The following is a 252,567-nucleotide window of genomic DNA, read 5'->3' as shown; positions in this document are numbered from 1 at the left end:
AGGTTCTGGCTATTACAAATAATGCTGCTATGAACATAGTTGAACAAATGCTTTTGTCATATGATAGAGCATCTATTGGGTATATTCTCAAGAGTGGTATTACTGGTTCTTGGGGTAGGTTGATACCGAATTTCCTGAGAAATCGCCACACTGAATTCCAAAGTGGTTGCACAAGTTTGCATTCCCACCAGCAATGGATGAGTGTGCCCCTTACACCATATCCTCTCCAGCAAAGGCTATCATTGGTGTTTTTGATTTTAGCCATTCTGACAGGTGTAAGGTGGTATCTTAAAGTTGTCTTGATTTGCATTTCCCTGATCGCTAAGGAAGTTGAGCATGACATTAAGTGTCTTTTGGCCATTTGAACATCTTCTGTTGAGAATTATCTGCTCAGTTCAGTGCCCCATTTTTTAATTGGATTAATTAGCATTTTAAAGTCTAGTTTCTTGAGTTCTTTATATATTTTGGAGATCAGACCTTTGTCTGTTGCTGGGTTGGTGAAGATCTTCTTCCAGTCAGTAGGTTGCCTTTTTGTCTTAGTGACAGTGTCCTGTGCATTACAGAAGCTTCTCAGTTTAAGGAGGTCTCATTTATTCAAAGTTGTCCTTAATGTCTGTGCTGATGAGATTATACATAGGAATTGGTCTCCTGTGCCCCCGTGTTGTAGAGTACTTCCCACTTTCTCTTCTATCAGGTTCAGTGTGTTCGGACTGATATTGAGGTCTTTAATCCACTTGGACTTGAGTTTTGTGCATGGTGATAGATATGGATTTATTTTCATTCTTCCACAGATTGACATCCAGTTTTGCCAGCACAATTTGTTGAAGATACTCTCTTTTTCCATTGTATACTTTTAGCTCCTTTATCAAAAATCAGGTGTTCATAGGTTTGTGGGTTAAAATCTGCGTCTATTCCATTGATCGACTTCTCTGTTTTTATGCCAATACCAGGCTGTTGTTAATACTGAAGCTCTGTAGTAGAGTTTGAAGTCAGGAATGGTAATGCCTCCAGAAGTTCCTTTATTGTATAGGATTGTTTTGGCCATCCTGGGTTTTTCGCTTTTCCATGTAAAGTTGATTATTGTCCTCTCAAGATCTGTGAAGAATTTTGATGGGACCTTGATGGGGATTGCATTGAATCTATAAATTTCCTTTGGTAGAATTGCCATTTTTACTATGTTGATCCTCCCAATCCAAGAGCAAGGGAGATCCTTCCGTTTTCTGGTATCCTCTTCAATTTTTTTCTTCAATGCCTTAAAGTTCTTGTCAAATAGATCTTTCACTTCCATGGTTAGAGTTACCCCAAGATATTTTATGCTGTTTGTGGTTATTGTGAAAGGTGATGCTTCTCTGATTTCCCTCTCTGCTTCCATATCCTTTGTGTATAGGAGGGCAACTGATTTTTTTTGGAGTAGATCTTGTATCATGCCACATTACTAAAGGTGTTTATCAGCTGTGGGAGTTCTTTGATGGAGTTTTTGGGGTCCCTTATGTACACTATCATATCATCTGCAAATAATGAAAGTTTAACTTCTTCCTTTCCAATTCAAATCCCCTTGATCCCCTTATGTTGTCTTATTGCTATTGCTAAAACTTCAAGTACTATATTGAAGAGGTATGGAGAGAGTGGACAGCATGTCGTGTTCCTGATTTTAGTGGGATGGCTTCGAGTTTCTCTCTATTTAATTTGATGTTAGCTGTCGGCTTGCTGTAAATAGCTTTTATTATATTTAGGTATGACCCTTGTATCCCTAATCTCTCCAAGACTTTTATCACAAAGGGATGTTGAATTTTGTCAAATGCTTTTTCAGCATCTAATGAAATGATCATATGGTTTTTTTTTCTTTCAGTTTATTTATATGCTGGATTACATTGATAGATTTTCATATATTGAACTAGCCTTGCATCTCTGGGATGAAGCCTACTTGATCATAATGGATAATTTTTCTAATGTGTTCTTGGATTCGGTTTGACAGTATTTTGTTGAGGATATTTGTGTCGATGTTCATGAGTGAGATTGGCTTGTAATTCTCTTTTTTGGTTGAGTCTTTGTGTGGTTTTGCTATCAGAGTAACTGTAGCTTCATAAAAGGAATTTGGCAATGACTCTTCTGTTTCTATATTGTGAAAAACAATAAGGAGTATAGGTATTAGTTCTTCTTGGAAGTTCTGGTAGAATTCTGCATTGAAACCATCTGGTCCTGGGCTTATTTTCGTAGGGAGGTTTTTGATAACAGCTTCTAATTCTTCGCGACTCACAGGTCTATTTAGATTGTTCAACTGGTCCTGCTTTACCTTTGGTATATGGTATTTATCTAAAAAAGTGTCCATTTCTTTTACATTTTCCAGTTTTGTGGCATACAGGCTTTTGTAGTAAGATCTAATGATTCTCTGAATTTCCTCTGTGTCTGTGGTTATGTCCCCCTTTTCATTTCTGATCTTATTAATTTGCATATTTTCTCTCTGCCGTTTGATTAGTTTGGATATGGGTTTATCAATCATGTTGATTTTCTCCAGGAACAAGCTTTTTGTTTCATTGATTCTTTGGATTGTTTTCTGTGTTTCTATTTTGTTGATTTCAGCCCTCAGTTTGATTATTTCCAGTCTTCTACTCCTCCTAGGTGAGTCTGCTTCCTTTTTTTCTAGAGCCTTCAGGTGTGCAGTTAAGTCTCGAATGTGTGCTTTCTCCTTTTACTTTAAGTGGGCACTTTGTGCTATGAACTTTCTTCTTAGCACTGCTTTCATAGTGTCCCATAAGTTTGCGTATGTTGAGTCTTTATTTTCATTGAATTCAAGAAAGACTTTAATTTATTTCTTTATTTCTTCCTTGATCCAGGAGTGGTTCAGTAGTTGACTGTCCAGTTTCCATTAGTTCGTAGGATTTCTAGGGTTAGCATTGTTCCTGAATTCTAACTTTAATCCATGGTGATCCGATAAGACACACGAGGTTACGAATATTTTTTTGTAACTGTGGAAGTTTGCTTTGTTACCGAGTATGTGGTCAATTTTCGAGAAGGTTCCATGAGCTGCAGAGAAGATGGTATATTCTTTCCTATTTGAGTGGAATGATCTATTGATGTCTGTTAAGTGAATTTGATTCATTACCTTTCTTAATCTTCTTATTTCCCTGTTAGGTTTCTGTCTGAGTGACCTGTCCATTGGTGATAGAGGAGTGTTGAAGTCTCCTACTATTAGTGTGTGCGGTTTGATGGCTGCCTTGAATTTTAGTAATCTTTCTTTTACATAAGTGGGTGCTTTTATATTAGGGGCACAGATATTCAGGACTGAGACTTCATCCTTAATAATTGCTCCTGTCATGAGTATAAAATGCCCCTCTCCATCTCTTCTGATTGATTTAAGTTTGAAGTCCAGTTTGTTAGAAATTAGTATGGCCACACCTTCTTGTTTCTTAGGTCCATTTGCTTGATAAGTCTTTTCCCACCCCTTTACTCTGAGTAGATGCCTGTCTTGGTGGTTGAGGTGTGTTTCTTGTAAACAGCAGAATGTTGGATCCTGTTTTCGTATCCAATCTCTTAGCCTGTGCCTCCTTATAGGTGAGTTGAATCCATTGATATTAAGCGATATTAATGACCAGGGATTGTTAACTCCGGTCATTTTTTTCTTTTTCTTTTTCTTTTTTTTGGTAGTAGGGTTTGTGTGTTTCCCTTCTTCGAGTTGTGCTGGTGAAGGGTCATTAGATATCTGAGTTATTGTCGGCATTGTTAGACTCCTTGGGTTGCGATTTTCCTTCTATTATTTTCTGTAAGGTTGGATTTATGGCTACGTATTGTTTAAATTTGTTTTTATCCTGGAAAATTTTGTTTTCTCCATTTATCGTGAACGAAAGCTTGGCTGGGTATCACAGTCTGGACTTGCATCCATGGTGTCTCAGTTTCTGCAGTACATCTATCCAGGACCTTCTGGCTTTCATGGTTTCCATAGAGACGCCATGTGTAAGTCTGATATGTTTACCTTTATAAGTAACTTGGGTTTTTTCCTTTGCAGCTCTTAATATTCTTTCTTTATTCTGTATGTTTTGTGTTTTGGTTACTATATGACTAGGAGATGTTTTTATGGTCCAGTCTATTCGGTGTTCTGTATGCTTCTTGAACCTTCAAAGGAATATCTTTCTTCGGGTTGGGAAAGTTTTCTTCTTAATATTATTAAATATATTTTCTGGACCATTGAGCTCTACTTCTTCTCCTTCTTGTAACCCTATAATCCTTAGGTTTGGTCTTTTTATTGTGTCCCAGATTTCCTGAATGTTTTGTGACCAGAATTTGTTGGATTTGCTGTTTTCTTTGATCAGTGTGTTTATTTTCTCTATGGTATCATCAGTGTCTAACATTCTTTCTTCTATCTCTTGTAATCTCTTGGTAGTACTTGTCTCTGTAGTTCCTGTTCGTTTACCCAGATTTTTCCTCTCCATCCTTCCCTCGGTTTGTGTTTTCTTCAATACTTCCATTTCATTCTTCAAGTTTGAACCACTTCCCTTACTTTTTTGATTGTGTTTTCTTGTTTCTCTTGGTTTTCTTGGGTATCTTTGAGCGATTTATTCATTTCCTCTACCTTTTTGTTTGAAATGTCTAATTGTTTATGGCAGTTTTCCACCTCTTGTTTACGGTTCTCTATTATTTTCATATAATTCACTGTTGAGTAGATTTCTTCTAATTCTTCTGTAGTAGGGTGTACAATTTTTCTTATTTCGGGATCCCTGGATTCTGGTGATGTCATGTTGCCTTTCAGGTTGTTGGAGGAATTCTTGCATTGGCGCCTTCACATCTCTTCCTTCAAATGGGGCCAGGAGAGGCCTGGTGTCTTGGTTCAGTCTTTGCTGTGACTGACTCTCTGGGTGTATCTCCTCAGTGTAGAAGCAGGAACCGTTCCAGTCCAGATGAAACTCCTCAGCACCCGGACGCCTGATTATCCAATGACCCGCGGACAAAAGGGAGAACTTGCCGGGTTGGGCGGGGTCTAGTAGAACACAGGAGACCCTGCCGTGCAAGCTGAAGGTGCTGGCGCTCCCTTTGGGTGTCCTTGAGGAACACACAGATGTGTCTCATTGTCATGTAAAGTCCTAAGTTTTTAAAACATTTTAAATACCACATTCTGTAAGTCTTTGATATGTTTGAAGTATATCTATCCATGTGAAATATATCTCTATACATCTAGAAAACCTAGCTAACATGACTATAGTTAAACTATTATGGATGACTATCTTTTAATTTATATTTCTTAATTATACATTACATTTTTAAATGAGTTGCACAAACACAATACCTTAAACAAGAGCAGAAATATATATATATATATATATATATATATATATATATATATATAATAAAATTGACCTTCCAGTTGTATCAATACACGAAGAATGGAAAGTTTTTCATTTCTATAGCATATCCCCCTTTAAATGTAAACAAACATTTATAAACCATATTTAAAAATTTTGTCTGTGAATTAATCACTATGTACTACAAAAAGAAGTTTCTCTGATGACGGTTGAGAAATGTGTCAATTTAGAATTTCAGGGGCAGTTTAATACTACGACATTTAGAAGAATAATGATATTGGGTTCTCCCCTAAGGCCTATGCCACATACTTCTTTTATAGGACATGAAGAAATGAAGCTTATACTGATTTAATAGCTTTATTTCTAGTGAGTAAATTTCACAGTGTAAAAGGGTTCTATTTATGCTACCAGAGGAAAACATTGTGTAAAACAAATAAACAATAACAAAAAAAAAACAGAAAAAGCCTGCTGTGAACCTCTTAACTTCAATAATGTCTGTTCTGGCAAGATATGGCTACTGGTGCAATGGTGTCATGAATGTTATGGGAGTAACCAACCTCTTTCTGATTGTATTTACGTGCTGGTTCACAAGATGGATCTCATGCCTGGTATAGTCAACTATGCCTCTAACTCTTGCAGTATTTTTTAAATAGAAATCTGGCATGAGTGTTTAATATGGTTTAGGAGTAGAAGAAAAATATGTGCTCAGGATGATTCTTGATGTTTTGATTTAAGTGAGTAGGAATTATAGGATGACGAGACAGTTTGCAAATGCCGTTGGAATATTTTGGAGCTCAGTACTGGATATACTCAGAAGAGATACTAAGTAAGGAGTTAAATGTGGTAATAGAGTTGAGAAGAAAGATCCTAGGGAAAAGGGTATTCAATTACTGATATGAAGATAGTCTATTCATAGTAGAATATACTTTTAAACACACAAAAGAGTAAGGAATTATTGTTTTTCAACTCAGAAAAACTTTATATATAAAATTTGAATCATGGTGATTTAATAGGCACTCATTTCTTAGATAGTAATTCATTGTGCTGTGATTTATCAAAATATTTGAGCTCTCAAAAATACATGTCCTTGAAACAATAGCCAGTTATTTATTTGTTTTGTTCTATGCCATTTCCTGACATTTCCTGTCAACTTCAGTAATATTTATTTAAATAAAATGTAAACAATGTTTTAAGAATAAAGCATTTATTTCTTAATAAGGTTTATATTTTTAATACAGTGATTTTTTTCATGTATGCTATCTTTATTGTGTATATATATACATGAAAACATGATATGATTAGGAAAATGCAACTAAATTGGTTGGTAATATTATCTTCATGAAGACCATACTTTCTATCTTCAGGGTAAAAAACAACTAAATATGGGGCAAGACAGAATGGAAAGTCAGCAGACCTTCTGAAGACAAGAGTTTTTTGCTTATTGTTTGTTCTTATCTCAGCATTTATAATACATACACTATAATGTATACACTATAATACATTAACTCAGAAGATTCAGTTTTAAGTAATAAATATGTAAATGACATCTATAACTACACTGTGATTGTTAGAAAATTTTCTGAAATAATGGAAAATTACTCATATTTAGAGGAATTCTATATAATGTACAAATACTATGCGCATACATGAGCGTATACACATATATCTCCCAAGGAAAATTCAATGGTGTTATTTGTATTCTATCTTTTAGTGGTTTTAGGAAGTTTCCTGTATTTACTTTGACTGTTTTAATTTTTATTTCCATTGACATATCAGGCACCTCACATAAAACATTTATTTTAGTTCTGATAGTAAATAAAAATTTCTTGTCATAGCAAGGCAAATGTTGTAGTGATTCACTGAATAATACATTATTTTTAAGGAATCTATTTTTCAAGAGACACATATTCCTCAGTGGATTATACCATAAGAGAACACTATACTACAATGATATAATCCATGCATAAAACTTAGAAAACTATAATATTGATAATGGTTGTACCAAATGTAACAAAATGCAGAAAATATCTAGCAATATCCACTTTAAACCAGTTCTCATGGAACTTTTAAAATTAAGAGATGAATGATATGTCTTAAAAAGTAAAGGTACTTACCTGTTGCAGGGAGATAAATGTGAAAATGACTCAGTCTTTGTCTTAGAGTGCTCAGTATCTGCTAAACAAGTCAGGATTAAATTCAGGAAATAGTTGTTGAATTCCTACTGTTGAAACAAGTTTTGGTTCAGTGTCCTGAGGAACATGACTTAATCCCTGTCATACAAGGCTATATATATATATATATATATGTACTGTATATCTGGGTGTGCATTTTGTTTGTATGTGTGGGGATATGAGTAGCTTATAGGAGGCCACATCCATGAAATTTTAGTGCAATGTAACAGGATATGATAAATTGGTAATACCTTGTAAGGAAGTAGCACAAAATTGAGAAGAAATAAAAGCAAGATAAAATAGAAGCTGACCTAAAAGTTTTTTTAAAGGTATTTGTAAAAATAGCTTGCTGGTTGTAAACTTGCATTATCAGTACTTGAATAGCTGAGCATACTAGTCTGAACTATCCTGCATTAATGGGACCTTGTCTCAAATATATCACTTAAGGTTCTAATTGCTTTGCTTCCAAAGTTGTTTTTGCTTTTATTTTGATTATCTTTAAAAAGTTTGTTCATGTATTGTGTACATTACCTATCTGCATGTCTGTGCATTGTGTGTACCTGGTAGGCCGGAAGAGGGCATCATAATTCCTTGGACCTGGAGTTACAGGTGTTATGTGAGTTGCCATGTTGATAACAGGACTAGAACTGGGTCCTTCAGCAGAATACTAAGCCAGTACTCTTAACTATCAAGCCTATATCTCTAGCTTCCCTTTTATTTTATTATTTTTTAACAGTACACAAACTTATGCATATTCATGTGGAATCAGGTGGTGTTTTGAAACATTAGTTAATGTTTGAATAAGGTTAAGTATATTAAGCCTCCTAGATAATAAATGTAAGTGTAAACTGGACATTGAAAAGATCTTTTCTTGTGGAGGGAAAAGCTAATGTGAGTAGGTCATAGAGACTAAGAAAACAAACTCTAGAGGACCGTACACACCTGAGACAGTACACAGTATAAAGGATTGTCACACGACTGCATCTTGCATTCCTGAGATAAAAACGTACTTTCCTTAATCCAATGCATCCCTCCCTTCTCTTTTAGTATTTTCAGACAGGCAAGCATTTTAAATTATGTAGAGTGGGAGGAGACAGACCTTGAAAATACTCAGGAGAGCTCTGATAACTACTTAGTATAGACAACCTTAATCTTGTTTCTCAAATATGACCACTTCTATATAAAGTTTATTTTACTTTAATCATTTCTCAATCAGCTTCATAGAAGAAAGTTATATGGGTTCTTTTTATTTTGGTTGGGAATCAGATTCTGAAACAAAAGATTTATTCAGTATTGACTATTCTTTATTATTCTTTCTCACCTTTTCCTGCCTCATTTTGAAATTACTGTTGGTTGCTAGGTGGCTGTTTGGACTGACTAGAGAGTACAGGAGGAATTCCATTCTGCGGAAACTAGGCAACGGGAATTTTGTTTGTTTGGTTCTTTATTCACTGGAAAGACACAGAGACGAAAAGGGCACAGAATATAGTTGGACACTGTTGTTATGAAGTGAAAGTTGATGCCTCAGGTTTCAAAAATACAAATATAGACACGCCAGAGGAACGAGCTTTCCTGGGGTGAATGAAAATCTCCTATGTTTAGAATGAGCCCCTTTGAATTTCACTCTTCCCTGAGAGTCTCTGAACAATTTTTGCTTGCTAAGGGGTATACAAGACTTTCCTCATTCATTCTTGTTTGAAGACTCAAATATTTACATTTCTTTTCCATATTAAACCTCCATGATAAATAAGGTATTTCGCTGAAGCCTGTAAAATGAATAGTGCTTTTATCATTCTCATTAACATTTCAAATACTAAGCCTTTGTCGCCTACTTGGACTCTTCACCAAAGAACTACACTACCCAGAAGGCACTGTTTTTCCTTCCGCCTCTACGGAGAGACTGCTTAAGGATGTTGAGCCACAAACTACAGTCACATGACGTTTCCTGTCAAGATGGCGGATAATCTCCCTTCGGATTTTGATGTGATCGTAATAGGGACGGGTATGTGTGGCCCTGGTTTTTCCTAGACAAAATTTAGGAAATAATTCTTGCCTTTTAGTTTCTCTGTCAGCGGCGAGTGTTGGTTGGCGAGAAACAGCGGGGGTCGAGCCTGGGAGAGAGGTCGGAAAGGAAGTGAGGTAGTCTGGAGTCAGCGCGGGACTTGGCAGCTCCAGGGAGGGGCTTGGACCCGCGGTGTTTTGTGCCGTTTGAGTAGGGGTCGATCTGGTCGATGGCGATTGTTGAGGTTGGTTGCTGCGGTGATTCCTGTTAATTTCCTTAGAGGAGGGTGGGTTTGCAGTGTCATGAGAATGGAGGGTTGAGGTTTTATCAATGGAGATGCCATTGGCATAGCATATTTGCTTCCTACCCTCCGTGTTCATTTGAAGGTTATATTCCCCATCGTTTTCTGTCGCCATTTCATATGACTTTACCCATATACTTACATGAGTCTAAGACACGTTGTAGCTCAGATGCAGCTTAATTTGCAGTTTTGTGAGAAGGATGCTCAGTTGTTACCCCTGTGCATTTTTACCTAGGGAAAGGAAATGGACTCTTTTTGTTGTGTTGAGTAGCCTAAGGGCTCCCCACCGCAGGTAGCCATTATTTTTGTATTATGGGGTTTAAAGCATCCTTGTTTATGCTGCAGAAAGGAAGCATATTGTTTTCCTTCACCCATCTACACGTCACAACTAGGTGTGCTCAGAATGAGTGCCAGTGCTCCATCCCGTGTCTGACCTTTGCTTCTCCTTGTTTTTCCATCATTAGTTTTCCAGGTTTTGGGTGGAGCCAGAAATCCTCTTCAGCTTCTAGTTAACTAGTTAATCCTACAACACCTGGCAGCAATTAACATTTCTTAACTGTAAGGGATATACTTTGCATGGGATAAAAGATAGTTGAGTGGATTTTCCTACCGTCTGTAGATTGTGGTAGGCAGCAGAAGCTTTGGAGAATGGGATTCTGTCCATTGTGTTAATGAATTCAGTTTGCTCTGTTCCCCAAAAGTAAAAATAGCCATATTTCCAGGTTTACAGTAAAAACAAAAGCAACTCTTTTTCAAATGCTTATCATTTTCTAATCAATGGGCAAAGCACTTCAAAAAATTCCAAAAGTAACTTTGCGAGAATGTTATTCTCTTCAGTACACAGAAGAGGAGAAGCAGCCTTTAAGTCTAACTTGGCAAAGTCACAAAGCCAGTGCTATTCAAGAAATGGAATCACTTGATTTTTACTCTCAAAATTGTACTATGTTAGCAGAAATAACGGAGAAAACAATCTAGAGCATGCAATGGGAGAGGCAGACACTCAGCCTTTCAGTTTCCACACTGTTGAATATAAGGAGAGTAAATCAAATAGCCTTTAAAGGCCTTATCTGAGCACAGATTCTCAGAACAGTGGGGCCGTGTTTATTCCCAAACTGAAGAGAACTACTGCTGTAGCTAACCTGGTGGTAGCTGCAATGAACAGATGTTGGATGCGAGCTTGAAAGACACAGTAGACCATTCATTCACTTTTGCAGTCTGCTCTAAAACATCCATTTTGGAGGAAGGTGTGTTTTAAAATTATACTTGAATGAATTCTATTTGATTTGGGTGATGTGTGTTAACTTTTATTAAATGTTTTAATTCTTTTACATACATTAAAAGTGGAAACATTTGGTGAAGGTCATTTTTCAAATAAAAAGATTTTGACGTTTTCAATCATTACTTTTAATTGAACTGATTTTTAAAGCGTTTTGATTTCTCTCTCTAATATTTTGCTGAAGTAGGCTTTAAATGTGTTGGCTTTATTAAATTAATATGTAGATAAATTATAGGAAAGGCAGTGTTTAATAATTCAGTTCTCTTAACAAAAGCAGAATGAAGCATGTCATTATCAGAAACAAGTAAAGAACTAGACTGAGTTGTAGCTCCCTTTTAGAAGTTTCTAGGTAAAATGGCACCAAGAAGACAATTGCTTCATCAAAAAGAATCATCCAAAATCCATCCACCTTAAATAATTTGTATTTTTACTTTTTGCGTGATGTGGTTTAAAGCTTTCCTTTAAGGTCATATTTTCAAGATATGCGAAAATAATACCAGAATACCCAAAGACAGAAAATTAAGATGAGGAGAAAGATAAAATAGACCCAAGAAGGAAAACCAATTGGAATCTCAATGGGGAGGGAAAAAAGGACAGAACTAGATGATTAGAATGTGATCCTTGGCTTGGGGTACACTATTGTCATTTCAGAATAGTTTGGCATTTAATAGTAATTTTAGCAGTAAGTTTGTGGGGTGTGGAAAAGTTATCATTGGGTGCAGGTTAAACATTATCCCAGTAACAAATTGTCACTGGAAGTGACTTTTCTGGTAACTTGTATGATCTCCAGCAAAGCCAAAAAGTCACAAGTATGGAAGGAATCTAAGATATAAAGGTTACATGATAATGTTGATATATGCCATCCATAGGAGCATACTTTAGCTCCTCACTTGGAAAATATCCTTATTTTAGAAGGAATTCTAGCATGCTTAGAATGTAGTATAACCACATCATTTGGAAGCAGAGACTGTTATCGCCCTTACGAAATATGTTTGGCTGGTGCTATTAGGTATACAGCTGACTGAAAATTCGTAGCTCTATAAGAAAGGGGTGGCATAATGGCTTGACTTTTTTTATTGTAAATGCACAATCAACCACTCAATTTTCACGAGACTCAACTCCTATCAAGAACCTACTCCCTTGGTGCTTGTATTATTTACTGCGTTGCCATTTCTTAGAAACTTTTTGGACATCCTCAGAGTTATAGTTCTACAGTTTTTCCTATAATCATGGAAAATTTTCATACCGGGGATTCTTTATGCTTTCAGAACACCATGTAGGAATTCAGTCTTCATGCTATTCCTTCTTAAGTACACTGCCTTATCTTTGCCAAAAGTACCTCTTCTAAGAGACTCCGTAGCTTATTTAATTTCTTAGTTTTTTTGAAGCACTTTTCTCTTTTCCTCCCTCCTTCCCTCTCTCCTTCCCTGCAGTCTTGTGCTGCCCTTTTAGCCAGGGCTTTTGCACTGGAAGTACTCTACTGAGCCCCAGCCCCACTCAGCTCATTTTTAAGGCCGTTTTTAAAAGCTGTGTAGCTAAAGTTTCTCTAAGGTGAAGATTTACCATTGTGTGTATGTACATGGCCCTGTGTTCTCTGTAGCCTCTTAAAGAGGTTGAATTTGTGTTCTATATATTGTACTGATGAAAACATTTTTTTAAAGGTAAGTTGCTTTTTTTTTCAGGAATTTTAGCTGATTTTTTAGGAATGTTCATGTAGATAGCACAGTCCTATTCTTGATGTTTCAGAATGCATCATTGAGGTAGTTAACTTTGACTGGCAGCTCATTCAAGGATTTTAATGTTTCTGATAGCAGTAGTGTACTATTTCTAAACCTTAGTGAATAATAATGCTGCAGGAAGTGGTGTAAAAAATGATATTTGTCAAACAGTACTTACACTCAGCACAAGTGATTTCTCACATTTACATACCATTTAATATTCTTCTTAGGATGTCTGTGTGTGCTTCTGTTATCATAGTGTGCATATATTCCTTCCCTAATTTCTCCAAATATCCTTATCCCTGTCGTTGAGAATGTTTTTGTATGTGTCTGTGTGATTTATTTTACATCCCAACTATAGTTTTTCCTCCCTCATCTCCTCCCAGTCTCTCCCCCTGCCTCCCCCCTACACCCCCTAATCCACCCCTCTTCTGTTTCTGTTCAGGAAAAGGCCATGGTTATCAGCCAAATATAGCATATCAAATTGCAGTAAGACTAAGGACCTTCCCATGTATTAAGGTTGGGCAAGGCAACCCAGTGTGAGGAATGCAGTCCCAAATGTCAGCAAAAGAGTGAAAGCCTCTGCTTCTGCTGTTAGGAGCTCCACAAGAAGACCAAGCTATAGCTGTAACATATATGCAGAGGTCTAGATGAGTCCTATGCAGGCTCACTGGTTGTCGTTTTTTTCTCTGTGAGCCCAGGTTAATTGATTCTGTGGTTTTTCTTTTGGTATCCTTGACCCCTGTAACTCCTACAATCCCCACCCCTGTTTTCCTTAGGATTCCCTGAACTCTGGCTGATGTTTGGCTGTTAGTCTCTCTGCATCTGTTTCTATCAGTTGCCTCTTTGATGACAATTGAGGTAGGCACCAAAAGTGACTTTGCTTTTTTAATTGCAAGTTGTTGCTACTTTCCTGTAGTTCATGAAATGATGCTAGCCCTTAAATGAGAAGAGTATATAATAAAAGATAAATGTATTCTCTTTATACACACAATTTTTTTATTGATTTTATTGAGCTCTGCATTTTTCTCTGCTCCCCTCCCTGCTTCTCTCCTCCCCTTCAACCCTCTCCCATGGTCCACATGCTCCCAATTTACTAAGGAGATCTTGTCTTTTTCTACTTCCCATGTAGGCTAAATCCGTGTATGTCTCTCTTAGTGTCCTCATTGTTGTCTAGGTTTTCTGGGATTGTGATTTGTGGCCTGGTTTTCTTTGCTTTATGTTTAAAAACCATGTATGAGTGAGTACATATGATAACCTCACTCAATATGATGTTTTCTAGCTCCATCCATTTGCCTGCAAATTTCAAGATGCCGTCATTCTTTTCTGCTGTGTAGTACTCCATTGTGTAAATGTACCACATTTTTCTTATCCATTCTTTGGTCGAGGGGCATCTAGGTTGTTTCCAGGTTCTGGCTACAATAAACAATGCTGCTATGAACATAGTTGAGCACATGCCCTTGTGACACAATTGAGCATCCTTTGGGTATATACCCAAAAGTGGTATTGCTGTGTCTTGATTTTCTGAGAAATTGCCATACTGATATCCAAAGGGGCTGTAGCAACTTGCACTCCCAGCAATGCAGGAGTGTTCCCTTTACCCCACAACCTCTCCAGCGTAAGTTGTCATCAATGTTTTTGATCTTGGCCATTCTTATAGGTTTAAGATGGAATCTCAGAGTTATTTTAATTTGCATTTCTCCGGTGACTAAGGATGTTGAACATTTTCTTAAGTGTCTTTCAGCCATTTTAGATTCCTCTGTTGAGAGTTCTCTATTTAGGTCTGTATGCCATTTTTTTTAATTGGATTATTTGTTCTTTTGATGAACAATTTCTTGAGTTCTTTGTGTATTCGGAGATCAGACCTCTATTTGACATGAGGTTGGTGAAGATCTTTTCCCATTTTGCAGGCTATCGTTTTGTCTTGTTGACTATGTCCTTTGCTTTACAGAAGAAGCTTTTCAGTTTCAGGAGGTCCCATTTACTAATTGTTTCTCTCAGTGTCTGTGTTGCTGGGGTTATATATAGGAAGTGGTCTCCTGTGCCAATGTGTTCAAGATACACACAAAACAAAACATTAAGCATCTTAATAGTAAATAAAATTGAAAGTAGTCTTAGAAAGACCCTTTAGACCGTCTATATATTTTGTTCACTTTTACATTCATATGTCTCATTTGTGCAGTATAATGAGGGGATTGGTAATGGCTCTAATGGCTGTGGAATCAGCTAAATTTAATTGGAATCCCAAATGTCCTTCTTGTGTCACCTTAGGCACATTCCTTAATCCTTCTTAAGTTTAACCATATTTCTAAATGGCGTGAGTTCCACCAAGCCGTGTTAAGTATTGAAGAAATAGTTCTGATAAAATGTTTACAAAATGTAACTAATTTATGGTTCAAAAAGCCATACTGTGGTGCTTTTATTATCATTACTGTTTGGCCTTGAATGAGTTCAAGGAAGAGCTCATGAATTTCACAGTGTCCTGGATAGATGCTATTGTAAAGTTTATTAGCTTCCTCTTCCCATTGGCTATTTACTTGGTTGGAAAGATAATTATTTATATATTGCTGCTTTTTAAAAAAATCAGATTTCTTATCTGGTAGTTTACAGATATTCCTTCTTTTCTTGAATTTGGTTCACCAGTTTGCATTGTTTTGACGAGATCTATCAATTCATTTTAGTTGGGAGCATAATGTGAAGTGCTTTTCCACTGCTTAGAAATGCTGTAGAAGGTAAAGAAAGCCTATAGATCTAGCAGTTTTGTGAACTATTTTGTACTTCTCTGTGCTTTATCTTTTCTAAGGAAAATCATGTCTTAATACCTAACAAAGTACGGGGGAGTTATTTAATTCTGAGGCCTCTCTGAGCTGCCTTCCTTCTCTGTGCATCATAACGTTGAACCAGTCCCTCAGAGAGAGCCGCATCTGTTACCAGAGTTCCCTGGGCAGCTCCATTGTCATCTCCCAGGCCGCTTGTCATTCTCTCATTTTCTCCAGTGTTCTCATGATGTTTGCAATAACTCAGGCTACAGCAATTAAAATCAAATGTGGTTGCTCAACCTCGCATGCTCATGTTTAACATAAAATCCCAATGCACAGAAACAATTATAATTCCATATAATTGACCTGTTACTCATACTAAATCATCTGCCATTCAGTTTCAGTGTGAACTGAAAAGTTAGGCCGTGCCTGTTATGTGTGTAAATCCTAAAAGTTGCTGTCTGTTCCCACTGTATAATCCATAGTATAGAATGATTTGGAGTTTGGGATTTAGTTGTGACTAGTAAAATTGGGATACTTTTCTAAAGATTTGCTTTTTGTTTTTCTAATAATTTAAAGGGTAGTATATAAAGAAAATAATTTGCCATAGATAGTGATTTACTGGAGCATGATTATATGAGTTAGCATGTTTTTATATTGAGGCAGATAGTGAAAACAAACAAACAAAAGACAACAAAAATCCCCAAACAAACAAAAAACCAAACCCCTCAAACAGGTTACAGATAGTTGAGGAGACAGGCAACTTGTCTAGCACAGTGCCTAATTGATTCATCTCATACTGGATGGTACCAAGAGCTTAGGCTGGTTTGATTTTCTAGTATCTACTTTTGCATCTCACAAGTGTTTTTTATTACTATCTTATCTACACCAGTTTAATATAATGTTTGCTTTCTTACTGTTACTCTCTCTGGGGTAAATATTATCTCACTTCAAGTAAGTGTAAAACCATAGATTTAGCCAACTTTGACCCAGATTGGATAAGTTACACAAGTCTTTGTCAACTGAAGTTAAGATCTTGAATTGAGCTTGTTGAATTTTTCCAAGTGAAAAAGAGCATCATATACTCTGAAGATTAGATCGCTGTGCTCTAGGTGTGTGGGTGGCAGGTTTTTTTTTTTTTTTCTGATGCCAACAGTAGCTTCATTTCTGGTCCTTAATTATTGACAACACTATGACATTGGGTCAGTTTGCAAACCTTTACATGAAGGCAAACAGGATGACCTAGTTAGGTTTGTCCCTGAAATCAAAACAAAGCAAGACAAATGAAATAATTAGATACTAAATCAGTGGGATCAGACACTTTAGTCATGTTTTAAGTATCAATTTGTTTCAGTTAAATTTCATTCATTCCAAGATATGTAATTGCATAATTATGATGTGAGTATGAGAATGATTCAGTATTCATCTTCTTTCAGCGTTGGCATTCATGTCTTATTTTTCATTACTGTCAAATGGTTTTGCGACCATTGCAGCAAAAGGTAAAACTTGGTGTTCTTGGAAGAGAAGAGCAATGAATGATGCATGCAGGGAGACACTGGCTCTCTGGGTTTCTTTTACTAAGAAAAAAAGAACAAATTTATTTTACAGTTTGGTATATTTAAAGGGCAGAACTCGGTTACTGGGAGTGTCAGGGCTTATCTAGAACTTTAGAGGTCATAAGGGCTGAGAGTTAGTGAATAGATTTCTCCAAAAAGGCCCACCTGAAGGCATTTTTCTTCTGGATATCAGATTGTCCTATAGTTGTTTGCAGAGACTTGTGCATACCCATAAGGAGGATTGTGTGATTGCCCTTGAATTTAGGTTTGCCCTTGATGAAAGCTGTGCAGGCCATCTGTATAGTAACAAACTTGATGCACAAATAATATTACTTGTTAGAATTTGCATTTTATGATAAATAAGGTTGATTATTTATGTAATTTGGCCACCTACATTTCCTTTTTTTGAATTACCATAACATATTAATGAGGTAATTACTTTTCTTATAAATATGTACTAATTCATTCATTAACATTTTAACTTTTATCATATGTATTAAATTACTATTGTTATTTTGATCAGCATATCCTTGTATAACTCATGTTTTTTAGCATGCCTATCACTTTAAACTTTTACTATCTCTTTATTATTCATATATTTGAAATCGTTTTGAATTATTACTAAATACTTAATGTGGTATATTCATTATGAAGTACCATAGAGCTTACTCTTTTTAATGACCAAACTCTTTCTATTCTTTTTAACTTCTTTCCCCAGTTTCTGTTATATCATAGTTCTCTTAACTTCTGTAATATTAAGTTTTGTGGATTCCGTAAAGATCAGATGGTATTTGTGTTTCAGTGTTGTTTCAATTCACATACCATGTTATTGCAAACGACAATATTTTATTCTTGTAAATTTATTTTATGTGTGAGTATTTTGCTTATCTGTATGTATGTGCACCATATGCTCAAGGAGATCAGGGAGGGCACTGAATCCTCTAGAACTGGAGTAATGGACTGCTGTGAATTGCCATGTAATTGCTGGGAATTAATATGGGTTCTGTGGAAGAACAAGTGATCTTAACCATTGAGCCATCTCTCCAGCCCCCGATTTCATTCTTCACAAGCGAGACATTCTAGTTTCCATCTCTTGGGTGTTGTGAATAGTATTGCAGTTGAATGTTCTTGTCAGGTGGATGGTAGCAATAGTACTGCAATTGGATGTACTTGAGGTGGATGGTGGTGCAAACCTTTAATCCCAGCACTTGGGAGGCAGAGGCAGGTGGATGAGGTCTCTATAGTGAATTCCAGGACAGCCAGGGCTACACAGAGAAACCCTGTTCTGATAAACCAAAACAAACAAACAAACAAACACATAAATAAGTATACTTGTGTCTTTGACATGATGATTGATTTCCTTTTGGTATATACCCAGTAATGGGAAGGCTAGAAATAGTCGTTCTAATTTTAGTGTCTTGAAAAACCTTTATACTTTTTTTTTGCAATGACTATACAGATTTAAATTCTTACTAACAGTGTATAGTATTTTTATCTATATTCTCCTTGTCAGTTTTTTTGTCTTATTGGTGATTGGAATAAAGTTATAACTCATTCTTTTTAATTTGCATTTCCTCTTGAGAAGATTCTCATGTATGAGCTGCCTGTTTGTCTTAAGATATATCTAATCTGTTTTTAGCCACTTTTAAAATTGGTTTATTTATTTTTGCTGTGAAGTTCAATTCCTTGTGTATGCTGTACATTAACATAACTGTTAAGTGTATACTTTGCAAATATTTTCTCCTGTCCTATTAGTTGTGTTTGTATGCCTTTAGTAATTTTTTCCCCAGTGATGACCATTGATCCCATGCCTTCATAAATGCTATGCAAACACTCTCAAAGTTTGATTGTGTCTTTTGTTGTGTATAAGTTGATAGGATCCCGTTTTTCAGTTTCTGGTTTTGTTGTTAGCACAGTTGGGGTCATTTCCGAAACATTCTTTACCCAACCAGTCAACTCTTGTGAGTGTTTTCCATGCTTGCTTTTGCAAGACTCACAGATTTGAGTCTTTCAGGTGTCTTTAACTCGCCTTGGGTTGATAGCAGTAAGTAGTGAGAGATGAAGGGTTTGATTTTACTCTTTTGCACACTGATCCTGTTTGCCCAGCAGAACGTACTGAGAAGACTGCCCTTTCCCTGCTGTGTGCTCTTGGTGCACTTGTCACACAAATCAGTTAGCTCTAAATGTAGAAGGCAGTTTCACTTTTGTTCCATTTGGTTCTCTAGTTTTGTTTTTGCTAACATCATGCTGTTTTTAGCAAATTATTGTTAGTTATCGAATGGTTTGTAATTTTAAAGTCAGGTAGAACTTTGTTTTATTTATTTATTTATTTATTTATTGCTTTATTAGGTTTTGGATATTTGAGGTCTTTCATGATTGTGTTTCAAATCCTGTGAAAAATACTGATATTTTGATAGTGATTGCAGTGAATCTGTAGAGAGCTTTGTGTAGTATTTAATAAGGTTATATTTCTTCTAATCTATAAATATAAACATGTGATATCTATCTTTTCTGCTGGCTTTCTCTCTCCCCCCCTCTGTAACTCTGACTGGACTAAAACTCACTTTGTAGATCAGGCTGGGCCTTCAACACAGGGAGGTCTGCCTGTCTCTGTTCCTGCCTCCCAAGTGTGAGAATTAAAATTGTTTGCTAACACCCATCATCTTTCCGTGCCCTCTTTTTGATAACATCAGCAGTTTCTTTTGCTGTTTATTTTGTGATTTTCATAGCGCTCTTTCACCTCTTTTTCATTTGCTCTTTAGGGAGATTGACATTTTGTTTGTGTGTGTTCTTATTGTCTATTCATTTCTAAGTGGGCCTTCTAGTTTTATGGTGATGTTTTATGTGGAAATGTATAAATTTTACATTTCTTTATTCCTTGGTGTGTTATTTTTATAGGTATTGTAACTAGAATTGTTCCAAGTTCTTTTTCAGATAATTCACTATTAGTGTCTAGAAATACCAAGTGATACTTGTTTGCTATTTCTGTGTCTCAAGTTTTGTTGAGTTGTTCCTTGGTGAGTGACGACGACTTTATAGTTTTCTATGTAAAGGAAATTGTCATCAAGGACAGTTTGATTTTCTTTCATTTTGAACTTAGATGCCTTTTGTCTTTTTCTTGCTCCTTTGCCTGGTTACCACTTACAGTACAGCCCTTTGTTGAACAAAACTGGTGAAAGTAAGAATCCTGGTCTAGTTCTAAGTCTTGGGAGAGCTTATAATGTGCTAAGTTATGTTCCTTCTGTATGTACTAATTTGCTTGGTAGTTTTCTTCATGAAGGGTTTTTGAATTCTCTCCAGTGTGCTTTCTGTATTTGTTTAAATAATTGCCCTTTTGTTGTTTGTCATATTAATGTGGTTAATCATGTTTAGTGATTTACATATGTTTAGCTGTCTTTGCTTGTAGAGTTCAGTCTTACTATGTCCCTGAATTTGGCTTCATAGTAATTTTGTATCTGTGTTCTTTAGGGATATTGGCATTTTATTGTCATATTCGATTTCTAAGTTTGCCTTTCATTTTTATGATGATGTCCTATGTGGAGATATATAAATCTTACATTTCTAGTTTACCAAATCTTCTTATGTGGTTTCTGGCCTTTTCCAATATGCAAAGAAAACCTTTCCTACTTTCAAACAGTAGGTAAATAATATTTCGATTTATTATTCTTAAAAATGTAGTATAAAAATTGTTAATGCAGAAAAGCTAATTTTAATTATACAAAATTTTATCATTTCATGTTTTTTATGTTTTAAATAATTAGTTATTTGCAATGATAGCAATAAAAACTGGAATTTGCATTTTCTAGACAAGCATAGGCGGTAGTTAGGTTGGTGTGGTGGTTTAAACTTCTAATCCTAGTGCTTGGTTAGCTGAGGCAAGAGGATTACCATGAGTTCAGTGCCATGATAGGCTCTAAGGTGAGACCTTTTCTTAGAAAAAAAAATGAAATTGCCTTTAGGTTACATATATGTGGTATATGTAAAACATGGGTTTTTTGTTTAGATTTGACCTTTGAATTCAGTTATTTTATATATATATATATATATATATATATATATATATATATGTTCCCAAATCTGGAAAAAAAAAGTCATCCCAGAACTTAAACACTGCTTTTCTCTAAGCACTTTGGATAAGGGGTGCTCAAACAGTTAGCCTTGAAAATATACATACGGGGGGTTGGAGGGAGGAAAGGGAAGGAAGAAGTTTTGTAATTATAATTTCAAAAAAAGAAAATGGGTTTCATGGTAAAATTTCAGATAAAAGGGAATGTGATTTTATAACAATCTTTGAATGGGCACTCAAATGCATTTATCATCTATCATAGACTCAGTTTTATTATGGAAAATTATGAAAATGATGCAGTATAAAATACATCCCCAGGTATCAAATTTCTACTCTTACCATTACTAATTACTCATAGCCACTTCTGTATTCTCTACTTTCTCTTATTTCACCATCCAACTCCAGATTAGATTTTCTCTATAAGTACAGTTTCAAAGTGTATCTGAACCATGAAAGCTCTCCTTACAAGCACAGTACTGTCATCCTATACACTTTCATCATCAGGTTTTTTCATTCATTTTCTTTGCTTGTGTACCATTTCTAGCTTGGTTTTCATTTCTGAAATAAGTTGTGGAAAACTTCCTTCTTAAGTGCTTTCAGTCTGTTTTAGGATTTCTGTTGTGTTAAAACACCAGTACCAAAGCAACTTGGTGGGGAAAGGACTGCTTTCTACTTATAACAACTCACAGATCACAGTCCGTCACTGAGGCAAGTCAGGACCAGAACTCAAGGCAGGAACTGATGTAGAGACCCTCGAAGAGTGCTGCTTACTGGCTTACTCATCCTGCCTTGTTCAGCCTAAATTCTTAAACAACACTGGGCCAGCTGCCTAAGAATCACCCATACTGTGCTGGGTAGGCCTTTCCACATCAGTCATTTGTCAAGAAAATGCCCCACAGACTTGCCTATAGGGCACTCTATGGAAGCATTTTCTCATTTGAGTTCCTTCTACCCAGGTGAGTCTAGTTTGTGTAAAGTTGATAAAAACAAAAAACACCCAGGAAACAAGCCTTCAAATATTCCTACTCTCAATTCACTTGCATTTGAACTTCTCTTATTTTGATTTTTATGACAGATTTGTGATGATTTTCTTAAATTCTCTTAGCTTATTTTAGCACATCTAGGTTAAAATTTCCATTTAACTTGTGAGGTTGCTTTTGACATGTTTTTTGACTGTTTGGACTGCTGTTTTGCTGTAATTTATTTTTCTTAATGTGCCTTAAGTGGAATTCATCCAAAGTTTTTTATTTTTTTTTAATTTTATTTAGGTGAAATGACCTTTTTGTGTTTTTAATAAGGAGAATAGGCCAGTGTAGCTTTTCGAACATTACTGTTCCAGATCTTTCTCTTCTGTTTTTATTAAGTGAACAAGCATTTACTGGGATCTGAGATCTAGTGACTGTTCCTCAGCCAGGTTTTCTCTCCTGTTCGTTGTCCCATATGTTTATCAGTTTTGATGAATTTGGAAGATGTTCATACTAGCCACTTCTTTCTTTTAATCTAGTGTTTTTTATTCACTGGTAAATTCCTACATGCATATGGTGTATTTTATCATACTCCCTATGTCCCTCTACAATTCCTCTCTGGTTACCTTCACCCCATACACACACACACACACACACACACACACACACACACACACGGTGTATTTTTTATCATACTCCCCATGTCTCTCTACAATTCCTCTCTGGTTACCTCCACCCCGTACACACACACACACACACACACACACACACACACACACGATGTATTTTTTTATCATACTCCCCACGTCTCTCTACAATTCCTCTCTGGTTACCTCCTCCCCATACAAACATACACGGTGTATTTTTTTTATCATATTCCCCACATCTTTCTACAATTCCTCTCTAGTTACCCTCACTCCATACACACACACACACCCTCACCCCATTCTAGGCCAAATTTACAATGCCCAGGCATAAGTTTTCTTCTATGGGGTGGGCCTTAAAGTAAATCAGGTAGTGGTTGGCTATCTCCAGTAACATTCATACCACTGTTGGCACCTGTTGCAAACCTTCTCATACCTGTCATTATTGTAGCTCATAGAGTTCATAGCTTTGTAAGAGTGTTGACATCTTTTCTCTCCCAACAGACTGCATAGCACCTTCTGGTACTATGAAAAATAGCCATCAAGGAACAGTGTCAGTGTGATTTCTCTGAGTCCTATATGAAAATGTCTTGTATCTTCAGTAATAAGGTCTTAACACCAAATTCTATTAGCAAATCAAGAGCAGTTGACAATAGCCTGCATGGCTTTGAGGGGTGGTCTCTAGGACCAACAACTTGAAGGAGGTATTCTATGCCTAATATTGGACTCTTGATTTGACAATGTATGGCTTCTGGGAGTAACATTTTCCACATGGCTTTTCAAACTTCTTAGTGTTTGTTTTACTTTCCCTTACCCCCTCTCATCTCACTCTCCACTTATACCATGGCCCCTAGCATACAATGCAGAAGAATTTGATTTGCCAGTTTCTCAGGATTCTAACCCCCTCCTGTACACCATTTCTTTTGACTCATCCACATTAAGACCTAGTATCTTCTGCTTTTTTCCCACATTCTCAGAATATTCTGCCAACCTTCTAGCCAGTAATAAGACAATTAGGGGTGTTCTAGCTCTCAAGGTAATGATACATTTGCTTTACCCTCATTTTCGTCTGTCTGTTGGCTGTTTGAATTGACCTACTCTTATTTTGAGATTTTTTTTTAATATTTATTTATTTATTATGTATACAATGTTCTGTCTGTGTGTATGCCTGCAGGCCAGAAGAGGGCACCAGACCTCATTACAGATGGTTGTGAGCCATCACGTGGTTGCTGGGAATTGAACTCAGGACCTTTGGAAGAGCATGCAATGCTCTTAACCACTGAGCCATCCCTCCAGCCCTTATTTTGAGATTTATGATAGTGTACAGCCAGGTTTTGTTGTAGATGTTGTCCCCTAGGAATTGATAGTTTGAGGGTCTTCAGGGAGTTTCACCAACTCTTCTGCTCCTGTGCATCTCCAAGAATCTAATTTTATTTTTCATTTCAAATCATTTGTTTAAGAATGTTGAGCAATTTACCATTACCAATCATGTTTTTTTTAAGACTGAAATTAATCTTTGCATCATTTATATGCTAAGCCTTTCATTTTATCTAATAAGAATACTTAATGGGTAAGGAAGCTGGATTGCAGAGAGGAAATAGCACTATCTTAACCAATGTCAAAGCTATTAAATAGAAACCTGAAAAGAACAAGATAGTTCTGATGCTTGGTTCAGCACTCCGAGTCCTGGCGATGTTCTCCTAGGACCTTACATTATATGAAACTTGCATTGCTACTTTAATAGGTGGCAGATTTTTCCAAAAATTTATACATATAAATACAAAATTTTACAAAGAAGATACCCACTAGATTTTAAACATCATTTCAAAAAATGTTGTTCGATATTATGTAAGTAATTAATGTGAGTCGTATTTTCTCTGTTTTTGTGATTCTCTAGGTTGTTTCCCTGGCACTCTACTGTTTTAATTTAAAGTATCCACTAAAAATAGTCTGAATTTGAAACTTAAATTAGGACTAAACAAAATGACATGAGCCTTGGTTGAAACTGAGTTTCTGCTTAATTTCATGTCATCTCTTTTGAGTGTCTATAACCTCTGTAGTATGTAGTCTTACCTTTGCATTGCCTTCTAATCATTGCTGTACCTAATGTTGCTTCTGTTTTGTTTATGACCATGCAGGTGTCTACATAGTGTTGTTTAAGTGGGAAAGTAAAAGCCATGGCTCACTAAAAGCTTGTTGTAGTCACAAGTTTCTTCTTGCCAGTCATTCTGTTTCTTTTCTTAAAAAAAAAAAGAACTTGTTCTTCATAAAAGCAGTCACAGTAAATTTTCTAGTTCAATGTAATTTTCTTTCCATTCTGGTCTTCACTAGTTATAAATAACACATGAAATGACTTTCAAGGTAGAAAGCAGGAATCCATTTTGAAATGTTCCATAAAATAAAGAATGATTTATAGTTTCATATGATTTGGGCTGAAAGCACTCGGGCTTTGCCGAGTCATCAAAGTCCTGTCAGGGGAATCTATTATTTATTGTTTGAGTCACTAGGAGTGGTGTAAGTCCTTTATTTATGCTTATCTTATATAAGTGTAGTGTTAGGAAAAATCAGTCACTCACAAAATATACCTTAAAGAATATATCATGAAGAACTAACTTAAATATTATAGTTATAAATGATGAAGTTCAGCATCGATGATATGGATTACAGATGATTTTTAACAGCAAACGATTAATTTTCTCTTTCTTTTAAGATATTTAAGATAATATTCTTTAAAATATTCATTTCATCTTTTTGTGGCCCTAGCGTTAATATTATGTCTTCATCTGATTATTAAACATCTTTATCTTAACAGGTCTTAAAAATTGCAGAAAGATAGGACTGTTCATGATAGTGTGTGATCATATTGCAATCCATAAGCTCCTCCTATATATTTTTAGCTGACAATTTTGTAGTGGAATGTCAACTGAGAATGTCTGATGGCCAATACTCCAAATTCTCCATTATAACTTAAGAAAAGTCATTTTCTTACCTTATACTTATCTGTGTTTAGTAATTGTTCAGTCAAATTGTTCTTATATGAGAATTATACATATTTCCTATAACTGAATGGCATGGCAGATTCTTTGCTAAATATTTAAATTATATCAGATGCTTTAGAAGCTTCTGTAGAATACATAAAAAGATTTACTTTTCTGAATAAAACTAACTTACACAATAACTAAAAACCAATCTACAAGTGCCATATATTATACATATTTAATTTTTTAAATTTTATATATGTACCATATTTATATAATTCTGTTTTCCTTCATTCTTTCTAAACTCAGAATTTTTTTACTTTAATTATTCTTGCTACATATGATATGTGTTTATGTGTGTGTGTATAAGCAAATTAAGATAAAAATGCAACTTGCTGAAACAATTTAGTGTTGTTCTAATGTATATATTTTTTAGGACTGACCTTTTGGTATCATATAATCTGTCAGGGACTCATCCCTAGGGAAGACTGATTTTCTCCTTTTCAGTGGTCATTCACTAACTGTAGCTCTTATCTAGGAGTGGCCCTTGAGAGATTCCCCAAATCTACTTCAGGATGTCAACTTGTCAATTAGTGTTTCATTGTACAAGTATTCTGTAAAAGACCATATTGTTGAAATTTTGGGGGTACAATTTTCATATCCTATATAGTTTTCTTACAGCACACATCTTACCCCAGCCCCAGTCCTCTGGCTCTAAGAATTGTCCTGACACTTCTTCAGTATTTCCTGAGTTTTAGATATAAGTGATTGCTGCAGAAGCATCAGTTGAGGGTGAAAATCCCAGTAATTTGTTTTCTGCATTTTGGGCAGTTGTGATTTTCTGTAATTGTCTCTATCTGCTGCTAAAAGAATCTTCTTTGTGTGGGATGGGTGGGTGAGAGTTACACTTATACGTGGCTATAAAGATAAGTATTTAGAATGTGGTTGTAAAGTATACTGGCTTAGGAAGTGACAGTAGTAGGTTCTCCTCTAAGTTTCATGCCTTCCCTAGTCATAGGTAGTTGGCTAGGTTTACAGTACTGGGTATCAAGTCCCTCCTGTTCAGTATGACTTAATTCTAATTAGACAGCCATTGGTTATGCACAAAATAAAAGTACCAATATTGTATCTTTAGGGATAACTTGCTATGCTGATCTTTGTTCTGGTTCATAAGTATCACAGCTGACAGGGAATACTGATTGGTTTTCATTTTTGGCAGGTTGCATAGTACTTTACAGTACTATGAGAGATGATCCTTAGGGAGAAGGCTTTCAAAGTAAAATCTAGCTTGATCCTTCCAAGCCCTGTGACCAAAGTGTGTGCTGTCTACAGTAGTAGGGACTTTTAGGAGGCAACCAGTGGTAATGACAATTACGTATATTGTTTTTTGGGGGGTCTCTTATATGCCTCTGACTTACAGCTTGAAAGGAGGTTTATTGTGTTTGGTACTGTTATACTTTCCCCTTCCCCCCTCCCAGCTAAAGTCTACCCTACTTTCTCCATTTCCCACCCTGTAGTACTTGTGTGCTACTCTTTCCCTCTCTTTTTTAAGAGCTCCTTTTCTTCCTTATCCCTACGTCCCCTTTTATTTTCATGGTTTCAGTATTACTCCAAGCTAAGATTCTGAACTAGGAACCACAAATGAGAGAACATGTCATCATATGTCTTTCTGAGTGCAGGTTATTTCACTCAGTATAGCTTTTCTTAATTCATTCATTTATCTGCAAATTTCATGATTTTATTTTTCTTTGCACCATTGTGTGTTTGTACCACATTTTCATTATTCACTCATCAGTTTGAAGACATTTAAGTTGCTCACAGTTCTACATAGAGGATTCATGATATAAATTCCTTTTTAGATAAAAAGCTTTCTTTAGTGTATATGAATATACTGAAGGCCCAGAAAAGTATGAGTATCATTACCATTTTGGAAAATATTTGCCTGAAGTAGTTTCAGATGTATATCATTAACTCAGGTATTATGAATTTTCTTTATCATTGCAGGGACAAGGTTGTACTAGTGTAAGTAGAAATAAGACACAGAAGACACTTGAGCATTAGTCCCTAAAGTTCTAGGAAGTAGCCTGATAAAAATATATTTTTAACTACTCATACTGTGTACTAGTTAGTGTTCTCTAGAGAAATAGAATTATTGGAATGAGATTTGTTAGAATGATTTGCAGGTAGGTAGTCTAACCACGGCTGTCTCACAACTGATGATGGGAAGGCCAAAAATTCAGTAGCTGTTCAGTTCGTGAGACTGGATGTCTCAGTAGTCCCAGTATGGTGGTAGAGTCCTGCGGGGCTTCAGGAGAGAAGCCGATCTTCAATCCATCTGCTGAGAATCCTGTAACAGTAGGTCTAATACCACTGAAGGAATGCCTCAGTATAGTATGGATGAACTTGCCAGCCAGAATGAGGGCAAGCAGACAAAAAGCAAAAGCTTCCTTGTTCTGTGCCATTTTATATAGGCTGCCACCAGACGGTGTGCTCTAGATTAAGGGTGGTCTTCCCATCTCAAGTGAACCAGCTGGGGGAAAAATACATCACAGGCATGACCCGCTGCTCAGTTTTACTTGATTCTATATGTATGTTGTCAAGTTGGTAATTGAGATTGCCAATCACTTATGGCAAAGATCATGTTATACAACTTTCCACATCTTTCCTCCTCTCTTCCTTTCTGTTCCCTTAAGTTCAGATATGTCAAGCAGAAGTGTTAACTTTCAAGCCACTTAAAGCAAGTTCTAAATCTATATAGACAAAACTAAGAATCCCATGTCTTGAGTAATTTTTGTTTTACTGATTATTCATTGTTTATTTGTTTAGTTTGTTTGGGTTTTCTTTTTTCAGATTCAAGAGAGAAAAACATGAAGTTGGGTGGATTGGAAGATGGGAAAAAATCTTGGAAGAGGTGTGGAAAGTCTATGAATATCATCATAATATTTTTATGAAAGTTTTTAAATAAAAATAAATTAATGAATACCACACCCATTTACCATTGATTTATCTTTAAAGAGGTAACAACTCAAAAAAATCTTTAAAATTCATTTTCCAAGCAGTCTGTGTAGTAAGAGACTACTTGTTTGTTCCCAGCTGCTCAGCCTGGAAATAATCACATAGAAACTGTATTAATTAAATCACTTCTTGGCCTATTAGCTCTAGCTTCTTATTGACTAGCTATTACATCTTAAATTAACCCATTTCTATTATTTTATACTTTACCACGAGGGTCATGGTTTACCAGCAAGGTTCTGGCATGTCTGTCTCCGGTGGGGCTACATGATGTCTTGCTACTCTGCCTTCTTTCTTCTAGCATTCAGTTTAGTTTCCTCGCCTAGCTCTACTCTGCCCTATCACAGAGCAATACAGCTTCTTTATTCATTAACCAATAAAAGCAACACATATACAGAAGAACTTCCCACACCATTTCCCTTTTTCTGTTTAAATAAAAAGGAAAGTTTTAACATTAACATAATAAAATTACATATAACAAAATTATCTATTCTTCAATTCTATCAAAGACCCCAGAAGAATATAGTATTACCTAAGTTAACAGGAAGTACATCATAGGCAACTTCCAGAACTCTAGAAATGGCAGAGATATCTCGCTGCCTGGACAGTCACCCAAAGTTCTTCTGTATCATTGGAGCGTCCATCTTCAGCCTACAGGCCCATAGTGTTCAGCAGACTTTTCCATGAAGCAGGAAGTTTCAAAGATAGTTCCACCTATATTTGCAGTTTATTAGTTACTTTGTTCTGTGTCCTGCAGAATGTCTGGCAGACTCTTTCATGAATGAGGAACCCCAAAAGACTTTAGGCAAGTTCAGCAGTCATTTCTCTGTGGGTCCTGCATAACATCACGCAGTCCACACAAGAACAGTTTCTTGCCTGAATGCCTAGCAAACTCCATAAGAAGCTTCTTTGATACCCATCTTCCTCTTGAAGTAATTGGTGCTGCCAGGAGAAGATGTGTCTCATTGTCATGAGTCCTAAGTTATTAAAACATTTTAAATGCCATATTCTGAAGGTCTCTGAAAGATTTGAAGAATACCTATCTAAATGAAATAAATCTTTCTATATCTAGAAAACCTAACTAACGTGACTACAAATTTGACTATTATAGATGATTATCTATTAGCATGTATTTAATTATACATTACATTTTTAAATGAGCTGCACCAACACAATACTTTAATCAAGAGCAAAAATATAAATATGACAAAATTGACTTTCAGTTTGTATCAATACACCAAGATCCATACCAATGCAAAGTATTTATATCTATAGCGTATCCCCCTTGAAATGTAAACAAACATTTATAAACAATCATTTAGGGAATTTGGGTGCAGTTCTCTTCAAACTGCTTCTTGCTTTTTGTTGGGTAAAGTAATTTTTGGGGGGATTTCACTGAGACCTTTCAGGGTATCTTGGTGTCCATCAAACCACATTAGTCTGGAAAAATTCTACAGGTTCTCACCCTCCATGGAAGAACCTCTTTTCTAAAGCAACAAATCCTTAGACACAAATTCTGAAGACATGATACCTTTAAAATACCTATACTGGTTTAGTTTAGCAGCCCATACAGTGAAATGTATCTTTGTACTTAGCTTCTTTACAGTCAAAAAATTTAACAAAAACAGAATAATATACAGAATCCATTCTGTATATTCCATCTTTACGTGGTTTATTTGTCTTACTCTATTACTTTTTCTAGAATTTTAATATTTATAATCTATGAGTGTCTGTACTCTTTTATATTATATTTACTGTCTCTTTACTCTTTTTCTCCTCTCTATGAAGCCTATGTTCTTCTTTTAAACACACTATGTCTCGTTTAGAGGTCTTTTATGTCTGAATCTGTTTTATTGTGTATCTGAAACCCTTTTCTGTCCAGGAGCAATTCTAGATTGTGTTACTAGGACTAAGGCTGCTTTGCCCTTTGACTCCATCCAATCCACATGGCAGAGCTCTGTTCACTGCCTCTACAAGCCTTGAACACTGCCCCAGTTAAGGTATACAGTGTGTCTATGTTGTACCATTAAGCAGTTTGTAATACACTGCTCACAAGCCCTATTTAAATGCTTGACCTCCTGAAAAAAGTTTGTGCTGTCAGCATGAACCAGGAAGCTGCCATTTTGAAACCGTGCTTTTTTTTTTCTAACACTGAATCAGGAAAATGTCTCTTAAAGGAGCCACTACATTAAGCCGTGTTTAACTCTGTTTTTCATGTCTAGAATTCCTTTCCAAGCTTTCTCAGGTTGTATGTGGATTTAGCTAGCACACATTTGGAGTGCCAGTTTGTTGTAGGAGGTCACTTGTTCGTTCCCAGCTGCCAGGAACTATATTATTTGCAATACCGTTTGGCCAGTAGCTCAAACGTATTGCTAGCTAGCCCTTACATCTAGAATTAACCCATTTCCATTATTTTATATTTTACCATGAGGCTTGTGGCCTACTGGCAAGGTTCCAGCGGCTTGTGTCTTTCTCGCCTGGTGTCTTCCTACTCTGTCGCCTTTCTCCCAGCACTTAGTTTAGTTTCCTCGCCCAGCTCTACTCTGCCCTATCACAGGCCAAAACAGCTTCTTTATTCATTAACCAATAAAAGCAACACATAAAGAAGGACTTCTCACACCAAGTCTGCATCCTGACACTATAGTGCCAATATATATTGTCTTCACATTTGGAAGAATGGAGTGAAGAAGGATCAACAGAATGTTTTTGTCCTTTCTGTTTGAACTCCTGTGAGTTTGAAATAACCCTGAAAAGAATGTTGAACACATCTTTGTTCTTTTTTTAAAAAAAAATTAAATAGAATATTCTCTTTAGATGAATGTATGGCTCAATGATAGAACACTTGCCTGGCATGGAAAAGGGCCTTCTTTATATCCAGTCAGTAAAAGAAAAAAAGGATTCTCCTAATCTTTGAATATTTTTAAGTATTACAGTGACAAAAAGTTTACATTTTGAGATAATTTAATGTGTCTGAGGACAGAATTAATTACATTTATTTATAGTCTCTGTTCAAAAGTTTATTTTTATCTTACTGACATATAAACACTCTCTTGGAAAACAAACCATTCTGGGTCATAAAACCACCCAGCAGCTCCAGGCATAGCTGGCATTCTTTGAATGGGCGAAACTCCTTCACATAGAGGAAGGTTCACTTCTCATTCTTGAGTCTTGGGTATAGGGCTCTGTAAGCAGTATTATGGCCCTGAATGCTGAAAAGTCCATATCTGTAATCTCAACCAGCACCTTAACCACATCAGTGTGCCAGACTGCCTGCTGTCCAGATAGTTAAACTACTTTTCCAAGAATGTAGGTGTGTATAGCTTTAACTCAAAGGTCTTATAGTAAACTAACAAAGTGATACTGGTAGGTGCTGAATACTGCACCTACAATACAATACCATAGACTTTTTCAAAAAACTGTGTGAATTTTGTTTTCCTATGGCACAAAACTATAGTACCTGGCTTCTTATAAGAGCTACAGTCACTGTCTAAATCTTCATTTTGGAATAAGCCTAATGAACAAAAAAGTAGACCCAACTATTCCATATACTTCCAATGCTGATGAAGTGTTCATCCCCTTTGCCATGGTATTAGGTCCTGTTCAACTGCAAAGGCAATGTGTTCTGGAACTATATTCTCAGGCTGCAGACTGCTTCAAAATGAACCCTAAAAATGCTTTTGAAGATTAATAGTGGTAAGCTAGTGATAGCTATTTTAAACCCTCAGAGATCTTATCTTAACTCAAGAAATAGAGGAGAATATTTCCCCATAGCAGGATTGATGTATAAGGTGTGTCATCTCATTTTGTTGCCGTTCTTCCACAGACCCAGTAACGTACATTATTGGGCCATTTTAACAGTGAGCACACTGCACTTGTGGATTTGTGCTCACACGTTTCTTGTAGCTTCCAGTAGAACATTGTGTGATTTGTCCTTGGTCCAACATTAGACGTTAGCCAGGTCTTTGAGGATACAGCAAACCTAAACTTACTCCTTAAAAAGTAAAGGAGAGGAGAGCAACAAAGGTGGGTCCTGAGTAGTTGGGGTGACCTCTTTCACTTAGCATAATGTTTCTGAGAGTCATCTGGTTTGTAGCATAGGTCTCCTAAGACATCTGACTTTTTTCCCTAGGGAGATCTTACAAATGATTAAAACCTATATGTGTTCTAGATAAAAACTCATAAGGATGTGTGAATTTCTGTAATGATTCAGTACCATTTTTCTAAGTGTTAGAAGAGATTTTATTACAAAATTAAAGTTTTTAAGTGGTATTAGGGTTGAACACAGACATATACACATTGTTCAATATTCTAAAAAAACAAAAGAGAGAGAGAATACCAAAAGGGCTGGTGAGGTAGCTGCATGGGTAAGGATGCTTGCTGTTAAGCCTGGCAAACTGAGTTTGATTTTCAGGATCCACAAAGTTGGAAGGAGAGAACTGCCTCCTGCAAGTTGTTCTCTGACCTTCACATATGCATCATGACACATTTCCCCCCACTCCCTATTTTAAAACAAGTAGGCATTTTATTAAATGATTGAGAACAAAGGTTTAATTTGTTACTTTTCCTGTATAAGTTTTTTTTTTTAATGTAAAACCCCCGTTTAATGAAAATTTATTCTCTGCTGTGACTAGGGGCATCTTATTTATTTTTTTTGCTTATTTATTTATTTACTTTAATTCATATGAACATTTTGCCTGTGCATGCTGTCAACCACCTGTATGCCCTGTGCCTGAGAAGGTCAGAAGAGAGCATCAGATCACTTGGAACTGGAGTTCGGCAGTGGTGAGCTGCCATGTGCCTGCCGTGAACTGAACCTGAGTCCTCTGCAAGAGCCAGTGCCCTTAACCACTGAGCTATCTCTTCAGCCCTGGAATCTTTTTAAAAACTAATTCTCACTGAAACATTGAAATCCTTTTCAAATTCCCTGCTCCCTCAAAGAATGACATTCAGACTTCTTAACTGGCTCCAACTACTCGTTTTTCAAAAACTTCTTGTATTGTAGTAAAAATATTTAAAATTATAACTACCCTCTTAACTTTTTTCTTTGCTGTGTCCTTTCCTCAGAAACTATTTATTGACTGGGTAGGACAAAAAATTTAACCTGAGCCACAAATACATTACTAACTATATTCATAGCTTGTTATTTTAATAATTCTAAGCATGAAGATAATGGACCTTTGGCATTTACCATTGGAACAACTTGCCTATTGATTTCACAAACTTGTGGTGATATCTGGATGGAAGTATTATAGAAAATTGCAAATAATAGTTATTTGGGTTTTATGTAGTTTGGATTCAGATCATATTCCACATTGAAAACCATTTTTAGCTTTGTGTTGTCAGCAGAGACTTGACTTCTGACTGTTGATTTCAGGCATAGAAATTACCACATACATATCTTTCTACCCGAAGGAATAGCTAATTTGGGTAAAATAGAGGAGAGTGATACTGTCTGCAATTGCTGTTGGCATTTGGTACAAAGACATATATGGTTGTGGTATTTAATGAAAGTTTGGCACTTCTAAACTCTGTTTCTCAGGAATGCTAAGATATTTCTCTTCTATGTTGTATCTTTGTGTTTAGGAACATTTATGTAGATGCATATACATATAAAATATCAACTACTTTAAAAAAAGGCTACTAATTCTAAAGAGTGCAATGAAGGGATATATAGAAGGCTTTGGAGGACGGAAAGGGAAGGGGGAATGATTCAATTTTTAATATCTGAAAAATAAATAATTAGGAAAGTATTCACACCATAGTCTTCTAATAACTAAATTCTATGAAGTAGGTGATGAATATTGCCATCGATAGAGGGAAAAGGAGGCACAGAATGTCTGACTTGTCTAAACTCCAGTTCTCAATGATTAAGACGTACTCATTTTATTGAGTTACCTATATTGTCCTTAAATCCTATCCTGCAAATTATGTCAAGCTAATGAATTACTGGTGTTACAACATTCCTTTATATTTGGCTTGTTTCCTCACTTAGATGGCTTTGCCCATGATGATAACATAATTATATGTGTTAACATGGTACAAAGCATAAAACTCTCTGTATGTGCCATTTTACTGCCATTATTTTATAGAAAACTTTTAAACAAAATCCTATTTTTAATGTTTCTTTGCTTATCAGCTTTTTAGAGTACATTGATTAGATTTCTTTAGCAAGGAAAGTTACTTAGGTATAGCAAAAAGTTCAGATCTTCATGAGGCACATTAGAATAATAGTTTGAACTGAAGAACATAGTAGTGAAGCTATTTGAGACTCCCATTTCTCTCTTATCTTTCTTCTACAGTTATAGCCAAAACTTTATGATGGCCTGGGTCCAATAATTGATATTTGATGGTTACATTTTGTATATTTGGATACAACTTCTTTTTTTTTTTAAAGACATTATATACCCACAAAGTGCTCAATACCGGAAAATAATTCTTCATGAAGACTGGCTTTTGTGTTTAATGTGGTTTTTAGCTGAAGACTGACTATGTCAATTGCTTCTGTGTGGATTACTTTAGAACAACTTTTTAATTTTATTTTATTTTATTTGTGTGTGTGTGTGTGTGTGTGTGTGTGTGTGTGGTCAGAGGATAGCCTTGTGGAATTGGTTTTCTTTTTCCACAGTGTGTACTCTGGAGGTCAAACTCAGGTTGCCAGGCATGGCAGCAGGCACATTTACCCACTGAGCCATCTCCCTAGCATCATATTACATTCTTTATCCAGGAAAGTTAACCTTTCCCTTTTTTTGGTAACCCTTGATTCTTAGTGAGTACTTTAAATAAATTTTCATCAAACAATGCAAAACAACCAGGATTTTTCATGGTCATGGTGGTGCTTGTTCTATAGGTTTGTACTAAACTTTCAAAATATGGTTTGTCTGTATGGCTGATAATATAGGACACAATGGCCTCTATTGAAATGGTAGCTCTTACGATAAAAATTTTGGAAGAGTCTTGAACTTATAACATAAGACATTTTAGTAATGTAGTAGAAAATCTGGTCTTTATTGTAACATAATTGAGCTTGGTAGTTAAAATTTTTATTCATATTGTTAGTAGTAATTTATATTTCCTTTTATGATAATAAGCTTTGCTGTGACATTTGATTTCAAAGCACTAATATTTTCTTTCCAATCTGTTACAGTGACCAGTAAGCAGGATATTTAGCTTACATAATTTTTAAACATAAAATAATGTATTCCATTCTCACTTAGAGGTTTTGTGGCTTTGGAATTAGATCTGAGCTGAAATTTCAACTCTGGAGCTTTTTATTAGCAGTAAATTTCCATCCTTGAGCAGCAGTTTCTTTGTTGTCTGCAGGTGCAGATTCTTATCTCTCAGTGCCTTTGCAAGGATCAGATAAGCTTGTGTGCTAACCTGCTTCCTAAGGAACAAAGACCCATTTTTTAAAAACAGTTGACTATTTATGATAATTTACATATGAAAAGCTGAGGACTTATTAAAATGTATATCTTCTACCTAAAACAACACAGTATTAGTTTTGTATGTTCAAGAAACATCTATCATATAAGCTTTACAATTTTGAAAATTATAAATTTTCTTTAGTGAAAATATTTTTCGTTAAAATATTTTATGCAGCAATAGTATGAATTGAAATTTCTATGAAATACATATATACCTACATTCTAAATGATATAGGTGTGTGTTTTTATAGGTTTGCCTGAATCCATCATTGCGGCTGCATGTTCAAGAAGTGGCCAGAGGGTTCTGCATGTTGATTCGTAAGTTTTAACCCTGGTAGCATTTAACACACATATATGTCTATATATTTATGTACATGCTTGTATATATGTATCATGTGAAATTTCATAACATAGAAAAGCACTGAAATTTTAATTTTTAACCAGTAATTTGTCAAACACTAAATACTATATTTTTATTTCCTTTATATATTTTATTATATAAGATTTCTTATTATAGTCTTTGAAATAAGTATTGTTGTTCTTAAAGAGTAAACAAAATGCATCTTTTTAAAAATTATTTTTCTTATGCATGAGCTTGATCTTAAGTAATTGTTTTACAGGCTTGAAAACCCCTTGTGTGCTTTTTCTTGGATAAATATTTGTGTGTGTCTCTTGTCTGTAAGAATATGCCACATTTATTTGGGATTGTATTTTAGTCTTCATGTTTTATTCTAAAATTTAGCCAGTAGGTTTGAATTTATGTTTTTATTAAAGGATATCGAAAATCAAACTTAAAATTCTTAAGAAAAATGTCTAGAATAATTTTCTCTTAAATGCATTAATAAAAAAGAAGTACAAGGAAAATTACTTGGTGACTACCTTAAATCTCAGTTCCCATGTTTCTTGAAAGCAGATCTTAAGTGTGCCTGCCACCTATATGATTATTCATTTTCACTCAGAAGAGAAAGAATAAGTAGACTTTCTGTCTTCTTGTAGATAATAATTGTTCCAGAGTGCTATTAAACAAAGTATCACTAGGTCTGTAGTGTACGGCCTTTGTCCCTTTGTTCATAGTGTAAAATGTAGCGCTCATTAATGTATACTTAACACTTCATAAGCTGAGTTATTTTTAGGTAATCTCACATGAAGTACTATGGTTCATCTTTGCATTTTCATATACGCATGTATGTCATTATATCATAATTCATTTACCGCTTCCTTGCCTAGCCCCCCCCCCCGTGCTCGTCTTACTTCCCATCAGTGACCCCTTTCTGTGTTCATGTCACATATCACAGCTATTTTCTTTTTTTTTTTTTGTATTTTGAAGAAATATATAATTTTATCCTCAAACCTATTGTTTCCTCTACATATAACTATCAATAATCATTTCCTTTTAACTAGATTCTGTGACTTTTTTTTTAATTGAGAAAAGGAGAAAAAAAAAACAAGTTTCCACCTCCTCCCAGCCTCCCATTTCCCTCCCCCTCATCCCCCCCTACGCCCCCTCCTTCCACCCTTCTCCCCCTCCCCCCACTCCTTTCCCCCTCCCTCTCCAGTCCAAAGAGCAGTCAGGGTTTTCTGCCCTGTGGTAAGACCTAGGACCTCCCACCTCCGTCCATATCTAGGAAGGTGAACATCCAAACTGGCTGGGCTCCCACAAAGCCATCACATTACGTAGGATCAAACCCCCGTGAACCACAGCTATTTTCTTTATCTTCTCTGAGGCTCCTTGCTAGAGCATTTCCTTTCCTCTTAGGATTTCCTTTTTAGTTTTGTGATGTTCTGTCTTCTCTGTATCTCTTTCTCCACAACTATCTTTTTTCTAAAATTGTGTGCTGGTTAGTTTGTGTCAACTTGACCCCCACAGAGGACAATTATTGAGAAAGAAGGAGCATCAATTGAGAAAATGCCCTTATCAGATTGTCTTGTGTAGGCAAGTTTGCTAGGCATTCTCTTGATTAATAGTTGAAGGGATAGCTCATGGTGGGTGGGGACACACCTGAGCAGGTGGTCCTGAGTTGTACAATAAGGAGGCTGAACAAGCCAGTAAACAGCTCTCCTCCATCGTCTCTGCTTCAGCTCCTGCTGCTGGGTTCCTGCCCTGACTGACTTCCTTCATCATGGCCAGTACACTGTAAGATTATAGAAAGTAAACTAAATCAAATTGCTTTGTCTGTTTTGGGTTGTTTCTGCTTTCATGTGAAATTTTATATTTTTTAAATACATTCTTCAGAATGTAATTGAGACTTCCATGTGAAATATATTGAATTTTTGCTTCATTTTTAGTGATATAGCTAATTTTACAATATGAAATTTTGCCATTCTATGTGCGTGGGAGGTCTTTTCATCTTCCTCAATTTTCTTTTTCTTTTAAAAATGTATATTTGTCAAGGCAACAATAGGACATCAAAGATGAATCCTAGAAAGGGCTCAGTGTCAATACTGTAGCAGAAGCCAGAGACTGCAGGCCAGATCAATGACATTGTAGTGAAGACTTAACAAGGAAAGGTGTATGGACTAAAGGGTATTTATACTGTGGGACTCAATGGGCCACACTACAGCTTCCATGCTGAGATTTTTTTCTAATTAGTTTTTTGTTGTTGTTGTTGTTGTCTTTGGTAGTTTTGGTTTTATTTTTAAATCTTTTTTTTTTTTTTTTTTTTTTTTTTTTTGTGGGAAGGTTGCATGGGCAGAGGGCGGAAGTGAGGGACCAGGGAGATGAGTAGGATCAGGATGCATAATGCAAAATCTGCAAAGACTCAATAAGAAGTGAAAAATGTGTATTTATTTTAATTCTTTGAGACAAGGTCTCATAGCAAAAGTTGACCCAGGATGATCTTGAACTTCTGGTTCTCCTCATTCTACTTCCTGAGAGCTGGGATTAGCAGACATAAGCCATCTGGCACCCAGTTTTAAATTTTAGTTTCAGTGTTTACCATTTTTGTAATCCTTTTCCTCTGTTTAAAAGTCATATTCTTAAGGATTTTATTCTTTTGTGAAGCTATTGTGAGTGAAGTGTTTTTTGCTACAAGTCTGTTACTGTGATATGGGTGATGGCTTTCTTATGTTGATTTTATATCCTATTTTACTATAAGCATTCATTGGCTCTGAGAGTTTTTGCTGAAGGTTTTGGATCTTTTAAATATTGGGTCATATTGTATGAAGTAGGGAGTAATTTGGCATTTTCCTATTTTGCATCCATTTTATTTCATTCTCTTGTTGAAATCTATACTGATAAGAGTAGAGAGGAGGTGCACCATTTTCTCCTTCCAGGTTTTAGAGTAAATGCCATGTTTCCCCTTAACATACTCTTGATTTTAGGTTTCTTTTATGTTGAGATATGTTCCCTGTAGTTATAGTTTTCTAAAGGCTTTCATCATGAAGGGATGTTTACATTTGGCAAAGCTCTATTCGCAGTTCACTGATAGCTCTCCTGTGGTTTCTGGCCTTAAGTCTGCTTTATATATGCATTTATTGATTTGTCTATGTTGATTCAATTTTGCATCCCTCGGATGGAAACAGCTTGATCATAGCATAATAAATTCTAATTTGTTGGTTTTAATTTTGCTTTACATATATTTTATTGAGATTTCTAAACATCTTAGTTTATTAGTGGAATTGGGCTATAGTTTCTTTCTTTATAATACAATTTTGATACTATTCCCTCTTCTATTTCATTCAACTTTGTTGAGCATTAATATAACTTCTTTGTATTAGTCCATGTTCCCTAAACCAGCAGAATGGATAAGATGAATATATGTATATTGAAAGGGGATTTACTAGATTGGCTTATGGGATATAGTCCATGTAATTTAGCAGTGGTTGCCTCGCTCTCAAGTTCCAGAATCTGCTAGTTGTTTAGTCCATGAGTCTGGATGTCTCAGCAGTTTCCTTCTGGAACTGGAGCGCTAGAGGATTTTTGGAGAGTTCACATATTCCACATTGGAATCCCAAAGAATATTATTGGGTGTAAAAGTAGTCAAGAAATGTCACATCAACAGGGTGAATCAAGCTGCCAGCTAGAGTGATGACAAATGGGCAAAAAGCAGTTTCCTTTTTCTATGTCTTGTTATTTGGGCCGACGTCAGATGGTTTCACCCAGATTTAGGATGGGTTCCCCGCTTCAAATAATCTCCCACAGGAATACCCAGCACCTAGTGGTTTAGGTAATTCCAGATGCAGTCAAACTGACAATCAAGATTATTGTTCACATTCTTCCTTAAAGAACCTATTTAGTCTTGGCTTTTTTTATGGGGAGGCTGTTTTCATGCTTCTTTCCATTTTTTATTGCTTACTACAGGTTTCTTCAAGTCATTGTGCTTTTGGCAGGTCCTACGCATTGGACTTCATTTCTTCTTAATTTTCCACTGTTTTTTGGGGAGAGAATATACGTTTTCAAAGTATTTGCCAGTGATGTGGATTTCTTTGGAATCTATCTCCTCATTTGTCATATTTTTTGTTTTAGTTTGGCTAGAGGTTTATCAATGTTGTTTATCTTCTCAAAGAAATGCTTCATTAAATTATTTTTTTGTTCATTAATTTCTGCCATATTTTAATTCAATTTTAAGATATATAAGTTCCTCCCTGATTTTTACTTTTAATAACCTATTGTTAATTCAGAGTATTTTGGCTTAGTCTATATGAAATTGTGTAGCTTTTATGGTTTCTTTTTGTGGAGACATCTATTCTTACTCTGTTAACTAATGAGATAGAAGAAATTCTTTCAGTGCTGTTGTAATTCTTTAAGCTGTCTTTGTATCCTAAAACTTGTTCACTTTTAGAGAAGGAACCATCGGACTCTGAAAAAGATGAGACTTGTATATTTATTGGATGGAATATTCCGTAGGCATCTGTAAAGTATGTTTGAACCATTTTGTTTATTTATCTTTAAATTTTTTGTTGATGTCTATTTTGGATATTTTTGTAAAGATGAGAGTGGGCTTATAAAGTTACCCATTACTAACATTTCAGGACCTGTCTGACCATTTATTCTCCTTAATGTTTGTTGTATGAAATCAAGAATTCCGATGTTCTGTGCATATACATTTAAAAATATTATGTCTTCTTAATGAATTGTGTTTTTTAAAATACAATTTTAAATTTAAAAAATTTTAAATATTTAACATTATCAATTATTTTAAAAATACAAATTTTTTAAAAATTACATTTTTTTTTGTAAAAAATTTAACTTCTTTAGTGACTCTCGAAGTATTACATCCTGTACCCAAATTTGCTCACCTCGTGGGGTTTCCCCATACGCCCCTTTCATATGTCCTGCAGTGCCCCCTATAATAGAAACAAAACAAAGTAAGCAAACAAAAGCAAAAACACCCCCCCCCCCCATGAAACCAAACCAAAACGACAGAAAAATATCTTTGCTTCTTCCTTTCTGCCTCTCCAATACCTCTTCATTTATTCTGATGATATTGGGGGCTTCAGTTTGTCATATATTATACCCCTTTGTCCCATCAGCTTTACTGGCAAACGTTCATTGCAATGAGTCACTGGTCTGGATCAAGGTTTCTGTTTTTTGCTACACCATCAGTACTGGATCCTCACAGGAACTCCTCTGGGATATCTTATGGCCTAATCTTGGAGACCTTGGAGATCTTATAGTTCCACAGGAGCAGTCCCTTTACTAGCTCCAGCAGGTCCTAGATGTGGTAGACAGAAGGCCTGGCTGTGGGTCTGGGTGGTAGCTAAGCTGGCCTTTGACAAGGGGGGTGGAGCAGTCCCCCATGCCCTCAAGGTTGGTTCAGCCTTCCTGTGGTGAGGAATGGAGGACATCTCTTTAGAGTACAGGGGCCAGCTCTGTCCAGTGAGAGGCAAGTCCAGCTTCCCCAGGCCAGCTCAGCATGGCCCTCTGATTTCTTCTTGCATGATAAAAGGTACAATTTTAAAAGAAAGGCTACATTTAAAAATACACTGTAGTAGCCTTCCTTTCATCTGACTAATGTGGGTTTAAAGACTACTTTGTCTGATAGCAGTATAGTTACACCAGCTTGTTTTTAGCTTCCATTTGCTTTATTCATGGAATTTTTTAGCCTTTAAGTTTATGTATCTTTATAAATACATTACATATTGGAGAAAACAAATAATTGGATCTTGTATTTTAATTTGTTCTGTTGGTGAATTGAGAATATTTCTATTTGAGGTTATTTTTAATTTTTAATTAAGTAAATGTTTGAAATGATTTTAGATATTGGGAAAATGGGTGTCCTTACAGTTTTTACATTTGTTTATTTGTGTGTATGTGCCATAATTTACGCATAAAGGTTAGATGGTTACTGTGGAAGTTGGTTTTTCTCCTTCCTCCATAGGGGTCTAGGGGATTGAATTCAAGTCATAAAGCTTGGCAGCAAGTACTTTTATCAACCAATCTGGTCTTGAACTCATGGTTATCCTCCTGCAGTACTACTCCCGCTTTCAATTATTATTGATCAGTATTTGCTTGTTCCTGTTTTTGTTGTTGGCTGTGTTATTTGTTCTCCTTTGAGGACTAGGGCTTTTATGGTTTATTATGTTAAACATAATAGATTCCTTATTAATTCTCATTTGTGAATGTATTCCTCAAACTGTTTCTTTGTCCTTGTGCATACTATTCCTTTGAGTATTTTTTTATGAGTCTGACTTAGTTGTCATACTTTAGCTTGTCTTGATGTCCTTATTTTCTCTCAATTTTGAAAGTTAGCTTTGGGAACTATAAAGATGGCTTAGTATTTAAGAGCATGTCCTGACTATGCTTGCAGAGGATCAGAGTTCAGTTCATAGCACCTTCATCATGTAATTCACAGGCACCTGTAACTCCATTTTCAGGGGGTCAGAAGGCCCTCTTCTGTCTTCTGCAAGTACCTGTTTTCATGTGCACATACCCCATCTCCAAGCACATATAATTAAAAAAGTAAAATAAGTATTTAAAAGATAACTTGAGTGTTTATAATCTTTGTTGTATATTAATATTTGTATATTAAGTGGATTTATAGCATATCTAAATATTATAAATAATTTGGCTTTACGTAACGACTTTATTTTCAATCCTATGCTTTTAAATATTTCTAGGCTTTAATTTTACTAAGGAAGTGTATTTACCTAAATAATGTTATTTTAAGGATAAGAACTGATAATACCACTATTGCATATCTGTCGGTTTCTAGATTTCTTTGTCTCACTAATAGGATTTAGTTTTATTGACTTCAAAGGAATTGTTTATAATTGTGGTAATGCTAAAGAATTAATGTGTTTATTATATTTTCTGTGCATGATTATATGTGTGCCCAGTATACATTTCACCATATCCATATGCTAGTTTTTGTAATATGATACATTGTTTAGTGTGTTCTATCCAGTGACTTTACAGCATTATGTTTTATGATAGGAGAACAAATGCAGGACTGAACAACACAAGTAAAGTGAGTTGATGTGGGGTCAACGTCATAACACTGTTGTACCATCCCTACGATGTATTGACTGTGAGTTGTTTTTTACATTTCTATGTAATGACTGCTGGATGTTGGTGGTGCATGTCTTTAATCCCAGCACTTGGGACACAGAGACAGGTAGATCTCTGTGAGTTTGAGGCCAACTTGGTCTACACAGAGAATTCCAGGGCTACACAGAGAAATCCTGTCTCAAAAACAAAATATATATAGTGATATTATGTTACTATGGAACACTGATAGTGACAGAACAATGAAAAAGGCAGGTTTTTAAATAGGTAAATAAATATTTGACACAAACTACACAACTGAATGAGATCATTTGGGAACATATAAGGAAAGTTGATTCTGGTTGATGTCTTGGAAGTAATTCAAGTCTATTTGCCATTTCAGAGTTGAGCTTCAATCTCCATTGTATGATAGAGATTATCAGGATTTTTGACAACTTTTTTTTTTTTTGTAGTGGAAAGGTACAGCTTTAATCCAAATCTTTTGAGAAGATACAACTTTAATCCAGGCCACATGTAAAGGACATGGAATAAGTAAACTTGTTCTTCCTTTGCCTGTTTGCCTTTTCTCTCTCTCTTTTTTTTTTTTGCTTTTCTTTTTTTTTAATTGAGGAAAGAAGAAAAAAAAACATAAACAAAAAACAAGTTTCCACCTCCTCCCAGCCTCCCATTTCCCTCCCCCTCCTCCCACCTTTCTCCCCTCCCCCCACTCCTCTCCCCCTCCCTCTCCAGTCCACAGAGCAGTCCGGGTTCCCTGCCCTGTGGTAAGTCCTAGGTCCTCCCCCCTCCGTCCATATCTAGGAAGGTGAACATCCAAACTGGCTAGGCTCCCACAAAGCCAGCACATTAAGTAGGATCAAAACCCCGTGCCATTGGCCTTGGTTTCTCATCAGCCCTCATTGTTCCCCATGTTCAGAGAGTCCGGTTTTATCCCATGCTTTTTCAGTCACAGTCCAGCTGGCCTTGGTGAGCTCCCCATAGATCAGCTCCACTGTCTCAGTGGGTGGGTGCACGCCTCGTGGTCCCGACTTCTTTGCTCATGTTCTCCCTCCTTCTGCTCCTCATTGGGACCTTGGGAGCTCAGTCCAGTGCTCCTGTGTGGGTCTCTGTCTCTATCTCTATCCATCACCAGATGAAGATTCTATGATGATATGCAAGATATTCGTCAGTATTGCTCTAGGATAGGGTCATTTCAGGTTCACAATCCTCAGCTGCCCAAGGAACTAACTGGCAACCTCATCTTGGGCACTTGGGAGCCCCTCTAGGGTCAAGTCTCTTGCCCACCCTAAAGTGGCTCCCTTAACTAAGAATTGTGGTTCCGTGCTCCCCTATCCACCTTTCCTTTATCCCAATTCTCCTGTTTCCCCAGGTCCTCCCTCCTTCCCTTCTACCTTTTCTCTCCCCATCTCCCCTTACCCCCATCCCACCCCACCCCCAAGATCCCATTTTCTCCCCGGCAATTTGGTCTACTTCCCTTAGCCAAGAGGATAACTATATGTTTTTCCTTGGGATCACCTTCTTACTTAGCTTCTTTAGGTTTACCTATTGTAGACTCCGTGGTCCTTATTTATGGCTAGAAACCAATTATGAGTGAGTACATCCCATATTCATCTTTTTGGGTCTGGGACACCTCACTCAGGATAGTGTTTTCTATTTCCATCCATTTGCATGCAAAATTCGAGAAGTCATTGTTTTTTACCGCAGCGTAGTACACTAGCGTGTATATATTCCATACTTTCTTCATCCATTCTTCCATTGAAGGGCATCTAGGTTGTTTCCAGGTTCTGGCTATTACAAATAATTCTGCTATGAACATAGTTGAACAAATGCTTTTGTCATATGATAGAGCATCTCTTGGGTATATTCCCAAGAGTGGTATTGCTGGGTCCAGGGGTAAGTTGATCCCGAATTTCCTGAGAAACCGAAACACTGACTTCCACAGTGGTTGCACAAGATTGCATTCCCACCAGCAATGGATGAGAGTACCTGTTCCTCCACAGCCTCTCCAGCAAAGGTTATCCTTGGTGTTTTTGACTTTAGCCATTCTGACAGGTGTAAGATGATATCTCAAAGTTGTTTTGATTTGCATGTCCCTGATTGCTAAGGAAGTTGAGCATGACCTTAAGTGTCTTTTGGCCATTTGAACTTCTTCTGTTGAGAATTCTCTGCTCAGTTCAGTGCCCCATTTTTTAATTGGGTTAATTAGCATTTTAAGTCTAGTTTCTTGAGTTCTCTATATATTTTGGAGATCAGACCTTTGTCTGTTGCGGGGTTGGTGAAGATCTTCTCCCAGTCAGTAGGTTGGTTGCCTTTGCTTTACAGAAGCTTCTCAGTTTAAGTAGGTCCCATTTATTCAATGTTGCCCTTAATGTCTGTGCTTCTGGGGTTATACCTAGGAAGCGATCTCCTGTGCCCATATGTTGTAGGGTATTTCCCACTTTCTCTTCTATCAGGTTCAGTGTGTTCGGGCTGATATTGAGGTCTTTAATCCATTTGGACTTGAGTTTTATGCACGGTGATAGATAAGGGTCTATTTTCATTCTTCTACAAGATGACATCCAGTTGTGCCAGCACCATTTGTTGAAGATGCTTTCTTTCTTCCATTTTATTCTTTTAGCTCCTTTATCGAAAATCAGGTGTTCATAGGTTTGTGGGATAAAATCCGGGTCTTCTATACGATTCCATTGGTCGACTTCTCTGTTTTTATGCCAGTACCACACTGTTTTCATTACTGTAGCTCTGTAATAGAGTTTGAAGTCAGGGATGGTAATGCCTCCAGAAGATCCTTTATTGTATAGGATTGTTTTGTGTATCCTGGGTTTTTTGTTTTTCCATATAAAGTTGATTATTGTCCTCTCCAGATCTGTGAAGAATTTTGATGGGATCTTGATGGGGATTGCATTGAATCTATAAATTTCCTTAGGTAGAATTGCCATTTTTACTATGTTGACCCTCCCAATCCAAGAGCAAGGGAGGTCCATTCATCTTTTGGTATCCTCTTCAATTTATTTCTTCAATGCCTTAAAGTTCTTGTCAAATAGATCTTTCACTTCCTTGCTTAGATTTACCCCAAGATATTTTATGCTGTTTGTGGCTATCGTGAATGGTGAAGCTTCTTTGATTTCCCACTCTGCTTCCATATCCTTTGTGTATAAGAGGGCAACTGATTTTTTGGAGTTGATCTTGTATCCTGCCACAATACTAAAGCTGTTTATCATCTGTATAAGTTCTTTGGTGGAGTTTTGGGGTTCGCTTATGTACACTATCATATCATCTGCAAATAACGAAAGTTTAACTTCTTCCTTTCCAATTCGAATCCCCTTGATCCCATTATGTTGTCTTATTGCTATTGCTAGAACTTCAAGCACTATATTGAAGAGGTATGGCGAGAGTGGACAGCCTTGTCGTGTTCCTGAGTTAAGTGGGATGGCTTTGAGTTTCTCTCTGTTTAATTTGATGTTAGCTGTTGGCTTGCTGTATATAGCTTTTATTATATTTAGGTATGACCCTTGTATCCCTAATCTTTCCAAGACTTTTAACATAAATGGATATTGAATTTTGTCAAATGCTTTTTCAGCATCTAATGAAATGATCATATGTTTTTTTTCTTTCAGTTTATTTATATGCTGGATTACATTGATTGATTTTCGTATGTTGAACCAACCCTGCATCTCAGGAATGAAGCCTACTTGATCATAATGGATAATTTTTCGGATGTGTTCTTGGATTCGATTTGCCAGTATTTTGTTGAGGATTTTTGCGTCGATATTCATGAGTGAGATTGGCCTGTAGTTCTCTTTCCTGGTTGAGTCTTTGAGTGGTTTTGGTATCAGAGTTATTGTGGCTTCATAAAAGGAATTTGGTAATGACCCTTCTGTTTCTATATTGTGGAATACATTAAGGAGTATAGGTATTAGGTCTTCTTGGAAGTTCTGGTAGAATTCTGCATTGAAACCATCTGGTCCTGGGCTTTTTTTGGTAGGGAGGTTTTTGACAACAGCTTCTAATTCTTCGCGACTGACAGGTCTGTTTAGATTGTTCACCTGGTCCTGGTTTAGTTTTGGTAAATGGTACTTATCTAAAAAAGTGTCCATTTCTTTTACATTTTCCAGTTTTGTGGCATACAGGCTTTTGTAGTAAGATCTAATGACTCTCTGAATTTCCTCTGTGTCTGTGGTTATGTTTCCCTTTTCATTTCTGATCTTATTAATTTGCGTGTTCTCTCTCTGTCGTTTGATTAGTTTGGATAGGGGTTTATCAATCTTGTTGATTTTCTCCAGGAACCAGCTTTTTGTTTCATTGATTCTTTGGATTGTTTTCTGTGTTTCTATTTTGTTGATTTCAGCCCTCAGTTTGGTTATTTCCAGTCTTCTACTCCTCCTAGGTGAGTCTGCTTCTTTTTTTTTCTACTGCTTTCAAGTGGGCTGTTAAGTCTCCAATATGTGCTTTCTCTGTTTTCTTTAGTTGGGCACTTAGTGCTATGAACTTTCCTCTCAGGACTGCTTTCATAGTGTCCCATAAGTTCGAGTTTGTTGTTTCTTTATTTTCATTTAATTCAAGGAAGACTTTAATTTCTTTCTTTATTTCTTCCTTAATCCAGGTATGGTTCAGTAGTTGACTGTTCAGTTTCCATGAGTTTGTCGGATTTCTGGGGGTAGCATTGTTGTTGAATTCTAACTTTAATCCATGGTGATCTGATAAGACGCAGGTGGTTACTAATATTTTTTTGTAACTGTGTAAGTTAGCTTTGTTACCGAGTATGTGGTCAATTTTCGAGAAGGTTCCATGAGCTGCAGAGAAGAAGGTATATTCTTTCCTCTTTGGGTGGAATAATCTATAGATGTCTGTTAAGTCCATTTGCTTCATTACCTCCATTAATTCTCTAATTTCTATGTTAGGTTTCTGTCTGATTGACCTGTCCATTGGTGAGAGAGGAGTGTTGAAGTCTCCTACTATTAGTGTTTGCGGTTTGATGGCTGCCTTGAGTTTTAGTAATGTTTCTTTTACGTACGTGGGGTGCTTTTATATTAGGGGCATAGATATTCATGATTGAGACTTCTTCCTGATGAATTGTTCCTGTTATGATTATAAAATGTCCCTCTCCATCTCTTCTGATTGATTTAAGTTTGAAGTCAACTTTGTTAGAAATTACTGTGGCCATACCTGCTTGTTTCTTAGGTCCATTTGCTTGATAAGCCTTTTCCCAGCCCTTTACTCTGAGTAGGTGCCTGTCTTTGAGGTTGAGGTGTGTTTCTTGTAGACAGCAGAATGTTGGATCCTGTTTTCTTTTCCAATCTCTTAGCCTGTGCCTTTTTATAGGTGAGTTGAGCCCATTGATATTAAGTGATATTAATGACCAGTGGTTGTTAACTCCGGTCACTTTTTTAGTAGTAGGGTTTGTGTGTTTTCCTTCTTTGATTTGCGCTGGTGAAGGGTCTCTAGATGTCTGAGTTATTGTGGTCAGTGTTGGACTCCTTGGTTAGTGATTTTCCTTCTGTTATTTTCTGTAAGGCTGGATTTGTGGCTACGTAGTGTTTAAATTTGTTTTTATCCTGGAAAATTTTGTTTTCTCCATTTATAGTGAACGAAAGTTTGGCTGGATATAGTAGTGTGGGCTTGCATCCGTGGTCTCTTAGTTTTTGGAGTACATCTATCCAGGACCTTCTGGCTTTCATGGTTTCCATAGAGAAGTCAGGTGTGAGTCTCATAGGTTTACCTTTATAAGTAACTTGTCCTTTTTCCTTTGCGTCTCTTAATATTCTTTCTTTATTCTGTATATTTTGTGTTATGATTATTAAATGGCCAGGGGATGTTTTCTTTTGATCCAGCCTATTTGGTGTTCTTTATGCTTCTTGAACCTTCATAGGTACATCTGTCTTCAGGTTGGGAAAGTTTTCTTCTATAATTTTATTAAGTACATTTTCTGTCCCATTGATCTGCAGTTCTTCTCCTTCTTCTACTCCAATTATTCTTAGGTTTGGTCTTTTTATTGTGTCCCATATTTCCTGAATGTTTTTTGATGAGAGTTTGTTGGACTTGCTGTTTTCTTTGATCAGAGTGTTTATTTTCTCTATGTTATCCTCAGAATCTGAGATTCTTTCTTCTATCTCTTGTATTCTGCTGGTCATGCTTGATTCTGTAGTCTCTATTCGTTTACCTAGATTTTCCATGTCCAGCCGGCCCTCTGTTTGTGTTTTCTTCTTTGCCTCCATTTTAGTTTACAAGTCATGAACTGTTTCCATTATCTGCTTGATTGTTTTTCCTTGGTTTCCAAGGTTATCATTCACTGATTTACTCAATTCCTCGAACTTTCTGTTATACTTCTCATCCATTTCTATAAGGGTGTTTTTCATATGCTGTTTAAGGGTGTCAATCACTTTCATGAAGTCAGTTTTTTCTACTTCTTCTTGATTAAGGTGTTCCTGTCCTCCTGTTGTGAGGTCACTGGCTTCTGGTGGTTTCGTGTTTTTTTCAGATTGTGGGGAGAATTCCTGCATTGGCGTCTGCCCATCTCTTCCTCCCAATACTCCCCTTTGGATCTTCTTTTACAGGATCAGATCTTCTTGCCCACTGATGTACCTTCCCAGTGATGTCACTCCCCAGAGATGTTTCTCCACAATGATGTTTCACTTGGGGCCCAGATCGAAACTCCGCGCTGCTTGGTTAGCTCGCGAACAAAGGGCCCACCCTGCTCGCTGAGGGCAGGCTATGGGAACAAAGGAGCTACTGGCCACCCCTTTGTCCTCCCGGTTCGGGTTCGGTCCCAGCGCCCTAGCAGGCTGAGCAGGGAGGCGCTATGCCGCTGAGGAAGGGAGGGTGGGAGGGAGACGGGGTGGGGGGATCTGGATGTATCTGAATGGGATAGGAAGAGACTAGGTATGGGCAGTATAGCCCCTGTAGGATGGCCAGGAAGTTTGGGCGGGATGAGGTATGTTCCCAGCTGCCGCAGCACTCACTCACCACAATGATGTTTCACTTGTTGCCCACATCGAAACTCCGGCTGCTTGGTTAGCTTGCGAACAAAGGGCCCACCCTGCTCGCTGCGGGCAGGCTATGGGAACAAAGGAGCTACTGGCCACCCCTTTGTCCTCCAGGTTCGGGTTCGGTCCCATTGCCCTAGCAGGCTGAGCAGGGAGGCGCTATGCTGCCAGAGAAGGGAGGGAAGGAGGGAAACGGGGTGGATGGGGATCTGGATGTAAGCTGAATGGGATAGGAAGAGAGAGGAGGTATGGGCAGTATAGCCCCTGTAGGATGGCCAGGAAGTGTGGGCGGGCTGAGGTATGTTCCCAGCTGCTGCAGCACTCACTCACCACAATGATGTTTCACTTGTTGCCCAGATCGAAACTCCGCGCTGCTTGGTTAGCTCGCGAACAAAGGGCTTCTGACAACTTTTCCACCTTTAAGAAAGAGTTAATGTTTTCTTCCAGAGCTTTCTAAGGCCAGTAGAGATTGTTAATAGTCATAGTGCGAAGCTACTTACATTCATTCTTCCTCTGCTGGTGAATGAGCATCCTTTCTTCTCAATGTAGTTATTAATATGTGTTGTACCACTGTGAGAAAGCATCTCTGCTTTGTCAAGGATTGTAACTTTTCAAGAAATGAATGCATGTAACTAGCTTTAAGACCAACTGAATCCATGTAATTTTTCTAGCCCTTGAAAACCATGAGGTGAACCCTTCATTATTGTCATTGAACATTGAATAAGGGATATGGATTTGCAACATCTTAAAATTTATAATTACACCATGAACGAGAAATCAGTGTTTTACTACAAAATAAAATGGAGTATCAGTTAGATTTGGCTATTGGAGTTGAATGGAGGTTGTTGTGGTAATTCCTATTGACTTTCATCTTGGATATAAGACACCATAGATAACTTTGAGAGCTAGCTTCATTTTCTGCCTTAATCCTTTTATGGAAAGCTATGGATTTATTAGTAGAGGCAGGTTTTTTTAAAAAATATTTATTTATTTATTATGTATACAATATTCTGTCAGCGTGTATTCCTATAGGCCAGAAGAGGGCACCAGACCTCATTACAGATGGTTGTGAGCCACCATGTGGTTGCTGGGAATTGAACTCAGGACCTTTGGAAGAGCAGGCAATGTTCTTAACCGCTGAGCCATCTCTCCAGCCCCCTAGAGGCAGGTTTTGTTGCTTAAATAGTTTCACTTCATTGAATCACCTCAGAAATTGCATTTATAATTGTCTGTCAAATCACTTTTGTATATATTTTTTTTCCCTGGAAATGAATTGTCCATAAGCAGAGTTAAGTGAAATGATGCCTTCTCTAATGAAAGCTCAAAAATACTCTAGGTGTTCAATGATTATTCACTCATAAAAGGAAACCAATATTGATTCAGCCACTACTCCTACTGTGAAGTTCCTTTTTAGTATCTTTTTAGTGGAAATTAAGCTTAGGATGTCTGTTTTTGTGCTCCTACCTCTAACGTGGAAACTATCTTCTGTTGATAACTGCAGACAAAGGAAAAATTAGTTTCTTCAACAGAGTCTCACTGGGTATACAAACACACTAAGGACAGATCTCATGCCCAGCTGTCGATGGTCAACACAATTGAACTCAATGGTACTTTTAGAATCGTTTTCCCCCCTCCTTACAAGTCATATACATATACATTATGCTTTCTGATTTTTGTGTCTGTGGGATTTCTGTGTATATGAATGTGTGTGTGTGTGTGTGTGTGTGTGTGTATGTTTTTCCTGTGCTCATTCCTTGACTTTTTTCTCTGTTCATTTGTTTGTTTTCTCCTATGTGCGTTTGTTTGTTTTCATTTTATTTTTGTTTTTGTTGATTTGCTTTTACTTTGAAGTGACTACTGTTCGCTTCTCAACCGAAAGGTGACTGACCTACAGTGTAAACAGCAAATCTTTTAACTCATTCCTGTTGCAGCATGCTGTGATTAAAGAGAAGTCACCCCCAATAGGCTCAGGTCTCCAGTTGGTGGCGCTGTTTGGGGAAGGTTATAGACCCTTAATGAGGTGGAACCTTGTTGGAGGTGGTTTGTCTCAGGAGTAGGCTTTGAGGACTTATAGATTCACTCTACTGCCTCCTCTTCTGCTCTGCTCTCTGCTTCCTCTATGCAAATGAAGCATTGTCTTTTTTTCCTTCTGTTCTTGTTGCCATGCCTCCCCTGCCATTACAGATTTTATCCCTCTGCAACTTCTGGAACTGTAATCCAAAATGAATCCTTTCTTTTTTGAGTTGCTTTTGCTCATAGTTTTTTATTACTGTAACAGAAAGGTACTTAATACAGTCCAGTTTCTTCCAATAATGAAAAAGATTTGATTTGCCTTACTATGATAAGGAGGGGCAAGAAGGGGCCCAAGGTAAGAAGTGTAAGGCATCATCAAGTAGAGGATAGGAAAACTAGGAGAGGAAGAAAACACATAATTTTTGTTGTTGTTGTTGTTGTTTGTTTTGGTTTTTGAAGACAGGGCTTTTCTGTGTAACCGTGGCTTGGCCTTGAACTCAGAAATTTGCCTGCTTCTGCCCCCTGAGTACTGTGATCAAAGGCAGGCACCGCTGCCACTTGTCAGCACACAATCTTTTGAAGTGCAATTTCTGTTCTCAGCTGCGGCCATTTTAAGTTTTCTGGTTTTTATTCTTCATGTCATCTGTAAATCCACCAATGTTTGACTGACACTGAATTGTGTTAGTTGATAGCAAAAGAGCTCTTGAGATTGTTATGTATCATTCTGTGTTCATTTTTTTTGTAAATGGGAAAATGTAGTGATCATGATAACTATGTGGCAGATAGTATATATTCTTAAGTTTGTCTTGGTCTTATTGGAGTAAGCATTCATGCAATCTATTTATAGGACATTGTGACACTGTGACACACAGTTCTTTGGATGATTTTATGGTAGAGAACTGGAGGCTGCACAGAAAAGGTGGTGATGGATTTGAGAATTCTGAATGATTTGGCCAGTACCATTATTAGTTTTGTGATGGACTACAATTTTGGCATTGTATAGGCAATCAATATCACAAGTAAAAGAAACAGGGAGGCATTTGGTTCAGTCAGGCATATGAGGTCGTGGCTGGTGTATATGGAGAAGGGATAAGATTATAGGGTTAACACAGATTGGTACCTACCCCACTTGTCCTTAGAGGCTACATCCAGGCAAACACTAGGCCAAGCTCAGAGCATCCTGCTGAAGAGAGGGAGGAAGGATTGTAGAAGCCAGAGGAATCTAGGACATCACAAGGAAACCTACAAAATCAACTAACCTGGCTCATAGGGGCTGACAGACTCTGAATCAACAGTCAGGGAGCCTGCATGAAGTCGACCTTGGCACTTTACATAAATGTAATAATTGTGTAACTTGGTCTACTTGCAGGACTCCTAACAGTGGGGCCAGCGGCTGTCCCTAACAGTTTGCCTGGCTTTTTGGACCCTTTTGCTCATACTGGGTTTTCTGCCCAGTCTGAATACAATGTGAGGTGCTTAATCTTACTGCAATTTGATGTGCCATGTTTTGTTAATACTCATGGGAAGCCTGCCCCTTTCTGAATAGAAAAGGAGGAAGAGTGGATTGAAGGGGAATACAGAGGGGTGGTTGGGAAGAGAATGGGAGGAGAGAAGGTGATCAGGATGTAAAATAAAACAAATTTAATTGACAAAAAGTTTATAAAGTTGATGTGGTATTATGATTTTGTACTTAGTTCTGGAAGTATTAATAAGTCATCAGACAGCTTTAAGCCTGAGAAAGATAATACTGTGGTTTCTCAACCAGATCACGGTGCTATTAATGTTGAGGTTGTATTGAAAATGGAAGAAGCTGGAGATAGGAAAACCTTCGGTGAGACTCATGCAATAAGACAGACTAATGTGTAGTGAATACCTGAAGTCAGACAACAGAGGGAGGTTGGACAGAACAGAAGAGGTCTGACAAACTAATTACAGTTGACACTTGAAATATTTGGGAAGTTCAAGATTTTTTTAGCAAAGATAACTATAATAGTACCATTGGTTTTGCTGTTTTTTTTGTTTGTTTTGTTCTGTTTTGTTTGGTTGTTTCTTTTTGAGATGAGGAAAGAAAGAAGACTTGGTTGGGACTAAATGACTAATAATAGTTTTTGTCCTTTGGTTATATAGAACTGAAGTTCATCTTTACTGTTTGATGATGGGAGATGTCCAATAAGCTGATAGGTGTCTAATAAACTGATGACACATGGTCCGCATTTTCTTATCTGAGTTTTGAGCATCCCACATTGTAATACCAATTGATGAGTCATCAGTAGAGGAGTGATAAATGACTTAATCTGTGGGGACAGATGAGGTCACATGGGAAAATAAAAGTTGAAGATAAGTTTGTTATGGATTCATAGGTCTGCCTTGTTACCTTGGACTCACATAGAATAACTAATGACTGCAAACATAGGAAAATCTCTCACTAAATCTAATGACTGGAAAAATCACCTGGTTATTGCTTTCTACAAGATTTACCCGATAGTTAAAGGACCCCCCTGTAACATAACAGGACTCATTTAGTAACATTATAACATGTCATACATGATAAATGCCTACAATTTTTGTTACTTAAAAAGCTACAATGAAGGAAGGGTGTGGTCATCTTTTCTAGTATTAGAATTATATCTTCAGATTCTGTCATAGAAGCCCAATCGAATTGTCTAAGATTGTAGGGGATAATGGAAGGACCACAGCTTTCTTGCTAAACAAAACTTTTGTAAGGATTAGTCAAATATATTTTCTATGTCCTAGAATTATGGCCTATTGTTTGTTCACAAGATGATAGTGGTGTGTCATGACTGTAGTAGTCTAACAGAATGAAGTGGAACTGACTGTATTTTGATGAGCTTGAAAACTGCCTGCTGCACTAAGGAAGCAGGTTTGATCCATTGTTTAATTTAAATGGCATATTGTACTCATTTCTAAATGGTAAAACCAATACTAGTAGATATGACAAGAATTATTTTCCTTTTCTACATATTCTTTCAGAATTTGAGAGATCCAGTGAGATTTCAAGTCCTAGAAATGAACAGTCCCTCCAGTTCTGGCATTGGAATAGACAAAAGTGTTGAGGTTATTATACTGTTTTTATTAAGCAAAGTGAAACAAAAATAGACTATACCATCTGGAGATTTTAAAATGATGCCATTGCTTTTACTTATAAGTCACTCTAGGATTTACTTATGCTTGTAATTTTAAACTTGAGAAACCCATAGGTTATAGTAGGTAATATTTAGGAAGCAGGGGTTAGGCATTGGGTTTGTTATGCCCTGGGCTCATGTTCCAACTTTACTATTTCTTAGCTGAGTAAATTAGACAAGATACATAAAGCTTAAATGAAAAAGTGATTATAAAATGCCAAGTTCAGTGCAGATTGTTTTCCTGTCCCTTAATGTGAATTCAGCTAATATTTCTCAAAATGTGTTCTGTTAAACCTCTTTCCTTCAAGATCCCCATTCAGAAATGTGCTCATTGGTCAGCTGAAGTTGTGAAAATGCCATATAGTACCGTATTCTCTGTTGAAAAGCTCCAGCAGTCATTGTAATAGTTAATGGGTTTGAGAAGTCATGACACTAGAAAACCATTTCTTCTTAACTCTTTGAAGCCTGAAGCCTAATGTTTCCCATTTTTTATTTTACCATTATGCTTTCTCCCCTTGGGACAACTATTAACCATCAATCCATGTTTTCATTTTGGAGAACGAGAATTTAGGCTCAGAGGCAAAGTCCATCACAGTATGCAGGTGTCTTTATTGAACCACAGCTACCATTAGGACTAGTTAATGCTTTCTAGTCTAAAAATTGCAAGTTTGTGTACTGGTATGAACAGGATTAACATTTTGGAGAACCGAGTTTGAATTGGTTCTGTCATTCGGAACTGGGCTGCCTAGACTAGTACCAAGTCTCATTGGGCTCACCTATAACATGACACACTTTGTGTCTTTCTCATGAAAATGCTGGAAATCAAAGAGAAAATACTTCTGAGAACAAACTTGGAAAGATAAAATGCTGGCAATGGAAAATGCTATTAGTCTTGCCCTAGGAAAAGGAATTGTAAGATATTGGGACATAGAGAAGTATTATTAAAGTTTAGCTGGGTCGGTTCTCTTTTTCACTGAGTAGTTTTTGTTTTTTTTTTTTTTTGACCTTATTGCCTATCTTTTTGATGCATTTTCAACTGTGGGTTTCATAAGTAAAATGATTCCCAGATGAATGTGCTTGCATGTCAGTAGCTCTGTCTTTTGTCAGTGTTTGGTGACTTGCTTAAATAAGCTATTTCACAATATTGTATATAATATATATAGCATCTTGTATCTGTCCCTGCTGCTGAATAGTCAGTAAAGAATTATAATTATGATGCCAAATAGAAAAGAAAGCAGGCTTATTATAGACTCTAACGTATTTAATGCTCTTCCTCTCTACTTGTTCTATATTTTCTGTTTGATAAAGTTAAGGAAAGTAATATAAACACTATGGAAAATCTAAGAAATTTAGAATCAATGTGTCAATAGCATGTCATTTATTGATTTGTGCTAATTGATACAATTGTTGACGTCATTTCCTTATTGTATCTGGAAAAACTTAGATGGCATTTGGAGTAGCGTATATAAAACTATAGAAAACTTAAAGCCATATTTTGTAAAGTTTTAAGATCAACATTTTACATAGTATAATAAGTGGGAATCATCTTAAAATGAAAGAAAAATGCCTCATTAGAAACTTTTTTGTCTATTTTTTGCTAAAGACTTTAAGACACTTAATTATCATGGGACATTAGAGGCTTTAGATTCTAGTTTTATGTTTCCTGCTTTCTATTGTAGCTATTTATTTTATGATTTCCCAGAGACTCTAGTTTCAAGGAAGTCTTTTTCATCACTGGGAACTGTTCCTGACAGCAGAAATGTACTTCATTTTCCATGCTAACATCATAAAATGCTTCCTCCTCAACTTGTTGTCGAGAGGCAGTGATGACACAAAACTGGCGGGCAGCATGCCATGCCATCTCCCCCTTGCTTTTCTCACAGTCTCACTCTGTCTTTCAATCATGCTTCCACGGTTTAAAAATCAAAGCTAGTAACCTAGTTTTCTTTTCCCCTGTAGAATCAGTTTTAAACATAATAGAAAACATTTTATAAATTAGATTTAAATGTCACAGTTCTAAAGCAATACCTTTAAAGGTAGAACAAAATATTCTGTGGCTTTAATTTCTGTCATATCTATTGTAGTTTATTCCACGGATTATTCTGGAAAATCATATTGATTTTTTTCTATTTCTCTTGATATTGATACCTAGTATCTTTATTTAAGGGATGCCATAAAGCATATTGAAAGCCATAAAGTTATCAGAATGAGTTTATTTAGAATCTTCTAGTTTCATAGTGAGTTTGCTAATAGTTGTCTTGCCATCTTTTGTCAGAAAGACCACAGTAATGAAAACCATGTTTCACCTTTTACATACATAATTGGATGAGATCACCAGATGCTGATGTTAGGAACAAATCAACAGGAAAAGTAGAAAATGGGAGTTGCATGGAAAAATACTAGGACCAATTAGCTCTGTCAAAAACCATATGACCAAGTGCAGGGGAGAAAAGTAGGTTTTGACCAGGAACTGACCTCAAGGCACTTAATAATGGAAACACCAGAATGTCCTTCTTACGGTTTTTTTTTTTATAATTTTTTTTTATTAAGAAAAGAAGAAAGAAAAACATAAACAAAAAACAAGTTTCCACCTCCTCCCAGCCTCCCATTTCCCTCCCCCTCCTCCCACCCTTCTCCCCCTCCTCCCACCCTTCTCCCCCTCCCCCCTCTCCTCTCCCCCTCCCTCTCCAGTCCACAGAGCAGTCCGGGTTCCCTGCCCTGTGGTAAGTCCTAGGTCCTCCCCCCTCCGTCCATATCTAGGAAGGTGAACATCCAAACTGGCTAGGCTTCCACAAAGCCAGCACATTAAGTAGGATCAAAACCCCGTGCCATTGTCCTTGGCGTCTCATCAGCCCTCATTGTTCGCCATGTTCAGAGAGTCCGGTTTTATCCCATGCTTTTTCGGTCACAGTCCAGCTGGCCTTGGTGAGCTCCCCGTAGATCAGCTCCACTGTCTCAGTGGGTGGATGCACGCCTCGTGGTCCCGACTTCTTTGCTCATGTTCTCCCTCCTTCTGCTCCTCATTGGGACCTTGGGAGTTCAGTCCAGTGCTCATGTGTGGGTCTCTGTCTCTATCTCTATCCATCACCAGATGAAGGTTCTATGATGATATGCAAGATATTCGTCAGTATTGCTCTAGGATAGGGTCATTTCAGGTTCCCAATCCTCAGCTGCCCAAGGAACTAACTGGGAACCTCATGTTGGGCACTTGGGAGCCCCTCTAGGGTCAAATCTCTTGCTCACCCTAAAGTGGTTCCCTTAACTAAGAATTGTGGTTCCGTGCTCCCCTATTCACCTTTCCTTTATCCCAATTCTCCTGATTCCCCAAGTCCCCCCTCCTTCCCTTCTACCTTTTCTCTCCCCATCTCCCCTTACCCCCATCCCACCCCACCCCCAAGATCCTAATTTTCTCCCCGGCAATTTGGTCTACTTCCCTTAGCCAAGAGGATAACTATATGTTTTTCCTTGGGTTCACCTTCTTACTTAGCTTCTTTAGGTTCACCTATTGTAGACTCCGTGGCCCTTATTTATGGCTAGAAACCATGGGATGTACTCGCTTACGGTTTTCTTAAGCTTTTCAAAATTAGGTGAAAATACCTTGGAACTTGATATATTATGGTCAGTATTCAAAAAACTTAGATGACTTCTGTTTTTCCTGCATTTTATGTTGATAGTTTTCAAGTGTACACAAAACCTGAAAAAAAAAAGACACCATTCAGTGAACAGCCATGATTTAACTGCCTCGGTCCTATTGTTGTCATTTGGATATAGCTGCTGTGTATCATGTACTCATTCTGTGGATCCATGAATCTTTCCGCCTTACTGGTTTGTACACCTCAGTAATTTCTGTCACTCAGGCTTTTAGCATAAACTTTATTAGTGAGCACTTAATATTTGCTTTTTTCAAAGACAAATATATATTGTGAAATGTACAGATTTTAAGAATATCATTTAAATATGTTGTTAAAATTGCATATACTTATATAATTAAAGACTTACCACTTTCACTCTGAGGCAACCACTCTTATGATATTTTTTAGTCATTGATTAGTTTGTTCTTGAATGTCACATTAATAGAATTATACAGTGTATACTCTTTGTGGCTAAGGCTTTCATTCAGAATAAAAATTTTGAGATTGATCTATGTTGTTGTTTGTGGCAGTATTTTATTCTTTTACATTACTAAAAAGTATATAATCCTGTGGGTATAGTATAGCTTGTTTACACATTTTCATGTTAATGATATTATCGCTTTGGGCCATTTAATGTGATGAAAAATTTTTCTTTTTGGAAAACACCTTTTTTTTCTTCTGTGATCACTTAGAAATATAATTGCTGGTCATTGCGTAATTGTAGTGTTTTTCTTTTGTTTGTTTTTTTAGGAAGCTACCATGTATTATTGAAAGTTTATTAACTTTTGCACACCATTCCATCAGTGCTTAGTGTGGTGACTCTTTACTATTCTGATGGATCCATACTAGAACTCATCCTGGTGATTTGAGACTGAGTTTCCCTATTATCACTGAAGAAAAACTCTTATATCAGAGAAAGTTGCCTTTGAGATCAGAGAATAGCCATTTGCTTATATTTACTATCTTCTCTTATGTCAGCAAACCATGCTTTGTGCTTTGGAACACTTGGGACTCATATATTGGAAAATGATATGAGTTTAAAGGTCAAGGATAGTGTAGGTTATAAGTGACTTGATTTTTATGTTCTTTGTATTTCATTGTTACAGACGAAGCTACTATGGAGGAAACTGGGCCAGTTTCAGCTTTTCAGGACTGTTGTCCTGGCTAAAGGAAGACCAGGTAAAGTTCTTAGCTGATATTGCAAGTCACTAGGTGGTGTCTCCTGTCATATGGTGTCCATACATTGAGGAGATGGTTTTCTCTGTCATATGAGATAGATAGCTTGACAAAAATACACACAATTACATATTTAGCTAATGTTTTATATATTTAAGGGAACATTTTTCTGAGAAGCATTCACAGACATTTTACGAGACATGGTAAATTCTCACCTATATTGGTTGGTCTTTGTATTACTATATAAAATCTAAAGCAATGTCATTCACTTATTTGAAGAAAAAAACTTAATTTGGAATCTTTTCTGGCTTGTGTGTTTACTTCTGTCACATGACAGAAGCACTTAAAGGAAAAAGAAAGAGAAAAAAAATTGAGGTTCAGAAAGTTTTTTCTGTGGTAGCTTCATGTTACTACAACTGTTGAGTACCCATCATCATAAAGAAGAATTTCAGAGGTAACTGGTAGTGTGGTGTGGAGATTTAGTCATGCTATGTAGGTTAACATTTTTTGTAAGACACATTTAATATAGATGGGTATATGTGGCTTGAGATGTAACTTATACCAAGTATATCTTACATGAAATCAGACCCTGCTGTCTCTCAAATTAGCTGAGACGGTTAGGAATAGAGTACGATAATATTCCAGGAATCTATTCAGTTAGCTAAAAAATATTTCATACTTAAAACATTCCATTACTTTATTACACATGGTACTTACTTTCATTTATTTAATGGACTGTTCTAGCAGCATTAACTCTGCTCATTATAAAAACATGGGTGATAAAACTGCGGTGATATTATAGTTTAAATACCACTGCACAAAATTGAGTGTGGCCCACTGGACAACATACAGAGAGTGAGAGATTTTGAAATGCTCAGCCCTAAAAGGAATGTTTATACCATATCATAGCCCATCCCTCAAAACTCAGGGATCTGTCTATGCAGAAGATGGAACAGAAGACTTTTAAGAGCCAGAGGAGGTAGATGACTTCAAGGAAACAGCATTTTCCAAGCACAACATGGCCTCATAGACACATGTATACCAAAGCTAGCTCTTAATAGATTTTATGTTATAGTTTTCCTCTGCCTCCTTTGAAGTTGGCACACTGAGTCAATTCAGTTACTCTAAAGCATTGGATTTTGTTGTGATAAAAATAAAAATATGATTTTAAGGCAAGATACTTTTTTTTGGAAATTTTAAGTTCAGATCTTTCAACTTAGTTAAAACTCCTTTTCTGTGTTTTGTTTAGGAAAACAGTGATGTTGTGACTGAAAATTCCAGCTGGCAAGCACATATTCTTGAGAATGAGGAAGCTATCCTTCTTAGCAGCAAGGACAAAACAATTCAACATGTAGAAGTATTTTGTTATGCCAGGTATGAAAATTATTTATGTAGCAATTTGTAAGATAATAGCCTTTCCCCCTTTTTATACTTCTTCAGGAAAATTGAGTGCCAAGGAGATTGCTATAGTAAAATCGATACACTGGCTTACCCTCTTTTTTAGCTGTGACTTTCAGTGTTCTCTATTTTTAATAATAATAATAATAATTCTAATAATAATAATAACTCCTAACAATGCCATACATTTCATTTTATCTTTGTAAAAATCCTATGTTACAGTAGGACTGTGCTGGTAAGTTTGTCAACTTCACACAAGCAATGGTCATCTGGGGAAGGATAATGTCAATGAGAAAATGGCACTAGATTTGTAGGCCAGTCTGTAGGGGCATATTGGTAATTGATTGATATAGGAGGACCCACCTCACTGTGAAGAATACCACTCTTTGTCATTTGGTCCTGGGTAGTGTATGAAAGCAGGTGACAGCTCAAGACATGTCTCAGAGTACTTGCTACTCTTGCAGAAGACCCAGGTTGTATTCCTAGCAACCACATGGCGGCATGCTACGACCCATAACTCCAGGACTAGGAGTTCAGATGCCTTCTTCTTACCTCCTTGGACACCAGGCACACATGTGGTGTACACGCATACATGTAGGCAAAATACTCAAACACATAAAAAAAAAGTTTTTAAGGAAAAGCAAAGATTGTAGACAAAAGGCATTCTTTATACACTACTATATACGTGTGATCTAGCCACTATGGAAGTCAGTATGGATACTTTTCAAATAAACTAGCAATAAATTTTTCATTGTAAATTTAGGTTTGTTTTCTTGATGTACAAAATTGTTTGAGTTTGTTGTGTGTACTAGTCACTAACCCTCTGTCAGAAATAGAGCTGGCAAAGGCTGTCTTCTCTTCTGTGGACCGATTCTTCATTTGATTGACAGTTTCCTCTGATGTACACAATCTTTTTAGCTTTGTACATTCCCATTACCCTTCTGAGGGTCTGCTGTCTCTTACCCTATTGGCGTATGAGGTGGAACAGTTGGAATAGCCCTTTTATTTTTATTTGTTTTGAATGTTTGGTACTGGATCTTTTTATGTTGCTTAGGCTAGGCTAGCCTCTAGCTCCTGTCTTTGCTCATGTCTCATCCTCCCAGAGTGATGAGCTTACTGCTGTGTACCCTTCCCTGTGTTTATGCAACGCTGGCGATCAAACTCACTGCTTTGTTCAAGCTATGCATTCTACCAATTGAGCAACATCCCCATTCCTGTTTTTTCATTTTTAGAGTGAATTTCACTGATGGCTGATTTTGTATATCATTTCCTGTACTTATTTGTCATTCATATGTCTTTTGGGTGAACTGTCTGGTGATTGATGTCTTTTACAAGTTTTTAAATAGAATTCCTTTTTTTTCTTTTTGGTTGCAGAATTCTTTTTCAAGTATTTGTTCTTTGTTAACTGTTTAGTTTAAAAATACTTTCCCCTGAATTGTAACTTGTGTTCTCATTCTTTCTAAACAGGATATTTTGTAGAGCAGGTTTTGCAAATTGTAACAAGCTGCCATGTATTCATTTTTCTCTCTGTATATTCTGTTTTTGGCATTGAGTCTGAGATCTCTTTACTTGGATGTACTTCCAGAAGCTTTCATTTCATTGAAAAGTGTTTCCTATAGATAAATATTGTACATTTTAGTTCATGACCCACTTTGAATATTTTTTGGTATGTGGTATGAGGATTAGGTATATATTCTCTCCCCACTCCCCAACCTCAAAACATCATTTGTTTCAACATCAAACTCTAGGGATTATGAAGATTATTTTGTCAGAGTTTTATCCTGAGTTCTGCCTCTTTGAACCTATTAATGCTTTTGCTGTTCAAAGGTTGTTTTACCTTTAAGTTATCTTCTGCAGTTAAACAACTGATTATTGAAAGGGAAAAAAAAAGTACCTGCAGTTGTTGGAAATTATTTTAGTAGCCGTTGCTATAGCTCTCCTTAATATATAGTATTACATTTGATTTTTTATTCTGTGCTGAAGCCATGCACATGATTTGTTAGAAGTGGATAAACTGAAGTTCAGTGAGAGGCAGTTAAGACAGGAAATGATATCGCTGGGCATAGAGAGGAAGTGATAAGGCAGGAGGAGACAGGAACTCAGTCTCTTTTTGGCCTGAGAAGTTGAATAGGTAAGGTGACTGTGGTTTTGCTCCTTTGTCTCTGATTTCTCAGCATTTTCCCCATTGTCTGACTCTGGGCTTTTATTATTAAGACCAAGTAGAACTCGTGCAACATACCTTTATTTTTCAATTTTGTTTTTGTTTTTGTGAGAGAGGAACTTGCTATACTGCCCAGCCTTAAGCTTTGAATTCATGCTGCCATACGGTATTCCAGTATCCTTAATTTGTTGTGATTGTAGCCTATATACTAGGGAATATTTCTTAGTTTATATGGGGGAACTAAAGTAACCATTTTTTCTAGCTTTAATTCTTATACAGATTAGGAGAAAGCAGACAGCATTATTTATTTCCACATGGGTCACACAAATGCAAATAGTTCTTAGATGAAAATTTATTGCATGTTAATTTCATACTCATGTTTTTTTCTTTAGTAAGAAAATAATGTTTTAAATTAATTTTGTCTCTGGGTTTGTATGTTTATATAAGTGTATGCTCACATGCATGTGTGTGGAAGTCAGAAACACTTACTGGATTCAGTTCTCTTCTTTATACCATGTGTTTATTACCTTGGGATCAAACTCAAGTTGTCAGAATTGATTGAGGACAAATATCTTTGCTCACTGAGCCTAGGAAGAAGAAATCTTATTGGTCTAAACGTAAGTCAACTACCTATGTTCCTTTTCTCTATTTTTGAATATTAATGACTAATAGTTCCCCAATTTTGATATAAAGTTAAACCAGAAGGAAAATGTGCTTCTTAAATTCAAATGAAGCAACTTTTTAGTGGATTGATATATCAAAAAAGAAGATTTTATTGTGACAGGAATCTGAAATTGCATTTCTTCATTTTAAACGCCACAAACATAAACAGTATACTTCTTGAACAATATTAACTATGGCATTAGTCTGCAAAAAAGAATGAAATAGAAAAATCAATGTAGTATATGCTGCATTTTTCAGTTTAGAGGAAGTTGTTTATTATTGTTTATAATAAGTGTGTTTTAGGCTGTGAAGGCATGCCAGGTAAAAGTTGTTGGAACAAGTAGGCAGATAGGAGTGTATCAGGTAGTTGTCAGAGGATTTGTAGCCTGTTTAGCTTATGCATGTTGGAGTACTAAGAAATGATAATGGTGAACTTCTAGCTTTACATCCAGGGTTTCTAGATTGTTGCCAGCTAGATGGTTGTCATGATTCCAGACAAGTTTATGGAAGAGTTTGAATTGTCTGATTTCTGTAATTTTTTTTGAGTAATCATTGAATATTTATTTTAGGAATAAACATCTGAAAAGCAGCACAATATACTATGCAAACATAATATACTATGCAAATCAGAAGTGAATGGCCTTAGAGCAAAGTACATATCAAATAAAAGAACAAAATTTCTACCGCATGCTATATTGAGGAAGAAAATTTGCAAAAGGAGAAATACAGTTAACTGTAGTCATGTTTTTATTTAGGGTGTGAACAACCTTCCTAAATAAAGATACAGAGACTTATTATTTATTATGAATTCTCAGCCTTATCTTAGGCTTGTTTGACTAGCTCTTTTAACTTAATTTATCCTGTTCCTATTCATCTTTATTTTGCCTTGGGACATTTTATCTTTCTTTCATTTTGTATGTCCCACTTTCCTGCTTCCACCTTGTCTGTCTGTCTGGCCCCTGGCACTTCCCTGTCATCTCTTTTTCTTTCTCTAAAGGCTAAATACTCTTCCTAATGTTTAATCTTCCTGCCTGGAAGTTCTACCTTGCTATTGGCTATTCAGCTTTTTATTAGACCAATCAAGTGCCTTAGGCAAGTTAAACAGCAACACATCTTTATATCATAAGCAAATGCAACACATCTATTCAGAATTAAATATTTCACAACCTTAAACATATGCAATACATATTTACATGCTTAAATATTCTGCAACATGTACAAGTGTACCACGTCTTTACATAGTTAAATGTGAATCATTTTTACATATTTAAATAATCTGCAGTAGTACCCTGTTTTATAATAATATTTTAAGGTTTGTTACTTTAGATTATGCTGTGGAACACTTGTTTTAATGATGTAAAATGTGTTGTTTTTATTTATGTTATATTTGTTTAACTCTGTGAAGCTGTGATTCCTTGTCTGTCTAAAACATCTGATGGTCTGCTAAAGAGCTGAACAGCCAATAGCAAAGCAGGAGAAAGCATAGGTGGGGCTGGCAGGTAGAGAGGATAAATTGTAGATGAGAGCTGCGGTCAGGCCTGTTTTTCGTCCTGCCTGGCTCCCGCATGGTTAGCTTTACACCCTAAATAACAACACACAAACTGTATTTATATAATCACTGCCTGGCCCATTATATCTAGCCTCTTCTTGGCTAACTCTCATATCTTGCTTAACCCATTTCTAATAATCTGTGTAGCACCACAAGGTGGTGTCTTACCCTGAAAGATTCAGCATGTCTAACCTGGTGGCAGGCTCCATGATGTCTGACCTCACTTCCCTTCTTCCCCACATTCTATTCTGTCTACTCCACCCGCTTATGTTCTGACCTATCAGGCCAAGCAGTTTCTTTATTAATTAAATAATGAAAGCAACAGATAGACATATGACCTTCCCACATCAATAAATAGAATGAGAAATCTGGGAGAAGAAGAAGCAAGAAAGAGAAAAAGGAGAGATGGTTCTAGGGGCCAGCCACCCAGCCAGAAATAGAATAAGGGTGAAATTAAGGTATACTGATGTAAGAAAAGGAAAAAAAAACCTAAGGAAAAAGGTAGATAGAATAATTTAAGTTAAGAAAAGCTGGCTGGCTTTGAACTCGTGATCCTCCTGTCTTTCCCTCCTTCAGCAAATCATGCACACTCATACTACAAGGACGTTTGCTCAGCTGTGTTCATAGCAACATTATTTGTAATAGCCAGAACCTGGAAAGAGTCTAGGTGCCCCTCAACTGAAGAATGGGTAAAGAAAATGTAGTACGTTTACACGATGGAGAACTACTCAGCGGTAAAAAACAATGACATCTTGAAAATTGCATATAAATGAATGGTACTGGAAAAAAAAACTATCCTGAGTGAGGTAACGCAGACCCAGATAGACAAACATATGTACTCACTCATAAGTGGGTATTAGACATAAAGCAAAGTATAACCAGCCTATAATCCATGATCCCAGAGAAGCTAGTTAATAAAAGAGAACTCTAAGAGAGATATACATGGATACTCCTGGGAAGGGGAAACAAACAAGATTCCCTGAGACAATTGGGAGGGGGAGGGAAGGTTAGAGGGGAGAGAGAGGGAGAAGGGACAGGAGGAGGAGAACATGAGGGAACAGGATGCTAAAGAAGGGGGAAAGACAGAGAGGGAGAGAAAGGAAAGAGATATTTTGACTGAGGGAACCATTAAGTGGCTAGTAAGAATCATGGCACTAGGGAAATTACCAGGAATTCATAAGGATGATCTCAGATAAGACTCTAAGCAACAGTGGAGAGGATGCCTAAATTGACCTTCCTCTAATCAGATTGATGACTACTGTAATTGTCATCATAGAACCTTCATCCAGGAACTGATGGAAGCAGATGCAAAGATCCGCAGTGGAGCACTGGGCCAAACTTATGGGGGCCCAGTCCAGGAGAGGGAGGAACCATGATATGAGCAGGGGGTGGTCAGGACCATGATAGTGATACCCACAGAAATGGCTGATTTGAGCTAGTGAGAACTCACTGACTCTGGACTGATAGTCAGGGAAACTGCAAGGGACCAAGCTAGGTCCATTGAATATGGGGAACAATTGTGAGGCTTGTATGGTCTGTGGGGCCACCGGCAATGGGACCAGGATTTATCCCTAGTGCTTGACCTGGCATGTTTTGGAGCAAGTACTCTTTGGATGGATACCTTGCTCAGGCTAGATAATGGGGGGGGGGGGAGGTCTGTGGGCCCAACTTGAAGTGATATGTCAGTCTTTATTTACTCCCCATGGGGTTCTTGCCCTTTCTGGGGACTGAATGGGGGGATGAGGTGGGGGAAAGGTTGGGGCGGAAGGAGAGGAGGGAGTGGGAACAAGAATGACTGTGGAATGGGAAAGGAGTGTATTAAATAATGGAAAAAAAAGAAAAGAAAAGCTGGCTAAAAAGAAGTCAAGCTAAGGCTGGGCATTTATAAGTAATAATAAGCCTCCATGTATTTGGGACCTGGGTTGCAGCCATCCCCTCCCCCCCCAAAAAAATTAAAAGACTAAAGAACCAAAAGAAAATAAACATCAAAATTTTTCTCCTTTTTCTAAATAAAAAAAAGTTTTAGCTTTAGCATAGTAAGATAAGAGCAATTATTAAGTAAGAATTACATTTACAATATCTAGTCCATTTGTATTTGGCAGATTCAGAGAAAATACTCCATTTATCCATCCTATTTTTGTGAGTCCAAAGTTGTGTGCCTATTTTACTTTCTATTCTAACTTGTATTACCAACCCAAAATAGTCTTAGACCTCAAAAGCATTTTCTTATATAAACAATTAAAACTTTCATGTTTCTCAGCCTCATAAACTATACATCTCTAATGTAAATTTCTTTTCTGAATTTGATAACAAGGAAAACTATTTCTTCTTCAACTCCCATCAGAGAACTGATAATGAGTTAACATTACCTGGGTAAACAGGAATTATAGAGTAAGCATCTTTCAAAACTAATAGAAATGACAGAAAGAGCTGGCTGCCTGGACAAGGTTCCTCTGCAAGGTTGGGGCATCCATCTTTGGTCTACAGGCCTAGAATATCTGACAGTCTTTTCTGTGAAACAGATATTTTGATGGACTGTCCCACCTTGTCTTGGCCAATTCAGCAGGCAGTTAGACAATCCTTTTGTTTTGTATCTTGTTGGTCCAGTTTGGACAGCAGACTGTCAGCAGTTGAGGCATGGGTAGTTTTTTTTTGCTCAAATTTCTAGCATCGCCACAAAGAAGTATATGTCTTATGAAGGTTCTTTAATGCCCATCATCCTTTTAGGAAGTAGATTGGTGCTGCCAGGAGCAGACATGTCTCACTATCATAAATAGCCTTGGTGGTTAAACATCTTAAATGCCATATTATGTAGGTCTCTGAAGCATTGGAATATTACTTACCTAAAATGTACCTGTTTAACCTTGGAAACATAACTAACATGACTACAAGTTTGATTGTTATAGATAACTACTAACCTGCATTTGTAATTATCCTAAACAGTTGTAATAATAGCTTTCAAGAAATATACCTTTATATTACATTTTTAAATGAGCTGCATTAAGTACAGTACCTTACATAGGAGTAGAAACATATATAGCATATTACAAAAATAACCTTAAATTTATTTCAAAATACAGAAATCCAGACCAATGTAAAAATTTGTTATAAAGCTGTTTCTTTAATCATGTATTCCTACATCCCCATTAAATGTTGACATGCATCCATAACCCACAAAATGAACAAAAACCACCCACTCCACCTCTTGGGAATGTGGGTGTTTTGTTCTATAGACTGCTTCCTGTTGTTTGTGGATGACTGCATCCCCAGGGTACCCTAAGAAAATTGAGATAATAGTCAAGTTCTAAAAACACTAGCTATAACATTTGTTGTTTCGTCTCTGTGTAATGAGAAAGTACAATGCTTATCTGAAGTCCTGGATAGAATAGACTGTGAGGGTAGACCATCTCAACTAGTAGCCTTGAAGTTGTTCTGAACACAGAATTGTAAAGAAACTGTAGCAGAGGCACACAGAAAGGCTGTGATCTCCTGGGCCACCCTTTTTCATTGGTGTATGGTCTCCTTGCTCTGAAAACACTCAGATTTTCAAAGGTAATATTTTTATTTGTATTAATACAAGTATGGGCTGTGCATTGTACACAAACTAGTCAACGATTTTTTTTTTTGTTTTATATTTGAGCAGGTTAAAGATATCTGTCAACTTTATAAGTTTGACTGTATAACCAAACTTCTGTCCATGCCATATGAAAGTCATGAGGACTCTGTATCCAACAAGATTTTTATCACCAGTCTCAGAGGTGTCCCCTTGTCAAGGGATCAGCATATGTGCCACTTGTCTTGTGGTATTTCTAGGTTTATTTCTTTATGTCTGTAGCAAAGATTTTCAGGTAGTTTCCCCCAATCAAATATGATCTGTATTAATTTTGAAGGAATCCACAGCCTTTCATTTCCTATGAAAACAAAAGCATAACTTTTCCCCAAACCCAACACATTTTCTGAATTCTATTTTAAACTTAAGACATGACTAAAGTATCTAGGCTGGTTTAATTCAGAAATTCCTTTTACAAACTCACATCTTTGGGCAGCTGTCTTTCCCTCATCAGCGTTCAAAAATTCAAAGTCAACAAAGCACCATACAGAATCTAGACTCCCTGTATATTTCCCTGTATATCATTACATGACTAACTTTTTAAATATTACTTTGCTCTTTTGTAAAAAAAAGTATTTTTCAACTATTTTTCCCTATGACTGTCTATTCCCCCCTTTTTAAAGCACCTATGTACACTGTCACCTGTTTGAAGGTATTCCCTTCTTGATCTGTTTTACTGTCCATCTATAGCTCTCTCAGACTTAGCTAAATCTTAAGCTGCTAAGTAGCATCTAAGCCCTCTGCAGCTGTGGCATTTGGCTCCACTCCCTCCCTGAATGAGTGGATTCTGTGAGAACTGAGCTCTAGGAAGTTGATACCTGTAGGTGTAGACTGCTCTTTCGTTCCTGGCTACCCAGACCCAAATAATCACACAGAAACTATATCAATTACAGCACCACTTGGCCAATTAGCTTAGGCTTCTTATAAACTAACTCTTACCTCTTAAATTAACTCATTTATATTAATATAAGCATATTAATAGAAACATTCATAGCATACAGAGGGGAATTCCACATCAGAGACCCACACTGTTTCAGGCATTTTACTTAGCTTGCTGTTTCCACTTAATGTGTTGACTTCTCAAGTGCTCTGCATAGCAATGTCTCTTAAATGAGCCATTTCATTTTTTTCAGTTTTTTTGGGCCCTAGGAGGAAATTTGTTCCCCATGTTGGATGGTATTTATAGTTGGAATTTTCTTTGGGCCACCAACCAGTTTCCCAAATATAAACATAAAGACTTATTATTATGAATGCTTGTCCTTAGTTTAGGCTTGTCTCTCTAGCTCTTTTAATTTAAGCTGTTTCTAATTCTCAATGTTTTGCTTTGGGGGCTTTTTACCTTTCTTTCATTCTGTATGTCCTACTTTCTTGCTTCCTCCTTGTCTGTCTGTCTGTCTGTGACTTGTCATCTCCCTTTCCTCTGTTTTTTTCTCTAGAGCCTAAATTTCTACTACTACTTGTTCTTCCTGCCAAGAAGTTCTTCTTATACCTCCTCCCTTGCTATTGACCATTTTGCCTCTTATTAGATCAATCACATGTCTTAGGCAGACAAGGTAAAACAACAACACATCTTTATAAAATTAAACAATTGCAACGTGTCTATATAGTCAAATATAACATAAACAAATGCAAAACATCTTTAAACAATTAAATATTCTGCAACATAAACAAAAAAAACCACATCCTTGCATAGTCATACAAATATTCTGCTACTGTAAATACCTGTGCTGAATAAAATAGTCAGCTGATTGACAGGTTTTATTTTATCCATATAAAGGAGTACAAATTATTAATATGGCAAATTCATTTGGAAGTGCTCTTTGGTTGTTACCACTAATTGATAAGTGATATCCAAGTTCTTTAATTTACAATTAGTTTTTTTTAAAAAAGGTGCATTTATACAAAGCAGTAGACATTTTTGGTTTGGATAAATTATTTTAAAATTACAATCCATGTATAATTGCCTTTGAGATTCATATTTTAAGTGATAATTGACTTAATTTGTGAAATCTATTTGATAGTAAATAATTTTACAGTTAAGAGCTTCTTTTGAGGGCTTATAATTCACCAACATCTTATATCTTGCAGATGCATTTTCATGGTTTTCAAATACATTTGAGTTACTAAAATTGAACTGTTATTCTTAATCTCCTTTGGCAGAGGAATAACTTTTATGAAAAGGCTGCTTACATACAAACCATAATGTAAGGTTTTAAATTCATGGAAATATCATCCTTTTGGTTAAAAGAATTTGCTTACAGAATAATTATGTGGAGATTTAGGAGTTTCTAGCGTCTTCATCACTTTTTTAGATATGAGCCTAACACTTGGCAGAACTCCAAAAATACTTTGGTTTTTTTTTTAATGAAAAATGGGAATAATAGTATGTTCATATGCTTCTGTTTCTTGGAGAGCTAGGAACTTCACCAACTTGTGCTGCTGAAAACATTGAAATTTATTAATTTGTCAAAGTAGGACAAATTTCTAAAAAAATAATCTCTTACACATTCCCCACTACCTCAGATTTATTAACCTTTGATTACACTTATAATGAAGTGTTTTGACTTTCAGCTTCCAGCTTTTCAGCTGTCCAGCATTGTCTAATGGATTTTATTACTACGTAAAACCTCATTTTACTTAATATACAAGATAGCTGCTGAAAAAATCAGTTGCTATGCTCAATTTTCATGCTATTCGAATCTCAGTTTGTAATAAAAGAAGTTGCCATATTCAATCTTATCTCTGTAGTGTAATTAATTATCCTGTCACTACTTAGTTTAATCTTTACGCATGGAACTTCTGCTCAAAGTTGTCATCTTATGTTTTATCAATTTTCAAAATAAAAGAAAATACATATGAACATTACTGTGGAAAAAACGAGTCACATTTCATATCATAGCTTTTAATTTATAAAAGACTTAATTTTAAGCCTTATTCATGTATATGGACATGTGGGTATATGCCACATGCATATAGGTTCTTTTGGAAGAGGGTCCTCTGGAACTAAAATTATGGCAGTTTAAAGTTCCTCAACATGGCATTGAAGCCCTGGTTTTTCTGCAATAGAAGTGTGCTGGTTAGTTTTCACCAGCTATGCAAAAACCAGTGTCACCTAGTGAAAGGGAGCAACATTGGGGAATTGACTGTAGGTTGGCTTATGGTCATGCCTGTGGAACATTTTCTTAATTGTAAATTGATGTAGAATGAAGGACCCAGCTCACCGTTGGCAGTACAGTCCTTATTCAGGTGGTCCAGAACTAGTTAAGAAAGTTAGCTGAGGCCAGAGGGAAAAACCCCGTAATAACTTATAGTAACAAAATTCAGTTCCTTCAAGGTCTCTGCTTCAGCTCCTATCTCCAGATTCCTGTTTTGATTTCTTGTATTGGCTTCCAGCCATGATAGAGTGTAATGTTTAAGGCAAATAGAGACTTTCCAGATTATCGTTGATCAATGTTTTATCATAAAAACAGAAGTTAAAATAGGAAACTTTGGGGTATATACTCAAAGAATGCTCAATCATACCATAAAGTCATGTGCTCAACTATGTTCATTAACAGCATTATTTGTCATAGCCAGAACCTGGAAACAACCTAAATCCCACCTACTGAGATGGTGGGGCTGATCTAATGGGAGCTCACCAAGGCCAGCTGGACTGGGACTGATGGAGCATGTGATCAAACTGGACTCTCTGAACGTGGCTGACAATGGAGCCAAGGACAATGGCACTGGGTTTTGATTCTACTCCATGTACTGGCTTTGTGGGAGCCTAGTCTGCATGTTCACCTTCCTAGACCTGGATGGAGTGGGGAGGACCTTGGACTTCCCACAGGGCAGGGAACCCTGACTACTCTTTGGGCTGGAGGGGGAGGGGAGTGGGGCGAGGGAAAGGGACATGTGAGGAGGGGAGGAGGTGGAAATTTTTAATAATAATAATAAAAAAGAATGGATTAAAATCTACTAAGCATTTTTATCTAAACAGAAAATAATGAACAATGAAACCCTAATGGGGAATTAGACTTAAACATTGACTTACGATGGGTGTCTGTTCCCAGAGAAGCATAATCATATATTTACTTCTTTTTGTAAATTTTGTTCTTTTTGTGAAAAACTATTAAATATGATTATTAAGAGCTAACAAGTTAGATCCATCAGGAATCAAATTTTCTTATTGTATAGTCAAACATAGTAAAAAATTAAATTATATAGTACTATTTTTTTAAAAAAAAGAATGGAATAAAAGAAAATGTGGTACATTTACAGAAGGGAGTACTACTTAGTGGTTAAAAAAAATCCTGACATTTTGAAATTTGTGGGCAAATGGATAGATCTAGAAAACATCATATTGAGTGAGGTAACCCAGACCCAGAAAGACAAATATGTACTCTCTCATAAGTGGCTTTCAGACATAAAGCAAAGAAAAAAATTCACAACCCCAGAGAACCTAGACAACAAAGAGGACTCTAAGAGAGACATACATGGATTTAATCTACATGGGAAGTAGAAAAAGACAAGATCTCTTGAGTACATTGGGAGCATGGAAATCATGGGAGGTGTATAAGATCGGGGAGGAAGGGAGGGGAATGAAGAAAATTATATAGATCAATAAAAACAATTTTAAAAAATCAGAAAAAAACATTTTAAATGCCACATTCTGTAGGTCTTTGAAATTTAGAAGAATATCTGAAATGTATCTTTGTATATCTCGAAAACTAACATGACTATAAGCTTGACTATTATAGATGACTTATTTTATTTTTGTAAATCTGTATTTCTTAATTATATATTACATATTTAATTGGGATATATAAATACAATATCTTAAAAAGAAGTATACATAAAGTATAACAAACTTAATCTTAAATTTATATAAATAAACTAAAATCCATGCCATTGTAAAATGTTGAGATTAACAGTTTTGGGGGGTTAAATTAGACTCAATAATTTATCCTTTTCTCCATCATTTTTATTCCATATCCCCCTTTGTTCTTTAGAAAGAGATTGACTATGACCAATAACAATTTATAACCAATCCCTTATATAAAAACAAACATTTATAAACAGTGTTTTGGGAATTTGGGCTTAGATCTCTAGACTACTTTCTGCTGATTGTGGGTTCTAGTAATCTTTGAGGAACGCTGAAAAAATTTAGAATTATGGTTAAGTCCTGACTGGAGTATTTTGTGGCAGCATCCTTGACATTGTTCTGAATGTAGAAGTCAGAGGAAACTGCACAGAGGCACTCTGAAACATTGGATCATCTGGACTATCAATTTCCTTTGGCGATCTAACATCGGAGGGAGGGTCTTCTTTAATCAAGCCATATTAACCTGGAAGGAAACCATAGCTTCTCATCTTCTGTAGAAACAAAAACAGAACCTCTTTTCCAAAGCCACATATCCTTAGACCCAAATTTTGCAGTTAAGATACCTTTACAATATATAGGTTGTTTTAACTTGTAGCCCCCACAATCAAATATCTCTCAGCAGTTAGCTCATTAACAGTCAAAAATTCAAATTCCAAAGATGTCCATTAAGTTCTACTTATAGCATTGAACTGTTTTACTAGTTCAAAGTGCCACAGTCTACCGTATTCCTCCAAAATTGACATGGTCAGGCTTGTTCACAGCAATAGTCCACTCTCTGGTTCTGGTACCAACTTTTTGATTCCTTGCTTTTTTTTTTTTTTTTACTATTGTGATAAAATATCATGACCAAGGCAATTTCCAGAAGAAAGAGTTTACCTGAGCTTATGGTTCCAGAGACATAAGAATCTCTTATGGCAAGGAAGAGTGGTAGCAAACAGTGACATGGTGGTTGGTGCAGAGTGCTGAGAGCTCCATCTTGTAAACTATGCACATGGAGCAGAGCAAACAAACTGGAAGTGGACTCTGGAAACTCACCCTCAGTGAAATGCTTCTTCCAGTAAGGCCGCTCCTCCCAAACTTCCCAGACTCTGCCACCAATTGTGGACCAAGTGTTTAAACACCTGAGTCTGTGAGGAATATTTCTCATTCAAATCACTACACTTTGAAATAGATGTGCTTCAGGATTGTTTTCTTTTGTTAATAGTAGAATATTGACATAGACTTTATTAAGTGAACATCCCTTGTCCAAATTGTTCCAAAGTTTAAAATCTTTTGATTACTAACATGATTCTCAAAAGGTTTTGCATTTAGTAGCATTTACTGTTTGAGGATGTAGCCTAGGCATGATAATGTACTGAAAAGTCAAAGGGCATTTAGAAAGATATTGATAAATACATGCATGATAAACTGCATCTATGCATTATAGTACATGGAGAAACTGATGAATATAGTTGTTTTTTGGAATTTAAAATTTTGTAGACTACATAGATTATTAATATGTGATTATATTTGGGACTGCTGCAATTTTGATACTATGAGGATGGGACAAATAGCCCATAGGACAAAACATGATAAGGGGCAAAATATGGAGACTCAAGTTGATTAATTGAGTGGTAGAGATGCCATGTTTGAAAGCAGTTAAATTAGTATAGAGGGAAGATATTTATTTTATAAAGAGAAAGACTTTGAGGGAGGTAGGATTTAGGCTTGATAGTGGAAGGTCTACTGTTAGGTCTTAAACATTCAGTTAGCAGTTACTTACTTAACAGACATTAAGTACAATGAGTTGGGACCAGGTATTGAACAATAAGACAGCTCAAGAGAGAAGAGTTAATTTTCTGGAATAGGAATTGACTATGTAGGCTAGCTCAATGTAAGTCTGTACTATCAAGGTATCAGTAGACTAAAAATTCTTATTCTAGTAATAATTTTGGAAATGAAGCTTTCAGTGGAATAATAAATATTAATAGTAAATAGGAAACAATGTTGAAAGTTTGTTGTAGATACCACAAAACAATAGGAAAACTGACGTGGCATACTTCCCACCACTTGACTGAGGTACTCTGTCACACTACCAAGTCCATAGAGAACTTAAATGTTAATCTTCTGATAGATGCCATTAGTGAGCAGTTGCTCTGCTCCAGGTACAATGTTGGATTCATTGCATGCAATATGTCAGTTTAGTTTCAGACCAAATTTGATAGTGGGTCCTGTTATTCCTGTATAGTGTAGGACTAGAGAAGAGAAATACATACATTCAGAATATTAATCAGTTGGGTTTATGGCTCTATCTGTTGTTGATGATTTTACTGTGTTTTTTTGCTTTTAAAATATGATTCTTTTGTCTGCCTGAAATTCTCAAAAATGCTCATGTTCATGATCTCTAATATCTTAAATTTCAAGCTTCAAATTGAAACTTTAACAGTATGTACCAGAACTTAAGACAAAAGGATAGAGGTGTAAAACTTGCTATGAAAAGTTGAAAGCAATAAGAAAAATGTAGCAGGTTAGAAATGTCAGAAGCATGATATTGATTATTATTATTATTATTTCTTATCAGTCAGGATTTGCATAAAGATGTTGAGGAAGCTGGTGCACTGCAGAAAAATCACGCTTTTGTGACATCCGCGGACTCCGTAGAGGCTGCAAAGGCTGCAGAGGCTGCTTGCCTGCCTACTGCAGATGCATCATTAAACACTAGGAGCTGTGAAACACTAGCAGAACAAACTCAAAGCAGTGAGCCAGAGAGTTCACTAGCAGTAAATGATGCTGAAGCAGCAGGAGAAAAAGAAAATCATAGTGATGATAAAGCTACAGAAGAAGAGTCAAGTGAAAATGTGCCTAAAGTACAAGACACCACAGAGCCACCAAAGAAAAATAGAATTACTTACTCACAGATTATTAAAGAAGGCAGAAGATTTAATATTGATTTAGTATCAAAAGTAAGTACCTATTTTGTACATCTTAACGTAGAACAATAATAACTTTCAATTGATTGAAAATAACATCTAGAGCTCTTAAGTGTACTTTTCTTCATTTTAGTTTCTGAATTATAAAGAGTTTGCTTTATATAAAGATAGTAAACAAAATTTTATAATTTAGTAACAAAATAGGTTAAAATACATTAAAATGATAGTATTAATATACTTAACTGTACTTTTAAACTATACTAAGTATTTTTGAACATGAAGAATGCTTTGTATAGGGGCAGGTAGTTCATCCTAATATTCTAATTCATGGGCACTATGAATTCCATCAGAAGAAAAATTCTATTTAGTTTGTGTTAAAATCTCATGTTCTTTGCAATAAATTTCATATAAATGTCACTAGCCCCTATAAAATTTAGCCTCAATATAAATATTCAGAATAAACAAATGCATTTTTGAAAACCATATGGTAAGGTTTGAAGACACTGGGGCATACCTCTCTGCTGGTGACAAAGGATGTGACAAATGCTCTTGTCTTTGCTAGTGTTTCCATAATTAACTCTAACGTTAGCTTCTTGTAATTTCTGATGTGGTTTCTGGATCATGGGAGACTTCAATACTGCATTGGGTTCATAAGAAGCAAGGCTGATTTTGTTCAAATTAATAATTAAATATCCAGTCAAGCTTGCCATAAAGGGTGTGATAAGAGAAAAGGAAGGAGCAATTCATGCATCTCACATTTTGCTGAGGAAATCTGGTATGCCTGTTTGCTTTGAACTTAGTGTGTGGAAATATGAATATTTCCCTACATAAAATATTATACTATTCAGAATAGTAGATAAATAAATTTTCATTACATAATTTTTTTCCAATTAAAAACTATTCAAAGTAAGCTTATTTATCTCAGTTATGAAGCCAGTGTGCCAAATAGAGAAAAAGTGTTTAATAGTAATTCTGATTATTTGAGTGTAATTACAACGTTGTTTCATATCTCATCAATGTGAAATTGCCATGGTAGATTACTTAGGGGCCATTGAAAAAGAGACTTATGCTGTATATGTCCATGTGAAAATGCTGGCGTGGATTAAGGCAGCCCATCAATAGCCACTGTGGGCTGTAAGATGTGACTCAGGAAGGTCCGACTCCAAACTGTCCTCATTGTGACTTTGCTTTGGTTTTATTTTCCTTAGAAATGTCTTCAGTGTCTCCCAGTGACTTCTAGGCATCAGACATGGACTGCTCGCACTGCTTAGATGAAAAAAAATAGGGTGTGCTAGGAGGGTGTGTTCATGTATAGTTCACTGCTGATTTACACAGACTGTTGAGAGTATTGTCGAAAAGCCTGGTGCTGGCATCTGGGTATTTGTTGGAGCATCACCATGGTCATTTAAATATGAGGCTATACCCCTGTACAGTGTGCTGTGCACTTCTACAAAGCAGTCAAATGTAGACCCTGGTTTCTATTAGCAAAGTTCCTTTGACATCTTTAAAAACCTAGACTTCCTTATGTCATCATTAAGATGTGATCATCACTCTTAGCTTTTGTTGGGGTGAACAATAATTCATGTCATACTACATATGTGTCCTTCCTCATCTCTCCGAATGGCTTTGTGTCTTCTTTCTTAGCTTTCAATCTCTTAAGACTCAAACTATTAATCTGGTCTAATGACTCCTCCCTGATCCTCAAAGTTCATGAGGAATATGTTGTAATAAATATAACTTCTAATGGAGAAAATAGCCTGATAGTTACTCCCTTTAAAAGAGTAGAACTTCGAAAAGATTTTTGTTCTTCCAAGAGTTTTCAGGAGAGAAAAGAATAGCCAACAAAGGATATAAAATGTTTTCTATAGAAGATTCTACTGTTTTGAACCAAACAATGGGGAAAGAAGTTTCAAAAGGGAGTCCTCCACGGTAACAGTTGATTACAACTTCTCTGATGTGAGGAATTTAAAATATGCTGTAACATATATAAATTACATCCTAAGTAAAGAAGCTAAGTGTAATTTCCTATGGTGACTTAATATTTCAGCTCATGGGACAAAACTGCTTTATAAATGACTTTATAAATGATGAAGTGACTTCTATATTTCTCCGAATTCTTCTGCTGTCATTATTGTCACTTTTTATACTTAAAAATAAAAAGATTAAATACGAAAAAAAAGAAAAAGAGACTTATGATTAAATATGGTACATATATTTTTTTCCATGTTTCAGAAACTTATGTCTAAGATAATTTTAGTTGAAATTTGTTTTTATTCTTCAGTGGAAACTGAAATTCACTTGTTTCAAGTTTTATTTGATTTAATAAGAATGAGTTTTTGGTCTATATAAATATTAATTTATATAATTTGCATCTCGTGATAGTGTTGCATTAGAAATAATTATTTTTTAAGGAACTGAGATACCACTTTATTTTATAGTTAAAACTTGTTATTTTAAAAATAATGTAAAGTGTATCAGTTTTGTAGTGTGTTAGGAATGAGTTAATCAAATAACATGGCATATTTATTTAGTCAGAGTATTTGGATTAATGCTTAAAAATGCCACTAACTTTGGTTGGCATAATGCTTACCTAATATTTATAGTTTACAAAATTGTACATAATTTATATTGATTTTCAGATTATCTTCCTAGGTGCTCAAATTATTGAAATTAAAATTTTGAACTGTCACATTTCTTTGTATAGTCAAACATTTTATTTAATTTTTCTCTAGTTATTATGGAAGTATCCTTTATCTTTTTAATTTTTTGAGTTATAGAATATAAATATAATGATCATAGGAAGTAGACAAATATATATTTATACATGATTGAATTTCAAACATGACTGATAATACTGTATAAAGTTTTATTGTTTTTTCCGTGGTATTAATTATGAGGTAAGGCAAAAGATTAGGTCAATGCTTCACACACATGTCAATAGTAAAATTGTTCACTTCTTGAAATGGTCCTATTATATACTTAGATTTTGAGGGGCCTAGAATTTGACTCTGTTATGGAAATTTATCACAAATCCATGTGATGCCATTTTGTTTGTTTTTATTGACTTGTCTATATTGTTAGCGTGGGGTGCTCCACTGTACTCATCTTATTATAACCACTGGCTCTATTTTCTGAAGTACCATATCATTCAGATGACAAAGATATTTCAGAAGGAAATACAGTATTCTGTTGGTGTACTGTGTGCAGTGTGACCTTGTTAGCAGACCCGAGATTTCATAACTAAACACATGAACATTTCTGTAATGAAATTCATGGATGTTCATATCCAGACAAGACTAGAAGAACCATTTAAGAGTTCAGGCTTTACTGCCAGAACAAGTTATAGAGAAAGCTTTATATTATAGAATTTTTTGGTTTCAATTTCAATAATGAACTGGGATCATTTAATAAATTATTTGTATAATACTTTTACATTTAAAAAACATGTAACTTCAATTCTAGCAGGTGTGTGTGTGTGTGTGTGTGTGTGTGTCTGTGTGTGTTAGTTGCTGTTTTCCATTATTTTGCCTTTGATGGTATCCTCTCAAACACTTTCTACCTGCAGCTTCTCTATTCTCGGGGATTACTAATTGATCTTCTAATCAAATCAAATGTTAGTCGATATGCAGAGTTTAAAAATATTACGAGAATTCTTGCATTTCGAGACGGAATTGTGGAACAGGTACTGTACGGCTCAACTGTGTCAGCCAAGTTACTATTACTCACTTAGAAAAAGAACAAAGGACTGTATCTGTTTTCCTAGTAAGGTAGTTATTTCCATCTTTGCATGGTTGTTTATAAAGGTAAATACAAAATTTGCTTCATTAAGTTTCCTGTGATATTTTTGAACATTTGTTCCCCAGGTTGATTGAATGTTGAGGAATGCTAGTTTCAGGCAGCAGTACTATATTTGAATTGTCATATGTTCCCTATTATGGGTGACATGTCATTGGCCTTTTAATTGCACGAAGAACAACTTGGCAGAATTAAGTAACAGAGCTCTCAAGTTAATTAGCTCTGTAGTTAACAGAGATGCTATTAGAGCTGATGAAAAGTGACAGGAAGCAGCCAGAATGGAATGGAAATGATAACCTTGTAATGTGGAAAGGAATACAAAGTATAATGTGGAATATTTGTGTGATTAGCAGGCATTTTCAAATCATCTTTACTTTCAAATCTTTTCAGGTTCCCTGTTCTAGAGCAGATGTCTTCAATAGCAAACAACTTACTATGGTAGAAAAACGAATGTTAATGAAATTTCTAACATTTTGTATGGAATATGAAGAACATCCTGATGAATACAAAGGTATTGCTTTTCATTAACTTGGGTTTTCTAATTATTTGTGATTTTAATTTTAATATGCTTCCTCAATTTGGTAAACAATTGATTATTCTCAAATGTACTCTAACTCTACTATATCCAGTAAGTTAGCCATAGCAACATGGTACTATTTAAATTCAATAAAAAAATGCTGAAAAGTTCATTCCTTCAGTTATGCTAGCCATAGTTCAGTTTGTGTCTAGTAAGTATAATGCAGATATTTTCAACATTGCCAGAATGTCATGCCAGACTCCCATTTCTAGTCTTTGTAAATTAAATACCCCGGTTAGCTGATTATTTAATCTGTGTGTGTATGACACTAGGAATTGAGCATAGGACATTGCTTATGTGATAAGACCTATTAACTGATTGTTGATATATCACATTCTTTTTTGTTATTTTATCGTTATTATTATCAATAATAAATTTGTGTAGATGTCATATTTTAAGACTACGTTCACTTGACATATTGAGCCATTCATTTTGATTTACATAAATGATATGTATTGTATAGTGGAAACCTCTAGATTTAGAGAAGCTATGGTTTCCAATTAATATTGTATTATTGCAAACTTAACGGCAGTTACTTTAGTTCGTTGAAAATTCATTTCATTGTTTTAGTGTCAGCTGCTTTTCAAGTACATGTGAGCTGGAAAATTGTGCAAAATTAAAATATTTTGTTGATAATTCACTGATAAAATTACACTGAGATTTGCATCATTGATTTGTTTTGACACAATTGTGAAGACCTAATTCTTGGTAGTAAAGCCTCAATAAATACCAGGTAGTTCTTTCCAGTGCTTAAACTAAGAGTCTCTCAGTCAGTTAATTTCTGTTATTTTTATTGACTTATATTATTTCCCTAAAGTAATGTCCTTTGTTGCATGATTATTTCCTTCCAGTAGTAAAGCGTTTACTTGTTTTCTGTTATGTAATGAAAGGATTAGGTTTATAGGGGTTCCGTATTATTTGAAGTGTGATTGTCAGTATTTTGGGTTCCAGGAGCCAGAAAGAAATTAGTTTCATTATTTTTTAGTAAAAGTTTTTATTCTAGGTTTGAATGCAAAATATATATTTAAGAAAAGTAAAATGCAAAATGTAGCAGAAATGACATTTTTATTAATGCATTTTATCAGTTCATTATATTTTATCTTGCTTAATATTTTCACATGTGTTGACATTATTCTATAGTTTAAATGCTAATGAATTGAGGATATTGCCACCCACCATAATTCATTGAGTTATTTAATGTCTTCCTAGTTTTTTATATCAATAAAATACTAAATAAAGATTTATCATTTAAATTTTAAAAACTGTGCCATCAAATCATTTAGGATATGAGGTTGTTTCCATATTTTGTTCTTAAGACCAATAGTCCAAAATGTAGTGATAATGACCACTTGTATGCTGTTTGAAGTCTCTAACAGATTTGGCTATATTAATGTGTGATGTTTTTAAATAGAAATTAAATTTGGTTTTAATTTATAAAATTTCATCTTTCTTTTCATAGCATATGAGGAAACAACATTTTCTGAATATTTAAAAACTCAAAAATTAACCCCCAACCTGCAGTATTTTGTCCTGCATTCAATTGCTATGACATCAGAGACAACAAGCCATACTGTAGATGGTCTCAAAGCTACCAAAAACTTTCTTCACTGTCTTGGGCGTTACAGCAATACTCCATTTCTGTTTCCTTTATATGGCCAAGGAGAACTCCCTCAGTGTTTTTGCAGGTAAGTTAAGATTTCTGTCTTTTGGGGCTGGAGAGATGACTCAGAGGTTAAGGCCATTGCCTGCTCTTCCAAAGGTCCTGAGTTCAATTCAAAGCTACCAAAAACTTTCTTCACTGTCTTGGGCGGTACGGCAATACTCCATTTCTGTTTCCTTTATATGGCCAAGGAGAACTCCCTCAGTGTTTTTGCAGGTAAGTTAAGATTTCTGTCTTTTGGGGCTGGAGAGATGACTCAGAGGTTAAGGCCATTGCCTGCTCTTCCAAAGGTCCTGAGTTCAATTCCCAGCAACCACATGGTGGCTCACAACCATCTGTAATGGGGCCTGGTGCCCTCTTCTGGTCTGCTAGCATACACACAAACAGAATATTGTATTCATAATAAATAAATATTAAAAAAAAAGATTTCTGTCTTTTAAAAGAATTGTATGAATAACATGAAAATTAACTAAAGCTGAGCTTGGTGGTGCATCCCTGTATTCTTAGCATGTGGGGTGTAACGGCAAGACTGTTAGGAATTAAAGGCCACTCTTTTTTTATTTTTTTTAGAAAGAATATAAACTATCTTTTTTCATTTTCCATACCAATCCAGTTCCCACTTCCTCCCCTCCTCCCATTCTCTTCTACCTACCCCCTCACTCTATCCCCCATCCCCTTCTCAGAGCCAGTAAGGCACATTGCTTTGAGAAATGTCCAAGGCCCACCCTACTATATCTAGGCTGAGCAAGGTATCTATCCTAAGAGAATAGGATCCCAGAAAGCCAGTACAAGCAGTAGGGATGAATCCTGGTGCCACTGGCCCCTCAATCTGCCCCAGCCATGCAACTGTCAACTACATTCAGAGTAACTAGTTTGGTCCTATGCTTGTTCTTTCCCAGTCCAGCTGGAGTTGGTGAGCTCCCATTAGCTCAGGTAAACTGTTTCGGTGGGTGTCCCCATCATGGTCTTGACCTCTTTGTTGCTCATATTGTCAGTCCTCCCACTCTTCAGCTGGACTTTGGGAGCTCAGTTGCTGGATGAAGGTTCTATGGTGATATTTAAGATATTCATCAGTCTGACTACAGGGCAAGGCCAGTTTGGGCCCCCTCTCTTCTATTGCTTAGGTTCTTAGCTGGGGTCATCCTTGAGGATTCTTGGGTATTTCTCTAGTGCCAGGTTTCTTGCTAGCCCCATAATGGCTCCCTTATTCAAAATACCTCTTTCCTTGATCTCATCTCTGGCCTTCCTACATTTCCACTATCCCATTACCTCAAGTTCTACCCCCTCCCTTCTCTCCTAGTCTTCCCTTTCTGCCCTCTCTATTCTACCCACCCTATGTTCCCAATTTTGTCAAGTGATCTTGTCTATTTCCTCTTTCCAGGTAGCTCTATGTATGTTTTTCTTAGGGTTCACGTTTTACTTAACTTCTCTATGATCATGAACTATAGGCTCAATATCCTTTGCTTTATAGCTAGTATCCACTTAGGAGTGAATACATCCCATGTTCATCTTTCTGGGTCTGGGTTACCTCACTCAGGATGTTTTTTTCTAATCCCATCCATTTGCATGCAAATTTCAAGATGTCATTTTTTCTTACTGCTGAGTAGTACTCTAATGTGTAACTGTACCACACTTTCTTTATCCATTCTTCCATTGAGGGGTATCTATGTTGTTTTCAGCTTCTGGATATTACAAATAATGCTGCTATGAACATAGCTGAACAAATGCGTTTGTAGTATGATTGAGCATCTTTGCGTATATGCCCAAGAGTGGTATTGCTGGGTCCTGAGGTAGGTTGATTCCCAATTTTCTGAGAAGCTGCCATACTGATTTCCAAAGTGCTTGTACAAGTTTGTATTCCCACAAGCAATGGATGAGTGTTCCCTTTACTACATCCCCTCCAGCATAGGCTATCATTGGTGTTTTTGATCTTAGTCATTCTGACAGGTATAAGATGGTATCTCAGAAGCATTTTGATTTGCATTTCCCTGATGACTAAGGATGTTGAACATTTCCTTAAGTGTCTTTTGGCCATTTGAGATTCTTCTGTTGAGAATTCTCTGTTTAGTTCTGTACCACATTTTTTAATGGGTTATTTGGAATTTTGATGTCTAATTTCTTCATTTCTTCATATATTTTGGAGATCAGACTTCTGGCTGATGTGGGGTTGGTGAAAATCTTTTCTCCTGCAGTAGACTGCCTTTTTGTCTTATTGACTGTGTCCTTTGCTTCTCAGTTTTAGGAGGTCCCATTTATTTATTGTTGCTCTCAGTGTCTGTGCTACTGGTATTATATTTAGGAAGTGGTCCCCTGTGCCCATGCATTGAAGGCTACTTCTCACTTTCTCTTCTGTCAGATTCAGTGTGGTCAGATTTATATTGAAATCCTTAATGTATTTGGACTTGAGTTTTATGCATAGGGATAGATATGAATCTATTTTCATTCTTCTACCAGCACCATTTGTTGAAGATGCTTTTTTTACATTGTATATTTTTAGCTTCTTTGTCAAAAATCAGGTGTTCATAGGTGTATGGATTAATATTCGGGTCTTTGATTCAATTCCATTGATCAATGTCTCTGTTTTTATGCCAATACCAAGCTGTTTTCATTACTGTAGCTCTATAACACAGCTTGATGTCAGGAATGGTGATGCCTCTGGAAGTTTTTACAGTATTGTTTTGGCTATGATAGTTTTTTTTTTCCCATATGAAGTTGAATATTGTTCTTTTCAAGGTCTGTGAAGAATTGTGTTGGGATTTTGATGGGGATTGCATTGAATCTATAGATTGCTTTAGCAGGATTTCCATTTTTCCTATGTTGATCCTACCTATCCAAGAGCATGGGAGATCTTTCCATTTTCTGGTATCTTCTTCAATTTCTCTCTTCAAAGACTTAAAGTTCTTGTCAAAGAGGACTTTCACTTCTTTGTTTAGTGTTACCCCAATAATTTTGTTATTTGTGGCTATTGTGAAATGTGTTGTTTTTCTGATTTCTTTCTCAACTTCTTTATCATTTATATATTAGAAGGGTTACTGATTTTTTTTTTGAGTTGATCTTGTATCCTGCCACATTACTGAAGGTATTTATCAGCTGTAGAAGTCTTCTAGCAAGAGTTTTTGGGGTCACTTATGTATATTGTCTTATCATCTGCAAATAATGAAAGTTTGACTTATTCCTTTCCAGTTTCAATCCCCTTTATCTCCTTTTGTTGTCTTATTGCTTATAGTCAAAACTCAAGAGCTATGTTGAATAGACATGGACAGAGTGGACAGCTTTGTCCTAGTCCTGATTTTCAGTGGGATCGCTTTCAGTTTCTTTTAGTTTAATTGGATGTTGGCTGACGGCTTGCTGTATTGTTGTATATTGCTTTTATTATGTTTAGATATGTTGCTAGTACCCCTGTTCTCTCTAAGACCTTTATCATAAAGGGGTGTTGGATTTTGTCAAATGCTTTTTCAGCATCTAATGAAATGATCATATGTTTTTTTTTTCAGTTTATTTATAATAGTAGATTACCTTGATAGGTTTTCATATGTTGAACCATCCTTGCATCTCTGGGATGAAGCTGACTTGATCCTAGTGGATGATTTTTTTGATTTGTTCTTGGATTCGGTTTACAAGTATTTTATTGAGTATTTTTGCCTCTATGTTCATGAGTGAGATTGTTCTGTAATTCTCTTTTGGTTGAGTCTTTGTGTGGTTTTAGTATCAGTGTAACTGAAGCTTCATGAAAAGAATTTGGCAATGTTTCTTCCGTTTCTATTATGTGGAACACTTTGAGGAGTTTAGGTAGTAGCTTTTCTTTGAAGTTCTGGTAGAATTCTGAGCTGAAACCATCTGACCCTGGGCCTTTTTTGCTTGGGAAGCTTTTGATGAGTGCTTCTGTTTCCTTGTAGGTTATAGGTATGTTTATATTGTCCACCAGGTCTTGATTTAATTTTGGTGTGTGTTACCTATCCAGAAAATTGTTCATTTTTTTTTTACATTTTCCAATTTTTTGGAGTACAGGTTTTTGTAATATGAGCTAATGATTCTCTGGATATCCTCAGTGTCTGTTTTTATGTCTCCCTTTGATTTCCGATTTTATTAATTCGGTTTTTTTCATTCTGCCTTTTGATTAGTTTGGGTAAGGCTTTGTCTATCTTGTTGATTTTCTCAAGAACCATCTCTTTGTCTCGTTGATTCTTTGTATTGTTTTCTTTGTTTCTGTTTTATTGATTTCAGCCCTCAATTTGATTATTTCCTGTCATCTACTCCTTCTGGGTGAGTCTGCTTCTTTTTGTTCTAGAGCTCTCAGGCATGCTGTTAGGTCACTAATGTGAGCTTTCTCCATTTTGCTATGAACTTCTCTCTCAGCAATGCTTTCATAGTGTCCCACAGGTTTGGGTACGTTGTGCATTCATTTTTGTTGAATTCTAGGATGTCTTTAATTTCTTTCTTTATTTCTTCCTTGACCCAGAGTGGTTCAATCGAGCTCGGTTTAATTTCCACGTGTTTGTGGGCTTTGTGAAATTAGTGTTTTTGTTGAGTCCTAATTTTAAAACATGGTGATCCAATAAGATACAAGGGGTTACTCCAATTTTTTGTATCTGTGGAGGTTTGCTTTGTTACCAAGTATGGGGTCAGTTTTAGAGAAGGTTCCATGAGGTGCTGAAAAGAAGTTATGTTCTTTTGTGTTTGGGTGGAATGTTTTGTGGATATCTTTTAAGTCAATTTGAGTCATGACATCTGTTAGTTCTCTTATTGATCTGTTAAATTTCTCTTGTTGACCTGTCCGTTGTGGAGAGTGGGGTGTTGTAGTTTCCTACTATTAGTGTGTGGGGTTTTATATGCTTTTTATTATCATTATTTAAGCTTTATATGCAATTTTTCTTTTACATATGTGGGTGATCTTTTATTTGGCACATAGATGTTCATGACTGAGACTTCATCTTGATGGATTTTTCCTGTTATGATTATAAAGTGCCCTCCGCATCTTTTAATTGATTTTAGTTTGGAGTCAATTTTGTTAGATATTAGGAGAGCTACACCCGCTTGTTTCTTAGATCATTTGATTGGAAATTTTTTTCCTAACCCTTTACTCTGAGGTAATGTCTGTCTTTGAGGTTGAGATGTGTTTCTTGTATACAGCAGACAGATGAATCCTGCTTTTGTATCCATTCTCTTAGCCTGTGTCTTTTTATAGGTGAAATGAGTCCTTTACAGGTGAAATGAGTCCTATGATATTAAGAGATATTAATGACCAGTGATTGTTAATTCCTTGTTCTTTTTTAGAAGGGGTTGAGTGATGATACTGTGTGTGTTTCCCTTCTTTTGGTTTTCGTGGTGTGAGTTTATCTTTTACCTGTATTTTTGTGGGTGTAGTTAGCTTCCTTGGGTTGGAGTTTTCCTTATAGTACTTTCTGTAAGGCTCGATTAATGGATAGATATTATTTAAATCTGGTTTTGTCATAGAATATCTTGCTTTTTCCATCATTAGTGATTGAAAGCTTTGCTGGGTATAGTAATCTGGGCCTGCATCTGTGGTCTCTTACTGTCTACAGCACATCTGTCCAGACCTTCTGGCTTTCATGGTTTCCATTGAAAAGTTGGGTGTAATTCTAATAGGTCTACCTTTATATATTACTTGACCTTTTTCCTTTGCCCCTCTTAGTATTTTCTTAGTTCTGTATGTTTTGCATTTTGATTATTATATGGCAAGCGGATCCAGTCGATTTGGTGTTCTGTACGCTCCTTGTACCTGCATAGGGATAACCTTCTTTAGTTTGGGAAACTTTTCTTCTATGATTTTGTTGAATATATTTTCTGTGCTTAAGGCCACTCTTGACTATATAGCACATTGAGGCCAGGCATAGTTAGAAGTTCCTATGCCAAAATAAATTCATTCTATTTTTATAGGAAGTTTCATGTTTATTGGTTGCATCTAAATGATATATTCAGTTTGGCGTGTTTTTGAACCTTATAAAATATTATAAATTGCTGTTGTCATCCAACATTATGTTTCAACAATATTACGATGTGAGCCATGCTGCGGATCCCTGAGTAACTTGCTGCTGGATCCCCGGCAGGCAGGGGGCAGCAGGTCCCTAGAGCAGCGAGTCCCAGGCAGAGCTGGAGCGGGAGACCACGCGGCAGGCAGGCAAGGGGCATACCATGCAGAGTGAAGTTAGACATTTATTAGGTGGGTTATGGAGGGCAGGGGAAAAGGGGAGGAGAGGAAAGAGAGAGAGAAGAGAGACAGAGAAGGGGGTAAGGGGAGAAGTGAGTAGAGAGGCAGAAGCTGCCTCTTCGAGAGAGGGACGGGAAGAAAGAAGACCAAGGCAGGAAGCTGAAGATCAGCCTGCCTCACAGGATGGGGAAAGGAGTGGGTGTGGCTTGTCTCTTAAAGAAACAAAACAATCATTACACTATATACATTTTTATTTTTTATATTTATATTTTATTCATATTTATTCTATTATATTTTATATAATTTTCATTATTAGATAGGTCAGTTGTGAATGTACCATAAACTACCTTTTCAAACTACTTTTTGATGTTTTTCTATTAACATCCTATGTATGTGCCTTCGTTAGGGTTTCTGTTGGTATGATTAAACACCATGACCAAAACAACTTGGGGAGGGAAGGGGTATATTTGACTTACACTTCCATATCATTGTTCATCATCAAAGGAAGTCAGGATAGGAGCTCAAACCGAGCAGGAACCTGGAAGTAGGAGCTGATGGAGGGGTGATGCTTACAAGCTTGCCCTCAGTGGCTTACTCAGCCTGCTTCCTGTAGAACCCAGGACCACCAACCCAGGAATGGCACCACCCACAAAGTGATGGGCCCTCCCCTATTGCTCACTAATTAAATGGTTACAGCTGAATATTATAGCAGCCTTTTCTTAATTGAGGCTCCTTTCTTTCAGATAAACTCTGTAATTTTTATGTCAAATTGACAAAAGAATAGCCAGCACAGTATGTCTTTTATGTGGTCAAGACTTTCTTTAGGAGTTAGAAAGATGGAGCTGTAGATAAAGAATGCTTGCTATGTGAGCATGAGGATCTGAGGTCGCATCCTCAGAACCCACATGAAAAGCCTGTAACTCTAGGGCTCTGTGGAAGAAGTCTGAGACTAGAGGATCACTGCCACAATCCTAGCTTCAAGTTTAGTGAGAAAACCTGGCTTAATTTTTCTAAAACAGCATGAATAAGATACTTTATGGAAAGAAGCATTTATTTGGGCCTACATTTCCAGAGGGGTGGGAGTCATATCATGGTGGGGAACCATAGCAGCAAGTATGGTGGCTGGAACAGGAAGCTCATCTCACACCTTCATTTGCAAGCAGGAAGCAAAGTGAACTTAATGTGTGAAGAGACTAAACACTCAAATCCCATTTGTAGTACTATACTGCCCCCCGCAAGGCTGTACCAGCTAAACCTCCCCAAACAACTCCAGCAGATATTTGGGGATGTTCTCATTCAAACCACTATGTCCTGTTGGAATAAGGTGAAATGTGATGGAGCAGAACACTCAGGCATGCACAGGCACACACATATACTCAGGTAAGCATGTATAAGAACTGCCATTAGGATACATACCTAAGAATGAATTTTTTAATAATTTATTATGTATGAATGCTTTGCCTACAGTATATATGTGCATCACATGTGTGCCTGGTGTCCACAGAGGCCAGAAGAGAATGTAGGATCCACTGTAACTAAAGTTACAGATGCTTGTGTGCTGATATGTGGTAGCTGAGAATCAAACATGGGTCCTCTGCAAGAGTAGCCAGTGCTCTTAATCAGTGAGTCATCTCCAGCCACGAATGGGTTATTTTTTAGGCATAGCATATGTGTTTTATATTTTACTATCATAATATTATTTCACTAGTTGCTGTCCTTTTCCTCATGATTTATAGGATTTTAAGTGTATTCTGATTATTGATCATAGCTAAAATTTTATGTTTTTTCTGTTTGTGTGTCACAAGTAAATTGTTAAGATAATATAGTTAGATTCAGGAAGCTATGTTATATTACCAGTCATAATATAACATAGTAGTTAAGAATATGAGTTTTGTAGATATACTGCTTCTGTTTAAGTCAAAGTGTCTCTGTATACTGCCATTGTAACCTTGGAGAAGTTTTATAACTCTATTAGATTTCTGCGAATTAAGTTTGCTGTTTGAGTTGTCTCAGTTAAATCTTTGTTTATTAATTTTTGTTCTTTACTGTCTCTATGGCTTTCCTTGTAGGCGACTTAATTTAGTTCTTTTGTATTCTTCCTTTCATTTCCCAGTTATTAGGCTGAAACTTGAAACTTGTTTGATGTAATAGTTAGTGGAACTGATCCCTCCTTGAAATCAGATCTCTAACCCCCAAAGTCTAAATCTTGGTAACTTGTGTGTGTGTGGTTAACTTGAAACCATTCCAATACCATTATTGATTAACACATATTTTATGGATAGTTATTGTAATATTACTGCTACACACAATTTCTTGGAGAGACAAACTGCTTTTGTGATGTTTTATACCATTAGAATTTTAAGTGGACATGTGTAACATCTGAGTTTGCTGACTACAAAATGCAATTGCAGTAAGACGGTATGGACCACATTTATTTTTGTGTTGTTTACTTTTCTCTCCACAGTGAATTGTGCCATATATAGTTTCTGTGTCTGAGTGTGTAAAACTTTGATTAATATTAACTTTTCATGATACTGTAGTTTTTAAAGCTCCACAATGTACATCTATTATTTTATCATGGTAAATGATAAAATACAATATTATCTGTGTGTTTTATGTTTTGAAAAGTCAACTCTATTAGTTTTCTTGTTTGTGTGTGTGAAAAATATGTAGCTCAGGCTAACCTCAAACTCACCATTCTCCTGCTTTAGCTTCTGACACACTCAGATTACATAAGTATGTCACACCACACTCAGCTTATCGTTTCATCTAATAAAAACTTCTAAATTATGTGCATATGCAGGAGTTATTTTTTATGTTACTAGTTTTTATGTATTTTGTTATCAATTCTAATTTTTCATTTCTATTAAGGTTTATTCGTTGAATTTACAGTTAATAAGGTGTTTAAGAATAACTAACTTAGACATTTTTTCTCTCAGTATTAAATTTAATTGTATTATGAAGACAAATATTTTGGGGATACTGATGTTTTAAGGTTTGTGACTTAGTATAATCATCAGATTTTATAATTTCTCTCTATTTTCTCAAAAATATTTATACAAATGAAAGGTACATTATTATCCGAGAATGGTTTTCAGAGTTCAATAAATCAAACTTAAGTTGTAATTTTCAAATTTATTGTAATTTAATTTTCAAATAAAATTTTCTTTTATTGAATTTTTTCCTGTTGGTTTACCAATATTTGAGATTTTTTAAATCTTCATTTTGATATTATATTTTTCCCTGTAATTTCATCAAAGCTTACTTTACATTTGTTGTGTCATTTATTAAAACCATAGAAATTTGTCAACATCCCGTAATAACTTTAATATTTTAATTATCTGCTGATTTTTGTTATCCTTATTTTTTTCTTCAAACGTCTGTTCCGCCTGATAGTTGAATAAGTTTTGAGTACTTATTTACGTGCCATATCTTTGTGTCCTTTTCTGTTCAGTGTTTTGGAGTCTGTGATTGGGCTCTATCAGCATAGTTGTGCTTGTGATTAGTACTTGTGCTGAGCTCAGCTGAGTCCTACTAGCTGCAGTATGCTTCTTTCCTCTCCTTTGCAACCTTTCCCCCTAGAATTTCTGTATCAGAAAATAACTATATCTGTTGGCTTGCTTTAACCTTTTGATTGAATGGAACTCACAAATGAATTTAGGTTGACAGTTCCTTTCATTATTTTTAATGTTTATTCTGTTACTTATATCTCATTTTTTGCTCTTAAAAAGTTTGAAGTCAGTCTAATTTGTGGTTTCTTTGTAAGTTGCATCTCTTTTCTTTGAAGTGTTTTTTTTTTTAAGATAGTGTTTTCAGTGTCCTACATTTTTTACTACACTGTCTTCTTATAAAATATTTGTTGGGTTTTTTTCATGTTATGAGTGTCTGTGTATGCTTTAGTATAGGTATAACCTCCAATTTGTGTGCAGACTCTCAGAGGTTAGAATTTTACATTCTCGTTCTGTTTAATATGTACTTCCATATGGTCTATTAGTGTCATGTGTTAATTCTGCTGATTCACATCAGTGTCTTATTTCCTCTTGCATTGCTTTCCTTGGATCTGGTCACTCAGAATTTTATGTAGTTTATATTTCTGGAGTTATTTGCTTTTATCAACATGTCACTACAAACTTGAGGTCTTATAGTTACTTTCCAGGACCTTCACTTATTTATGGAACTCAGTATACAGCTCCACTGTAGTGATACTGGCACAAAGCGTTTGTACACATAATTGTTTGAAGTGTTTATTGCTCAAAGCTGTAATTTCAACCCTAGTTTTTTATTGTGTTCTAGTGGGTGTTTCAGGGGATGAGATATTTATCATGGGCACTTGCTTTCCTTCAGTCTTAGGAGTGCAGTAAGAATTGTTTTGCGTAAAATTTGATTTTTTTCCAGTGTGAACTGATTGTTCTATTATTATAGTATACATTACAAAGTATCAATGGAAATGTGTATTTTCACATTTTTTATTTCCTAATAAGAATAAGATTATAAGAATGTAAGTGACCGATTTCTGAATATTATAGATCACTTTCTTCCTCCTAAATAGGGAACAAAGTAAAGATAATGGAGGACTTTTGGGTCCTTAGAGCCATAGCTCATCCTATTAATTGAAATTAAGTAGGGACTTTTGATCCTCCTGCATCTGCCTCTGCATCATATCCTACTGTTGTGTACCACCCAGAGTATATTTAGGTATACATGTGCATGTATACCTAAGTATAAATATAATCTATAAATAATACATAAATATGTATGTATACAAACATATTCATGTGCATCTAACAGTTAGTAAAAAAATGAGGCTATGAATTTGATGGAGATCGGGGAGGGGTGTATAGGACAGTTTGGAGGGAGGAAAGGGAAGGGAGAAATATAATTAAACTGTAATCTCAAAAACACAGAAAAATTATTTTAAAGAACCTAAGTAGGGTGCTTTATCTTATTTTTCTTAGTTACTCCTTCATGTATAATTGCTGTTTCTTGTGGGTTTTTTTTTTTTCAGAAACTATGGTGTATTTTTCTCTATTGCCACATTCATACCTACCAAACTAGGTAAAGAACAGGGAAAGAATAAAAAATTCCTTGTGAAGTTATCTACAGCACATTGACATTTATTAATGCGTTATACAGACGGAATGCAGCAACCAAGCATCATGTTGCACCGTTGCAATCCTGTCACCATGAGTTTGAGGCCAACATGTGCTATACAGTGAGGCCCTATCTAAAACTAATCATATAAAAAGCAGTAGTCTTTTTCTAAAAACATTGAAATTCTTAATATACCCAAGTCTGAAATTTGGGAGTGTAGACATGATGCTACAAGTGGAGAAGAGCACGTTACCTGGTACTTCATAGCCTAAACACCCATGCATCAAACATATTGTATTAACTTACCTTCATGTTTTGTTTATTAGGTATATATTAAATACAAATTAATTACTATTTGAATTTGGGTCTCATCACTATGATACGTTGTCACCTTTTGTATATTCAAATATTCCAAAATATGAAAATATTTCAGAATGAGACTTTTGTGTATTATTTCTTAAACAAGAACAATTTCTCCTAAGTTGGTGGTTAATCACTTTTTGTTTGTTGTTCCTTGTTTTTTTTCTTTTTAATCATTCTCTCATACAGTACATCGTAACTACAGCATCCTCTCCCTCCACTATGCTCCTCCCAGTCCTGCTCTATCCCCCCTCTCCCCCAGATCCACCCCTCCTTTGTTTGCCTTCAGAAAAGAGCAAGCTTTCCAGTTATATCAACCAAATATGGCATAACAAGATACTAGGCACATCTCCTCATAGTAAGGCTGAATGAGGCAACCCAGGAGGAAGAAAAGGGTCTCAAGTGCAGGCAAAAGAGTCAGAGACAATACCTCTCCCTCTATTAGTGTCCCACAAATACCTGGAGTTAAACCATCATAGCATATGTGCAGAGAAACTAGTGCAGATCCATGCAGGCTCCATGATTGCTGCTTCAGTCTCTTTGAGCCCCTGTGAACCCTGCTTAGTTGATTCTGTGGGCTGTGTTCTCCTGGTGTCCTTGATCCTCAGGCTACTACAGTACTTACTATAGTTTCCCAAACTCCATTTAATGTTTATCTGTGGGTGTCTGCTTCTGATCCAATCAGCTGCTGGAGGAAGCCTCTCTAATGACAGTTAGACTAGGCACAGATCTATGATTTTTGTTAGGAATCATTTCATTGATATTTTAAGGCTAAACTACTATCAAACTTCCTTTTTATTCTTTTACTGAGCTTGCATCAGTATTGTGCCTGTGGTTCAAATTTGATGTTACAAAAATTGTGCTTGATCTTCAATTTCGAATATTTTCAAGGAATGGTACAATGAATGTATGTATACTAAAAACAACAAACAAACCATTCCCTGTAATACTTGAAATATTATATTATACATTTAACTAGTTCTTTAGTAATGAACACTACTCTGAGTTCTTGGTGTATTTTATTTACTGGTACTGAATTAGTAAAAAAAAAATGCTTTACTTTGCTTAGGGATATGATTTTTTTAAGTTTTTAATGAATTTACTGCATAATTCACTGTAATTTCATGTAAATATTGATCTGTTTATATCCTAAACTACTAACACTACCACTGTCTATACATCATAGCCTACACTTTTTATCACCAGGTTATCAGACTAAGGTGTCACCTGTTCTGTGATTTCTAACCACCATTCTGTATTCTGTTTTAATATAAGTCTCTTAAGCATTTCTCACAGCCAGTTACAGTGTGTTCTCATCAAGGCTACTGTTATAAATGGTGTGCATGCATATTTATGTGAAGGATTCAAAGACATTTGTAAGTCATATCCTTGCATCCTAAATGAATTCTGTGTAAGCAGTATAACATTTTAACTACTAGAGATAACTTCCATGAATAATGCCTTTTGAGGCTTTTATCATTTTATATAGGTAGATTTTTTAGCAAAGAAAATGAAGCTTATTTATTTTGCTACCTAGTAGACATTAATATGTCAGGGCATATAATTGGGACCATATTGGAAGGAAAGTCATTGAAACCTATGTATTTTTCTAGTCTAGCAAGTCTTACAATTTTCTTTACTATGTTTCAGTTGGTTAGTATATTATTTTCTGGCACATTGTACAGACTATGTGTCCAGTATATAGATGTTTTTAAAACAGTTTATTTTTCAAACAAGTTCTTTTCTACCCCTTACTTTAGGAATTTATTGCTGCTATCTGTGTAGTTGATGACATAATAAATTTTAGAACTACTTTCTAGTTCAGAATTGATTTTATATAGTGGCATGTTTTTATAATCTGAGAAATGGAGCAGCACAGTGTGAGCAAACCAAATTTAATTTCTTTATTCATCCACTGTGCACGTGTGTGGATGTGTGCTCAAGCATGTGCACACCATACAAATCGCACGGTGTGTATGTAGATGGTAAAGACCAATTTGCAAGTATTATGTCTTTCCTTCCATTGTGCAGTTCCGGGGTTCAATCAAATTCATGTGCATTGTGCTTGGCAGCAGGTGGCTTTACCTGTTGAGCCCTCTCACAAGAATGAGCAAACAGATTTTGCATATTTTATAAGTAGAAAGGGACTGCCCAGAGAGTTTTGTGTAAGGGAAAAATGGAAATAAGGGAGTATTTCACACTTTGCTCAGTAATTTAGTCCTTTGTGATTTAATGGCCTGTATTTGATCTCATTTTATCCTTCCAGTGTGGAAAACTATTTAAGATGAACAATGAGAATGTTTCAGTTCTAGCATACGTGTATAAACACACATGTGTGTATATGTGTTTTTATAAACATGAACACTCAAATAATGACCATCAAACTTTTTTTAACTGAGTATTCAGACTCAATGTCTCCCTGCATGTTATTTGTGAAAAATCAGATAATTGCAATATAATATGTAAGGAAAGACCTTTATTATTGTAGATCTCAAGCTTATCTCTAAATTATTAAATTTTAAAACAGAGCATGAGCGAGACCCAAATGTACAAAATATGTAAAGGTATGTATGCATCTTTAACAACATTTATTCAAGATTATTGGAGCAACAGGAATGGAAAGGAAAGGAAGTATCCTCCATTGGATGCATTCAATTAGTGATTTCAGAATTCTATCCCAAATGGGGCATGCAGATGCTGCTTTGATTTGATGGTAACGATTGGTTTAGATTTTTTTTCTTTTTTCTTTTTTTTTTTTTTTGGTTTTTTCGAGACAGGGTTTCTCTGTGGCTTTGGAGCCTGTCCTGGAACTAGCTCTGTAGACCAGGCTGGCCTCGAACTCACAGAGATCCGCCTGCCTCTGCCTCCCGAGTGCTGGGATTTACGGCGTGCGCCACCACCGCCCGGCCCTTTTTTTTCTTTTTTTATTGAGAAAAGGAGAGAAAAAAAAAAACAAGTTTCCACCTCCTCCCAGCCTCCCATTTCCCTCCCCCTCCCCCCCACCCTACGCCCCCTCCTCCCACCCTTCTCCCCCTCCCCCCACTCCTTTCCCCCTCCCTCTCCAGTCCAAAGAGCAGTCAGGGTTTTCTGCCCTGTAGTAAGACCTAGGACCTCCCACCTCCGTCCATATCTAGGAAGGTGAACATCCAAACTGGCTAGGCTCCCACAAAGCCATCACATTACGTAGGATCAAACCCCCGTGCCATTGTCCTTTGCGTCTCATCAGCCCTCATTGTTCGCCATGTTCAGAGAGTCCAGTTTTATCCCATGCTTTTTCAGTCACAGTCCAGCTGGTCTTGGTGAGCTCTCAATAGATCAGCTCCACTGTCTCAGTGGGTGGGTGCATCCCTCGTGGTCCCGAATTCTTTGCTTATGTTCTCCCTCCTTCTGCTCCTCATTGGGACCTTGGGAGCTCAGTCCAGTGCTCCAGTGTGGGTCTCTGTCTCTATCTCCATCCATCACCAGATCAAGGTTCTATGATGATATGCAAGATATTCGTCAGTATTGCTCTAGGATAGGGTCATTTCAGGTTCCCTATCCTCAACTGCCCAAGGAACTAACTGGGGACCTCAACTTGGGCACCTGGGAGCCCCTTTAGGGTCAGGTCTCTTGCCAACCCTAAAGTGGCTCCCTTAACTAAGAATTGTGGTTCCGTGCCCCCCTGTCCAACCTTCCTTTATCCCAATCCTCCTGTTTTTCCAAGGCCCGACCTCCTTCCCTTCTAACTTATCTCTCCTCATCTCCCCTTACCCCCATCCCACCCCACCCCCAAGATCCCAGTTTTCTCCCCGGCAATTTTGTCTACTTCCCTTAGCCAAGAGGATAACTTTATGTTTTTCCTTGGGTTCCCCTTCTTACTTACCTTCTTTAGATTCACCTATTGTAGACTCCGTGACCCTTATTTATGGCTAGAAACCAATTATGAGTGAGTACATCCCATGTTCATGTTTTTGGGTCTGGGATACCTCACTCAAAAGAAAGTCAGTGGTTTAGATTTTTAATATAGACTAAAATATTTGGTATTGGTGTGCCATTTGGTTTTGAAAGCCTTTAGTTAAGAATTCAGCATTAGGCGATCAGGAGAAGTTTTCTTTAATGTTTTGTGAGTTGCTTTTGGACATATCATAGTAGAAAGTTCCTTTCAGGCTAAAGAAATTCACTTATTCCATTTTTTAATAATCTGGACTTTTTTTTTCTACAGGGAGTTTTTAGAATCATAAAAGGCATTTGTTAATTTGGATAAATATATCTGAAAATGGTGGGAAGTCTTAAATGACCAGATATTGACATTTTTTGAAACACACACACACCCACACACACACACACACACACACAGATATATACACACATACATACACATATACACAAATACATATAATTGCATAAGAAGTCAGAAAGAATGAAATATGGGTTTTTGGTGTCTGCCTCACAAGTAAGCTTTTTATTTTTGCCCTTTAACAGCAATCCTCTTAATCTCTTTTCATACAAAGACCAGAATATATTTCTGGGAAAACTGACCTGGGGAAATGTTCATAGAAGTTGTTTTGACTGGCTGTCTAATATTACAAATGAGGATAATCAAAATAAAAGGATACTGAGGCTAGAATACAAATTTCCTAATATTCATTTTTTGTGGCTCTTGAAATATGCAATAGGCCAAATAACTTTTCCTGAAAAAAGGGAGATATGACAAAGCTTCTTAATCTTCAGTATATTAATCATTGAAATTTGTACATATGAAATATTATACTGTGGGTTTTTTTATATAACAGAGCCATAGTTTCTTCAGATTTTTACAGGCAGCTAAGATTTAAAGGAATTTAGCTATTGCTATGAATTTTCATTATTTAATATTTGTTAAGAGATTATGAAAGCAAGGAGTCCCAAGGAGTGAATTGTAAGGGTGCTTCAGGGATCTATAAGATATATGCTGTGTGTCAGGACACTAATGTACTTCTTCCAGTTGGATACAGATGGCTACTTATGCCCTAGTCATGTGCTCAAGAAGTAACTATAGGGAACAAGGTTGACAGAGACTCATGAGATCAAAAGATGGCACTGCTATTTTCTTGCTCTGTATATTTGAGCAAGTACCTAGTTTCTTGCTGTTTCTCTTCTTTTTGAAAATAATAATGCCATCTGTTTTATAGCTTGTATTACAATGGTTAATTTCTAGAAAGTTCTTACAGTACTGTATACTTCATAGAAATACTAGCTGCTCTTACTATTGTTGTTATTGTGATTATTAATGGTCACTGTCGCTGTATTTATAGAATGCCACAGTGAATATGAGGCAGAGTTAGAAAGTCAGATTTAGCTATAAAAATCAGTAGTAAAGATTTTTTCGCCAAAGGTTAAATATTAGTAAGTAGTTTGGGTTTTGTAGGCTGTATGGTCTCCTTCAGAAACTGTACTAGAAAATAGTACAGGCATGCCTCTCAATCCAGATTATGCCTAGTATTTATCAACCATTCACTAATTATGAACAAGTGGAAGCTGGGCTGATTTTTATATATAACCTTTGGAAACTGTATGCAAATGAAATATTATGGTAGTATTTCTAAAGTTTTCAGAAATTAACATACAAATTACTGACCTCATCTCCTGAGTTTTAGATTTGTAGAACTGGTGTTGGTCATGACAGTTTGCATTTCTATCCAATTCTTGGGTGTTACTGTTCTTGCTGACCCAGGAAACACTGCCATCAGTGGAATTGTTGTCTGATTATAATTATATAATTATTAATTATAATGAACAAAAATTATTAGATTAAGGTAAATAAAAATGAACAAAAATTAAGAAACATTTGGCTTCATATCTGTCTATTTGATTCAATAATGGATTTTTAGAGCATTCTATATGTAGTTAAAAATTATGTAGCATAGACCTTTATATCAATACAAGAAGTATATGATTTAATTGAATAAGCATACCTATGAGCCAATTAGAGATTAAGTACACTTACCCAGGTTCTAAAATGCTCAGTGTAGATGTGAAAGTCATCGGTACTAGGCAATGGTTTGGAGAAACTTAAGATCTGGCATGCACTTCATGTAGATTGGCTGCACTTGATGAAGTTATAAGCGTTCAGACTGTTGCTCATTATCCATTTTTAAGAAAAGAAACCAAAAAAATAAAAAAAACAGAAAATAAAACAGATACAACGATCTAAAAAAGAAAAGAAAAGAAACCAAAATATTAGACTGCTCTGAGACCTCTCATTGGTCTGAACCTGCTTGTGATGTGCATTTAAGTCAGATACATATTTTTAACGTGTGTCGTAGAACAGTTTTTCAGTTTCACAGTTAAAGACATTGATGCCAGTATGATCTTTTCTGTTTGGAGAAGGGCTGTCCTTTGTATTGCAGAGGATTTAACAGAATCCTTGAGCTCTACCCACTGAATACCACTATGTTTCCCCAGTAACTTGTAGCAGACAAAATCCATTAATAAACTCTTGACATTGTTGGATGTTGCAGTTCAGCAAGTCCATCCAGTTTAGGGTGCAATAAATTTTGTGAGTATCACAATAGTACAACAAAGTGAGCACTCTGCTTAACAAACGCTACACTAGTCACATATTGAAAGCATGAGACTAAAAGTTTCTATCCATTCTTCAAATCTTTTTGTACTGTTTTGATTTTATAATGTGTAGCAACGTAAAGTTTCTTTTAGGAATAGAACAATCTCGCATACCTTAGCATTTCAATCAATAGAACAATTCAAATAGGATATTTGACAGTGTTCTTTTTGACATGTAGGGGATTCTAAATACCTATTAAACTATGAATTATTCAGCGATACCAGATCTTCATATTTAGGGGGAAATCCTGGAGGGCCAAAGTAACACACAACCATAATTTCATAAAGAAATACAAGCTCCATTCTCTGTTCTTGAATTCCACTTATATTATAAACTATTAAGTTGAATGAATATTTTCTCACCTATTCTATGATTTTATAGACAACCATGTATAAATGGGTGCACACATATAAATATTATTTTATAAACATATACTTTAAATTTTTAAATAACAAAATAAGCTAGTATATGGATGTACATATCACAATTTAATCATCTCTTTATGTTGATAATAAACCTTTATGTAAGAGACATAATTTCATTTGTAAAACCTTTAAAAAACCAAGAGCAAAAACATTATTTTTTTATTTTATTTTAATTTTTTATTGAAAAAGAAATTTCTGCCTCATCCCAACCTCCCATTTCCCTCCCCCTCCTCCCTCCCCTCTCTTCCTCCCCCCACTCGTCTCCCCCTCCCTCTCCAGTCCAAAGAGCAGTCAGGGTTCCCTGCCCTGTGGAAAGTCCAAGGTCCTCCCCCCTCCATCCAGGTCTAGGAAGGTGAACATCCAAACTGGCTAGGCTCCCACAAAGCCAGAACATTAAGTAGGATCAAAACCCCATGCCATTGTCCTTGGCTTCTCAGCAGCCCTCATTGTCTGCCATGTTCAGAGAGTCCAGTTTTATCCCATGCTTTTTCAGTCAAAGTCCAGCTGGCCTTGGTGACCTCCCAATAGATCAGCCTCACTGTCTCAGTGGGTGGGTGCACCCCTCGTGGTCCTGACTTCCTTGCTCATGTTCCTCCCTCCTTCTGCTCTTCATTTGAACCTTGGGAGCTCAGTCCAGTGCTCCAGTGTGGGTCTCTGTCTCTATCTCCATCTATCGCCAGATGAAGGTTCTATGGTGATATGCAAGATATTCATAAGTATGGCTGTAGGATAGGGTCATTTTAGGTTCCCTATCCTCAGCTACCCAAGGAAGTAATTGGGGACATTGCTCTGGGCACCTGGGAGCCACTCTAGGTTTAAGTCTCTTGCCAACCATAAGGTGGCTCCCTTAACTATATATATATATATATATATATATATATATATATATATATATATGCTTACCTGCTCCCCTATCCAACCTTTGTTTATCCCCAATCATCCTGTTTCCCCAAGTTCCCCCCTTCCTCCCCTTCTCACTTTTCTCTCCCCATCTCCCCTTACCCCCATACCACCCCACCCCCAAGATCCCAACTTTTTGCCTGGCAATCTTGTCTACTTCCCATATCCAGGAGGATAACTATATGTTTTTCTTTGGGATCATCTTCTTATTTAGCTTCTTTAGGATCACAAATTATAGACTCTGTGACCTTTATTTATGGCTAGAAACCAATTATGAGTGAGTACCTCCCATGTTCATCTTTTTGGGTCTGGGACACCTCACTCAGGATAGTGTTTTCTATTTCCATCCATTTGCATGCAAAATTCAAGATGTCATTGTTTCTTACCGCAGAGTAGTACTCTAATGTGTATATATTCCACACTTTCTTCATCCATTCTTCCATTGAAGGACACCTAGGTTCTTTCCAGGTTCTGGCTATTACAAAGAATGCTGCTATGAACATAGTTGAACAAATGCTTTAGTCATATGATAGAGCATCTCTTGGGTATATTCCCAAGAGTGGTATTGCTGGGTCCAGGGGTAGGTTGATCCCCAATTTCCTGAGAAATCGCCACACTGCTTTCCAAAGTGGTTGCACTAGTTTGCATTCCCACCAGCAATGGATGAGGGTACCCCTTCCTCCACAACCTCTCCAGCAAAGGCTATCATTGGTGTTTTTGATTTTAGCCATTCTGACAGGTGTAAGATGATATCTCAAAGTTGTTTTGATTTGCATTTCCCTGATCGCTAAGGAGGTTGAGCATGACCTTAAGTGTCTTGGCCATTTGAACTTCTTCTGTTGAGAATTCTCTGTTCAGTTCAGTGCCCCATTTTTAATTTGGTTAATTAGTATTTTAAAGTCTAGTTTCTTGAGTTCTTTATATATTTTGGAGATCAGACCTTTGTCTGTTGCGGGGTTGGTGAAGATCTTCTCCCAGTCAGTAGGTTGCCTTTTTATCTTAGTGACAGTGTCCTTTGCTGTACAGAAGCTTCTCAGTCTCAGGTGGTCCCATTTATTCAATGTTGCCCTTAATGTCTGTGCTGCTGGGGTTATACCTAGGAAGCGATCTCCTGTGCCCATATGTTGTAGGGTACTTCCCACTTTCTCTTCTATCAGGTTCAGTGTGTTCAGACTGATATTGAGGTCTTTGATCCATTTGGACTTGAGTTTTGTGCATGGTGATAGATATGGATCTATTTTCATTCTTCTACAGGTTGACATCCAGTTGTGTCAGCACCTTTTGTTGAAGATGCTTTCTTTCTTCCATTGTATACTTTTAGCTCCTTTGTCAAAAATCAACTGTACATAGGTTTGTGGGTTAAAAACCGGGTCTTCTATACAATTCCATTGGTTGACTTCTCTGTTTTTATGCCAGTACCACGCTGTTTTTATTTCTGTAGCTCTGTAAGGAAGTTTGAAGTTAGGGATGGTAATGCCTCCAGAAGTTCCTTTATTGTATAAGATTGTTTTGGCTATCCTGGGTTTTGTTTTTCCATATAAAGTTGATTATTGTCCTCTCAAGATCTGTGAAGAATTTTGATGGTACCTTAATGGGGATTGCATTGAATCTTTAAATTGCCTTTGGTAGAATTGCCATTTTTACTATGTTGATCCTCCCAATCCAAGAGCAAGGGAGATCCTTCCATTTTCTGGCATCCTCTTCAATTTCTTTCTTCAATGCTTTAAAGTTCTTGTCAAATAGATCTTTCACTTCATTGGTTAGAATTACCCCAAGATATTTTATGCTGTTTGTGGCTATCGTGAAAGGTGATGCTTCTCTGATTTCCCTCTCTGCTTCCATATCCTTTGTGTATAAGAGGGCGACTGATTTTTTGGAGTCGATCTTGTATCCTTCCACATTACTAAAGGTGTTTATCAGCTGTAGGAGTTCTTTGCTGGAGTTTTTGGGGTCACTTATGTACACTATCATATCATCTGCAAACAACGAAAGTTTCACTTCTTCCTTTCCAATTCGAATCCCCTTGATCCCCTTATGTTGTCTTTTTCCTATTGCTAAGAATTTGAAGGTTCTGGTTGTAGCTACATGGTAGTTCTTATACATGGTTTTGGGTTCTATTACCAGCACTACAAAACAATTTTTACGCAGGAAAGGAAAGAATCAAATCCATTCCATTTTTGGTTTTTATGACATTAGTTTTTGCTATGTAGCTCAGACTTGATTTGAACTTACTATGTAGACAAAGTTGACCTCACACTCATAGTGCTTCTTCTACTGGAGTCTGTCAAGGGCTGGGATCGTAATCATGCACTATAATGCCTGAATTTTGTAACTACTTATCAATATTACTTTGAATATTTTTGCATATTTTCTCCTGTATCTCTTCAGTCTATAAATCTAAAAAATATGTATATGATTGTAATTCTAATACACTTTTGTATTTGACTTACAGTTATATTACCAACTTAAATCTATCATTTAAAAAGCAAGTCTCAGTTTAAAATAAAAATATTGAAAACTTGGATAGAAGAGGGATTTACCAAATTCCTTAACAGTGACTTCAAATCCCGTCTTTCATCTTTCACTTAGATTTCAGAAATTTAGGATACTTTGGAATTGCATACCTCATTTTATCCAAATAATATATGTAACTGCATTTGTTCCCCAAAAGAAGTTAACCAGTTCTCCTTGTACCTGAAAAGTCTCTATGATAGCCAGTGTGCACCACGTGCCAATGATATATACTGCTGATATACACTTAGTTGAGAATTATTCTCATTAAATTACAAGAGTGATGTGGAATAGATAAATAAAAAAAAATGGAAAGTTGAGGAGCTGTATTTCAAGAATTAGTATAGACTCTAGAATTCTGGTATATACAATAAACACAGGGATACACCTAATTTTCAGTATCATTTCTGTATTATTTGAAGGAGCTTTCTAGTTTTTAGTTTGTATTTCCATAGAAGTTGTGTAGGATAAGCATGGTCATGTTTGTATAATTGTTTGTGTGTTTCTCCTCTTGAGGAGAGAATGTTGTGTGGGATAAACAGCAGGGTGGTGAGGTGACCCATCATTTTGAAACCTGTTCTGTAGTGATGGATGGATAGATTGGTAAAGTAACTCAATAATCTTCATTCTTTTTCCAGGTTATTCACAGATCAGTGAGCATTGTCGTTAATAAAGCAATGGAATTCTTTGTATTCTTGCCTACATTACTCCTCAGGTTTTGACAGGGCAAGAATTAATGTGAATAACCTCTTGCTAATATTTAAGTGTATAGTGTGGAGGATTCATTGTAACTGTATAGAGTTTATTAGAACTTTATTGACTAAGTAACACAGTTTTAGTTTCTATTTAGAAATAGCCTACTTCAGTTCTCATTCAGGTAATAGGATATCCTAATAGGTAGGTATGAAAACTTGCCCAAGACCATTTTCTCCTTATGTTACATACATACATTACAAATCTTAAAGTACTTTCAGTAATGTGTATTAGGATGAAATATAACTGTGTCCTTATTAGATAAGGCTGATATTTTAAAGAAGGTTGGCGTTTGAGCCTGAAATTTTAGTGTTATTGAAGTAGACTGTAATGTGTTAATGTGGAAATTTTTAAAGAAATATTCAAAGGCAACTTATACCATCTCTTTGGAATAACTGTTTCTCTTCCTAAGGTGATAGAAATAGTACGCAAAGTATGATAATTTTTAATATAAATTTAATGTTGTCATTCTGAATTAAACAAAATATAAATAAAACAAGAAGCCAAACAAAGGCAGACTCTAAATTGAGTTCTCTTTTTTTCATGTTATTTGTAATTAGTTATTGCTGAACGTTTCTTTTAAATTTCCAGTACCTTAGTTGTCCTACTTATATTATGGAAAATGTAATAATATTATCTTATCTCCTACTCTTGGATATTTTTACAATGTTATAGGCAAGTAAAAATGTATATGGTTGTTTTACCTGCATGTATGTCTGCATTATGTGTTTGCACATGGAGTCCATGGAGAGGGCCTTGAATCTGCTAGAACTGGAGTTACAGACAGTTGTGACCTGTCATGTGAATATTGGGAATTGAACTCTAGTCCTTTTTAAGGGCAGGCAGCCAGTGTTCTTAATGAATGGACTATCTCCTCAGCCCATCCTTGGATACTTTAAGACTCAAATGTAATGACATAAAAGAACATATATTCTCTATTATCTAAAGTGATAGAGAATATTATTATACCAAAGTTGCATGACTTTATAGTCTTGGTACTTAAAGTGAATGTTTGGGTGAGTACTGAACAATTAGTTTGTATATTGTAGACTTTTTTTTCAGGTTATATAAATTGGATCTAGCATTAGAGTTCAATAATTTAATTAACCTAATTTTTATATCTGTTGCTTACTATGTAAAACTTAAGTCATCTTTGTCTCTCTGTACTTCCTACCACAAATTTATGCCCTATAGTTTTTATTGTTTTTAATTTTTTTTAATTTTGCTCATATATCATTACATAGAACTTTGTTTGATACTGTTGTTAGACAAAACTTTTCCTGAGGGACACAACACACGTTTCCTTACCCCAGATTACGATCCCACAGTAAACCAAAGTACAGACACCACATAAGTTCAGTTTGGTGAACCAATGAGTTTTATTGAGGTCACTTATGAATGTGGGGTTATAGGAGCAGAAATGACTCCAAAACAGCTGCATCACAAAGGTAAACCCCAGCATGTGTAACAGCTGGGATCTTGGAGCACACTGCACAGCCTGCATGAAGCTCAACAGGTTGGAGAGAGTGCATTCCATGTTACTCTGGCATAAACCTCTCGCAGGCGTCTCAGCTGGTTTCTGATTTATTCTAGGCAGTTGTTTTGGTCTTAGAGTTGTCTTTGTAGATTTTTTTTTTCATTTGAGTCTTCTTTGTAGCTTGACTTCTCTGAGACCGAGTTTTGCTGTTGTGGTTGTTTTACTCTTACTTATGAATGCCTATCCTTAACTAGGCTTTTTTTCTAGCCAGCTTTTCTAATTTAAATTATCCCATCTATCTTTTGCATCTGGACTTTTATCTTTCTCTATTACTATATACCTATCTTTACTTCTTTCTCCATGTCTTGCTGTGTAGCTAAGTGGCTGGCCCCTGAGTCCTCCTTCTCTCGTTCTCTTCATTGTTCCTCCTTTCTTCTCCTATTTATACTCTGCCCAACAAAACACACCTTAAAATATTACCCAACATTTTCCCATTTTTCCTTTCTAAACAAGACTGAAAAGTTTTAACTTTAACATAGTAAGACTGTATACAGTAAGAACCATTATCAAGTAAAGATTACATTCACAGTGTACTGAATTACATTTCATCTGCGTCTGGCAAATTCAAAGAAAATCCTCCGTAATCTATCCTGTCTTAATGAATCTAAAGTTTTATACCCTAATTTTCTCTCTGTCATAACTAAGGAAAACTGCAACTACAACTACCTAGCCTTCAACTCCATCCAAGACCCCAGAAAGATAGAATATTATTTAAGTAAACAAAAATGTACATTTCAAACATCTTCCAAAAACTCTAAAAATGACTGAGACATCTGACTGCCTGGACATCTCAGCTTTTGTTTACTCTAGCAGGGAGGGGCCTAGTAAGTCTTGTTCATTTCACGGACTTGCTGAAGCTATTTTGAATTGTTTACCTACTTAAGGAACTTCCGCTTCTAATGGAATGTTTTCATCTCTGAGGAAACTGTTACACAATGTGTATATAGTATGGACATAGTAAATTAAATATTTTAATTAATTTTGAATTGTAAAAAACAATAAGCACTGTACTACAGAAACTATTTTTTTTTGACTAAATAGATAAATGACACCTGGCTTGAGACTGAGATATTTGATGTAAAATTTGGGCCCATCTTTATTTTTTAAAACCATCTCACTTACCACAAATTAGGCAGAAGGTTCACACTAGTCTGGTAATGATGAAATAGAGTAAAAACTTGATCTGGTCCAGGAAGATAGTTCAGTAGTAGACTGATTTCCATGCAGCCACTAGTCTCTGTGTTTTATTCACAGAGCCCACATGAAAAAGCTATTTGTAGGGTTGGAGAGAGCTTAGTTTATAACTACCTGTCAGGCAGACATGAGTACCCAAGTTCAGTTCCTTTCAGTTCAGTGCCTCTTTGAATGTAACTCTAATATAGAGGGGCAGAAATAGGTGGATCACCAGAGTTCCTTGGCAGTTCATTCTGGCCAATGGGAGTCAGTGGGAGGCTCTACCTCAAGAACTGAGTAACAACACCCAAGGTTGACTTCTGGCCTCCACTTCCAGGCAAGTGTAAGTGGTCCCACACATGCACAAAATCCAAAAATACTTTTATATCACAAAATCTGTCTGATTTGAATTTTGCCAATTTATCATTTGTTCACAAGTGTTTAAATATTTTTGCTTTGTACTCTGTATGTAAACAGTTTGCTAAAATAATGAATGACACATAGAGGGAAGCATATGCTATTTTACTTCCTTAAGGAATCAGACTAGTTTGAACTACTTATAAGTGACTGCTGTATCTTGAGTTATGTTCTGTGGGGTAACACAAGACACACGAGGATTTTGTAATGTTCATCTACACTAATATTTAACGGAAATTAGAATTCATCTACTGATGCACATTCAGCTGTAAACACCCATACCGTTCAAGCCTCTGCACTGCCATTTGTAGGGTAGTTTTGCTGTTGTTTTAAACAACAGTGTGACTGTTTTAAACTAAGTTTACAGAATTATAAAGTATTCTTTCTTTAACCTACAGCAATAGTAATCTTATATGCGTATACCCATAAACTTAAGGTACATTTAGAGGAAATTAACTCAAAAATAACCTCATTTGTCTAGTGAATGACTGACTTTGATTTTATGTTTTAAACTATATACTTCACAGAACTGTTAAAAGGATTAAGGAAACAGATATTTGCAAAGATATTAGTGCCTAACATGTAAATTAACAACATTCAAGCCACTGTTACTTCAAATACTCTCCAAGTTATGTTATGGTGATAATGTGTGAATTTTGTTTAGGTGTAATAGAAAGGCCGGAAGTGCCTAATGTCTACAAGGCCAACATTCTAACTACAGTATTTCTGTCCTTCATGATATTTCAAAATGGACATTTCAAGTCATACTTCAGTAGCCCTAAAACATGCTCAGATCAGAGCTGCTGTTGTCTTCTATATTCTTATAGTACTTCTCCTCTCTCTAAAAGGAACTCTTGGCTTGCCACGTTTGTGAACTGGGACTTCATTCTTTCCTGCCCTGTGGTAGTGTATGTGTCATGTTGTACTTATTTTCCTAGTAAATATATGTAAAAATAAATATTAGTTTTATTTGCCAAAAGCAGAAGTAAAGACATATTTACTGTATTTTTGGACATAACTGTCATGGTGTATGAAACCAGCAAACCATGGCAAAGCCTATATAATACAGACCAATCAAGTGTAACCTCTTTTTTTATTTTTTACTTCAAATGATAATATGTTGACTATCTCTGATATAGTTTTTATTTTATAGTAAGTCTAATAACAACAAAAATAGACAGAAATCTTGTTTTATTTTTGAAATGTTTACTAGAGTAGAAAGTTATTTTTCTTGGGCACGTAAATTTGGAACTATTGTTTTCTTTTTTGGCATCAATTAATTCACTGAAACCGGCTGATATTCAGAGCCAGTGGGAGTAAAGCAAATGCTTGTGCTTTTCAGTTGCAGCTCTCTCATGCAAATGCTCTTACTCACAAACAGGTGTGCTAAGAAAATCGTTATGACCATTGCATTTGAAAAGTTCTCTTAGATGATAAGATTAAAAGGTAATAACCCACCAGCCTCAACAGGTTAAATTTCAGCTTCTAAGGAATACCCACTCTGTGAAACTTATGAAAGAATTTTAATCTATGGATATGAGCCTAAGTTTGCATGCATGTGAACCTAATTGCATAATGCCATTTTGGTGTGTCAAAAGACGCCTTATTTATCTCTCAGAAATCAGGCAAACAAGATAGTCAGAAGCTGAATGAAAGCTGGTTGAGTAGCTGTGAAGTTATCTTTCTGGCACAATTCCTTCTTGACTGTGTTGTACAGTGAGTAGCTCTCAACCTATCTCTCTCCCAACACACATTTCTATGATTCATGCATTCATTCCCAGACATGTACCCAGAGAGCTTTTATGGCTTTTAGCACAGATAAGAAAACCTGGGGGCTCTGCATAGGTCCCACTGTTATTCCACTTTATTTTGCCTACAGGAAACATGGTTCTCACTGCTTCTTGGAGTACCGAGCCTGAAGTTTTTAAACCATTAGTCAGGTAGAGGTGATAATTTACTATTGATCTTGTTAGATACAAATTGTATTGTTTAACAACTGAAATGTATGTTTCCTTCTACTTCAATGAAAAATAAAAACATAATTTTAGATCTTATGTTAGGAAATAAAGGGGGAAGCTGATAGTTCTACAAATAACTTGATAAAATCGATGTGAGGACAATCTAGTTGTGACATCAATCACCAGGATTGATTTTGCTGATCTGGTTGGCTGGTTAGGTGTGTTCTCTTTCTGGCTTACTACTACATCCTCATCCTTCCCCGAGCTGCGCATTCAGTGGAACAGGACCACCCTTCTTACATTACAGAGGAGGACTAGTCTTCAATCAAGTGTGTAGGAGTAGCTTTGTTTCCTTCCTACAACTTCTAAACAGGCTCTCAAGTTACTTTATAAAGATTTGAGTGTCCTATTAGGGAAAACGTTAAAATAGGTAATTAATTTGTGCTGCAACAAAACATTTGACTAAAAGCAACTTGGGGGTGAAGTGGTTTATTTGACTTACATTTCCATGTCACAGTCCATCATTGAAGGGAGTCAGTGCAGGAATTCAAGGGAGGAACCCAGAGTCAGGAATTGAATCAGAGACTGTGGAGCACTTCATACTGTAGCTTGCTTTCCATGGCTTACTCAGCCTGCTTTGTTATATACAACCTCGGACCACCAGCCCAGCAGTGGCATCGCCCACAGTAGGCTAGGCCCTGCCTCATCAGTCTTTAATCAAGGAAATTCCCTACAGGCTTGCATTCAATCTGATGGAGGCATTTTCTCAATTGAGACTCCTTCTTACTAGATAACTCTAGTTGGTGTCAAATTGTCAGAAAAATAACTAGCATAGAACTTGCCTTAAAGAGATGGTGAATGTATTCTCTCCCTCTCTGCTTCCCACCATCTTTCTCTTTCTTTCTGGCTTTTCTTTGACCACAAACTGACTCTAAATCTGTTGAAAATATGGACTTTATTAATAAGAGTGTGGTTAGTTAGCTCATTGTTTTCCACCACCACTACATTTGCAATAGTCATAGATGATTTCTGTGGCCTGTGAATTCCCACCAACACCACCACCACCAAATCAATTAGGAGCAACTGACTATAAATACAGGATCCTTGCTTTATCACATGCAAGTTTAGAATAAAATTTTTAACTTGCCAAATAAATTTTCCAGTGTTTTGGTAGATGTTCATGTTCATGATAAACTAACTGATGAAAATAGATTTTGGAGGTGGTGAAGAATGTTGGGAGAGATGTGAAATCATTGGAGTGAATGTTCTATGAGAAAAATGAGGGATTTTTTTTCATGCAGTGATTGTTGGGAAGGACATATGGTAGGTGGTAGAGGGAAATGGGTATCTAAGCCTACTCAGGAAGGTAGGTAACATTTGAGTGTGGTGCCAGAGTATGATGGAACAACATGTGTTTTAAAGGTTATGGGAAGAGCGCTCTAAATGCCAAGTACCATTAGGTATTTAGCTGGAATGCAGAATCTTTTCGTATATATAGAAGGGAAGGCGATCATAGTGGGGCAGAGCAGTTAAACACAAATATAGTGTGTGGTAGAAGCCCAATTGATTGAGGATGCATGAAAGTTATTGCTGCCTACTTCTTTGTGGTATTTTTGTACCTCTATAATTTATTATAATCAAACTTTCAGTCTTTCGAAATGTTATTTCCTGAGTTTGAGATTGCTTTTTACTTCTGTGGGAAAATATGCATCATTTAATTTGCTTTATTGGTTTGATGCGGTTATATGATTCATCAGCTTTGATGATAGGACCTCAAGCTGAAGGGCTGAGGAACTTTAAAAAATAATAAAATGAAGCATTAAATCTAGGACACAGAATGTTCTGTGTGTAAAAATAGATTAAATAAGAATAATGTATTAATATGAGCTCTGACCATTTTTCCTCTGATCTCTCTCCAACCTCTCGGGGCCCTGTGCCCATTATTTATCTTATGGAGCATAGAGAGTTTCTTTCTGCGTCTAGGAAAGATCTGGTTAAGGCAATGGTCGTCTACTGTTCTTTTTTCATGGACATAACCCCACATATATAATTTTAGAAGTGAAAACATTCTTTTACATTTTATAATGTGTGTTTAGGGACTTTTTAAATATCCTTTTATAAATTAAAATATTCTTTTTAATTTTTAAAACATTAGTAGAGTTGGGTTTTGTAATTTTAGTATTAGTATAAATAAATGTAATATTTCCAGTTTTGAAATTAAAGTATTAGATGAAGGAACACTTTGTATTGCATTGGATTTGCCTTCTGTATGTTATATCCACACAGTACAACAGATGAGTAACCCTGAAGCCTATCTTCTTTCTTGTTACATTAGTTTTTAATTAAAGAAAACAACTAGTTGGAGGCAGTTACTTTCTGTGAAATGTAATGAAGATTTATTTTGGAAGTGACCTTCACTTTACTAGCTGAAGCAGTAATCAGCAGAATTAATAGAATAATCAAATTATATACAAACTCATAAATCATCTTGAATAGTGCTGTCAAAAGTTCAGCTATTAATGGGTCCTATTGTTTTGCGGCTGTATTAAAAAATTACAACTCCTGATTCTTACCTTGATAGGAATTAAAATTGCTTTTTTAAAGGCTATGTACCAGCCAAATTTTTTTTTCATGACTCTTAATTGATCTATAATACTATTTGATGTCACCAGGGCAAAGTTGAAATTCAGTCCATGGTTGGTATGCAGTTTCAGTAATATCGGAATCACTGTTGGAACTGTACTCGACTAATTAGAGTTATATTTTCTTAACTGTCTGCTCTTTGGGGTTAATAGCATCAAAGAGTTCGGGTATACTACAAATATACACAATTATCTGAAAAATATATTTTATGGATATTATGTTGGTTTGTGGATTTTCTTTGAGCTTGTAATTATAAAGGCAATTTAATAACTGGAACAAACAATCTCTGTCAATAGTTTCAGTTTTTCATCTTTTTCAGAGACAATTTCCATGTTCTTAACTTTCATAAAAATGGAGGACGTGAGAAACTCTTGAGCCTAAGCTGTGTATTTTTCCTATATAGTAACAGTAGGTGTTGGCTACCCTTGTCATACAGCTGATTATACTGAAAAATTAGCCCTAGCAATATTTTCATGCAGTCAGGCCTTACATTCTATCAGAGTCTATTAAAATAAAGTGAATTTACTTTTGAAAAAATTCCAAGGCTTGTGAAATTAGAAGACAAATTGTCATTTCTAAGTTAATATGTGATGTGATTATTGTAAATGCTTGAAAATGGCATTTTGTCTTTTTAATGCAAAGTTTTACAAAAGAAAACCATACCCACAAATGAGGAAATTTTGCTCTGTTGTCATTAGTCAGATCCATATATTCCTGTCAGAGAAGTGATCATTGCTTTGCTTCCAGTATTTTAATTTCTCTGTGCTGATTTGAGAACTATAAAACTTCCATGAAATATAAGGATTATTTTCATATTACCTGGTAAATAACTAAAAAAAATCACTTTAAAATGTTTTTGAAATATGTGAGCATTCTAAATAAGATGGATTCATATTGAAGTTTAAACTTTGATTAATCACTATCTTATACATTGATTTTTTAAAAAAATATATAAATGAATGATATAACCCTGAATCGTAGACATTCCCTAAAGCCTTTTTATTGCTAGAACAGAATGGAAATGGAAAAAAAACCTATTGATGCATTTTTAATTGTTTTTGGCATTTCAGAGCATAAAATACATTTTTCTCTTTCTATTTCTTTTATGTTTTTTTTTAATCTATCACATGTGTGTCGGGGGCTGTGTGGAGGAAGAAGTCCACATCTGATGTCTTCCTGAATCACTGTTCACCTTATTTGCTGAGACAAATCTCTTCCCAAACATGAAGCTAGTAGGTTTCCTACCCAGAAAACTATCAGGACCTGTATATTGCACAGCTCTGAAGTTACAGCTGCATGCCACTATGCCTGGCTTTTATGCAGTTGCTGGGAATCTAGACTTTGGTCCTTTTGCTTATACAGAAAATATGTTACCCACTGGACCATCTTCCCAGCCCCTAAGTCTTCTAAAGGTAGTTAAGTGGATATACACTCAGAATTTTACCAGTTCTGCTGGTGTGTGTGTGTGTGTGTGTGTGTGTGTGTGTGTGTGTGTTTCTGGTGCCTGAAGCCTTCTGTTAGCACTCATATTTTAGATTTTAATGAACAGCCTCCTGAATATCATCTCATATGGAATATTCATGACACCATGAGTAAAATATCAAAATGAAAACTTAGCAGATAGCAGAAACAAAGAAAATGCAATCTGGTAGATCATAGAAAGAAATTAAATGGGCTAGAAGAAGATTTCGAGGAATGGAAAAGTTTGTGGTGGACTGTAGAACATGTGTTCATAACTCAGCAGCTACTGCATGTGTGATCATAGGTCTTGATTGCAGTTTCATCACTCCCAGATCAGCTTGATGTTCCTCTTGTCTAAAGGAGCCACAGATCCATTTTTTTTAACTGTTATAACAAGTAATGCAGAACTACAGGCAGGGTAGTTCTTCGGTCCACCACTTGGCAACTCCTCACTCTAGGAAAGCAACAGTTTTTGCTTATGTATTTAAGAAGATGGTATCTTTCAATAGAGTAAGTTTTAAATACTTATTTCTTTACATGTACATGAGTGCCTGAATATATCTTTGTACTCCTCATGTGTGTCCAGTGCCTGCGTAGGTCAGAAGAGGGACTGGAGTTACAGACTGTTGTGAAGTACTGTGTTGATGCTTAGAATAAAACAAGGATCCTTGGTGAGAGCAGCTAATACTCTTAGCCACTGAACCATCTTCTTGGGTCTTCAACCATCTCTGATTATTAGAAACCATCTGCATTTTTCTAGTTCCATCCATTTGCCTGAAAATTTCATGATGCCACTGCCCCCCCCAACTGAATAGTACTCCATTGTGTAAATGTATCATATTTTCTTTATCCATTCTTCTGTTGAGGGGCATCTAGTTTGTTTGCAGGTTCTGGCTATTATGAATAATGCTGCTATGAACATAGTTGAACAAGCGTCCTTGTAGCATGATTGAGCATTCTTTGGGTATGTGCTCAAGAGTGGTAATGCTGGGATGGGGGTTGAATTGGGGAGAGGTGAAGAGGAGAGCCAGAGGAGGAGAGGGAGGGGAAACTGTGGTTGGTATGTAAAATGAATAAAAGCAAGCAAACAAAAAACATCAGCTTGTTAGGTAAGCAAATTAATCTTTTGTGTTTGAAAGGTTTGCTTATACTTAAACCCTGTAACTTCTCAAGGCCAGTCTGATTTACAAAGCAAGGAGCAAGGACAGCCAGGACTGTTACAAAGAGAAACCCTTTCTCAGAAAACCAAAAACCAAAACAAGAACAACAGCAATAACAACAAAAAATAAACCTCTGTAACTTCTCTAATGAATGCATGATTACTTCCTTGTTGTGTCTGGACTGGATAGTTTCATATTTAATATTCCTCTAATTGTTACATGCACAGCATTTTTATCATGCTTATCAGAAGGTTAAATCTATGAATTTCTCTTTCATTCTTATTCTTAAGCTAACACAGTTCAAAAACGGTGGCCAGTTAGTATCTGATTGACTTGATTTCAGCCAAATGTCCAACTCTAGGTGAACAGCAGCTGAATTGTACTTTCAGTCCCTGACTAGGCCCATTCTAGACTGTACTAAGAAGGCCTGAAGGTTGTAGCCAGGAGTTGCCTATCACAGCTGGGCACCCTTTGTTTTTATTTGACCACACAACTTCATATATGCTAACACAGGATACAAAGTGGAAACCCTGTATCTGAGATCACAGACGACTGGGTCCTGATGTGCTTTTTCAGCCATTACAGTTTAATATGGTAACACTATCCTGATCTCCTGTTTGGAGTGGGGGCAGTTAAGAGGAAATGAGTTGACATGTGGAGTGGAAAAGGTGTACAGGGTATATAGTTTCAAGAAATAGCCCAGGAGTGACAAAGCAGTAAGGCAAACTATTAATTGAGCGTGAGAGTTAATTTTGTAATAAATAGCAGAAAGTTAAAGTTCTTGAATATAGAATCCACAGGAGGAAAGAACGTGGGTTTTGTGAGAGAATTATACCTTAACATTCTAAAAGTTCTTTGACAAGGGTAAATATGGTGTGAACAAGGGGGAGCTGGTGAACATTCGAGTTTTCAAAAACCCTTTGATAACATTTTATATCAAAGACTGCTTTAAAAAATAAATGTTCTCTCACCCTGAGGTTGGGGATAATGTTTAGTCATGCATACAGATCTGGTTTAAACACAGGAAGGAAGGAAGAGGGTGGTTTAAATGAGCTCTTACTTGCATGGTGAGATTTTTATAGTAGGCTTACCAAGAAACAGTGTTTAGTTTTCTTGTTTTGTTTTTTAATCACGAAATATTTTTCTAAATGATAGGGGAGTCAGCATAGTAACTTCCCCCTTCACTAGCTATCTGCTTTTCAGTTTACAGTTGACATTTAGAAATTTATAAGACAGCGATCTTGCTGCACAATATTCAGAATAGTGAATGGGACCTAGGAGTCAGTGTATATAGGTCAGAAGATGGTGGTTGTAGTCATTCACTTTAATTTTTTATTGAATTTGTTTTTATGGGGAATTTAAAGTTAGCGTACAAAGTAATGGTTTGTTATGGCATTTTAAGAAAAATATAACATTGTATGTTGTACAGTTATTTACCTCTCTCTCCCACTGCCTTCCTTCCTGCCCTCTGTTGCTGCTCCACTTCCTCTCCCCCATAGTTCCCCTTCTGCTTTCATGTAACATAGATTCCCCGGCCCTGTCTTTTCCTTCCCAACAGTGATAGCTCTTCCTCTGCTCCCAGAGCCCCCTTTTACTTTCATGTCCTGCACATGCATGCACAATGTTAAGTTTATGTTCTTTGCCCCCCCCCAAAAAAATATGTGATATTTGTCTTTCTGCATCTGGCTAACTTCACTTAACAAAATGATCTCAAGCACTACCCATTTTCCTGCTGTCATTAAGAAAACAAATAACAAACAATGCCTGGGAGGATGTAGGAAAGAAGTATCAATATGCATTGCTGGTGGGAATGTAAACATTCAAGGACTGTGGAAGTCAATATGGAGGTTCCTTAGAAACTGAAAATAAGAGAGACCATATAGCAATTAATGTCTTCTGAGAAAGAGATGACCAGTTTGCCATAGGATGAGCCCCCTCATTGGCTAACCAATACAAAGTAGTCATCTGTGAACTCCTATGCATACAACTAACACTAAATAGTCTCAGTAGGCAGTGTGTGTTCATGCATGCATGTAACAATAGAGAAAACTATCATAAATTAGAATACACACATCACAGTAATAAAGAAGAGATAATAAATTTGGGAGGGGCTTGGAGGGTGGAAGATAAGGGAGGAGTCAGAGGCGGGATTTGATGTTAATGCAGTGTTCATGTATGAAATTCTCAACAAAATTTAAAAGACAATCTACAACCTGATAATAGAACTATCACACAACTCTACCATTCTTGGGCATTACTTGAAAGACTCTTGATGCTAAAATATCACAGAAATAACTATATATTCATGCTTTTGTTGCACTACCCACAATAGGCAATAAATAGGATAGACTTAGATAACAGCAGATAAGCAGATAATAAATGTGGAGCTTATCCACAAGGGAATTTTCGTATAGTTCAGATTATTCTTGTTTCTGCACTCACAAATACCTATATAATACTGGACATTACCAATTAAAGAGACAAGCATATTCTTGTCATTGTTTAGACTAGGTTTCTTTTTGTCTATGTATTGTGAAATTTGGATCTTCAGTGTGAGGTAGAAAAATGGAAGAAAAAAAAAGATTCACACAAGGGTTACTCAAACCAGAAATCAGAAATGGGTATGTCATCTACGTTGCTGAGCAAGAGGCAGAGAGAGAAGACGAATCAGAGGAAATTGGATAGTCAATGGAATTGTTTCTATATAATTGATTTTAAAAGATCATTAAAATAATTTTATTAATTAGATCTGTCACCATAGTCATAGTGTTTTGACTATTTAGAGCGTTCTTGAAATTAGATTTTAAGACTAGTTCAGAAACCTGGATGCTTTCCATTCCTAGTACTCTTGGTATCACTGTGATAAGATGGATTTATGAGCTTGGTTGGGCCTGATGGTTAGAGCCCTTGTGCAAACATGTGAACTGTAGATCTGTAGTCTAGCTTGTGATGGAAGCATACAAATTGACCCCCAATGTTTTGAAAGGCTTTATTTTTTAAGGCTTGAATGATGACTAGTGTTCTATAATTTATGCTAAGTTATTCTGAACCCCTGGTGCAGTTATTAATACAGATCTGTTTCTGTCATCCAGTACATAGTTGTATTGTGACTTTCCTAGAGAAGGTTAAATTTAAGGACAGCTGGAAAAGCTTGGGAAAAAGTGAATATATCATCTACAGTGTGGCACCAAGAACAGAAGAGGCAAGATATATGGCTAAGATGTATAAAATAAAGGCAGTTTCTGGGAGTGAGCTTTCTGAAGGCTATGCATTCTTTTTGGGCAACTTTTTCCTAAGTTATGCATTATGGTTATGCCTTCTAAGAGTGACAGCCGTGCCTAGCCTGATTTCCTTGGGGCTAAAGTCTGCATGAGAAGCCCAACACTGCATTCAGATACATGTGCCTGATAATTTCTTAGGTTACCAAGAGTGCTGTGTCCTTCCTAGTCCATTATAGCTTCTTCAAGGAACACAAACTGATCTGTGTATCCCCATCTGGAAATGAATATACATAGTGTTAAGTAGTGATGTTGATGAAAAGCTAAGAGATAGGCTAAGAGATAGTGTGCAACTAACTAGTAACACACACCCCCGGGGAGAGAGAATAAGAGTATCCAGGATACTTCTTCAAAGCATTGCTCTTGAAGGAAGACAGTTGGACTTGAAAAGGTACCTTTGATTATTATATGTTTCAAAGGGAAACACTAAACTTAGAACTTTATGAATTTTCTTGAATTGTTCTTGGGGAATCTATATTCCATATACAGTTCTTCAGCAGTTGTGTCTTAAATCTGGCCCCAATCTTTTCTTCTTTGTCTGCATTGTTACTACTGTGCTTTAGGTCCCCATCATCACTCACCATAATGAAACCCTTATATTTTATTGGGGTTACTTCTATGAACGTCAATGATGGTTAGTCTGTAGAAACATGAATAAATTTCGGGTGGCTCCACCAAAGAAGAAAAAAATTCCCCAGCTTCGACTTTGCATTATCAGATCCCTTACTTTCTTTGTGATATCACTTTATTTGATATTTGTAGAGCTATAGTCATTTTTCTTTCTTCAAATACACTGAGCCATTTTATACGTCAAGTACTGGAATTGGCCATTTATTCTGCTTGGAATATTCTTCCTCCACATCTTTACGTGGTCACATTCTTCTGTTTACTTGGTTCTTTGCTCAAATATCAGTCCGGTTTGTCTTATACTCTGGCTTGAAAATCACATTAACGTTAAACTGTTCCATTGCTTTTGGGAAAATTACAGTCTTTATGTTTCATTGTCTATTGTTACACTAGAAAAGTTATATGCTATCAGCAACAGCCTTTGTCTTCATTGTTGTGTCTTAACAGACTAGGACTGTACCTACTGGACAGTAGGCCTAATTCCATAAATATTTGGGAATGAAGGGCTAAATGTCAGTGCACATTGTGATTAGCACACACAGTTCTCATGGACCTGGCACATATTTCTTTGGGGAAGATGATTGCATTCACCAGGTACCTATGTTGTTTAAACTCTAGTAGAAGAAAATACAGATCATGAACACCCAGGCAGATTACTATACACTTTCATCAGTCTAGGCCACCAATTACTTATAAGTAATGAAATCTGTAAACTTTGGCTCTTCTTCAGGAAATGGTAGCTAACAAGTTGCAATATAGCGAACACTTCATCTCACATGCTTTGACTCCTTTATCTCAGTAAACAATTCTGTGTGATAAGTTGTGATAAGTATTATCCCCATTTTATCATCTCAAGAACTGGAAGATAGTTATAGAACTATTAGTGAGGGAAACAAAAAGGAAGTAGTCCCAAGGCTGATGTACACATTGGCTCCATAACCATCTTCAGAAACTGATCTCTACAATTAGCATATTATGACTACAGTTGGACACTTGATTGCTAATGAGCTGAAAGTTTTGATGTTGATTATTGCTGGTCAATCCAGCTGCTTTCAGGTACTGTCACTGTAATCGGTATTATGAGTGGCCTGTCATTTTCACTATAATAGGTCACTGTGGATAGAACACACATTTGCATGTTTGTCATTGGTCACATCATTATTTATTTTTATATCCTTTTTGATCCCACTGATAGAATCAGGAATGGACAATAAAAGATGGGGCCTGGCTTAGTATTGTTATAGACAATTTTTTTCTTGAAGATACATTTGATTCTGAGGCAGTGAGAGGTCTAAAGCTGGTTTGGATGCAAGTAGCTTGAATATTAGATGCAGTCTTAGGAGAAAGGCTGCTGTGACTCACATCATACCCAGTGTTACCTTCCCAGAAGGTAGACCCACTGCAACCAAAAATGTAGCATTCACTTTTGACACCTAATGTCCTTCCCTCTTCTTCCAGCTGCCAGGATACTAAAGGCTAGGAAAGGGGGGAAATATAAGAACCACAGTGTTATTGATAAACATAGTGTTAGAGTACTCACTGTATATGGGCTATATAGTACTCACTGTAGTAGTATAAATATTTATTGTAAGTCTAGAACTCATAAATATGCCTTGTGATATATAATATATAGTGAGACTTAATTATGGTGTGTGAATATAAGAAGCACCGAGACTTTCTGCTCCCCCCCAGCACATGTGTGTACTTAAGTACATAAAATAAACACACATCCTTATGGTTCTCTCTACACTTATTTCTCACAGCACATGAACGAGGTGAACATGATAGAAAGCTCAGTGTGCTGCTTTAAATATAGTGCTCTGATACATGTTTATCTATGCATGTAGTTACTAAAAATATTGTCAAGTTTTGCAGATGCAATAGCTAAATTATATATCATGATATTTAGCAGACATATTTAGCGGAACTGTTGTTTTATCACTTTGCTGTGTATTTGGGGTGTAGCTAAAGTACAAGTGATCAATGTTTAGGTTTTTCTCTTCTAACTTTTTTGAAAATGACATAATTGTTCAACTACATTTCAGTCTTTTTAGAGGAGCAAAAATATCTGATATTTATAATATGTCTGTGGATTTTCCTGTAGTTCCTCAATACCAAATTACTTATTATTATAATTCTTATCATAATTACAGTACTACAGAAAATAGGTATAGCAGAGCCACGCATTCCTTCAGGCCCCACAATGCTGCTGAGTTGCAGAAGGCTGCTTATTCATTTCGTGGCCGCCCAGGCTCCCGAAATATGCAACAGAAAATGTATTAATGAAATCACTGCTTGGCCAATAATGATAGAATCTTCCTAGCAAACTATTACATATTAAATTAACCCATTTGTAGTATTTTTTTAATTAATTTATTTATTTATTAAAGATTTCTGTCTCTTCCCCACCACCACCTCCCATTTCCTTCCCCCTCCCCCATCAAGTCCCCCTCCCTCGTCAGCTCGAGGAGCAATCAGGGTTCCCTGCCCTGGGGGAAGTCCAAAGACCATCCACCTCCATCCAGGTCTAGTAAGGTAAGCATCCAAACTGCCTAGGCTCCCCCAAAGCCAGTACGTGCAGTAGGATCAAAAACCCATTGCCATTGTTCTTGAGTTCTCAGTAGTCCTCATTGTCCACTATGTTCAGTGAGTCCGGTTTTATCCCATGCTTTTTCAGACCCAGACCAGCTGGCCTTGGTGAGTTCCCGATAGACCATCCCCATTGCCTCAGTGTGTGGGTGCACCCCTCGCGGTCCTGAGTTCCCTTGCTCATGCTCTCTCTCCTTCTGCTCCTGATTTGGACCTTGAGATTTCTGTCCGGTGCTCCAATGTGGGTCTCTGTCTCTGTCTCCTTTCATCGCCTGATGAAGGTTAATATTCAGGAGGATGCCTATATGTTTTTCTTTGGGTTCTCCTTCTTATTTAGCTTCTCTAGGATCACGAATTATAGGCTCAATGTCCTTTATTTATGGCTAAAAAACAAATATGAGTGAGTACATCCCATGTTCCTCTTTTTGGGTCTGGCTTACCTCACTCAGGATAGTGTTTTCTATTTCCATCCATTTGCATGCAAAATTCAAGAAGTCCTTGTTTTTTACTGCTGAGTAGCACTCTAATATGTATATATTCCATACTTTCTTCATCCATTCTTCCATTGAAGGGCATCTAGGTTGTTTCCAGTTACTGGCTATTACAAACAATGCTGCTATGAACATAGTTGAGCATATACTTTTGTTGTATGATAGGGCATCTCTTGGGTATATTCCCAAGAGTGGTATTGCTGGGTCCAGGGGTAGGTTGATCCCGAATTTCCTGAGAAACCGCCACACTGCTTTCTAAATTGGTTGCACAAGTTTGCATTCCCACCAGCAATGGATGAGGGTACCCCTTTCTCTACAACCTCTCCAGCAAAGGCTACCATTGGTGTTTTTGATTTTAGCCATTCTGACAGGTGTAAGATGGTATCTTAAAGTTGTCTTGATTTGCATTTCCCTGATCACTAAGGAAGTTGAGCATGACCTTAAGTGTCTTTTGGCCATTTGAACTTCTTCTGTTGAGAATTCTCTGTTCAGATCAGTGCCCCATTTTATAATTGGGTTGATTAGCCTTTTACGGTCTAGTTTCTTGAGTTCTTTATATATTTTGGAGATCAGACCTTTGTCTGTTGCGGGGTTGGTGAAGATCTTCTCCCAGTCAGTGGGTTGCCTGTCTGCCTTAGTGACAGTGTCTTTTGCTTTACAGAAGCTTTTCAGTCTCAGGAGGTCCCATTTATTCAATGAGGCCCTTAATGTCTGTGCTGCTGGGGTTATACGTAGGAAGTGGTCTCTTGTGCCCATGTGTTGTAATGTACTTCCCACTTTCTCTTCTATCAGGTTCAGTGTGTTCGGACTGATATTGAAGTCTTTAATCCCCTTGGACTTGAGTTTTGTGCATGGTGATAGATATGGATCTATTTTCATTCTTCCACAGATTGACATCCAGTTTTGCCAGCACAATTTGTTGAAGATGCTCTCTTTTTTCCATTGTATACTTTTAGCTCCTTTATCAAAAATCAGGTGTTCCTAGGTTTGTGGGTTAAAGTCAGGGTCTTCTATTCGATTCCATTGGTCGACTTCTCTGTTTTTATGCCAATAGCAAGCTGTTTTCAATAATGTAGCTCTGTAATAGAGTTTGAAGTCAGGGATGGTAATGCCTCCAGAAGTTCCATTATTGTATAAGATTGTTTTGGCTATCCTGGGTTTTTTGTTTTTCCATATAAAGTTGATTATTGTCTTCTTCAGATCTGTGAAGAATTTTGATGGGATTTTGGTGGGGATTGCATTAAATCTATAGATTGCTTTTGGTAGAATTGCCTTATATTTTACCACGAAGCTTTTGGCCTACTGGCAAGGTTCTAGCTGAGAGCTAGCATCTTTCTCCTCTGGCAGCAACATGGCATCTCTTTACTCTGCCTTTCTCCCAGCATTCAGTATAGTTTCCTCGCCTAGTTCTACTTTGCTCTATCAACAGGCCAGGGCAGTTTCTTTATTATTTATGCAACAAAAGCAGCACATATACAGAAGGATTTTCTATATCACTGCTGTAAAACTGAAGTCTTGGATATTGTCTTCTTTGGGTAACTTAATTGTTCAGCATTAACACATTAACCCTTGTAACACTAGGTTACCATTTCATGCACTAAAGCCTAACTTATTAAGCCATATTACCTATAAATATACCCCATTCGGAGTATTCTCTTTTTACTCACAGTATTTTTTTTTAAATTTCTGCTTGACCAATGCACTTTATAATGTTTTAATATGAATTATGAAGTATTCATTATTTTCTAGAAAGTTTAAAGTCAAGCATTTCTACTGTAATTATAATTGTACTATATACAGTTGAAGTTCTATTCTATAAGTTTAGCATGTATTGAAATAAAAACATCTTTTCAGGAGGAATAATAGTGAATACATCTTGGGACTACATTTTATAATAATCTTTGCAAGCACACAGGGGTAGGACAACTTTAGGAGTAAATTTGGCTGTCTAACTCCAGCTTTTCTCCATACTGACAGAAACAATAGGCTAACATAGAAATCTCTGGAATCATCTCATTTCAGTCTCTTTCTCAGTGTTTCCATTTATTAAATGACCCTGAGCAAATCTCTTGACATCTCTTTGTGTGTACATGTCTGTCTCTCTGTCTCTGTTTCTCTTTCTCTCTTTCTGTGTGTGTGTGTGCGCGCGCGCGTGTGCGTGTGTGTAGTTCCAAATTTGTAAAACTCTGTCTCGTGGGATGATTATAGCATGTATCATGCTCATACATGTAGTATATATGGCATGTAGAAAGCATTCAGTAATGGCCATTATTTTTGTGCCCCAGTAATCTGAATGTAACGATCACAGTTACTATTTAAGTTTTGAATATACCTCTCAAGAACACACTGTTGAGCTTCCTACCCACCTTTACCAAGTTTCCTCTGTTGCTAATTGTCATACCACCCAGCAATCAAACAAACAAAAAAAACACTGAAGGCAAAATACGGAAATGAGTCACAAAGAGTAGTTGATGAATGTCCTTATTTTGGCCGACACAAACTACTGAGTTTCATGATAGGAGCAAAAGATGCAGAAGACAAAATAGATGGGTGAGAGAGAATACATACCACCCTTGTAAACTATATGTGTTTTCCCTTCCCAGCAGACAAGCCCAAAGAGCAGCAGTTTGAAAAGTGTAAACTTTCATGAAAAGTGTATAACCTTGTAGTCTCAGATATTTGTAGTAGATGTTATTCTTTGCAAGACCAGTAAATACTTACGTTCTCATTTAAAATTCGGAGAGATTTTGGTTGGATGGTCATGACCATGTGTAGCCATTAAACTTCTTTGTAAAGCTCCATGCCACTCACATAATTTGGTCATCTGGGCCTTTACCTTCTTTACATGTTTTTTTTTCCTATAGTGTGTACAACAATGGTTGTTAGATCATATCATGTTCAAAATTAGGTAATTTTTGATGAATTATAGAGGTCTCATGTAACTCAGATTTTGTAAAGGTTTCTTTTCAGAAGGATACTAGATAATATATGCAAAATAATATCATATTTCATACAGAAATATAAAAGAGGTCTTTGTAAAAATCATGTTTCATTAAGTACGTTTAGGAATCTTTTGATAATGTGGTAATCTGTGACATGTTTCATAACATTTTTACTTTATACAACTTTAAGTTAGTCAGAATTTTTTTTTCAAAATTAAGACACAGCCGGGCGATGGTGGAGCATGCCTTTAATCCCAGCACTCGGGAGGCAGAGGCAGGCAGATCTCTGTGAGTTCGAGACCAGGACAGGCTCCAAAGCCACAGAGAAACCCTGTCTCGAAAAAGCAAAAAAAAAAAAAATTAAGACGCATACCCTCTTGAAGAATTGATGCTACTTTACCTTTTCTCTATTGCTGTGAGCATGCAGGGATAGGAGAGGAGTGAACATGAGAATGTGGCCTAGTCTGAGATGAAAACTTCTATAGGTCACGTGGTGCCAGTTCACCTGTCACTACTTCTGAGTAGCTAAGAAACACTGTTGCAACCACACTCACAATGTAAATATATCCCCCAAACAAATGAGAGCATTTATTGGGGGCTTTACATTTAATTTAGCTTATTTGTGTGAAGTAGACCAATGATGTTTCATGCGAACTCTTCCGTTATCAGCAGGAAATTGACAGTGAAGATTACGGTAGTCACCTTAGTCATGATTTCTTGTATGTCATTACTCTCTTGCCAAAAGCAGAAGGCTGAATACCACATGGCAAATGCAACTACAGAGTCCAATCAGGAAATTATTTTTCTAAGTCTCATTAGACTCTGTTGATTGCGATGTCTTAACATCTGATAGATTATGAAATACATTCTCAATATAGACTAAAATAAAGACATCAGTGTACTCACTTGGTCTTGTCAAACCTCAAAATTTAGGCAGATTTACTTTAATTACTTTTTAAAGATTTTAATTACTTTTTAAGAATTTACTCATTTATTTTTATTTATTCATATGTATGTATGCCTTCATGAATTTATGTTCATCATGAGCATATAGGTTCCCAGGGAGGCCAGAAGAGGTTGTCAGATCGCTTGATACTGAAGTTATAGATGTTTGTGAGCCTCCTGATATAGGTTCGGAGAACTAACCCTCTGCAGGAGCAGTAAAGAAATTCAAGGTGTTTAGGGCAGAACACTGAGGGATTCCAAATGTATAGTTTCTAGCATGTTTCCTCACTGAAGAATCAGAGCTTTATTCCTCTCCAATGCAAGTATATGACCTGCCTGTATAACCAGGCACAAAAACTCACTTGGGCATCAGTATTCGCCTTTTTCTAATTGTTGCTTTAGTGTAACTTCACTAGAAGCTGAGGTCAGTGCCCAGTCCTGGAGTTTAGTTGATTATTTGTCAAATGGCCAAAGCTCTTGTCCCTACTCAAACTGTTGATCTGGCCACCCCCATCCTAAAATTATCTGATTCACCCTGCCTTTGCCCTTAATTGATTTCTTAAAGCTGTCTGTTGAACCAGTGTCTCTGGGCAAACAACAACACTCCTTTCAGGCATGACAATTAGAGGGCATAGAGATCACCTCCCGGAAGATCAGGACAATGGCTAGATCTTAGATCTTCTTTGGTTAAATGAAACTTCTTTATTGTGTATATAAATGCCCATTTATTTTTTAATTCTGCTCTAGATATTTTTGATTTCATGTTGGTATATAAAAAGACCATTTTAAAATGAACATATGATATATTTGTAATTCTGTATATTGTATATTTTATAATTTTTTTACGATATTTTGTTTTTTCTTCAAAAGAACCCTATGTGAATAAAGCTGGTGAGGGAAATTAAATATAGTGGAGCTGATTATCCTGTTTCCATGGTCACACGGCTAGTATGCGGCATAGTTGGCATATGAACTCAGGCAGTCAAAATTCTTCCTTAACTGCAATGCCTAAAATGTGTACAGGAAGAAAGAAAAAGTTGCCTACATCTTCTTCCATACATATAACAGGGATTACCTAAAATATCTACATAGCAATAGGTTTTGCTGCTCTAAAAATGTATGCATTTTGAGATTACTGCAACAAAGTGTTATTCAAGACTTAGTAACTACTAATGTATTTGTACATCTCTTTTTGTATCTGTGGCTTGCCTTTTTAAAAAAAAAAAAAAAAAAAAAAAAAAAAAACTTTTTCCAAAGAAGGAAGAAGCCAGAACCTTACCTAGCAAACCACAGACTCGTAGCGATACACAGATTAATAATAATAGGTTAATTTAAGATATAAGAATTTGCAAGGGAGGGTTGAAGGGGAGGGGAGAGGTAGGGAGGGGAGCAGAGAAAAATGTAGAGCTCAATAAAAATAATTAAAAAAAGAAAAAAAAAACTTTGTCAACATGTTTAAATGTTTAAATTTATTCTATTTTCTCAGTTTAATGATGAGTTTTGTATTTTGTTGAGAACTCTCTTTCCTGACTCCATATCTTCCTGTGTTCTCTTTTAGCTTTGCTTTTCCAACTTATGCCTGTTCTCTTCCTGAAACTGATTTTGAATACAGTACGAATCAGAGATCATTCTTCTGATAAATGTAACTTGCTATCCTCAAATCTCTTGGTCATGACCCATTCTTTACCTTGGTTCATATTGCTGCTCTTTTTATAAACATTTGTGTGTGTGTGTGTGTGTGTGTGTGTGTGTGTGTATCTTAATTTCCTATTTCTGCACTAACTGACTCAGTAGGATAAAACAACACAAATTTATTATCTTGCATTCCTGAAGGTCAGCAGTCTGAAAGGGACCAGCAGGGCTGCATTCCTTCTTAGGGCACGGAAGGAAGGCTCTGTTCCTTTCCTTTTCTAGTTTAAAAAGGCCACCTGCATTCTTTGGCATGGGGCCACCTCATACAAACAGCTTCCCTCTGACCCCCGTGCTCATCTGCACATCTTTATATCTGACTTTAACCTTCCTGCTTCTTTGAAGAACACTCTAATTGTGTTGTGCTCACCAGGATAATCTGATAGCAGGAACCTTAGTGCATTGTACTTGTAAAGTCCGTCATGATGGCAGTGTACCATGTCTATATATCTCTGAGATTAGGGTGTGGACATCTGCTGGTAGACAAATCAGCCTACTGTAGTCACCTTTCTGATATTCCATTGTTCTCTTTCACAGTTTTGTTTAATCCTTTTTATGCATACCTATAACCTCTACCTAATATTTCTATGTGAATAAGGTGTTATGGGTTTAAGCCTGCTGTTAAATTGTGTCTGCTAATTCTCACTTGTGGCTTGATGTGTTTCTTTTTGTACTGGATAATTTCAAGTTTTAAAATCATCATTGTGAGATTCTAACCTATGGAAGTCTCATACGGCCCTAGTTGAAGTCCAGGGTTATCATTTACCTAGAGCCACTTTTCTTGATATTTCCTTGGTAAGGGGTGTTTTGCATCATTTAATGGTGTAATCTTTTCAAATTTCCAATGTTAGAGAGGAGGAAACCTTGGTTATGAGTAAAGAAGTCTATGTTTCGTCTGCTCAAGCTTCAAGACAAATCAGCATTCTGCTTACCGACACACCTATCCACTCACTCCTGCAGCTCTAGTAATGAGTGTGTTTCTTTTCTACATCATTTTACTGAAGTATATCCCTTAAATAATGAAATATCATGAAAGATGATTTCCTTTTCTGCTTAGGTCTTCAGGCTTGTTCTCCCTATGCGGGTGTTGAATCGCTAGTGCATAGCTGGATGGCACAGCAAACTCCTTCCCGCTTCTGCTGCATGTTAACTCATGCCATGGTCTATGTTTTCAGTGCCTAGTTATTGTCTTGGCTTCTGGAGATTTTGCTTACCTCTATGGTAAGTGATTTCTTCAGAAGTTCCCTGAAATCACTTTGTTCCATCTTTCATTATCCTTCTGTGCTGTTGTTGTTTGTTGTAGTTGTGGTTCATCTTACATCACCTCTGGAGGGTATTTATGCTTATATGTACCTTAGAAACTGCAGGACCTGACTTTAGGGGGAAATTTAACTCTTGCTTAGTGACACTTTTGGCCAGATCATAATTTTAGATCAATATTATATTATTAATCATGATCACTTTGTTGCATAAAGAAATTATTAATATTACGTCTGAGAAATTTTTAAATGAGTAATGAAAACTATATATTATTGGATTTCTTTTCTATAATCCCAGTTGCTAAGATAACTAAATGTTGTTCCCTTAATTTTCAACTCAGTTATCTTAATTCTCATTTTTCTATTCTCTTTCTAGAATGTGTGCTGTGTTTGGTGGAATCTATTGTCTTCGCCATTCTGTACAGTGCCTTGTAGTGGACAAAGAATCCAGAAAGTAAGAATGCCATACATAACCTTCCTATATGTGTACATTAGACATGGGTGAAAAACAGAAGTTGCTTTTTAAAAAGTGATTCTTGAATGATCCTCCTTGGTATTTATAACATATCAACCTTGATTAAAAGTAATTTGTGTTTAGGTCTTCCAGAACAAGGAAAGTGAGTTCAGAATATAGAAACTAAATTAATTTCCCTGCATTATGACTGTAGCTCCTGATCATTCAAGCTTGGAAGACAAATCATTTCAGCTGCCTGGGGTAGGTGATGAGTGATGTTAGTTTTCCTTGTGGCCTTACCTCCTCTAATTGATTTTCATCAGATGACAACAAAGCCCTCTGTTATTGCATTTTTAAAAATGGAGCTCACCTAAAGACTCATCAGATTAATCTCTGCTGATAATGCATGTCACTTCAAGAGAAAAGACTTTAATGAGTTTTTAGGTAGATTGTTGTCATAAACTATGCTGCCCTGTTATCTGAGGATAAATTCTTTTACAACAGAATCAGGCCTACAAGCTGGTAAAGGATTAAAGGACGAATTTCCCTGCTTTTTTACACTAGCTGAGTATCATCTATTTACCTCTATTTTGTATTTTAATTATTTTCTCTAGGGTTTATTATTGATTACTAGTATATACTTTTGTCTGAATTAAGTTCAGTAAAACACAATCATACAATTTATAAGTTTTACCTTGAAACAGAAATAGGTCAACTGGATAAAGTTTTAAGAGCTATTGAAACTGCTGTTTCTCTTCGTTCTTAGATGTTTCCAAGTGTCTATTGACTGTGTTTCATAGATGACTATTTTAGGAGTGTATTAAGATTAGTGTTGTTGAAATTATCAAGTGCCATAATATTTGTAACTAGATTCCCAAACAGTTTGTTTCTTTGTGCAGTAATTGGGTATAGTCCAAATAGAATAAATTTTGGCCATTAATTTCTCATAGGTGAGTTACAGTGTTATAAGTAGTTATTTTAGCTAAGATTTAATGCTAGAAATAAATAATACCTAGTAAATTTGCAGTTCTGTAGTGTAAAAATTGACATGTGATTTAAGATTCTTATAAAGTATCTTTAGCAACAGAACAGAATCATACTATGTAAGTGAAAGAAGTGATAATATATAAAAGATTAGGATACTCAGATTTTGGCTTATGAAGTTCATATGAGTGATTGTCCTGTAAGTTCGTAAAGGAGGGGTTGTCTGTATGTCTCCCAGTTTGTTTTTCCTTTTACAGTCATTTTGAAACAAGAATGCTTTCCTGTGACAGAAAGCAGATAATAAATTGCTTGTTTGGTGTTTATTTGCTTCGATCATTTTTATACTTTTTGGGTACCATTCCAGTACCACATGTTGGTCTCAGTCACATAAAAATTTTGCATGGCTCATATTTCTTGGTGATTTTTCTTTCTTTCTTTCTCTTTCTTTCTTTCTTTCTTTCATATTTCTTGGTGACCTTCCTTCCTTCCTTCCTTCCTTTCCTTGTTTCTCTGTTTCTTTCTTGAAAAGGGTATGCTAGTACAGTAATAGCATTTGTTGAAATAAAGGCTACATTCACCTTACATATGATTTACATTTTTATGAAATATTCTGAATAAAGGATCTATTTTTATGAACTTATCCAGCTTCTAATTGGAACAGATAGGTGAAGAATAAAGGTCTTAGAAACCATAAGAACCTCCATACTGGTAATTTTAAAAGTATAAAGTGACAAAGAAAATTGAATTGAGTAAATATTCTTGTAGAGTCCAGTCAAAATAAAGTTTCTGTTGTGTTGGTTTGTTCGGTGTTTTGAGACAGGTTCTTCCTGTGTACCTCAGGATGACAGGTGTTTGTCACCTAATATAATTAATTATAAATTGTTCTTAGATGACACTGAGAAACAGTGATCATTTCTGTAAGCTAAATTTAAAGATTTAGGCAAGAGTACTGTGTTCTGTGCTGAGTTTGTGGATCCTAGATCTTAATTTATTATAAGGCTGTGATAGATGAATTTGGCTAGATATACTGACACTATGAACTTAAGGTAGTAGGCAGCTTGCTTCTAGTTTAAAATCTTTTGTATTATCATACTATCCTGGAGCTCCATATTGATTACCAACACCTAAGATATGCAAAGGTCTGTTAATTCTGCTTTTGAATCGTGTTAATAATGTGAATGGCAGCTAGTTCTGTTTGGGGCCAATTCTTTTATCTGTAAGATAGTTTAGAAGGATTCAGCAATAACCATTGAGTCTTCTGCCAGATTTGACCCTGTGCTTTGATTATGTTAAATGATATTGGAATGTATTTAGCTGGCTCTTCCTTAACATTTAGAAATAAATGATCTTAAAATGTTCCATGTGCTTTAATGTGGGCCAGTAGTCACATTATAAACAATTTGCACAATTTATATCTAATTTATAAACCAATGGTACAGTGTCTGTTTTGGGCTGTGTTAATATTGCTTAAGGTCCAGTTTAACAATGAACATAGTTTTCTTATCTATTGTGGGTGTTGGTTGCTTCCTTGGTTTTAGTTTTTTGAGACAAGGTTTCTTTGTGTAGCCCTGGCTGTCCTTGAATTTGTTCTGTAGACCAGGTTGGCCTTGAACTCAAAGATCTGCCTGTCTCTGCCTCCCAAGTGACGGGATTAAAGACATGCCATCACTACCCTGTTCTATCCTCTTTTGTTTTGTTTTTTTAACTTTTTTAAAGATACGACCTGTAATTCTCTTACTGAACTGTTTATTTCTTCCAAGCTTTAACAGTTTATCCCATAATAATAGTATAATTTTTAATCTTGGCTTGAAGTGCTGTGATTCCTGTTACCTTACTATATGAGTCATTTAAGTGATCTTTAAAGTTCTTTCTTAAGAAACATATAAAAACAAAAGCATGTAGTATTTTAAAATTGGAAATTTATACATCTGATAACAATGACCAGGTTTATGTAATTATAAAAAGCTAATTTAAGTTCAAGTTGGTTTTAGGCTAATGTATCTTTCCCAACCACTGTTCTCATTTAAGCTGTACTATTTTAGAGAAAGGTCAGTAGTAGGAGATACATTGTGAAGATCTAAAAGTAAAGGATAATTTATTAGGATAAAATCTTAATCTTATAGTTGAGTATATTCAATCATCATTTCTTTTTAAGGACTCTAAGGTGACTTAGAAACTTATTTGCATTTGTATTCTTATAGTTTGCCTCTCTTACTAGACGGCACACTTGACATTGCTTCTCCCACTAAGTATAATTACAACTTGCCTGGGCTCAGAGTCCTGAAATCTCAGACACTAAGTCAGACCTCTATGCTAGTCTGCGAGTCTGGTCGCCTTTTACAGTTACTTGATAGATTCTCTGTAGGAAATGCAAGATCTCACTATAATATCTTTATATATAAGGCATGTCTATCACTCATTATCCTCAGTAACCATCTAATAAGTTAATGAATGAGGCTTAAACTGACTTTAGCTTTGTGTGTGTGCTATGTTTCTCACCTTCTGTTTAAAAAAGTTGACAGAAACATGAATATAAATGACCACAGCATTGAGGCTGATATCATGTTTACACATAAATGTAGGAAGTAAACTTTGAGAGGCACATAATATTATAATATATGAAATATGTAACCAACTTCATTCCTATTTTTGCCTAGAGTTTGATTTTTTTTATTTTTGCTTCATTTGTTGTGCCTGTGTTATGCATTGCCTAGACTCTGCATACTATGTCACCCAGTAGTTCTGCTTATTAAGTCTTTTCCCCCCAAATTCTAACACTCTACTGTGGCAAGGACGCTTTAAAAGAAATCCCACTCTAGCTCAGAATTGAGAAATAATAGATGGTTATTTATTTAGGGGTAAACTCACAAATCAGAATTGTTCTGCTTGAACGGAGAACAGAGATCAAATCCAACAATCCAGCAATCTGAAAGAGTAGCCAGCAAAAAGGAGAAAGGGGCAAAAGCAGGCTCTGCATCCACATATATGGTCTAAGAGGCCAAGCCCCAGTAGGCGGTAACCACAAGCTGTAAGACTTCCTACAGCACTCTAACCTCTGTTTTGTTTGTTTGTTTTTCTTTTGAAACACTGAATGTTTTTCTTGAGCAGCTTTCTTTTCCTTTCTAGTTGTGCTGACTAGGTACAATTCAGATAAATTGTGTTTGGCTCCTTAGCAGTACCGTATTAAACATTAAACTTTGGACTAGTGGTCTATAAAATAGTCTATGTGTTCATCTTCTATGTATACTTCAGCTGTTCGGCTTACTAAGATTGCTGTTAGGATATTAGAAATATTTTTTTCTGTTTAACTTCCCTGATTTGGATGTTAATAATAGTTTGTTAGGCTGAACATAAGATTCCATCATTTGTACTATTACTGAAGTTCTGATTGTTGGGTGTCCCTTTTGTAAAATAGTAACAATTATATTCTAGATGCTTGCCCTTTACCAACCCCCATGCTAGTTGCTCTGTTGTGATGCAATAAAAAAGGAAATAAAATATAGACCCTGTGTCTGTGTATTGGAACTTAAGGGAACAGTGCAGCCTTCAATGTCACATAAACTGTATTTGAGTTCTGACATTGCTATTTCCAAGTTGTGTGAAATTAAGCAGGATGTTTAACTCCTCTATGCCCTAGTGTTATTATAAAAAAAATAGAGTGGCCGACAAACCATATCTTGTAGGGTTCTTGTAATATTGGCAGAGCAGATAAACCTCATAAAACCATTGATTACACATTCAAGTAGTTCATTATACATTAGTAACATACATAATTGGAAACCTTGTCATGCCCTTAAAAAAGAAGGCCTAATGTATTCTACCCTTTGCCAAAAAACTGTGGCTTATTAGCTATACTTTTCAATAGTGTAAGTAACTTTTGGCAGTGATTTGGAAGAAGGGATGTAATGAAAAGATACTTTGTCTCCAGAATCACAGTTGCTTACTTTTAATGTTCATAAGCACAGAATACTTCCATCATCTAGCCATTCCTCCATTCATGAAAATATTAGTTGTTTTTGATGTACTGGGCACTGGGAATACAGACGAGAACAATGCAGTCAGGATTTTTGTTTCTACATAGTTTTAAGTCCACTGGAAGATGTTATAAAACAATTAATGTAGCCAGGTATCTTAAGCATTTTTGGTGTACAGATCTTGCCCTCTGCTCTCTGAAGAGGAAATGTAAAGAGCCTCTATGAGTTTTGGTCATCTCTGGATAAACATAAAGCCTTATAGGAGATATCTGACCAATGCCTAAGGCTCATTACTTTTTCCTTCTTTGTTTCCCACCTTCTTGACAGGTAACACTGACGTGATTATAAGTTTCTTGCCTGAGACCTTCTTGTACTTGTTAGCTTAACTCTGTTCCTGTATAAACATTGTAAATCAGTTTCCCTAAACTACATTCCCTGATACTCTGCCTATCCATTCAAAGTTGAGTTAGATACCTCCCTTAGTACTCTGTAATGCCCTTCCCTCACCTTTTTTTTGGGAGGGGGTTGTTTTGTTTTGTTTTCAGACAGCACTTTTCTGTGTACTCCTGGCTGTCCTGGAATTCACTTTGTAGACCAGGCTGGCTCAAACATACAGAAATCTTCCTGCCTCTGCTTCCACAGTACTGGGATTAAAGGCATGTACCACCACTTCCTAGCTTCATTCCTTACCCTTTATGGCTGAGCAGAACTATTATTTTAAAATTGCCTGTGTCTGCATCTTCACTATTACCTTCGGGAACAGTACTGGCACAGCCATATTTTTATGTTGAATAAGTGAGGTATCAGCTTCATAGCAGTCCACTGCCTTGTTAAATGCTACAGGAGCCCAAGGCAGTGTTCGTGATGTGGGAAAGGAGAGGCTAATTATAAGAAATATTTTAAGGTGGAAGATAATATAGTAGTAGATTAGATATGAAGAGAGATTTGGGTGGGAAAGTTCTAAGTGTAGGTCATAGCCTTGTTTGATAGAGAGATTACAAGGAAGGAAAGTAGATGTGGATCTGTGTTAAAGCCAATTTGGAGCATGCCATGCTGGATGTAAAAGGGAAGTTGGTAATAATAACTTCATTGTGTACTTGAAATTTGATAAGAGCAGATTTTAAGCATCTTTACTCCCCAGTGGCAAATGTGGGTGGTAATTGGATGTGTTAATTTGATTCTTTTATTCATTACACAGTGTATGCATATGTCAAATTGTCACATTGCATTCCTAAGATATATTTAGTTTTTATTTGCCAATTACATATTCTTAAGAGAATAAGTAGCCTCTGTCAAGAAAAGAAATTAGTACATAATTAGAAAGATCGATACACATCTTATGAAAAGGTCAGAGCACCAACTGAAAACCCAATCCTGTTAATGAGTTGAAATGACTGTAGTAGACGTTTACCCTGGAAATATCATTGTGAAACATTTTGGAGCAGTTCTCTGAAGGATGTAAAATTGTAATTGGCCTTTAAGAGAACTCACAAGATCTGTCCCATAGGAAGATTTGTTTCCTTCAATGATTAAGAGTCTTATCATTCCCTTAACTAATATTTTCCTTTTTCATTATTTCATTTCTGATTTCTATACTGTGTTATTGTCTGGGCTTTTAATTCTGAAGATCAAAGGGGTTGCATATCTATTAGTACTATTATTTTCTCTTCTTGATTGAGTTCCAGATGTTTCATTTTAAACGTGCTGTGTTTTTTCTCCCTTATTGTCATTTTGCTACTTTTCCTCTTGTATCATTGAACCAAGAACTGAATAAGAGTTGTGGTTTGTTGATTTAGAAAGCCTTGCCCAAGAAATGTTCTGTCTAGCTTCAGTGATTCTTATGATCGGCTTGGTCATTGTGTCCCTGTAACTAGGAACTCCTATCATGTTTCTTCTCAATTTACTATTTATGAGGCTCAGCAAGGCCCTCTGCTAAGTCCGAAATGCTGTTAATCTTTATGGCTTCCTTAGGTTTGTGTGGGAGGAGTAGGCAGGAGGGTATTTTAATGTGTCTGGCAGCACTGTTTCATTTTGCTGTTTTCCATTAAGCGAATGTCATCTAATTTTTATATTAATCTTTATAATACAAAGATTAAGAATAGGTCCCAAATCAATATCTGCTCTTCATTGTTCTCCCAATTAGGCTGCATATATGGCAATAAGTCAAGTATCTGAGGGAAAACAAATCTTAGCACTTGCTTAACTCGTCTTGGTTTGCACAGCTTTGCTTAGGGCTATTGCCTCAATACTTGAGCGTAAGAATGAGACTAACAGGTGAGTCATGTTGTTACCATCTACCAGACTAAGACTGGGCGTATTTACTAGTCTCCTCACTCTGTGCGGATGTGGGTAATTTCTCTCTATCTGTAGCGCTTGACATTTCTCACTTACGTGCAACATAAAGATGCAGCAGTAGCAGAGGCTTCGCTTTGATTCTTTCTTGGGACTTGGAAGCTTATCAGAATCTCCAGGGGTACTTATTATTTGAAAAAGTCCCCCAGGTGTGATTCTGATTTGTTTCCTTCTCCTGCTCCTCCTCCTCCTTTGGAAATCACTGTTTCATCAGAAGCTTCTGCATAAACAGGCACATTAATTAGCATCTTACCCTTCCTGCAGAGTTGAGCTTACTTTTTTCCGTATCACGTTATTTCCTCTCTGGGTTATCTGCATTAATTCTTTCTAACACTGTAACACTTGAAAACAGTGTCTGCCAGTCACCAAAGGATCCCTTATTAGTCTTTGGTGGCCAACAAAAGAGGAAAGACTTTGTAATCTTGAGGGCTAGGTTTATTTTTGGGATTGCTCATTTGTTTGTTTGTTTGTTTGTTCAGTTGTTTGATAATAGGTGTCCTTTAAAAAGGCACTGACGTTGCAGATTTATATGGAAAGCACTTTTTTTCTCAGTTTTGATCCAACATTTTATGGTAAAGGGTTTCAAACCCTTTAACAACATTGCATTTGAAGTGACCACCTCTTCTGTCTTGCTTTCAGTTTCTGCAGTGAACATTGTTTATTCATGCATCTTCAGTTAGTCACCTCTTGGGCCATCTATTGATTCGTCTTTTCTGCATTCCACAGTAAATTGCAGATGTCAGTAAAATTCATCCTAGCCATTTCAGTATGGACATCATGTTCCCCATCGTCCTTTTAAATATAATTACAGTTATGCCCCATTCTTAAGCACTCCTTAGTTGAGTTTACATAGCACTTTATACTCCCTTTTTTTTGCCTGCCTGTATTATTCCTTCTTCAATTTCTGTAGCTTCTTAGTTAAAAGTACAGCATGTTTGCCAGTGGTTGTAGGACAATTATAATCATTATATCATGACAGTTCAGCAGATGTCTCTTCTCCACTCCTTCAAGTACTTTGATCTTTAAATTTTTTATGAATGCTTCAAAGCAGGAGCTTAAAAAACAAACTTATCTTTCTACTTTTTAAAAGTTACCTTGGCCAGTATTTGGTGTAAGTAAGTCTTTTGTACTAATTTAATGAAATACTTTATATACATAATGTGAGCTCTTAGTTTAAGGAAATGAAAGAGAATTGAAGTATAGGCAAGATTTGGAAGTCATTTAAATATTCATACAACAGATTTATGTTAAAATATGCTTAATTATTTATAAGTATTACATAACATCACTATATATAATATCCTAATTTGACAGCAGTGGTATGGCATTTATTCAACAATATCAGCAGAATACAAACTTATTTCCTTTTTGCATTGGTCTTGGATGCTGGTCATTTTATTTTAATATATACCTATAAGCGATCCTTTATTTGACTTGTTTAGAGCAATGGAGGATGCTTTAATTTATAGCAGAATGTTTTAAATATGATATAAGTGTGAGGATCAGCATATAAGTGTATTTCTAATAAAAATTCTTGTACCAAAAGAAGCTGTGACAAAAGCAAATTGATATTTCCATAATAAAAAGATATAGCAAACATATAGTCATTTGCATATAGTTCCTGAAATATTGCATAGTGGCTTTGTCAGTGCTGGTAAGTCCATTTCAAGGATGTCGCTCTTAGTCCATTAGTTTGGATAATGAGCCCTATAAAGTACATTTATAACTTGTGGCACTGCAAGGAGGTGGATTCTAATTTTCATCCTTTTATCTAGACACATTGAAAGAAGGTCAATGGAGGGTTCTATATGATTCATTGTCCCAACACATATCAGATGACAGAGACCTGATAATGTCCGTGCATAAGTGTTTTCCTTATTTGGAAACAGCACTTGAAAGAAATCTTTCCATGATTATCCTTTGAAGTAAAGTGGAAACAGATATTAAAAGAGGCTCTATCCTTTTTTTCTGTTTAAAACATTATCAAACGCATGACCAGATAGCTATTCTTGAACAAAAGAGAAAGCAACACTTAACAGAAAAATAAAAAAGCCTTCAGTGGCCTTTGCAGGCTGCGAATGATACAAGATATTTAATCAGCTTTCCTTTCCCTCTTAGGACTGTTAAAGGTGGAAAAAAAGAAAACTGATTTTTTTTTCTAAACAAAGGAATGACTTCTATGTTTCTAAATGTGAGGAAAGCTTGGAATTTTGCAATAATACTTTGTTAGCCTCACACTTACAGACTAATGACAATAAAAATAAATATTTAAGAAACAGTTTACGTGCATTTATAGTTTAAAGGATGTGAGAATAACAGCCAGAATATATCTCTAGTTCATTGTCAGAAAATGCAGAGTAGTTGGCAATTTTTTAAAGGTTCACAAGGTTTCAAATTCAAAATCATCAGTTCATGATTTCATTTTGTCAGTTGCTTAATCATTAATATAAACTTTTCTTCTATGCTTATCTTCTTTATAGATGTAAAGCAATGATAGATCAATTTGGTCAAAGAATAATTTCTAAACATTTCGTTATTGAAGACAGTTACCTTTCTAAAAACACATGTTCCCGTGTACAGTACAGGTAAGGTGCTCTCCACCCACTACACGAAAGACGGAAGCATTTCTGGCTGTGTAGTTATGTTGACTCTTCTCATTATTCTGTTTTCAAGTAGCATGCAGAGGTATAGCGAACTGAAGGTATAACTTGATTTCTTACCCTTCTTCCTTACTGGGTTCTGTTTTGAGGGGAGCCTAGCAAAGTTGCTTCTCCTTTGCGTCAGCTGCAGTTTGTCTGTAGGTCATGCATCCTTCTTTCTTGAGCCAAGAAAAGATTAAAGCAGAACTTGACTGGGTTTTGACACTTTTATTCTTACTTAAATCTTTGAAGCATGCCTTCTGCTGGTTACATAACAATAAATGAAACTTACCCATAGAATGCGAATCACAGCTTTCCTCTTTTGTGCATTGCAGGCAGATATCCAGGGCAGTCCTGATAACAGATGGATCTGTACTAAAAACGGAGTCAGATCAACAGGTGATTCAGTCCTCTTTTTTTTCTTTTTTAGAATAAAAGATGTATTTGTTTAAGAGAAATATATGTACATGGTGATACTACAATAAACTAATTAACACGTCTATCTTTACAGAAAATTTTTATGGGAAGAATAGTGAAAATCCATTCTTACCAGGTTTTCAGTTTATAATATAGTATTAGTAACAGTAGCCCCTATACTGTATATTAAAATCTCTAAAACTGAACTTTCATTTAATAGTTGCCAAAGAAGTGCCTTTTCCTCAGCAGCCAGAGAGTAGTGGCCTCCTAGGAGAGATTGATAACTGTGATAGCATGTCTGCTTTCAAATACCACATAGCCTAGGGGCACAGAAACAGACAAATAGGAAGTGCAGTTCAGTGCAACAAGGATTGGCATGGTATAGTTTAAGGAAACTATATAGCAATTAATGTTTCACTCATCACATTGGTCTGGCATTGTTGGCTGATGTGTCTGGATTTCCCATTAAACCAACTGTAAGCTTAGTGAATACATTGGAGAGTGGCAGAGAGGCAGAACCATGAAGAGAGCAGATAGAGGCAGTTCTTTGAAGAAGCTGAACTGGAAAATAGAAGATGGGAATTGGCCTCTGAAGAGGGATATGGAAGAGGAGGGCTTTCTTTTCAAGGGTTCTTAAGGATTTTAGCTATTTGAATGGAGTCAGCAGAGGAGTTGAGATACCCAGGCAAGAAAGAATGTAACTGATAAGTTGAAGTCCATCCAAAAGTCAGAGAGAAACCAGACTAAGCATTGCCCTTAGAAATGTGAGGCATGTTAAAATCAGAAGGTGAAAATAGAACTATTTTTTTTGTAAGTTTGGGAGTTGATGTTCCTTTCTTTAAATTACAAAGCGAAGTCTTCTACCGAGTATGAGACTTACAAACAAGTTAGACCTGAAAGAAAGATGTATGATAATCACTTTATGGCATTCCTTGTTCTGTGTGCATTTTCTTGTGCAGATTCAATGGCCCAGTCAAATCTGAAGATTATAGACTTACATGATCATGAATATGCCCCAGTCAGTCTTCCTATCTCTTTTAATCATTTCTTCTCATTCTGTCAGTCCATAGAGTTGCCCCTCTATTTCTTCAGACTTTTATCATTTCTCTTCTGCCCTCTTCCTCCAGGGCTTTCTACAGGACCACAAAGGAAAATCTCTTTCCTGCTTCTGGCTATTAATTGTATCCATTTCTCTCTCTTTTTTTTAATGTAATCTTTTCTCATTCTACATAGCTGTCCCCATTCCCACTTCCTCCCCTCCTTCCATCCTACCCCACCTCCCACCCCCCATCCACTCCTCAGAAAAGATAAGGCTTCCCACAGGGAGTCAACAAAGTCTGACAAATCACTTTGAGGCAGGACCAAGGCCCTCCCCCGCTATATCTAGGCTGAGCAAGGCATCCCTCCAAAGAGAATGTTTTCCTACATGCCAGTTTAAGTACTACGGATAAATCCTGGTCCCACTGCCATTGGTGCCACAAACTGCCCAAGCCTCACAACTGTCCCCCACATTCAGTGGGCCTAGTTTGGTCCTATGTAGGTTTCCCCCCAATCAGTCTTGAGTCAATGAGCTCCCACTAACTCAGGTCAGCTATTTCTGTGGGTATCCCCATTATGGTCTTGACCCTTTTGCTCATACTGTCACCTCTCCCTCTATTGGACTGGTCTCAGGTAGCTTGGCCCAGTGCTTCGCTGCGGATCTTTGTATCTGTTTTCATCAGTTGCTGGATGAAGATTCTATGATAACAATTAAGGTAGTGATCAGTCTGATAACAGGGAAAAACCAGTTTAGGCATCCTCTCCAATGTTACTTCCTGTCTTAGCTCAGGTCATCCTTATGGAATCCTAGGAATTTCCCTAGTGCCATGTTTCTCTCTAGCCCGTTAATGGCTCTCTCAATCAAGATAGCTCTTCCCTTTTTCTCCCTCTCTGTCCTTCCTCGTTCTTGAACATCCTGTTCCCTCATGTTCTGCCCCACTCCTCTGATCCCCTCCCCCTCCACTTTACTTCTCCCACCCACTCCCAATCTTCTCAGGATATATTGTCTGTTTTCCCTTCCACAGGGGATCTATGTATGTCTCTCTTAGGGTTCTCCTCACCAAGGGCCACTTGAGAAAGCTACACAACCAAGCAGATTGACCTTACCACATAGTTGTGGTATCAGCCTCATGCAGCTGGATGCTGTTAATGTACAAATCCCTCCACTTGCTTTTGATCGCTTCTTCATTCACCCCAATGACTAGTAACAGTCTTCACTTTCTAACTCACTCTGTTCATCTTCTTGTTTCTCTGGGTAAAATAAAATACCTGCTTTGCACAAAAGAATTCGAATTTCTACCCGACCATTCACAATATATGTACACCATCTCAAGGGTGATTAAGGGGTCTATGTCTTCCTTGTTCATGGGCAACCTCCCTCACAGGTGCCTTTGATCTATGCATGAATAATTACCTAAAATCAATCTTGCATGCACACATACAGACACAGTAACTGAAAGTTTAATATTAAAAACAAATAAAACAGCCCAGTCTCCTGACTCTGTCTCTATCTCTCCTGAGTACCCAGCCTCTCCCTTCTTTTTAATAGTGTGTTCTATACACTATACTTACTGCTTCCAGTTCCTGAACTCCTAGTCATTTCTAAAGCGCAACCTTGCTCCTGTCCATACACGTCTACCACAATTTCTGTTACTGAATGCAGTAAAAACCATGATATTTAGGGTCAGAGGACATTTTTTTTATTATTTTCCACTAGGCCTTTCCTGGTAGCTTTTGACAAGTTTTTTCCTCTCTATCTCTTGACCTTTGACTTCCAAATCCTGACTGTTGTTCTCTGCCTCCTTGAAGCTCATTTTTCTTTTTCTCCTGTTCTTAAATATCAAACTTTTCCCCTTCATCCAACTGTATTATCCGCCCTGCATACTCAAACCACCATGGCATGTACGCAAGTCCATAGTCTCAACTCCATGTATATGCTAGAGGCCACCTCTTGAAGGCATGGGGTTCCAGGTCCCCGTGCTGAAGTTCGACTGTGACTATCAAGAGATAGGCACTTAAAGCAGAAGTCACTAGCTTCTGCCCTCATTCTGGTTTTCTTCAAGGGCTCACTGCCTCCGAGAACAGAACTGACATTTCTCTAGCTACACAGATGTTCTTCTCTCTGACATTTCTCAACCTTTGGGTCTTGTCCTGTTCTTCATAAAAGTTGTCTCCGTTCCTTCCTTTTTTGCAGTCTCTGCCTTCTAACTTGTCACCCTGTTTCACATCTGTCTTCTCAGATCCCTCCTTCACATGGCAGACAGAGTTACAGTCCTTTATTTTTCCTTCAGCCCCTTCTTCCCTTGTTCTTTCCCTGCCTCTCTTCCCACCTCTCTTTAGATCTTCATTTTGAATTGCAAGTAGAACTAAGAAGATTAGAGGGTAGGGAAAGAAACAGGTGGACAGTTCACGCATATTCCCTGGTGATGTTAGAGAGTTAGGAACTTTTTGGTAAAGAGGGAATTTAAAATCTATGAAATACTTAAAGAGTCAACGTCTCAGAGTTCAGGTGATGGAGGTGTGCCAGTAGGACAATACTGATTGTATCTCAGTAATAAATTATGAGAATTGCAAGAACCAAAAGAAATTTTTCCATGTTAGTAGAGTCATTAAAGGAACATTTTCAATTATGGTCATATTTTTAGTCATCATTTCATTATTTCACGGTGTTCAGTATTTTGGTTTCTTGCTCTCTTTGATGCTAAAATATATTTTCTATCCTTAATAGCAGCAAAGGGAGTTAAGAGGAACATGGAGAACTGTTTTTGAAACATCATAAGCCGCCAAATAGATGACAAATAGGGTAGTCATTGCTATCAAGCCCAATTCCTGTTGAAGGAGCTGCAGGCAGGCCCGCTTCCTGCCACCCAGGTCCTGGCCACCTGGCTAGCTTATGCCCCAAAATAATGAAATACAAACTGTATTCATATAAACACTGCTTGGCCCATTTCTATTAATGTGTGTAGCACCACGAGGTGCGCTTACCAGGATGATTCTAGCCTATGTCCATCCTGGGTCGCAGCTTCATCACGTCTGCCCCAGAGAGGAGAGGAAATAGCATCTGTCTGAGGCATCTTAATTCACTTCCTCTTCCTCCCAGCATTCTGTTCTGTTTACTCCACCCACCTAAGGGCTGGCCTATTAAATGGGCCAAGGCAGTTTCTTTATTAACCAATGACATTCCTCCATCATTTCCCCTTTTTCTGTTTAAACAAAAAAAAGGAAGGCTTTAACTTTAACATAGCAAAATTACATATAACAAAACAGTTATAAAGCAAGAATTACAGTTACAATATTTACATCTACTTTATCTTTTATCATAACAAAGGAAAACAACTATAATTATCTATTCTTAACTCCATCAAAGACTCCAGAAGGATATAATATTACCTAAGTAAATGAGAAGTAAGCAACTTAAAAAACTCTAGAAATCACAGAGACATCTCGCTGCCTGGACAGTCACCCAAAGTTCCTCTGTACCGTTGGGGCATCCATCTTCGGCCTACAGGCCCATAGTTTCCAGCAGACATTTCCATGAAGCAGGAAATTTCAAAGGCAGTTCAGTCACTATCTGCTGTGTCCTGCAGAATGTCTCACAGACTCTTTCATGAATCAGGAACCCCAAAAGATCATCTCACCTTTAGGCAAGTTCAACAGTCCTCTCTCTGTGGGTTCTTTATGTCCAGTTTATGCAACAGTCCAGGCAAGAGCAGTTTCTTGCCCAAATGGCTAACCAACTCCATAAGGTGCTTCTTTGATGCCCATCTTCTTCTTGAAGTAGATTGGTGCTGCAAGGAGCAGAGTGTCTCATTGTCATGAAAAACCCTAAGTTATTAAAACATTAAATGTCATATTCTGTAGTCTTTGAAAGATATGAAGAATGCCTATCTTACTGAAATATATCTCTATATATCTAGAAAATCTAACTAACACGGCTACAAGCTTGACTATTATAGATGATTATCTATTAACAACCTATATACATTACATTTTTATATGAACTACACAATCACAATACCTTAATCAATATCAGAAATACATATAACAAGATTGACCTTAAATATATATTAATAAAGCCAAATCCATACCAATGCAAATTATTCATATCTCTATCATATCCCCCTTTAAATGTAAAAGAACATTTATAAACAATATTTGGGTATATGGGCACAGTTTTTTCTCTCCAAACTGTTTCCTGCTGAATGGGGGTGCTGTTATTTAGGTCTTTCATGGTATAACCTGTGTGCTACATTCATCTTAGTTAGCAGTTGAGTGAAGTAATTTTTTGAAGGTGTTCACAGCAACCATTCAGGAGGGCGTGGTCCATCATACCATATAGGGATAGAAGCAATCCACAGGGTCTCATTCTCTGTGAAAACAAAAGAAGAAACTCTTCCAAAGTATCATATCCTTAGATCCAAATTCTGAAGTCAAGGTATTTTCAAAGTATCTATCTTGGATTAGTTCAGCAGCATTTATAAACAAATATCTTTTAGCAGCTGTTGCTCCTTCCTCAGCATTCAAACAATTCAGAGAGCATAATAGCATACAGTATCAAGATTCTCTGTGTATTTTCCATCTTTGTGTGGCTTTATTTTAACCTCTATTTTGTTTACTTTTACTTTTATTTTCTGAGATAGGTTCTCTGTATATCTTTGTCCTGGAATAACTCTGTAGACCAGGCTGTCCTTGAACTCTCAGAGATCCTTCAGTCTCTGCCTCCCAGGCATTGGGATTAAAGGCGTATGCTTCCACACCTTGAAGTCACAGAGGTCAATCTCCCTCTGCCTCCCAAGTGTTGGGATTAAAGGTGTGTACCACCACACCCAACTGCTCTCTATTTTTTTCTTTTTAACTTTTAAGAACTTTAACTTTTAGCCTGCATATATTCTTAACACACTGTAAACCATTTAGAGATTTTCTTCGTTTTTGAATATCTCTTCACTGTATATCTCTCTCTTTTTCTGACCAAACGAGCCTTTAAGTTACTGAGCAATATGGGTAGGATTAAAGCCGTGACTTTGGCGGCTGGATTTAGCTCATTCCTTAGCTTTCCAGCCTCATGGGAGAGGTACTGGCTGTAGCCATGTTTATTGCCACAACTCTATGGCATTTCAAGGTCCTTGCCAGCAAGCAAACTGCAGCACTCTGCTCACAGACCACACTCATTCGTACTGCCTGAAAGAGTTGGAGTCTGTCCTGGCAGGACGGCCCAGAAAGCTGGCATTTTAAAACGGCACAATTTTTTTTTGCTATGGTTGAAAACAAACAAGCATGCAGTCAGCTTTTATCAACACCATTTAAGTTTCTTGTAGCAGGACCTCTTAAGAGCTGCAGGGTTTTACAGCTAAAACTGAGTCAGGAAGCCTCTCTTAGATGAGAGCGGTTGCTTGCGTCTAGCAAGCAGAGCAGACCCGAAAAATTGTTGCTACCAATAAAACATGCTTTACTATTTCCCAAGCTTTCTCAAGCTTTGTGTGGATTCAGTTATCCATGTCTGCCAAACCAAACGTTGGGCGCCATTCTGTTGAAGGAGCTGCGGGCTATGTTCCTGCCACCCTGCTCGCAGCCACCTGGCTAGCTTATGCCCCAAAATAACGACACATAAACTGTATTCATATAAACACTGCTTGACCCATTTCTATTAATGTGTGTATCACCACGAGGTGCGCTTACCAGGAAGATTCTAGCCTATGTCCATCCTGGGTCCGAGCTTCATCACGTCTGCCCCAGAGAGGAGAGGCAATAGCATCTGTCTAAGGCGTCTTACCTCACTTCCTCTTCCTTCAATTCTGTTCTGTTTACTCCACCCACCTAAGGGCTGGCCTATTAAATGGGCCAAGGCAGTTTCTTTATTAACCAATGACCTTCCTCCATCAAATTCCTATTTTTTTAAAAAAAAATGTGTTCTAGTTGCTTCCTCTTTGCATTTCTTGTCAGAATGCAAGCACAGCACATGCAGGGAAAAGGGAAAATGGAGCTTTCTCTTTCACTAGCATTTCCTTTAAGAGGATATAGTTTCTTCACATTTTAGATTTGGCTGAAGAATAACACTGAAACTTCAGCTCTGTAGAGAAATGTTGATCCAATAGTCATGTAAAGCTTTTAAAATATGACCCATATAACATATCAATACTAGACCACTTATTATAATCTGATTTCAAGGAAGAGAGTGCTTATATTTTAACAGTAATATAATTGCATTCTTTTGACTAGTATGTGATGTGTGATGAATGGAATTGGTATTAAAGATTTGAAATATTCAGTTGATGAGAACAATATAAACATGAATGATAATGAGGAAATTGGATAGTGAGACCTGTGTTGCATGATTTACATTTTATTCCTAAATGAAATCATTATAAGCAAAATGTTTTCAAATCTCAAAGAATATTTGGGAATTGTGAAGTTAGCACTCTAAAGATAGAAAAATAAAAAGACCTAACAGTTTTTTCTGTTACTTGTTCTGGTCTTCAGGTCTCCATTATGACAGTGCCAGCAGAAGAACCAGGAAGTTTTGCTGTTCGGGTCATTGAGTTATGCTCTTCAACGATGACATGCATGAAAGGCACATGTAAGCCCAGGACTATTTCTCTCTCTCTAAATTCTCCTGTTAATACTTTTTACTGATCTGTAAGACTGAAATTCATATTAGATAATATACTGTTTTGGTAATTTATACATTGTACAATGTATTATTTAATGTTGGTAAAGGTCTTTACAGAAAGTTCTGTCATCTGCAAGAAGTCACTATTTTTCCAATGTGGCCACCTTTTATTACCTTGTCTAGATTGTTCTAGTTGGTACTTCTTACAATAGAATGAATAGAAGCAATGAATATGGATATACCTATCTCTTTAAAAATTTGCCTCTCCCCTTTTATCATACTAGGAAATGAACATACAGCCTCATGTATTTCAGGTGATCTAGAACTAAGGCACAACTTCAGCCTTTAATTGTTCATTGTTGAATTTAACACAGACAATTTCTTTGCCTATTTGCAGAAAATTAACATCAAGAGTGATAACAGCATGAAATAATAGGACCTGCCATTAATCCTAATAGTGATATTTTTTCGGTGCTAACGTTTACCCAGTGCCCTAGGTTGAAGTGGGTTTCCCTTCTCTGTTTCACTTCCTTTAGGTAGGTGCAAGTTCAAGTTTCTAGAAACTTAGAAAAGCAGCACCACCGCCTAGGAAGCAAGTGTTCAATACACAGAACTTTGGCAAACACTTCACGTCCAAACTAAAACAATACATAATTCAGTTAACCCTCTGGGATATTTATTTCTAGATCACTGAGATGTAGAAACATTTTACATAATCATCACATTTGACTCTTTTTTCCTTTGTATTTTTTTCCTGTGTATTTCAAGAAATACAAAGAGGGAAAATGTGACATTTGTCTTTCTGTGTTACCTCACTCAATATAATCTTTCCTAGTTCCATCCATTTATATGCAAGTTCATGCTTTCATTTTTCTTTTATTTGAATAGTATTTCATAGTGTTTATGTACCACACTTTTATTCTCAGTTGAAGGACATTTAGGTTTTTTTTGCATTTTCTAGAATAGAAACAGCAATGAACTTGGTTAAGCAAGTATCTCCAGCGTATTATGTAGCATCCTGTAGACATATGTAAAGAAGTGTTATTGGTGGATCACGTGATTTTATTTATAGCCTTTTGGGGCATCTACATATTGATTTGCACAGCGGCTGCACTGCTTTCCCATCCCACCAGCAGTGAACAAGAGTTTCTTTTTCCTGCATCCCTTCTTCATATGTTTTCAGTTGCTCTCTTGATCTTTGCTATTCATACCATGGTGAGACAAAAATCTCAAAGCTGTTTTGATTTGCATCTTTCTAATTGCTATGGACAGTGAACATTTTCTGAGATATTTCTTAGTCATTTTTTTCTTCTTTTGAAAACACTGTCTAGGTGCAAAGCCCAACTCTGGGATTTGAGTTCTTTATATTCTGGATATTAATTGTCTGCCAGATAAAGAGTTGGCAAAGATTCTCTCCCAGTTTGTGAGCTCCAGAATGTTTATAAAGCATGTAATAGTATGTCTATGAATAACAAAGTATTGTTGTATATAGTAAATGTCAAATGCTGTTGATACGTTACAAATACATTGGATTATGGAGTCTATGTGTAACGAAACATTATACATTTTAATTTTAAAAAATCATATGTTTTTTCCCTTCCCTGGCTCCTTACAAATAAATCCCACATCCCTGTCCATCCAACTTCATATTCTTTCTCTCCTTTTTTTTGTTTTTTTTTTTGTTTTTTTTTGTTTTGTTTTGTTTTTTGTTTTTTTTTTTTTTTCGAGACAGGGTTTCTCTGTGGCTTTGGAGCCTGTCCTGGAATTAGCTCTGTAGACCAGGCTGGTCTCAAACTCACAGAGATCCTCCAGCCTCTGCCTCCCTAGTGCTGGGATTAAAGGCGTGCGCCACCATCGCCTGGCCTCTTTCTCTCCTTTTAACAACAACACAAAAAAAAACCCACAGTAAATCAAAAAAAATAATAATAAAAATGACTAATAAGACAAAAAAATCTCAAATAATATAAAAAGAAAAAGTCCGTTTTGTATTGACCAGCTACTCTTGGGCATAGTGCCTGCCCTTGAGTGAGGTTGCTAAACCCAGTTAGACTCTATTGGAGAAAACTTATTCCCCTTTCCTATAAGGTATTAGCTTCTTAGTTAGGGGTGGAACTTAGAATCCACTTCCCCTTCTTAGTGCTGGAATTTTTGTCTAGCTTGAATATATGCAGGTCTCTGTGTGCTCCCAAAGTCTATGTGAGTTCATATGTACATCATTCCTATTATATCTGAAAGACACTGTTTCCTACGAGTCATCCATCACTTCTGATGTCTACCCTGTCTTCTCTTCTACATAGATCCCTTAGCCTTACAGAGAAGGATTTGATGAAGACCTCCCATTTAGGACTGAGTGTTCCAAAGTCCCTCACTTTCTTTCCATTTTCTAGTTGTGGGTCTCTTACTAACCATCTACTTCAATAAGAAGATTCTCAGATAAGGGTTGAAGTATATGCCGATATATGGGTATATCAGGATGCTACTATGAGTTATTTTATTGTTATGTTTCTTTCAGAGAATAATGGTAATAGATTTTCCCCCAGCACCATAACCAGTTTAGTTTCAGATTCTTGATCTCTTTTTAACAGTGTCTGGTATGGTTTCCATTTCATGAAGTGGATCTCAAATCCAATCAAAAAGTTGTTGCTCTTTCTCCTAACATTTGTGCCACTATAGCATTAGTACATCTTGTAGTCAGCTCTCTTTTGTAGAGCACAGGGTTTGTAGATGGGTGATTACTTTTCTCTTCTGGTATTCTACGGAGTACCTTCTTGCATGAAGAAACTAGACATCAACAAAATTCAATTCAAAAATTAGGTACAGATCTAAACAGGGAATTTTCAATGGAAGAATCATAAATGGTCAAGAAACACCTAAAGAAATTTTCAACATCCTTAGCTATCAGGGAAATGCAAATCAAAACAACTCTAAGATTCCATCTTACATATGTCGGAATGACTAAGATCAAAAACAAAATTGACGGCTCATGCTGGAGAGGATATGGAGCAAGAGGAATACAATTGCTGTTGGGAGTGCAAACGTGTACAGCCATTTTGGAAATCAGTATGGTGGCTTCTCAGAAACTTGAGTCTGTCTACCTCAAGCTATACTATTCCTGAGCATATACCCAAAGAATGTTCTACCATACCACATGGACACATGCTCAGCTATGTTCATAGCAGCTTTATTCATAATAAACAGAAGCTAGAAACAAACTAGATGTCCATCAACTGAAGAATGGATAAAGAAAATGTGGTACATTTACACAGTGGAGTATTACTCAGCTATTAAAAACAATAACATGATGGAGTTTGCAGGCAAATGGGTGGAACTAGAAAAGGTCATCCTGTATGAGGTAACCCAGATCCAGAAAGACAAACATCCACTCATAGGTGGATAGGTATTGGCCATAAACGATAACCATGTAGTCCACAGACCCAAAGAAGCCATAAACATGAATGGCTCAAGAGGGGACATATTAATCTCAGTGCAAAGGGGTATAGAGTAGACAATGGTTTAGATTTTTAATCTGTTATGTCTTGTCTCTTCACTAGAAGTTTCTGCTATCTAATGTTTTATTTATTTAAAGTGTTTAGTTTATCTGTAGATGTGTGTGTGTGTGTGTGTGTGTGTGTGTGTGTGTGTGTGTATGTGTAGTGCTAGGAATGCATATGCTAAACAGTTGATCTAACCTTGTAGACCTTGGGAAATTCTAAGTCTTCCTTAGAAATTATCTTAAATGATTTTGAAAGAAATCAAGTGGCAGGAGCCTCCAGGATTTGCGTGTAGGGAAGAAGCAACTAGTCACATAGACATTTTCAATAATGTATGAAAACATTTTAAACAAATTGGCCAAGATCTTTTTGATTCAGAAGCCCTTCCTTTCTTACTTGTTTCTACCTGGATAAAATTCTCTGGTCTTCGCTGTAACTTAATCATTTCATATCAATATAATAGCAGCAATGTGTACAAATACACTAGCTGGTTTTCCCTTGTTTCTAGCCTGAAAGAGGTACTCTTGAGTTCATTAATGATACTTTGCCTTATCACAGAGAAAAGGAAGCTCTTGATCATTTTTCAATCTGTTTTTCATTCATTATGCAGTATGTGTTATTTTATAAGTTAATAGTGAGACTTAAAGTTTGTTATAATATGTAGCAAAATTTAAGAAAGATACCATATTTGTTTCCTTACTTTGTGACTTAATTAGAATTTTGCTTCTGCCTTTCCTTGTGCTTTGAGCCTCTTCACAGACTTTCAGGAGCCATTTTAACTCAGACATTGAAAGTTTTTAATAGCACATTTTCCTGTGGCTCCCTAATTTAAGAGTCATTGATGTCATATTTAGTTTCAAATTGTTCTGTTCTTCATCTGTCTTCTAAAATAGAATTGTCTGATAATATCACAGAAGACTTCCATGTCCTATTCCTGTTGCCTTCATTTTCATTTTGTCTTTTTCTATTTCAAGTCAGGAAAAAAAACAGGCAAATATGCCGTGTTTTTATTTTGTGTGTCCAAACCTGCTCCTACTTCATTTATTTTTCTCATTTGATGTTCCCTGATGATAAACATAATACTTTATTCAGAATGTTACACTAGCTTTTAAACTACTGCTCTGTCTCTTTTGAGGACTTTATTTTTTTCCTGAAGCTTTGAATAAAGCACATTGTGGACACAATAGAACATGTTCTTAAAATCTGCATAATTGTCTCCTCACAGTCTTATTCAGAAACAATTTAATCCTTTCTCTCGTCAAGCAGAGAGAAATGGTAAACTACTATGTGATATGGTAAGATCCCACATTTTGGATTCTCCTCTGGATTTCTCGTATTTGTTCTAATTATGATGAACTGCAAATGATAATTCAGGTTGCTTGTGTTGTATAGATATCAACAAGTAAAATAACATTCAAGAATAATTCTCCATCTGCAGATTTATGTGTATTTAGGCACTTAACTATAAGTGGATTTTGAAGTGACTTGTTTTCCCTGTGCACAATTACTTAAGAGTAATAGAAAAATCCTAGCTGATCACATTGTATATATTATATAATCACCTTGCCAAATATATGGAGCTGAACACATGTACTTGTCCTAAAATCAGACTGAAATGCTTCAATCCTAAGTGAAATTCATCATTCTTTCTATTGGAGGAATCACTTGACAAATGTTGGCAAGCACTGTAACTAATGCAGTTATACCTGAGTAAATCAAATGTAGTCCAAATATATTCCAGTGGGGCTGACTGTATCCATTCCTCAGAGGAAATGAAATGAAATTTATAGAAAGTAAATTATGTGAACTTTGGTGGTTTAAGGTGAGGTTGTTAAAGAAATACATTTTAAATATTTCAGATATTACCCAAGAGCAAATTAACTTTTTTTCTGAGATGTACTTTATAAATAATTATGATTTTATCATAAAGAGAGGCAAAGAATTAAGGGTTGAAAGATACTGAGATGTTAAAAGTGTTTCACGTTAGCTTGTTCTTGTAGCATATGCTTGATAAAAACTTACACTTTTCAGAAAGAAGCTGAGAATTATTACTAAAGGTATCTTTTTGTACTTTCATGGTAGTCTTTACTGTTTTAAAATTTTGTCAACTAATAATTATATATGTTAATAAAATGTGACATTATGATCTATATACATTGTCAAATATTACAGCTGAAATGATTGTCATGTCTATCACTCCCCTGATATGTTCCCCCTGTGGTAAGAATATTGAAAAATCTGTTGTTCAGGTAGTTAACTGTGGTGACCCTAATGTAACCTGATCACTACTAAACTTACCATTTTTGTACAACCAAAACTTCACACACTTTGATCATTGTCTTTTTTTCCTCTCTTCCTACCCTTGGTGATGAGTTTTCTAGTTTTTATAGTATTGACTTTTAAAAGTGTTTGTGTGTGTGTGTGTGTGTGTGTGTGTGTGTGTGTGTAATTGGGGAGAGAATATGTATATATATATATATATATATATATATATATATACATACATATATATACACAGACATATATGTTACTGACCATAATTTATTCTTGTTTTACATGTATTGGAATAGCATTGTATCCCTTAAGTGTATAATATTATTATGTATTAATTATTTAATTAATTAATTAAATAATATTATTATGTACTTGCAATGAAGATGGAGACCAGTACTTCTCAAGATGCTCATATGCAAGCCATGCTGAAGGAGATGGAAATGCCAACTATCTTCTTATGATCATTGCACATTATACACATGTTTTATTGTGTTATTACACTATTCCATATAATACATAAAATTTAACTTTTATAGAACAAGCCTATAGAGACTTGTCGCCTAAGGAAACTAGAGATCTGGTCCTTCAAAATAAAAGTGTTTTCAATATCTTCTTAAATTAATTTTCAGTACATTAGAAGCAACTCCCATAGGATAAGGTTGACTACTGCTTAGAAATGTCATTTGTGGATACACACTATTCCAATCCTTCATTATTTATTCAACACACCCTACTATGCAGTGATCTCCTCGGGTAGAGCCAAAACTGTTTTACCGATCTTCACCTTTTTAACATATATCTCACATTTACTTGCTATGCTGTTATAATTTACAGATATCAGAATCATTCATTATTATTATCCATTGTAATTCAGCAGTGCCCTTGAAGGCTACTGAGGTGTTGAGGCCTATTTGCTCCTATGCTAAATGACCCTGTGTCATGCTTTTGTCACTTCTTGTGTCTACATTTTATATGTCTTCCTTTGTTCTCCTTGTCAGGCTGCTTTCCTGCGCCTGGCAGAATGTGCTCTCTGGCAGCACAAAGTACTGAAAGAAAAAACAAAACCAAAACCTAACATTTAGAAGTCAAAATTCTCTCAACACAGTCAGAAATAACTGTTCACCAAACTTGTTCTGTATCACTGATTTATCTCCCACGATACCTTATTAGCCAGACTTAATCTACCGACGGTCAGAAACCAAGATAAGTAAGCTTGCCTATAATACCTGTAATATTAGCATAAATAAGTCCTTAGTGACGGATTGGGTAGTAAGTTTTTTGTTTAAAATATTAGGAAAATAAAACAGGTACACTCCCAGTTTTTTGACTGTTGAGAAACACCCCTTTGGATAAAAGCAACATTACTGTACTTGCAATTAAGATGGAGACCAGTACTTCTTAAGGTGCTCATTTCTTCTAGTAATACAGTCCTTTTCTTGGCAACCCTGGATTAGGTAAATTATTATAGAATTTGTTACAGATTTAAAAGTCTTTACATCAACTCAAAGTCGTGTTCTCTTGGTTAATTTGGTTTTGTGCCACTGGGACTATTTAGAATTTGGCATTATTGTGTTTTGTAAAGCCAAACAAATCGTATTATTTCCTAAATGAAGTTTTTTTCTAAAATCATTTATGAATGAGCAATCATCATCTCTGCAACCTTTCCATTTGACATTCAAGTTCATGTTTTTTTATAGTTATTCATATGCTGTGCAGTTAGAAATCTTTTCCTATACATAATAATCAGGCAGTAACAGCTGTTTTATTCTGGGATTTTATGTTACAGGAAGTTATTTATCTGTGAGATGACTATAGATTTGTGAATATCATATATAATAATGAATAATCTAAAGTTTCATGAAGGTTCTTGTTTATATATTTCTTCCTGGTTTTCAGCCCTACTAGGAAAAAGGTTACATACCATTAATGAAACAAGTTTAGATAATTTTAAACAATTTTCAGTATCTTCTTCCGTTTTGTTGCTTGAAAATGTGATATTTCCAATTGTCCTTATTAGTATTGTTACAAAGCACAGATTTTATTTTCTAAGTATGCTGAAATTTTTTCCTCTTGATCTCAGGTTAACAATCTGGAGCGGTGTTTTTTAAGCTTAAATGTTTCCGTGAAAGTGGAAGTTGAGTCAAGTTTTATTTATTTATTTATTTATTAAAGATTTCTGCCTCCTCCCTGCCACCGCCTCCCATTTCCCTCCCCCTCCCACAAACAAGTCCCCTTCCCTCATCAGCCCGAAGAGCAATCAGGGTTCCTTGCCCTGTGGGAAGTCCAAGGACCACCCACCTCCATCCAGGTCTAGTAAGGTGAGCATCCAAACTGCCTAGGCCCCCACAAAGCCAGTACGTGCAATAGGATCAAAACCAAATCAGGAGCAGAAGGAGAGAGAGCACGAGCAAGGAACTCAGGACCGCGAGGGGTGCACCCACACACTGAGACAATGGGGATTTTCTATCGGGAACTCACCACGGCCAGCTGGCCTGGGTCTGAAAAAGCCTGGGATAAAACCGGACTCTCTGAACATAGAGGACAATGAGGACTCCTGAGAACTCAAGAACAATGACACTGAGTCAAGTTTTTCAAAGTTGGTTTATGAAACCAAATTGTGTGACATGTGCCAAACTCATTTCCCCATTTGGCAGTATAAAGAAAACGTTTTTTCTGACCCTTTCACTTTTATGGGCACATCCAGGCATTCTTATTTGTGCTATTTTGCATAAATTACAGTTGACTTTTATAAATCTATATGAAGGATAAGTTATGAGCCACATCAACCCCTATACATATACATTACATTTTTTTTGGTGATACAACAAAACATACTTTGTTGACTAGCTTGTATTTCAAAATTCCTTTAAAACCTTTGAAACAGATTTGTGTTTTTGTATTCAGTGAATAATTTTAGTGTGTCTGACTTCAGAACATTGAGGAACAGACTTCTTACCTTTTTTAACAGCCATTTGCTTATTCTTATTTTATATTCAGATTTTAATGCTGTAAATTTTTGGTTTGCACTTTTATTATCAATAAAATTTTATAGTTTAGAGAATTGGCTTTATAAGACTTTAGCAGTGATAGTACAGATGACCTAATACCACACTTTCTGCTTAATCATGAGGACACCAAGGCCTGAGAGAAAAACTGCATTAGCATTACAGATAGAGAAAGCAGAAGAAACATGAAAAAACAGGACTGTATTATCGTGCTGTACTGTCTCACCCAGCTACCAGATATTAAACTTGTCATTTTTGTATGTCCTCCTGTATGTATTTCAATGTATTTCTGAGTGGAAATCTTCTGTCTTTCTAATCAGTATCTTGTGAGAGATATTAGTGTTCCAAAGCAAGTTTTCTAAATAGTTATTTCTGACTTTGTGCTGAGAGAATTTAGACTTCTAAATGCTAGGTTTCTTTTTTTCCTTTCTATTTTCAATGATAATGACTGTGATTAGTAACTGGTTTTGCAAGGGTTATCATTACAGACTGGTAATTAAATATTACTTTTATATATGATTTCTTAATGCCAATATAAGTCTTTTGATATCATAGGAATGGTAATCAACAATATATTGAGTTATCTTTTTAGCCCAGTAAGCCTTTAAGCAGTTGCTCAATAAAGTGAAGAGAATGTAGTTTGTAAATTTTACAGTTAGGATTTGCATTTTATTTTAATCAGTTATCAAGCACAGTATGTACTCACTCATAAGTGAATGTTAGATGTAAAGCAAAGGATAACCAGGCTACAATCCACAGCCACAGAGAAGCTAGGTAACAAAGAAGACCCTAAGAGTGGACAAGCACAGATTACCCTAGGGAGGGGAAATATATGAATTCCCCTGGGTAAACTGAAGGTTAGCGGGAGGAGAGGAGAGGAGAAGAGGGATAAGAACACGAGAGAACAGGATGGTAGAGTTGGAGGATGGACAGAGAGGGAGAGCAATTAAAGAGGTAATTTAATAGAGGGAGCCATTATGGGGTAGGGAGAAACCAGGGGCTAGGGAAACACGGAGGAATCCACAAGGATGACTCCAGCTAAGATTCCTAACAATAGCAGAGCGGAGAAGGTGCTTGAATGGGCCTTCCCTGTAATCAGATTGGTGACTAACTCCTAGTTATCATTATAGAACCTATATCCAGTAACTGATGGAAGCAGATGCAGAGATTCACAGCCAAGCATGGGCCCATCTCTTAGAGTCCAGTTGAAGAGACGGAGGAAGGATTATACTAGCAAGCAGGGGTCAAGATCATGATAAGGAAACCCATAGAGACAGCTGATCTGAGCTAGTAGGAGCTCATGGACTCTGGACTGGGGAGCCTGCATGGGACTGAACTAGGCCCTCTGAATGTGGTGGACAATTGTGTGTGTGGCTTGGTCTTTTGGGGGACCCTGGCATTGGGACCGGAATTTATCCCTGGTGCATTAGCTGGGTGTTTGAAAACCATTTCCTATGGTGAGTTACCGTGCTCAACCTTGACATGGGGAGTAGGGTGAGAGGCTTGGTCCTGCCTTAACTTGATAGTGCAGGCTTTGTTGATTGGCCATGGGAGGCCTTACCTTTTCTGAGGAGTGCATGGGAGGTAGAGGGGAGGCAAGGGAGGGGGAAATGTGGTTAGTATGTAAAATGAATTTTAAAAAGAAAAAGAAATTCTCATAATGCCTGTGGGAAATGTTGCAACTAGTGTTGCATATTTCATAATAAAAGTTGTCGGTAGATGCTAATTAAATATAATACTTTTAGGAAATTATTTTCTCTGCCTGATCTAATTTATAGACTTGTTCACATTAATTGAGTGAGATAATTCCATAAAGAAAAAATAAACTTTTGGAATGAAAGTACATGTCTTATAGCAAATAAGAGAAATATGACAATATGCTGTACAGGTTGGCTTTGAATTTGTATTATACTTATAAGGCAATCACATATTTTTGATCATGTATCTTTTGAACACAGCTGTGTTGACAACCACAGTTTTTCCTAAGAAAGCTCAAATAAATGCATATACTATTATTTCTAACATTACAAACAAGTATTTGTAGTAGCAAAACTATAATATCCCTTGTAAATATATTCAGTGGAATCTAGTAATCATATATTATAATAGGAAATCCTGTAGAATAGAACTTTGTTTTGACATAAACTCTCAGGTGTATATATATATATATATATGTGTGTGTGTGTGTGTGTGTGTGTGTGTGTGTGTGTATGTGTGTGTGTACGTGTGTGTGTATGTGTGTGTGTATTTATATGCATATAAATGTACTATGTATGTACAAAATATGGGGATTCAAATCCAACATTCCACTTGTTACGCAAATAACAAAATTGATAATTGCATGATGTTGTAAACATATTTTTCTTTTTTTCTTTTCTCTTTTTTTTGAATTACTTTTCTTTTTTTATTTATTAAAAAGTTTAAAAGTTCCACCCCCTCCCATTTCCCTCCCCTTCCCCCCCATCCCTCTCCAGTCCAAAGAGCAGTCAGGGTTCCCTGCCCTGTGGGAATCCAAGGTACTCCCCCCTCCATCCAGGTCTAGGAAGATGAGCATCCAAAAAGACTAGGCTCCCACAAAGCCAGTACATGCAGTAGGATCAAAACCCAGTGCCATTGTCCTTGGCTTCTCAGTCATCCCTTATTGACCGCCATGTTCAGAGAGTCCAGTTTGATCACATGTTCCATCAGTCCCAGTCCAGCTGTCCTTGATGAGCTCCCAATAGATCAGCCCCACTGTCTCAGTGGGTGGGCACACCCCTCGCGGTCCTAATTTCCCTGCTCATGTTCTCCCTCCTTCTGCTCCTCATTTGGACCATGGATGCTCAGTCCAGTGCTGCAATGTGGGTCTCTGTCTCTATCTCCATCCACCGCCAGATGAAGGTTTTATGGTGATATGCAAGATATTCATCAATATTGCTATAGGAAGCCGGGCGATGGTGGCGCACGCCTTTAATCCCAGCACTCGGGAGGCAGAGGCAGGCTGATCTCTGTGAGTTCAAGCCCAGCCTGGTCTACAGAGCTAGTTCCAGGACAGGCTCCAAAGCCACAGAGAAACCCTGTCTCGAAAAAAAAAAAAATATTGCTATAGGATAGGGCCAGTTCATGCTCCCTGTCCTCAGCTGTCCAAGAAACTGGCTGGGGACATCTCCTTGGACCCCTGGGAACCCCTCTAGAGTCAAGTCTTTTGCCAACCCTAAAATGGCTCCCTTAATTAAGATATATACTTCGCAGCAAACATATCCACCATTCCTCCATCCCAATCATCCCATTTCCCCAAGCTCTCCCCTTCTCACTTTTCTCTCCCCATCTCCCCTTACCCTCACCTCACCCCCGAGCTCCCAATATTTGCCTGGCAATCTTATCTACTTCCATTATCCAGGAGGATAACTATATGTTTTTCTTCAGGTTCACCTTCTTATTCAGCTTCTCTAGGATTACGAATTATAGGCTCAATGTCCTTTATTTATGGCTAGAATCCAGTTATAAGTGAGTACATACCATATTCATCTTTTTGGTTCTGGGTTACCTCATTCAGGATAGTGTTTTCTATTTCTATCCATTTTCATGCAAAATTCAAGATGTCATTGTTTTTACCCCTTAGTAGTACTCTAGTGTGCATATATGCCACAATTTCTTTATCCATTCTTCCATTGAGGGACATCTAGGTTGTTTCCAGGTTCTGGCTATTACAAACAATGCTGCTATGACATGGTTGAACAGATGCTTTTGTAGTATGATAGGGCATCTCTTTGGTATATTTCCAAGAGTGGTATTGCTGGATCCTGGGGTAGGTTGATCCCGAATTTCCTGAGAAACCGCCACACTGATTTCCGAAGTGGTTGTACAAGTTTGCATTCCCACCAGCAATGGATGAGTGTTCCCCTTACTCCACATACTCTCCAGCAAAGGCTATCATTGGTGTTTTTAATTTTAGCCATTCTGACAGGTGTAAGATGATATCTCAAAGTTGTTTTGATTTGCATTTCCCTGATCGCTAAGGAAGTTGAGCATGACCTTAAGTGTCTTTTGGCCATTTGAACTTCTTCTGTTGAGAATTCAATGTTCAGTTCAGTACCCCATTTTTAATTGGGTTAATTAGCATTTTAATGTCTAGTTTCTTGAGTTCTTTATATATTTTGGAGATCAGACCTTTGTCTGTTGCGGGGTTGGTGAAGATCTTCTCCCAGTCAGTAGGTTGCCTTTTGGTCTTGGTCCTAATGACAGTGTCCTTTGCTTTACATAATCTTCTCAGTTTTAGGAGACCACATTTATTCAATGTTGCCCTTCTTTTCTGTGCTACTGGGGTTATACGTAGGAAGTGGTCTCCTGTGCCCATATGTTGTAGACTAGTTCCCACTTTCTCTTCTATCAGGTTCAGTGTGTTCAGATTGATATTGAAGTCTTTAATCCATTTGGACTTGAGTTTTGTGCATGGTGATAGATATGGATCAATTTTCACTCTTCTACAGGTTGACAACCAGTTCTGCCAGCGCCATTTGTTGAAGATTCTTTCTTTCTTCCATTGTATACTTTTAATTCCTTTATCGAAAATGAGATGTTCATAGGTTTGTGGGTTAAAATCTGGGTCTTCTATTCGATTCCATTGGTCGACTTCTCTGTTTTTATGCCAACACCAAGCTGTTTTCAATATTGTAGCTCTGTAATAAAGTTTGAAGTCAGGGATGGTAATGCCTCCAGACGTTCCTTTATTGTATACGATTGTTTTGGCTATCCTTGGTTTTTTGTTTTCCATAAAAGTTGATTATTGTTCTCTCAAGGTCTGTGAAAAATTTTGTTGGGATTTTAATGGAAATTGTGTTGAATTTATAGATTGCCTTTGGTAGAATTGCTATTTTCTCTATGTTGATCCTACCCATACAAAAGCATGGGAAATCCTTCCAATTTCTGGTGTCCTCCTCAATTTCTTTCTTCAATGCCTTAAAGTTCTTGTCAAATAGATCTTTCACTTCCTTGGTTAGAGTTACCCCAAGATACTTTGTGCTGTTTGTGGCTATTGTAAAAGGTGAAGTTTCTCTGGATTTCCTCTTTGCTTCTCTATCCTTTGTGTATAGGAAGGCTACTGATTTTTTTGAGTTGATCTTGTGTCCTGCCACATCACTGAAGTTATTTATCAGCTGTAGAAGTTTTTTGGTAGATGTTTGGGGGTCACTAATGTACACTATCATATCATCTTCAAAAATGAAAGTTTGACTTCTTCCTTTCCAATTCAAATCCCCTTGATCTCCTATAGTTAGAACTTCAAGCACTATCTTGAAGATATATGGTGAAAGTGGACAACCTTGTCTTGTTCCTGATTTTAGTTGCTTTTTCAGCATCTAATGAAAGAATCATTAGGTTTTTTTTTCTTTCAGTTTATTTATATGGTGGATTACATTGAAAGATTTTCGTATATTGAACTAACTCTGCATCTCAGGGGTGAAGCCTACTTGATTATAATGGATAATTTTTTTAATGTGTTCTTGGATCCTGTTTGCGAGAATTTTATTGAGAATTTTTGCATCAATGTTCATGAATGAGATTGGTCTGTAAGTCTCTTTCTTGATTGGGCCTTTGTGTAGTTTTGGAATCAGGGTAACTAGCTTCATAAAAAGTTTGATAGTGACTCTTCTGATTCTGTTATGTGAAACACATTAGGAGTATAGGTATCAGCTCTTCTTGGAAGTTCTGAAAAAATTCTGCATTAAAACCATCAGGTCCTGGGCTTCTTTTGAGTGGGAGTTTTTTTTTTTATAACAGCTTCTATTTCCACACAAGTATTTAAATTGTTCACCTGGTCTTGATTTAATTTTGGTAAATGGTACTTATCTAAAAACAAGTCCATTTCTTACATTTTCCAACTTTGTGGCATATAAGCTTTTGTAGTAAGATCTAATGATTCTCTGAATTTCCTCAGTGTCTGTTGTTATGTCCCCCTTTTTCATTTCTGATCTTGTTAATTTGCATGTTCTCTCTCTGCCTTTTGATTAGTTTGGATAAAGGTTTGTCAATCTTGTTGACGTTCTCAAAGAACCAGCTCTTTGTTCTATTGATTCTTTGGCTTGTTTTCTGTGTTTCCATTTTGTTGATTTCTGCCCTCAATTTGATTAGTTCCAGTCTTCCACTCCTTCTGGGTGAGTCTGCTTCTTTTTTTTTAGAGCTTTCAGCTGTGCTGTTAAGTCTCCAATGTGGGCTTTCTCCGTTTTTTTTTTTTTTTAATGTGGACACATAGAGCTATGAACTTTCCTCTTAGGACTGCTTTCATAGTGTCCCATAGGTTTGGGTATGTTGTGGCTTTATTTTTGTTGAATTCAAGGAAGACTTTAATTTCTTTCTTTATTTCTTCCCTGACCCAGGGGTGGTTCAGTAGTTGACTGTTCAACTTCCAAGAATTTGTAGGCTTTCTGTGGGTTGAATTATTGTTAAATTCTAACTTTGTTCAATGGTAATCCGATAAGACACAGGTGGTCACTAATATATTTTTTTTATCTGTGGAAATTTGCTTAGTTACCAAGTATATGGTCAATTTTCAAGAAGGTTCCATGAGATGCTGAGAAAAAGGTATATCTTTCCTATTTGGGTGGAATGTTCTGTTCTCTAGATGTCTGTTAAGTCCATTTGATTCATTACCTCCATTAATTCTCTTATTTCTCTATTAGGTTTCTGTCTGATTGACCTGTCCATTGGTGAGAGAGGAGTGTTGAAGTCTCCTACTATTAGTGTGTGGGGTTTGATATCTGCCTTGAGTTCTAGTAATGTGTCTTTCACATAAGTGGGTACTTTTATATTAGGGGCATAGATATTCAGGATTGAGACTTCATCCTGATGGATTGTTCCTGTTATGGGTATAAAGTGTCCATCTCCATCTCTTCTGATTGGTTTTAGTTTGAAGGCAATTTTGTTAGAAATTAGAATGGCTACACCTGCTTGTTTCTTAGGTCTGTTTGCTTGAAAACCTTTTCCCAACCCTTTACTCTGAGTAGATGTCTGTCTTTGTGGTTGAGGTGTGTTTCTTATAAACAGCAGAATGTTGGATCCTGTTTTCGTATCCAATCTCTTAGCCTGTGCCTTTGTATAGGTGAATTGAGTCCATTGATATTAAGTGATATTAATGACCAGTGGTTGTTCACTCTGTTTATTATTTTTTTTCCTTTTTGGGTGGTAGTTTATGTGTTTCCCTTCTTTGAGTTGTGCTGGTGAAGGGTTGCTAGGTTTCTGAGTTATTGTGGTCATTGTTGGATTCCTTGGTTTGTGATTTTCCTTCTATTACTTTCTGTAAGGCTGGATTTGTGGCTACGTATTGTTTAAATTTGTTTTTATCCTGGAAAATTTTGTTTTCTCCATTGATGGTGAATGAAAGCTTGGCTGAGTATAGTGGTCTGGGCTTGCATCCATGGTCTCTTAGTTTCTGCAGCACATCTATCCAAGATCTTCTGGCTTTCATGGTTTCCATAGAGAAGTCAGGTGTAAGTCTGATCGGTTTACCATTATAAGTTACTTGACCTTTTTCCTTTGCAGCTCTTAATATTCTTTCTTTATTCTGTATGTTTTGTGTTTTGATTATTATATGGTGAGGGGATTTTTTTTTTATTTAGTCTATTAGGTGTTCTGTATGCTTCTTGAACCTTCATAGGAATATCTTTCTTTAGGTTGGGAAAGTTTTCTTCTATTATTTTGTTGAATATATTTTCTGGACCTTTGAGCTGTAATTCTTCTCCTTCTTCTAACCCTATAATTCTTAGGTTTAGTCTTTTTATTGTGTCCCTGATTTCCTGAATGTTTTGTGATGAGAATTTGTTGGATTTGCTATTTTCTTTGATCAGTGCATTTATTTTCTCTATGGTGTCTTCAGCAGCTGAGATGCTTTCTTCTATCTCTTGTATTCTGCTGGTTATGCTTGTTTCTGTAGTCTCTGTTCATTTACCTAGATTTTTCATATCCAGCCGGCCCTCGGTTTGTGTTTTCTTCATTACCTCCATTTCAGTTTTCAAGTCTTGAACTGTTTCCATTATCTCTTTGATTGTTTTTTCTTGGTTTCCTAGGGTATCTTTTACGGATTTACTCATATCTTCAAACTTTTTGTTATTCTTCTCATCCATTTTGTTAAGGGAGTTTTTCATATCCTGTTTAAGGGAGTCTATCACTTTCATAATGTCAATTTTTTCTACATCATCTGGATTAGGGTGTTCATGTCTTCCTGTTGTATGTTCGCTAAGTTCTGGTGTTACCATGTTGTTTTTCAGATTGTTGGAGGAATTCTTGCATTGGCGCGTGCCCATCTCTTCCTTCAAATGCTCTCAGGTGGATCTTCTGGTACAGGATCAGGGCCCCTTGCTGTCCAGGGACCTTGCAGACAAAAGGTCTAGTTTGGTGCCTGCAAGCTTAGTGAAACAAAGGAACTCCTGCCCGGTTGTACTCATCACCAGGTCCTGGCCCAAATACAGGCTGAGCTGGGGGTGGGGGGGGTCTTATGTCCCCAGAGAAGGTACGGGGCGCCTGTGCAGAAGCTGGGATGGGATAGGAAGAGAGAGTCAGTAGCTGGGGAGAGAAGCCCCTGCAGAATGACCAGAAAGATTAGGGGGTTGAGGAATGTCGGCTCTCCATTTCTGGGGCAGAATGGGGCTTCTGCCACCAGTCCGGAACACACTCACCCCTCCATTGGATATTCTGGTACAGGATCAGGACCCCTTGCTGGCCAGAGACCTAGCAGACAAAACCTAGAATAGAACTTTTGAAAATCTCACAGAACTGTAAACTTTGAACATTGGGTTACCATCAATGCATGATGATTTTGTGAGATAAACAGAAAAGTAAAAGTGATTGAAAAGCATCACATGGTGAAGTGGAGGAAAGTAGGATCGAACTTCTATGTAGTGACTTCTATATACTTAGCATAACTTAGAAAATGTTTTGTATTATAATGTGCACTACTGACTGTAATGACTATCTGTGTTTTCTACAGAGGTCGACAGTCACAGTCTATCTTCTCATGACAGTAGAGAGGACAGATGTTCCCCAGGCACATACGTGGTACTCATCAAGCTGAGTCCCAGTTTTTCCTTTTACCGGCTTTGAGATATCTGCTCCACTCTTAACCTTCCACCTCTTTTCTCCATTAGAATGATAATGTTGTATGTGCGAAATAAAATAGTGTTTATAACATGCATGCACAGACAATTCTAGGATTTTTTAAATTTATTTAAGAATTTCTTTAATGCATCTTATAATTTTATGAGCAATTCTTGGCCAGATTTAATTTGAGGGTGGTGAGATCTCTTAGAACTTTCTGTGCTTTTGTCATGGTATATGAATTTCCTGCATTTCACATAAGAAGTCAGTCAGATTGTACTCATACTCATATGTGTGTATGAGGGGGATTGGTGTGTACATGACTCTTGAACGATGGCAGTAATTAATACGAGCTCATGACAAGGACATTTCATTAGCAACAAGTGTGTTTATTAAACACTGACTAAGTAAAAGTTTTGTTTGAGAAATAGAGAAAAGTGATTTTTAAAGTTTGGTCCCGCAAAGGATCCATGAGGTATAAAGATTGATAGTTCAATTTCAAAAATAATCCTAATTTAAAATAACGCTTAATAATCTCTAATACAAAGAACTCCAAAGTGGAATCAGAGAAATTTAAAATTATTAAAGTAAACTGTAATATGACTTTCTTTGGTAGACCAGGAGGGCTACAAAGTTTGATATTTTGATCACATGTATAAAAGTTCCCCAGGGCTTAGGATAGGGTTCTTTGCATAAAGTGCTCGTGTAAGATGAGAACTTGAATTATGATCCCCAGCACCCATTTGAAAACCACTCACTCCTGCAGTCTCAGTGCTAAGAAGCAGAGACAGATGGACCCCTGGGGGTCTACTGGCAAGCCATTCTAGCTGAAACCCAGAGCCCCCAGGACCAGTGAAAGACACTGTCTCAGAAAATAAGATCCTACTGAGGAGTACATCACAATGTCAGCCTCTGACCTCAACACATCACCCTCACAGGAAAGCTCACCTGCTCCTGACACACATATACATCACACATCTCTGTCACACACACACATATACCCACAGTTCCCCATTTCATTCACCAATATTTTCCATCATTTGAATAAGAGATTGATTTTATTATGTATTAATTATACAAAGGAACAGATTTTATTATAACGTTTGCATACACTCATGAAATGTGCTCTGATGATAGTCACATACACCTGGTAACCTTTCTAGGTTTCCTCACGCCTTCTCTTTTTACACCCTAAGTACTCCCACTTCTGTGTCCACGCACCTTCTCCCAAAATTATACACTTATAAAAAGGGGGGGATACTTGTCTTTTGGGTCTGACTTATTTTGTTTGGCAGAATAATATTAAATTCCATCTAGTTTCATATAGACCACATGATTTGGTTCTTCTTTATGGCTAGTTAAAACTCTGGTGTGGATATATGCTACACTTTCTATATCTATGGAATGAATTTAAATGTAAGAGTCCTATTTTGATTTGGGCTTTCATAAAATTTGAAATATCTTTACAGGGTTGTTCAAAATTCTACTATTGTAAAACTCTTAGAAGAGAGATGTATATGCCTTTTTAGTGGTATATTTGGAAAAGAATGTCTTGGTACTTTCTCTTCTCTGTTATATTGTTATATTGTTTTTTGCTGATATTTTATCCCACTATACACACAGTCTATCTTTCAGTACATAAGACTTTCTCGTTGTGGAAAATTTGTTTAACTGTGCAAAGATGTGTTGCTGTTTTTTACCTGATTTGTAAAAGGCACCTTATTGTTCTAATAAAAGCTAAACAGCCAATAGCAAGGGAAGAGCTATAGGTGGAACTTCTAGGCAGGGAGAATAAGTAGGAGGAGGAATTTAGGATGAGGTGGTGTCAAGGGAGAAGAGAAAAGAAAAGGAGACAGTGGGTAGATTGGCCAGATAGACAAACATGGAAGATGCAGCAAAGTCAGACTTACAGAATAAAGAAAGTTAAAAAGCCCTGAGACAAACCGTAGATGAACAAAAACAACTTAACATTAAAAAGCTAATGGGGCAAAGCCTAAGCTAAAGCCAAGCATTCATAATTAATAATAAGTCCCCATGAGAAGCTGATCGGAGGCCCAAAGAAAATGCCACTACACTTTCTCTTTGGACATATACCTTAAGAAGTTCTGTCAGTCCTTGCACATGAGAGTATATTCTCAAACCTAAACATTATCCAGGTCTAGGTGGTGTGAGTAATTTAGAATTCCTCAAAATATTATATAGACTTTTGACTCCCATTTTATGGACTTTGAAGTATTCTATGATTCAAACTAAGTCATCAGTGTTTCCTCAAAAAGGTTTTATGAAATCTCTGAAATGATAGATGATTTGTTGTTAACTTATCAACCAAGTGTTAATAATGGATTCTTCTTTTTGCTAATAAATATACTTTGCTCGCTCTCACCACCCGTGTGTGTGTGTTTGTGTGTGTGTGTGTGTGTGTGTGTGTGTGTGTGTGTGTTTGAAAGAGAGAGAGACATGTGCGTGCATATACAAATGATTTCGTAAGCTTCATTACTTTATGTTTTGCAAAATTAACTTTAGCTGTTACTTACCTTTTTTATGTTTTGCAAAATTAACTTTAGCTGTTACTTACCTTTGGGTGTTAGTGTGATTTTTTTCTTTGAACTATCATTCATATACATTTAATTTTTTGTATGGCATGATATATTGGTTTTACCTGTACCCTTATTATTAGATTGTAAATTCATTGAACAGAGGATCCCTGATTTGTTCAATCACTACTGCCCATGATACTTAGTACTTTGAATATGAATAAAACAGTTACGATAAGCAGGTAGTCAAGATGGTTTTGTGTTTTTTTTTCCAGATTTGGTGCATTGACTTGTGTGTCTTCTAAAACAGCAAGAGAAGATTTAGAACCAGTAGTACAGAAATTGTTTACTCCATATACAGAAATGGAAGCAGGTAAGAAAATAGGGCAGTTGTGGTGGACAGTTAATGTAACATGATATTCCCCTTAGATATCTCAGGAACTGAACTGAGCCTGAATTAAAGTTCAGTATTTTAATTTTTTTATTCAGCAATTACTCCCACATATTTACTAAGGATTTTGAACATAGTCATTGCACAAAGAAAAGATGTGCAGTCTTTATTGTTAAGGGAAAGTACTCACACGTATAGACAAAAACCCCATAATTATCAAATGCACATTTATATGCATACATACTCACATGCCTGAGAAAGGGGAAGTACTGTTGGGAAATTTATTAATTAGTTTTGTTAGTATTACAGGCACTTTTTCATAGCTATATTTCTTTTGCAGGATTTTTATGAAAAATATATAGTTCTTTATAAAATGTTTATTTAACTTTCAAAAGATTAAAATATTAATTGGCAAGTATATAAGTCCTGACTATAATTATCTTTAAAGTGCTATATGCCAAATACTTAGCTTTACAAATTGTATCTGTTTCTGACTCATAGTTAAAGAATACATTTCCACTTTGAACTTTTAAAATCACCCCACCCATAGTACGGTACAGCTAGTAGCTCTGAGTGGAAAAAAATATTGCATATATAATATGTGAGTGATCAAAAATATAATGTGATAACTCTTCTTCATGTGTGTGAAGTAAAGGTCATTTTCATTAAAGCATTTTTGTGTTCTCTAGATCCCTTTCACTGTCTTCCCTTCTTACATTGCAGTTTTCTTTAAATGATACATTTATTCAGCCAGCCATTTGTTTTTATTCCTAGTGTTTATGTATTTCGGTCTCCTGTGTGTTGACTACTTTCTTAATGCAGAGATGATACAGAGTGAGATATAAACATTTACATATAAGACACAGTGTTCTATTTATACCTGCTAATCTCATTTCTTTTTGAAACCCCCAGTTGTATAAATTCTTTCAATCTGAAAAACTTCATTTGAGTTTAAATTTAGTCTATTTATGTATATTTTTCATTTGAATGTATTGTATGAATGTTTGAGTTACTGTTAAAATTGTGATTTCTAACTTATAATATATACAACCATATTCCTCAACCTAATGTAGAGTCTTCAGGCTTTAATTGCATCTGTATCTTGCTCATAACCAAGATTATCATTTTCATAGTGTCTCCATTATAATTGCAGTTTATCACTGTGCCACATAATACACTTAACATATCATTATTCCTCACTTTTTAACTACATTTAATTTTCTGGTTTACAAAATCAAGCTGGCGGAAATTGCATGTTGGCTAACTAGCATCCACTAGCCATTTTAGATTTTTAAGATTAACCTTAATGGTTCAAGTTATCCCGGTTTGAAATGATGTATTGTTTGGAACCCCAGGGAAATTCTTTAGCAAGAACTATGCCAGAGGGGTCCTCAGGTGCACCGAGGCACTGCAGAGCTAGTTTGCACTGACACTTTTTATCATCAGGATGAGGTAGTGGTCATATTTTAATTAAAATGTCAGAACAAATACTGTTGGAGTTATTGAAAATGAATCACCAGATAAAGTGAGCACTGGGCAATGGCAGGTCAAAGAGGCAAAGTCACCTGCAGAAGAGAACTCAATTCATTTTCCTGCCTAAATGAGGGAGAAGCAACTTTGCGAGCAATATGAACTTTTCATACATTAAAACACATTCTTCTCTTGCAGAAGCTTGTATGTCTACAGGCTTTTATTGTCTTTTGGTTATTCGGCAATCATCTGAAACTTTGTGGTTTAGAGCATTGTCAGTAGTTTTGCTGAAACATGTAGCAGCAGAAGAATGCTGTGTGGCCTTGTTTGTTTCTCCATGGAGTTCAACATTCTCCATGGTGTTGTGCATTCTGAACCTTTATGAAAATTAGCCTCATCACCTTACAGGAAAGTTCGTTTCCTACAAAGGATGGTGTTCTCTTTACCACTATAAGACTGATTGACAGTGTGTGTTTGGGGGTGGCGGGCAGATTGTGGTAAGGTTCTGAAGACAGTACCTTATCTTTCTTACCTTTCAGGTTCATGAATAGCAGCCAGAAGTATTCAGACTGTCCTCTCCAAAGAAATCATTGTACTCATACCCACCCACCAGGCTCCTTTAAGCACATCAAATATCTCTAAATCTTTGTCTATGTTTTAGTCTAAAGAAATATCAGATGATTTATGCTTAATGAGCCTCATTCTATAGGTTAAAAAATCAGGTCATTTCTTACAATTCATTTTCTTGTGTAGGGTCTAGGTTATCCTTGTAAACATTGAGAGGTGATAAACTGAGTGCTATGCGGGTCTCACTGACAGAACTGTACTGATTTCTTATTTTACCCAGAAATAGAAGATTTTTCAATACAAGGTAAAGCCAGAATTTTGTTAGTACAGTATGTATAAATGTCTAGAATCTAGTATTATCATAGCATCATCTTCTTTTTATTTTTTTAACCCTCCAATCTGCCTGGTTTGTCGAGTTGCCTCATTTATTGTAATCATTTCTATCTCTAACAGCAATGCTTCCTAAAAACAAATTCCCTTCACAGATGAGTGTGAATTTGGTGGCTTGTAAGGATATTAACTGTACCAGGAAAGCAAATGCCATATCTTAATTTCTGGTTTTTATTTCACTTTTATATTCCAGGGCTTATGCAGCTTAGCTAAATGATTTTACTTGTTTCCTGCCCATGGCATGTACCTAGAGACATATCTTGCTTTTATTTGGTTTGCCTTCACTGCTTTTCTTTTCCCTCTTTATTCAGTACATACACTTGTTTAATTACCACAAAATCTTATTCTCTGTCACCTGTTACCTCCTTAGTCTAGCATGTCATCTAATTGATCTGATTGAAATGAGCTATTATTTAGTAGCTTTAGTAGTTTTAACTATTATTTGCTTCAGGGTGTATATTGTTTTTCCAGCGCTCTCTCTCTCTCTCTCTCTCTCTCTCTCTCTTTCTATCTCTATCTCTCTGTCTGTCTGTCTCTCTCTCTCTCTACCTCCAGCTGACCTCCAAGAAAGATGAAGCAATTACATGTCTCTTTGAAGGTTCTAAGGTCAAAGCTTGATGGCTCCCTTGTATCCAGACCATTGATCTTCAGACTATGTCAATTTTCACTTTCAACAGAGTTGCTTGTTAAAGCCTTAACCTTTGTGAAATCTCTTTCCTAAAATCTGTTGAACTATTCATTTCAGCTGTCTTGTATTGAATGAAAGCTGTCCTCAAAGGCAGAGAACACTTATGAACTAGAAGATAGGCTCACCTAATATTTACCTAGATATGACCTGGGTCCTACTAAAGACCTTCCACACCTTAGCTCATTTTCCTGCTGTTGTGTTTGATGCCATTACACATAGATGGCATTTCCCCGCAGTGTTTGATACATGATGCAGAGGTTGTGTTTTTAAATAAATTCTCACAGTTTAGTGAAGCTAAACTCACTAGTCAGTTTAATAAAACTCAAATGAAATTAACTATGAAATACCGTTTTTTTACAGCTTTTGTTAATAAGTAGTTTTTGCTGTGTAATGTGTCTCTGCATGAATTAGTGGTCCCTCAGACTCAGATTTTAGCATCAGTATGAGATTCATTTCCTTGGGGCTGGAGAAAAGAATCAGTGGTTAAGAATTTCTGCTCTTCCTAAGAACCTGACTTCAATTTCTAGTACCCACATGGCAGCTCACAACTGTCTCCAGTTCCTGAGGGATTTTTATGCCCTATTCTAGCTTCTGCATGCAAGTGGTGCACAGCCAAACTCCATTCAAACCACTACCTACCCACATAAAATAGATAATTATGAAAAATTGAAGACTCCTTATAAGAGCACTTCTTTCATTCAGTTCCTTATCTTTTCACCCTAATAATTATGAATTATTCAGGGCAAATAAGAAAATATGGCATATAGCTCTTCCTACAGAAGACGTATTTAAAATTATATAAAATTTATTTATTCTGGGGCCTAGGGCATTCTTATTAATTGAATGATATATTTAGCTAAAATTGTTCTACATTGTTTACTAATTCAATAAGAACAGTAATTGAATAATTACAACTTTAACATTTTCTTGATGATTCACACAGTGTCTCACAGAGTTTCACTACTGTCATAAACATTCCTTATTACCATTATGCAGACTTTTGACTTTTTGGCAGAGTTGGGCTAGAGAAAACTATAATCGATACATGTGATAACAGCAGTTTTTTCTGTCTTCAACCAAAGAAATTTTAATTATAACATTTTAAAAGAAAAGAGGCAGAGGAATGATCATTACTATAATAAGAAATGAGCTGTAGGAATTGAGATTAACAAGATTGCACCTTTCTATAAACACTTTATATTTTCATTATGGAGAATATTACCAAAATGCATTCATAAATTATTTAGTGAATGTATTTTGTGTGCCAGACCCGGTATTAGAAGAAAATGTTAAATACAGGGGAATCAGAACTAAGTCTACTCCATCTGTATGTCCCCAGATCTTATGTCATTGCCTGACATGCATAATGGATGCCTGCTGCTCAGAGAGAACTTGTACTCACAATGACATTTGACCTAGTGGCCTCATTTTTTTTTTTGCAAATTCCTTTTGTTGTTTGCCATTAATTTTGTGATCCAGTAACATAAAGCATTAGAGTGAGAGTTAGTATATATCATTTTAAATTCTGTATGTGTTATTTTAAGTAGTATTTTTAAAGCTATTATTCATATGCCATAAAATTTTCACATTTCAGGTGAAGCTCCAAGTTTTAAAAGCTATAGTCATAGAACTGTCTAAACAGCTGTAGAAACAACTGTAAAACACTTCTGATTCTGCCCTCTGCCAAAAAATTTTCATATCCATAAATAGCCACCTGACCTTTGTCCCCAACCCCCTTCCCTGACCACTAAAGTACCCATTAATTCCTATCTCTATTTGCTATGCTTTTGTTTATTCTGAATAATATCAGTTTATATGATTGTCATCTTATATGTATATACTATTAAGTTACTATATAGCATTAAGTTGTTTTTCTATCTGAAACATGATTTATGTTATCTTTTCACTTAGGGGAGATAAATAAAGGGTGACTAGGATTGTAAGAACTTTAATATTTTGTTGCATCCATCCATTCATTCATTTTTGTGTGCATCTGTAGGCATTGGTCAGAGAACAATTAAGGAATTGTTTCTCTACTTCCATCATGTGAGTCCCACACATGATGGCACACCAGTCTTCAGGCATAGTAACCAGGGTCTTAACCTGCTGAGCCATCTTGCTAACCTTTGAGAATAATTTCTAAAATCTACCTTCTTCTGGACTGAAAAGATTTCATTGTGTGAAATGCCATATTTCACCTTAGAGTTTGTGTTTTCACATTCAGTAATTGCTTATTTATTTATTTTTTATTGAGAAAGGGAAGAAAAAAAAACAAGTTTCCACCTCCTCCCAGCCTCCCATTTCCCTCCCCCTCCTCCCACCCTTCTCCCCCTCCTCCCACTCCTCTCCTCCTCCCTCTCCAGTCCAAAGAGCAGTCAAGGTTCCCTGCCCTGTGGTAAGTCCTAGGTCCTCCCCCCTCTGTCCATATCTAGGAAGGTGAACATCCAAACTGGCTAGGCTCCCACAAAGCCAGCACATTGCGTACAATCAAAACCCCGTGCCATTGTTCTTGGCTTCTCATCAGCCCTCATTGTTCACCATGTTCAGAGAGGGGCCTTTTATACTCATAACAGGAACAGTTCATCAGGATGAAGTCTCAATCCTGAATATCTATGCCCCTAATATAAAAGCACCCACATACAAAAAAGAAACATTGCTAAAACTCAAGGCAGCCATCAAACCGCACACACTAATAGTAGGAGACTTTAACACTCCTCTCTCACCAATGGACAGGTCAATCAGACAGAAACCTAACAGAGAAATAAGAGAATTAATGGAGGTAATGAATCAAATGGACTTAACAGACATCTATAGAACATTCCACCCAAATAGGAAAGAATATACCTTCTTCTCTGTAGCTCATGGAACTTTCTCAAAAATCGACCACATAGTCGGTAACAAAGCAAACATCCACAGTTACAAAAAAAATATTTGTAACCACCTGTGTCTTATCAGATCACCATGGATTAAAGTTAGAATTCAACAACAATGCTACCCCCAGAAATCCTACAAACTCAGGGAAACTGAACAGTCAACTACTGAACCATACCTGGATTAAGGAAGAAATAAAGAAAGAAATTAAAGTCTTCCTGGAATTCAATGAAAATAAAGAAACAACATACTCAAACTTATGGGACACTATGAAAGCAGGCCTAAGAGGAAAGTTCATAGCACTAAGTGCCCACTTAAAGAAAATAGAGAAAGCTCACATTGGAGACTTAACAGCCCACCTGAAAGCTCTAGAAAAAAAGAAGCAGACTCACCTAAGAGGAGTAGAAGACTGGAAATAATCAAACTGAGGGCTGAAATCAACAAAATAGAATCACAGAAAACAATACACAGGATCAATGAAATAAAAAGCTGGTTCCTGGAGAAAATCAACAAGATTGACAAACCCCTATCCAAACTAATCAAACGGCAGAGAGCGAATTTGCAAATTAATAAGATCAGAAATGAAAAGGGGGACATAACCACAGACACAGAGGAAATTCAGAGAATCATTAGATCTTACTACAAAAGCCTATATGCCACAAAACTGGAAAATATAAAAGAAATGGACACTTTTTTAGATAAATACCATATACCAAAGTTAAACCAGGACCAGGTGAACAATCTAAATAGACCTGTTAGTCACGAAGAATTAGAAGCGGTTATCAAAATCCTCCCTACCAAAAAAAGCCCAGGATCAGATGGTTTCAATGCGGAATTCTATCAGAACTTCCAAGAAGAGCTAATACCTATACTCCTTCATGTATTTCACAATATAGAAACAGAAGAGTCATTATCAAATTCCTTTTATGAAGCTACAGTTACTCTGATACCAAAACCGCACAAAGACTCAACCAAGAAAGAGAATTATAGACCAATCTCACTCATGAACATCGACGCAAAAATCCTCAACAAAATACTGGCAAACTGAATCCAAGAACACATCAGAAAAATTATCCATTATGATCAAGTAGGCTTCATCCCAGGGATGCAGGGCTGGTTAAACATATGAAAATCTATCAATGTAATCCATCATATAAATAAACTGAAAGAAAAAAATCATATGATCATTTCATTAGATGCTGAAAAAGCATTTGACAAAATTCAACATCCCTTTATGATAAAAGTCTTGGAAAGATTAGAGATACAAGGGTCATACCTAAATATAATAAAAGCTATATACAGCAAGCCGACAGCTAACATCAAATTAAATGGAGAGAAACTCAAAGCCATCCCACTAAACTCAGGAACACGACAAGGCTGTCCACTCTCACCATACCTCTTCAATATAGTGCTTGAAGTTCTAGCAATAGCAATAAGACAACATAAGGGGATCAAGGGGATTCGAATTGGAAAGGAAGATGTGAACCTTTCGTTATTTGCAGTAATTGCTTATTTATAAAAATATTTTCTATAAAGTCTAATCATGACTTTGTTCGTATTTGGCCATATAGTATAATAAATTATGATTTTCAATTTGATAAAATTTATTTTTACTTCCAGAAAATGAACATATTGAAAAGCCAAGGATTCTATGGGCACTGTATTTCAATATGAGAGATTCATCAGATATTAGCAGAGATTGTTATAATGATTTACCATCCAACGTTTATGTGTGCTCTGGCCCAGACTGTGATCTAGGAAATGATAATGCAGTCAAACAGGTACGGCATGGCATTTCTTAGTTTTGTATTTAAAAAATTGATATTCTGGGATAAGTGAGTAGTTTTTATCCTCCTGGGTAGAGGGGAAAGAAAGTAGTAAAACATCTTTCTTTTTCATTTAATAATCATTGGCTTTTTGTCTGTGAACTACATTGCTACCTTAAATACTCTATCAACTGTTTTACCTCCTTAAATTGTATAAGGAATTATAAAGGCTTATTTATGAGAACTACTTTGAGAATAAATAATGAAAATTTTATAAATATATATTGCTAAAATGAATTTGAAATGCCAATATTCTTAAATATTGCTTCTAATAATCATTGGATTATTGGTGCATATTTAAAAAAAATGTTGTTCTCCAGGAGCCTAAGCCATTTCCAGGAAGGTTAGAACAAGCAAAGTATGTAAGATTTTTTTTTCTTTTTCTTTTTTCTTTTTCATGACAGGGTTTCTTTATGTAGCTTTGCAACCTGTCCTGGAACTCACTCTGTAGAACAGGGTGGCCTCAAACTCACAGAAATCCACCTGCCTCTGCCTCCTGAGTTTTGGGATTAAAGGTGTTCGCCACCAACGCCCGACATATGTAAGATAATTTTACAATGGTTTCATGCATTTCTTAATCTTGGAGAGAATGAGTAATGTAATTTTACGTAATGAACATAACACCATTAATGTTTTGACTCAAGCCAGTGCCTCCAAAGCTGCTCTTATAGTTGCCAAAAAGTATGTTAAATCCATGTGGACAATTCTAGGTAGAATGGTGAAGAAGGGCACACTTATTTTAGATGCCAAATGTACACTCTGATTCCAGTAAGCAGAAGATTCTTAGGACATATTTTAAAAACCCCTTTTTTACCTTGATAGGAAGAAAAGAAGAGAAGGCATGCTTTTAGGCAAATGTGGAAACTTTTGTCAGGTCCTTTTGGCACTTTCATCATTTAATCAGCAAGTCAATAATTTAATGATTTTTAGTAAATTTTGTTCTTCGCAATTCCATGTATGTACTTTGTGTGTTCTAAATACTCTTTTACCCATTCCTATTTCCTTGCCAACCATATCAGTAATCTCCCCCTACACACACACACACACACACAGAGAGAGAGAGACAGAGAGACAGAGAGACAGAGAGAGAGAGACAGAGACTGACTGACTGACAGACAGACTGACAGACACCCTACAAATCTCTTTCCCTGTTTACCAGCTTTGGTTTTGTTTAATGCCTCCATACAGTTTAATTAAGGCCAAGTATGTAACCGTAATTTCAAAACTAACCTTGAGGACCTGAACTAATTAGTATGCAATGGGTTACTCTGCCTCCCCAGTCCTAGAATCTATTGGTTACCAAAATATATGCAGTAAGTGTAGATCACCTTCAGTCCCATCTCCTTCTCTGTACCTGGCAGTTATGAGGGTCTAGCTTCTGTGAACACAGCTGTTATGAATTCATGGTTGCCATGGCTATATCTTTCTTACTTAAAAGATGGTATTTCATGTCTTCTTTCCACCCCCTTGTCAGCAGTTTCCTGAGTTTTATGGAATGTGTGTATGTGGGTGGGGGTGACTCTAAGACCACAGAAGACATGAATTCAATTATATTCTCACCAGTAGCAGCGATCTTTTAGTACCAAGTAGTTTTATTGAATCCTTAAAATACCCTTTCGTCACAGCAATAATTCTATGAACAGTGATGCAGCCTTTTGCTATAATTTTATAAGTCATCATTAGAGCCTAATATTGGTCTTTGAAAATTATGCTAGACCCTGAGCAATGTCACACAAACAGGGAATTACATCTCGTACCCATAGCTTAAGATTTGCATTTATGTCTTAAGCTAATAATGTTGTTTTTACTTAGTGACCCATTTTTCTTGAAAGAAGAAAATTTTCAAAAACCCTTTATCTAATTAACTTTGGTTAGGCTGGTATTTTTTCTGAGTAAACAAAACATTGTTTAAACCAAAATAGGAGAATTTTAAAGTAAAGATTTATAATACAAGTGCTTTTATATATATACTGTATACTAGAAGATTACAGTTAAAAGGCAATTTTTCAACACAGTAGTTTGCTTCACAGAAAGGTAACTTTCATGGGTTATATGAAATATAATGAAGAAAACAGCATTAATGTTTAAATACTCACTAACATGTTATATCTTATATCCACTTGAGGAAAAGTATGCTTTCTTTAAAGAGCATCAGTAATATTTATACATTGCCAATTTATTTGGATAAATTAAGCTCTAATTCCAGTATATCATCATGTGATTAAATGAGTTACCTATTGCCAACTTCTGTTTTCTAATTAAGGAAAGTATTCATGAAAGCTCTCAGAATATTATCTTGGCTTTGCCTATATAAATTACACAGGCTCCTGCAGTGTTGTAATATATTTCTTTTTCAACTAAAAGTCTACATTTTAGCTTTTGGAAATTTTGTTCCTTTCTTTACTTCATATTGCAAAGAGATTGAATATGTGAATCTGACTCTCTTGTATGCATATGTGACAGCTTATGATTCTAAGATGCACTGATGACTTACTAATAATACTTCTGGATCTGACTTTAGAAGCCTCCAGTTCAGTATGCATAGATCTTAAGTGTTCTAACTACAAATATCCAAAATGATATCTGTGGTTGGTTTTATTTTTAAGTAACATAAAAAGTATTTCGAATCATTATGGCATTTTCAAACAAAACTTGATTGTTGTCACTCTGAGTTTGAGCCTTTTTCCTTAATATACTTTCCAAATTCAAGTGAAAGCATGTTTTATTTCATTTGATTTTGGTAACCATTGTACTATGTATGCCAAGATGTCACTATATATACATACACACACACACACACACACACACACACACACACATATATCCAACTAAATGGTTAAATTTTTTAAGTATATACATAGGAAATGTTCTGTTACAAAATATGTGTACACTTGAAGCCTACCTAAAAATCAAATTACTTGCAAATCCATATTAAATTAAAACAAATGGCTATGTGGGGTAAAGGTGCTTGCCATAAAAGCCTGACAACCAGAGCTCAAATCCCATAACCCTAGGTAGATGGAGAAAACCAATTCTGGGAAGTTGTCTTCTGGCTTCTACATATGTACAGTGGCACAAGTATACACACACGCGCGCACGCGCACACACACACATACACACACACACACACACACACACTAAAAATAAATAGTTCAAATCAACTTTAAATGTTTCTATGATTCTGTCATTACCCTTCCACCAAACTCCCAGAATAGTGAAGGTCAATATTTAGGTTGTTCAGCGTGTGTCCTCCTCATTGCAACTTCTCAGCTCTGCCATTAAAGAGAAAACGCAGATATAGATAATAGGTAAACTAATGAGAATTGTGTTCCAATAAATCTTTATTTAAAAAAAATCAAGAGGTAGTCTGGGTTGGACCCTTGGGCCATAGATGGTCAAGTTTTGACCAAACAGATAAAGCAAGAGATATTCTGGGTTGGACCTTACGGCCATAGGTGATTAACTTTTGGCCAAATAGATGACCTTGCATATGTATTACAAAAAAGAGAGAAGCAGTATAGGAAATCAGTATGTTCTTTAACACCTTAAAATGACTCTTCCTCACCAGTTGCCAAAAATAAAAGCCCCCTATCATGATACAAAGCTTTAACTAACAGTAAGGTGGATTATTGCAACTTGCCACATCTATTATATTTATTATTAGTATCATGTTTGCTATTTTATTCTCTTACCTTGTCCTACTAAACTCAACCACATGTACTGGTTAAAACGTAATTACATAAATTTTTAAAGATGTGATTTTTTTTATATAATGCCACAAATGCACATACATTTGAAGCTGATGTTCAAAAATTAATTTGTCCTTTCATCCTTGTCTAGGCAGAAACACTCTTCCAGCAAATCTGCCCAAATGAGGACTTCTGTCCAGCCCCACCAAATCCTGAAGATATTGTCTTTGATGGAGACAGTTCACAACAAGAAGCATCAGAATCCACTGTTATATCAGAGACCAACTCAGAGACTCCCAAGGGAAATACAGACCTGGGATACCCAGAGGAGCCCTCTAAGTAGTGGATATGCATTAGACTTACTATCCTAATTTGAGAATTCTTCTTGGCTTCATAGTCCTGATGGATAGAGTATATGAAAACTTAGAAAGCAACAACTAGTAGGCAAAATTACAAGACGAAATGAGTCCTAGAAATCTAAAGGGCAATTTTCTTCAAAGAAAGCATTTCTGGGAAAATAAAACACTTATAAAGCGCATTGACTTGCCTATTTGAAGATAACAAACCTGTGAGATTAGCATTCCTGGGAATGTAGCTATGATGTTAAAGGGATCCTATGCATTGTAAGTAATTATGTGGTGTTCACATAAATTTGCCACATCTGGAGAATCAGCTCTCGTACTTATTTCGTTTATTTGAATTATATTTTCATTCTGGGTATGATATAACAGATAAGAGCATATGTAAATACAATAGAGTAAAGCTAAACTATCATAATCTGGCCAGAAGCCTATATTTGAAGTAAAAGTTGGTTTTATTTTATATGTTAAAAACTGAAAATGTTAATACTAAGGTGTTTAGATGATTTGCTAATCATGATTTGTTAGTAAGTAGTGACTTTGGTGTAATATTATACACACTGGCTAAAGTTTAAAGATGAAACGTAAGAATAGAAGCATACATTTGGATAAGATCAGTGATCCTTCATGATTCTACTAAGTCAGAGTAACGGAAGCACTAACCTTGTTCACAGAACTAATTTGGTCATGGCTATGCAACTTAAAATATTGGGCAGCTTGTTTAACTTCTTCAGTTTCTGCAGATCTAAAGAGGACTACTGTGCCTAGTGTGTCAGAATAGTTATGAAGCACCATCCTTAGAGTGGCTCCTCTGGAAACACACTGTTTGGAACTTTCCCATTGGTTGACCTGTGGATAAATATCAAACCAACCTCACGATCACAGTGTTACATGTATTGCGCTAAATTTTTAAAATGCAGCCTGGTGGTGGTGGCACACACCTTTAATCCCAGGACTCGTGAGGCAGAGTGATTGTGAGGATCTCTGTGAGTTCAAGCCCAGCCTGGTCTACAAAAGCTAGTTCCAGGACAGCTAGAACTGTTACACAGAGAAACCCTGTCTCAAAAAACCAAAAAAGAAAAGAAAAAAAATTAAATGCAAGTCTGTTTCCTAAACTCATTAGTAGCAAGTGGATTGGTAGTTTTTAAAGACTTTAAAGTTTTTAAAGTCTTAGAAATATTTTATAAATTCATATTCCTCTTCTGGCAACTAAATATAAGATCATGGAAAACTAAACAGAATCTGGCAGTTAATATACTGTAATACACTCTTTACATGAAAACATGAGGGCTATACAATGGCAGCAAACTTATTTGCAATGCCTGTATTTAAATTTCTCTGAGCTCTGATGGTCTACTTTCTTTGAGCAATAGTTTGGACCTAGAACTGCCTGTAAATGAATAAACAATAAATAAACCCAGTTTCCTGTCAGGGAGCCATGGCTCCAGTGAACAGCACAGAGTTCTTCATGTGCAGCTGGTTCCTGGCCTGGCCAGGTTTCAGAGAAGATCTCAAAGGAAACTCCCAGCAGAGAGTCTTGATAAACAGAAAAATCCAAGGACTGTTCCTCTTGCTGACCCCTTCAGATTGAATTGGATTGAGAACAACAGGGAAAGCGTCCCAGACTCCCAGACTGCTCTTCTCAGGCTGCCTGCACTCCCGCTGTACAGCCCTCTCCTCTGTAGTACCCCTTCCCTTTTGTAATGCCACACAAATCAGGGACAGATTCACATTATGACCTACTTTGTCACAAAGCTTCAGCTCTTCAGTCAGCTGTTGTTTCCTGAAGCCCAACCAGGGCATGCACTAAATGCCAAGTACATACCTGTACTGCACCAGGTATTGGTCCTGCCTCTCCATGCCAGCAATAGAAAAGTTTCTCTTAGATGAGAGTATTAAGTTGGAATGCAATCACAGTAAAGTTGCACCAATAAAAATGTTCTACTTTGTTATAATATCTAGAGTTAAGGATTACTAAATACAGCATGCACATTTATCTAAGGAGACAGGCTCTTAGATAGGCTAAGAGTAAATAGAAACCTCTGGACACTGCAGCTGTGTAAATTGTTGAGCAACTGTGTTATGCTTTCATGGCCTAGCTCATACTGTATCTTTTTCCATTCCTTTGATGACATCAAAACCAATTGCTCTTCCTGGCCATTTACTAAATATATTGTTGAAATGCTTAAAGCTCCTTAAATACCATGAAACTTTTTTAAAATTGTGGACAATTCTGCCTATTTCCTGTCACCTCAGAATGCAATACGAAACATTTTAAGAGCTTTTTCTTGTTTTCTTAATTACTGCAAGGAAATACTTGATTTTACGGTTTGAAGTTCCAAACAATACCAACAACAAACATTAAAATAGTGTTGTAAAACCGTAAATCTAAAGTCATATGAAGAAAATTGTTGTTTTACATAATGCAGATGTTTCAGTAATTTCAAATTTGAAAGTTGCTGTAATCAAAGAATTTATACCTGTATGTTCAAAATATTTAAATATGCATGCCTGTTTCTTAGTAACCAAAAATTCTATCATTAATTTAAGTGATTGATATCAGATCCAATAACTAATCCTATGTTGCTTTTGTATATTTTTTCTAATTGGTGTGCCTGCTCAAGAAAACATAAATAATAGATGTCACTTTCTATTTTTCTATAGTAAAATGGCCACCACGTCATGGGTAACTTATAGAATAGTGAAAATTTCTAAAATAATATCAATTATAAAGTTGATTGTTGACAATTATTAATTTCTGACAAGATTCTAGATTGTTTCTGTCTTCAATTTTGTTTTCTAGTTCCTAAATAGTAGCAATCATTTAAAGAAATTTAAACCATTTTCTTGCAAATTACTTATACACTGTTATTGGTATTAAATAATTTGTCTTTTGCTCAGTAAACTTTCTTATATGTATTTGAAAAAGCATGAGTATATAATTGCATACTGTAACAGGGAGTTTTTAGAGGAAATAAAGACTTTCAATGCCTTTCCACTGTAATGGCCTATTTCTTCATGCTTGAATTTTGTATATAGGGTTAGAGATGCACCTCAGTGGTAGAGACTTTGTTTAGCAAAGTCTACCTACTAGAACTTTTAGGAGTAGATAGCCTGTTCTATTGCACTTCCACACCTCATCCAAGGTTCCCTTAGCTTATAGTCAACTCTGCATGTGTTTGATTATAACTTAATAAGGATTCTTTAATAGGAGACTGACTTAATGTATATTGATTGGTATAAAATACTAATCCCAAAAACAACTTTTAAAAATATATGTGTTGGATGGTGGTTGCACACCACTTTAATTCCAGCACTCAGGAGGCAGAGGCAGGTGGATCTCTGAGTTTGAGGACAGCCTGGTCCACAGAGTGAGTTCCAGGACAGCTGGGGCTACACAGAGAAACACTGTCTCAAAAAACATGTGTGCGTGTGTATGCCAATAACTGAAAGGTTGTCTTGGATCTGGGTTACTTTTCTGCTCTTTTACTGCTATTAAATAATTGTCAGCTATGTGTTTTGTTTAATTAGCAGGCTTCTACCTACCCACAGTGGTAAATTAGTATGACAGACTACCAAACTGAGTGGCTTTGGTTTACTTAGCAAAATATTCTAGATACCAATATTAATGTCACTATCAAGCAAAAGTCGATAGTAGTTTATCCTGAGATCACTGTTACGGAGGCTGTGAGGCATACATAAGCTATGCTTTACAGTACGTTGATCACCTACAGCCTGCTTTCACATCTTAGGAGATCCAAAATGGTTTTTCATGTTTGGTGATGAAAACTGGAAATACTTGATTCTCTTACAGCTTATTTGCAGTAGGAAAAATTATTGTTTCTGTTCTTTGTATGCAGAAATAATTCATTAAGCTATGGTTTTTCTTGAACGAAGTAATCAAAGATTACTGATATTTTCTGTCAATTCCAAGTAGTTCATGAAGCTCCTCAGAACATATAGAAAAGCTAATCTAACCAGAACTCTTGCAAAACAAGCAATTTTATCTGTGAGATTATTAATAAATCAAGTCTTTGAAAGCTAAGGTTGATTGAATTTTTAAACAAGTGGCTGTGTATCCTTCAATCACCTTGTTGCTCATAGAGTATTAAGACTCTTTTAAGAAATCCTGTGATATGTTCGAATTCTCTTTAATTATAGCTGTTTAGGACACCAAACAGTTTAACAGTGGGCTTTCCGAGTCACATTTTGAAGGCCATGTTCTTCCCATTAATGCAGTTTTGCTATGGACTCCAGTGAGAAATTCCTCCTCTGTGAGTTACTGTGTCTCCTCTATCTGGTGATGAGGATTCAGGATTCATTTGATAGGCCATCAGTCATTAGAACTTGAATCCTAGGAGACTGTAGAGTCTTTTTGCCGATCTCTCTAAGATTTATTCTGGTAATTCCTATCAGTGCTAATAGGACTTGCTCCTGTAGATCTTCTTTCTATAAAGTGGACAATCGAACCCTAAAACAAAATTAGCTAGTGATATACACTGTCACGGATCAAAAAGTAGCACCGAGTAGCTCTACTCTAGATTTTCCTGTGTGGTGGGAAAGCGTCAGTGTCAGCAGATTGTTGATAGTACCTGAAAGGCTCTTGATTTTCTATTTCCGTTTTAATACATAATAGAAACTTCCTCTTCTAAGAACTACCAATATAAGTTTTTCTCATACAAGAGAAAACTTTTTTCGATTTTGTTTGTTGGTTAGTTATTGCTTGTTTGTTTTTGTTGTTTTAAGCAGTATCTCACAACATATCTCTAGATGGTCTAGAACTTACTATTTACACAAGATTGGCCTCAAACTCACAGATCACCTGCCTCTGCCTCTTCAGTGCTGGGATTAAAGGTGTGCACTACCACATCTGGCAAGAGTAAACGCTCAAATTAATATTTTGAGAAGTTCATACATGAGTACTATATGTCACTTCTGATTCCTCCTAATGCTATGTCTCTGTCCACTCTCAAAATCAGGACATCTTTAATTATTGTTACATATACACACTGCACAACCTACAGAGCCCATTTAGTGTTGCTTATATGTGCTAGCTTGGACCACTTGGGACTGCCTAACCTATCAGAAAGCTCATGCCCGCAGAAAACCAATAAATGCCTTCTCATCACTCATTGATAGCCTGTAGCTCTCTATGTAGGAGTGGAACCTTGTGAAATTTACACATTCAGTGTTGGCATGTCAACATAAAGATTGGCACAAAAGTGAGTGCGGACACATGGGGAAGTTGGAGGGAGGGGTCACTGCTCTCTAGAAGTGGGACCTGGAGAGAATGGAGTTGATAAATGGGGTGGGCCAGTCTTCTGCACAAATTTTATTCAGAGCATCAGACAATTTATACACTGAGCATAAAGAGAAAACTCATGAATAATGTTCTCGTGGATTCAAGTTGTGTACAGTTGCAAGGGCAAGCCACACATGGCAAAAACATGTTTTCCTAGAGACGCATATAAAGGGTAGCTTAAACATTAAATAGAACAGCAAGTAATAATGAGTAATCTGAAGTATAACAAACTCCTGGTCGCTTAACCTGGAAGGAGCAAAAAAACAGTCTAAGAACAATTCCATGTTTTGAAGACCTTATAGTGTTCTCACAAGACTCTATTCCTGAACCATGTTCCAACAGGGACCAAGTGGTAGACAGATATGGTCAAAATGTACTGTTTAAATCTATGGAATTTTCAAAGAATTAAAAATTGTTCTGGAAACGTTGAACAATTTTTTTTTAAATTTTTTATTGAGAAAAAGAGGGAAAAAAAGTCTCCGCCTTTTCCCAGCCTCCCATTTCCCTCCCCCTCCTCCCAACCTTCTCCCCCTCCCCCAAATCCTCTCCCCCTCCCTCTACAGTCCAAAGAGCAGTCAGGGTTCCCAGCCCTGTGGTAAGTCCTAGGTCCTCCCCTCTCCGTCCATTCCTAGGAAGGTGAACATCCAAACTGGTTGGCTCCCACAAAGCCAGAACATGAAGTAGGACCAAAAACCCGTGCCATTGTCCTTGGCTTCTCATCAGCCCTCATTGTTTGCCATGTTCAGAGAGACCTGTTTTATCCCATGCATTTTCAGTCACTAGCTGGCCTTGGTGAGCTCCCAATAGATCAGCCGCACTGTCTCAGTGGGTGGGTGCACCCCTCATGGTCCTGACTTCCTTGCTCATGTTCTCCCTCCTGCTCCTCATTGGGACCTTGGGAATTCAGTCCAGTGCTCCAGTGTGGGTCTCTGTCTCTATCTCCATCCATCACCAGATGAAGGTTCTATGGTGATATGCAAGATATTCGTCAGTATTGCTGTAGGATAGGGTCATTTCAGATTCCCTATCCTCAGCTGCCCAAGGAACTAACTGGGGACATCGCCTAGTGCTCCTGAGAGCCACTCTATGTTCAAGTCTCTTGCCAACCCTAAGGTGGCTCCCTTAACTAAGAATTGTGCTTCCCTGCTCCTCTATCCAGCCTTCCTTTATCCCAATCATCCTGTTTCCCCAAGTTCCCCCCATTCTCCCCTTCTCACTTTTCTCTCCCCATCTCCTCTTACTCCCATCCCAACCACCCCCAAGATCCCAATTTTTTCCCAGGCAATTTTGTCTACTTCCCATAGCTAGGAGGATAACTGTTTTTCTTTGGGTTCACCTTCTTATTTAGCTTCTTTATGATCACCAATTATAGACTCCTTGACCTTTATTTATGGCTAGAAACCAATTATGAGTGAGTACATCCCATGTTCATCTTTTTGGGTCTGGGTTACCTCAGGATAGTGTTTTCTTTTTTTTTTTTTTTTTAATTTATTTATTTATTAAGGATTTCTGCCTCGTCCCCACAACCGCTTCCCATTTCCCTCCCCCTCCCCCGATCAATTCCCCCTCCCTCATCTGCTCGAAGAGCAATCAGGGTTCCCTGACCTGTGGGAAGCCCAAGGACTGCCCACCTCTATCCAGGTCTCGTAAGGTGAGCATCCAAACTGCCTAGGCTCCCACAAAGCCAGTACGTGCAGTAGGATCAAAAACCCACTGCAATTGTTCTTGAATTCTCAGTATTCCTCATTGTCCGCTATGTTCAGCTAGTCCGGATTTATCCCATGTTTTTTCAGACCTAGGCCAGCTGGCCTTGGTGAGATCCCAATAGAACATCCCCATTGTCTTAGTGTGTGGGTGCACCCCTCGTGGTCCTGAGTTCCTTGCTCGTGCTCCGTCTCCTTCTGCTCCTGATTTGGACCTTGAGATTTCTGTCCGGTGCTCCCGTGTGGGTCTCTGTCTCTGTCTCCTTTCATCGCCTGATGAAGGTTAATATTCCTGAGGATGCCTATGTGTTTGTCTTTGGATTCACCTTCTTATTTAGCTTCTCTAGGAACATGAATTATAAGCTCAATGTCCTTTATTTATGGCTAGAAACCAAATATGAGTGAGTACATCCCATGTTCCTCTTTTTGGGTCTGGCTTACCTCACTCAGGATAGTGTTTTCTAATTCCATCCATTTGCATGCAAATTTCGGGAAGTCATCGTTTTTTACCACAGCATAGTACTCCAATGTGTATATATTCCACACGTTCTTAATCCATTCTTCCATTGAAGGGCATCTAGGTTGTTTCCAGGTTCTGGCTATTACAAATAATGCTGCTATGAACATAGTTGAACAAATGCTTTTGTCATATGATAGGGCATCTCTTGGGTATATTCCCAAGAGTGGTATTGCTGGGTCCAGGGGTAGGTTGATCCCCAATTTCCTGAGAAATCGCCACACTGCTTTCCAAAGTGGTTGCACAAGTTTGCATTCCCACCAGCAATGGATGAGGGTACCCCTTCCTCCACAACCGTTCCAGCAAAGGCTATCATTGGTGTTTTTAATTTTAGCCATTCTGACAGGTGTAAGATGATATCTCAAAGTTGTTTTGATTTGCATTTCCCTGATCGCTAAGGAGGTTGAGCATGACCTTAAGTATCTTTTGGCCATTTGAATTTCTTCTGTTGAGAATTCTCTGTTCAGTTCAGTGCCCCATTTTTTCAATTGGGTTACTTAGCATTTTAAAGTCTAGTTTCTTGAGTTCTCTATGTATTTTGGAGATCAGACCTTTGTCTGTTGCAGGGTTGGTGAAGATCTCCTCCCAGTCAGTAGGTTGCCTTTTTGTCTTAGTGACAGTGTCCTTTGCTTTACAGAAGCTTCTCAGTTTTAGTAGGTCCCATTTATTCAATGTTGCCCTTAATGTCTGTGCTCCTGGGGTTATATATAGGAAGCGATCGCCTGTGCCCATCTGTTGTAGGGTACTTCCCACTTTCTCTTCTATCAGGTTCAGTGTGTTCGGACTGATATTGAGGGCTTTGATATTTTTGGACTTGAGTTTTGTGCATGGTGATAGATATGGGTCAATTTTCATTCTTCTACAGGTTGACATCCAGTTGTGCCAGCACCATTTGTTGAAGATGCTTTCTTTCTTCCATTGTATACTTTTAGCTCCTTTGTTGAAAATCAGCTGTTGATAGGTTTGTGGGTTAAAATCCGGGTCTTCTATATGATTCCATTGGTCGACTTCTCTGTTTTTATGCCAGTATCACACACTGTTTTCATTACTGTAGCTCTATAATAGAGTTTGAAGTCAGAGATGGTAATGCCTCCAGACAATCCTTTATTGTATAAGATTGTTTTGACTATCCTGGGTTTTTTGTTTTTCCATATAAAGTTGATTATTGTCCTCTCCAGATCTGTGAAGAATTTTGATGAGACCTTGATGGGGATTGCATTGAATCTATAAATTTCCTTTGGTAGAATTGCCATTTTTACTATGTTGATCCTCCCAATCCAAGAGCAAGGGAGGTTCTTCCATTTTCTGGTATTCTCTTCAATTTCTTTCTTCAATGCCTTTAAGTTCTTGTCAAATAGAACTTTCACTTTCTTGGTCAGAGTTACCCCAAGATATTTTATGCTGTTTGTGGCTATCGTGAAAGGTGAAGCTTCTCTGATTTCTCTCTCTGCTTCCATATCCTTTGTGTATAAGAGGGCGACTGATTTTTCTGGAGTTGATCTTGTATCCTGCGACATTTTAAAGGTGTTTATCAGCTGTAAAAGTTCTTTGGTGGAGTTTTGGGGGTCGCTTATGTACACTATCATATCATCTGCAAATAACGAAAGTTTCACTTCTTCCTTTCCAATTCGAATACCCTTGATCCCATTATGTTGTCTTATTACTATTCCTAGAACTTCAAGCACTATATTGAGGAGGTATGGCGAGAGTGGACAGCCATGTCGTGTTCCTGAGTTAAGTGGGATGGCTTTGAGTTTCTCTCTGTTTAATTTGATGTTAGCTGTTGGCTTGCGGTAAATAGCTTTTTTTTTATATTTAGGTACGACCCTTGTATCCCTAATCTCTCCAAGACCTTTATCATAAAGGGATGTTGAATTTTGTCAAATGCTTTTTCAGCATCTAATGAAATGATCATATGTTTTTTTTTTTCTTTCAGTTTATTTATATGATGGATTACATTGATAGATTTTCATATGTTTAACCAGCCCTGCATCTCTGGGATGAAGCCTACTTGATCATGATGGATAATTTTTCTAATGTGTTCTACAGAAATGGTAGGATAAATAAGAAACAATCTTTGTCTTCAAAGAGCTAGGCAATCTGTTGGACACAGACCTGTAAAAGTAAGCAATGATACCACTAACTTTGTGGTCTATATATAAAGACAATAATGCTGTGACCTGGCATTTTACAGGCATATTGGTTACCCTATACTTTTTGACATGTGTTTTCTTAAACATTGAGTTTGGGTGTTGTTTAGAATAAAATATCTCTTCTTGTCAGAATAGCTTCAATTTCATATTCACTCTGTATCTTGTAGTTTGTTCCTCTATATTAACAGAAAATCAGTAAACTTTTATCCACTGAAAAATACTACTATGAAAAAAGAATATAAAACTGTGTTTACTTTCTTGGAATAAGAAAGACAAATATGTACAAGCTATGAAATCAAGTCCAATTAAAATTTCAATAAATTTTAAAAAAATGAAATAGGATTCTGCTTGAAGAAAATAAAGTACTGCTGGAAAAGTCCTTGAGTATTCTCATATGCTCAGTACCCTTTCATTGCCTAAGTAGAAAAAAAAACTTGTTTTCTCTAAGTTACAAGGCACATTTGGTAGTGTTTCAAAATATTGTGCATTTTGAAGTCAGTTTGTTTATTAAGTAATTACAATAAAGAATGTTTTGTTAAATAAAATGATAGTATAAATAAACTAGTAAACACAGTTCATTCAATCTATGCTATAACTTGAAAACTTAATAGATGTGCAAAGAATAAATCCAGGATACTATATATTTCCAGCTAGGAAACTTCTACTTGTTCTCTTTCCTGTATCTATCATGGACTTTGGACTGGTAGGCTTTTAGCAGATGCCAGCCTCTTAAAATTGATCTTTGGCAAAAGTGCTTCCGAATTCCAACCAAGGTTTTCAGCATGAACGTAAGTTAAATTGGGTTAAGGGGTCAAGAGCAGTACATTACAAATGGGCCTCGTTCTGCTTTAACATGCTGAGAAGTAGATAAGATATGCCTGCTGAAATGGGAGTTTTGATTTCTGGACATTCTCAATCTGAGAACAGGGGAGAGGTCAGAGGAAATAGCTAACAAAAATAAACGAGGCCAATAAGAAATGCCCCACAAGCAAAGCAATGTCTTCGGAGTAGAAAGTTTGTGCATTGTTTTAAAAATCTGGGTTTAACTTTTTACAAGCAGTTTTATGACATATTAAGGCTAATATTTAATAGCTAACAAGCTAACACACTGCACACAGTAGAGGCATCTTCTATTTTTATATAGTCAAGGATGCAGACAATTATAATCCTGTTTTCAGCGATAAGGAAACTGAGGCACAATTTTCTACTTTACATGTTAAAACAAACTTTAAACTGAGGTAATCTTGCTTCAAATTCAGGAAAATTAGAAACAATCTAAAAAAAAATCTAAAGGCATATTGATGAGAACCTTTTCATTCTTTCTCCTGTCACCTTGAATTGTCTCCATCATTTGTCAGTAGTTAAGTGGTTTAAACTTAAAGGGAGAACAGCATAGAAATGCTTAGTTTTGATGTAAATCTGCCTCACTTCTTTGAAGCCCCACATACCGGACAGTTTTCATGAGCTCAATTTCCATAGAATGTTTTGCTCAACAACTCTAAAGTAGAAATGCCATGATAAACCATCTATAATTTTTCCATGGCAGAGTTTTCTTATTTGACTTCCATTAAATGAAAGTAACATATTTCAGATTTAGAAACTTCCATTTAATAATGTAGGCTTTTGGAAGAGCAGTTGATAGGCCAAAATTTCACTAGTACAGAAAAATGAATAGGCGACACCATCAGATAAATGAATGCTTTCTCTAATATTTCAACAAACACAAACGAGTCCCATCCTAGCACATAGTCTCACCCAAGATAACCGAGCCTTAACAGGAAAACTGGATTTATAAGGCCCAAGTTGTTAGCTAAGGAGGCTGCATTATATCCAGGAAGGGAGAGGCCTCACATTCTTCTTCGCTTAATGCAAGAGTTATAGCCATATTCATGTCTTGAAAGATACAAGAAAGTAAGCAAAATAATGAAATCTGAGCTAAGTGGCTTTACTTCAATCTAATTGCTGGTATCAAAACAAGCGCAAGATGATCATATTTTCCAAATGGCTCTATATACTGTAATCCTATACGGCGTGACAATAGGATAAAATCAATGGCAGCATTGTATCCTTGAAAGTATATAATCTCTATATGCAATCCAAATTATTTATCCTGCTTGATTAAATTATTTAAGCTGTTTGATAACACTCAGTACAAACAGTCCCTTCTGACATCTTCTGAGAATACCTCAGATCAGGTACCTAAATGCCAGAACAGTGATAAATGTTCGCCTTTTTCTGACATATATAACAGCACTGATTCAGCACTGCAAAAAAAAATGTTGTATAAAAGAGGAAAGAGTGAGTGTTAATATGCTATAAATATGTGCTGGAAAAATGATGAGGACAGATGTAAACAATGTTATGTATGGAAATCAAATATAACTGTAATGATATGTAATGGAACAGCAAATGTTTTCCAGACTAAGTACCACTTCCATCACAACCGTTTTTCTGATTTTGTAAATGCCACTTTCATTGACCCACAGAAGCATTGCTTTGTTTGACTTTTAATAAAAGCAGAGGTAATTAAAGTATAACAGAAAATGACATTTTATTGAAATATGTTTTACTTCTGTGTAAGATTTGCAGTAGAATGGAAACTACTACCTTATTTAATTAGGTCCAAATGATAATGCCATTGTATTCTTACTTGGCACTGTAAGATTTTTTTTTAAATTACTAAGTGATGAAAAATACCATCTTGATTTAGCAATGAAATTATTCTATGAAATTCAGGTTTAACTTTGTCAAAAATTATTTTGTGAACATATGAATGGGACAGAAATGCTTACAATAAATTCTAGTTAATCTTACATTTTTTTATGAATGGAAACATACAAAAATAATCTTTGTTGCGGGAGGTCCTTCTGCTCCTCCAGCCTATAGCCGCTGAGATACCAGCCCATTGGGGCATAGTCTCTCTCCCTTTAAAAAAGCGGCTACTTCCTTTCTCGCTCTCTTGGATTCCTGCTCCATTTCTGGCGACTAGACTCCTTCCTGATTGTGCAGAGGGCTGTTGTCTGGGACGGTTATCTGTAAGTTTTTTCCCCTTTAAATAAATTCCACCCTATTAATCATAATTCCAAACTGGTGTGGCATTGTTTGTGACTTACGCCTTCAGCTGGCACCCAACGTTTGGTTTTAGGACCTCTCCTTCCCCCCCTCGGCTGCCTGCCGTGAGTTTGGCTTGGCGCAAGCCCTCCCTTCCTCAGCCGCGGCCTGTGCCTTATGGCCTGTGCCTTGTGCGTGGAGCCAGCAGTTTAATATAAATTATTACACAGTGGATTTTCTTGCTTCAGTTCTTTATATTTTCCCTTTAGACACCTCAGATTGACTTCATGTCCCCACGCACCCTATCGTCTGCCTCCCCACGTGGATTTAAACTCCACAGGCCCGCATAGTCTCTGCCTGCATGGTTTTCTCTTTTCTGAGTCATTTTTAAATCTCCCTTGCAAGCACAGCTCTTAAGTGGTGCGAACCAGAGCACACGGTTGCCGGTTGCTGAAAGCTGCAACCCCTCAGGGTGACTCTGTCACTTGGAGGCATACACGGCTTCTGGGTTACTCTTCTCTACCCCTGGATTCTGGGTTTATGATTCCATGTACGGAATTGATTTAATTACATTTACTTTGTTGAGCAACTTGCATTTCCCAATTTTTAACAAATACTATGCGGACACTGAAACAGGACCCCGTTTTTGTCGTGACTTGGCAAAAGTGCCACCTGCTGGATAATAGGTAATATGGCAGTTTTCATTTCCAACACTAATTTTACTGTTTTGGTTACCAATAAAATGGGTTATATCATGCAAAGATTATATGACTATGGGGATAAGTTAATTTACTGGTAACTAGGTTTCAGTATTCTTTTGCATATTCTATCTTTTAGGAAGCATATGGCACTCCTAAGAACCATACAATCTTTACTAGAAACTCATGCAGGTCAGGAGATTCAGGATTCAAAAGAGACAATAATAAAAAGACTTGAAATGATTGAAGAAATTATTGGAGCTGGTGAACAGAGTAAGAAGGCACAAGGACAGGATACAATGCCAACATGAGCTATTAGAACTGGCTTACCCAGGGTTTTAGTGGCATACCCTATACTTAATTCTGACAAAGCATCAACTTCTAAAGGCTCAAAGGGAGTCAGAGAAGCTAGATGGACGCCAATAGCAATGAATGATCTAAAAGAAATTAAGCAAACTGTTGTTAATTTTGGCTTCCACTCTGCATATGTAAAGGAAATGATAATGACTTGGGCTTCTAATGCTAGAGCTACCCCCCATGATTTCCATCAGTTAGTGTCTGCAGTTGTAGATAATTGACATTCCTTGATGTTTGGAATTTATTTCAGAGAAGAATCCAAACTTATGGAACAGCAAGGAAGAGCAAAAGGTGTTGAGGTTTCCCAAGATCAAATTTTTGGTGCAGGAGAATATGCTGATCCACAGGTCCAACTCTTTATGATGATGAAGTACTGTGTCTATGTCACCAAGCAGCTTTAAATGCTTGGAATAGGATACAAGATCCAGAAAAAAAGGGTTGAATCATATACCACAATTAGGCAGGGACAGAGAGAACACTTTATTGACTTTTTGCAAAGATTAATTAAGGCTCTGGACATAGGGGTAACAGACCCAGAAGCTAGACAAATACTTCTTGAATCTCTAGCTTTTGAGAATGCAAACAAAGAATGCAAAAAGATAATTGGGCCTTTAAAGTCTAGATCAGCACCTATTGATGAATGGATTCAGCATATGATGAATGTTGAGACGTTTAGCTATAATGATGAATCATGGGTAGGAGAAGCGATTTCCACAGCAATGAGGAGACATCAAACTGCCAGGTGTTTTAATTGTGGTAAATTAGGACATCTGAAAAGGGATTGCAGGCACAGAATTTCTAGGAATAATATCTCCTCTGGGAATGACAAAAATAGGAGACCTCAGCCTTCAGGTATATGTAGGAGATGTGGTAAAGGCCGGCATTGGCCCAACGAATGTAGGTCAACAACAGACAGATGGCGCAAACCAATATCATCAGGAAACTCCTTGGGGGGCCTCTCGCAGGCCCCCAAGCCAACAGGGGCCCAGTCATTCCCAGTCACAGTGGAGAACATGCCTCACCAAGAAAATTAAAAGCTACAATTTCTGCTGTAAAAAGTAATAATGGTCTAAATGATGATTTACGTATGGAGGATGAGTCAAAAAAACCCAGTAGGACAGAGTAAACGTATATTTTGGCAGACTTCTATTAATGATCAAAGACCAAAGCTAAGAGTCTGTATAAATGACACTTTTATTGAAGGCTAATTAGACACAGACTCCAGAATCTTGGCATCCAAATTGGCCTCTTCAAGAGGTAGATGTTCAGTTCCTGGGAATTGGAACCCTATCTCGTGTAAAACAAAGCACAAGATGGGTTGAATGCACAGGGCCCGAAGGGCAAATAGGAAGACTAAGGCCATATATAGCCAATATTGCAATAAATGTATGGGGCTGATACCTGCTACTGCAATGGAATACCCAGATTAACATTCCTGTAGTTCCAGGAACTCATAATTTTGGGAAGGATATGATGAGGTATTAGGGAAAAAGGTCACAAGCCATTCTGGCTGTACAAGAACGTACAGCAAATACCAAACCTTTAGAGGTACCAACAGCCCTACCTTTAAAATGGCTAACTGAGAAGCCAATATGGATCAAACAGTGGCCTCTAGCTGAAGATAAATTACAGGCATTGGAACAGCTGGTGCAAGAGCAACTAGATGCTCACCATATTGAAGAATCAACCAGCCCTTGGAATTCTCCTGTTTGTTGTAAAAAAGAAATCTGGTAAATGGAGAAATGTGACAGATTTAAGAGCTGTCAATAAGGTAATTCAACCTATGGGCCCACTACAATCTGGAACTCCTTTGCTTTCTCTGTTACCAAAAGGATGGCCTCTTATAGTTATTGATTTGAAAGATTGTTTTTTCATTATACCGTTACAAGAAAAGGATAGAGAAAAATTTGCCTTCACAGTGCCTACTTATAATAATTCTCAGCCTAATAAGAGATATCAATGGACTATCCTCCCACAGGATATGCTCAATAGTCCCACATTGTGCCAATATTTTGTGAGTAAACCATTGGAAATAATTCATAAACAATTCCCCAAGTCCATAATTTATCATTACATGGATGACATCTTGTTATCTGATTCAAATAAAGATACTTTAGAAAGGATGTTTGAAGAAGTAAAGAAAGTCTTGCCTAGGTGAGGATTACAAATTGCCCCTGAAAAGATTCAAAGAGGAAGTTCTATTAATTACCTAAGTTATAGAATAGGCTTAGAGAAAATTAAAACGCAAAGGGCACAGATTAGGAGAGACCAGTTATAGACTCTTAATGACTTCCAAAAATTGTTAGGAGACATTTCCAATCTACGACCAGCAGTTGGGATAACACCTGATCTAATAGTTCATTTAAACAAAACCTTAGACGGTGATAAAGATTTGAATAGTCCAAGAAAACTGACAGCTGAAGCAGAAAAGGAACTGACAATGATTGAGGAAAAATTACATGAGGCGCATGTGGATAGGGTGAACCTAAATCTTAGCTGCATCCTAGTCATATTGCCTTCCAGAATTTCTCCTACAAGGATTCTAATGCAGAGGGAAGATATTATTTTAGACTGGACATTTATACCTAATAAACCTAGTAAAAAATTAAAAACTATGTGGAAAAAGTCTCTGAATTAATTATAAAAGGTAAGCCAAGACTTCGTCAACTAGCGGTTGTAGACCCAGGAGAAATTATAGTGCCTTTTACTACTGAAGAAATAAAAAAAAGTTATGGGAAGACAATGAACTGTGGCAAAGAGCTTGTGTTAATTTTTTGGGAGAAATTAATAGCAACTATCCCAAAAGTGGTAGACTTAACCTCATAAAAAGAACTTCCTGGATTCGTCCTAGAATTATACGTGATGCTCCAATAACTGGAGCCCGTACATTCTATACTGATGCAAATAAATCAGGGACAGCATGTTATAAGTCAGATGAATTGAGTAAGGTGGAACAAAGCCCTTATAATTCTGTCCAGAAGGCAGAATTATATGCCATTCTTATGGTGATAAGGGATTTCAAAGAACTTCTTAATATAGTTACAGATTCACAATATGCAGAAAGAGTTATCTTGCATATTGAAACCGCTGAATTTATACAAGATGACACAGAGTTGACTTCATTGTTTATCCAGGTACAAGACATAATCAGGAACAGGCTTTGTCTGATGTACATAACACACATCCGGTCCCATACAGGTCTGCCTGGTCTTCTAGCCCAAGGCAATGCTGAGATTGATCAATTATTGATTGGAAGTGTGTTGCAGGCCTCAGAATTTCATAAGAAGCATCATGTCAATAGTAAAGGCCTAAGGAAAGAATTTTCCATTACTTGGCAACAAGCTAAGGACATTATAAAGAGATGTCCTACTTGTTCTTTCTATAATCAAACACCGTTGCATGCAAAGAGTAACCCAAAGGGTACTAAGAGAAATGAAATCTGGCAGATGGATGTGTTCCACTTTATGGAATTTGGTAAATTAAAATATGTACACCACACCATAGACACGTATTCAGGTTTTCAATGGCTACAGCCCTGAGCTCAGAAAAGGCTGATTCAGTAATCACACATTTATTGGAAGTTATGGCCATCATGGGTATACCTGCACAAATAAAGACAGATAATGGTCCAGCATATGTATCTAAGAAAATGAAATGCTTTTTTGCTTATTATAATATAAAACACATTACAGGTGTGCCTAATAATCCTACAGGTAAGGCAGTTATAGAAAGATCAAATCGTATTATAAAGGATATGCTGAACAAACAGAAAGGGACAAAAAATACCCCCAGAAATAGATTACATAATGCTTTATTAACCTTGAATTTTCTTAACGCTAATGAGAAAGGAACTACAGCAGCAGAAAGACATTGGATAATGGAAAAGTCTACTGAACTAAATCAACCGATTTATTTCAAAGATGTGCTGACCTCTCAATGGAAGCCATGAGATGTGCTACATTGGGGAAGGGGTTTTGCTCTTGTTTCCACAGGAGAAGAAAAATTGTGGATACCATCAAAATTAATAAAGTTTCGATTTGAAGAGGAGAAACCTCCTGGAAAGGAGAAATGACAACTCATCCACAATGATGATATTCATACAGGTAGTAAGAAAACCATATAGAATGTGGGCAGGGTTCTGTTTTTATCTCCACAGGAAAACACTCATCTTTGAAAAATTCAAGGGACCCTGGATGTTTGGATTCTGACAGATGGAAAAATACCTGCCCAATAGGAAATATCAAGAAAACTGAATATTTGTGTAAGTAAAATATATTAAACCATATTTCTAAATTTATAGAGCTGGTTTTGAAGTTGGACTCTGGCTCAGTCCCTCTCCAATTCCAAGCCTGTTAGTAAGAGAAAAACCCAGAGTTTCTGGAGTTTCTGTCTCATGTCAAGAGCCATGATATGGGACAGAAAGAAAAATGAGTTTAGAAAACAACTTTGCTTTTTTTCATATCCATCATACTTTTCATTGAATATATCTATCATGCCTTTCATTGAATATATATATGTATATATATATATATATATATATATATATATGTATATATGATTAATGTTTAAGATTTTCACAATGAACAATGAATTTTTCCTGAAGTGACATTTGAAGTTTCCAGGAAGAAGATGGGGCCCCATAACAACAACTCCACCTGGTTGATATGACATCATGATACTGATAGCCCTACTACAAGACCTGCTTTGGGTACCAGCTGTACAAGACAGTTCCAACTTGGTTAGCTGAAATGGTGCACATACAACATTTTGGCCAGACATGCACAAAATACTCAGAGACTATTTGCAACTTTAAAAGACATTGATCTTGAAATTTATCCATCATTTTTACTTTCACAGGATCCCCCAGAAATAACGTTGCCCCCATGACAGCTGGAAGTAATTCTAGAGGACGACATCCCCTCTCCCAGTAAAGTTTGCCCTTGGGTTTAGGGACATCATTTAGGGGTTGATTATAATTAAAATACAATTGAGGGTTGGGGGAGGAATTTTATAAGCTCAGGTATCATTTGAAAAAAAAAGAGGGATAATGGGATGATGGGATAATAGATTGGTACTTGTTGGTACTCGTGAGTTATTGTTTTGAGACAAATATATTGGTATCAATTCTTATATATTGATACAAAGTGAAATTATATTGACTATTGTATGCATGCATGTTTCTACCTCTGTTTAAATCATTTTTTATGTATTGACATATATTGTATTGATATATATTGTATATATTTACCATATTGCAGTGTACATTTCTACCTCTGATTAAGATACTTATATAATGTTTGTGTATTGATATATATTTACCATATTGCAATGTATATTTGTACATTGTTTATATTTGGAGGTCATTATCCTCATGTGGAGGAAGGGGTACCCTCATCCATTGCTGGTGGGAATGCAATCTTGTGCAACCACTATGGAAGTCAGTGTTTCGGTTTCTTAGGAAATTCGGGATCAACCTACCCCTGGACCCAGCAATACCACTCTTGGGAATATACCCAAGAAATGCCCTATCATATGACAAAAGCATATGTTCAACTATGTTCATAGCAGTATTATTTGTAATAGCCAGAACCTGGAAACAACCTAGATGCCCTTCAATGGAAGAATGGATGAAGAAAGTATGGAATATCTACACATTAGAGTACTACTCAGCGGTAAAAAACAATGACTTCTCGAATTTTGCATGCAAATGGATGGAAATAGAAAACACTATCCTGAGTGAGGTATCCCAGACCCAAAAAGATGAACATGGGATGTACTCACTCATAATTGGTTTCTAGCCACAAATAAGGGTCACGGAGTCTACAATAGGTGAATCTAAAGAAGCTAAGTAAGAAGGGGAACCCAAGGAAAAACATATAGTTATCCTCTTGGCTAAGGGAAGTAGACAAAATTGCCAGGGAGAAAATTGGGATCTTGGGGTGGGGTGGCTTGGGGGTAAGGGGAGATTGGGAGAGAAATGTTAGAAGGGAAGGAGGTCGGGCCTTGGGAAAGCAGGAGGATTGGGATAAAGGATGGTTGGACAGGGGAGCACGGAACCACAATTCTTAGTTAAGGGAACCACTTTACGGTTGGCAAGAGACCTGACCCTAGAGGGGCTCCCAGGTGCCCAAGCTGAGGTCCCCAGTTAGTTCCTTGGGCAGTTGAAAATAGGGAACCTGAAATGACCCTATCCTTGAGCAATACTGACGAATATCTTGCATATCATCATAGAACCTTCATCTGGTGATGGATGGAGATAGAGACAGAGACCCACACTGGAGCACTGGACTGAGCTCCCAAAGTCCCAATGAGGAGCAGAAGGAGGGAGAACATGAGCAAAGAAATTGGGACCACGAGGGATGCACCCACCCACTGAGACAGTGGAGCTGATCTATTGAGAGCTCACCAAGACCAGCTGGACTGTGACTGAAAAAGCATGGGATAAAACTGGACTCTCTGAACATGGCGAACTATGAGGGCTGATGAGACGCAAAGGACGATGGCACGGGGGTTTGATCCTACGTAATGTGATGGCTTTGTGGGAGCCCAGCCAGTTTGGATGTTCACCTTCCTAGATATGGACGGAGGTGGGAGGTCCTAGGTCTTACCGCAGGGCAGAAAACCCTGACTGCTCTTTGGACTGGAGAGGGAGGGGGAAAGGAGTGGGGGGAGGGGGAGAAGGGTGGGAGGAGGGGGCGTAGGGGGGGATGAGGGGGAGGGAAATGGGAGGCTGGGAGGAGGTGGAAACTTGTTTTTTTTTCTCCTTTTCTCAATTAAAAACAAAAAGAAAAAAGAAAAAACAAAAAAAAAGAAATGCCCATACCTCAACTACTGACATAGATATAGAATATCCATGAATTGAAAAAACTGGACTGTCATATCCTGCCAAGACAGGGTAAGATAGTTTTGACAAGTTTCTTGCCTTTGAAAATGGTATGTCAGTTATGTTAGGCCTTAGCCAAAGTTGGTTGCTTCAACGCTGCAAACGTGACCTTGGGTGATTGCCCAGCTAGCTAATTGTCTCTGTGATTTGTTGCATGTTTTGGAAGTTGTTTTACTGAACCTTCTAATTACCCAGGTAATTCCCTTCTCAGATCTTCGATGGGGTTGAACACTATATAAATGTAGTTACTTTTCTCTCATGACTTGGCCAAGTTATTTATTATACAAGACCTAAGCTAGTTAGAATAGGATATTTGTACTTATTGTATATAATTTCGTAGTAGATTTAGAACTCTCTTACTTAAACAAAACGGGGAGGTGTTGAGAGAGGTTCTTCTGCTCCTCCAGCCTATAGCGGCTGAGATACCAGCCTATTGGGGCATGGTCTCTCTCCCTTTAAAAAAGCGGCTACTTCCTTTCTTGCTCTCTTGGATTCCTGCTCCATTTCTGGCAACTAGACTCCTTCCTGATTGCGCAGAGGGCTGTTGTCTGAGATGGTTATCTGTAAGTTTTTTCCCCTTTAAATAAATACCACCCTATTAATCGTAATTCCAAACTGGTGTGGCATTGTTTGTGACTTACGCCTTCAGATCCTATCCCAGACATAATTAAATGTCTTTCTAGACAGTTGTGACTATAAGGTGGGGAGTGAAGGGAAGTAAAGAGAAGCATGCAAACATAAATGAGTAAGTGTTGAGAACTAAGTACACTGGTGCAATCACCATTAACTTACCACCAAAAAAAGGTCCTTTCTGGATCACTAGCTGAAGAAGACCTTTCCAGGTTATTGGAGTAGGGAAATGAAGTCTTGCCTTTTAGAAAAGGAAACAATACAATGAGAAAAATAGACAGTTTCTGCTCCTGGGATATTCTAAGCAGGGTATTTGGAATAATCTGAGGAACTAGATTATATTATAGAATATAGATGAAGTTGTAATAAGACACAGGAAGATATCCTGAAGCTCTGCAATAGCCAGAGGAGATTACATAAACCAGCAAAGCTTTAAGAACCGTGAGAGAAATGGAGCTCTAGCAGTGGTTCACAATGATGGGGAAGCTAAAGCAAACGTGCTCCTTAACATAAAGTACGATTTTAAAAAGAGTACGGTTTCGATTAAAATGGAGAATTTTAACTTTGATATATCATCATCTATAAACATTACTTGTTATAGTTTAAATTTTATTATCTTTTTCATAAATTGGTATTGCGGTCTAGGAAAATGAGATACAGTATGGTTGTTGACACGGAAGATATTCTGAGAACTGCATATAGGCTCATGTGATTCAGGAGCAAGGTGTTGGTGTTGATACAGCAGAGAGTGCTTCCTCAGTGGCACAATGTGTTACTATTATGTTGGTTCTAGATGAGGAATAATAATCATGACTTCAGTGAAATCAGAGAAATGCAAAGTGAATGTGATGGTGCCTGCCTCTTATTCTAGAATTCAGCAGGCTGAGGGTGGTGAATTCAGTGCTACCCTGGCTTCATAGGTAGACCATTTTCTGTGTGTGTGTTTGTGTGTGTGTGTATGTATGTGTAAGAAAGTCTTAAGTACCTTCAAACTTCTATTTTTTCTCTTGTTGACTCTAAATCTAAGCTTATATTATTTTTATATTTATCAATAGAAGAACTTTTTACTCAAGTTCCAGTAAAATTCCTAGAAATTTCTTTAATTACTTTTTGAGCCATTTGTTTATTCCCAAACTGCACCTTTTGGCAAAGGGGTAAAAATCTAAATCATCTTACCATGCCAGTGGCCAAACATAGAACTTTGTCGGTATGAGGTTCAAATACCAGAGACACAACTATGTTTGACAGACAGGACTATGGCAGAAACAATAGAGTAACAACATTTCCAAATTTGTAACATCATAAAGAAATGTATGACAAAACCCTCCAAAAATGACTTCACTCAATTATGTAAATATCCTTGATACAACATGGCTAGGGTTTTTAGTCATTTTCATTATATACATATATAGTATGTGTGCATGTGTGTGTATAAAATATACATGTGTATGCACTCAATGTGTAAGAGCATGTGCCTGCTATATCATGCACGTGGAAGTCAAAGTACTACCTCTGGTGTTACGCTTGCCTTATACCATATTGGAGTAGGGGAATCTTCCTTCTGATTTGTTTCTATGGTGCATACTCCAAACTCCCTGACTTATAAGCTTCAAGGCCATTCTGCTGTTTCCATCTCTTATTTCACTGAAGGAATTTTGAGATTACAGACATGTATCACGCTGTCAGGAACATACATGGGTGGATTCTAGGGTTCCAAACTTAAGTCATCAGGCTTGATTCACAAGGGATTTATCAGCTGACCCAGCTCCTTAACCCCAAATAGTGTGTTTAATTCTTTTTTTAAGTTTTTTTATTTTTATATTATTATTACAAATTTTCACCTCCTCCCCTCCTCCCATTTCCCTCCCCCTTCCCCCCATTCCCCCTCCTCCTCCCTCTCCAATCCAAAGAGCAGTCAGGGTTCCCTGCCCTGTAGAAAGTCCAAGGTCCTTCCCCCTCCATCCAGGACTAGGAAGGTAAGGATCCAAACAGACTAGGTTCCCACCAAGCCAGTACATGCAGTAGGATCAAAACCCATTGCCATTGTCCTTGGCTTCTTAGTCAGCCCTCCTTGTCAGCCATATTCAGAGAGTCCAGTTTGATCACAAGCTCCATCAGTCCCAGTCCAGCTGGCCTTGGTGAGTTTTCATTAGATCAGCACCACCAACACAGTGGGTGGGCGCACCCCTCGTGGCCCTTACTTCCTTGCTCATGTTCTCTCTCCTCTGCTTCTCATTTGGGCCTTGGGAGCTCAGTCCAGTGCTCCAGTGTGGGTCTCTGTCTCTATCTCCATCCATCGGCGAATGAAGGTTCTATGGTGATATGCAAGATATTCATCGGTGTGGCTATAGGATAGGGCCAGTTCAGGTGCCCTCTCCTCAGCTGTTCAAGGAACAAGCTGGGGACATCTCCTTGGACACCTGGGAACCCCGCTAGAGTCAAGTCTCTTGCCAACCCTAAAATGGCTCCCTTAATTAAGATATATACTTCCTGCTCCCATATCCACTCTTCCTCCATTCCAACCATCCCATTCCCCCAAGATCTCTCCACATCCTCCCCTTCTCACTAATCTTTCCCCATCTCCCCTTACCCCCACCCCACCCCTACCCAAAAGCTCTCAATTTTTGCCTGGCAATCTTGTCTACTTCCAATATCAAGGAGGATAACTACATGTTTTTCCTTGGGTTCACCTTCCTATTTAGCTTCTTTAGGATCATGAATTATAGGCTCAATGTTCTTTATTTATGGCTCGAATCCACTAATGAGTGAGTAAATACCATGCTCATCTTTTTGGGTCTGGGATACCTCACTCAGGATAGTGTTTTCTATTTCCATCCATCTGCATGCAAAATTCAAGATGTCATTGTTTTTTACCGCTGAGTAGTACTCTAATGCGTATATATTCCACACTTTCTTTATCCATTATTCCACTGAGGGGCATCTAGGTTGTTTCCAGGTTCTGGCTATTACAAATAATGCTGCTATGAACATAGTTGAACAAGTGCTTTTGTAGTATGATTGGGTATCTCTTGGGTATATTCCCAGGAGTGGTATTGATGGATCCTGGGGTAGGTTGATCCCAAATTTCCTGAGAAACTGCCACACTGATTTCCAAAGGGGTTGCACAAGTTTGCATTCCCACCAGCAATGGATGAGTGTTCCCCTTACACCATATCCTCTCCAGCAAAGGCTATCATTATTGTTTTGGATTTTAGCCATTCTGACAGGTGTAAGATGGTATCTCAGAGTTGTTTTGATTTGCATTTCCCTGATCGCTAAGGAAGTTGAGCATGACCTTAAGTGTCTTTTGGCCATTTGAATTTCTTCTGTTGAGAATTCTCTGTTCAGTTCAGTGCCCCATTTTTTAATTGGGTTACTTAGCATTTTAAAGTCTAGTTTCTTGAGTTCTTTACATATTTTGGAGATCAGACCTTTGTCTGTTGCGGGATTGGTGAAGATCTTCTCCCAGTCAATAGGTTGCCTTTTTGTCTTAATGACAGTGTCCTTTGCTTTACAGAAGCTTCTCAGTTTTAGTAGGTCCCATTTATTCAATGCTGCCCTTAATGTCTGTGCTGCTGGGGTTATACGTAGAAAGTGGTCTCCTGTGCCCATCTGTTGTAGGGTACTTCCCACTTTCTCTTCTATCAGGCTCAGTGTGTCCAGATTGATATTGAGGTCTTTAATCCATTTGGACTTGAGTTTTTGTGCATGGTGATAGATATGGGTCTATTTTCATTCTTCTACAGGTTGACATCCAGTTCTGCCAGCACCATTTGTTGAAGATGCTTTCTTTCTTCCATGTATACTTTTAGCTCCTTTGTCGAAAATCAGGTGTTCATAGGTTTGTGGGTTAATATCTAGGTCTTCTATTTGATTCCATTGGTCAACTTCTCTGTTTATATGCCAATTCCAAGCTGTTTTCATTACTGTACTCTGTAAGGAAGTTTGAAGTCAGGGATGGTAATGCCTCCAGAAGTTCCTTTATTGTATAAGATTGTTTTGGCTATCCTGTGTTTTTTGTTTTTCCATATAAATTTAATTATTGTTCTCTCAATGTCTGTGGAGAATTTTGCTGGGATTTTAATGCAGATTGCGCTGAATTTAAAGATTGCCTTTGGTAGAATTGCCATTTTTACTATGTTGATCCTACCAATCCAAGAGCATGAGAGGTCTTTCCATTTTCTGGTATACTCTTCAATTTCTTTCTTCAATGCCTTAAATTTCTAATCAATTAGATCTTTCACTTCCTTGGTTAGAGTTACCCCAAGATACTTTATGCTATTTGTGGCAATCGTACAAGGTGAAGTTTCTCTGGATTCCCTCTCTGCTTCTCTATCCTTTGTGTATAGGAGGGCTACTGACTTTTTTGAGTTGATCTTATATCCTGCCACTTCACTGAAGTTATTTATCAGCTGTAGAAGTTCTTTAGTAGAGGTATGGGGGTCACTAATGTACACTAACATATCATCTGCATATAATGAAAGTTTGACTTCTTCCTTTCCGATTCAAATCCCTTTGATTTCCTTATGTTGTTTTATTGCTATTGCTAGAACTTCAAGAATTATGCTGAAAAGATATGGTGAGAATGGTCAGCCTTCTCTTGTTCCTGATTTTAGTGGAATGGCTTTGAGTTTCTCTCATTTAATTTGATACTAGCTGTTGGCTTGCTATATATTGCTTTTATTGTATTTAGGTATGATCCTTGTATCCCTAACCTCTCCAAAACCTTTATCATAAAGGGGTGTTGAATTTTGTCAAATGCTTTTTCTGTATTTAATGAAACGATCATATGGTTTTTTCTTTCAGTTTATTTATATGATGGATTACATTGATAGATTTTCCTATGTTGAACCAGCCCTGTATCTCTGGGATGAAACCTACTTGATTATAATGGAAAATTTTTTAATGTGTTCTTGGATTCTGTTTGCCAGAATTTTATTGAGAATTTTTGCATTGATCTTCATGAAGGAGATTGGTCTGTAAGTCTCTTTTTTGGGTCTTTGTGTGGTTTTAGAATCAGGGTGACTGTAGCTTCGCAAAAAGAGTTTGGCAATGACTCTTCTGATTCTTCTGTTTTTTTTTTCCAATTCTCTCTTGGATTACTTGCATCAGAATTATTTGATGATGCTTGTTGAAAATGTAGTTTCCTGTACTCCAAATTTATTGAATCAGAATCTGAGGTGCTGGTCAGGAGTCTGTGCTTTGTTAAGGACTCTAATTGATTCTTTAATACACTAATGGAACTGATCCCTGGCCATTTGTTATTTAGATACCCTCAATGATAATGCTGGAGAACTTACTGTGATTGAATTTGTAATTAGGTATTTACATCCAGTCAAATCTGCTGTTGGTGCTAAAATAATATGTGCTGTTTACTACTCTGTTAGTTCAGAGTAGTAAAGTGAGAACCCTAAAAAGAAAATGGAAAAATCCCAAATTCAAGTTATTTTTATTTTTAAAATGTAGTAACCAATTTAAACTGTAATCAAAAGGATAGCAGACATTCTCTGCCTTACTCTACAATTATTAAAATGGCACAGTATTGAGAATTTAGGGGATTCTACTGTTTTTGTTTTTAAGACAGGGTCTCACTATGTCAAACTGGCTGGCATAAAACTTGTACAACTATCCAATTGTTTTTCATAAGTCCAATCATCATTTCAGAGATCTGACAGCGAGGAAAGTTAAAGCAAAACTATAAAAGTATTTATGCATGAGAAGGTGATTCTCAGGGAAGAGCAATAAATAGCATAATGTTCTGGCTTCTCAAAGATTCACACTGTATTAGTAGTTAGCTGGTTATGCCAGCATGGGAAGAAAATCATACAATGACTACTACCACAGGCAGGAAAATTATACCATTTCTGGCAGAGAAAGATTACTAGATGTGATGTAGAAGATGGATAAAATAAAAAATATGGTAGGATATGAACAGGACTACAGTCAACAGAAAAGCAAAACAGCAGTTGACATTTCACAGGAACACCCGGTATAACAGAGAACTATAACAAAAATATTCACGGCTGACCTGAAGGCTATGTAAATGTAGTTAGATTCCTTAAAGGGACTAGTGTCTGGAGGGAAAGAACAGCCTAAATTTGTATAAATACACAAAACTATGCACAAATGCCTCACTGACTAAAGTTGTTTGAGCACAACCTTTGATCATTCACTGATCTTTAAACTGTATAAACACAGAGTGACTCCTACGATGCTAGTCTAGAAAGCAAAACTAAGAATTGAATGAAATGAGCCAAGCCAGCAGAGGCCACCCAGTATGGGGAATACAATCTACAGATTAATTCCAGGAAAGTCACTAAGAGATGAAACAAGCAAAAATACCACCATCAGCCACCTTCAGGAGAAAAACTTTAAAAATCCACAATATATTTCATAAAATATGCAATTTTTAAAAGCTTCAAGATATGAAAAGAACGAGTGATACAAACTCGGTTAAGAAAAAAAGAAAAAAATAAAGCAAGGCAAACTGCCTCTGAGTGATCCTAGCTCTTGATTTTACCAAACTAAGAATGTGGAAGTAGATATTAAAATAGAAAATAGTATTGTTTAAGAAATTAAAGAAAAATAAGAAAACATTGATCTGTAAGTATTGAATTTTAATGAAGAAAATAATTTACTATGGTCCAATATATGTCCCCACACCTTTGTATATGTAGATAGCACTAGTTGAATTTAATTATTTTTTAATAATTAAATAAAAATGGGTTATTTTTTTAAAAGAGGACATGAAGTTGGGAGGTGAACATGGAGCTGATCTAGAAAAATTTAGATGGTAGAGATAGGGAGTAAATATTATCAAAATACTTTGTGCCCATGTATGAATTTCTCAAAGAATGACTATTAAATGTACTTTAAATGATACTTTACAATTGAAGATACAATAACTACAATGAAGACTTCATTATATTTATCCAGTACTATATTTGAAAATGTGTAATGGTCAGTGTACTTGAAGATTGTTTGAAATCATCTAATCTAAAGAAGAAAAGATTGTATATCAATTATCAGAGCATCAGTGACCTATAGGACAGGATCAAACATACCAAGATTTCTCTAACAAATACTCAAGAAGTAGAAGAAAGAAAATACAGGACTGAACAAATAATTTGTAAAGTAATGGATAAAATATTTCTAATATTGGGGAAAACAACCTATAGATCAATATATACAAAAGGATCCAAATCTAGCCACATCACACTCAAACTTTAGACAGGAAAAACCGGAAATTCTTGAAATTAGCAAGATATAAATATACTTTGAGTATAGAAAAACTCCAATATGATTCTCTTATTGATCATACTTACTTGTGAAATAATTTATCTTTACTCTTTAATATCAAGACAAAAGACACTGATAGAAGGTATTGCCCCTTCTATTTATTATCTCCTGACAGTGCACAGTAAGGCTGGCAAAAGAAGCAAGGAGCATCCAAATTTGGCACTAAGCAATTTTAACTGTAGATATGTTCTGTAAGTAGTCTACAAGAAAAGCTTATTAAACTAAAGCAAATACAGAAAAGTCTTGGAATACAAGATTAAGATCCAGTTATACTTCCATATATGACCAACTAATGTTAATCATCAGAAAATGAAATTAATATTATTATCTGATTCATTCTACATCCAAAACATAAAGTACTTAGTACTATTATGTAAAGTATTAAATTTATTCTTGGAAAAAAAAAAACACTTTTACGAAAAAGTTTAAGATTTATTTATTTATTATTTTTTATCTTTTTAAATTTTTTTTATTGAAAACAGATTCTTCTCTCATACAGTATATCCCAACCATAGTTTCCCCTCCCTCTACATGTTGTTCCAGTGTCCTCCATCCCCTCTGACTCCTACAATCTTTCCCCACCTCTTCCTCAGAGTTCCCCAATCTTCGAGAGGAAGGACCAGGTGGAGATTTCCAATTTGTAATCTCTCACCATATAGTGTTTAGTTGTGGGTTTCTGCACCTGCTCCAATTTACTACTGAGGAAGCCTTTCTGATGACAAATAGACACAGAACCATTTATGAGTATAGCAGAATGTTGTTAGGAAACATTTTATTAATTTTTTTTTACAGACATGTTTGGTTCTACCCTAGGTCTCTGACCTACTCAGTCTCTGGTTCCTAGCGATCCAGGCAGTGTAGATCATGGTCACTCTTTTATGGCATGGGTCTCAAGTTTGGGCCTCCAAACATTGGTTGGCCACTCCCACAAGTTCTGTGCCACCATTGCCCCTGCACATCTTGTAGGGAGGACAGATTGTAGGTGCAGGGAAACTGAAGATTTAAATAAGCAAACAATCAATGTTCATGACTTAGAAAACTCAATATGTAACACAAATTCTTATTGGCCTTAGTAAAAAGCCAGTGTCAGATATTAGGGTGTGAAAACTGAGAGATCAGAGAAGCAGAGCAGTCAGCCACTAGAAAGATCTTTTACCTATACCGAATCCTCAGACTAAAAGGGCAATCCTGTCTCTACCAATCTTCAGACTGCATGCTCAGACTGCACCTCAGGCTTCATCTGAGCTCCTGTCTCCTCTTGCCTTACATTCCTCTCTCTTTCAAGCCATATCACTTCCTGGCTCCAGCTCCCTACTACTGGGATTAAAGGCCTGGGACTTCCAAGTACTGGGATTAAAAGGTGTGAGCCACCACCGGCTTGCTTCTAGTGCTTAGTTTTGCACTCTGATCTTCAGGAAAACTTTATTTGTTAAAACACAAACAAAATATCATTACATGAATATTGTAAAGATCTTACAATATTATTAAGCACAATCCCCATAAAGATCTCAGTAGGCTTTTAAAAAGAAATTATACTGACTTAGGAAAGATTCTGCTCTAAGACCCATGATCCCATTAGCTACTGATAGACGACTATGTAAATCCAATTAAATAGCTGTTGGTTACCTCCATAATAACAGTAGAACTACTTCACCATTGCAGCTATCTTTCTGAGCCTATGTACTACAATGGCCAGGATAAAAAGATACCCTAAAGAAGCAACACTGGCACTCATATCTGAGCAGTAACCAATAGTTGTCTATTTTGACTTATAGCCCATTCAACAAGAGGGAAATCATTCCTGGTACTGGACATCTAACCAACTCCCTAGAGTCAATGAGAGCATGGATTTAGAGAAAAAAATACTATCACCATTTTATTAAACCAGCATAATTCATAATTACATTATAAATCTTTATCCTTATACCAACAGATAAATGTAGCTTTCACCCCTCACCAAAAAAGCTTCTTTTGTAGCAGATGGAGACCATTTCAAAAATCTTCAACTTATCAAAATGCAAAGAATTGACTGTAGGGTGCCCAGCTTCAACTGATACTTCTAATAGACAATCCCTACTTCTCAGAGTCAAGAAATATTGCATAAAAAGCGGTAGAAAGATTCTAAGACCCAGAGGACCAGGAAGTCTACAACAAAGATTGTGTCTTCTATATATGGTGTGGAAGCCGCACCCAGAAAATCTCAACAATATAACTACTTGAACAAGACAACAGTGACAATGCCCATTTACATGCCAAGAAATCTCATGGGGCCCCACCTGTAGATGAAGAGCACCAGGCAATGACTGCTGATAAACGGAGGATTCGTTTTCCCCAGTGGAATTCCCACAATTGACTATCTAATACTAAAGTGGCAAGCTGTAAAATATGTACATAAGAGCAACAAGAAATGGTCTCGGCAGATTGTATTAATACATTAAAGTGTGTGTGTGTGTGTGTGTGTGTGTGTGTGTGTTAAAGAGGGCATGGATTTGAGAGGGGCTTGGTAGGGCTCTGGAGGAGATTAGAGGGGATGGTATAAATAGAGTGCACATATACAAACTTTTAAAAATTAATTAAATATTGAACAAATATTAAACAAAACTGATGATTTGACCCTAAAATTTATGTGGAAATGCAAAGGGTCAAGGCCCAAAATACCAGATTTGTTTCATTTGTACACTCAACTTCAAAATGTACATAGACTTGTAGTAGTGAGGACAGTGTATAGAAGGCCTAGTGATGGCTATCTAGATCAGCTGGACACAATTCAGTATAGACATAAACCCTTAAAACAAGGAAAAGATGGTTTTTATCAGCTATCACTGATTATATTCAAAATAAACACATATAATCTTAACTTATATGTATCATATTTAAAATTAATGTACTGTGTTACCTAAACTAATAACCAAAATTATAAAGCTTTTTCATATTGATATTGAAATTAGATTTTTGAGAGGGTAACTAAAGACATTCAGTGCCATTTTTAAAAATCAAAAATATATGCGATCAGTTTGACTTACCATCAGTATGTCAGTCAAATTCCATTGTCCACCTGCAATTCATTTGTCATACTTCCTTACTGTGAAGTCATTTTTTCCTTTCCCCTTTCATACTCTATACCTTGGAAGGAAGTTATTTAGCATAATCTAACAGAGTTATGGAATGAAGATGTATATTTCATCTCTTTCATAATTAGTATGTAAATTATTTCAAATTCTTATTCAAGAATTATTTGTCTAATTCCCGTTTACTTTTATTCAGGGATTTACTACATCAATAGGATTTATATATAATTATTTTAAACTTTGGTTAAAATCCTATATTACTTTAATGTTTCAATTGTTCTTGCTTTAGTCATTACTAATGCAAATTTGGATTCTGTATCCCTCTAATGTGCCTCATTGGGTTATTTACTTATTGTATATGTGAGAGAGAGAGGGGTGGGAGAGATTAATGTCTTCACTTTCTGAATTAATTATCTTGCATATTCTCTATTCCAGTTCAGGAATCAGCTATCCCTTCAAGAAGAGTTGATTATTTGATTATTTTTATAAGAAACCTACTTCTGGGTACTAGATATGCTCATTGATATAGAGATCTCATTGTTCATGGCTCTTTTTAGATGGCAGAGAATAGAAATAGATTATCAAATAATAATCCCTGTATACCTATACATCTCTAAATGCTTATGTATGTATTCATTTGTGTATGTATTTACTAAGCCTAGTATGGGTTGGTAATGAGTCAAATTCAGTACCATATGAGCATGCAATTCTTTTATCATTGCTTAATTGTAACTTCTTAAATGGTGTTAAATCTGACTTGATTCCCACTTCAACAACCATTTATTTATTTAGTTCAATCCATGTAGGCATGTACGGCACTTTTAGAATTGTTACCTATTTTTATTTTTACCATTTACTTCCACTTTTAATTTTCAGTTCAGCAATGGGACAACATCAACAAATTCCTAGGTACCATGACATAAATTCTCTTGGTAATAAGCATTAACACTATGTTCTTATGTCCTTAACATACTGTTAAGACACCTAAGAGACTTGATAACTTTTTGTTATATGTAATTTTACTATGTTAAAGTTAAAGCCTGTCTTTTTTGTTTAAACAGAAAAAGGGGAAGTGATGTGGGAGTGTCATATATCAATCTGTTGATTTCATTGGTTAAGCAATAAAGAAACTGCTAGGCCCATTTGATAGGCCCACCCTTAGGTGGGTGGAGTAAACAGAACAGAGGCTGGGAGAAAGAAGCTGAGTCAGTGAGTCGCCATGATTCTCACACTCCAGACAGAGGCAGGTTAAGATCATTCTTGGTAAGCCAGCTCGTGGGCTACAGCAGATTATTAGAAATGGGCTAGTCCAGGTGCGAGAGCTAGCCTAGAAGAGGCTAGATAGAAATGGGTCAAGTGGTGTTTAAAAGAAAAAAAAAAGACACCTAAGAGAAAAGAAGACACATAATTGTTTTAAATATTTTCCCTTTTGTATATTTTCTGTATATTATTTAAATTATTTTAAATATGCACAGTATAAAATTTACCTTTTAAATCATTTTAGGTACTTAAGTCAGTGGCATTAAATTGTATTTATGATGATATTGTGAAAATATCATCAAAAACCATGCCCTGGACTTTTCTCCACTCTGAACCTTGTAGCCATAAGCAATTGCTAGCTGCTAGGAGAGGGGTAGACAGTATTCTCTGAGAATGTAGCCCAGGTAATTTCATTATTCTCCAGTGGAAAATCACACATCTGAGAATATTTGGGCAACACAACTTGATTAGTCAAAAAAAAAAAAAGAAAAGAATGCTGGGCTGTGGTGGTACATGCCTTTAATCCCAGCACTTGGAAGGCAGAGGCAGGTGGATCTCTGGGAGTTCGAGGCCAGCCTGGTCTACAAGAGATAGTTCCTGGACGGGCACCAAAGCTACAGAGAAACCCTATCTAGAAAAACCAAAAAAAAAAATTCTACTTAATGAAGATCTTCCCCTGTGTTGTTTTAATGACTTTTATAGCTTATTTAAGTCACTTCATATTTTATAAGTAAAAGAAAATGTCGTGTGATTACATAAACAGCGTATTGCTTAAACATAATCTTTAGTAATTACTTAACAGTGCCATATTTACTTATATATACACTTCTGATTTTTACCAAATTTACCGAATTTTGCATTTATTTATGCAATATCTTGCTTATTTCTACCATATTTTCCTTATCTATTAGTTACCAAATACTATTCAAGTGGTTCCATAAAAGATTATTTCGTTTAGTTAACAGGGAATTATATTTATAGAATATTGCCTTCTTGGTGTATTCTATTTATCCCAGATATTATTATTACTAATTATCCAAATATATTAGATATTGATCATTTCCACAAGTAAAATTTATGATTATGAATATATTTATAATAATCATTTTCAGTAAAATAAATATTAAAGCTGATGTTTTACTTGCCACATTCCCCACATGAACCATGGACTGATAATAACCCAGTACAGTCATGAAAAACCTTTCAAATGGTTCATCAAAACTCCCAAAACACTGTAGATGATCGATCAGTGTAGCCCCTGGTTACCCCTATCGTTGGCCACCATGCACTTAATATAAAGGATTCAGGGGAGTGAAGCTAGACCTAAACTGAAATCTCCATCCTGCAGCATAGCTTCCATGATGCCAGAAAGTGCTATGCAAGCTCTCAGGGTTGGGGAACAATTAATTGTCCTACTCAGCTGCAGCACTTTTGTATCACAATAAGTGCTTCTCATGTTGGTAGTAACAAACACCTGCCTAATTGGATGCAAACACCACTCAACAGTAGGAAAATGACACCTAGTATTGGAAGCCTAGCCAACTTTCAAGAGCAAGTGAGTTTATGCATTTACTACTTAGAAAAGAATGTACTACTGCCACTTTGCTAGACCAGCATAATCCCTAACTACATTCTAAATCTTTTGCTGATAACCACAGATTAGTGTAACTGCCAACCCTCATCAAAGAAACTTCTCTTTACAGCTAATGGAGACCATTGCAGAAAGCCATAACTGGACATAATACAGAGGTCATGTCCAGCCCCAGTGGATACATCTGCATTACAGCTCTTGCATCAATGGCTTAGGGAATATCATGGAAGAGAAGGTAGAAAGAGCCAGAATATCAGAATGTATCCTGTGAAATTTTGTCCAAGAAATGGGTGCATAAATAAGATCAGAGAAATAGCAATATTAATGGACATGTTTAGGTGACATGTGGGGAAATTTTACAGGGTCTTTCCTATAGACAAAGAACTATAAGTAACTATTGACTGCTGGATAAAGGATAATTAGCCTCTCCCAGGGATGAACCCCTTGATGAGTAGGCCAATGCAGAATGAATAGCCTTGACATCATCTACACACAAACAGCAGAAATGAACTCAGCAGTTTGTATCTATTGTTATTTGTCAATATATATAATACAATACAATATAGTATAATATGTAAAATATGTAATGAATATATATACATATATTCAAAGAAAAAGAAATTATCAGTTTGAGAGTGGGGAGGGTAGAGGAAGGATTGAGGGAGGGTACCTGTGAAGGACTGGAAAGAGGAGAGGAACTGCAGAAAGTAAAATAATTCTATTTTAACTAAAAATATATAAAGATGAATTTCTTAAAATTAATAATGACTGGAGAGATATCTCTGAACAAAAGAACTTGTCTCAAAAACCTTATGATCTGAGTTTGATTCCTATAAACCATGGTTGAAGGAGAGACTCAACTCCTGAAAACTTTGCCTCTGCCCCCAGACATATCTCATGCATTAACAAATACAATACACACAATAATATACAAATGAATACAAATAAAATATGTATATAATAATAAAGAAATAAATATATAAATAAAAATTTAAATAGTTTAAAACCATAGTTAAATAACAAAATAATAGTATGAGAGATGCTATAATGAAAACTAGACTTTCCAGAAAAAGTTCCTATAACCAGGAAACACTGTTGCTATTATCTCTTTACCAATTATCTCTATATATCTAATTATATGTATATATGTCTATGACACATCTTTACTGGATTACTGATGGAGGAAGGTCATTGGCTAATAAAGGAACTGCCTTGGCCCATTTTATTGGTTAGAAGATAGGTGGGAGGTGGAAACAGAACAGAACGCTGGGAGGAAGAGGAAGTGAGGTCAGACTTGACAGCTCTCCTCTCGGGAGCAGACGCCTGAGAGAGACGCCATGCCCCACTCCCGGGATGAAGCTCCGACCCAGGATGGACATAGGCTAGAATCTTCTCGGTAAGCGCACCTTGGGGTGCTACACACAGATGATTAGAAATGGGCTAAATTAATATGTGAGAATTAGCCTAGAAGAGAATGGGCCAAGCAGTCATTAAATGAATACAGTTTGTGTGTTGTTATTTCAGGCATAAGCTAGCCAAGCAGGCGGCCGGGGTGCTGGGGACGCAGCCCCGCTGCCCTTATTACTACAGATTACTTTTATTTTAGAAGAGACCACAGTTTTCATGTGTACTTTCCTAATGATAAACTGCCAAAACAGATATGTGATTGCATAGTAATATGAAAATGATAGTGTGTAATTTATATTTACCACAATGCTGCCATTTGGATAGTGATAATGCTCTTCCACTTATTTGGGTGGAAAAAGATTAGTTACTCAATCATCAAAATATAGGTGATTCAAAATGCTAATTAAGGCCAACAAGATGGGTAAGGGCATTCTCTGCCTAGCCAGGCAACCTGAGTTCATTTACCAGGACCCACATGGTGAAAGGAGACAACCAGTTCCCACAAGTTGTCATCTTACCTCTGCATGTGTGTTGTGTCTTTTGTAACACACACACACACACACACACGAATAAATGTAATAAAGTATTTTTAAAGCCAAATATAATAGTCAGAGAAGAAAGAAAGAATATGAACAATATGTGACTTTCTTAATCAGAGGTCATATATCTTGGGGATACTAAATAGATGGCAATAAATAATATCTTGTATATACTAATAATGAAAAGCACAGGTTCTTTCTAGCTAAACAATTCCTTTTCATCAGTTAACGCTTGAAGGAAGGTGGGGTTTTTGGTCTTCCTCATTTAGGAATGAAGTTCTGTAGTTGATAGGATCCCTAGCTTTGCAAGCATTGATAATTACCCACATTCCATTATGAAATCACCTGAGTTTAAATAATCATTATATAATTCAATATTTTAAAATGCAAAACACTGTGTGAGAGACAAAATACACCTGTGGGATGGGGACAGTTTATGAGATTCCATTTTGCCACATTTAGAAACGAACAAATCTCTAAATATTCAGAATGCAATTAACTTTGGTTTTATAGACTTTTTGAAAACATAAATCTTCAACCAATTGACTATAACAGAAGAAGTCAGCTTCATATTTCAGCTAAAAATGTATAACACATTTGATTTTCCACCTTAAATATAGTTTGCTTATTACTTAAGTTTTTATTATTTATTTATTTATTTATTTATTTATTAAGGATTTCTGTCTCCTCCCCGTCACCGCCTCCCATTTCCCTCTCCCTCCCCCAATCAACTCCCCCTCCCTCATCAGCCCAAAGAGCAGTCAGGGTTCCCGGCCCTGTGGGGAGTCCAAGGACCTCCCACCTCCTTCCAGGTCTAGTAAGGTGAACATCCAAAAAGCCTAGGCTCCCACACAGCTAGTATGTGCAGTAGGATCAAAACCCAGTGCCATTATTCTTGAGTTCTCAGCAGTCCTCATTGTCCGCTACGTTCAGCGAGTCCAGTTTTATCCCATGCTTTTTCTGACCCAGTCCAGCTGGCCTTGGTGAGTTCCCGATAGAACATCCCCATTGTCTCAGTGTGTGGGTGCACCCCTCGTGGTCCTGAGTTCCTTGCTCGTGCTCTCTCTCCTTCTGCTCCTGATTTGGACCATGGGGTTTCAGTTCGGTGCTCCAATGTGGAACTCTGTCTCTGTCTCCTTTCATTGCCTGATGAAGACTAATATCCAGGAGGGTGACTATATATTTTTACCTAGTTTGGTTTTCCAAACCATCTTGTTTGGATTTTACCAGCTATATTTTAAAGAATAAGTTTTGTATTATACTTGCAATTTTTCATCATTTGTCAATTGTAGTGGTAATTTTATAATGCAATATTATATAATCCTACAATGTATTGGAAATCCCAATAAACAGTTTTATTTTACTAGAACTGTGGAATGTCTAACCTGTCATTTTCACAAATTTCAGGTTAGCAAATGGTAAATATAATAGTTTTAGCATAGATTTTTAAAATATAATTTTATTGTACCTTATGTGTATATGTATTTTGTCTACAAGTATCTCTGTGTTCCACTTGTGTGCTTGGTGCCTACTGCTGCCAGAAGAGGGTGCTGACAGTCTTTATAACTGGAGTTACGGACAGTTGTAAACCACCATGTGGGTGTTGAGAATTGAATCCAAGTCCTCTGAAAAAAGAGCTAGTGCTCTTAACAGCCCCCAGTACACATTTTCAAATAATTAGAAACATTGCTTTGAAAATATTTTATATTGTTTAGATATATATTTAATTAAAATTTCTTAAAAAAAGAAAAAAAAATCTTTTCTTTCTATAAAGTGACTTAGAATGCCATGTCAGAATATTATCAAACCCAGGAACATGGAAATTCATTAAACACGTCTTTGCAATTTATTTTTATGTTTTATATGCTACTATATAGATGTCTTAACTCCTGTTGTATAATTTACTATGCTGTCTTAATATGAGTTTTCTTTTTTAATAATTTATTTAACTTTATTTTATGTGCGTTGGTGTGAAGGTATCAGATACCCTGGAACTGGAGTTACAGACAGTTGTGAGCTGCCCTGTGTGTAATGGGAATTGAACCCTGGTCCTCTGGAAGAGCAGTCAATGCTCTCAACTGCTGAGCCATCTCTCTAGCCCAACCCAAGTTTTCTTTCTTTTTTTTGACATTTAGTTTTTATTATTATTATTATTGTTGTTGTTGTTGTTGTTGTTTAGACAGGGTTTCTTTGTGTAGCCTTGGCAGTCCTGGAACTCACTCTATAGACCAGACTGGCCTCAAACTCACAGAGATCCACCTGCCTCTGCCTCCTGAGTACTGGGGTTAAAAGTATGTGCCACCACCACCTGGCAACATCTGGCCTCTTAATGAGCAACAAATTATTCACTAATTCTTCATATAATGAAAACTTACATATCGCCATAAGTTAATGAAATTGTTACTGCTTTAAATCTAAAAATATAAATAAAATCATGACTAAATGGGTAATTTGTCCCACTAATTCTTCAAAGTAACCAGACATTCATTATATTGAACTGAAAAGATATGCACTTCATAGTCTTAATATAATTTACAGTTGATAATTTCTTCTTTGCATATGATAAAGCATACAAGCATCTAATCACCGATTGTGGGAGCAGCCCACAGTACAGAAAATTCAGGGAAGCAGGGAGATGGTCATAAGTCTAAGTAAAGGCTACTAACAATTTTGTGACTTGATGTAAGGCTTATGGTGCAGAAAGATCACTGAGATATTTGTAATATTTTTTTAATTAATCTGTATATAGTCTCAGTTATATAATTGTCGATTCTATTTTATGGGACAAGCTGTGTGTCTTTGTTCATTGTAAGCAGGTTTGGTGCTTTATGAAAGCATGCAAGAGTATCTTCAACTCACTTCACTTTTTAAGACAGCCGTTTCAGAAAGTCATTCCAGCGCATGTGTCAAAATCTCATAGAGTTTGTCATTGAACTTCAACCTGCAATATCTGAAATTGCTTCATGTCTATTAGGTTGATGGATTTTTTTTTAGGATTTATAAGTACTTTAAGGTTTCTTTGCACTCTCTTCACTACCAGATTTAGAAGCTCAAGGCTACACACCTAGCCAGGGATCAGCATCAATTTCTCACTTTTTTCTCTTGTGATTTCTCACCTGATAACATTGACTTTGCAAACTGAACTCTTTTACCTTTTCTTTCAGGGTTGTCATTTCAATAAAAACATTTTATGTTTTTCATCAACCATGCTTTATGTTTTTAGACGTTATATTTCTTGAATATTCAGGAAAGAATTTCCTACATCATGAAGTTTCCTACTGCTGAACAATTCTCTTTTCTTTTTGACATTTGTAATGGGGTTTTAAAACAAAGGACAATTTTCATTCCTAGTACTGCTGTGGGATTATATGGCATACAGTCAACAGATACACATCTGCCTAAATGAATCGAGATGTGACTGTGGAAATTTACATCTTTCTTTGTTTGTTCCAAATAAATAAGCCAATATAAAGGTTGTTTTCTCATTCTTAACCAACCAACAGCTGTTCCAGCAGTAGTTGGCACAAACTGGTATCCTTGCTGACATTTTTAGAGGCATAGCCAAAGGGTAAATGAACCTACAATTTAGCATAGACTATTTCCATCACAGGTGTGCCTACAAAAGAAGTTCCGGATCATTTGAGAGGATTTGTATAGGAAAAACAACACAGCTGCTGAGACTTGCTAGTCCTGGGAAAAGGCTCTTCTCTATTCAAAACAGTCAATTTGATCATTTTTTAAGAGTCATAATCTATACTGAATGAACAGCAGCTCCTTTTAGAAAGAATAAAATAATAATAAAATTAATAGAATATAGTGTAATATAAAATGAGCTTGTGTTACTACTACAAACCAGAAAAGCTATTTAACTGCCGTGAGGTGAATTACCATGCAATACCTTTACCGGGAATATGAAAGGAGCAATTCATGTGTAAAGATACCTTTAAAACATGAAGCTCTCTTGTGAAAGCAATATCATTTTTAAAGCATAACCAGGAAGGATTTTTCAATGATGAGTCTTTTTCTCAGAGTAATGTTGCATACAAACCGAAGATTGCCTCTTCTCTTGAATTGTATAATGAAAAATCAATCAGTTTAATGGTTGACAAACTTTGACATTCCAATAAAAATGTTGCTGGTATTTTCATAAAGACCTGTAGGCAAAACGAGATTTCATGACTTTAATTTATGCAACAACAAATGTCTGCCAAAACATTGTACAAATGACTGTATAATGAGGCAATAATAACCAAAAGAATCAAGAGAAAGAAACAGAGGCTAAAATTCATCAGAATTTGCAGATTATAGAATGTAACATCAAAACTGATCAGGGTTTAAAAAAAACAAAAACAAGACAAACAAATAAATACTTCTCCTACTCTCATGTCAGTTGATTTTGTTTTGGAACAGATTTTTAGAAATAATTTGCTATATTGCCTGGCTGTTTACACCTCACCCCCAAAATAATTCATGATTTATGTGAATTCTTCATTTATTCTTGGTTATCCTGCATCTTAGATGAGTTCATGTAGGACTGTCAGTATCACTCATCTCATATAAAACCGATTGCTTTGATACTGACAGTATGACCAACCATGGTATATAGTTTATGGGTAGTCTAAATTAGACTTCTTAAATTTTATTCCAGAGCTTCATGAAGCCTAAGAATATTTACAAGGGAGAAACTATACAGGTCTCAATGGATCTGAGTTGGGGAAATATACAAGGAGAGTGGTGGAAAAGAAACACTTGGCTGATTGTTTTTATTATGCAATTCGGTAAAAGAGGGGGTATTTACCTTGTAGGAAATGTACAAACTGACTAGGGGCCAGTAAATTGATGATATAACACTTAAATAATGGAAATGAAATTAAAGTAAACTAAAGTAGTATGATTTAATTCAAGCTCTGGGAGGTAATTTACTGAATGTTAATGTGTGAGTGGAGAAGGTAAAAGAGAGAAAGACATCTTTAAGGGAGCCATAAGCCCCTGTTGCTGAAAACAGCATACACTCTAGTCACAAGAATTGGAATAATTCAGCTGAAACTAACTTGGAAGCCTCCTCCCTGAGGACAGATCTTGCAATATATGAAGGTGCTATATAAGCTTCCAATGGGTAAAAATAAGTGATAGTCCTTCCCAACTGTAAAACCTGAGAACAACAGTCAACCTGGAAACATATCCCAAATGGTACAACACACTTTTATGTTGGGAATAATCACAGATCTAATTGCACATACACCTCACTCATGAGGAGGGAATTCATGTCTGGTACCATAAACCTAGCCACCCATCCATAGTTGAAAAGGCCACAGACTCTGGAGGAGAATCTAATACTACCATTTTCCTAATACAGTCTCTAACTGTACTCTAAATAGCCTTATCCCCACAGGTAAGTATATATATCACCTATCTTCAAAGAAACATCTTTTGCAACAATTACAGACTATTATAGAAATTCACAAATTGCCAAAATGCAGGAAAGAGGTGACCATGGGCTGCCCAAACCCAACTGATACTTGTACAATCCAATAACTTCACCCAAAGACTCATGCAATACAGTGGTAGAGGGCGTGGAAAGATTTTAATAACCATGCCTGAAAAAGATACTATTATATGATTCCAGTTTTATGACAGGTCTATGAAAATTAAATTCTCAGAGGCAAAAATACAATTATGACTTTCCAGGCCTTAGTGAGGTGGAGTCTATTTGTTACAAAACAAGCTTCTTTGATGAGGGATGAGATAAGTACTTACCTGTGGGGATAGGCTCAGTATTTAGAGTACAGTTGGATATTATATTTATTATATTAGATTAGGAAAGTGGTAATAGTAGATCCTCCTCCAGGGTCTTTGAAATATTCAGCTTTGGGTGGTTTCATAGGTTTATGGCACCATGCATGAATTCTCCCTATTGAGAGAGATGCAAGTACAATCATAGTTTTAGTTACTAATGAAAACCTTCTGAATGTATTCATTTTACTCCCACCAGCAATGAATAAAGTTCCCTTTATCTCAACACCCACTCCAGATTTATTGCCAGATTTATCGATAATAGCCATTCTGACAAGGGTGAGGTAGTATGTAAAGTCAGTTTGAATTTGCATGTCTCTGATGACAACGGAAGTTGAGCATTTAAAAAATACAATCCATTTGTGTTTCTTTAGGAAGATGTCTGTTCATTTATTACTCCCACTTGTTGATTGGTAGAGAATTTATTGGTGATTATTTTTAAGTTCTTAATAAATTTTGCACATTAGTGGTCAGAGATATGGCTGGCAAATATTTTCTTAGGCATATGACCACAGAGCTTCATAGCCCACATAGAGACACTTGGACATTCATATTTATTGTTTATTGTTGTTAATTCATGTTTATTGTTGTTAATAGAAAATGTAATTAACTCAAATGCCTAACTGAAAAGTAGCTAAAGAAAATGTTATACCTACATACAATGGAATTGTAGTTAGCTATAAATAAAATGATTTTTTTTAGAAAAAAAATGGATAGAACTGGAAAATATAATAATAGATGACCGAAATTTAGAAAGACAAAAAGCCATTTTCTATTTCATATGTAAATCCTAGACTGTAGAGAGAAAGCACGCGTGTGTGTGTGTATGCATGCGTGTGTGTGTAAATGGGCATAGATGTGGGTAAACTGTGTGTGTAAATGGGTATATACGTGGGAAAACTCTGTGTGTGTGTGTGTGTGTGTATGTATGTGCACACACATGAATAAGCATGAATGTGGATTGTAGTAATAGGAGCGGCGGTGCTGCATCCCCGGCATCCCGGCCACCTGGCTAGCTTATGCCCCGAAATAACAACACACAAACTGTATTCTTTTAAATACTGCTTGGCCCATTATATCTAGCCTCTTCTCGGCTAACTCTCGCACCAGGACTAACCCATTTCTAATAATCTGTGTAGCCCACGAGGTGGCTTACTAGGGAGATTCTAGCCTATGTCCATCCTGGGTCGGAGCTTCATCGCGTGTGCCCGGGAGAGGGAAGCATGGCATCTCTGTCTGAGGTGTCTTACCTCACTTCCTCTTCCTCACAGCATTCTGTTCTGTTTACTCCACCCACCTATGTTCTAAGCTATGAGGCCAAGCAGTTTGTTTATTACTTAACCAATGAAATCAATAGATTAATATATGACACTCCCACATCACTTCCCCTTTTTCTGTTTAAACAAAAAAGGCTTTAACTTTAACATAGCAAAATTACATATAACAAAACAGTTATCAAGTAAAAATTAAAATATTTATATCTATTTTATCTTTATCATAACTAAGGAAAACCATAACTATAACTAACTATTCTTCAACTCCAAAAACTCCAGAAAGATACAATATTACCTAAGCAAACAAGAAATAAGCAACTTTCAAAACTCTAGAAATGACAGAGACATCTCGCTGCCTGGACAGTCACCCAAAGTTCCTCTGTACCATTGGGGCATCCATCTTCAGCCTTCAGGCCCATGGTATCCAGCAGATATTTCCATGAAGCAGGAAAATTCAAAGTCAGTTCAGCCACTATCTGTTGTGTCCTGCAGAATGTCTTGCAGACTCCTTCATGAATCAGGAACCCGAAAGATCATCTCACCTTTAGGCAAGTTCAGTAGTCCTCTCTCTGCAGGTTCTCTGTGTCCAGTTTATGCAATAGTCCAGGCAAGAGCAGTTTCATGCCCAAATGGCTATCAAACTCCATAAGGATCCTCTTTGATGCCCATCTTCTTCCTGAAGTTGATTGGTGCTGCCAGGAGCGGAGTGTCTCATTGTCATGAAAAACCCCAAGTTATTAAAACATTTAAAATGCCATATTCAAAGACATAAGTGTAGCCTTTGAAAGATATGAAGAATGTCTATCTAACTGAAATATATCTATGCACATCTAGAAAATCTAACTAACATGACTACAAACTTGACTATTATAGATGATTATCTATTAACAACCTATATACATTACATTTTTAATGAACTACACAATCATAATACATTAATCAAGATCAGAAATACATATACATATAACAAAATTGACCTTAAATTTAAATCACTAAAGCAAAATCCATATCAATGCAAATTATTCATACCTATATCATATTCCCCTTTAAATGTAAAAGAATGTTTATAAACCATATTTTGGAACATGGGCGCAGTTTTTTCTCTCCAAACTGCTTCCTGCTGAATGAGGGCGTCGTTAATTTGGTCTTTCATGGTGTAACTTTTGTGCTAGTTTCATCTCAGTTAGCAGTTGAGCGAAGCAATTTTCTGAGGGTGTTCACAGCAACTGTTCAGGAGGACGTGGTCTATCATACCATACTGGGATAGAAGCAATCCACAGACTCTCACCCTCTGTGAAAACAAAATAAGAAACTCCTTTCCAAAGCATCATGTACTTAGATCCAAATTTCAAAGTCAAGGCATTTTCAAAATATCTATGTTGGATTAGTTCAGCAGCATTTATAAACAAATATCTTTTAGCAGCTGTTGCTCTTTCATCAGCATTCAAACAATTCAAAGAGAGCATAATAGCATACAGTATCAAAATTCTCTGTTTATTTTCCATCTTTGTACGGCTTTATTTTAACCTATTTTGTTTATTTTTACTTTTAACTTTTTGCTTTGAGTCAGGTTCTCTGTATATCTTTGACCTGGAATAACTCTGTAGACCAGGCTGTCCTTGAACTCTCAGAGATCCACCTATCTCTGCCTCCCAGGCATTCGGGATTAAAGGCGTGTGCTACCAAACCTTGAAGTCACAGAGGTCAATCTCCCTCTGCCTCCCAAGTGTTGGGATTAAAGGTGTGTACTACCACACCCAACTACTCTCTTTCTTCCTTATTTTTGTTTTTTACTTTAAGAACTTTAACTTTTAGTCTGCATAATTTTAACACTGTAAATCATTTAAAAATTTTCTTTGTCTTTGATGCTCTCTTTACTGTATCTCTCTCAGTTTTTCTGAACACATGAGTCTTTAATTTACCAAGTAATCTCAGTAGGACTAAAGCCATGGCTTTGTTGGCTAGATGTAGCCCATTCCTTAGCTTTCTGCCATTCCAACCTTGTGGCTGAGGTACCAGCCAGAGCTGCATTCAGTGCCACAAGTCTACAGTGTTTCAAGGTCCTTGCCAACAAACAAGCTGCAACAGACAACACTCAAGTCCTCTCTCTGTAGCTGGCCCTCCTGCCTCAAACAGTCAGTTTGCCCTGGCAGGATGGCCCAGAAAGCTGGCATTTTAAAACAACACAAGTTTTTTCCTGCTACTGCTGAAAACAAACAAGCATTCAGTCGGCTTTTATCAACACCATTTAAATGTTTCATGGCAGGACCTCTTAAGAACTGCAGGGTTTTGCACCTGAAGCTGAGTCAGGAAGCCTCTCTTAGATGAGAGAGCTTGCTTGCTTCTAGCAAGCAGAGCGGACCCAAGAAATCGCTGCTACCAAGAAAACATGCTTTACTCTTTCCCAAGCTTTCTCAGGCTCTCAGCGGATTCAGTTGTCCACACATCTGGGCGCCATTCTGTAGTATCTGGAGCGACGGGGCTGCGTCCCCAGCACCCCGGCCGCCTGCTAGCTTATGCCCAAAATAACAACACACAAACTGTATTCATTTAAACACTGCTTGGCCCATTTCTATCTAGCCTCTTCTAGGCCAATTCTCACATATTAATTTAGCCCATTTCTAATCATCTGTGTAGACCACAGGCTAACTCTCACACCTGGACTAGCTCATTTCTAATAATCTGTGTAGCCCCTGGGGTGGCTTACCAGGGAGATTCTAGCCTACCTCCAACCTGGGTCGGAGCTTCATCACGTGTGCCTGCGAGAGGGAAGCATGGTGTCTCTGTCTGAGGCGTCTTACGTCACTTCCTCTTCCTCCCAGCATTCTGTTCTGTTTACTCCACCTACCTATGTTCTAAGCTATGAGGCTAAGCAGTTTCTTTATTGCTTAACCAGTGAAATCAACAGATTGATATATGACATTACCACATCAGTGGGTAAACCATAAAGGAAACCAGGAGAGGGTAAAAATTAGATGCTAAGAAAAGGTAGATGGGGAACTAAAAAATACGAGCCATGACAGAGGAGAAGAGACACAAGAGAGGTCACAAGGGTGGGGACAGGAGGCATGTAAGTGAGAGAGATGAGAGGGGTGAAAAGAATCTACTGAAACACATTTCGTTAGAAATGAATGTGAACAAAAAATAAACAAACAAAAAATGAAAGTAAATCGATTCTTACTTTCATGATATCAGGAAAAATTATTCTCAGATAAACAGAAATATAAATTGTTGAAAAGGTAAATTTTGTGTTATGTAAATTTTGCCACAATAATTTCAAAGGAAAATTTATTTCAATTAAAAATAAATATATAATGATCATAGATGATAAGTTGCCAGAGATAATGAGGTTAGCAAGATTCAGCCATGAGATAACTGGTTAAGAGATGGCACCTGTGAATCTACATTTCATGTTTCTTTAATGAAGTATAGGAAGATGAAGGCAACTCTAAGTGGTTAGGTGTTCTAGGGCAGCATGACTTTCTGGAGGAAACACTAGAAGTTCTTGTGATATTTGCTTTTACTAGATCATGATTGTCAAATAAGGACAGTAGGAAAAATTATGTTCTTTATGGGGATTTTATCTTCACCAAAATAAATTTTAATAATATCTCTTCTACTTAACATCTGTGTAGTGCCATGGGTATACTTTTTTCCTTTCTTGACTTTAAAAAATATTAACAAATATTAATTCACACACTACTGAATACATTCAGACATTTACATACATGCCTACATTGTACACAAATCATAGGCATACACCTACGATCTAACCCCCTCACCCCTTCTAATCTGCTAAAACATAGCTTCTGAATTGCAATATTGCAGCAGTAAGATCTATCTGAAGACACTGTGTGAATCAGTGATTACATAGTGAAATGCTATGGCCTCAACTGCTGCAAGTATTCTTGTGTCAGGCCTTCTCTTTTACACAAGAATTTCAATAGTGTGAAAGAACTGGAGATTATGAAATAAAAAGCACAGGGCATTGGAAATAATTTTCTCAAAATTTTGATTTGTCCCATTTTGATTTTTTCACATAATTAATGGATAAAGAATCCTCTAGAGAAAGTTTAGAAGATACTAAGTAATGTAAAGTTAAAGGCCTGTGATTTAATTTAATTGAAGATTCTATTATGGGAAATAGTGTTTATTGATATTAACTACATTACATCTGAGTAGGCATTAAATATTTCTTTATTAAGGAGCGAGATTTCATGTGTGAAAAGTATGAATTTTAAATAAACACATTATAATTGACACATGATCTTAAATACTAGTAATAACAATAGCTATTCTTTTGGTGAGTTTTAGCTTTTTAAAAACCTACATGAAAACATTTAAATAAAAATTAGGCCCAATTCCCTATACTGCTTGTGGTGATTTCAAAAAGAAATGTCCCTTATATGTGTATGTATTTGCACACTTGACTCCAGTTGGAAAGGTAATTAAACCTTCGGGAGGTGGAACTCTGCTAGAGGATGTATGTCACAGTGATTTACTTTGGATTCGGTTTTGATGGATATGTGACAAGCCAGTTTCCTGTTCCTGACAATATTTTTTTCCTGAATGTCACCAGACCTTCCCTGCCATGATGGTCCCTATCCTATTGGAACTGTGAGCTAAAATAAACCCTCTCTTTTCTAATTTGCTTTTGGTCAGGATATTTTATCACAGTAACAAAAATGTAACTAATAAACTGAAATAAACTTGAATTATTTTTATTTGGCACAAATTTTAAGAATTTCTCATTCCAATAAATAGTAGGTTATATTATTTGAAAGTGTATGGGATCAGTCCCCAACAGCCAGGCAGCAGGTGAGAGACCTGCCTACAGGCTGCATTACCACTACCACCCACTGAATTCTGTTCCCCAATCCTGATCCCTATGGCCTGTCTTCCTCTGAAACTCCAGCAAACTCCGTAGGCACAGGCAAATTTCCTACTAGATTGAAGAACAGGTGAGTGACTGGCATCTCAGCCAAACTGCCCCAACCTTCAGACCCTATGCCCCAGTTCACATTCCTTAATTCTCCCATTCCCATCTTACCATCAGCAAGGCAGCTGGACCCTGTCCCCAACTCTGGTGAAACTCCACTGCTAAGTTGCAGTCCCCAGCAGGCGGCCAGCAGGTGAGAGATCTGACTGCAGGCTGAACTGCCATCTCTGTCACCCACTGGATTCTGTTCTCCCAAGAACCAATTCGTTGCCCAGCCTCACCTACTTCATCATCTTCCCTGTGGTCAGCCCTCCCCTACAATTTCAGCAGGCTCCATAGGCACAGGCACAACCCACACTAGTTAGAAAAACAGACTAACAGACTTCATAAGCACAGGTATAGCCCACACCAATCTGAAAACAAGAGGATACACTGGATCTCAGCACTCAAACCCCCATAAACCTCAGCTGAGACAACCTTCCCTCAGCACTTCAGGTCAGAAGATAATAATGGAAACAGATAATAAAGGGGAAAAAACACCCATCCAATAAAGATAAAACAGGAATCAACACCAATACATAAAATCATACCAAACCCAGATGCACAAATTCCAGTGTAAGGATATATTCAACAACTAAAAGTGTAATATGGTACCACCAGAATCCACTGATCCTACAACATCAAGACGTGACCATTCTAATACAGCTGAAGCACAAGAAAATACCCCAAAACAGCTTTATGAAGATGATAGAGGCCCTTAAAGAGAAAATAAAAAAAAATCCATAAAGAAATTAAGAATAAAGTTTTAAAAAATTAGAAAAAAATAAATCTCTTAATGAAACAAAGAGAAAACAATGGAACAGGTGAAGGAAACAGTTCAAGACTTGATAATTCAAATAGAAGCAATAAGGAAAACACAAACCAAGTGAATTCTGAAATAGGGGAAACTACAGATGCAATCATCACCAAGAGAATACAGGACATAGAAGAAAGAATATCGAGTGTTTAAGAAAATATTAAGTTCAAAAACCCTAACACAAAGCAGCCACAAAATTTGGGACACCAAGAAAAGACCAAACCAAAGAATAATAGGGATATAAGAAGGAAGAGAACACAAGCTCAAAGGCACAGAAAATATACTCAACAAAATCATAAAAGAAAACATTCCCAACTTTGATGTGGGATGTCCTTCTGTATATGTGTTGCTTTTATTGGTTGATGAATAAAGCTGTTTGGACCAATGGCTTAGCGAGTAAATTCAGACTGGAAGAGATATATACAGAGAGTAATCAGAGTCAGGGAGATGCCACATAGCTGCTGAAGGAGACAGATGCTGCATCCTTACCAGTAAGCCACAGCCTGGTGTTGATACATAGATTAATAGAAATGGATTAATTTAAGGCTTAAGAGTTACTTAATAAGAATCCTGAGCTAATAGTCTGAGCAGTGTTGTAATTGAAATAGTTTCTGTGTGATTATTAGGGTCTGAACAGTTGGGAAACAAATGAGCAGTCTCCTTACATCAAAACCTAAAGAAGAAAATGCCTATAAAGGTACAAGAAGCTTACAGAACAACAAATAGATTGGACCAGAAAAGAAAGGCCCCTTACCACACAATAAAGTACTTAAACATACAGGATGAAGAAAGAATATTAAGAGCACAAAGGAAAAAATCCAATAAACATATAAAAGCAGACCTACCAGTATTACACCTGACTTCACATTGGAGATTTTAAAAGTCAGAGAAGGCCCTGGACAGATGGTTTGCAGATACAAAGAAACCATAGGTTTCAGCCCAGACTGCTATATCCAACAAAGCTTTCAATGACCGTAGGTAGAGAAAACATGATATTCCATGACAAAATGAGATTTAAACAATACCTTTCAACAAATCCAACCTTACAGAATGTACTAGAAGCAATACTCCAACCCAAAGATATTAGATACACCTATGAAAACATAGGGAATCGATAATCACACACATTGGGCGCCAACTGAAGGCGTAAGTCACAAACAATGCCACACCAGTTTGAAATTATGATTAATAGGGTGGTATTTATTTAAAAGGGAAAAAACTTACAGATCACCATCCCAGACAACAGCCCTCTGCGCAACCAGGAAGGGAGTCTAGTTGCCAGTGGAGCAGGAAGTGAAGAGAGAGCAGAGAGGGAAGTGGCCGCTTTTTTAAAGGGAAAGAGACCACGCCCCAATGGGCTGGTATCTCAGCGGCTATAGGGTGGAGGAGGGGGAGGACCTCCCGCAACACAAAGATGTTAGCTACACCTATGAAAACATAGGGAATCGATAATCACACACTAGAAAAACCCAAAGAAGGGACACACAGACACACACACACACACACACCACCACCACCACCACCACCAAAGCCAAAAAATTACAGTTATTGAAATCACTTGTCAATCTACTGAGTGAATTGGGAGTGTGGAGGGAGGAGAGATGGGGGGAAGAGATATGGGGGTAGAAGAGAAGGGGGAGGAGAACATGAGGGTTAGGGAAAGGTGAGTTGAGGAAAGGACAGAGAGGAAGAGGAAGAAAAGAGATACTTTGATAGAGGGAGCCATTATAGGATTAGCAAGAAACTTGGCACTAGGGAAATTCCCAGGAACCCACAAGGACGACCCCAGCTGAGAATCTAAATAATAGTAGAGAGAGTGCCTTATCTTCCCATCCCCTGTAATCAGATTTATAACTACCTTAATTGTCATTATAGAACCTACACCCGGTAACGGATGGAAACAGATGTAGAAAGCCATAGTTAAGCACTGGGCGAAGCTTCTGGAGTCCAGGTGTAGAGAAGAAAGAGCAATAATATGAACAAAGTGTCCAATATCATGATGGGGATACCCACAGAAACAGCTGACCCATGCAAGTAGGAACCTACATATGACCAAACTAGGCCCTCTGAATGTGGGTGACAGTTGTGTGGTTTGGGCAGTTTGTGGGGCCACTAGCATTGGAACCAGCATTTATCCCCAGTGCATGAACTGGTTTTTTGGATCCCATTCCCTGTAGAGGGATATATTTCTCAGCCTAGATACAGTGGGGAAGGCCTTGGTTTTGCCTCAACTGATGTGACAGACTTTGTTGAGTCCCCATGTGAGGCCTTACCCTTTTTGAGAAGTGGATGGGGATAGGGTGGGGGAAGGTCGGGGAGCAGGAAGAAAGGAGGGACAAGAAACTGAGATTGGGTGCACGCCTCGTGGTCCCGACTTCTTTGCTCATGTTCTCCCTCCTTCTGCTCCTCATTGGGACCTTGAGAGTTCAGTCCAGTGCTCATGTGTGGGTCTCTGTCTCTATCTCTATCCATCACCAGATGAAGGTTCTATGATGATATGCAAGATATTCGTCAGTATTGCTCTAGGATAGGGTCATTTCAGGTTCCCAATCCTCAGCTGCACAAGGAACTAACTGGGAACCTCATCTTGGGCACTTGGGAGCCCCTCTAGGGTCAAATCTCTTGCCCACCCTAAAGTGGCTCCCTTAACTAAGAATTGTGGTTCCGTGCTCCCCTATCCACCTTTCCTTTATCCCAATTCTCCTGATTCCCCAAGTCCCCCCTCCTTCCCTTCTACCTTTTCTCTCCCCTGAGACAGTGGAGCTGATCTACTGGGAGCTCACCAAGGCCAGCTGGACTGTGACCGAAAAAGCATGGGATAAAACCGGACTCTCTGAACATGGTGAACAATGAGGGCTGATGAGATGTCAAGGACAATGGCACGGGGTTTTGATCCTACTTAATGTGCTGGCTTTGTGGAAGCCTAGCCAGTTTGGATGTTCACCTTCCTAGATATGGACGGAGGGGGGAGGACCTAGGACTTACCACAGGGCAGGGAACCCGGACTGCTCTGTGGACTGGAGAGGGAGGGGGAGAGGAGTGGGGGGAGGGGGAGAAGGGTGGGAGGAGGGGGAGGGAAATGGGAGGCTGGGAGGAGGTGGAAACTTGTTTTTTGTTTATGTTTTTTTCTTCTTTTCTTAATTAAAAAAAAGAAAGAGACTGAGATTGGTATGTAAAATAGATTGTATATAAAAATTTAAAAAGAGGAAAAAATAAAAAAGGGAAAAGAAAATCACTAGTCACTAATGTCTTATTATCAATGTACACAATTCACCAATAAAAGAGACGTAGGCTAATAGAATGGGTAGGAAAACGGTATCTATCCTTCTGCTGCATACAAGAAACACACATCAACTTCAAAGACAGACATTACCTCAGAGTAAAGGGTAGGGAAAAGATTTTCCAATAAAAATGGACCTAAGAAGCAAGTCAGTGTAGCTATACTAATATATAAAAATATACTATACTTTTTCAGACCTAGGCCAGCTGGCCTTGGTGAGTTCCCAATAGAACATCCCCATTGTCTCATTGTGTGGGTGCACCCCTCGTGGTCTTGAGTTCCTTGCTCGTGCTCCGTCTCCTTCTGCTCCTAATTTGGACCTTGAGATTTCTGTCCGGTGCTCCAATGTGGGTCTCTGTCTCTGTCTCCTTTCATCGCCTGATGAAGGTTAATATTCATGAGGATGCCTATGTGTTTGTCTTTGAATTGTGGTTGCGGGGAGGAGGCAGAAATCCTTAATAAAAAAATAAATAAAAATAAATAAAAAAATTAGCAAAAAAAACTATACTTCAAGCTAAAATTAATCAAAAGAGATGGAGAAAGACATTTCATACTGATAAAAGGAAAAAATCCATCAAGAACAAGTTTCACTTTTAAACATCTATGCCCCAAAAACAAGGGCACTCATATTTTTTTTAATTTATTTATTTATTAAAGATTTCTGTCTCTTCCCCGCCACCGCCTCCCATTTCCCTCCCCTCCCCCAATCAAGTCCCCCTCCCTCCTCAGCCCGAAGAGCAATCAGGGTTCCCTGCCCTGTGGGAAGTCCAAGGAACCCCCACCTCCATCCAGTTCTAGTAAGATGAGCATCTAAACTGCCTAGGCTCCTATAAAGCCAGTAAGTGCAGTAGGATCAGAAACCCATTGCCATTGTTGTTGAGTTCTCAGTAGTCCTCATTGTCTGCTATGTTCAGCAAGTCCGGTTTTATCCCAGACTTTTTCAGACCCAGGCCAGCTGGCCTTGGTGAGTTCCCAATAGAACATCCCCAGTGTTTCAGTGTGTGGGTGCATCCATTGCGGTCCTGAGTTCCTTGCTCGTGCTCTTTCTCCTTCTGCTCCTGATTTGGACCTTGAGATTTCTGTCCGGTGCTCCAATGTGGGTCTCTGTCTCTGTCTCCTTTCATTGCCTGATGAAGGTTAATATTCAGGAGGATGCCTGTATGTTTTTCTTTGGGTTCTCCTTATTTAGCTTCTCTAGGATCACTAACTATAGGCTCAATGTCCTTTGTTTATGGCTAGAAACCAAATATGAGTGAGTACATCCCATGCTCCTCTTTTTGGGTCTGGCTTACCTCACTCAGGATAGTGTTTTCTATTTCCATCCATTTGCATGCAAAATTCAAGAAGTCCTTGTTTTTTTCTGCTGAGTAGTACTCTAATATGTATATATTCCATACTTTCTTCATCCATTCTTCTATTGAAGGGCATCTAGGTTGTTTACAGTTTCTGGCTATTACAAACAATGCTGCTATGAACATAGTAGAGCATATATTTTTGCTGTATGATAAGGCCTCTCTTTGGTATATTCCCAAGAGTGGTATTGCTGGGTCCAGGGGTAGGTTGATCCCGAATTTCCTGAGAAACCGCCACACTGCTTTCTAAATTGGTTGCACTAGTTTGCATTCCCACCAGCAATGGATGAGTGTACCCTTTCTCCACAACCTCTCCAGCAAAGGCTATCCTTGGTGTTTTTTATTTTAGCCATTCTGACAGGTGTAAGATGGTATCTCAAAGTTGTTTTGATTTGCATTTCCCTGATCCCTAAGGAAGTTGAGCATGACCTTAAGTGTCTTTTGGCCATTTGGACTTCTTTTGTTGAGAATTCTCTGTTCAACTGCGTGCCCCATTTTATAATTGTGTTGATTAGCCTTTTACGGTCTAGTTTCTTGAGATCTATATATATTTTGGAGATCAGACCTTGGTCTGTTGCAGGGTTGGTGAAGATCTTCTCCCAGTCAGTGGGTTGCCTTTGTGTCTTAGTGAAGGTGTCCTTTGCTATACAGAAGCTTCTCAGTCTCAGGAGGTCCCATTTATTCAATGAGGTCCTTAATGTCTGTGCTACTGGGGTTATACGTAGGAAGTGGTCTCCTGTGCCCATCTGTTGTAGGGTACTTCCCACTTTCTCTTCTATCAGGTTTAGTGTGTTCGGACTAATATTGAGGTCTTTAATCCATTTGGACTTGAGTTTTGTGCAGGAAAATAGATATGGATATATTTTCCCTCTTCTACAGGTTGACATCCAGTTTTGCCAGCACAATTTGTTGAAGATGCTCTCTTTTTTCCATTGTATACTTTTAGCTCCTTTATCGAAAATCAGGTGTTCATAGGTTTGTGGGTTAATGTCAGGGTCTTCTATTCGATTCCATTGGTCGACTTCTCTGTTTTTATGCCAATACCAAGCTGTTTTCTTTACTGGAGCTCTGTAGTAGAGTTTGAAGTCAGGGATGGTAATGTCTCCAGATGATCCTTTGTTGTATAAGATTGTTTTGGCTATCCTGGTTTTTTTATTTTTCCATATAAAGTTGATTATTGTCTTCTCCAGATCTGAGAAGAATTTTGATGGGATTTTGAGGGGGATTGCATTGAATCTATAGATTGCTTTTGGTAAAATTGCCATTTTTACTATGTTGATCCTCCCAATCCAGGAGCAAGGGAGATCCTTCCATTTTCTGGTGTCCTCTTCAATTTCTTTCTCAAAGACTTAAAGTTCTTGTCAAATAGATCTTTGACATCCTTGGTCAGAGTTACCCCAAGATATTTTATGCTATTTGTGGCTATCGTGAAAGGTGATGGTTCTCTAACTTCCCTCTCTGTTTCCTTATCCTTAGTGTATAGGAAGGCCACTGATTTTTTGGAGTTGATCTTGTATCCTGCCACAATACTAAAGGTGTTTATCAGCTGTAAGAGTTCTTTGGTAGAGTTTTTGGGGTCGCTTATGTATACTATCATATCATCTGCAAATAACGAGAGCTTAACTTCTTCTTTTCCGATACGAATCCCCTTGATCCCCTTATGTTGTCTTATTGCTATTACCAGAACTTCAACCACTATATTGAAGAGGCATGGAGAGAGTGGACATCCTTCTCGTGTTCCTGATTTTAGTGGGATGGCTTTGAGTTTTTCTCCATTTAACTTAATGTTAGTTGTCGGCTTGCTGTATATAGCTTTTATTATGTTTAGGTATGACCCTTGTATCCCTAATCTCTCCAAGACTTTTATCATAAAGGTGTGTTGAATTCTGTCAAATGCTTTTTCAGCATCTAATGAAATGATCATATGGTTTTTTTCTTTCAGTTTATTTATATGATGGCTTATATTAATAGATTTGCGTACGTTGAACCAGTCCTGCATCTCTGGGATGAAGCCTACTTGATCATGATGGATAATTTTTCTAATGTGTTCTTGGATTCGGTTTGCCAGTATTTTATTGAGAATTTTTGCGTTGATATTCATGAGTGAGATAGGCCTGTAATTCTCTTTCTTGGTTGCGTCTTTGTGTGGTTTTGGTATCAGGGTAACTGTAGCTTCCTAAAAGGAATTAGGCAATGGCTCTTCTGTTTCTATATTGTGAAATTCATTAAGGAGTATAGGTATTAGCTCTTCTTGGAAGTTCTGGTAGAATTCTGCATTGAAACCATCTGGTCCTGGGCTCTTTTTGGAGGGGAGATTTTTGATAACAGTTTCTAGTTTTTCGCGACAAACAGGTCTATTTACATCGTTCACCTGGTCTAGGTTTAGCTTTGTTTTATGGTACTTATCTTAAAAAATGTCCATTTCTTTTGCAGTTTCTAGTTTTGTGGCATACAGGCTTTTGTAGTAAGATCTAATGAGTCTCTGAATTTCCTCTGTGTCTGTGGTTATGTCCCCCTTTTCATTTCTGATCTTATTTATTTGTGTGTTCTCTCTCTGTCATTTAATTAGTTTGTATAGGGGTTTGTTCATCTTGTTTATTTTCTCCAGGAACCAACTTTTTGTTTCATTGATTCTTTGGACTGTTTTCTGTGTTTCTATTTTGTTGATTTCCGCCCTCAGTTTGATTATTTCCAGTCTTTTTTTTAAGTGGGGTGCAATGAACTTTATTGATGGTATTCAAGAGAGTAGGGCTCCCTAAGCCCCCTCCTGCTATTCTGGTGGTCTGGGATGGAAACTGTGAGGGAGATGCTCAGTGTTAAGGGTTAGTTAGGCCAGGGACTCCTCAGCAGCCAAGGACCTCTCTCTTGCTGTGTCCTTGCTGGGATGGGTGGTCCAGGGCGGACTTCTTACTCCTTGGAGGCCATGTAGGCCATGTAGGCCATGAGGTCCACCACTCTGTTGCTGTAGCCAAATTCATTGTTGTACCAGGAAATGAGCTTTACAAAGTTGTCATTGAGAGCAATGCCAGCCTCAGCATCGAAGGTGGAAGAGTGGGAGTCACTGTTAAAGTCACAGGAGACGACCTGGTCCTCAGTGTAGCCCAGGATGCCCTTTAGTGGGCCCTCGGATGCCTGCTTCACCACCTTCTTGATGTCATCATACTTGGCTGCTTTCTCCAGGCGGCATGTCAGATCCACGACGGACACATTGGGGGTAGGAACGTGGAAGGCCATGCCCGTGAGCTTCCCATTCAGCTCTGGGATGACTTTGCCCACAGCCTTGGCAGCGGCAGTGGACGCAGGGATGATGTTCTGGGCAGCACCACGGCCATCTCGCCACAGCTTCCCAGAGGGGCCATCCACAGTGTTCTGGGTGGCCGTGATGGCATGGACTGTTGTCATGAGTCCGTCCACGATGCCAAAGTTGTCAAGGATGACCTTGGCCAAGGGGGCTAAGCAGTTGGTGGTGCAGGAAGCGTTGCTGACAATCTTGAGGGAATTGTCATACTTGTAATGGTTCACACCCATCACAATCATGGGGGCATCGGCAGAAGGGGCGGAGATGATGACCCTCTTGGCCCCACCCTTCAAGTGGGCCCCAGCCTTCTCCATGGTGGTGAAGACACCGGTAGACTCCACAACATACTAGGCGCCGGCATCCCCCCATTTGATGTTGGCGGGATCTAGCTCCTGGAAGATGGTAATGGCCTTCCCGTTGATGACAAGCTTCCCATTCTCAGCCTTAACTGTGCCTTTGAACTTGCCATGGGTGGAGTCATACTGGAACATGTAGACCATGTAGTTGAGGTCGATGAAAGGGTCATTGATGGCAACAACGTCCACTTTGCCAGAAGTGAAGGCAGCCCTGGTAACCAGGCGTCCAATACGGCCAAATCCGTTCACTCCGACCTTCACCATCGTGTCTCTGGAACGAGGCTGGCACTGCACGAAAAGAAGCAGCTGTCTCTAGAACAGGGAGGAGCAGAGAGCCTATTTCCAGTCTTCTACTCCTCCTGGGCGCACCTGCTTGTTTTTTTTCTACAGCTTTCAGGTGTGCTGTTAAGTCTCCGATGTATGCTTTTTCCATTTTCTTTAAGTGGGCACTTAGTGCTATGAACTTTCCTCTTAGCACTGCTTTCATATTGTCCCATAGGTTTGAGTATGTTGTCCCTTTATTTTCATTAAATTCAAGGAAGACTTTAATTTCTTTCTTGATTTCTTCCTTGACCCAGGTATGGTTCAGTAGTTGACTGTTCAGTTTCCATGAGTATGTCGGTTTTCTGGGAGTAGCGTGGTTGTTGCCTTCTAACTTTAATCCGTGTTGATCTGATAAGACACAGGTGGACACTGATATTTTTTTGTATCTGTGGAGGTTTCCTTTGTTTCCGAGTATGTGGTCAATTTTCAAGAAGGTTCCATGAGCTGCAGAGAAGAAGGTATATTCTTTCCTATTTGGGTGGAATGTTCTATAGATGTCTGTTAAGTCCATTTGTTTCATTACCTTCAGTAGTTCTCTTAATTCTCTATTAGGTTTCTGTCTGATTGACCTGTCCATTGCTGAGAGAGGTGTATTGAAGTCTCCTACTACTAGTGTGTGTGGTTTGATGTCTGCCTTGAGTTTTAGTAATATTTCTTTTACATAAGTGGGTGCTTTTATATTAGGGGCATAGATATTCAGGATTGAGACGTCATCCTGATGAATTGTTCCTGTTATGATTATAAAGTGTCCATCTCGATCTCTTCTGATTGATTTTAGTTTGAAGTCAGTTTTGTTAGAAATTAATATGGCCACACCTGCTTTTTTCTTAGGACCATTTGCTTGAAAGACCTTTTCCCAACCCTTTACTCTGAGTAGATGCCTGTCTTTGTGGTTGAGATGTGTTTCTTGCGAAGAGCAGAATGTTGGATCCTGTTTTCGTATCCAATCTCTTAGCCTGTGCCTTTTTATAGGTGAATTGAGACCATTAATATTAAGTGATATTAATGACCAGTGGTTGTTTACTCCCGATATTCTTATTGTTTTTGGAAGTAGAATTTGTGTGTCTCCCTTCTTTGAGTTGTGCTGGTGAAGGGTCGCTAGATGCCTCAGTTATTGTAGGCAGTATTGGCAATGTTAGATTCCTTGGGTTGCGATTTTCTTTCTATTACTTTCTGTAGGGCTGAATTCGTGTCTACATATTGTTTAAATTTGTTCTTATCCTGGAATGTCTTGTTTTCTCCATTTATAGTGAACGAAAGCTTGGTTGGGTACAGTAGTCTGGGCTTGCATCCATGGTCTATTAGCTCCTGCAGTACTTCTCTCCAGGACCTTCTGGCTTTCATTGTTTCCATAGAGAAGTCAGGTGTAAGTCTGATAGGTTTACCTTTATCAGTAACTTGGCCTTTTTCCTTTGCAGCCCTTAATATTCTTTCTTTATTCTGTATATTTTGTGTTTTGATTATTATATGGCAAGGGGATGTTTTTGTTTGATCCAGTCTTTTTGGTGTTCTTTATGCTTCTTGAATATTCAAAGGAATATCTTTCTGTTTGTTGGGAAAGTTTTCTTCCATAATTTTGTTAAATTGGGCCTTTGAGCTGTGACTCTTCTCCTTCTTCTATTCCTATTATTCTTAGGTTTGGTCTTTTTATTGTGTCCCATAATTCCTGAATGTTTTGTGATGAGAATTTGTTGGCTTTGCAGTTTTCTTTGATCATTGCATTTATTTTCTCTATGGTGTCCTCAGAATCTGAGATTTTTTTCTTCTATTTCTTGTATTCTATTGATTATGCTTGTTTCTGTAGGCTCTGCTCGTTGACCTAGATTTTCCATATCCAGCTGGTCCTCAGTTTGTATTTTCTTTCTTGCTTTCATTTCAGTTTTCAATTCTTGAACTGTTTCCATTACCTGTTTGATCATTTTTTCTTGGTTTCCCAGGGTATCATGTACGTATTTACTCATTTCTTCACACTTTTTGTTATACTTCTCATCCATTTCTATAAGGGCGTTTTTCACATGTTGTTTAAGGGACTCTATTCCTTTCATAAAGTCATTTTTTTCCACTTCTTCTGTGTTAGGGTGTTGAAGAATTTCTGTTGTAAGATCGTTGGGTTTTGGTGTTTTCATGCTGTTTTTTGGATTATTGGGTGAATTCTTGCCTTGGTGCCTGCCCATCTCCTCCTATGGATGCTATCTAGTGGGTCTTTTAAAACTGGTTCAGGTTTCCCTGCTGGCCAGGGGCTCCTCTTACAAAATGACCTCTCTCTGTTTCCTGGTTCCGGGGGGGGGGGATCTGGCCAAGGTCCCTCACCCCTCAGAAGGGTCTTCAGGAATAGGACCTGGCTCCTCCTCTGCCAGGACCTCCCCAACCAAAGGCCTACCTCTTTGATTTAATTGTAGTGGGGAAATCTGGTCTCGGTGTGCGGTCCCTGCAGCCTGTATCTGCTGCCACGATGGTTCCCACCGCCTGCGTCCTCTGCTGCCACTCGGGTCTCAGCTGGTCCCCACCGGCTGCGGGGGGCGTCCTCCCGACCGGGTTCTGTCCGCCTCCGCGACCATGTTCCATTCGCCGGGCACTCATATTTTTAAAATAAATATTACTAAAGGTTAAATAACATATTGACCATCACACGCTGATAGTGGGAGACTTCAATAACCAACTATTACCAATATACAGGCAATACAGACAAAATATAAACAGAGAACTGCTGGAGCAAGCAGATGTTATGACTTAAATGGACTTAAGAGACATCTACAGAACATTTCACCCAAACACAAAAGAATATACCTTCTCAGCACTGCATAGAACCATCTCTAAAATGGACTATATACATTGTGACAAAGAAAATATCAACAGATATAAAAAATAAGATAACACCCTGTATTTTATCACATCACTATAGCTTAAAGTTGGAGTTCAACAACAACACAAACTACAGAAAGCCTACAAACTTATAGAAACAATAACTCTCAACTGAATTACCACTGGGTCAAGGAAGAAATAAAGAAATTAAAGACTTTTTAGAATTCAATGGAAATAAATGTATACCCAAACATATGGAACACTGTGAAAGCAGTGCTAAGAGGAAACTTAATAGCAATAAGTGTCAATATAAAAAAAATTGGAGAAATCTCACACTAGTGACTTAACAGTACACCTGAAAGGTCTACGATGAAAGGAAGTAAACTCACCCAGGAGAAGTAGAACACAGGAAATAATCAAACTCAGGGCTGAAATCAATAAAATAGAAACCAAGAGAATAAAACAAAGAATCAATGGGAAAAAGAGTTGGTTCTTTGAAAAATCAACAAAATAGAAAAACCCTTTCCCAAACAAACTAAAAGACACAGAGAGAATATCCCAACTATCAAAATCAGAAACAAAAAGGGGGATGTAACAACAGACATTGAGGAAATACAGAATACCATTACGTCAAACTTCAAAACATGTATTCCACAAAATTTGAAAAATCTAAAAGAAATGGAAAATTTTCTTGATAGATACCATATGCCAAATTAAATCAAGACCAGATAAACAATTAAAATAGACCTATATTCCCTAAAGTAATAGAAGCAAACATTAAAATTCTCTCAATCAAAAGAAAAAAAATTCTAGTTCCAGATGGTTTCAGCACAGTATTCTACCAGAATTTCAAAGAGCTAGTACCAATACTCCTCAAATTGTTCCACACAATAGAAACAGAAGGAACATTGCCAAACTTTTTTTTAAATTTATTTTTTCCATTCAAAAAAATCCAATTCCTCCCCTCCTCCAATTCCCTTCCCACACCCCCACTTACCCTCCTCCCTCCCCTTCTAGTCTTAAGAGAGGGCAGGGTACCCTGCCCTGTGGGAAGTCCAAGGCCCTCCCCCCTCCATCCAGGCCTAGGAAAGCGTGCATCCAAACAGACCAGCCCCCCCCCCAAAAAAAAACAGTACATGCAGTAGAAACAAGTCCCAGTGCATTATCAATGGCTTCTTATTCAGCTGCCATTGTCAGCCACATTCAGAGTCCAGTTTGATCACATGCTCATTCAGTCCCAGTCCAGGTGGATTTGGTGAGCTTCCATTAGATCAGGCACACTGTCTCAGTGGGTGGACCAACCCCTCGCAGTCCTGACTTCCTTTCTCGTGTTCTCCCTCCTTCTGCTCTTCAACTGGACCTTTGGAGCTCAGTCCAATGCTCTGATGTGGGTCTCTGTATCTATCTCCATCCATTGCTGGACAAAGGTTCTATGGTTCTTTTTGAGATATTCATCAGCATGACTATGGGATAAGGCCAGTTCAGGCACCCTCTCCTCTGCTGTCTCCTAGCTGGGGACATCATCATGGACACCTGGGATCCCCTCTAGAGCCAAGTCTCTTGCTAACCCTAAAATGGCTTCCTTAATTAAGATATCATGTTCCCTGCTCCTATATCTGCCCTTCCTCCATCTCAACCCTCCAACTCCCACAAGCTCTCCCCAAGTCTTCCCTTCTCCCTTCTCTCTCCCCCTCTCCCCTTCCCCCTACCTAACCCCCACTATCATCCCCATGCTCCCAACTTTTGCCTGGCATACTTGTCTGTTTCCTATTTCCAGGAGGATCTATATATGTTTTTCTTTGGGTTCACCTTATTGTTTGGTTTCTCTAGGCTTGTGAACTACAGGCTCAATGTCTTTGTTTATGACTAGAGTCCACTAATGAGTGAATACGTAGCATATTCATATTTTTGGGTCTGAGTTATCTCACTCACGATAGTGTTTTCTATTTCCATCCATTTGCATGCAAAATTCAAGATGCCATTGTTTTTTACCACTGAGTAGTACTCTAATATGTATATATTCCACACTTTCTTTATCCATTATTCCTTTGAGGGGCATCTAGGTTGTTTCCAAGTTCTGGCTATTACAAATAATGCTGTTATGAACATAGTTGAACAAATGCTTTTGTATTATGATTGGGTATCTCTTGGGTATATTCCCAAGAGTGGTATTGCTGGATCTTGAGGTAAGTTGACTCCCAATTTCCTGAGAAACTGCCACCCTGATTTCCAAAGTGGTTGCACAAGTTTGCATTCCCACCAGCAATGGATGGGTGTTCCCCTTACTCCACATCATCTCCAGCATAGGTTATCATTGGTGTTTTTGATTTTAGCCATTTTGACAGGTGTAAGATAGTATCTTAAAGTTGTTTTGATTTTCATTTCCCTAATCACCAAGGAAGTTGAACATGACCTTAAGTATCTTTTGGCCATTTGAACTTCTTCTGTTGAGAATTCAATGTTCAGTTCAGTACGCCATTTTTTAATTGTGTTATTTAGAATTTTAATGTCTAGTTTCTTGAGTTGTTTATATATTTTGGAGATCAGACCTTTGTCTGTTGTGGGGTTGGTGAAGATCTTCTCCCAGTCAGTAGGTTGCCTTTTTGTCTTAGTGACAGTGTCCTTTACTTTACAGAATCTTCTCAGTTTCAGGATGTCCCATTTATTCATTGTTGCTCTCATTGTCTGTGCTATTGGGGTTATATGTAGGAAGTGGTCTCTTGTGCCCATGTGTTGCAGTCTATTTCTCACTTTCTCTTCTATCAGGTTCAGTGTGGTCAGATTTATATTGAGGTCTTTTATCCATTTGGACTCGAGTTTTGGGCATTGTGATAGATATGGATCTATTTTCATTCTTCTACAGTTTGACATCCAGTTATGCCAGCACAATTTGTTGAAAATGCTTTCTTTCTTCCATTGTATATGTTTAGCTCCTTTATCGAAAATCAGGTGTTCATAGTTTTGTGGGTTAATATCCTGGTTTTCAATTCAGTTCCATTGGTTGATGTCTCTGTTTTTATGCCAATACCAAGCTGTTTTCATTACTGTAGCCCTCTAATAGAGTTTGAAGGCAGGGATGGTAATGCCTCTGGAAGTACTTTTATTGTACAGGATTGTTTTTGCTATCTTGGGTTTTTTGTTTTTCCATATAAAGTCGATTATTGTTTTCCCAATGTCTGTGAAGAATTTTGATGGGGATTGCATTGAATTTATGGATTGCCTTTGGTAGAATTGCTATTTTTACTATGTTGATCCTACCAATCCAAGAGCTACTTGTTTGGTTAAAGTAGCCATCTTGTGGTGACTTTAACCAAACAAGTGAAAGTCTTTTATACCAAGAATTTTAAGACTTTAAAGAAAGAAACTGGCAAAAATATCAGAAAATAGAAAGTTCTTCCATGCACATGGATTGGTTGGATTAATATAGTAAAACGAGCAGTCTTATTAAAAGCAATCTACAGATTCGATGCAATCCCCATAAAAATTCTAATGAAATTCTTCAAAGACATTGAGAGAACAATACTCAACTACATATGGAAAAAACATGATAGATAGCTAAAACAATCCTGTAAAATATAGGAGCTTTCAGAGGTATCACCATCCCTAACTTCAAGCTCTACTATAGAGCTATAGTAATAAAAACACTATGGTATTGGCATCAGACAGGCGGATCAATGAAATCACAATGAAGACCCTCATGTAAATCAACATACCTATGAACACCTGATTTTTTTATTTTTATGTATTTACTTTTATTTTTTTAAATGAGACCTCTGAAACCTGCTGATGCAAAATTTAGAGTCATTATTGTCTCTGTTTTTACAAGTGGGACTAACATTCTTTTTTCTTTTCCTAATTTTTTTATTTTTTTAAAAAGAAAACAAACTATCTTTTTTCATTTTATATACCAATTCCAGTTCCCACTTCCTCTTCTCCTCCCATTCCCTCCACCTTTCCCCCATTCACTCCTCAGAGAGTGTAAGACACATTGCTTTGAGGAAGGACCAAGGCCCTCCCTACTGTTTCTAAGCTGAACAAGGTTCCATCCAAAGAGAATGGGTTCCAACAAGCCAGTACAAACAGTAGGGATAAATCTTGGTGCCGCTGCCAGTGGCCCCACAGTCTACACCTGCCATACAACTGTCACCCACATTCAGAGGGACTAGTTTGGTTCTATGATGGTTCCTTCCTGTCCAACTGTAATTGGTGAGGTCCCATTAGTTCAGATAAATTGTTTCAGTGGGTGAACCCATCATGGTCTTGACCTCTTTGCTCATATTGTCACTCCTCCCACTATTCAACTAGACTTTGGGAGCTCAGTCCAGTGCTCCCATATGGGTCTTTGCCTCTGTTTCCATCATTTGCTGGATGGAGGTTCTATAGTGACATTTAAGATATTCATCAATCTGACTAAAAGACAAGGCCAGTTTGGGCAACCTTTCCACTATTGCTTAGGGTCTTAGCTGGGGTCATCCTTGTGGATTCCTGGGAATTTCTCTAGTGCCAGGTTTCTTGCTAGCCCCATAATGCCTCCCTCAATAAAAATATCTCTTTCCCTGCTCTCCATCTCTGTCATTCTGCCATCTCAAGTATCTCTTTCTCTCAAGTCCCCTCTCACTCCTTTTCCCCTCCTCCCCATCTGCCTGCCCTCCCTTCTCTTCCTACCCCCATGCTCCCAGTTTTCTCAGGAGATCTTGTCTATTTTCCTTTCCCAGGGGGATTTATATGTGCTATTCTTAGGGATCACCTTGCTACTTCAGTTCTCTAGAGTTATGAACTGTAGGCTTGTTATCTTTTGCTTTACAGCTAGTATACTCTTATGAGTGAGTACATACCATGTTTCTGGGTCTGAGTTACCTCACTCAGGATGTTTTTTTTTAGTTCCATCCATTTGTATGCAAATTTCATGATGTCATTGTTTTTATCCCTGAGTAATACTCCATTGGAACACTCAATTTTTTGACAAAAAAAAAAAAACAAAAAAAACCACCCCAAAATCATATGAGGGAAAAATAAAGCATTTCAATAAGTGGTGCTGACATAACTGGATGTCAGCATGTAGGAGAGTGCAAATAGATTCCTATCTCATCCCACCTTATATTCCTCTCTATTGCTGGGATTAAAGGTCTACATCACCGCTGCCTGGCCTCTATGAGTAACTAGTTATGGCTGCTGGGATTAAGGGTGTGTGCCACAGCTGCCTGGCCTGTATGACTGACTACTGTGGCTGTTTTATGTTCTGATCTTCAAGTAAGCTTTATTTATGAAAATATAAATAAAGTATCATTACAATCTCCTGAAATTGAAAACTTCTGTAAGGCAAAGGATGCTGTCAATAAGACAAAATGTCAGCTTAGAGAACGTGAAAAGATCTTTACCAACCCCATATCTGGCAGAGGGCTGATCTCCAAAATATTTAAAGAATGTAAGAAATAAGATATAAAAATGCCACATAACCTAATTAAAAATGGGGTACAGATTTAAATAGAGAATTCTCAACCGAAGAATATCAACTGGCCAATATATACTTTAAAAAATGTTCATCATCCATAGCCATCAGGAAAATGTAAATCAAAATGACTCTGAGATACCACCTTACACCTGTCAGAATGGCTAAGCTAAAAAACACTAATGACAGTTCATGCTGGAGAGGATGTGGAGTAAGGGGGAGCACTCCTCCATTGCTGGTGGGTGAGTGTAAACTTGTACAGCCACTTTGGAAATCGATATGACAGTTTCTTAGAAAACGGGCAATCAATCCTACTTCAAGAGCCAGCTATATCACTCTTGGGCATATACCCAAAGGATGCTCAATCATACTACAAGGACACTTGCTCAAATATGTTTGTAGCCAGTTTATTTGTAATAGCCAGATCCTGGAAACAACTTAGATGCCCCTCATCCAAAGAATAGATACAGAAAATGTACATTTACACAATGGCATATTACTCAGCTATAAAAAGAAATGAAATTTGCAGCCAAATAGATGGAACTAAAAAAAAAATCCTGAGTTAGGTATCACAGGATTAGAAAGACAAACATGGTATTTACTCACTCATAAGTAGATATAATGTGTAAAGAAAATGATAACCAGGCTACCTGCAATCCACAGTCCCAAAGAGGCTAGGTAATAGGGGCCGAAAGAGGCAAGCATGAATTTCCCTGGGGAAGGGGAAATAGAAGATATGTCTTGGGGAAACTGGGGGCAGGCTCAGGCGTGGTGGGGAGATGAGAACATGAGGGATCACATTGGGTGGGTTTTGAGTGGGACAGAGGGAGAGAATAATAAAAGAGATGTCTTGGTGGGGTGGGCATTTCAGGGTTCGCTAGAAAATTTGGTGCCCGGGAAACTCTTAGGAATCTACAAGGATGACCCCAGCTAAGACTCCTGGCAATAGTGAAGAGGGTGCCTGAACTGGCCTTCTTCTGTAATTAGATTGGTTAATACCCTAATTGTCATCAGAGAGCCTTTAACCAGCAACATGCACACACACACACACACACACACACACACACAAACACATATGAAAAGATAAGAAGATGAGGAGTATCACTGAGATGCTTGGATTTAATGAGGAACGATTTAGAATTCACCACCTAGAGGTTTTTTTTTTAAGTTTTTTGACTTGTGCAGTTATAGCCTCATCTGTCCTCATAGGAATAAATAACATCTCTTATATAAATTAGTGTATAAAATATATGTGAATTACTCAGAAGAGTGTGAAGGACATATTTAAATTCTTATTGACATACTTTAATATTTAAACTGTTCTCAGGTAAAAGTTTTAGAAACTACTGTATCAAAGTAATCTTAGAAATTGGAGTGAGGTTCCTTCCTAACTCCGAGTTATGGTAACAAAAGTGATGTCTAATGGATTAGTTTAGATAAGTACAAATTTAACAAAAAGAGAATTTTATGGGACAGCTGTGGAAGAGAGAATTAGGCTAAACTTTATCCATGGTACTTATAAACTTAAAGGTTCTGATTTATCAGTTCTTAAATGATGCAGGAAAAATACCAGTGAAGTGATACGAATGGTTTTTCAGTAGTTCTACCCCCTAGTTGAGATAGGTGCTCTATTATCCTAGTTGAATGGAAATAGAAATGGAAACCAGGGACTTGGTTACAATTTTAGAGGCTTAGTCTATTGTCATCATACTAGAGACCATCATGGCACACAGACAGTCATGGTGCTGAAGAACTATTGAAACATCAGAGCCCATCCCCAGTGATACACTTCCTCCAACAAGGCCACACCTGCTCCAACAAGAGCATATTTCCTAATCCTTCAAATTGTATCAAACAGTTTTACTCCCTGGTGATTAAGCATTCAAATATATGAACCAATGGAGGTCATTCTTGTTCAAGCCATCATACCATGTAAACTTTCCTATGTTAGCCATACTCCAATGAATAACCCTCTATCCACAGTCAAACACCCCCCCCCCACACACACACACTAAACTCAGTGACCCACACCCAAAAAGCATCATGAAAGTAGGTGAAACTTTGTTGAGGAAACAAAGAGGTCAGCAGGAATGAGAGGGAGATAAGATAGGGGAATGGGAATGTTTCTGAAAAAAAAAAGTATATACAGATATAAAATCAAAGAATAAAAAATAATATACTGATTAATAGATTTAATTATGCTAGCACACATTAAAGATGATTTTAGTTGAAAATTTGTAATTTGTATTTTGTTTTGTATGCCATCATTTTTGTGATTTTTGATGAGCATTTCAAGATCTTTGAAGCACTGTCAATACTGAGTTTCTAAACTTGAAAAGCAATTTCAACTTAACAAAGATATTGCCCATTACCCTCGCCTCTTCCAAAGCTACATTTAGTCTAAAGAAATGATATTTCCAGATTTTAGCATTATCAAAGTATCAAAATAACCATTTTTTTGGTTTATTGTCTATCAATTCTCTGCTCTGAGTTCCTAAGCTTCCAAAATCTAAGTGTATGTTTACATCAAATAATTTTAATTTGCCTTACATTTTATTTTATTTTTTTTTTTTCTTTTTTTTTTTTTTTTTTTAATTTATTTATTTATTAAGGATTTCTGCCTCGTCCCCACAACCGCTTCCTATTTCCCTCCCCCTCCCCCGATCAAGTCCCCCCCCCCTCATCATTGCCTTACATTTTAAAAGCACATATTCAAACATAAAACACAATTGTCCTTTCTCTCTCAAATTTGATTTCAGTGGTACTCTCTTACTAGACCTGTAATTCCATAAAAGTACTGAAGTCCCTTGTGTCCTGGGAAGTGACATTGCATAGCATTGAGATGCTGCATGTAGTTTGGACAAGAAAAAAAGAAATGCTTTTCACTGAACTCCAATATTGCTTCTGATCACTGGAGGAATGCCTGTTTTTCATATAATGTATATTGACTTTGCTGACATTTCTATGACACTCTTATAATTCATTTATCCTGTGTCATATTTTTGGTATTTCCCAGTATCTTATTTGACTTCTCATTGATTAAATACTCTCTATCTCCCCTCCTATTAAGAAAAAGAAATGGTAACTTCATAGAGACCATATAGGCTTGTTTGAAAGTTCTGGCATTAAAAGTGCAGTTATATTGATACCTTTGGTGGTTATTTCTGGGAAAAGCATCTTCTTTGACTGAAAATGGCTTTAGGAAGAGAAAGGTCATAAAGAGGAGCATTTGCTAAATTGATCCTATTGATCAATGAGATAAAAAATGTGATAAAAATCTGATCCTCTATTTCAAATGCAACTTTACTAGTGAAAAAAATATTTGATATGACAACCTCAGTAACAATCAATGACCTTTTATTCCTAATCAAAATGACACATGCGCAGGTTAACATACCTGAACACACACACACATGCATATAACACACACACACACACACACACACACACACACACACACACACGATGAGCTGGGGATGTTTCTCAGGTAATAAGAATCCTTGTCTAAGGATTCAGTGAACTTGCTGGCTGCCATTGTAACTGAAATAGTGAACTACAGGTTCAGTGAGAGACTCCATCCCAAAAAATACTGTCAGTGGATGGACTGGAGAGTTGATCCACTGGCTTCAGGCACTTGTCAAAAAGCCTAATGACCTGAGTATGGGCCACAGACATACAAAGTAGAATGAGAGAACCAAGTTCCACAAGTTATTCTTTGACTTCTGCATGTTCATTGTGAACTGTGGTGCACCTGCCCTCCCACCACAAACCTGAGTGTTGAGGCACATGCCTGTAATCACACTTGAGAGGTAAAAGCAGGATAATCAGAGCTTCAAAGTTATCCTGCACTATATAGTAAGTTCAAGACTAGCCTTGGCTAATATGACTGTCTCTCAACAAACAAACAAAGACATAGTTAATTTTGGAACATATTTCTAAATAGGTTATGTATACATATTATATATTATTCAAAATGAAGTGTCTCTTTCACATGGATCTTTCATTCAGATTCTTTCTTCAGTGGCAACTGTGATATAGTCTTCATTTATTTCCTGAGATATTCCATATATAATTCTTTCATTCAAACTATGAGAATATATAGTGAATTACTTCTTAAACTAACATAGGGGGTCATTGAGTATTGGTAGGGATCTATACAAGTTTTTGGCTGCATGGGAATCCATTAATTGTATAGATCAGATCATGAACCAGTCCTACTAAAGCTGGATAGCTTAGCCTTATTTAAATCAGTCTTACTAGTCCCTGAGGATTTTTTTCTATTCTTTTCTATCTAACTTTAAAAGTACTCAGGGCTTTCTTGCAATTCTGTGGGTGCTCAAAATTCTATACATCTTGTCACAAATTGTCCATCATCGGAAGGAATATCCTCCCTATCCTCATTTTACAATTACCATTCATAGCACAGCATCTGCCACAAAGTTATCTATAAATATTGGATTTAATACCTCTGACTGGTTATATTAGTTTGTTATACCAGAAGGAAAACAGTATGGTTAATGAAATCATATCAACTAGCAACACATACATAATATATCTTATTGTAATCTTGCTGGATTAAAAATCAGAAATGAATCTCCA

The 252,567-nt window shown here is 36.9% G+C and overlaps 1 protein-coding gene across 1 annotated transcript; it reads left to right on the top strand.

The window, feature by feature from the left end:
- Positions 1-9,418: 9,418 nt before the first annotated feature.
- LOC121443472 (rab proteins geranylgeranyltransferase component A 1-like) lies at positions 9,419-181,771 on the top strand. The gene is given in 16 exon segments (XM_041645222.1): positions 9,419-9,467; positions 36,418-36,484; positions 60,485-60,557; positions 61,804-61,928; positions 77,360-77,741; positions 81,274-81,390; positions 81,894-82,014; positions 83,540-83,765; positions 131,078-131,155; positions 140,946-141,050; positions 141,440-141,503; positions 149,037-149,133; positions 169,812-169,820; positions 169,823-169,909; positions 177,534-177,694; positions 181,580-181,771. Coding segments are annotated over 16 exon segments (1,953 nt in total).
- Positions 181,772-252,567: the final 70,796 nt, after the last annotated feature.

Source organism: Microtus oregoni, unplaced genomic scaffold, assembly GCF_018167655.1.
Source record: "Microtus oregoni isolate MIOR12 unplaced genomic scaffold, Mior012 000107F_ref0000227, whole genome shotgun sequence".
NCBI lineage: Eukaryota > Metazoa > Chordata > Mammalia > Rodentia > Cricetidae > Microtus > Microtus oregoni.
The sequence above is the reverse complement of the archived record's forward strand: the minus strand, read 5'-3'. Positions and strand labels throughout refer to the sequence as shown.